Consider the following 263,191-nt stretch of genomic DNA (forward strand, 5'->3'; position numbering starts at 1 on the left):
AGCACCTCCAGAGCCACCCCCCACTCTCCCCAGACTATGCCCGGGGAAGGGCCACTCTGGCTGGGCATGGCCTCCGCCGAGCACCCCCTGGAGCCCCCGGAGCACCTCCAGAGCCACCCCCCACTCCTCCAGACTCTGCCCGGGGAAGGGACACTCTGGCTGGGCATGGCCTCCACTGAGCACCCCCTGAAGCCCCCGGAGCACCTCCAGAGCCACCCCCCACTCTCCCCAGACTATGCCCGGGGAAGGGCCACTCTGGCTGGGCATGGCCTCCACTGAGCACCCCCTGGAGCCCCCGGAGCACCTCCAGAGCCACCCCCCACTCTCCCCAGACTATGCCCGGGGAAGGGCCACTCTGGCTGGGCATGGCCTCCGCCGAGCACCCCCTGGAACCCCTGGAGCCCCTCCAGAGCCACCCCCCACTCCTCCAGACTCACCCCGGGGAAGGGCCACTCTGGCTGGGCATGGCCTCCGCCGAGCACCCCCCTGGAACCCCTGGAGCCCCTCCAGAGCCACCCCCCACTCCTCCAGACTCACCCCGGGGAAGGGCAACTCTGGCTGGGCATGGCCTCCGCCGAGCACCCCCTGGAACCCCTGGAGCCCCCGGAGCACCTCCAGAGCCACCCCCCACTCCTCCAGACTCTGCCCGGGGAAGGGCCACTCTGGCTGGGCATGGCCTCCACTGAGCACCCCCTGGAGCCCCCGGAGCACCTCCAGAGCCACCCCCCACTCCTCCAGACTCTGCACGGGGAAGGGACACTCTGGCTGGGCATGGCCTCCACTGAGCACCCCCTGGAGCCCCCGGAGCACCTCCAGAGCCACCCCCCACTCTCCCCACACTATCCCCGGGAAGGGCCACTCTGGCTGGGCATGGCCTCCGCCGAGCACCCCCTGGAACCCCTGGAGCCCCCGGAGCACCTCCAGAGCCACCCCCCACTCCTCCAGACTCTGCACGGGGAAGGGACACTCTGGCTGGGCATGGCCTCCACTGAGCACCCCCTGGAGCCCCCGGAGCACCTCCAGAGCCTCTCCCCAGACTATCCCCGGGAAGGGCCACTCTGGCTGGGCATGGCCTCCGCCGAGCACCCCCTGGAACCCCTGGAGCCCCTCCAGAGCCACCCCCCACTCCTCCAGACTCACCCCGGGGAAGGGCAACTCTGGCTGGGCATGGCCCCCACTGAGCACCCCCTGGAACCCCTGGAGCCCCCGGAGCACCTCCAGAGCCACCCCCCACTCTCCCCAGATTCTGCCCGGGGAAGGGCCACTCTGGCTGGGCATGGCCTCCGCCGAGCACCCCCTGGAACCCCTGGAGCCCCTCCAGAGCCACCCCGCATTCCCCCAAACTCAGTCTGGGGACGGGCCACTCTTCCCCGGGTTGCAGGCTCTGGGACTCCGGGGATGACCACCGGGGACCAGGCCCTCCCTTTGAACCCGGGGACCCACACTTAAGCACCCCCACACGGGCTACACACCCTTGTTTCAGCCCCCTGGAGGTCCGTGCCCTTGGTACTATACCATGGAAGTCCGTGCCCTTGGTACTCCGACTGGAGTACCAAGGGAACGGCCCAGCACTCACCACAGAGGCTCGCGCCGGCCCCGGCCCACCTTTCGTCCCCGGGTACCCACACTTAAGCACCCCAACACGAGCTACACACCCTTGGTGCAGCCCCCTGGAAGTCCGTGCCCTTGGTACTCTGAGCCACTTTAAAAGATAAAAAGCACCAGGACCCCAAGGCCCTGGCTCCCCTGTCCCCTACACCACACTTGGAGGCAGGGCCCTTGCCCTCCACTGGCTGCCCCCGCGCCCAATGTACTCCATAACCGAAGAAGAGAGGGGGACCCGGAGGCCGGCCTACTAGGGTAACAGGTTTAATTTAGAGCCGGGGCTCTGGACCACAAATGCCAACAACCCCGCAGTGCGCAGGAGCCTTCGAAGCTGGATGAAACCAGAACGGGGCCCTACGATGGCGGTGACCAGCCAGTTGATAGCAAAGTGAGCCCTGGACAGGAGCTGCATTAGACAAACTCAGAGACGAGGAAGGGACCGGAGTCGGACCAAATATATCATCTGGCGCTGTGTCCAGCGTGAGGGTGAGCCAGCGCAAATCAGGACCACAAATGCCAACAACCCCGCAGTGCGCAGGAGCCTTCGAAGCTGGATGAAACCAGAACGGGGCCCTACGATGGCGGTGACCAGCCAGTTGATAGCAAAGTGAGCCCTGGACAGGCGCTGCATTTGACAAACTCAGAGACGAGGAAGGGACCGGAGTCGGACCAAATATATCATCTGGCGCTGTGTCCAGCGTAAGGGTGAGCCAGCGCAAATCAGGACCACAAATGCCAACAACCCCGCAGTGCGCAGGAGCCTTCGAAACTGGATGAAACCAGAACGGGGCCCTACGATGGCGGTGACCAGCCAGTTGATAGCAAAGTGAGCCCTGGACAGGAGCTGCATTTGACAAACTCAGAGACGAGGAAGGGACCGGAGTCGGACCAAATATATCATCTGGCGCTGTGTCCAGCGTAAGGGTGAGCCAGCGCAAATCAGGACCACAAATGCCAACAACCCCGCAGTGCGCAGGAGCCTTCGAAGCTGGATGAAACCAGAACGGGGCCCTACGATGGCGGTGACCAGCCAGTTGATAGCAAAGTGAGCCCTGGACAGGCGCTGCATTTGACAAACTCAGAGACGAGGAAGGGACCGGAGTCGGACCAAATATATCATCTGGCGCTGTGTCCAGCGTAAGGGTGAGCCAGCGCAAATCAGGACCACAAATGCCAACAACCCCGCAGTGCGCAGGAGCCTTCGAAGCTGGATGAAACCAGAACGGGGCCCTACGATGGCGGTGACCAGCCAGTTGATAGCAAAGTGAGCCCTGGACAGGCGCTGCATTTGACAAACTCAGAGACGAGGAAGGGACCGGAGTCGGACCAAATATATCATCTGGCGCTGTGTCCAGCGTAAGGGTGAGCCAGCGCAAATCAGGACCACAAATGCCAACAACCCCGCAGTGCGCAGGAGCCTTCGAAGCTGGATGAAACCAGAACGGGGCCCTACGATGGCGGTGACCAGCCAGTTGATAGCAAAGTGAGCCCTGGACAGGCGCTGCATTTGACAAACTCAGAGACGAGGAAGGGACCGGAGTCGGACCAAAAATATGCGCCGGCCCTGCCCCCCGCCCCGCGCAGAGCCATCGGACACGTTGAGGCTGAAGGGGACTGGCGCAGAGCCCTTGGGCCCAGGGGCTAAGCGCAGCCATCATCCTTCAAGCCGCGCCTCCTGCTGCGCGGGGGTGAGTGACAATGGGCTCGGACTGTGGTTCCGTCGGACGCGTTGAGGCTGAAGGAGACTGGCGCAGAGCCCCTGTAACAGGGGCTAAGCGCAGCCATCATCCTCCAAGCCGCGCGTCCTTCAGTGCGGGGGTGAGTGACAGTGGGCCTGGACTGTTGTTCCACCGGACGCGTTGAGGCTGAAGGGGACTGGTGCAGAGCCCCTGTGCCAGGGGCTAAGCGCAGCCATCATCCTCCAAGCCGCGCGTCCTTCTGCGCAGGGGTGAGTGACAGTGGACCCGGACTGTGTTCCCACCGGACGCGTTGAGGCTGAAGGGGACTGGCTCAGAGCCCCTGGCACAGGGGCTAAGCACAGCCATCATCCTTCAAGCCGCGCGTCCTTCAGTGCGGGGGTGAGTGACAGAGGGCCTGGACTGTTGTTCCACCGGACGCGTTGAGGCTGAAGGGGACTGGTGCAGAGCCCCTGTGCCAGGGGCTAAGCGCAGCCATCATCCTCCAAGCCGCGCGTCCTTCTGCGCAGGGGTGAGTGACAATGGACCCGGACTGTGTTCCCACCGGACGCGTTGAGGCTGAAGGGGACTGGCTCAGAGCCCCTGGCACAGGGGCTAAGCGCAGCCATCATCCTCCAAGCCGCGCGTCCTTCAGTGCGGGGGTGAGTGACAGTGGGCCTGGACTGTTGTTCCACCGGACGCGTTGAGGCTGAAGGGGACTGGTGCAGAGCCCCTGTGCCAGGGGCTAAGCGCAGCCATCATCCTCCAAGTCGCGCGTCCTTCTGCGCAGGGGTGAGTGACAGTGGACCCGGACTGTGTTCCCACCGGACGCGTTGAGGCTGAAGGGGACTGGCTCAGAGCCCCTGGCACAGGGGCTAAGCACAGCCATCATCCTTCAAGCCGCGCGTCCTTCAGTGCGGGGGTGAGTGACAGAGGGCCTGGACTGTTGTTCCACCGGACGCGTTGAGGCTGAAGGGGACTGGTGCAGAGCCCCTGTGCCAGGAGCTAAGCGCAGCCATCATCCTCCAAGCCGCGCGTCCTTCTGCGCAGGGGTGAGTGACAATGGACCCGGACTGTGTTCCCACCGGACGCGTTGAGGCTGAAGGGGACTGGCTCAGAGCCCCTGGCACAGGGGCTAAGCGCAGCCATCATCCTTCAAGCCGCGCGTCCTTCAGTGCGGGTGTGAGTGACGGTCCCATCTCCGGAGACAAGGGGCCAGGCGCGGGGGAAGCCAGTCAGACTGAAGCCCCGCGCCTGGTGGGACCTCTGTCTCGGCCTCGCTTCCAACGTGTCCGGCGTGAGGTTAGCCGGAGCAAACCACAGCCGCAAAATGTAAACAAACCCGCAGTGCGCAGGAGCCTTCGAAGCTGGATAAAACCAGAACGGGGCCCTACGATGGCGGGTCTTGAGTGCCAATAGACCAAGCTCCTTGTCTGGTATACATAGAACCATGATTTGTACCATTTTCATGGTTGATTCACGGATGATCCCTGCTCCGCCTCACGCGAGTTGGACGGCTGGGTGCCTTTTATCCATGAGGCACTGCACTGCCTCCGGCAGCCGAGTTCGGGGCCCGGTGAGGGCTCCAGGCTCCAGGGGCTCCGACCCGGAGCCTCCGACCCGCAGAAGGTGCTCCCTGGCCGGGCAAAGTCTGGCCGTATGCGGGGTGGATGGCCCTGGGTCTGGGCGGCGCTAAGATCACGGAGCGGGTCACCTCCGCGTACAGCCCGTGGTCAGCGTGACACCGTGCTCTGCCCCGAGCAATCAGAGCAAACAGGAAGCTTCTGGAAGTGCCCGGGAGTCTGGTAAAATCAAGCCGAAAATAGACCCTCTCATGCCGGGTCTGAGCGGCACTTAGAGCCCGGAGGAGCGCGAAGCGGGGCTACATTCAGAGGCTCCGTGATCCGCCTTACAACCAGCTCTCACCTCCGCGTACAGCCCGTGGTCAGCGTGACACCGTGCTCTGCCCCGAGCAATCAGAGCAAACAGGAAGCTTCTGGAAGTGCCCGGGAGTCTGGTAAAATCAAGCCGAAAATAGACCCTCTCATGCCGGGTCTGAGCGGCGCTTAGAGCCCGGTGGAGCGCGGAGCGCGGGGCTCCATTCAGAGGCTCCGTGATCCGACGCTCACCTCCGCACCTCCGAACCATGACTTGACATTACGGCTGTGAAGGAGCCTTGGAAGCTGGATAAAACCAGAACGGGGCCCATCGATCGCGGTTCTCGTGTGCCCGTCAAACGAGCTCCTTGCCCGGTATCCGCACAACCAGGAAATGTACCTGTTTCGATTGCGAAAAACGTCATTCTCAAAAACCGCCCGCCCCTCCCTCCCAGCATTACCATTTTGCACATTCCGCGTGAGAGCAGCGTAAGAATTTCTCGGGAGCAGCGTGATTTAGCCCGGGAATTTTGAGCTGAACGCTTATTCCCACGAGCCCAAAAAACGACTAAGTCCAACGGTATATAGTGTACTATTGCCGAAAAACGACAGAGTCGCTCTGGTATAGTGTACTATTGCCGAAAAATGACAGAGTCTTTTCAGGTATAGTGTACTATTTCGGTTTTTACTCTAAGTCCCTCAGGGGCATATGGTGCTATACTATGATGGTCAGATCACCTCCAGGCCCCAGGGGAGTGCTTTTCTGGGGGCAAACAGTGCACTGATGATGGGGGATTATTTCATTTTGCTCATTTTGGTGTTTTTTCACATTTTAACCCATTTTCACCCCTTTTGCTCACAACTTCATACTACGGCCCGGAAAAACGACAGAGTCCCTCGGGTATAGTGTACTATTGCAGAAAAACGACAGAGTCTTTTCAGGCATAGTGTACTATTTCGGTTTTTACTCTAAGTCCCTCAGGGGCATATGGTGCTATACTCTGATGGTCAGATCACCTCCAGGCCCCATTGGAGTGCTTTTCTGGGGGCAAACAGTGCACTGATGATGGGGGATTATTTAATTTTGCTCATTTTGGTGTTTTTTCACATTTTAACCCATTTTCACCCCTTTTGCTCACAACTTCATACTACGGCCCGGAAAAACGACAGAGTCCCTCGGGTATAGTGTACTATTGCCGAAAAACGACAGAGTCCCTCGGGTATAGTGTACTATTGCCGAAAAACGACAGAGTCCCTCGGGTATAGTGTACTATTGCCGAAAAACGACAGAGTCCCTCGGGTATAGTGTACTATTGCCGAAAAACGACAGAGTCCCTCGGGTATAGTGTACTATTGCCGAAAAACGACAGAGTCCCTCGGGTATAGTGTACTATTGCCGAAAAACGACAGAGTCCCTCGGGTATAGTGTACTATTGGCTGGAAGCTCGGTTTTTTTTCTAAGACCAGCAGGGGTATATGGTACTATATTCTGGTGGTCAGATCACCTCCAGGCCCCAGGGGAGTGCTTTTCTGGGGGCAAACTGTGCACTGATGATGGGGGATTATTTCATTTTGCTCATTTTGGTGTTTTTTCACATTTTAACCCATTTTCACCCCTTTTGCTCACATCTTCAAACTCGGGCCCTGATTACAAGTTCTGACCAAATGATGACAAACACGGTATTTATTATGTATTTTTTTCATTTTTTTTATTTTTCCAACTTATACATCCATCATTGGTGCCAGGCAGGTTGTGGAGAAAGCAGTGAAGAAAGGAGAGAGCCATCACAAAAAAGATGTCCATCCAGGGTCAAGGTACCCTGCACTTTTACATATCCAAATGACAGCATTTAAAGTTTTTTAGCGTATGGTATCTCTCGTTGCATGGAACCGCACAGAGGCCAACGCCACACTGACGGCACCTGTACTTTGTTTGCCGCCTGCCTTTGGTACGAGAGCGGTCAGAGCACACGGCGCAGTCTGGACGTCCCTCTGCTTGACAAAGCCAATGACGCTCTGTGAGTCTCTGTGGCATTTCACCCTCCGGTCTTGAGCGCCTTTCTTGTTTTTTGGAGTGATCAGCCAGTAATGCATCAATAATCTTCTGAATGTAAACCTTTAAAGGTTTGTGTGGGCCTGGAGTGGATTTGGTGTATATGATGTGTGAGTTGACAATACTTATGCTTATAATGGCATTGAATATGCGATGATACCATTTCCGGGACCTGTGTGGAAAGAGGTATGTCTTCATCCTCTGGTCAGCAGTGTCCACTCCACCCATGTAGGCGTTGTACTGGTCGACACATACAGGTCTTTTGATGTCACGGAAGCCAGTGTCATCTGTCTTGGATCGGATCCTCCTCTGAACACAATCATTTCCATGGACTGTGGACAACATGGTGAGACGTTTAGTATCGTGCCAAGCACAAGCCAGGAGTTTTCCCTTTCTGCAAAAAACTGGGTCATCTCCTTTTTTCAGCTGTAAGACACTTTTACCAAGGCATTTTGGCATCCCCAACCTGGTAATCCTTACCGTCCCACACAGTCCAGTTTCCAAATCTGCTAATTCATTTGCAATTACAGGCGAGGTATAGTAACTGTCCATGTAAATCTCGTGTCCTTTGCCCGTAAAGGGAGAAACCAACTCACGGACAACTGCGTGTGTTGCACTGATGTTGCTTGCATTATTTTTGTACTGTCCAGTGTGCATTGACCAGCGCAAAACATACCCTGAACAGCTTTCACTCAGGGCATACACTCTATAGCCATATTTGTCAGGTTTATTTGGAGAGTAACATTTTAGTGAAGATCTCCCCTTGAAAGCTATTGTCATTTCATCTAAAGAAAGCTCCTTGATTGGACTGTAAACTGCTGCAAATTTGGGAATAATCAAATCTATTATTGGGCGGACTTTGAACAGTTTATCGTGCCCGGGCTCGCCTGTTCTCACATAATCATTATTGTTGACAAAATGAAAGAACGAAAGAATGATTTCAAATCTGTTTCTTGACATTACATTTCCAAATCCAGGCGTTTGTGTAAGCCAAAATGTTCCCCAGTAATCCTCGATTTCAGGTTTCTCAACAAGGCCCATGGAGAGATGCAAAGCGAAGAAAGCTTTCATTTCGGTGACTGATACATCATACCACTCAAGAAATCTTGAATGTGGCTTCAGAATCATAGGTGCCATACACTGATGTGCATATCTATTTGTCTCATCAGTAATGAAAGTCCAAAACTGATCGGTCAGAAAGAGTGACAGAATATCAAATGGATTAGCATCCGTCAGATCCATCTCTCCTGTGTAGCCAACTGGGTCTTCAAAAGGTTTGATCCATGCCTCAAATACCTCGACCTCTCTCAGCATGTCCCAGCTCTCATCCACCGGGCAAGTTTTACTGCAGCCACTGGTTCCACTGGTTCCTCGCCTCCGTCTGTCCTTTGCACCTGTCCGTTGTTTCGAAGTCCCTTCATCTCCACTTGGAAATCCATCGTCACTCTCGGGGAGATAATACCCTTCAGAGTCAGAATCTGCTGTAAATTGCATGCCACGTGTACTTCCTCCAGCCATTTTTTTCCTTACCGGATCTGCCCTGGATCATACCTGGCTAATAAAGGGAAGTTGCACCGAACCGACCAATGACTGAAGTGATTCATTTTCTACTATTATTTCATTAATTTCCTTGTACGGTAAAGTTGCATTTCTGCGACTTTGGCGCTTAAAGGGTTAGAATACAGAGTTTTTGGTTTCAATACCTTATCATCTGCTGCCATCTTCTGTATTTTTTGTAAATAAAGGTGGACAAAAATAAATAAATATTTGACAAACGCCAAGCCTAGCCCCAAGCCCCAAGGACTGATAACCCTTTAGGCGCCAGAGATTATGGATGAAATAAATGTATAAATAAAAAACTTCCTGAGATACAGAGAACTGAAGCCGGGGCACAGCTCTGGGTCGGCAGTGCCCCTGGAGGCCCGTAGAAGCTCCACACTCCAGTTGATTCTTGGATAAAAGGGCACCCAGCCGGTCTCGAACTCGCGTGAGGCGGAGCAGGGATCATCCACCCCGCACACGGCCAGACTTTGCCCGGCCAGGGAGCACCTTCTGCGGGTCGGACGCTCCGGGTCGGAGCCCCTGGAGCCTGGAGCCCTCACCGGGCCCCGAACTCGGCTGCGGGAGGCAGTGCAGTGCCTCATGGATAAAAGGGCACCCAGCCGGTCTCGAACTCGCGTGAGGCGGAGCAGGGATCATCCACCCCGCACACGGCCAGACTTTGCCCGGCCAGGGAGCACCTTCTGCGGGTCGGAGGCTCCGGGTCGGAGCCCCTGGAGCCTGGAGCCCTCACCGGGCCCCGAACTCGGCTGCCGGAGGCAGTGCAGTGCCTCATGGATAAAAGGGCACCCAGCCGGTCTCGAACTCGCGTGAGGCGGAGCAGGGATCATCCACCCCGCACACGGCCAGACTTTGCCCGGCCAGGGAGCACCTTCTGCGGGTCGGAGGCTCCGGGTCGGAGCCCCTGGAGCCTGGAGCCCTCACCGGGCCCCGAACTCGGCTGCCGGAGGCAGTGCAGTGCCTCATGGATAAAAGGGCACCCAGCCGGTCTCGAACTCGCGTGAGGCGGAGCAGGGATTATCCACCCCGCACACGGCCAGACTTTGCCCGGCCAGGGAGCACCTTCTGCGGGTCGGAGGCTCCGGGTCGGAGCCCCTGGAGCCTGGAGCCCTCACTGGGCCCCGAACTCGGCTGCCGGAGGCAGTGCAGTGCCTCATGGATAAAAGGGCACCCAGCCGGTCTCGAACTCGCGTGAGGCGGAGCAGGGATCATCCACCCCGCACACGGCCAGACTTTGCCCGGCCAGGGAGCACCTTCTGCGGGTCGGAGGCTCCGGGTCGGAGCCCCTGGAGCCTGGAGCCCTCACCGGGCCCCGAACTCGGCTGCCGGAGGAAGTGCAGTGCCTCATGGATAAAAGGGCACCCAGCCGGTCTCGAACTCGCGTGAGGCGGAGCAGGGATCATCCACCCCGCACACGGCCAGACTTTGCCCGGCCAGGGAGCACCTTCTGCGGGTCGGAGGCTCCGGGTCGGAGCCCCTGGAGCCTGGAGCCCTCACCGGGCCCCGAACTCGGCTGCCGGAGGCAGTGCAGTGCCTCATGGATAAAAGGGCACCCAGCCGGTCTCGAACTCGCGTGAGGCAGAGCAGGGATCATCCACCCCGCACACGACCAGACTTTGCCCGGGGAAAGGCCACTCTGGCTGGGCATGGCCCCCACTGAGCACCCCCTGGAACCCCTGGAGCCCCCGGAGCACCTCCAGAGCCACCCCCCACTCCTCCAGACTCTGCCCGGGGAAGGGCCACTCTGGCTGGGCATGGCCTCCGCCGAGCACCCCCTGGAGCCCCCGGAGCACCTCCAGAGCCACCCCCCACTCCTCCAGACTCTGCCCGGGGAAGGGACACTCTGGCTGGGCATGGCCTCCACTGAGCACCCCCTGAAGCCCCCGGAGCACCTCCAGAGCCACCCCCCACTCTCCCCAGACTATGCCCGGGGAAGGGACACTCTGGCTGGGCATGGCCTCCACTGAGCACCCCCTGGAGCCCCCGGAGCACCTCCAGAGCCACCCCCCACTCTCCCCAGACTATGCCCGGGGAAGGGCCACTCTGGCTGGGCATGGCCTCCGCCGAGCACCCCCTGGAGCCCCCGGAGCACCTCCAGAGCCACCCCCCACTCCTCCAGACTCTGCCCGGGGAAGGGACACTCTGGCTGGGCATGGCCTCCACTGAGCACCCTCTGGAGCCCCCAGAGCACCTCCAGAGCCACCCCCCACTCTCCCCAGACTATGCCCGGGGAAGGGCCACTCTGGCTGGGCATGGCCTCCGCTGAGCACCCCCTGGAGCCCCCGGAGCACCTCCAGAGCCACCCCCCACTCTCCCCAGACTCACCCCGGGGAAGGGCCACTCTGGCTGGGCATGGCCTCCGCTGAGCACCCCCTGGAACCCCTGGAGCCCCCGGAGCACCTCCAGAGCCACCCCCCACTCCTCCAGACTCTGCCCGGGGAAGGGACACTCTGGCTGGGCATGGCCTCCACTGAGCACCCCCTGGAGCCCCCGGAGCACCTCCAGAGCCACCCCCCACTCTCCCCAGACTATGCCCGGGGAAGGGCCACTCTGGCTGGGCATGGCCTCCGCCGAGCACCCCCTGGAGCCCCCGGAGCACCTCCAGAGCCACCCCCCACTCCTCCAGACTCTGCCCGGGGAAGGGACACTCTGGCTGGGCATGGCCTCCACTGAGCACCCCCTGGAGCCCCCGGAGCACCTCCAGAGCCACCCCCCACTCTCCCCAGACTATGCCCGGGGAAGGGCCACTCTGGCTGGGCATGGCCTCCGCCGAGCACCCCCTGGAGCCCCCGGAGCACCTCCAGAGCCACCCCCCACTCCTCCAGACTCTGCCCGGGGAAGGGACACTCTGGCTGGGCATGGCCTCCACTGAGCACCCCCTGAAGCCCCCGGAGCACCTCCAGAGCCACCCCCCACTCTCCCCAGACTATGCCCGGGGAAGGGCCACTCTGGCTGGGCATGGCCTCCACTGAGCACCCCCTGGAGCCCCCGGAGCACCTCCAGAGCCACCCCCCACTCTCCCCAGACTATGCCCGGGGAAGGGCCACTCTGGCTGGGCATGGCCTCCGCCGAGCACCCCCTGGAACCCCTGGAGCCCCTCCAGAGCCACCCCCCACTCCTCCAGACTCACCCCGGGGAAGGGCCACTCTGGCTGGGCATGGCCTCCGCCGAGCACCCCCCTGGAACCCCTGGAGCCCCTCCAGAGCCACCCCCCACTCCTCCAGACTCACCCCGGGGAAGGGCAACTCTGGCTGGGCATGGCCTCCGCTGAGCACCCCCTGGAACCCCTGGAGCCCCCGGAGCACCTCCAGAGCCACCCCCCACTCCTCCAGACTCTGCCCGGGGAAGGGCCACTCTGGCTGGGCATGGCCTCCACTGAGCACCCCCTGGAGCCCCCGGAGCACCTCCAGAGCCACCCCCCACTCTCCCCAGACTATGCCCGGGGAAGGGCCACTCTGGCTGGGCATGGCCTCCGCCGAGCACCCCCTGGAACCCCTGGAGCCCCCGGAGCACCTCCAGAGCCACCCCCCACTCTCCCCAGACTATGCCCGGGGAAGGGCCACTCTGGCTGGGCATGGCCTCCGCCGAGCACCCCCTGGAACCCCTGGAGCCCCCGGAGCACCTCCAGAGCCACCCCCCACTCCTCCAGACTCTGCACGGGGAAGGGACACTCTGGCTGGGCATGGCCTCCACTGGGCACCCCCTGGAGCCCCCGGAGCACCTCCAGAGCCACCCCCCACTCTCCCCAGACTATGCCCGGGGAAGGGCCACTCTGGCTGGGCAATGCCTCCGCCGAGCACCCCCTGGAGCCCCCGGAGCACCTCCAGAGCCACCCCCCACTCTCCCCAGACTATGCCCGGGGAAGGGCCACTCTGGCTGGGCATGGCCTCCGCCGAGCACCCCCTGGAACCCCTGGAGCCCCCGGAGCACCTCCAGAGCCACCCCCCACTCCTCCAGACCCTGCACGGGGAAGGGACACTCTGGCTGGGCATGGCCTCCACTGAGCACCCCCTCGAGCCCCCGGAGCACCTCCAGAGCCACCCCCCACTCTCCCCAGACTATGCCCGGGGAAGGGCCACTCTGGCTGGGCATGGCCTCCGCCGAGCACCCCCTGGAACCCCTGGAGCCCCTCCAGAGCCACCCCCCACTCCTCCAGACTCACCCCGGGGAAGGGCAACTCTGGCTGGGCATGGCCCCCACTGAGCACCCCCTGGAACCCCTGGAGCCCCCGGAGCACCTCCAGAGCCACCCCCCACTCTCCCCAGATTCTGCCCGGGGAAGGGCCACTCTGGCTGGGCATGGCCTCCGCCGAGCACCCCCTGGAACCCCTGGAGCCCCTCCAGAGCCACCCCGCATTCCCCCAAACTCAGTCTGGGGACGGGCCACTCTTCCCCGGGTTGCAGGCTCTGGGACTCCGGGGATGACCACCGGGGACCAGGCCCTCCCTTCGAACCCGGGGACCCACACTTAAGCACCCCCACACGGGCTACACACCCTTGTTTCAGCCCCCTGGAGGTCCGTGCCCTTGGTACTATACCATGGAAGTCCGTGCCCTTGGTACTCCGACTGGAGTACCAAGGGAACGGCCCAGCACTCACCACAGAGGCTCGCGCCGGCCCCGGCCCACCTTTCGTCCCCGGGTACCCACACTTAAGCACCCCAACACGAGCTACACACCCTTGGTGCAGCCCCCTGGAAGTCCGTGCCCTTGGTACTCTGAGCCACTTTAAAAGATAAAAAGCACCAGGACCCCAAGGCCCTGGCTCCCCTGTCCCCTACACCACACTTGGAGGCAGGGCCCTTGCCCTCCACTGGCTGCCCCCGCGCCCAATGTACTCCATAACCGAAGAAGAGAGGGGGACCCGGAGGCCGGCCTACTAGGGTAACAGGTTTAATTTAGAGCCGGGGCTCTGGACCACAAATGCCAACAACCCCGCAGTGCGCAGGAGCCTTCGAAGCTGGATGAAACCAGAACGGGGCCCTACGATGGCGGTGACCAGCCAGTTGATAGCAAAGTGAGCCCTGGACAGGAGCTGCATTTGACAAACTCAGAGACGAGGAAGGGACCGGAGTCGGACCAAATATATCATCTGGCGCTGTGTCCAGCGTAAGGGTGAGCCAGCGCAAATCAGGACCACAAATGCCAACAACCCCGCAGTGCGCAGGAGCCTTCGAAGCTGGATGAAACCAGAACGGGGCCCTACGATGGCGGTGACCAGCCAGTTGATAGCAAAGTGAGCCCTGGACAGGCGCTGCATTTGACAAACTCAGAGACGAGGAAGGGACCGGAGTCGGACCAAATATATCATCTGGCGCTGTGTCCAGCGTAAGGGTGAGCCAGCGCAAATCAGGACCACAAATGCCAACAACCCCGCAGTGCGCAGGAGCCTTCGAAGCTGGATGAAACCAGAACGGGGCCCTACGATGGCGGTGACCAGCCAGTTGATAGCAAAGTGAGCCCTGGACAGGAGCTGCATTTGACAAACTCAGAGACGAGGAAGGGACCGGAGTCGGACCAAATATATCATCTGGCGCTGTGTCCAGCGTAAGGGTGAGCCAGCGCAAATCAGGACCACAAATGCCAACAACCCCGCAGTGCGCAGGAGCCTTCGAAGCTGGATGAAACCAGAACGGGGCCCTACGATGGCGGTGACCAGCCAGTTGATAGCAAAGTGAGCCCTGGACAGGCGCTGCATTTGACAAACTCAGAGACGAGGAAGGGACCGGAGTCGGACCAAATATATCATCTGGCGCTGTGTCCAGCGTAAGGGTGAGCCAGCGCAAATCAGGACCACAAATGCCAACAACCCCGCAGTGCGCAGGAGCCTTCGAAGCTGGATGAAACCAGAACGGGGCCCTACGATGGCGGTGACCAGCCAGTTGATAGCAAAGTGAGCCCTGGACAGGCGCTGCATTTGACAAACTCAGAGACGAGGAAGGGACCGGAGTCGGACCAAAAATATGCGCCGGCCCTGCCCCCCGCCCCGCGCAGAGCCATCGGACACGTTGAGGCTGAAGGGGACTGGCGCAGAGCCCTTGGGCCCAGGGGCTAAGCGCAGCCATCATCCTTCAAGCCGCGCCTCCTGCTGCGCGGGGGTGAGTGACAATGGGCTCGGACTGTGGTTCCGTCGGACGCGTTGAGGCTGAAGGAGACTGGCGCAGAGCCCCTGTAACAGGGGCTAAGCGCAGCCATCATCCTCCAAGCCGCGCGTCCTTCAGTGCGGGGGTGAGTGACAGTGGGCCTGGACTGTTGTTCCACCGGACGCGTTGAGGCTGAAGGGGACTGGTGCAGAGCCCCTGTGCCAGGGGCTAAGCGCAGCCATCATCCTCCAAGCCGCGCGTCCTTCTGCGCAGGGGTGAGTGACAGTGGACCCGGACTGTGTTCCCACCGGACGCTTTGAGGCTGAAGGGGACTGGCTCAGAGCCCCTGGCACAGGGGCTAAGCACAGCCATCATCCTTCAAGCCGCGCGTCCTTCAGTGCGGGGGTGAGTGACAGAGGGCCTGGACTGTTGTTCCACCGGACGCGTTGAGGCTGAAGGGGACTGGTGCAGAGCCCCTGTGCCAGGGGCTAAGCGCAGCCATCATCCTCCAAGCCGCGCGTCCTTCTGCGCAGGGGTGAGTGACAATGGACCCGGACTGTGTTCCCACCGGACGCGTTGAGGCTGAAGGGGACTGGCTCAGAGCCCCTGGCACAGGGGCTAAGCGCAGCCATCATCCTCCAAGCCGCGCGTCCTTCAGTGCGGGGGTGAGTGACAGTGGGCCTGGACTGTTGTTCCACCGGACGCGTTGAGGCTGAAGGGGACTGGTGCAGAGCCCCTGTGCCAGGGGCTAAGCGCAGCCATCATCCTCCAAGTCGCGCGTCCTTCTGCGCAGGGGTGAGTGACAGTGGACCCGGACTGTGTTCCCACCGGACGCGTTGAGGCTGAAGGGGACTGGCTCAGAGCCCCTGGCACAGGGGCTAAGCACAGCCATCATCCTTCAAGCCGCGCGTCCTTCAGTGCGGGGGTGAGTGACAGAGGGCCTGGACTGTTGTTCCACCGGACGCGTTGAGGCTGAAGGGGACTGGTGCAGAGCCCCTGTGCCAGGAGCTAAGCGCAGCCATCATCCTCCAAGCCGCGCGTCCTTCTGCGCAGGGGTGAGTGACAATGGACCCGGACTGTGTTCCCACCGGACGCGTTGAGGCTGAAGGGGACTGGCTCAGAGCCCCTGGCACAGGGGCTAAGCGCAGCCATCATCCTTCAAGCCGCGCGTCCTTCAGTGCGGGTGTGAGTGACGGTCCCATCTCCGGAGACAAGGGGCCAGGCGCGGGGGAAGCCAGTCAGACTGAAGCCCCGCGCCTGGTGGGACCTCTGTCTCGGCCTCGCTTCCAACGTGTCCGGCGTGAGGTTAGCCGGAGCAAACCACAGCCGCAAAATGTAAACAAACCCGCAGTGCGCAGGAGCCTTCGAAGCTGGATAAAACCAGAACGGGGCCCTACGATGGCGGGTCTTGAGTGCCAATAGACCAAGCTCCTTGTCTGGTATACATAGAACCATGATTTGTACCATTTTCATGGTTGATTCACGGATGATCCCTGCTCCGCCTCACGCGAGTTGGACGGCTGGGTGCCTTTTATCCATGAGGCACTGCACTGCCTCCGGCAGCCGAGTTCGGGGCCCGGTGAGGGCTCCAGGCTCCAGGGGCTCCGACCCGGAGCCTCCGACCCGCAGAAGGTGCTCCCTGGCCGGGCAAAGTCTGGCCGTATGCGGGGTGGATGGCCCTGGGTCTGGGCGGCGCTAAGATCACGGAGCGGGTCACCTCCGCGTACAGCCCGTGGTCAGCGTGACACCGTGCTCTGCCCCGAGCAATCAGAGAAAACAGGAAGCTTCTGGAAGTGCCCGGGAGTCTTGTAAAATCAAGCCGAAAATAGACCCTCTCATGCCGGGTCTGAGCGGCGCTTAGAGCCCGGAGGAGCGCGGAGCGCGGGGCTCCATTCAGAGGCTCCGTGATCCGCCTTACAACCAGCTCTCACCTCCGCGTACAGCCCGTGGTCAGCGTGACACCGTGCTCTGCCCCGAGCAATCAGAGCAAACAGGAAGCTTCTGGAAGTGCCCGGGAGTCTGGTAAAATCAAGCCGAAAATAGACCCTCTCATGCCGGGTCTGAGCGGCACTTAGAGCCCGGAGGAGCGCGGAGCGCGGGGCTCCATTCAGAGGCTCCGTGATCCGCCTTACAACCAGCTCTCACCTCCGCGTACAGCCCGTGGTCAGCGTGACACCGTGCTCTGCCCCGAGCAATCAGAGCAAACAGGAAGCTTCTGGAAGTGCCCGGGAGTCTGGTAAAATCAAGCCGAAAATAGACCCTCTCATGCCGGGTCTGAGCGGCGCTTAGAGCGCGGAGGAGAGCGGGAGCGCGGGGCTCCATTCAGAGGCTCCGTGATCCGACGCTCACCTCCGCACCTCCGAACCATGACTTGACATTACGGCTGTGAAGGAGCCTTGGAAGCTGGATAAAACCAGAATGGGGCCCATCGATCGCGGTTCTCGTGTGCCCGTCAAACGAGCTCCTTGCCCGGTAGCCGCACAACCAGGAAATGTACCTGTTTCGATTGCGAAAAACGTCATTCTCAAAAACCGCCCGCCCGTCCCTCCCAGCATTACCATTTTGCACATTCCGCGTGAGAGCAGCGTAAGAATATCTCGGGAGCAGCGTGATTTAGCCCGGGATTCTTGAGCTGAACGCTTATTCCCACGAGCCCAAAAAACGACAGAGTCCAACGGGGTATAGTGTACTATTGCCGAAAAACGACAGAGTCCCTTTGGGCATAGTGTACTATTTCGTTTTTTTTTCTAAGTACAGCAGGGGCATATGGTACTATACTCTGGTGGTCAGATCACCTCCAGGCCCCAGGGGAGTGCTTTTCTGGGGGCAAACAGTGCACTGATGATGGGGGATTATTTCATTTTGCTCATTTTGGTGTTTTTTCACATTTTAACCCATTTTCACCCCATTTGCTCACAACTTCATACTACGGCCCGGAAAAACGACAGAGTCGCTCGGGTATAGTGTACTATTGCCGAAAAATGACAGAGTCTTTTCAGGTATAGTGTACTATTTCGGTTTTTACTCTAAGTCCCTCAGGGGCATATGGTGCTATACTCTGATGGTCAGATCACCTCCAGGCCCCAGGGGAGTGCTTTTCTGGGGGCAAACAGTGCACTGATGATGGGGGATTATTTCATTTTGCTCATTTTGGTGTTTTTTCACATTTTAACCCATTTTCACCCCTTTTGCTCACAACTTCATACTACGGCCCGGAAAAACGACAGAGTCCCTCGGGTATAGTGTACTATTGCAGAAAAACGACAGAGTCTTTTCAGGCATAGTGTACTATTTCGGTTTTTACTCTAAGTCCCTCAGGGGCATATGGTGCTATACTCTGATGGTCAGATCACCTCCAGGCCCCATTGGAGTGCTTTTCTGGGGGCAAACAGTGCACTGATGATGGGGGATTATTTCATTTTGCTCATTTTGGTGTTTTTTCACATTTTAACCCATTTTCACCCCTTTTGCTCACAACTTCATACTACGGCCCGGAAAAACGACAGAGTCCCTCGGGTATAGTGTACTATTGCAGAAAAACGACAGAGTCTTTTCAGGCATAGTGTACTATTTCGGTTTTTACTCTAAGTCCCTCAGGGGCATATGGTGCTATACTCTGATGGTCAGATCACCTCCAGGCCCCATTGGAGTGCTTTTCTGGGGGCAAACAGTGCACTGATGATGGGGGATTATTTAATTTAGCTCATTTTGGTGTTTTTTCACATTTTAACCCATTTTCACCCCTTTTGCTCACAACTTCATACTACGGCCCGGAAAAACGACAGAGTCCCTCGGGTATAGTGTACTATTGCCGAAAAACGACAGAGTCCCTCGGGTATAGTGTACTATTGCCGAAAAACGACAGAGTCCCTCGGGTATAGTGTACTATTGCCGAAAAACGACAGAGTCCCTCGGGTATAGTGTACTATTGCCGAAAAACGACAGAGTCCCTCGGGTATAGTGTACTATTGGCTGGAAGCTCGGTTTTTTTTCTAAGACCAGCAGGGGTATATGGTACTATATTCTGGTGGTCAGATCACCTCCAGGCCCCAGGGGAGTGCTTTTCTGGGGGCAAACTGTGCACTGATGATGGGGGATTATTTCATTTTGCTCATTTTGGTGTTTTTTCACATTTTAACCCATTTTCACCCCTTTTGCTCACATCTTCAAACTCGGGCTCTGATTACAAGTTCTGACCAAATGATGACAAACACGGTATTTATTATGTATTTTTTTTCATTTTTTTTATTTTTCCAACTTATACATCCATCATTGGTGCCAGGCAGGTTGTGGAGAAAGCAGTGAAGAAAGGAGAGAGCCATCACAGAAAAGATGTCCATCCAGGGTCAAGGTACCCTGCACTTTTACATATCCAAATGACAGCATTTAAAGTTTTTTAGCGTATGGTATCTCTCGTTGCATGGAACCGCACAGAGGCCAACGCCACACTGACGGCACCTGTACTTTGTTTGCCGCCTGCCTTTGGTACGAGAGCGGTCAGAGCACACGGCGCAGTCTGGACGTCCCTCTGCTTGACAAAGCCAATGACGCTCTGTGAGTCTCTGTGGCATTTCACCCTCCGGTCTTGAGCGCCTTTCTTGTTTTTTGGAGTGATCAGCCAGTAATGCATCAATAATCTTCAGAATGTACACCTTTAAAGGTTTGTGTGGGCCTGGAGTGGATTTGGTGTATATGATGTGTGAGTTGACAATACTTATGCTTATAATGGCATTGAATATGCGATGATACCATTTCCGGGACCTGTGTGGAAAGAGGTATGTCTTCATCCTCTGGTCAGCAGTGTCCACTCCACCCATGTAGGCGTTGTACTGGTCGACACATACAGGTCTTTTGATGTCACGGAAGCCAGTGTCATCTGTCTTGGATCGGATCCTCCTCTGAACACAATCATTTCCATGGACTGTGGACAACATGGTGAGACGTTTAGTATCGTGCCAAGCACAAGCCAGGAGTTTTCCCTTTCTGCAAAAAACTGGGTCATCTCCTTTTTTCAGCTGTAAGACACTTTTACCAAGGCATTTTGGCATCCCCAACCTGGTAATCCTTACCGTCCCACACAGTCCAGTTTCCAAATCTGCTAATTCATTTGCAATTACAGGCGAGGTATAGTAACTGTCCATGTAAATCTCGTGTCCTTTGCCCGTAAAGGGAGAAACCAACTCACGGACAACTGCGTGTGTTGCACTGATGTTGCTTGCATTATTTTTGTACTGTCCAGTGTGCATTGACCAGCGCAAAACATACCCTGAACAGCTTTCACTCAGGGCATACACTCTATAGCCATATTTGTCAGGTTTATTCGGAGAGTAACATTTTAGTGAAGATCTCCCCTTGAAAGCTATTGTCATTTCATCTAAAGAAAGCTCCTTGATTGGACTGTAAACTGCTGCAAATTTGGGAATAATCAAATCTATTATTGGGCGGACTTTGAACAGTTTATCGTGCCCGGGCTCGCCTGTTCTCACATAATCATTATTGTTGACAAAATGAAAGAACGAAAGAATGATTTCAAATCTGTTTCTTGACATTACATTTCCAAATCCAGGCGTTTGTGTAAGCCAAAATGTTCCCCAGTAATCCTCGATTTCAGGTTTCTCAACAAGGCCCATGGAGAGATGCAAAGCGAAGAAAGCTTTCATTTCGGTGACTGATACATCATACCACTCAAGAAATCTTGAATGTGGCTTCAGAATCATAGGTGCCATACACTGATGTGCATATCTATTTGTCTCATCAGTAATGAAAGTCCAAAACTGATCGGTCAGAAAGAGTGACAGAATATCAAATGGATTAGCATCCGTCAGATCCATCTCTCCTGTGTAGCCAACTGGGTCTTCAAAAGGTTTGATCCATGCCTCAAATACCTCGACCTCTCTCAGCATGTCCCAGCTCTCATCCACCGGGCAAGTTTTACTGCAGCCACTGGTTCCACTGGTTCCTCGCCTCCGTCTGTCCTTTGCACCTGTCCGTTGTTTCGAAGTCCCTTCATCTCCACTTGGAAATCCATCGTCACTCTCGGGGAGATAATACCCTTCAGAGTCAGAATCTGCTGTAAATTGCATGCCACGTGTACTTCCTCCAGCCATTTTTTTCCTTACCGGATCTGCCCTGGATCATACCTGGCTAATAAAGGGAAGTTGCACCGAACCGACCAATGACTGAAGTGATTCATTTTCTACTATTATTTCATTAATTTCCTTGTACGGTAAAGTTGCATTTCTGCGACTTTGGCGCTTAAAGGGCTAAAGCGCCAAAAATGTGCAAAATTGCTCTTCCTTTTACATCCGTGAAGGTACCTTCAAGCAAATTCTAGTCGTTTTAAGTCACATGAGCAGATTTTGACATTTTAAACCTGAAAACCTTGGCTGGTTAGCTCAGTTGGTTAGAGCGTGGTGCTAATAACGCCAAGGTTGTGGGTTCGATGCCCATACTTGCCAGTTTAGTATGTGTGGCGGTTGAAAGATTTTGCTTGAGAAATAGTTTAAATATTACAAACCTGCCGATTTTCATTGGGCTGGATCGTTGTTAGGTAAAGCCGATCTTTAGTCCTGGTGGTACAAACGAAGCAAGACCTTCTACCTAAAAACCTGCTGTTTTTTTTTGGCCTAAACTAGTGGATTTATGTCAGGTATAATCCCACGTTTGTTGCTTTGTTATGTGTCAATTTAAGGAAATCTCTTTTCAGACTTAGAGGTCAGAACACTTAATTCAATCCCATTTGAACCGTACCTAAAGCGCCAAAAATGTGCAAAATTGCTCTTCCTTTTACATCCCTGAAGGTACCTTCAAGCAAATTCTAGTCTTATATAGTCACATAAGCACATTTTGACCTTTTACTCCTGACAACTTTGGCTGGTTAGCTCAGTTGGGCCAGCCGTGGATAGTGGGCATAGAGCGTCAGCCAATCAGAATGAGCCTGTGTGCCATGTGCCACTGTGATGAAGGCCAACCAATCAGAATGCAGAGATTCGTGTTGTTCACAAATTCATCTCAAGAGACCAGAGTTCAAATCCTGCTGTGCCCAGAAGAAGAGGAACCTTTCAAAGGATCAAAACTTTAAATATATGAAGTTTATAAGTTCAAACTTTAAATGTATAAAGTTTATGAGTTGGTGTGTCAGTTTGCACTTGTTAAAGGTCAGATCATGAGAAGGACTCACATGCAGCTGCTGGGACTGATTTGCAATATTAATAAAATCACAAATTGATCACAAAAAGTGATTTCTGCTTCACCTTAAGAGATTAACCCACGTCACATCTTCTGCATGAATAAACTTGGAGTGGGTCAGAAACAGGGAGTTTAGTCCGCAGGGGTCAGAGGTCACACTATCACATCTCTAACACTGCAGCACTGAACTGTACCACTGTGTTCAGTTTATGTTCTGCAGAGAAATAAAACATTTACTCATATTATTAATGATATGATATCTCAATCATGTATGGAATATTATTGTATTATTATATAAGAAAACACAATAACATATACTTTTAAGAATATTTATTGACAGGGAAATACCAGAAATATCAAGTTTCATTTATTTACAATTCAGACAGCATTCATTACTTGACAGTAGTATTTACAATAAATATACAGATATATACAGTCCAGGGAAGTATGTGTGGATGTGAGGACTGTGAGGGCCTGCTTCAGCACCAGTTTGCAGAACCTGCACGTTCTCCCTGGGGCAGAACCTGCACGTTCTCCCTGGGGCAGGTGACTCCTCTCTCTTCCTCTTCTGTTGCTTCCTTTCCTCCTCTCTCTGTCTTGTGGCCTCCAGCTCCCTCTGGAAGAACTCTGTGTCCACAAAGTCCTTAAAAGGTGGTGTTTCTTCAGGGCTGCTGCTGCTGCTCAGGGCATCCTGAGAAAGAGACGGTGATGGTCAGAACTGTAGGAGGCGAGGTGATGGTCTGAGGAGGAGGCTTCACTGTGGCAGGTGTCGTGGTGACGACAGTCGTCGTGGTGACGGCAGTCGTCGTGGTGACGACAGTTGTCATGGTGACAACAGGCAGAGTTGTGGTGGTGCTGCCAGAGTGTCTGTGTTTGCTCCAGTTTTTCGGGCTGATGTTGAGTGAAGATGTGGCATTTAATAATCTGATGTGATGATGATGTAATGATAAATATGTAGTTTTGTGGTCGGGTGTAGCGTGCTGTTGGGATTGGCTCAGGGGCAGTGGAGGTGGAGGCGGCCTGTTGTGACGACTGCGGCTGAAGCTTCACTGGAGGAGGAACTACAGAACAAAACAGATGAATGTTTTAGTGATAAGCAACACGTGAAATACAAGACATGACACACATTTAGAACCACTGCACTGGCTGTCAAACTACAGTCAGCATGAAGCATTCATCTGTTCACTCTGTGATGGTTTGACTGAGACAGACACACATGGAGCATGAAGCATTCATCTGTTCACTCTGTGATCGTTTGACTGAGACAGACACACATGGAGCATGAAGCATTCATCTGTTCACTCTGTGATCGTTTGACTGAGACAGACACAGACACACATGGAGCTCACTCACTTTGGGTTCTCTCTTCTCCAGGAGCATCAGATGCAGAATGTGTGGGACGAGCTGCATCTGAAACAACTAAAACACCACAATATAGGTTTATGTTTGTTTAGATTATTCTATTAAAATGTCAGACCTGGAGCTGAAGTACTTCCAGACTCGGCCAGAACAAACCTCAGCTCCTGTGGAAGTGGCACTGGAGGCTTAAGGGGCAGCACATCTGCAGCAGCTGAAGAGAGGAAAGAAATGTATGATACGTTTGATCAACTTTGATCTTACAGTGAATAAGCAACAAGTAAAAGCTCTTACCGTCCTGTGGTTCCTCCAGAACAGTCTGTTTGGACTGTGCAGCTGCTGTAAGAGAAGAAGACGAATAATGAGTCATATTTAGCCGTTAGTAACAACGCACACTTACATTTGACCTGTTGTTTATATCATAAGTAAGTTTATATTGCTGTTTTATTTAGCAATGTTAGTGTGAATGAGCAGAAGAAGCTCTCACTCATTCATATTGAACACCAGATAATATGACTTACTCTCATCACAGATGCATGAATTCAGAGCAGGACCTGAACAGGGTCAGGAACAACTGAACTCATGCACAGGACAGAACGTGTCCCAAAGTGTCTTTCATGGCAGGACATCTGTGTGTGAACTTCTGTAAACCTGAGGATGATGGAGCTCAGCAGCGACTGGTGCAGACACGGCTGGAATAAAAGACAAACCTTTTTAACACATGGTACATCCAAAATGGAGCTAAAGCGTTACAGACACATTACACACATCCACGTGTTGATTGGACGGAGATGCTGAACATTGTCCTCTCCAGCGCGTCCTCTTCAGCCACTGCTAAAGGAAAAGACATGAAATGAAACAGAAGTGACTGCTCCTCTACACGGTGTGACTCTGTGTGACTCCACACAAACCAAGAACACATGATTTATGTAGTTATACTCACCCAAGGGCTCACGAAGAGAGCTGGTGGGGACACGAGTGGGTGGGACAGAGGACGGGACAGAGGAGGGCAGGAGAGAGGAGGACAGGATAGTGGAGGACAGGGCAGAGGAGGACAGGACAGAGGAGGACAGGACAGAGGAGGACGGGACAGAGGAGGACGGGACAGAGGAGGACAGGATAGTGGAGGACAGGACAGAGGAGGGCAGGATAGTGGAGGACAGGACAGAGGAGGGCAGGAGAGAGGAGGACAGGGCAGAGGATAGGGCAGAGGAGGACAGGGTAGAGGAGGACAGGATAGTGGAGGACAGGACAGAGGAGGACAGGGCAGAGGAGGACAGGACAGAGGAGTACGGGGCAGAGGAGTACGGGGGAGAGGAGGACAGGAGAGAGGACAGGACAGAGGAAAGGACAGAGGAAAGGACAGAGGAGGGCAGGATAGTGGAGGACAGGGCAGAGGAGGATGGGGGAGAGGAGGACAGGGGAGAGGAGGACAGGAGAGAGGAAAGGACAGAGGACAGGACAGGAGAGAGGAACAACATAATCAACATAATTGTTGAGTCATTCATATGGATTTTGGCTCTTGTTTACAGTCTGTTGCTAGGTAACAGTTGTGGAATGTCCTCCACATTAACATTAAGTGAAGGCATTTCCCCCATTGTGGGACAAACAAAGTCTCTCTTACTTGTGATGAATTGTTGATGCTACAACTACTTTTATGCACAATAAGAGACAACACAACACACAGATCACGTAATATTACACCTTAAATAAAACTGCACAACTGCAAACCTTTAAATGTAATAAAGTTTAACTTAACAGGGCTGAATATCACACAAAACTGACAGAAAAGTCGCGTTAGTTGTTCAACAGAGACATGGAAGTAGCAGTGATTTTACGTGACTAAAAACACAGTTTCAAAAGTGCAAAACACAAGACGAACTTTACCTGAAAACGTCCTCAAATGCCCGTTATAAATGCCACAAAATACGAGTGTTCTGGGGCAGTAAAATGTCCATAAGAAGGTGAAAACAGGAGCAGATCTAGTGCTAAACTTGTCCCGGTCACATTGAATGAATGACGTCACTCTGCATTCAAACATGGCGCGCTCTCGCCACAGCGCCGCCGCTGGCCAAAAGTATATTACATCCGTAGTGGTTTAGCACTACCATAGGAAATGAATGGGATTCTGTTTAGGGCTGTTTAGCTAATGAATCCACGGCTGCCGCGCCTCCTCAGTTGGTTAGAGCGTGGTGCTAATAACGCCAAGGTCGTGGGTTCGATCCCCATACTAGCCAGTTGCTTGAGAAATAGTTTAAATATTGCAAACGTGCCGATTTTCATTGGGCTGGATTGTTGTTAGGTAAAGCCGATCTTTAGTACTGAAGGTACAAACGAAGCAAGACCTACCTAAAAACCTGCTGCTTTTTTTTGGCCTAAACTAGTGGATTTATGTCAGGTAAAACCCCACGTTTGTTGCTTTGTTATGTGTCAATTTAAGGAAATCTCTTTTCAGACTTAGAGGTCAGAACTCTTATTGCAATCCCATTTGAACCGTACCTAAAGCGCCAAAAATGTGCAAAATTGCTTTTCCTTTTACATCCCTGAAGGTACCTTCAAGCCAACTCTTATATTATATGGTCCCTTGCGCACATTTTGACATTTTACATGTGGAAAATGTGGCTGGTTAGCGTGGTACTAATAACACCAAGGTCGAGGGTTAGATCCCCATTCTAGCCAGTTGAGTAAGTTTAGTATATGTAAGATATTGATTAAGAAAGAATTTAACTATTACAAACCTTCCTATTTTCATTGGGCTGGATCGTTGTTAGGTAAAGCCAATCTTTAGTACTGAAGGTACAAACGAGGCAAGACCTTATACTTAAAAACTGCTGCTTTTTTTGGCCTAAACTAGTGGATTTATGTCAGGTATAATCCCACGTTTGGTGCTTTGTTATGTGTCAATTTAAGGAAATCTCTTTTCAGACTTAGAGGTCAGAACACTTATTGCAATCCCATTTGAACCGTACCTAAAGCGCCAAAAATGTGCAAAATTGCTCTTCCTTTTACATCCCTGAAGGTACCTTCAAGCAAATTCTAGTCTTATATAGTCACATGAGCACATTTTGACATTTCACTCATAAGAACTTTGGCTGGTTAGCTCAGTTGGTTAGAGCGTGGTGCTAATTACGCCAAGGTCGTGGGTTCGATGCCCATACTAGCCAGTTTAGTATGTGTGGCGGTTGAAAGATTTTGCTTGAGAAATAGTTTAAATATTACAAACCTGCCGATTTTCATTGGGCTGGATCGTTGTTAGGTAAAGCCGATCTTTAGTACTGATGGTACAAACGAAGCAAGACCTTCTACCTAAAAACCTGCTGTTTTTTTTGGCCTAAACTGCTGGATTTATGTCAGGTATAATCCCACGTTTGTTGCTTTGTTATGTGTCAATTTAAGGAAATCTCTTTTCAGACTTAGAGGTCAGAACACTTATTGCAATCCCATTTGAACCGTACCTAAAGCGCCAAAAATGTGAAAAATTGCTCTTCCTTTTACATCCCTGAAGGTACCTTCAAGCAAATTCTAGTCTTATATAGTCACATAAGCACATTTTGACCTTTTCCTCCCGACAACTTTGGCTGGTTAGCTCAGTTGGTTAGAGCGTGGTGCTAATAACGCCAAGGTCGTGGGTTCGATCCCCATACTAGCCAGTTGCTTGAGAAATAGTTTAAATATTGCAAACGTGCCGATTTTAATTGGGCTGGATCGTTGTTAGGTAAAGCCGATCTTTAGTACTGATGGTACAAACGAAGCAAGACCTTCTACCTAAAAACCTGCTGTTTTTTTTTGGCCTAAACTGCTGGATTTATGGCAGGTATAATCCCACGTTTGTTGCTTTGTTATGTGTCAATTTAAGGAAATCTCTTTTCAGACTTAGAGGTCAGAACACTTAATTCAATCCCATTTGAACCGTACCTAAAGCGCCAAAAATGTGCAAAATTGCTCTTCCTTTTACATCCCTGAAGGTACCTTCAAGCAAATTCTAGTCTTATATAGTCACATAAGCACATTTTGACCTTTTACTCCTGACAACTTTGGCTGGTTAGCTCAGTTGGTTAGAGCGTGGTGCTAATAACGCCAAGGTCGTGGGTTCGATCCCCATACTAGCCAGTTGCTTGAGAAATAGTTTAAATATTGCAAACGTGCCGATTTTAATTGGGCTGGATCGTTGTTAGGTAAAGCCGATCTTTAGTACTGAAGGTACAAACGAAGCAAGACCTACCTAAAAACCTGCTGCTTTTTTTTGGCCTAAACTGCTGGATTTATGTCAGGTAAAACCCCACGTTTGTTGCTTTGTTATGTGTCAATTTAAGGAAATCTCTTTTCAGACTTAGAGGTCAGAACTCTTATTGCAATCCCATTTGAACCGTACCTAAAGCGCCAAAAATGTGCAAAATTGCTCTTCCTTTTACATCCCTGAAGGTACCTTCAAGCAAATTCTAGTCGTATAAAGTCACATGAGCACATTTTGACATTTTAAACCTGAGAACCTTGGCTCGATAGCTCAGTTGGTTAGAGCGTAGTGCTAATAACACCAAGGTTGTGGGTTCGATGCCCATACAAGCCTGTTTAGTATGTGTGGCGGTCGAAAGATATTGCTTGAGAAATAGTTTAAATATTACAAACCTGCCGATTTTCATTGGGCTGGATCGTTGTTAGGTAAAGCCGATCTTTAGTACTGAAGGTACAAACGAAGCAAGACCTTCTACCTAAAAACCTGCTGTTTTTTTTTTGGCCTAAACTGCTGGCTTTATGTCAGGTATAATCCCACGTTTGTTGCTTTGTTATGTCTCAATTTAAGGAAATCTCTTTTCAGACTTAGAGGTCAGAACACTTATTTCAATCCCATTTGAACCGTACCTAAAGCGCCAAAAATGTGCAAAATTGCTCTTCCTTTTACATCCCTGAAGGTACCTTCAAGCAAATTCTAGTCTTATATAGTCACATGAGCACATTTTGACATTTCACTCATAAGAACTTTGGCTGGTTAGCTCAGTTGGTTAGAGCGTGGTGCTAATTACGCCAAGGTCGTGGGTTTGATGCCCATACTTGCCAGTTTAGTATGTGTGGCGGTTGAAAGATCTTGCTTGAGAAATCGTTTAAATATTACAAACCTGCCGATTTTCATTGGGCTGGATCGTTGTTAGGTAAAGCCGATCTTTAGTACTGATGGTACAAACGAAGCAAGACCTTCTACCTAAAAACCTGCTGTTTTTTTTTGGCCTAAACTGCTGGATTTATGTCAGGTATAATCCCACGTTTGTTGCTTTGTTATGTGTCAATTTAAGGAAATCTCTTTTCAGACTTAGAGGTCAGAACACTTAATTCAATCCCATTTGAACCGTACCTAAAGCGCCAAAAATGTGCAAAATTGCTCTTCCTTTTACATCCCTGAAGGTACCTTCAAGCAAATTCTAGTCTTATATAGTCACATAAGCACATTTTGACCTTTTCCTCCCGACAACTTTGGCTGGTTAGCTCAGTTGGTTAGAGCGTGGTGCTAATAACGCCAAGGTCGTGGGTTCGATCCCCATACTAGCCAGTTGCTTGAGAAATAGTTTAAATATTGCAAACGTGCCGATTTTAATTGGGCTGGATAGTTGTTAGGTAAAGCCGATCTTTAGTACTGAAGGTACAAACGAAGCAAGACCTACCTAAAAACCTGCTGCTTTTTTTTGACCTAAACTGCTGGATTTATGTCAGGTAAAACCCCACGTTTGTTGCTTTGTTATGTGTCAATTTAAGGAAATCTCTTTTCAGACTTAGAGGTCAGAACTCTTATTGCAATCCCATTTGAACCGTACCTAAAGCGCCAAAAATGTGCAAAATTGCTCTTCCTTTTACATCCCTGAAGGTACCTTCAAGCAAATTCTAGTCGTATAAAGTCACATGAGCACATTTTGACATTTTAAACCTGAGAACCTTGGCTCGATAGCTCAGTTGGTTAGAGCGTAGTGCTAATAACACCAAGGTTGTGGGTTCGATGCCCATACAAGCCAGTTTAGTATGTGTGGCGTTCGAAAGATATTGCTTGAGAAATAGTTTAAATATTACAAACCTGCCGATTTTCATTGGGCTGGATCGTTGTTAGGTAAAGCCGATCTTTAGTACTGAAGGTACAAACGAAGCAAGACCTTCTACCTAAAAACCTGCTGTTTTTTTTTGGCCTAAACTGCTGGATTTATGTCAGGTATAATCCCACGTTTGTTGCTTTGTTATGTCTCAATTTAAGGAAATCTCTTTTCAGACTTAGAGGTCAGAACACTTATTTCAATCCCATTTGAACCGTACCTAAAGCGCCAAAAATGTGCAAAATTGCTCTTCCTTTTACATCCCTGAAGGTACCTTCAAGCAAATTCTAGTCTTATATAGTCACATGAGCACATTTTGACATTTCACTCATAAGAACTTTGGCTGGTTAGCTCAGTTGGTTAGAGCGTGGTGCTAATTACGCCAAGGTCGTGGGTTCGATGCCCATACTTGCCAGTTTAGTATGTGTGGCGGTTGAAAGATCTTGCTTGAGAAATCGTTTAAATATTACAAACCTGCCGATTTTCATTGGGCTGGATCGTTGTTAGGTAAAGCCGATCTTTAGTACTGATGGTACAAACGAAGCAAGACCTTCTACCTAAAAACCTGCTGTTTTTTTTTGGCCTAAACTGCTGGATTTATGGCAGGTATAATCCCACGTTTGTTGCTTTGTTATGTGTCAATTTAAGGAAATCTCTTTTCAGACTTAGAGGTCAGAACACTTAATTCAATCCCATTTGAACCGTACCTAAAGCGCCAAAAATGTGCAAAATTGCTCTTCCTTTTACATCCCTGAAGGTACCTTCAAGCAAATTCTAGTCTTATATAGTCACATAAGCACATTTTGACCTTTTACTCCTGACAACTTTGGCTGGTTAGCTCAGTTGGTTAGAGCGTGGTGCTAATAACGCCAAGGTCGTGGGTTCGATCCCCATACTAGCCAGTTGCTTGAGAAATAGTTTAAATATTGCAAACGTGCCGATTTTAATTGGGCTGGATCGTTGTTAGGTAAAGCCGATCTTTAGTACTGAAGGTACAAACGAAGCAAGACCTACCTAAAAACCTGCTGCTTTTTTTTGGCCTAAACTGCTGGATTTATGTCAGGTAAAACCCCACGTTTGTTGCTTTGTTATGTGTCAATTTAAGGAAATCTCTTTTCAGACTTAGAGGTCAGAACTCTTATTGCAATCCCATTTGAACCGTACCTAAAGCGCCAAAAATGTGCAAAATTGCTCTTCCTTTTACATCCCTGAAGGTACCTTCAAGCAAATTCTAGTCGTATAAAGTCACATGAGCACATTTTGACATTTTAAACCTGAGAACCTTGGCTCGATAGCTCAGTTGGTTAGAGCGTAGTGCTAATAACACCAAGGTTGTGGGTTCGATGCCCATACAAGCCTGTTTAGTATGTGTGGCGGTCGAAAGATATTGCTTGAGAAATAGTTTAAATATTACAAACCTGCCGATTTTCATTGGGCTGGATCGTTGTTAGGTAAAGCCGATCTTTAGTACTGAAGGTACAAACGAAGCAAGACCTTCTACCTAAAAACCTGCTGTTTTTTTTTTGGCCTAAACTGCTGGCTTTATGTCAGGTATAATCCCACGTTTGTTGCTTTGTTATGTCTCAATTTAAGGAAATCTCTTTTCAGACTTAGAGGTCAGAACACTTATTTCAATCCCATTTGAACCGTACCTAAAGCGCCAAAAATGTGCAAAATTGCTCTTCCTTTTACATCCCTGAAGGTACCTTCAAGCAAATTCTAGTCTTATATAGTCACATGAGCACATTTTGACATTTCACTCATAAGAACTTTGGCTGGTTAGCTCAGTTGGTTAGAGCGTGGTGCTAATTACGCCAAGGTCGTGGGTTTGATGCCCATACTTGCCAGTTTAGTATGTGTGGCGGTTGAAAGATCTTGCTTGAGAAATCGTTTAAATATTACAAACCTGCCGATTTTCATTGGGCTGGATCGTTGTTAGGTAAAGCCGATCTTTAGTACTGATGGTACAAACGAAGCAAGACCTTCTACCTAAAAACCTGCTGTTTTTTTTTGGCCTAAACTGCTGGATTTATGTCAGGTATAATCCCACGTTTGTTGCTTTGTTATGTGTCAATTTAAGGAAATCTCTTTTCAGACTTAGAGGTCAGAACACTTAATTCAATCCCATTTGAACCGTACCTAAAGCGCCAAAAATGTGCAAAATTGCTCTTCCTTTTACATCCCTGAAGGTACCTTCAAGCAAATTCTAGTCTTATATAGTCACATAAGCACATTTTGACCTTTTCCTCCCGACAACTTTGGCTGGTTAGCTCAGTTGGTTAGAGCGTGGTGCTAATAACGCCAAGGTCGTGGGTTCGATCCCCATACTAGCCAGTTGCTTGAGAAATAGTTTAAATATTGCAAACGTGCCGATTTTAATTGGGCTGGATAGTTGTTAGGTAAAGCCGATCTTTAGTACTGAAGGTACAAACGAAGCAAGACCTACCTAAAAACCTGCTGCTTTTTTTTGACCTAAACTGCTGGATTTATGTCAGGTAAAACCCCACGTTTGTTGCTTTGTTATGTGTCAATTTAAGGAAATCTCTTTTCAGACTTAGAGGTCAGAACTCTTATTGCAATCCCATTTGAACCGTACCTAAAGCGCCAAAAATGTGCAAAATTGCTCTTCCTTTTACATCCCTGAAGGTACCTTCAAGCAAATTCTAGTCGTATAAAGTCACATGAGCACATTTTGACATTTTAAACCTGAGAACCTTGGCTCGATAGCTCAGTTGGTTAGAGCGTAGTGCTAATAACACCAAGGTTGTGGGTTCGATGCCCATACAAGCCAGTTTAGTATGTGTGGCGTTCGAAAGATATTGCTTGAGAAATAGTTTAAATATTACAAACCTGCCGATTTTCATTGGGCTGGATCGTTGTTAGGTAAAGCCGATCTTTAGTACTGAAGGTACAAACGAAGCAAGACCTTCTACCTAAAAACCTGCTGTTTTTTTTTGGCCTAAACTGCTGGATTTATGTCAGGTATAATCCCACGTTTGTTGCTTTGTTATGTCTCAATTTAAGGAAATCTCTTTTCAGACTTAGAGGTCAGAACACTTATTTCAATCCCATTTGAACCGTACCTAAAGCGCCAAAAATGTGCAAAATTGCTCTTCCTTTTACATCCCTGAAGGTACCTTCAAGCAAATTCTAGTCTTATATAGTCACATGAGCACATTTTGACATTTCACTCATAAGAACTTTGGCTGGTTAGCTCAGTTGGTTAGAGCGTGGTGCTAATTACGCCAAGGTCGTGGGTTCGATGCCCATACTTGCCAGTTTAGTATGTGTGGCGGTTGAAAGATCTTGCTTGAGAAATCGTTTAAATATTACAAACCTGCCGATTTTCATTGGGCTGGATCGTTGTTAGGTAAAGCCGATCTTTAGTACTGATGGTACAAACGAAGCAAGACCTTCTACCTAAAAACCTGCTGTTTTTTTTTGGCCTAAACTGCTGGATTTATGGCAGGTATAATCCCACGTTTGTTGCTTTGTTATGTGTCAATTTAAGGAAATCTCTTTTCAGACTTAGAGGTCAGAACACTTAATTCAATCCCATTTGAACCGTACCTAAAGCGCCAAAAATGTGCAAAATTGCTCTTCCTTTTACATCCCTGAAGGTACCTTCAAGCAAATTCTAGTCTTATATAGTCACATAAGCACATTTTGACCTTTTACACCTGACAACTTTGGCTGGTTAGCTCAGTTGGTTAGAGCGTGGTGCTAATAACGCCAAGGTCGTGGGTTTGATCCCCATACTAGCCAGTTGCTTGAGAAATAGTTTAAATATTGCAAACGTGCCGATTTTAATTGGGCTGGATCGTTGTTAGGTAAAGCCGATCTTTAGTACTGAAGGTACAAACGAAGCAAGACCTACCTAAAAACCTGCTGCTTTTTTTTGGCCTAAACTGCTGGATTTATGTCAGGTAAACCCCCACGTTTGTTGCTTTGTTATGTGTCAATTTAAGGAAATCTCTTTTCAGACTTAGAGGTCAGAACTCTTATTGTAATCCCATTTGAACCGTACCTAAAGCGCCAAAAATGTGCAAAATTGCTCTTCCTTTTACATCCCTGAAGGTACCTTCAAGCCAACTCTTATATTATATGGTCCCTTGCGCACATTTTGACATTTTACATGTGGAAAATGTGGCTGGTTAGCGTGGTACTAATAACGCCAAGGTCGTGGGTTAGATCCCCATTCTAGCCAGTTGAGTACATTTAGCAAATGTAAGATATTGATTAAGAAAGAATTTAACTATTACAAACCTTCCGATTTTCATTGGGCTGGATCGTTGTTAGGTAAAGCCAATCTTTAGTACTGAAGGTACAAACGAAGCAAGACCTTCTACTTAAAAACTGCTGCTTTTTTTGGCCTAAACTGCTGGATTTATGTCAGGTAAAACCCCACGTTTGTTGCTTTGTTATGTGTCAATTTAAGGAAATCTCTTTTCAGACGTAAAGGTCAGAACACTTATTGCAATCCCATTTGAACCGTACCTAAAGCGCCAAAAATGTGCAAAATTGCTCTTCCTTTTACATCCCTGAAGGTACCTTCAAGCAAATTCTAGTCGTATAAAGTCACATGAGCACATTTTGACATTTTAAACCTGAGAACCTTGGCTCGTGAGCTCAGTTGGTTAGAGCGTAGTGCTAATAACACCAAGGTTGTGGGTTCGATGCCCATACAAGCCAATTTAGTATGTGTGGCGGTCGAAAGATATTGCTTGAGGAAATAGTTTAAATATTACAAACATGCCGATTTTCATTGGGCTGGATCGTTGTTAGGTAAAGCCGATCTTTAGTACTGATGGTACAAATGAAGCAAGACCTTCTACCTAAAAACCTGCTGTTTTTTTTTTGGCCTAAACTGCTGGATTTATGTCAGGTATAATCCCACGTTTGTTGCTTTGTTATGTGTCAATTTAAGGAAATCTCTTTTCAGACTTAGAGGTCAGAACACTTATTTCAATCCCATTTGAACCGTACCTAAAGCGCCAAAAATGTGCAAAATTGCTCTTCCTTTTACATCCCTGAAGGTACCTTCAAGCCAACTCTTATATTATATGGTCCCTTGCGCACATTTTGACATTTTACATGTGGAAAATGTGGCTGGTTAGCGTGGTACTAATAACACCAAGGTCGAGGGTTAGATCCCCATTCTAGCCAGTTGAGTAAGTTTAGTATATGTAAGATATTGATTAAGAAAGAATTTAACTATTACAAACCTTCCTATTTTCATTGGGCTGGAACGTTGTTAGGTAAAGCCAATCTTTAGTACTGAAGGTACAAACGAAGCAAGACCTTATACTTAAAAACTGCTGCTTTTTTTGGCCTAAACTAGTGGATTTATGTCAGGTATAATCCCACGTTTGTTGCTTTGTTATGCGTCAATTTAAGGAAATCTCTTTTCAGACTTAGAGGTCAGAACACTTATTTCAATCCCATTTGAACCGTACCTAAAGCGCCAAAAATGTGCAAAATTGCTCTTCCTTTTAAATCCCTGAAGGTACCTTCAAGCAAATTCTAGTCTTATATAGTCACATAAGCACATTTTGACCTTTTACACCTGACAACTTTGGCTGGTTAGCTCAGTTGGTTAGAGCGTGGTGCTAATAACGCCAAGGTCGTGTGTTTGATCCCCATACTAGCCAGTTGCTTGAGAAATAGTTTAAATATTGCAAACGTGCCGATTTTCATTGGGCTGGATCGTTGTTAGGTAAAGCCAATCTTTAGTACTGAAGGTACAAACGAAGCAAGACCTTCTACCTAAAAACCTGCTGTTTTTTTTGGCCTAAACTGCTGGATTTATGTCAGGTATAATCCCACGTTTGTTGCTTTGTTATGTGTCAATTTAAGGAAATCTCTTTTCAGACTTAGAGGTCAGAACACTTATTGCAATCCCATTTGAACCGTACCTAAAGCGCCAAAAATGTGAAAAATTGCTCTTCCTTTTACATCCCTGAAGGTACCTTCAAGCAAATTCTAGTCTTATATAGTCACATGAGCACATTTTGACATTTTACTCCTGATAATTTTGGCTGGTTAGCTCAGTTGGTTAGAGCGTGGTGCTAATAACGCCAAGGTCGTGGGTTTGATCCCCATACTAGCAAGTTGCTTGAGAAATAGTTTAAATATTGCAAACGTGCCGATTTTCATTGGGCTGGATTGTTGTTAGGTAAAGCCGATCTTTAGTACTGAAGGTACAAACGAAGCAAGACCTACCTAAAAACCTGCTGCTTTTTTTTGGCCTAAACTGCTGGATTTATGTCAGGTAAAACCCCACGTTTGTTGCTTTGTTATGTGTCAATTTAAGGAAATCTCTTTTCAGACTTAGAGGTCAGAACTCTTATTGCAATCCCATTTTAACCGTACCTAAAGCGCCAAAAATGTGCAAAATTGCTTTTCCTTTTACATCCCTGAAGGTACCTTCAAGCCAACTCTTATATTATATGGTCCCTTGCGCACATTTTGACATTTTACATGTGGAAAATGTGGCTGGTTAGCGTGGTACTAATAACACCAAGGTCGAGGGTTAGATCCCCATTCTAGCCAGTTGAGTAAGTTTAGTATGTGTAAGATATTGATTAAGAAAGAATTTAACTATTACAAACCTTCCTATTTTCATTGGGCTGGATCGTTGTTAGGTAAAGCCAATCTTTAGTACTGAAGGTACAAACGAAGCAAGACCTTATACTTAAAAACTGCTGCTTTTTTTGGCCTAAACTAGTGGATTTATGTCAGGTATAATCCCACGTTTGGTGCTTTGTTATGTGTCAATTTAAGGAAATCTCTTTTCAGACGTAAAGGTCAGAACACTTATTGCAATCCCATTTGAACCGTACCTAAAGCGCCAAAAATGTGCAAAATTGCTCTTCCTTTTACATCCCTGAAGGTACCTTCAAGCAAATTCTAGTCTTATATAGTCACATGAGCACATTTTGACATACTAGCTCAGTTTAGTATGTGTGGCGGTTGAAAGATTTTGCTTGAGAAATAGTTTAAATATTACAAACCTGCCGATTTTCATTGGGCTGGATCGTTGTTAGGTAAAGCCGATCTTTAGTACTGATGGTACAAACGAAGCAAGACCTTCTACCTAAAAACCTGCTGCTTTTTTTTGGCCTAAACTGCTGGATTTATGTCAGGTAAAACCCCACGTTTGTTGCTTTGTTATGTGTCAATTCAAGGAAATCTCTTTTCAGACTTAGAGGTCAGAACACTTATTGCAATCCCATTTGAACCGTACCTAAAGCGCCAAAAATGTGCAAAATTGCTCTTCCTTTTACATCCGTGAAGGTACCTTCAAGCAAATTCTAGTCGTTTTAAGTCACATGAGCAGATTTTGACATTTTAAACCTGCTAACCTTGGCTGGTTAGCTCAGTTGGTTAGAGCGTGGTGCTAATAACGCCACGGTTGTGGGTTCGATGCCCATACTTGCCAGTTTAGTATGTGTGGCGGTTGAAAGATTTTGCTTGAGAAATAGTTTAAATATTACAAACCTGCCGATTTTCATTGGGCTGGATCGTTGTTAGGTAAAGCCGATCTTTAGTACTGATGGTACAAACGAAGCAAGACCTTCTACCTTAAAACCTGCTGCTTTTTATGGCCTAAACTGCTGGATTTATGTCAGGTAAAACCCCACGTTTGTTGCTTTGTTATGTGTCAATTTAAGGAAATCTCTTTTCAGACTTAGAGGTCAGAACACTTAATTCAATCCCATTTGAACCGTACCTAAAGCGCCAAAAATGTGCAAAATTGCTCTTCCTTTTACATCCCTGAAGGTACCTTCAAGCAAATTCTAGTCTTATATAGTCACATGAGCACATTTTGACATACTAGCTCAGTTTAGTATGTGTGGCGGTTGAAAGATTTTGCTTGAGAAATAGTTTAAATATTACAAACCTGCCGATTTTCATTGGGCTGGATCGTTGTTAGGTAAAGCCGATCTTTAGTACTGATGGTACAAACGAAGCAAGACCTTCTACCTAAAAACCTGCTGCTTTTTTTTGGCCTAAACTGCTGGATTTATGTCAGGTAAAACCCCACGTTTGTTGCTTTGTTATGTGTCAATTCAAGGAAATGTCTTTTCAGACTTAGAGGTCAGAACACTTATTGCAATCCCATTTGAACCGTACCTAAAGCGCCAAAAATGTGCAAAATTGCTCTTCCTTTTACATCCGTGAAGGTACCTTCAAGCAAATTCTAGTCGTTTTAAGTCACATGAGCAGACTTTGACATTTTAAACCTGATAACCTTGGCTGGTTAGCTCAGTTGGTTAGAGCGTGGTGCTAATAACGCCACGGTTGTGGGTTCGATGCCCATACTTGCCAGTTTAGTATGTGTGGCGGTTGAAAGATTTTGCTTGAGAAATAGTTTAAATATTACAAACCTGCCGATTTTCATTGGGCTGGATCGTTGTTAGGTAAAGCCGATCATTAGTACTGATGGTACAAACGAAGCAAGACCTTCTACCTTAAAACCTGCTGCTTTTTATGGCCTAAACTGCTGGATTTATGTCAGGTAAAACCCCACGTTTGTTGCTTTGTTATGTGTCAATTTAAGGAAATCTCTTTTCAGACTTAGAGGTCAGAACACTTAATTCAATCCCATTTGAACCGTACCTAAAGCGCCAAAAATGTGCAAAATTGCTCTTCCTTTTACATCCCTGAAGGTACCTTCAAGCAAATTCTAGTCTTATATAGTCACATAAGCACATTTTGACCTTTTACTCCTGACAACTTTGGCTGGTTAGCTCAGTTGGTTAGAGCGTGGTGCTAATAACGCCAAGGTCGTGGGTTCGATCCCCATACTAGCCAGTTGCTTGAGAAATAGTTTAAATATTGCAAACGTGCCGATTTTAATTGGGCTGGATCGTTGTTAGGTAAAGCCGATCTTTAGTACTGAAGGTACAAACGAAGCAAGACCTACCTAAAAACCTGCTGCTTTTTTTTGGCCTAAACTGCTGGATTTATGTCAGGTAAAACCCCACGTTTGTTGCTTTGTTATGTGTCAATTTAAGGAAATCTCTTTTCAGACTTAGAGGTCAGAACTCTTATTGCAATCCCATTTGAACCGTACCTAAAGCGCCAAAAATGTGCAAAATTGCTCTTCCTTTTACATCCCTGAAGGTACCTTCAAGCAAATTCTAGTCGTATAAAGTCACATGAGCACATTTTGACATTTTAAACCTGAGAACCTTGGCTGGTTAGCTCAGTTGGTTAGAGCGTAGTGCTAATAACACCAAGGTTGTGGGTTCGATACCCATACAAGGCAGTTTAGTGTGTGGCGGTCGAAAGATATTGCTTGAGAAATAGTTTAAATATTACCAACCTGCCGATTTTCATTGGGCTGGATCGTTGTTAGGTAAAGCCGATTTTTAGTACTGATGGTACAAACGAAGCAAGACCTTCTACCTAAAAACCTGCTGTTTTTTTTTTGGCCTAAACTGCTGGATTTATGTCAGGTATAATCCCACGTTTGTTGCTTTGTTATGTGTCAATTTAAGGAAATCTCTTTTCAGACTTAGAGGTCAGAACACTTAATTCAATCCCATTTGAACCGTACCTAAAGCGCCAAAAATGTGCAAAATTGCTCTTCCTTTTACATCCCTGAAGGTACCTTCAAGCAAATTCTAGTCTTATATAGTCACATAAGCACATTTTGACCTTTTCCACCTGACAACTTTGGCTGGTTAGCTCAGTTGGTTAGAGCGTGGTGCTAATAACGCCAAGGTCGTGGGTTCGATCCCCATACTGGCCAGTTGCTTGAGAAATAGTTTAAATATTGCAAACGTGCCGATTTTAATTGGGCTGGATCGTTGTTAGGTAAAGCCGATCTTTAGTACTGAAGGTACGAACGAAGCAAGACCTACCTAAAAACCTGCTGCTTTTTTTGGCCTAAACTGCTGGATTTATGTCAGGTAAAACCCCACGTTTGTTGCTTTGTTATGTGTCAATTTAAGGAAATCTCTTTTCAGACTTAGAGGTCAGAACTCTTATTGCAATCCCATTTGAACCGTACCTAAAGCGCCAAAAATGTGCAAAATTGCTCTTCCTTTTACATCCCTGAAGGTACCTTCAAGCCAACTCTTATATTATATGGTCCCTTGCGCACATTTTGACATTTTACATGTGGAAAATGTGGCTGGTTAGCGTGGTACTAATAACACCAAGGTCGAGGGTTAGATCCCCATTCTAGCCAGTTGAGTAAGTTTAGTATATGTAAGATATTGATTAAGACAGAATTTAACTATTACAAACCTTCCTATTTTCATTGGGCTGGATCGTTGTTAGGTAAAGCCAATCTTTAGTACTGAAGGTACAAACGAGGCAAGACCTTATACTTAAAAACTGCTGCTTTTTTTGGCCTAAACTAGTGGATTTATGTCAGGTATAATCCCACGTTTGGTGCTTTGTTAAGTGTCAATTTAAGGAAATCTCTTTTCAGACTTAGAGGTCAGAACAATTATTGCAATCCCATTTGAACCGTACCTAAAGCGCCAAAAATGTGCAAAATTGCTCTTCCTTTTACATCCGTGAAGGTACCTTCAAGCAAATTCTAGTCGTTTTAAGTCACATGAGCAGATTTTGACATTTTAAACCTGATAACCTTGGCTGGTTAGCTCAGTTGGTTAGAGCGTGGTGCTAATAACGCCACGGTTGTGGGTTCGATGCCCATACTTGCCAGTTTAGTATGTGTGGCGGTTGAAAGATTTTGCTTGAGAAATAGTTTAAATATTACAAACCTGCCGATTTTCATTGGGCTGGATCGTTGTTAGGTAAAGCCGATCATTAGTACTGATGGTACAAACGAAGCAAGACCTTCTACCTTAAAACCTGCTGCTTTTTATGGCCTAAACTGCTGGATTTATGTCAGGTAAAACCCCACGTTTGTTGCTTTGTTATGTGTCAATTTAAGGAAATCTCTTTTCAGACTTAGAGGTCAGAACACTTAATTCAATCCCATTTGAACCGTACCTAAAGCGCCAAAAATGTGCAAAATTGCTCTTCCTTTTACATCCGTGAAGGTACCTTCAAGCAAATTCTAGTCGTTTTAAGTCACATGAGCAGATTTTGACATTTTAAACCTGATAACCTTGGCTGGTTAGCTCAGTTGGTTAGAGCGTGGTGCTAATAACGCCACGGTTGTGGGTTCGATGCCCATACTTGCCAGTTTAGTATGTGTGGCGGTTGAAAGATTTTGCTTGAGAAATAGTTTAAATATTACAAACCTGCCGATTTTCATTGGGCTGGATCGTTGTTAGGTAAAGCCGATCATTAGTACTGATGGTACAAACGAAGCAAGACCTTCTACCTTAAAACCTGCTGCTTTTTATGGCCTAAACTGCTGGATTTATGTCAGGTAAAACCCCACGTTTGTTGCTTTGTTATGTGTCAATTTAAGGAAATCTCTTTTCAGACTTAGAGGTCAGAACACTTAATTCAATCCCATTTGAACCGTACCTAAAGCGCCAAAAATGTGCAAAATTGCTCTTCCTTTTACATCCCTGAAGGTACCTTCAAGCAAATTCTAGTCTTATATAGTCACATAAGCACATTTTGACCTTTTACTCCTGACAACTTTGGCTGGTTAGCTCAGTTGGTTAGAGCGTGGTGCTAATAACGCCAAGGTCGTGGGTTCGATCCCCATACTAGCCAGTTGCTTGAGAAATAGTTTAAATATTGCAAACGTGCCGATTTTAATTGGGCTGGATCGTTGTTAGGTAAAGCCGATCTTTAGTACTGAAGGTACAAACGAAGCAAGACCTACCTAAAAACCTGCTGCTTTTTTTTGGCCTAAACTGCTGGATTTATGTCAGGTAAAACCCCACGTTTGTTGCTTTGTTATGTGTCAATTTAAGGAAATCTCTTTTCAGACTTAGAGGTCAGAACTCTTATTGCAATCCCATTTGAACCGTACCTAAAGCGCCAAAAATGTGCAAAATTGCTCTTCCTTTTACATCCCTGAAGGTACCTTCAAGCAAATTCTAGTCGTATAAAGTCACATGAGCACATTTTGACATTTTAAACCTGAGAACCTTGGCTGGTTAGCTCAGTTGGTTAGAGCGTAGTGCTAATAACACCAAGGTTGTGGGTTCGATACCCATACAAGGCAGTTTAGTGTGTGGCGGTCGAAAGATATTGCTTGAGAAATAGTTTAAATATTACCAACCTGCCGATTTTCATTGGGCTGGATCGTTGTTAGGTAAAGCCGATTTTTAGTACTGATGGTACAAACGAAGCAAGACCTTCTACCTAAAAACCTGCTGTTTTTTTTTTGGCCTAAACTGCTGGATTTATGTCAGGTATAATCCCACGTTTGTTGCTTTGTTATGTGTCAATTTAAGGAAATCTCTTTTCAGACTTAGAGGTCAGAACACTTAATTCAATCCCATTTGAACCGTACCTAAAGCGCCAAAAATGTGCAAAATTGCTCTTCCTTTTACATCCCTGAAGGTACCTTCAAGCAAATTCTAGTCTTATATAGTCACATAAGCACATTTTGACCTTTTCCACCTGACAACTTTGGCTGGTTAGCTCAGTTGGTTAGAGCGTGGTGCTAATAACGCCAAGGTCGTGGGTTCGATCCCCATACTGGCCAGTTGCTTGAGAAATAGTTTAAATATTGCAAACGTGCCGATTTTAATTGGGCTGGATCGTTGTTAGGTAAAGCCGATCTTTAGTACTGAAGGTACGAACGAAGCAAGACCTACCTAAAAACCTGCTGCTTTTTTTGGCCTAAACTGCTGGATTTATGTCAGGTAAAACCCCACGTTTGTTGCTTTGTTATGTGTCAATTTAAGGAAATCTCTTTTCAGACTTAGAGGTCAGAACTCTTATTGCAATCCCATTTGAACCGTACCTAAAGCGCCAAAAATGTGCAAAATTGCTCTTCCTTTTACATCCCTGAAGGTACCTTCAAGCCAACTCTTATATTATATGGTCCCTTGCGCACATTTTGACATTTTACATGTGGAAAATGTGGCTGGTTAGCGTGGTACTAATAACACCAAGGTCGAGGGTTAGATCCCCATTCTAGCCAGTTGAGTAAGTTTAGTATATGTAAGATATTGATTAAGACAGAATTTAACTATTACAAACCTTCCTATTTTCATTGGGCTGGATCGTTGTTAGGTAAAGCCAATCTTTAGTACTGAAGGTACAAACGAGGCAAGACCTTATACTTAAAAACTGCTGCTTTTTTTGGCCTAAACTAGTGGATTTATGTCAGGTATAATCCCACGTTTGGTGCTTTGTTAAGTGTCAATTTAAGGAAATCTCTTTTCAGACTTAGAGGTCAGAACAATTATTGCAATCCCATTTGAACCGTACCTAAAGCGCCAAAAATGTGCAAAATTGCTCTTCCTTTTACATCCGTGAAGGTACCTTCAAGCAAATTCTAGTCGTTTTAAGTCACATGAGCAGATTTTGACATTTTAAACCTGATAACCTTGGCTGGTTAGCTCAGTTGGTTAGAGCGTGGTGCTAATAACGCCACGGTTGTGGGTTCGATGCCCATACTTGCCAGTTTAGTATGTGTGGCGGTTGAAAGATTTTGCTTGAGAAATAGTTTAAATATTACAAACCTGCCGATTTTCATTGGGCTGGATCGTTGTTAGGTAAAGCCGATCATTAGTACTGATGGTACAAACGAAGCAAGACCTTCTACCTTAAAACCTGCTGCTTTTTATGGCCTAAACTGCTGGATTTATGTCAGGTAAAACCCCACGTTTGTTGCTTTGTTATGTGTCAATTTAAGGAAATCTCTTTTCAGACTTAGAGGTCAGAACACTTAATTCAATCCCATTTGAACCGTACCTAAAGCGCCAAAAATGTGCAAAATTGCTCTTCCTTTTACATCCCTGAAGGTACCTTCAAGCAAATTCTAGTCTTATATAGTCACATAAGCACATTTTGACCTTTTCCTCCCTACAACTTTGGCTGGTTAGCTCAGTTGGTTAGAGCGTGGTGCTAATAACGCCAAGGTCGTGGGTTCGATCCCCATACTAGCCAGTTGCTTGAGAAATAGTTTAAATATTGCAAACGTGCCGATTTTAATTGGGCTGGATCGTTGTTAGGTAAAGCCGATCTTTAGTACTGAAGGTACAAACGAAGCAAGACCTACCTAAAAACCTGCTGCTTTTTTTTGGCCTAAACTGCTGGATTTATGTCAGGTAAAACCCCACGTTTGTTGCTTTGTTATGTGTCAATTTAAGGAAATCTCTTTTCAGACTTAGAGGTCAGAACTCTTATTGCAATCCCATTTGAACCGTACCTAAAGCGCCAAAAATGTGCAAAATTGCTCTTCCTTTTACATCCCTGAAGGTACCTTCAAGCAAATTCTAGTCGTATAAAGTCACATGAGCACATTTTGACATTTTAAACCTGAGAACCTTGGCTGGTTAGCTCAGTTGGTTAGAGCGTAGTGCTAATAACACCAAGGTTGTGGGTTCGATACCCATACAAGGCAGTTTAGTGTGTGGCGGTCGAAAGATATTGCTTGAGAAATAGTTTAAATATTACCAACCTGCCGATTTTCATTGGGCTGGATCGTTGTTAGGTAAAGCCGATCTTTAGTACTGATGGTACAAACGAAGCAAGACCTTCTACCTAAAAACCTGCTGTTTTTTTTTTGGCCTAAACTGCTGGATTTATGTCAGGTATAATCCCACGTTTGTTGCTTTGTTATGTGTCAATTTAAGGAAATCTCTTTTCAGACTTAGAGGTCAGAACACTTAATTCAATCCCATTTGAACCGTACCTAAAGCGCCAAAAATGTGCAAAATTGCTCTTCCTTTTACATCCCTGAAGGTACCTTCAAGCAAATTCTAGTCTTATATAGTCACATAAGCACATTTTGACCTTTTCCACCTGACAACTTTGGCTGGTTAGCTCAGTTGGTTAGAGCGTGGTGCTAATAACGCCAAGGTCGTGGGTTCGATCCCCATACTGGCCAGTTGCTTGAGAAATAGTTTAAATATTGCAAACGTGCCGATTTTAATTGGGCTGGATCGTTGTTAGGTAAAGCCGATCTTTAGTACTGAAGGTACGAACGAAGCAAGACCTACCTAAAAACCTGCTGCTTTTTTTGGCCTAAACTGCTGGATTTATGTCAGGTAAAACCCCACGTTTGTTGCTTTGTTATGTGTCAATTTAAGGAAATCTCTTTTCAGACTTAGAGGTCAGAACTCTTATTGCAATCCCATTTGAACCGTACCTAAAGCGCCAAAAATGTGCAAAATTGCTCTTCCTTTTACATCCCTGAAGGTACCTTCAAGCCAACTCTTATATTATATGGTCCCTTGCGCACATTTTGACATTTTACATGTGGAAAATGTGGCTGGTTAGCGTGGTACTAATAACACCAAGGTCGAGGGTTAGATCCCCATTCTAGCCAGTTGAGTAAGTTTAGTATATGTAAGATATTGATTAAGACAGAATTTAACTATTACAAACCTTCCTATTTTCATTGGGCTGGATCGTTGTTAGGTAAAGCCAATCTTTAGTACTGAAGGTACAAACGAGGCAAGACCTTATACTTAAAAACTGCTGCTTTTTTTGGCCTAAACTAGTGGATTTATGTCAGGTATAATCCCACGTTTGGTGCTTTGTTAAGTGTCAATTTAAGGAAATCTCTTTTCAGACTTAGAGGTCAGAACAATTATTGCAATCCCATTTGAACCGTACCTAAAGCGCCAAAAATGTGCAAAATTGCTCTTCCTTTTACATCCGTGAAGGTACCTTCAAGCAAATTCTAGTCGTTTTAAGTCACATGAGCAGATTTTGACATTTTAAACCTGATAACCTTGGCTGGTTAGCTCAGTTGGTTAGAGCGTGGTGCTAATAACGCCACGGTTGTGGGTTCGATGCCCATACTTGCCAGTTTAGTATGTGTGGCGGTTGAAAGATTTTGCTTGAGAAATAGTTTAAATATTACAAACCTGCCGATTTTCATTGGGCTGGATCGTTGTTAGGTAAAGCCGATCATTAGTACTGATGGTACAAACGAAGCAAGACCTTCTACCTTAAAACCTGCTGCTTTTTATGGCCTAAACTGCTGGATTTATGTCAGGTAAAACCCCACGTTTGTTGCTTTGTTATGTGTCAATTTAAGGAAATCTCTTTTCAGACTTAGAGGTCAGAACACTTAATTCAATCCCATTTGAACCGTACCTAAAGCGCCAAAAATGTGCAAAATTGCTCTTCCTTTTACATCCCTGAAGGTACCTTCAAGCAAATTCTAGTCTTATATAGTCACATAAGCACATTTTGACCTTTTCCTCCCTACAACTTTGGCTGGTTAGCTCAGTTGGTTAGAGCGTGGTGCTAATAACGCCAAGGTCGTGGGTTCGATCCCCATACTAGCCAGTTGCTTGAGAAATAGTTTAAATATTGCAAACGTGCCGATTTTAATTGGGCTGGATCGTTGTTAGGTAAAGCCGATCTTTAGTACTGAAGGTACAAACGAAGCAAGACCTACCTAAAAACCTGCTGCTTTTTTTTGGCCTAAACTGCTGGATTTATGTCAGGTAAAACCCCACGTTTGTTGCTTTGTTATGTGTCAATTTAAGGAAATCTCTTTTCAGACTTAGAGGTCAGAACTCTTATTGCAATCCCATTTGAACCGTACCTAAAGCGCCAAAAATGTGCAAAATTGCTCTTCCTTTTACATCCCTGAAGGTACCTTCAAGCAAATTCTAGTCGTATAAAGTCACATGAGCACATTTTGACATTTTAAACCTGAGAACCTTGGCTGGTTAGCTCAGTTGGTTAGAGCGTAGTGCTAATAACACCAAGGTTGTGGGTTCGATACCCATACAAGGCAGTTTAGTGTGTGGCGGTCGAAAGATATTGCTTGAGAAATAGTTTAAATATTACCAACCTGCCGATTTTCATTGGGCTGGATCGTTGTTAGGTAAAGCCGATCTTTAGTACTGATGGTACAAACGAAGCAAGACCTTCTACCTAAAAACCTGCTGTTTTTTTTTTGGCCTAAACTGCTGGATTTATGTCAGGTATAATCCCACGTTTGTTGCTTTGTTATGTGTCAATTTAAGGAAATCTCTTTTCAGACTTAGAGGTCAGAACACTTAATTCAATCCCATTTGAACCGTACCTAAAGCGCCAAAAATGTGCAAAATTGCTCTTCCTTTTACATCCCTGAAGGTACCTTCAAGCAAATTCTAGTCTTATGTAGTCACATAAGCACATTTTGACCTTTTCCACCTGACAACTTTGGCTGGTTAGCTCAGTTGGTTAGAGCGTGGTGCTAATAACGTCAAGGTCGTGGGTTCGATCCCCATACTGGCCAGTTGCTTGAGAAATAGTTTAAATATTGCAAACGTGCCGATTTTAATTGGGCTGGATCGTTGTTAGGTAAAGCCGATCTTTAGTACTGAAGGTACGAACGAAGCAAGACCTACCTAAAAACCTGCTGCTTTTTTTGGCCTAAACTGCTGGATTTATGTCAGGTAAAACCCCACGTTTGTTGCTTTGTTATGTGTCAATTTAAGGAAATCTCTTTTCAGACTTAGAGGTCAGAACTCTTATTGCAATCCCATTTGAACCGTACCTAAAGCGCCAAAAATGTGCAAAATTGCTCTTCCTTTTACATCCCTGAAGGTACCTTCAAGCCAACTCTTATATTATATGGTCCCTTGCGCACATTTTGACATTTTACATGTGGAAAATGTGGCTGGTTAGCGTGGTACTAATAACACCAAGGTCGAGGGTTAGATCCCCATTCTAGCCAGTTGAGTAAGTTTAGTATATGTAAGATATTGATTAAGACAGAATTTAACTATTACAAACCTTCCTATTTTCATTGGGCTGGATCGTTGTTAGGTAAAGCCAATCTTTAGTACTGAAGGTACAAACGAGGCAAGACCTTATACTTAAAAACTGCTGCTTTTTTTGGCCTAAACTAGTGGATTTATGTCAGGTATAATCCCACGTTTGGTGCTTTGTTAAGTGTCAATTTAAGGAAATCTCTTTTCAGACTTAGAGGTCAGAACAATTATTGCAATCCCATTTGAACCGTACCTAAAGCGCCAAAAATGTGCAAAATTGCTCTTCCTTTTACATCCGTGAAGGTACCTTCAAGCAAATTCTAGTCGTTTTAAGTCACATGAGCAGATTTTGACATTTTAAACCTGATAACCTTGGCTGGTTAGCTCAGTTGGTTAGAGCGTGGTGCTAATAACGCCACGGTTGTGGGTTCGATGCCCATACTTGCCAGTTTAGTATGTGTGGCGGTTGAAAGATTTTGCTTGAGAAATAGTTTAAATATTACAAACCTGCCGATTTTCATTGGGCTGGATCGTTGTTAGGTAAAGCCGATCATTAGTACTGATGGTACAAACGAAGCAAGACCTTCTACCTTAAAACCTGCTGCTTTTTATGGCCTAAACTGCTGGATTTATGTCAGGTAAAACCCCACGTTTGTTGCTTTGTTATGTGTCAATTTAAGGAAATCTCTTTTCAGACTTAGAGGTCAGAACACTTAATTCAATCCCATTTGAACCGTACCTAAAGCGCCAAAAATGTGCAAAATTGCTCTTCCTTTTACATCCCTGAAGGTACCTTCAAGCAAATTCTAGTCTTATATAGTCACATAAGCACATTTTGACCTTTTCCTCCCTACAACTTTGGCTGGTTAGCTCAGTTGGTTAGAGCGTGGTGCTAATAACGCCAAGGTCGTGGGTTCGATCCCCATACTAGCCAGTTGCTTGAGAAATAGTTTAAATATTGCAAACGTGCCGATTTTAATTGGGCTGGATCGTTGTTAGGTAAAGCCGATCTTTAGTACTGAAGGTACAAACGAAGCAAGACCTACCTAAAAACCTGCTGCTTTTTTTTGGCCTAAACTGCTGGATTTATGTCAGGTAAAACCCCACGTTTGTTGCTTTGTTATGTGTCAATTTAAGGAAATCTCTTTTCAGACTTAGAGGTCAGAACTCTTATTGCAATCCCATTTGAACCGTACCTAAAGCGCCAAAAATGTGCAAAATTGCTCTTCCTTTTACATCCCTGAAGGTACCTTCAAGCAAATTCTAGTCGTATAAAGTCACATGAGCACATTTTGACATTTTAAACCTGAGAACCTTGGCTGGTTAGCTCAGTTGGTTAGAGCGTAGTGCTAATAACACCAAGGTTGTGGGTTCGATACCCATACAAGGCAGTTTAGTGTGTGGCGGTCGAAAGATATTGCTTGAGAAATAGTTTAAATATTACCAACCTGCCGATTTTCATTGGGCTGGATCGTTGTTAGGTAAAGCCGATCTTTAGTACTGATGGTACAAACGAAGCAAGACCTTCTACCTAAAAACCTGCTGTTTTTTTTTTGGCCTAAACTGCTGGATTTATGTCAGGTATAATCCCACGTTTGTTGCTTTGTTATGTGTCAATTTAAGGAAATCTCTTTTCAGACTTAGAGGTCAGAACACTTAATTCAATCCCATTTGAACCGTACCTAAAGCGCCAAAAATGTGCAAAATTGCTCTTCCTTTTACATCCCTGAAGGTACCTTCAAGCAAATTCTAGTCTTATATAGTCACATAAGCACATTTTGACCTTTTCCACCTGACAACTTTGGCTGGTTAGCTCAGTTGGTTAGAGCGTGGTGCTAATAACGCCAAGGTCGTGGGTTCGATCCCCATCCTGGCCAGTTGCTTGAGAAATAGTTTAAATATTGCAAACGTGCCGATTTTAATTGGGCTGGATCGTTGTTAGGTAAAGCCGATCTTTAGTACTGAAGGTACGAACGAAGCAAGACCTACCTAAAAACCTGCTGCTTTTTTTGGCCTAAACTGCTGGATTTATGTCAGGTAAAACCCCACGTTTGTTGCTTTGTTATGTGTCAATTTAAGGAAATCTCTTTTCAGACTTAGAGGTCAGAACTCTTATTGCAATCCCATTTGAACCGTACCTAAAGCGCCAAAAATGTGCAAAATTGCTCTTCCTTTTACATCCCTGAAGGTACCTTCAAGCCAACTCTTATATTATATGGTCCCTTGCGCACATTTTGACATTTTACATGTGGAAAATGTGGCTGGTTAGCGTGGTACTAATAACACCAAGGTCGAGGGTTAGATCCCCATTCTAGCCAGTTGAGTAAGTTTAGTATATGTAAGATATTGATTAAGACAGAATTTAACTATTACAAACCTTCCTATTTTCATTGGGCTGGATCGTTGTTAGGTAAAGCCAATCTTTAGTACTGAAGGTACAAACGAGGCAAGACCTTATACTTAAAAACTGCTGCTTTTTTTGGCCTAAACTAGTGGATTTATGTCAGGTATAATCCCACGTTTGGTGCTTTGTTAAGTGTCAATTTAAGGAAATCTCTTTTCAGACTTAGAGGTCAGAACAATTATTGCAATCCCATTTGAACCTTACCTAAAGCGCCAAAAATGTGCAAAATTGCTCTTCCTTTTACATCCCTGAAGGTACCTTCAAGCAAATTCTAGTCTTATATAGTCACATGAGCACATTTTGACATTTCACTCATAAGAACTTTGGCTGGTTAGCTCAGTTGGTTAGAGCGTGGTGCTAATTACGCCAAGGTCGTGGGTTCGATGCCCATACTAGCCAGTTTAGTATGTGTGGCGGTTGAAAGATTTTGCTTGAGAAATAGTTTAAATATTACAAACCTGCCGATTTTCATTGGGCTGGATCGTTGTTAGGTAAAGCCGATCTTTAGTACTGATGGTACAAACGAAGCAAGACATTCTACCTAAAAACCTGCTGTTTTTTTTTGGCCTAAACTGCTGGATTTATGGCAGGTATAATCCCACGTTTGTTGCTTTGTTATGTGTCAATTTAAGGAAATCTCTTTTCAGACTTAGAGGTCAGAACACTTAATTCAATCCCATTTTAACCGTACCTAAAGCGCCAAAAATGTGCAAAATTGCTTTTCCTTTTACATCCCTGAAGGTACCTTCAAGCCAACTCTTATATTATATGGTCCCTTGCGCACATTTTGACATTTTACATGTGGAAAATGTGGCTGGTTAGCGTGGTACTAATAACACCAAGGTCGAGGGTTAGATCCCCATTCTAGCCAGTTGAGTAAGTTTAGTATGTGTAAGATATTGATTAAGAAAGAATTTAACTATTACAAACCTTCCTATTTTCATTGGGCTGGATCGTTGTTAGGTAAAGCCAATCTTTAGTACTGAAGGTACAAACGAAGCAAGACCTTATACTTAAAAACTGCTGCTTTTTTTGGCCTAAACTAGTGGATTTATGTCAGGTATAATCCCACGTTTGGTGCTTTGTTATGTGTCAATTTAAGGAAATCTCTTTTCAGACGTAAAGGTCAGAACACTTATTGCAATCCCATTTGAACCGTACCTAAAGCGCCAAAAATGTGCAAAATTGCTCTTCCTTTTACATCCCTGAAGGTACCTTCAAGCAAATTCTAGTCTTATATAGTCACATGAGCACATTTTGACATACTAGCTCAGTTTAGTATGTGTGGCGGTTGAAAGATTTTGCTTGAGAAATAGTTTAAATATTACAAACCTGCCGATTTTCATTGGGCTGGATCGTTGTTAGGTAAAGCCGATCTTTAGTACTGATGGTACAAACGAAGCAAGACCTTCTACCTAAAAACCTGCTGCTTTTTTTTGGCCTAAACTAGTGGATTTATGTCAGGTATAATCCCACGTTTGTTGCTTTGTTATGTGTCAATTCAAGGAAATCTCTTTTCAGACTTAGAGGTCAGAACACTTATTGCAATCCCATTTGAACCGTACCTAAAGCGCCAAAAATGTGCAAAATTGCTCTTCCTTTTACATCCGTGAAGGTACCTTCAAGCAAATTCTAGTCGTTTTAAGTCACATGAGCAGATTTTGACATTTTAAACCTGATAACCTTGGCTGGTTAGCTCAGTTGGTTAGAGCGTGGTGCTAATAACGCCACGGTTGTGGGTTCGATGCCCATACTTGCCAGTTTAGTATGTGTGGCGGTTGAAAGATTTTGCTTGAGAAATAGTTTAAATATTACAAACCTGCCGATTTTCATTGGGCTGGATCGTTGTTAGGTAAAGCCGATCTTTAGTACTGATGGTACAAACGAAGCAAGACCTTCTACCTTAAAACCTGCTGCTTTTTATGGCCTAAACTGCTGGATTTATGTCAGGTAAAACCCCACGTTTGTTGCTTTGTTATGTGTCAATTTAAGGAAATCTCTTTTCAGACTTAGAGGTCAGAACACTTAATTCAATCCCATTTGAACCGTACCTAAAGCGCCAAAAATGTGCAAAATTGCTCTTCCTTTTACATCCCTGAAGGTACCTTCAAGCAAATTCTAGTCTTATATAGTCACATAAGCACATTTTGACCTTTTCCTCCCTACAACTTTGGCTGGTTAGCTCAGTTGGTTAGAGCGTGGTGCTAATAACGCCAAGGTCGTGGGTTCGATCCCCATACTAGCCAGTTGCTTGAGAAATAGTTTAAATATTGCAAACGTGCCGATTTTAATTGGGCTGGATCGTTGTTAGGTAAAGCCGATCTTTAGTACTGAAGGTACGAACGAAGCAAGACCTACCTAAAAACCTGCTGCTTTTTTTTGGCCTAAACTGCTGGATTTATGTCAGGTAAAACCCCACGTTTGTTGCTTTGTTATGTGTCAATTTAAGGAAATCTCTTTTCAGACTTAGAGGTCAGAACTCTTATTGCAATCCCATTTGAACCGTACCTAAAGCGCCAAAAATGTGCAAAATTGCTCTTCCTTTTACATCCCTGAAGGTACCTTCAAGCAAATTCTAGTCGTATAAAGTCACATGAGCACATTTTGACATTTTAAACCTGAGAACCTTGGCTCGATAGCTCAGTTGGTTAGAGCGTAGTGCTAATAACACCAAGGTTATGGGTTCGATGCCCATACAAGCCAGTTTAGTATGTGTGGCGGTCGAAAGATATTGCTTGAGAAATAGTTTAAATATTACAAACCTGCCGATTTTCATTGGGCTGGATCGTTGTTAGGTAAAGCCGATCTTTAGTACTGATGGTACAAACGAAGCAAGACCTTCTACCTAAAAACCTGCTGTTTTTTTTTTGGCCTAAACTGCTGGATTTATGTCAGGTATAATCCCACGTTTGTTGCTTTGTTATGTGTCAATTTAAGGAAATCTCTTTTCAGACTTAGAGGTCAGAACACTTAATTCAATCCCATTTGAACCGTACCTAAAGCGCCAAAAATGTGCAAAATTGCTCTTCCTTTTACATCCCTGAAGGTACCTTCAAGCAAATTCTAGTCTTATATAGTCACATAAGCACATTTTGACCTTTTCCACCTGACAACTTTGGCTGGTTAGCTCAGTTGGTTAGAGCGTGGTGCTAATAACGCCAAGGTCGTGGGTTTGATCCCCATACTGGCCAGTTGCTTGAGAAATAGTTTAAATATTGCAAACGTGCCGATTTTAATTGGGCTGGATCGTTGTTAGGTAAAGCCGATCTTTAGTACTGAAGGTACGAACGAAGCAAGACCTACCTAAAAACCTGCTGCTTTTTTTGGCCTAAACTGCTGGATTTATGTCAGGTAAAACCCCACGTTTGTTGCTTTGTTATGTGTCAATTTAAGGAAATCTCTTTTCAGACTTAGAGGTCAGAACTCTTATTGCAATCCCATTTGAACCGTACCTAAAGCGCCAAAAATGTGCAAAATTGCTCTTCCTTTTACATCCCTGAAGGTACCTTCAAGCCAACTCTTATATTATATGGTCCCTTGCGCACATTTTGACATTTTACATGTGGAAAATGTGGCTGGTTAGCGTGGTACTGATAACACCAAGGTCGAGGGTTAGATCCCCATTCTAGCCAGTTGAGTAAGTTTAGTATATGTAAGATATTGATTAAGACAGAATTTAACTATTACAAACCTTCCTATTTTCATTGGGCTGGATCGTTGTTAGGTAAAGCCAATCTTTAGTACTGAAGGTACAAACGAGGCAAGACCTTATACTTAAAAACTGCTGCTTTTTTTGGCCTAAACTAGTGGATTTATGTCAGGTATAATCCCACGTTTGGTGCTTTGTTAAGTGTCAATTTAAGGAAATCTCTTTTCAGACTTAGAGGTCAGAACAATTATTGCAATCCCATTTGAACCGTACCTAAAGCGCCAAAAATGTGCAAAATTGCTCTTCCTTTTACATCCCTGAAGGTACCTTCAAGCAAATTCTAGTCTTATATAGTCACATGAGCACATTTTGACATACTAGCTCAGTTTAGTATGTGTGGCGGTTGAAAGATTTTGCTTGAGAAATAGTTTAAATATTACAAACCTGCCGATTTTCATTGGGCTGGATCGTTGTTAGGTAAAGCCGATCTTTAGTACTGATGGTACAAACGAAGCAAGACCTTCTACCTAAAAACCTGCTGCTTTTTTTTGGCCTAAACTAGTGGATTTATGTCAGGTATAATCCCACGTTTGTTGCTTTGTTATGTGTCAATTCAAGGAAATCTCTTTTCAGACTTAGAGGTCAGAACACTTATTGCAATCCCATTTGAACCGTACCTAAAGCGCCAAAAATGTGCAAAATTGCTCTTCCTTTTACATCCGTGAAGGTACCTTCAAGCAAATTCTAGTCGTTTTAAGTCACATGAGCAGATTTTGACATTTTAAACCTGATAACCTTGGCTGGTTAGCTCAGTTGGTTAGAGCGTGGTGCTAATAACGCCACGGTTGTGGGTTCGATGCCCATACTTGCCAGTTTAGTATGTGTGGCGGTTGAAAGATTTTGCTTGAGAAATAGTTTAAATATTACAAACCTGCCGATTTTCATTGGGCTGGATCGTTGTTAGGTAAAGCCGATCTTTAGTACTGATGGTACAAACGAAGCAAGACCTTCTACCTTAAAACCTGCTGCTTTTTATGGCCTAAACTGCTGGATTTATGTCAGGTAAAACCCCACGTTTGTTGCTTTGTTATGTGTCAATTTAAGGAAATCTCTTTTCAGACTTAGAGGTCAGAACACTTAATTCAATCCCATTTGAACCGTACCTAAAGCGCCAAAAATGTGCAAAATTGCTCTTCCTTTTACATCCCTGAAGGTACCTTCAAGCAAATTCTAGTCTTATATAGTCACATAAGCACATTTTGACCTTTTCCTCCCTACAACTTTGGCTGGTTAGCTCAGTTGGTTAGAGCGTGGTGCTAATAACGCCAAGGTCGTGGGTTCGATCCCCATACTAGCCAGTTGCTTGAGAAATAGTTTAAATATTGCAAACGTGCCGATTTTAATTGGGCTGGATCGTTGTTAGGTAAAGCCGATCTTTAGTACTGAAGGTACGAACGAAGCAAGACCTACCTAAAAACCTGCTGCTTTTTTTGGCCTAAACTGCTGGATTTATGTCAGGTAAAACCCCACGTTTGTTGCTTTGTTATGTGTCAATTTAAGGAAATCTCTTTTCAGACTTAGAGGTCAGAACTCTTATTGCAATCCCATTTGAACCGTACCTAAAGCGCCAAAAATGTGCAAAATTGCTCTTCCTTTTACATCCCTGAAGGTACCTTCAAGCAAATTCTAGTCGTATAAAGTCACATGAGCACATTTTGACATTTTAAACCTGAGAACCTTGGCTCGATAGCTCAGTTGGTTAGAGCGTAGTGCTAATAACACCAAGGTTATGGGTTCGATGCCCATACAAGCCAGTTTAGTATGTGTGGCGGTCGAAAGAAATTGCTTGAGAAATAGTTTAAATATTACAAACCTGCCGATTTTCATTGGGCTGGATCGTTGTTAGGTAAAGCCGATCTTTAGTACTGATGGTACAAACGAAGCAAGACCTTCTACCTAAAAACCTGCTGTTTTTTTTTGGCCTAAACTGCTGGATTTATGTCAGGTATAATCCCACGTTTGTTGCTTTGTTATGTGTCAATTTAAGGAAATCTCTTTTCAGACTTAGAGGTCAGAACACTTAATTCAATCCCATTTGAACCGTACCTAAAGCGCCAAAAATGTGCAAAATTGCTCTTCCTTTTACATCCCTGAAGGTACCTTCAAGCAAATTCTAGTCTTATATAGTCACATAAGCACATTTTGACCTTTTCCACCTGACAACTTTGGCTGGTTAGCTCAGTTGGTTAGAGCGTGGTGCTAATAACGCCAAGGTCGTGGGTTTGATCCCCATACTGGCCAGTTGCTTGAGAAATAGTTTAAATATTGCAAACGTGCCGATTTTAATTGGGCTGGATCGTTGTTAGGTAAAGCCGATCTTTAGTACTGAAGGTACGAACGAAGCAAGACCTACCTAAAAACCTGCTGCTTTTTTTGGCCTAAACTGCTGGATTTATGTCAGGTAAAACCCCACGTTTGTTGCTTTGTTATGTGTCAATTTAAGGAAATCTCTTTTCAGACTTAGAGGTCAGAACTCTTATTGCAATCCCATTTGAACCGTACCTAAAGCGCCAAAAATGTGCAAAATTGCTCTTCCTTTTACATCCCTGAAGGTACCTTCAAGCCAACTCTTATATTATATGGTCCCTTGCGCACATTTTGACATTTTACATGTGGAAAATGTGGCTGGTTAGCGTGGTACTGATAACACCAAGGTCGAGGGTTAGATCCCCATTCTAGCCAGTTGAGTAAGTTTAGTATATGTAAGATATTGATTAAGACAGAATTTAACTATTACAAACCTTCCTATTTTCATTGGGCTGGATCGTTGTTAGGTAAAGCCAATCTTTAGTACTGAAGGTACAAACGAGGCAAGACCTTATACTTAAAAACTGCTGCTTTTTTTGGCCTAAACTAGTGGATTTATGTCAGGTATAATCCCACGTTTGGTGCTTTGTTAAGTGTCAATTTAAGGAAATCTCTTTTCAGACTTAGAGGTTAGAACAATTATTGCAATCCCATTTGAACCGTACCTAAAGCGCCAAAAATGTGCAAAATTGCTCTTCCTTTTACATCCCTGAAGGTACCTTCAAGCAAATTCTAGTCTTATATAGTCACATAAGCACATTTTGACCTTTTCCTCCCTACAACTTTGGCTGGTTAGCTCAGTTGGTTAGAGCGTGGTGCTAATAACGCCAAGGTCGTGGGTTCGATCCCCATACTAGCCAGTTGCTTGAGAAATAGTTTAAATATTGCAAACGTGCCGATTTTAATTGGGCTGGATCGTTGTTAGGTAAAGCCGATCTTTAGTACTGAAGGTACGAACGAAGCAAGACCTACCTAAAAACCTGCTGCTTTTTTTTGGCCTAAACTGCTGGATTTATGTCAGGTAAAACCCCACGTTTGTTGCTTTGTTATGTGTCAATTTAAGGAAATCTCTTTTCAGACTTAGAGGTCAGAACTCTTATTGCAATCCCATTTGAACCGTACCTAAAGCGCCAAAAATGTGCAAAATTGCTCTTCCTTTTACATCCCTGAAGGTACCTTCAAGCAAATTCTAGTCGTATAAAGTCACATGAGCACATTTTGACATTTTAAACCTGAGAACCTTGGCTCGATAGCTCAGTTGGTTAGAGCGTAGTGCTAATAACACCAAGGTTATGGGTTCGATGCCCATACAAGCCAGTTTAGTATGTGTGGCGGTCGAAAGATATTGCTTGAGAAATAGTTTAAATATTACAAACCTGCCGATTTTCATTGGGCTGGATCGTTGTTAGGTAAAGCCGATCTTTAGTACTGATGGTACAAACGAAGCAAGACCTTCTACCTAAAAACCTGCTGTTTTTTTTTTGGCCTAAACTGCTGGATTTATGTCAGGTATAATCCCACGTTTGTTGCTTTGTTATGTGTCAATTTAAGGAAATCTCTTTTCAGACTTAGAGGTCAGAACACTTAATTCAATCCCATTTGAACCGTACCTAAAGCGCCAAAAATGTGCAAAATTGCTCTTCCTTTTACATCCCTGAAGGTACCTTCAAGCAAATTCTAGTCTTATATAGTCACATAAGCACATTTTGACCTTTTCAACCTGACAACTTTGGCTGGTTAGCTCAGTTGGTTAGAGCGTGGTGCTAATAACGCCAAGGTCGTGGGTTTGATCCCCATACTGGCCAGTTGCTTGAGAAATAGTTTAAATATTGCAAACGTGCCGATTTTAATTGGGCTGGATCGTTGTTAGGTAAAGCCGATCTTTAGTACTGAAGGTACGAACGAAGCAAGACCTACCTAAAAACCTGCTGCTTTTTTTGGCCTAAACTGCTGGATTTATGTCAGGTAAAACCCCACGTTTGTTGCTTTGTTATGTGTCAATTTAAGGAAATCTCTTTTCAGACTTAGAGGTCAGAACTCTTATTGCAATCCCATTTGAACCGTACCTAAAGCGCCAAAAATGTGCAAAATTGCTCTTCCTTTTACATCCCTGAAGGTACCTTCAAGCCAACTCTTATATTATATGGTCCCTTGCGCACATTTTGACATTTTACATGTGGAAAATGTGGCTGGTTAGCGTGGTACTGATAACACCAAGGTCGAGGGTTAGATCCCCATTCTAGCCAGTTGAGTAAGTTTAGTATATGTAAGATATTGATTAAGACAGAATTTAACTATTACAAACCTTCCTATTTTCATTGGGCTGGATCGTTGTTAGGTAAAGCCAATCTTTAGTACTGAAGGTACAAACGAGGCAAGACCTTATACTTAAAAACTGCTGCTTTTTTTGGCCTAAACTAGTGGATTTATGTCAGGTATAATCCCACGTTTGGTGCTTTGTTAAGTGTCAATTTAAGGAAATCTCTTTTCAGACTTAGAGGTCAGAACAATTATTGCAATCCCATTTGAACCGTACCTAAAGCGCCAAAAATGTGCAAAATTGCTCTTCCTTTTACATCCCTGAAGGTACCTTCAAGCAAATTCTAGTCTTATATAGTCACATGAGCACATTTTGACATTTCACTCATAAGAACTTTGGCTGGTTAGCTCAGTTGGTTAGAGCGTGGTGCTAATTACGCCAAGGTCGTGGGTTCGATGCCCATACTAGCCAGTTTAGTATGTGTGGCGGTTGAAAGATTTTGCTTGAGAAATAGTTTAAATATTACAAACCTGCCGATTTTCATTGGGCTGGATCGTTGTTAGGTAAAGCCGATCTTTAGTACTGATGGTACAAACGAAGCAAGACATTCTACCTAAAAACCTGCTGTTTTTTTTTGGCCTAAACTGCTGGATTTATGGCAGGTATAATCCCACGTTTGTTGCTTTGTTATGTGTCAATTTAAGGAAATCTCTTTTCAGACTTAGAGGTCAGAACACTTAATTCAATCCCATTTGAACCGTACCTAAAGCGCCAAAAATGTGCAAAATTGCTCTTCCTTTTACATCCCTGAAGGTACCTTCAAGCAAATTCTAGTCTTATATAGTCACATAAGCACATTTTGACCTTTTACTCCTGACATCTTTGGCTGGTTAGCTCAGTTGGTTAGAGCGTGGTGCTAATAACGCCAAGGTCGTGGGTTCGATCCCCATACTAGCCAGTTGCTTGAGAAATAGTTTAAATATTGCAAACGTGCCGATTTTAATTGGGCTGGATCGTTGTTAGGTAAAGCCGATCTTTAGTACTGAAGGTACAAACGAAGCAAGACCTACCTAAAAACCTGCTGCTTTTTTTTGGCCTAAACTGCTGGATTTATGTCAGGTAAAACCCCACGTTTGTTGCTTTGTTATGTGTCAATTTAAGGAAATCTCTTTTCAGACTTAGAGGTCAGAACTCTTATTGCAATCCCATTTGAACCGTACCTAAAGCGCCAAAAATGTGCAAAATTGCTCTTCCTTTTACATCCCTGAAGGTACCTTCAAGCAAATTCTAGTCGTATAAAGTCACATGAGCACATTTTGACATTTTAAACCTGAGAACCTTGGCTCGATAGCTCAGTTGGTTAGAGCGTAGTGCTAATAACACCAAGGTTGTGGGTTCCATGCCCATACAAGCCAGTTTAGTATGTGTAGCGGTCGAAAGATATTGCTTGAGAAATAGTTTAAATATTACAAACCTGCCGATTTTCATTGGGCTGGATCGTTGTTAGGTAAAGCCGATCTTTAGTACTGATGGTACAAACGAAGCAAGACCTTCTACCTAAAAACCTGCTGTTTTTTTTTTGGCCTAAACTGCTGGATTTATGTCAGGTATAATCCCACGTTTGTTGCTTTGTTATGTCTCAATTTAAGGAAATCTCTTTTCAGACTTAGAGGTCAGAACACTTAATTCAATCCCATTTGAACCGTACCTAAAGCGCCAAAAATGTGCAAAATTGCTCTTCCTTTTACATCCCTGAAGGTACCTTCAAGCAAATTCTAGTCTTATATAGTCACATAAGCACATTTTGACCTTTTACACCTGACAACTTTGGCTGGTTAGCTCAGTTGGTAGGAGCGTGGTGCTAATAACGCCAAGGTCGTGGGTTCGATCCCCATACTAGCCAGTTGCTTGAGAAATAGTTTAAATATTGCAAACGTGCCGATTTTAATTGGGCTGGATCGTTGTTAGGTAAAGCCGATCTTTAGTACTGAAGGTACAAACGAAGCAAGACCTACCTAAAAACCTGCTGCTTTTTTTGGCCTAAACTGCTGGATTTATGTCAGGTAAAACCCCACGTTTGTTGCTTTGTTATGTGTCAATTTAAGGAAATCTCTTTTCAGACTTAGAGGTCAGAACTCTTATTGCAATCCCATTTGAACCGTACCTAAAGCGCCAAAAATGTGCAAAATTGCTCTTCCTTTTACATCCCTGAAGGTACCTTCAAGCCAACTCTTATATTATATGGTCCCTTGCGCACATTTTGACATTTTACATGTGGAAAATGTGGCTGGTTAGCGTGGTACTAATAACACCAAGGTCGAGGGTTAGATCCCCATTCTAGCCAGTTGAGTAAGTTTAGTATATGTAAGATATTGATTAAGAAAGAATTTAACTATTACAAACCTTCCTATTTTCATAGGGCTGGATCGTTGTTAGGTAAAGCCAATCTTTAGTACTGAAGGTACAAACGAGGCAAGACCTTATACTTAAAAACTGCTGCTTTTTTTGGCCTAAACTAGTGGATTTATGTCAGGTATAATCCCACGTTTGGTGCTTTGTTAAGTGTCAATTTAAGGAAATCTCTTTTCAGACTTAGAGGTCAGAACACTTATTGCAATCCCATTTGAACCGTACCTAAAGCGCCAAAAATGTGCAAAATTGCTCTTCCTTTTACATCCCTGAAGGTACCTTCAAGCAAATTCTAGTCTTATATAGTCACATGAGCACATTTTGACATTTCACTCATAAGAAGTTTGGCTGGTTAGCTCAGTTGGTTAGAGCGTGGTGCTAATAACGCCACGGTTGTGGGTTCGATGCCCATACTTGCCAGTTTAGTATGTGTGGTGGTTGAAAGATTTTGCTTGAGAAATAGTTTAAATATTACAAACCTGCCGATTTTCATTGGGCTGGATCGTTGTTAGGTAAAGCCGATCTTTAGTACTGATGGTACAAACGAAGCAAGACCTTCTACCTTAAAACCTGCTGCTTTTTATGGCCTAAACTGCTGGATTTATGTCAGGTAAAACCCCACGTTTGTTGCTTTGTTATGTGTCAATTTAAGGAAATCTCTTTTCAGACTTAGAGGTCAGAACACTTAATTCAATCCCATTTGAACCGTACCTAAAGCGCCAAAAATGTGCAAAATTGCTCTTCCTTTTACATCCCTGAAGGTACCTTCAAGCAAATTCTAGTCTTATATAGTCACATGAGCAAATTTTGACATTTTACTCATGAAAACTTTGGCTGGTTAGCTCAGTTGGTTAGAGCGTGGTGCTAATAACGCCAAGGTCGTGGGTTCGATCCCCATACTAGCCAGTTGCTTGAGAAATAGTTTAAATATTGCAAACGTGCCGATTTTAATTGGGCTGGATCGTTGTTAGGTAAAGCCGATCTTTAGTACTGAAGGTACAAACGAAGCAAGACCTACCTAAAAACCTGCTGCTTTTTTTTGGCCTAAACTGCTGGATTTATGTCAGGTAAAACCCCACGTTTGTTGCTTTGTTATGTGTCAATTTAAGGAAATCTCTTTTCAGACTTAGAGGTCAGAACTCTTATTGCAATCCCATTTGAACCGTACCTAAAGCGCCAAAAATGTGCAAAATTGCTCTTCCTTTTACATCCCTGAAGGTACCTTCAAGCAAATTCTAGTCGTATAAAGTCACATGAGCACATTTTGACATTTTAAACCTGAGAACCTTGGCTCGATAGCTCAGTTGGTTAGAGCGTAGTGCTAATAACACCAAGGTTGTGGGTTCGATGCCCATACAAGCCAGTTTAGTATGTGTGGCGGTCGAAAGATATTGCTTGAGAAATAGTTTAAATATTACAAACCTGCCGATTTTCATTGGGCTGGATCGTTGTTAGGTAAAGCCGATCTTTAGTACTGATGGTACAAACGAAGCAAGACCTTCTACCTAAAAACCTGCTGTTTTTTTTTTGGCCTAAACTGCTGGATTTATGTCAGGTATAATCCCACGTTTGTTGCTTTGTTATGTGTCAATTTAAGGAAATCTCTTTTCAGACTTAGAGGTCAGAACACTTAATTCAATCCCATTTGAACCGTACCTAAAGCGCCAAAAATGTGCAAAATTGCTCTTCCTTTTACATCCCTGAAGGTACCTTCAAGCAAATTCTAGTCTTATATAGTCACATAAGCACATTTTGACCTTTTCCACCTGACAACTTTGGCTGGTTAGCTCAGTTGGTTAGAGCGTGGTGCTAATAACGCCAAGGTCGTGGGTTCGATCCCCATACTGGCCAGTTGCTTGAGAAATAGTTTAAATATTGCAAACGTGCCGATTTTAATTGGGCTGGATCGTTGTTAGGTAAAGCCGATCTTTAGTACTGAAGGTACGAACGAAGCAAGACCTACCTAAAAACCTGCTGCTTTTTTTGGCCTAAACTGCTGGATTTATGTCAGGTAAAACCCCACGTTTGTTGCTTTGTTATGTGTCAATTTAAGGAAATCTCTTTTCAGACTTAGAGGTCAGAACTCTTATTGCAATCCCATTTGAACCGTACCTAAAGCGCCAAAAATGTGCAAAATTGCTCTTCCTTTTACATCCCTGAAGGTACCTTCAAGCCAACTCTTATATTATATGGTCCCTTGCGCACATTTTGACATTTTACATGTGGAAAATGTGGCTGGTTAGCGTGGTACTAATAACACCAAGGTCGAGGGTTAGATCCCCATTCTAGCCAGTTGAGTAAGTTTAGTATGTGTAAGATATTGATTAAGAAAGAATTTAACTATTACAAACCTTCCTATTTTCATTGGGCTGGATCGTTGTTAGGTAAAGCCAATCTTTAGTACTGAAGGTACAAACGAAGCAAGACCTTATACTTAAAAACTGCTGCTTTTTTTGGCCTAAACTAGTGGATTTATGTCAGGTATAATCCCACGTTTGGTGCTTTGTTATGTGTCAATTTAAGGAAATCTCTTTTCAGACGTAAAGGTCAGAACACTTATTGCAATCCCATTTGAACCGTACCTAAAGCGCCAAAAATGTGCAAAATTGCTCTTCCTTTTACATCCCTGAAGGTACCTTCAAGCAAATTCTAGTCTTATATAGTCACATGAGCACATTTTGACATACTAGCTCAGTTTAGTATGTGTGGCGGTTGAAAGATTTTGCTTGAGAAATAGTTTAAATATTACAAACCTGCCGATTTTCATTGGGCTGGATCGTTGTTAGGTAAAGCCGATCTTTAGTACTGATGGTACAAACGAAGCAAGACCTTCTACCTAAAAACCTGCTGCTTTTTTTTGGCCTAAACTGCTGGATTTATGTCAGGTAAAACCCCACGTTTGTTGCTTTGTTATGTGTCAATTCAAGGAAATCTCTTTTCAGACTTAGAGGTCAGAACACGTATTGCAATCCCATTTGAACCGTACCTAAAGCGCCAAAAATGTGCAAAATTGCTCTTCCTTTTACATCCGTGAAGGTACCTTCAAGCAAATTCTAGTCGTTTTAAGTCACATGAGCAGATTTTGACATTTTAAACCTGATAACATTGGCTGGTTAGCTCAGTTGGTTAGAGCGTGGTGCTAATAACGCCACGGTTGTGGGTTCGATGCCCATATTTGCCAGTTTAGTATGTGTGGCGGTTGAAAGATTTTGCTTGAGAAATAGTTTAAATATTACAAACCTGCCGATTTTCATTGGGCTGGATCGTTGTTAGGTAAAGCCGATCTTTAGTACTGATGGTACAAACGAAGCAAGACCTTCTACCTTAAAACCTGCTGCTTTTTATGGCCTAAACTGCTGGATTTATGTCAGGTAAAACCCCACGTTTGTTGCTTTGTTATGTGTCAATTTAAGGAAATCTCTTTTCAGACTTAGAGGTCAGAACACTTAATTCAATCCCATTTGAACCGTACCTAAAGCGCCAAAAATGTGCAAAATTGCTCTTCCTTTTACATCCCTGAAGGTACCTTCAAGCAAATTCTAGTCTTATATAGTCACATAAGCACATTTTGACCTTTTCCTCCCTACAACTTTGGCTGGTTAGCTCAGTTGGTTAGAGCGTGGTGCTAATAACGCCAAGGTCGTGGGTTCGATCCCCATACTGGCCAGTTGCTTGAGAAATAGTTTAAATATTGCAAACGTGCCGATTTTAATTGGGCTGGATCGTTGTTAGGTAAAGCCGATCTTTAGTACTGAAGGTACGAACGAAGCAAGACCTACCTAAAAACCTGCTGCTTTTTTTGGCCTAAACTGCTGGATTTATGTCAGGTAAAACCCCACGTTTGTTGCTTTGTTATGTGTCAATTTAAGGAAATCTCTTTTCAGACTTAGAGGTCAGAACTCTTATTGCAATCCCATTTGAACCGTACCTAAAGCGCCAAAAATGTGCAAAATTGCTCTTCCTTTTACATCCCTGAAGGTACCTTCAAGCCAACTCTTATATTATATGGTCCCTTGCGCACATTTTGACATTTTACATGTGGAAAATGTGGCTGGTTAGCGTGGTACTAATAACACCAAGGTCGAGGGTTAGATCCCCATTCTAGCCAGTTGAGTAAGTTTAGTATATGTAAGATATTGATTAAGACAGAATTTAACTATTACAAACCTTCCTATTTTCATTGGGCTGGATCGTTGTTAGGTAAAGCCAATCTTTAGTACTGAAGGTACAAACGAGGCAAGACCTTATACTTAAAAACTGCTGCTTTTTTTGGCCTAAACTAGTGGATTTATGTCAGGTATAATCCCACGTTTGGTGCTTTGTTAAGTGTCAATTTAAGGAAATCTCTTTTCAGACTTAGAGGTCAGAACAATTATTGCAATCCCATTTGAACCGTACCTAAAGCGCCAAAAATGTGCAAAATTGCTCTTCCTTTTACATCCCTGAAGGTACCTTCAAGCAAATTCTAGTCTTATATAGTCACATGAGCACATTTTGACATTTCACTCATAAGAACTTTGGCTGGTTAGCTCAGTTGGTTAGAGCGTGGTGCTAATTACGCCAAGATCGTGGGTTCGATGCCCATACTAGCCAGTTTAGTATGTGTGGCGGTTGAAAGATTTTGCTTGAGAAATAGTTTAAATATTACAAACCTGCCGATTTTCATTGGGCTGGATCGTTGTTAGGTAAAGCCGATCTTTAGTACTGATGGTACAAACGAAGCAAGACCTTCTACCTTAAAACCTGCTGCTTTTTATGGCCTAAACTGCTGGATTTATGTCAGGTAAAACCCCACGTTTGTTGCTTTGTTATGTGTCAATTCAAGGAAATCTCTTTTCAGACTTAGAGGTCAGAACACGTATTGCAATCCCATTTGAACCGTACCTAAAGCGCCAAAAATGTGCAAAATTGCTCTTCCTTTTACATCCGTGAAGGTACCTTCAAGCAAATTCTAGTCGTTTTAAGTCACATGAGCAGATTTTGACATTTTAAACCTGATAACATTGGCTGGTTAGCTCAGTTGGTTAGAGCGTGGTGCTAATAACGCCACGGTTGTGGGTTCGATGCCCATATTTGCCAGTTTAGTATGTGTGGCGGTTGAAAGATTTTGCTTGAGAAATAGTTTAAATATTACAAACCTGCCGATTTTCATTGGGCTGGATCGTTGTTAGGTAAAGCCGATCTTTAGTACTGATGGTACAAACGAAGCAAGACCTTCTACCTTAAAACCTGCTGCTTTTTATGGCCTAAACTGCTGGATTTATGTCAGGTAAAACCCCACGTTTGTTGCTTTGTTATGTGTCAATTTAAGGAAATCTCTTTTCAGACTTAGAGGTCAGAACACTTAATTCAATCCCATTTGAACCGTACCTAAAGCGCCAAAAATGTGCAAAATTGCTCTTCCTTTTACATCCCTGAAGGTACCTTCAAGCAAATTCTAGTCTTATATAGTCACATAAGCACATTTTGACCTTTTCCTCCCTACAACTTTGGCTGGTTAGCTCAGTTGGTTAGAGCGTGGTGCTAATAACGCCAAGGTCGTGGGTTCGATCCCCATACTGGCCAGTTGCTTGAGAAATAGTTTAAATATTGCAAACGTGCCGATTTTAATTGGGCTGGATCGTTGTTAGGTAAAGCCGATCTTTAGTACTGAAGGTACGAACGAAGCAAGACCTACCTAAAAACCTGCTGCTTTTTTTGGCCTAAACTGCTGGATTTATGTCAGGTAAAACCCCACGTTTGTTGCTTTGTTATGTGTCAATTTAAGGAAATCTCTTTTCAGACTTAGAGGTCAGAACTCTTATTGCAATCCCATTTGAACCGTACCTAAAGCGCCAAAAATGTGCAAAATTGCTCTTCCTTTTACATCCCTGAAGGTACCTTCAAGCCAACTCTTATATTATATGGTCCCTTGCGCACATTTTGACATTTTACATGTGGAAAATGTGGCTGGTTAGCGTGGTACTAATAACACCAAGGTCGAGGGTTAGATCCCCATTCTAGCCAGTTGAGTAAGTTTAGTATATGTAAGATATTGATTAAGACAGAATTTAACTATTACAAACCTTCCTATTTTCATTGGGCTGGATCGTTGTTAGGTAAAGCCAATCTTTAGTACTGAAGGTACAAACGAGGCAAGACCTTATACTTAAAAACTGCTGCTTTTTTTGGCCTAAACTAGTGGATTTATGTCAGGTATAATCCCACGTTTGGTGCTTTGTTAAGTGTCAATTTAAGGAAATCTCTTTTCAGACTTAGAGGTCAGAACAATTATTGCAATCCCATTTGAACCGTACCTAAAGCGCCAAAAATGTGCAAAATTGCTCTTCCTTTTACATCCCTGAAGGTACCTTCAAGCAAATTCTAGTCTTATATAGTCACATGAGCACATTTTGACATTTCACTCATAAGAACTTTGGCTGGTTAGCTCAGTTGGTTAGAGCGTGGTGCTAATTACGCCAAGATCGTGGGTTCGATGCCCATACTAGCCAGTTTAGTATGTGTGGCGGTTGAAAGATTTTGCTTGAGAAATAGTTTAAATATTACAAACCTGCCGATTTTCATTGGGCTGGATCGTTGTTAGGTAAAGCCGATCTTTAGTACTGATGGTACAAACGAAGCAAGACATTCTACCTAAAAACCTGCTGTTTTTTTTTGGCCTAAACTGCTGGATTTATGGCAGGTATAATCCCACGTTTGTTGCTTTGTTATGTGTCAATTTAAGGAAATCTCTTTTCAGACTTAGAGGTCAGAACACTTAATTCAATCCCATTTGAACCGTACCTAAAGCGCCAAAAATGTGCAAAATTGCTCTTCCTTTTACATCCCTGAAGGTACCTTCAAGCAAATTCTAGTCTTATATAGTCACATAAGCACATTTTGACCTTTTACTCCTGACAACTTTGGCTGGTTAGCTCAGTTGGTTAGAGCGTGGTGCTAATAACGCCAAGGTCGTGGGTTCGATCCCCATACTACCCAGTTGCTTGAGAAATAGTTTAAATATTGCAAACGTGCCGATTTTAATTGGGCTGGATCGTTGTTAGGTAAAGCCGATCTTTAGTACTGAAGGTACAAACGAAGCAAGACCTACCTAAAAACCTGCTGCTTTTTTTTGGCCTAAACTGCTGGATTTATGTCAGGTAAAACCCCACGTTTGTTGCTTTGTTATGTGTCAATTTAAGGAAATCTCTTTTCAGACTTAGAGGTCAGAACTCTTATTGCAATCCCATTTGAACCGTACCTAAAGCGCCAAAAATGTGCAAAATTGCTCTTCCTTTTACATCCCTGAAGGTACCTTCAAGCAAATTCTAGTCGTATAAAGTCACATGAGCACATTTTGACATTTTAAACCTGAGAACCTTGGCTCGATAGCTCAGTTGGTTAGAGCGTAGTGCTAATAACACCAAGGTTGTGGGTTCCATGCCCATACAAGCCAGTTTAGTATGTGTGGCGGTCGAAAGATATTGCTTGAGAAATAGTTTAAATATTACAAACCTGCCGATTTTCATTGGGCTGGATCGTTGTTAGGTAAAGCCGATCTTTAGTACTGATGGTACAAACGAAGCAAGACCTTCTACCTAAAAACCTGCTGTTTTTTTTTGGCCTAAACTGCTGGATTTATGTCAGGTATAATCCCACGTTTGTTGCTTTGTTATGTCTCAATTTAAGGAAATCTCTTTTCAGACTTAGAGGTCAGAACACTTAATTCAATCCCATTTGAACCGTACCTAAAGCGCCAAAAATGTGCAAAATTGCTCTTCCTTTTACATCCCTGAAGGTACCTTCAAGCAAATTCTAGTCTTATATAGTCACATAAGGACATTTTGACCTTTTACACCTGACAACTTTGGCTGGTTAGCTCAGTTGGTTAGAGCGTGGTGCTAATAACGCCAAGGTCGTGGGTTCGATCCCCATACTGGCCAGTTGCTTGAGAAATAGTTTAAATATTGCAAACGTGCCGATTTTAATTGGGCTGGATCGTTGTTAGGTAAAGCCGATCTTTAGTACTGAAGGTACGAACGAAGCAAGACCTACCTAAAAACCTGCTGCTTTTTTTGGCCTAAACTGCTGGATTTATGTCAGGTAAAACCCCACGTTTGTTGCTTTGTTATGTGTCAATTTAAGGAAATCTCTTTTCAGACTTAGAGGTCAGAACTCTTATTGCAATCCCATTTGAACCGTACCTAAAGCGCCAAAAATGTGCATAATTGCTCTTCCTTTTACATCCCTGAAGGTACCTTCAAGCCAACTCTTATATTATATGGTCCCTTGCGCACATTTTGACATTTTACATGTGGAAAATGTGGCTGGTTAGCGTGGTACTAATAACACCAAGGTCGAGGGTTAGATCCCCATTCTAGCCAGTTGAGTAAGTTTAGTATATGTAAGATATTGATTAAGACAGAATTTAACTATTACAAACCTTCCTATTTTCATTGGGCTGGATCGTTGTTAGGTAAAGCCAATCTTTAGTACTGAAGGTACAAACGAGGCAAGACCTTATACTTAAAAACTGCTGCTTTTTTTGGCCTAAACTAATGGATTTATGTCAGGTATAATCCCACGTTTGGTGCTTTGTTAAGTGTCAATTTAAGGAAATCTCTTTTCAGACTTAGAGGTCAGAACAATTATTGCAATCCCATTTGAACCGTACCTAAAGCGCCAAAAATGTGCAAAATTGCTCTTCCTTTTACATCCCTGAAGGTACCTTCAAGCAAATTCTAGTCTTATATAGTCACATGAGCACATTTTGACATTTCACTCATAAGAACTTTGGCTGGTTAGCTCAGTTGGTTAGAGCGTGGTGCTAATTACGCCAAGGTCGTGGGTTCGATGCCCATACTAGCCAGTTTAGTATGTGTGGCGGTTGAAAGATTTTGCTTGAGAAATAGTTTAAATATTACAAACCTGCCGATTTTCATTGGGCTGGATCGTTGTTAGGTAAAGCCGATCTTTAGTACTGATGGTACAAACGAAGCAAGACATTCTACCTAAAAACCTGCTGTTTTTTTTTGGCCTAAACTGCTGGATTTATGGCAGGTATAATCCCACGTTTGTTGCTTTGTTATGTGTCAATTTAAGGAAATCTCTTTTCAGACTTAGAGGTCAGAACACTTAATTCAATCCCATTTGAACCGTACCTAAAGCGCCAAAAATGTGCAAAATTGCTCTTCCTTTTACATCCCTGAAGGTACCTTCAAGCAAATTCTAGTCTTATATAGTCACATAAGCACATTTTGACCTTTTACTCCTGACAACTTTGGCTGGTTAGCTCAGTTGGTTAGAGCGTGGTGCTAATAACGCCAAGGTCGTGGGTTCGATCCCCATACTACCCAGTTGCTTGAGAAATAGTTTAAATATTGCAAACGTGCCGATTTTAATTGGGCTGGATCGTTGTTAGGTAAAGCCGATCTTTAGTACTGAAGGTACAAACGAAGCAAGACCTACCTAAAAACCTGCTGCTTTTTTTTGGCCTAAACTGCTGGATTTATGTCAGGTAAAACCCCACGTTTGTTGCTTTGTTATGTGTCAATTTAAGGAAATCTCTTTTCAGACTTAGAGGTCAGAACTCTTATTGCAATCCCATTTGAACCGTACCTAAAGCGCCAAAAATGTGCAAAATTGCTCTTCCTTTTACATCCCTGAAGGTACCTTCAAGCAAATTCTAGTCGTATAAAGTCACATGAGCACATTTTGACATTTTAAACCTGAGAACCTTGGCTCGATAGCTCAGTTGGTTAGAGCGTAGTGCTAATAACACCAAGGTTGTGGGTTCCATGCCCATACAAGCCAGTTTAGTATGTGTGGCGGTCGAAAGATATTGCTTGAGAAATAGTTTAAATATTACAAACCTGCCGATTTTCATTGGGCTGGATCGTTGTTAGGTAAAGCCGATCTTTAGTACTGATGGTACAAACGAAGCAAGACCTTCTACCTAAAAACCTGCTGTTTTTTTTTGGCCTAAACTGCTGGATTTATGTCAGGTATAATCCCACGTTTGTTGCTTTGTTATGTCTCAATTTAAGGAAATCTCTTTTCAGACTTAGAGGTCAGAACACTTAATTCAATCCCATTTGAACCGTACCTAAAGCGCCAAAAATGTGCAAAATTGCTCTTCCTTTTACATCCCTGAAGGTACCTTCAAGCAAATTCTAGTCTTATATAGTCACATAAGGACATTTTGACCTTTTACACCTGACAACTTTGGCTGGTTAGCTCAGTTGGTTAGAGCGTGGTGCTAATAACGCCAAGGTCGTGGGTTCGATCCCCATACTGGCCAGTTGCTTGAGAAATAGTTTAAATATTGCAAACGTGCCGATTTTAATTGGGCTGGATCGTTGTTAGGTAAAGCCGATCTTTAGTACTGAAGGTACGAACGAAGCAAGACCTACCTAAAAACCTGCTGCTTTTTTTGGCCTAAACTGCTGGATTTATGTCAGGTAAAACCCCACGTTTGTTGCTTTGTTATGTGTCAATTTAAGGAAATCTCTTTTCAGACTTAGAGGTCAGAACTCTTATTGCAATCCCATTTGAACCGTACCTAAAGCGCCAAAAATGTGCAAAATTGCTCTTCCTTTTACATCCCTGAAGGTACCTTCAAGCCAACTCTTATATTATATGGTCCCTTGCGCACATTTTGACATTTTACATGTGGAAAATGTGGCTGGTTAGCGTGGTACTAATAACACCAAGGTCGAGGGTTAGATCCCCATTCTAGCCAGTTGAGTAAGTTTAGTATATGTAAGATATTGATTAAGACAGAATTTAACTATTACAAACCTTCCTATTTTCATTGGGCTGGATCGTTGTTAGGTAAAGCCAATCTTTAGTACTGAAGGTACAAACGAGGCAAGACCTTATACTTAAAAACTGCTGCTTTTTTTGGCCTAAACTAATGGATTTATGTCAGGTATAATCCCACGTTTGGTGCTTTGTTAAGTGTCAATTTAAGGAAATCTCTTTTCAGACTTAGAGGTCAGAACAATTATTGCAATCCCATTTGAACCGTACCTAAAGCGCCAAAAATGTGCAAAATTGCTCTTCCTTTTACATCCCTGAAGGTACCTTCAAGCAAATTCTAGTCTTATATAGTCACATGAGCACATTTTGACATTTCACTCATAAGAACTTTGGCTGGTTAGCTCAGTTGGTTAGAGCGTGGTGCTAATTACGCCAAGGTCGTGGGTTCGATGCCCATACTAGCCAGTTTAGTATGTGTGGCGGTTGAAAGATTTTGCTTGAGAAATAGTTTAAATATTACAAACCTGCCGATTTTCATTGGGCTGGATCGTTGTTAGGTAAAGCCGATCTTTAGTACTGATGGTACAAACGAAGCAAGACATTCTACCTAAAAACCTGCTGTTTTTTTTTGGCCTAAACTGCTGGATTTATGGCAGGTATAATCCCACGTTTGTTGCTTTGTTATGTGTCAATTTAAGGAAATCTCTTTTCAGACTTAGAGGTCAGAACACTTAATTCAATCCCATTTGAACCGTACCTAAAGCGCCAAAAATGTGCAAAATTGCTCTTCCTTTTACATCCCTGAAGGTACCTTCAAGCAAATTCTAGTCTTATATAGTCACATAAGCACATTTTGACCTTTTACTCCTGACAACTTTGGCTGGTTAGCTCAGTTGGTTAGAGCGTGGTGCTAATAACGCCAAGGTCGTGGGTTCGATCCCCATACTACCCAGTTGCTTGAGAAATAGTTTAAATATTGCAAACGTGCCGATTTTAATTGGGCTGGATCGTTGTTAGGTAAAGCCGATCTTTAGTACTGAAGGTACAAACGAAGCAAGACCTACCTAAAAACCTGCTGCTTTTTTTTGGCCTAAACTGCTGGATTTATGTCAGGTAAAACCCCACGTTTGTTGCTTTGTTATGTGTCAATTTAAGGAAATCTCTTTTCAGACTTAGAGGTCAGAACTCTTATTGCAATCCCATTTGAACCGTACCTAAAGCGCCAAAAATGTGCAAAATTGCTCTTCCTTTTACATCCCTGAAGGTACCTTCAAGCCAACTCTTATATTATATGGTCCCTTGCGCACATTTTGACATTTTACATGTGGAAAATGTGGCTGGTTAGCGTGGTACTAATAACACCAAGGTCGAGGGTTAGATCCCCATTCTAGCCAGTTGAGTAAGTTTAGTATATGTAAGATATTGATTAAGAAAGAATTTAACTATTACAAACCTTCCTATTTTCATTGGGCTGGATCGTTGTTAGGTAAAGCCAATCTTTAGTACTGAAGGTACAAACGAGGCAAGACCTTATACTTAAAAACTGCTGCTTTTTTTGGCCTAAACTAGTGGATTTATGTCAGGTATAATCCCACGTTTGGTGCTTTGTTAAGTGTCAATTTAAGGAAATCTCTTTTCAGACTTAGAGGTCAGAACACTTATTGCAATCCCATTTGAACCGTACCTAAAGCGCCAAAAATGTGCAAAATTGCTCTTCCTTTTACATCCCTGAAGGTACCTTCAAGCAAATTCTAGTCTTATATAGTCACATGAGCACATTTTGACATTTCACTCATAAGAACTTTGGCTGGTTAGCTCAGTTGGTTAGAGCGTGGTGCTAATTACGCCAAGGTCGTGGGTTCGATGCCCATACTAGCCAGTTTAGTATGTGTGGCGGTTGAAAGACTTTGCTTGAGAAATAGTTTAAATATTACAAACCTGCCGATTTTCATTGGGCTGGATCGTTGTTAGGTAAAGCCGATCTTTAGTACTGATGGTACAAACGAAGCAAGACCTTCTACCTAAAAACCTGCTGTTTTTTTTTGGCCTAAACTGCTGGATTTATGTCAGGTATAATCCCACGTTTGTTGCTTTGTTATGTCTCAATTTAAGGAAATCTCTTTTCAGACTTAGAGGTCAGAACACTTAATTCAATCCCATTTGAACCGTACCTAAAGCGCCAAAAATGTGCAAAATTGCTCTTCCTTTTACATCCCTGAAGGTACCTTCAAGCAAATTCTAGTCTTATATAGTCACATAAGGACATTTTGACCTTTTACACCTGACAACTTTGGCTGGTTAGCTCAGTTGGTAGTAGCGTGGTGCTAATAACGCCAAGGTCGTGGGTTCGATCCCCATACTAGCCAGTTGCTTGAGAAATAGTTTAAATATTGCAAACGTGCCGATTTTAATTGGGCTGGATCGTTGTTAGGTAAAGCCGATCTTTAGTACTGAAGGTACAAACGAAGCAAGACCTACCTAAAAACCTGCTGCTTTTTTTGGCCTAAACTGCTGGATTCATGTCAGGTAAAACCCCACGTTTGTTGCTTTGTTATGTGTCAATTTAAGGAAATCTCTTTTCAGACTTAGAGGTCAGAACTCTTATTGCAATCCCATTTGAACCGTACCTAAAGCGCCAAAAATGTGCAAAATTGCTCTTCCTTTTACATCCCTGAAGGTACCTTCAAGCCAACTCTTATATTATATGGTCCCTTGCGCACATTTTGACATTTTACATGTGGAAAATGTGGCTGGTTAGCGTGGTACTAATAACACCAAGGTCGAGGGTTAGATCCCCATTCTAGCCAGTTGAGTAAGTTTAGTATATGTAAGATATTGATTAAGACAGAATTTAACTATTACAAACCTTCCTATTTTCATTGGGCTGGATCGTTGTTAGGTAAAGCCAATCTTTAGTACTGAAGGTACAAACGAGGCAAGACCTTATACTTAAAAACTGCTGCTTTTTTTGGCCTAAACTAGTGGATTTATGTCAGGTATAATCCCACGTTTGGTGCTTTGTTAAGTGTCAATTTAAGGAAATCTCTTTTCAGACTTAGAGGTCAGAACAATTATTGCAATCCCATTTGAACCGTACCTAAAGCGCCAAAAATGTGCAAAATTGCTCTTCCTTTTACATCCCTGAAGGTACCTTCAAGCAAATTCTAGTCTTATATAGTCACATGAGCACATTTTGACATTTCACTCATAAGAACTTTGGCTGGTTAGCTCAGTTGGTTAGAGCGTGGTGCTAATTACGCCAAGGTCGTGGGTTCGATGCCCATACTAGCCAGTTTAGTATGTGTGGCGGTTGAAAGATTTTGCTTGAGAAATAGTTTAAATATTACAAACCTGCCGATTTTCATTGGGCTGGATCGTTGTTAGGTAAAGCCGATCTTTAGTACTGATGGTACAAACGAAGCAAGACATTCTACCTAAAAACCTGCTGTTTTTTTTTGGCCTAAACTGCTGGATTTATGGCAGGTATAATCCCACGTTTGTTGCTTTGTTATGTGTCAATTTAAGGAAATCTCTTTTCAGACTTAGAGGTCAGAACACTTAATTCAATCCCATTTGAACCGTACCTAAAGCGCCAAAAATGTGCAAAATTGCTCTTCCTTTTACATCCCTGAAGGTACCTTCAAGCAAATTCTAGTCTTATATAGTCACATAAGCACATTTTGACCTTTTACTCCTGACAACTTTGGCTGGTTAGCTCAGTTGGTTAGAGCGTGGTGCTAATAACGCCAAGGTCGTGGGTTCGATCCCCATACTACCCAGTTGCTTGAGAAATAGTTTAAATATTGCAAACGTGCCGATTTTAATTGGGCTGGATCGTTGTTAGGTAAAGCCGATCTTTAGTACTGAAGGTACAAACGAAGCAAGACCTACCTAAAAACCTGCTGCTTTTTTTTGGCCTAAACTGCTGGATTTATGTCAGGTAAAACCCCACGTTTGTTGCTTTGTTATGTGTCAATTTAAGGAAATCTCTTTTCAGACTTAGAGGTCAGAACTCTTATTGCAATCCCATTTGAACCGTACCTAAAGCGCCAAAAATGTGCAAAATTGCTCTTCCTTTTACATCCCTGAAGGTACCTTCAAGCAAATTCTAGTCGTATAAAGTCACATGAGCACATTTTGACATTTTAAACCTGAGAACCTTGGCTCGATAGCTCAGTTGGTTAGAGCGTAGTGCTAATAACACCAAGGTTGTGGGTTCCATGCCCACACAAGCCAGTTAAGTATGTGTGGCGGTCGAAAGATATTGCTTGAGAAATAGTTTAAATATTACAAACCTGCCGATTTTCATTGGGCTGGATCGTTGTTAGGTAAAGCCGATCTTTAGTACTGATGGTACAAACGAAGCAAGACCTTCTACCTAAAAACCTGCTGTTTTTTTTTGGCCTAAACTGCTGGATTTATGTCAGGTATAATCCCACGTTTGTTGCTTTGTTATGTCTCAATTTAAGGAAATCTCTTTTCAGACTTAGAGGTCAGAACACTTAATTCAATCCCATTTGAACCGTACCTAAAGCGCCAAAAATGTGCAAAATTGCTCTTCCTTTTACATCCCTGAAGGTACCTTCAAGCAAATTCTAGTCTTATATAGTCACATAAGGACATTTTGACCTTTTACACCTGACAACTTTGGCTGGTTAGCTCAGTTGGTAGGAGCGTGGTGCTAATAACGCCAAGGTCGTGGGTTCGATCCCCATACTAGCCAGTTGCTTGAGAAATAGTTTAAATATTGCAAACGTGCCGATTTTAATTGGGCTGGATCGTTGTTAGGTAAAGCCGATCTTTAGTACTGAAGGTACAAACGAAGCAAGACCTACCTAAAAACCTGCTGCTTTTTTTGGCCTAAACTGCTGGATTTATGTCAGGTAAAACCCCACGTTTGTTGCTTTGTTATGTGTCAATTTAAGGAAATCTCTTTTCAGACTTAGAGGTCAGAACTCTTATTGCAATCCCATTTGAACCGTACCTAAAGCGCCAAAAATGTGCAAAATTGCTCTTCCTTTTACATCCCTGAAGGTACCTTCAAGCCAACTCTTATATTATATGGTCCCTTGCGCACATTTTGACATTTTACATGTGGAAAATGTGGCTGGTTAGCGTGGTACTAATAACACCAAGGTCGAGGGTTAGATCCCCATTCTAGCCAGTTGAGTAAGTTTAGTATATGTAAGATATTGATTAAGAAAGAATTTAACTATTACAAACCTTCCTATTTTCATTGGGCTGGATCGTTGTTAGGTAAAGCCAATCTTTAGTACTGAAGGTACAAACGAGGCAAGACCTTATACTTAAAAACTGCTGCTTTTTTTGGCCTAAACTAGTGGATTTATGTCAGGTATAATCCCACGTTTGGTGCTTTGTTAAGTGTCAATTTAAGGAAATCTCTTTTCAGACTTAGAGGTCAGAACACTTATTGCAATCCCATTTGAACCGTACCTAAAGCGCCAAAAATGTGCAAAATTGCTCTTCCTTTTACATCCCTGAAGGTACCTTCAAGCAAATTCTAGTCTTATATAGTCACATGAGCACATTTTGACATTTCACTCATAAGAACTTTGGCTGGTTAGCTCAGTTGGTTAGAGCGTGGTGCTAATTACGCCAAGGTCGTGGGTTCGATGCCCATACTAGCCAGTTTAGTATGTGTGGCGGTTGAAAGACTTTGCTTGAGAAATAGTTTAAATATTACAAACCTGCCGATTTTCATTGGGCTGGATCGTTGTTAGGTAAAGCCGATCTTTAGTACTGATGGTACAAACGAAGCAAGACATTCTACCTAAAAACCTGCTGTTTTTTTTTGGCCTAAACTGCTGGATTTATGGCAGGTATAATCCCACGTTTGTTGCTTTGTTATGTGTCAATTTAAGGAAATCTCTTTTCAGACTTAGAGGTCAGAACACTTAATTCAATCCCATTTGAACCGTACCTAAAGTGCCAAAAATGTGCAAAATTGCTCTTCCTTTTACATCCCTGAAGGTACCTTCAAGCAAATTCTAGTCTTATATAGTCACATAAGCACATTTTGACCTTTTACTCCTGACAAATTTGGCTGGTTAGCTCAGTTGGTTAGAGCGTGGTGCTAATAACGCCGAGGTCGTGGGTTCGATCCCCATACTAGCCAGTTGCTTGAGAAATAGTTTAAATATTGCAAACGTGCCGATTTTAATTGGGCTGGATCGTTGTTAGGTAAAGCCGATCTTTAGTACTGAAGGTACAAACGAAGCAAGACCTACCTAAAAACCTGCTGCTTTTTTTTGGCCTAAACTGCTGGATTTATGTCAGGTAAAACCCCACGTTTGTTGCTTTGTTATGTGTCAATTTAAGGAAATCTCTTTTCAGACTTAGAGGTCAGAACTCTTATTGCAATCCCATTTGAACCGTACCTAAAGCGCCAAAAATGTGCAAAATTGCTCTTCCTTTTACATCCCTGAAGGTACCTTCAAGCCAACTCTTATATTATATGGTCCCTTGCGCACATTTTGACATTTTACATGTGGAAAATGTGGCTGGTTAGCGTGGTACTAATAACACCAAGGTCGAGGGTTAGATCCCCATTCTAGCCAGTTGAGTAAGTTTAGTATATGTAAGATATTGATTAAGAAAGAATTTAACTATTACAAACCTTCCTATTTTCATTGGGCTGGATCGTTGTTAGGTAAAGCCAATCTTTAGTACTGAAGGTACAAACGAAGCAAGACCTACCTAGAAACCTGCTCTTTTTTTTGGCCTAAACTGCTGGATTTATGTCAGGTAAAACCCCACGTTTGTTGCTTTGTTATGTGTCAATTTAAGGAAATCTCTTTTCAGACTTAGAGGTCAGAACTCTTATTGCAATCCCATTTGAACCGTACCTAAAGCGCCAAAAATGTGCAAAATTGCTCTTCCTTTTACATCCCTGAAGGTACCTTCAAGCAAATTCTAGTCTTATATAGTCACATAAGCACATTTTGACCTTTTACTGCTGACAAATTTGGCTGGTTAGCTCAGTTGGTTAGAGCGTGGTGCAAATAACGCCAAGGTCGTGGGTTCGATCCCCATACTAGCCAGTTGCTTGAGAAATACTTTAAATATTGCAAACGTGCCGATTTTAATTGGGCTGGATCGTTGTTAGGTAAAGCCGATCTTTAGTACTGAAGGTACAAACGAAGCAAGACCTACCTAAAAACCTGCTGCTTTTTTTGGCCTAAACTGCTGGATTTATGTCAGGTAAAACCCCACGTTTGTTGCTTTGTTATGTGTCAATTTAAGGAAATCTCTTTTCAGACTTAGAGGTCAGAACTCTTATTGCAATCCCATTTGAACCGTACCTAAAGCGCCAAAAATGTGCAAAATTGCTCTTCCTTTTACATCCCTGAAGGTACCTTCAAGCAAATTCTAGTCGTATAAAGTCACATGAGCACATTTTGACATTTTAAACCAGAGAACCTTGGCTGGTTAGCTCAGTTGGTTAGAGTGTAGAGCTAATAACACCAAGGTTGTGGGTTCGATGCCCTTACAAGCCAGTTTAGTATGTGTGGCGGTCGAAACATATTGCTTGAGAAATAGTTTAAATATAACAAACCTGCCGATTTTCATTGGGCTGGATCGTTGTTAGGTAAAGCCGATCTTTAGTACTGATGGTACAAACGAAGCAAGACCTTCTACCTAAAAACCTGCTGTTTTTTTTTTTGGCCTAAACTGCTGGATTTATGTCAGGTATAATCCCACGTTTGTTGCTTTGTTATGTCTCAATTTAAGGAAATCTCTTTTCAGACTTAGAGGTCAGAACACTTATTTCAATCCCATTTGAACCGTACCTAAAGCGCCAAAAATGTGCAAAATTGTTCTTCCTTTTACATCCCTGAAGGTACCTTCAAGCCAACTCTTATATTATATGGTCCCTTGCGCACATTTTGACATTTTACATGTGGAAAATGTGGCTGGTTAGCGTGGTACTAATAACACCAAGGTCGAGGGTTAGATCCCCATTCTAGCCAGTTGAGTAAGTTTAGTATATGTAAGATATTGATTAAGAAAGAATTTAACTATTACAAACCTTCCTATTTTCATTGGGCTGGATCGTTGTTAGGTAAAGCCAATCTTTAGTACTGAAGGTACAAACGAAGCAAGACCTTATACTTAAAAACTGCTGCTTTTTTTGGCCTAAACTAGTGGATTTATGTCAGGTATAATCCCACGTTTGGTGCTTTGTTATGTGTCAATTTAAGGAAATCTCTTTTCAGACTTAGAGGTCAGAACACTTATTGCAATCCCATTTGAACCGTACCTAAAGCGCCAAAAATGTGCAAAATTGCTCTTCCTTTTACATCCCTGAAGGTACCTTCAAGCAAATTCTAGTCTTATATAGTCACATGAGCACATTTTGACATTTCACTCATAAGAACTTTGGCTGGTTAGCTCAGTTGGTTAGAGCGTGGTGCTAAGAACGCCAAGGTTGTGGGTTAGATCCCCATTCTAGCCAGTTGAATAAGTTTAGTATATGTAAGATATTGATTAAGAAAGAATTTAACAATTACAAACCTTCCTATTTTCATTGGGCTGGATCTTTGTTAGGTAAAGCCGATCTTTAGTACTGATGGTACAAACGAAGCAAGACCTTCTACCTAAAAACCTGCTGTTTTTTTTTGGCCTAAACTGCTGGATTTATGGCAGGTATAATCCCACGTTTGTTGCTTTGTTATGTGTCAATTTAAGGAAATCTCTTTTCAGACTTAGAGGTCAGAACACTTAATTCAATCCCATTTGAACCGTACCTAAAGCGCCAAAAATGTGCAAAATTGCTCTTCCTTTTACATCCCTGAAGGTACCTTCAAGCAAATTCTAGTCTTATATAGTCACATAAGCACATTTTGACCTTTTACTCCTGACAAATTTGGCTGGTTAGCTCAGTTGGTTAGAGCGTGGTGCTAATAACGCCGAGGTCGTGGGTTCGATCCCCATACTAGCCAGTTGCTTGAGAAATAGTTTAAATATTGCAAACGTGCCGATTTTAATTGGGCTGGATCGTTGTTAGGTAAAGCCGATCTTTAGTACTGAAGGTACAAACGAAGCAAGACCTACCTAAAAACCTGCTGCTTTTTTTTGGCCTAAACTGCTGGATTTATGTCAGGTAAAACCCCACGTTTGTTGCTTTGTTATGTGTCAATTTAAGGAAATCTCTTTTCAGACTTAGAGGTCAGAACTCTTATTGCAATCCCATTTGAACCGTACCTAAAGCGCCAAAAATGTGCAAAATTGCTCTTCCTTTTACATCCCTGAAGGTACCTTCAAGCCAACTCTTATATTATATGGTCCCTTGCGCACATTTTGACATTTTACATGTGGAAAATGTGGCTGGTTAGCGTGGTACTAATAACACCAAGGTCGAGGGTTAGATCCCCATTCTAGCCAGTTGAGTAAGTTTAGTATATGTAAGATATTGATTAAGAAAGAATTTAACTATTACAAACCTTCCTATTTTCATTGGGCTGGATCGTTGTTAGGTAAAGCCAATCTTTAGTACTGAAGGTACAAACGAAGCAAGACCTACCTAAAAACCTGCTCTTTTTTTTGGCCTAAACTGCTGGATTTATGTCAGGTAAAACCCCACGTTTGTTGCTTTGTTATGTGTCAATTTAAGGAAATCTCTTTTCAGACTTAGAGGTCAGAACTCTTATTGCAATCCCATTTGAACCGTACCTAAAGCGCCAAAAATGTGCAAAATTGCTCTTCCTTTTACATCCCTGAAGGTACCTTCAAGCAAATTCTAGTCTTATATAGTCACATAAGCACATTTTGACCTTTTACTGCTGACAAATTTGGCTGGTTAGCTCAGTTGGTTAGAGCGTGGTGCTAATAACGCCAAGGTCGTGGGTTCGATCCCCATACTAGCCAGTTGCTTGAGAAATAGTTTAAATATTGCAAACGTGCCGATTTTAATTGGGCTGGATCGTTGTTAGGTAAAGCCGATCTTTAGTACTGAAGGTACAAACGAAGCAAGACCTACCTAAAAACCTGCTGCTTTTTTTGGCCTAAACTGCTGGATTTATGTCAGGTAAAACCCCACGTTTGTTGCTTTGTTATGTGTCAATTTAAGGAAATCTCTTTTCAGACTTAGAGGTCAGAACTCTTATTGCAATCCCATTTGAACCGTACCTAAAGCGCCAAAAATGTGCAAAATTGCTCTTCCTTTTACATCCCTGAAGGTACCTTCAAGCAAATGCTAGTCGTATAAAGTCACATGAGCACATTTTGACATTTTAAACCTGAGAACCTTGGCTGGTTAGCTCAGTTGGTTAGAGTGTAGAGCTAATAACACCAAGGTTGTGGGTTCGATGCCCTTACAAGCCAGTTTAGTATGTGTGGCGGTCGAAACATATTGCTTGAGAAATAGTTTAAATATAACAAACCTGCCGATTTTCATTGGGCTGGATCGTTGTTAGGTAAAGCCGATCTTTAGTACTGATGGTACAAACGAAGCAAGACCTTCTACCTAAAAACCTGCTGTTTTTTTTTTGGCCTAAACTGCTGGATTTATGTCAGGTATAATCCCACGTTTGTTGCTTTGTTATGTCTCAATTTAAGGAAATCTCTTTTCAGACTTAGAGGTCAGAACACTTATTTCAATCCCATTTGAACCGTACCTAAAGCGCCAAAAATGTGCAAAATTGTTCTTCCTTTTACATCCCTGAAGGTACCTTCAAGCCAACTCTTATATTATATGGTCCCTTGCGCACATTTTGACATTTTACATGTGAAAAATGTGGCTGGTTAGCGTGGTACTAATAACACCAAGGTCGAGGGTTAGATCCCCATTCTAGCCAGTTGAGTAAGTTTAGTATATGTAAGATATTGATTAAGAAAGAATTTAACTATTACAAACCTTCCTATTTTCATTGGGCTGGATCGTTGTTAGGTAAAGCCAATCTTTAGTACTGAAGGTACAAACGAAGCAAGACCTTATACTTAAAAACTGCTGCTTTTTTTGGCCTAAACTAGTGGATTTATGTCAGGTATAATCCCACGTTTGGTGCTTTGTTATGTGTCAATTTAAGGAAATCTCTTTTCAGACTTAGAGGTCAGAACACTTATTGCAATCCCATTTGAACCGTACCTAAAGCGCCAAAAATGTGCAAAATTGCTCTTCCTTTTACATCCCTGAAGGTACCTTCAAGCAAATTCTAGTCTTATATAGTCACATGAGCACATTTTGACATTTCACTCATAAGAATTTTGGCTGGTTAGCTCAGTTGGTTAGAGCGTGGTGCTAATAACGCCGAGGTCGTGGGTTTGATCCCCATACTAGCAAGTTGCTTGAGAAATAGTTTAAATATTGCAAACGTGCCGATTTTCATTGGGCTGGATTGTTGTTAGGTAAAGCCTATCTTTAGTACTGAAGGTACAAACGAAGCAAGACCTACCTAAAAACCTGCTGCTTTTTTTTGGCCTAAACTGCTGGATTTATGTCAGGTAAAACCCCACGTTTGTTGCTTTGTTATGTGTCAATTTAAGGAAATCTCTTTTCAGACTTAGAGGTCAGAACTCTTATTGCAATCCCATTTGAACCGTACCTAAAGCGCCAAAAATGTGCAAAATTGCTCTTCCTTTTACATCCCTGAAGGTACCTTCAAGCAAATTCTAGTCGTATAAAGTCACATGAGCACATTTTGACATTTTAAACCTGAGAACCTTGGCTCGATAGCTCAGTTGGTTAGAGCGTAGTGCTAATAACACCAAGGTTGTGGGTTCGATGCCCATACAAGCCAGTTTAGTATGTGTGGCGGTCGAAAGATATTGCTTGAGAAATAGTTTAAATATTACAAACCTGCCGATTTTCATTGGGCTGGATCGTTGTTAGGTAAAGCCGATCTTTAGTACTGATGGTACAAACGAAGCAAGACCTTCTACCTAAAAACCTGCTGTTTTTTTTTTGGCCTAAACTGCTGGATTTATGTCAGGTATAATCCCACGTTTGTTGCTTTGTTATGTCTCAATTTAAGGAAATCTCTTTTCAGACTTAGAGGTCAGAACACTTAATTCAATCCCATTTGAACCGTACCTAAAGCGCCAAAAATGTGCAAAATTGCTCTTCCTTTTACATCCCTGAAGGTACCTTCAAGCAAATTCTAGTCTTATATAGTCACATAAGCACATTTTGACCTTTTACACCTGACAACTTTGGCTGGTTAGCTCAGTTGGTAGGAGCGTGGTGCTAATAACGCCAAGGTCGTGGGTTCGATCCCCATACTAGCCGGTTGCTTGAGAAATAGTTTAAATATTGCAAACGTGCCGATTTTAATTGGGCTGGATCGTTGTTAGGTAAAGCCGATCTTTAGTACTGAAGGTACAAACGAAGCAAGACCTACCTAAAAACCTGCTGCTTTTTTTGGCCTAAACTGCTGGATTTATGTCAGGTAAAACCCCACGTTTGTTGCTTTGTTATGTGTCAATTTAAGGAAATCTCTTTTCAGACTTAGAGGTCAGAACTCTTATTGCAATCCCATTTGAACCGTACCTAAAGCGCCAAAAATGTGCAAAATTGCTCTTCCTTTTACATCCCTGAAGGTACCTTCAAGCCAACTCTTATATTATATGGTCCCTTGCGCACATTTTGACATTTTACATGTGGAAAATGTGGCTGGTTAGCGTGGTACTAATAACACCAAGGTCGAGGGTTAGATCCCCATTCTAGCCAGTTGAGTAAGTTTAGTATATGTAAGATATTGATTAAGAAAGAATTTAACTATTACAAACCTTCCTATTTTCATTGGGCTGGATCGTTGTTAGGTAAAGCCAATCTTTAGTACTGAAGGTACAAACGAGGCAAGACCTTATACTTAAAAACTGCTGCTTTTTTTGGCCTAAACTAGTGGATTTATGTCAGGTATAATCCCACGTTTGGTGCTTTGTTAAGTGTCAATTTAAGGAAATCTCTTTTCAGACTTAGAGGTCAGAACACTTATTGCAATCCCATTTGAACCGTACCTAAAGCGCCAAAAATGTGCAAAATTGCTCTTCCTTTTACATCCCTGAAGGTACCTTCAAGCAAATTCTAGTCTTATATAGTCACATGAGCACATTTTGACATTTCACTCATAAGAACTTTGGCTGGTTAGCTCAGTTGGTTAGAGCGTGGTGCTAATTACGCCAAGGTCGTGGGTTCGATGCCCATACTAGCCAGTTTAGTATGTGTGGCGGTTGAAAGACTTTGCTTGAGAAATAGTTTAAATATTACAAACCTGCCGATTTTCATTGGGCTGGTTCGTTGTTAGGTAAAGCCGATCTTTAGTACTGATGGTACAAACGAAGCAAGACATTCTACCTAAAAACCTGCTGTTTTTTTTTGGCCTAAACTGCTGGATTTATGGCAGGTATAATCCCACGTTTGTTGCTTTGTTATGTGTCAATTTAAGGAAATCTCTTTTCAGACTTAGAGGTCAGAACACTTAATTCAATCCCATTTGAACCGTACCTAAAGCGCCAAAAATGTGCAAAATTGCTCTTCCTTTTACATCCCTGAAGGTACCTTCAAGCAAATTCTAGTCTTATATAGTCACATAAGCACATTTTGACCTTTTACTCCTGACAAATTTGGCTGGTTAGCTCAGTTGGTTAGAGCGTGGTGCTAATAACGCCAAGGTCGTGGGTTCGATCCCCATACTAGCCAGTTGCTTGAGAAATAGTTTAAATATTGCAAACGTGCCGATTTTCATTGGGCTGGATTGTTGTTAGGTAAAGCCGATCTTTAGTACTGAAGGTACAAACGAAGCAAGACCTACCTAAAAACCTGCTGCTTTTTTTTGGCCTAAACTGCTGGATTTATGTCAGGTAAAACCTCACGTTTGTTGCTTTGTTATGTGTCAATTTAAGGAAATCTCTTTTCAGACTTAGAGGTCAGAACTCTTATTGCAATCCCATTTGAACCGTACCTAAAGCGCCAAAAATGTGCAAAATTGCTCTTCCTTTTACATCCCTGAAGGTACCTTCAAGCAAATTCTAGTCGTATAAAGTCACATGAGCACATTTTGACATTTTAAACCTGAGAACCTTGGCTCGATAGCTCAGTTGGTTAGAGCGTAGTGCTAATAACACCAAGGTTGTGGGTTCCATGCCCATACAAGCCAGTTTAGTATGTGTGGCGGTCGAAAGATATTGCTTGAGAAATAGTTTAAATATTACAAACCTGCCGATTTTCATTGGGCTGGATCGTTGTTAGGTAAAGCCGATCTTTAGTACTGATGGTACAAACGAAGCAAGACCTTCTACCTAAAAACCTGCTGTTTTTTTTTTGGCCTAAACTGCTGGATTTATGTCAGGTATAATCCCACGTTTGTTGCTTTGTTATGTCTCAATTTAAGGAAATCTCTTTTCAGACTTAGAGGTCAGAACACTTAATTCAATCCCATTTGAACCGTACCTAAAGCGCCAAAAATGTGCAAAATTGCTCTTCCTTTTACATCCCTGAAGGTACCTTCAAGCAAATTCTAGTCTTATATAGTCACATAAGCACATTTTGACCTTTTACACCTGACAACTTTGGCTGGTTAGCTCAGTTGGTAGGAGCGTGGTGCTAATAACGCCAAGGTCGTGGGTTCGATCCCCATACTAGCCGGTTGCTTGAGAAATAGTTTAAATATTGCAAACGTGCCGATTTTAATTGGGCTGGATCGTTGTTAGGTAAAGCCGATCTTTAGTACTGAAGGTACAAACGAAGCAAGACCTACCTAAAAACCTGCTGCTTTTTTTGGCCTAAACTGCTGGATTTATGTCAGGTAAAACCCCACGTTTGTTGCTTTGTTATGTGTCAATTTAAGGAAATCTCTTTTCAGACTTAGAGGTCAGAACTCTTATTGCAATCCCATTTGAACCGTACCTAAAGCGCCAAAAATGTGCAAAATTGCTCTTCCTTTTACATCCCTGAAGGTACCTTCAAGCCAACTCTTATATTATATGGTCCCTTGCGCACATTTTGACATTTTACATGTGGAAAATGTGGCTGGTTAGCGTGGTACTAATAACACCAAGGTCGAGGGTTAGATCCCCATTCTAGCCAGTTGAGTAAGTTTAGTATATGTAAGATATTGATTAAGAAAGAATTTAACTATTACAAACCTTCCTATTTTCATTGGGCTGGATCGTTGTTAGGTAAAGCCAATCTTTAGTACTGAAGGTACAAACGAGGCAAGACCTTATACTTAAAAACTGCTGCTTTTTTTGGCCTAAACTAGTGGATTTATGTCAGGTATAATCCCACGTTTGGTGCTTTGTTAAGTGTCAATTTAAGGAAATCTCTTTTCAGACTTAGAGGTCAGAACACTTATTGCAATCCCATTTGAACCGTACCTAAAGCGCCAAAAATGTGCAAAATTGCTCTTCCTTTTACATCCCTGAAGGTACCTTCAAGCAAATTCTAGTCTTATATAGTCACATGAGCACATTTTGACATTTCACTCATAAGAACTTTGGCTGGTTAGCTCAGTTGGTTAGAGCGTGGTGCTAATTACGCCAAGGTCGTGGGTTCGATGCCCATACTAGCCAGTTTAGTATGTGTGGCGGTTGAAAGACTTTGCTTGAGAAATAGTTTAAATATTACAAACCTGCCGATTTTCATTGGGCTGGTTCGTTGTTAGGTAAAGCCGATCTTTAGTACTGATGGTACAAACGAAGCAAGACATTCTACCTAAAAACCTGCTGTTTTTTTTTGGCCTAAACTGCTGGATTTATGGCAGGTATAATCCCACGTTTGTTGCTTTGTTATGTGTCAATTTAAGGAAATCTCTTTTCAGACTTAGAGGTCAGAACACTTAATTCAATCCCATTTGAACCGTACCTAAAGCGCCAAAAATGTGCAAAATTGCTCTTCCTTTTACATCCCTGAAGGTACCTTCAAGCAAATTCTAGTCTTATATAGTCACATAAGCACATTTTGACCTTTTACTCCTGACAAATTTGGCTGGTTAGCTCAGTTGGTTAGAGCGTGGTGCTAATAACGCCAAGGTCGTGGGTTCGATCCCCATACTAGCCAGTTGCTTGAGAAATAGTTTAAATATTGCAAACGTGCCGATTTTCATTGGGCTGGATTGTTGTTAGGTAAAGCCGATCTTTAGTACTGAAGGTACAAACGAAGCAAGACCTACCTAAAAACCTGCTGCTTTTTTTTGGCCTAAACTGCTGGATTTATGTCAGGTAAAACCTCACGTTTGTTGCTTTGTTATGTGTCAATTTAAGGAAATCTCTTTTCAGACTTAGAGGTCAGAACTCTTATTGCAATCCCATTTGAACCGTACCTAAAGCGCCAAAAATGTGCAAAATTGCTCTTCCTTTTACATCCCTGAAGGTACCTTCAAGCAAATTCTAGTCGTATAAAGTCACATGAGCACATTTTGACATTTTAAACCTGAGAACCTTGGCTCGATAGCTCAGTTGGTTAGAGCGTAGTGCTAATAACACCAAGGTTGTGGGTTCCATGCCCATACAAGCCAGTTTAGTATGTGTGGCGGTCGAAAGATATTGCTTGAGAAATAGTTTAAATATTACAAACCTGCCGATTTTCATTGGGCTGGATCGTTGTTAGGTAAAGCCGATCTTTAGTACTGATGGTACAAACGAAGCAAGACCTTCTACCTAAAAACCTGCTGTTTTTTTTTTGGCCTAAACTGCTGGATTTATGTCAGGTATAATCCCACGTTTGTTGCTTTGTTATGTCTCAATTTAAGGAAATCTCTTTTCAGACTTAGAGGTCAGAACACTTAATTCAATCCCATTTGAACCGTACCTAAAGCGCCAAAAATGTGCAAAATTGCTCTTCCTTTTACATCCCTGAAGGTACCTTCAAGCAAATTCTAGTCTTATATAGTCACATAAGCACATTTTGACCTTTTACACCTGACAACTTTGGCTGGTTAGCTCAGTTGGTAGGAGCGTGGTGCTAATAACGCCAAGGTCGTGGGTTCGATCCCCATACTAGCCGGTTGCTTGAGAAATAGTTTAAATATTGCAAACGTGCCGATTTTAATTGGGCTGGATCGTTGTTAGGTAAAGCCGATCTTTAGTACTGAAGGTACAAACGAAGCAAGACCTACCTAAAAACCTGCTGCTTTTTTTGGCCTAAACTGCTGGATTTATGTCAGGTAAAACCCCACGTTTGTTGCTTTGTTATGTGTCAATTTAAGGAAATCTCTTTTCAGACTTAGAGGTCAGAACTCTTATTGCAATCCCATTTGAACCGTACCTAAAGCGCCAAAAATGTGCAAAATTGCTCTTCCTTTTACATCCCTGAAGGTACCTTCAAGCCAACTCTTATATTATATGGTCCCTTGCGCACATTTTGACATTTTACATGTGGAAAATGTGGCTGGTTAGCGTGGTACTAATAACACCAAGGTCGAGGGTTAGATCCCCATTCTAGCCAGTTGAGTAAGTTTAGTATATGTAAGATATTGATTAAGAAAGAATTTAACTATTACAAACCTTCCTATTTTCATTGGGCTGGATCGTTGTTAGGTAAAGCCAATCTTTAGTACTGAAGGTACAAACGAGGCAAGACCTTATACTTAAAAACTGCTGCTTTTTTTGGCCTAAACTAGTGGATTTATGTCAGGTATAATCCCACGTTTGGTGCTTTGTTAAGTGTCAATTTAAGGAAATCTCTTTTCAGACTTAGAGGTCAGAACACTTATTGCAATCCCATTTGAACCGTACCTAAAGCGCCAAAAATGTGCAAAATTGCTCTTCCTTTTACATCCCTGAAGGTACCTTCAAGCAAATTCTAGTCTTATATAGTCACATGAGCACATTTTGACATTTCACTCATAAGAACTTTGGCTGGTTAGCTCAGTTGGTTAGAGCGTGGTGCTAATTACGCCAAGGTCGTGGGTTCGATGCCCATACTAGCCAGTTTAGTATGTGTGGCGGTTGAAAGACTTTGCTTGAGAAAAAGTTTAAATATTACAAACCTGCCGATTTTCATTGGGCTGGTTCGTTGTTAGGTAAAGCCGATCTTTAGTACTGATGGTACAAACGAAGCAAGACATTCTACCTAAAAACCTGCTGTTTTTTTTTGGCCTAAACTGCTGGATTTATGGCAGGTATAATCCCACGTTTGTTGCTTTGTTATGTGTCAATTTAAGGAAATCTCTTTTCAGACTTAGAGGTCAGAACACTTAATTCAATCCCATTTGAACCGTACCTAAAGCCCCAAAAATGTGCAAAATTGCTCTTCCTTTTACATCCCTGAAGGTACCTTCAAGCAAATTCTAGTCTTATATAGTCACATAAGCACATTTTGACCTTTTACTCCTGACAAATTTGGCTGGTTAGCTCAGTTGGTTAGAGCGTGGTGCTAATAACGCCAAGGTCGTGGGTTCGATCCCCATACTAGCCAGTTGCTTGAGAAATAGTTTAAATATTGCAAATGTGCCGATTTTAATTGGGCTGGATCGTTGTTAGGTAAAGCCGATCTTTAGTACTGAAGGTACAAACGAAGCAAGACCTACCTAAAAACCTGCTGCTTTTTTTTGGCCTAAACTGCTGGATTTATGTCAGGTAAAACCCCACGTTTGTTGCTTTGTTATGTGTCAATTTAAGGAAATCTCTTTTCAGACTTAGAGGTCAGAACTCTTATTGCAATCCCATTTGAACCGTACCTAAAGCGCCAAAAATGTGCAAAATTGCTCTTCCTTTTACATCCCTGAAGGTACCTTCAAGCCAACTCTTATATTATATGGTCCCTTGCGCACATTTTGACATTTTACATGTGGAAAATGTGGCTGGTTAGCGTGGTACTAATAACACCAAGGTCGAGGGTTAGATCCCCATTCTAGCCAGTTGAGTAAGTTTAGTATATGTAAGATATTGATTAAGAAAGAATTTAACTATTACAAACCTTCCTATTTTCATTGGGCTGGATCGTTGTTAGGTAAAGCCAATCTTTAGTACTGAAGGTACAAACGAAGCAAGACCTACCTAAAAACCTGCTCTTTTTTTTGGCCTAAACTGCTGGATTTATGTCAGGTAAAACCCCACGTTTGTTGCTTTGTTATGTGTCAATTTAAGGAAATCTCTTTTCAGACTTAGAGGTCAGAACTCTTATTGCAATCCCATTTGAACCGTACCTAAAGCGCCAAAAATGTGCAAAATTGCTCTTCCTTTTACATCCCTGAAGGTACCTTCAAGCAAATTCTAGTCTTATATAGTCACATAAGCACATTTTGACCTTTTACTGCTGACAAATTTGGCTGGTTAGCTCAGTTGGTTAGAGCGTGGTGCTAATAACGCCAAGGTCGTGGGTTCGATCCCCATACTAGCCAGTTGCTTGAGAAATACTTTAAATATTGCAAACGTGCCGATTTTAATTGGGCTGGATCGTTGTTAGGTAAAGCCGATCTTTAGTACTGAAGGTACAAACGAAGCAAGACCTACCTAAAAACCTGCTGCTTTTTTTGGCCTAAACTGCTGGATTTATGTCAGGTAAAACCCCACGTTTGTTGCTTTGTTATGTGTCAATTTAAGGAAATCTCTTTTCAGACTTAGAGGTCAGAACTCTTATTGCAATCCCATTTGAACCGTACCTAAAGCGCCAAAAATGTGCAAAATTGCTCTTCCTTTTACATCCCTGAAGGTACCTTCAAGCCAACTCTTATATTATATGGTCCCTTGCGCACATTTTGACATTTTACATGTGGAAAATGTGGCTGGTTAGCGTGGTACTAATAACACCAAGGTCGAGGGTTAGATCCCCATTCTAGCCAGTTGAGTAAGTTTAGTATATGTAAGATATTGATTAAGAAAGAATTTAACACATACAAACCTTCCTATTTTCATTGGGCTGGATCGTTGTTAGGTAAAGCCAATCTTTAGTACTGAAGGTACAAACGAAGCAAGACCTACCTAAAAACCTGCTCTTTTTTTTGGCCTAAACTGCTGGATTTATGTCAGGTAAAACCCCACGTTTGTTGCTTTGTTATGTGTCAATTTAAGGAAATCTCTTTTCAGACTTAGAGGTCAGAACTCTTATTGCAATCCCATTTGAACCGTACCTAAAGCGCCAAAAATGTGCAAAATTGCTCTTCCTTTTACATCCCTGAAGGTACCTTCAAGCAAATTCTAGTCTTATATAGTCACATAAGCACATTTTGACCTTTTACTGCCGACAAATTTGGCTGGTTAGCTCAGTTGGTTAGAGCGTGGTGCTAATAACGCCAAGGTCGTGGGTTCGATCCCCATACTAGCCAGTTGCTTGAGAAATACTTTAAATATTGCAAACGTGCCGATTTTAATTGGGCTGGATCGTTGTTAGGTAAAGCCGATCTTTAGTACTGAAGGTACAAACGAAGCAAGACCTACCTAAAAACCTGCTGCTTTTTTTGGCCTAAACTGCTGGATTTATGTCAGGTAAAACCCCACGTTTGTTGCTTTGTTATGTGTCAATTTAAGGAAATCTCTTTTCAGACTTAGAGGTCAGAACTCTTATTGCAATCCCATTTGAACCGTACCTAAAGCGCCAAAAATGTGCAAAATTGCTCTTCCTTTTACATCCCTGAAGGTACCTTCAAGCAAATTCTAGTCGTATAAAGTCACATGAGCACATTTTGACATTTTAAACCTGAGAACCTTGGCTGGTTAGCTCAGTTGGTTAGAGTGTAGAGCTAATAACACCAAGGTTGTGGGTTCGATGCCCATACAAGCCAGTTTAGTATGTGTGGCGGTCGAAACATATTGCTTGAGAAATAGTTTAAATATAACAAACCTGCCGATTTTCATTGGGCTGGATCGTTGTTAGGTAAAGCCGATCTTTAGTACTGAAGGTACAAACGAAGCAAGACCTTATACTTAAAAACAGCTGCTTTTTTTGGCCTAAACTAGTGGATTTATGTCAGGTATAATCCCACGTTTGGTGCTTTGTTATGTGTCAATTTAAGGAAATCTCTTTTCAGACTTAGAGGTCAGAACACTTATTGCAATCCCATTTGAACCGTACCTAAAGCGCCAAAAATGTGCAAAATTGCTCTTCCTTTTACATCCCTGAAGGTACCTTCAAGCAAATTCTAGTCTTATATAGTCACATGAGTACATTTTGACATTTCACTCATAAGAACTTTGGCTGGTTAGCTCAGTTGGTTAGAGCGTGGTGCTAATAACGCCAAGGTCGTGGGTTAGATCCCCATTCTAGCCAGTTGAGTAAGTTTAGTATATGTAAGATATTGATTAAGAAAGAATTTAACAATCAGCTATCGAGCCAAGGTTCTCAGGTTTAAAACCTGCCGATTTTCATTGGGCTGGATCGTTGTTAGGTAAAGCCGATCTTTAGTACTGATGGTACAAACGAAGCAAGACCTTCTACCTAAAAACCTGCTGTTTTTTTTTTGGCCTAAACTGCTGGATTTATGTCAGGTATAATCCCACGTTTGTTGCTTTGTTATGTCTCAATTTAAGGAAATCTCTTTTCAGACTTAGAGGTCAGAACACTTAATTCAATCCCATTTGAACCGTACCTAAAGCGCCAAAAATGTGCAAAATTGCTCTTCCTTTTACATCCCTGAAGGTACCTTCAAGCAAATTCTAGTCTTATATAGTCACATAAGCACATTTTGACCTTTTACACCTGACAACTTTGGCTGGTTAGCTCAGTTGGTAGGAGCGTGGTGCTAATAACGCCAAGGTCGTGGGTTCGATCCCCATACTAGCCGGTTGCTTGAGAAATAGTTTAAATATTGCAAACGTGCCGATTTTAATTGGGCTGGATCGTTGTTAGGTAAAGCCGATCTTTAGTACTGAAGGTACAAACGAAGCAAGACCTACCTAAAAACCTGCTGCTTTTTTTGGCCTAAACTGCTGGATTTATGTCAGGTAAAACCCCACGTTTGTTGCTTTGTTATGTGTCAATTTAAGGAAATCTCTTTTCAGACTTAGAGGTCAGAACTCTTATTGCAATCCCATTTGAACCGTACCTAAAGCGCCAAAAATGTGCAAAATTGCTCTTCCTTTTACATCCCTGAAGGTACCTTCAAGCCAACTCTTATATTATATGGTCCCTTGCGCACATTTTGACATTTTACATGTGGAAAATGTGGCTGGTTAGCGTGGTACTAATAACACCAAGGTCGAGGGTTAGATCCCCATTCTAGCCAGTTGAGTAAGTTTAGTATATGTAAGATATTGATTAAGAAAGAATTTAACTATTACAAACCTTCCTATTTTCATTGGGCTGGATCGTTGTTAGGTAAAGCCAATCTTTAGTACTGAAGGTACAAACGAGGCAAGACCTTATACTTAAAAACTGCTGCTTTTTTTGGCCTAAACTAGTGGATTTATGTCAGGTATAATCCCACGTTTGGTGCTTTGTTAAGTGTCAATTTAAGGAAATCTCTTTTCAGACTTAGAGGTCAGAACACTTATTGCAATCCCATTTGAACCGTACCTAAAGCGCCAAAAATGTGCAAAATTGCTCTTCCTTTTACATCCCTGAAGGTACCTTCAAGCAAATTCTAGTCTTATATGGTCACATGAGCACATTTTGACATTTCACTCATAAGAACTTTGGCTGGTTAGCTCAGTTGGTTAGAGCGTGGTGCTAATTACGCCAAGGTCGTGGGTTCGATGCCCATACTAGCCAGTTTAGTATGTGTGGCGGTTGAAAGACTTTGCTTGAGAAATAGTTTAAATATTACAAACCTGCCGATTTTCATTGGGCTGGTTCGTTGTTAGGTAAAGCCGATCTTTAGTACTGATGGTACAAACGAAGCAAGACATTCTACCTAAAAACCTGCTGTTTTTTTTTGGCCTAAACTGCTGGATTTATGGCAGGTATAATCCCACGTTTGTTGCTTTGTTATGTGTCAATTTAAGGAAATCTCTTTTCAGACTTAGAGGTCAGAACACTTAATTCAATCCCATTTGAACCGTACCTAAAGCCCCAAAAATGTGCAAAATTGCTCTTCCTTTTACATCCCTGAAGGTACCTTCAAGCAAATTCTAGTCTTATATAGTCACATAAGCACATTTTGACCTTTTACTCCTGACAAATTTGGCTGGTTAGCTCAGTTGGTTAGAGCGTGGTGCTAATAACGCCAAGGTCGTGGGTTCGATCCCCATACTAGCCAGTTGCTTGAGAAATAGTTTAAATATTGCAAATGTGCCGATTTTAATTGGGCTGGATCGTTGTTAGGTAAAGCCGATCTTTAGTACTGAAGGTACAAACGAAGCAAGACCTACCTAAAAACCTGCTGCTTTTTTTTGGCCTAAACTGCTGGATTTATGTCAGGTAAAACCCCACGTTTGTTGCTTTGTTATGTGTCAATTTAAGGAAATCTCTTTTCAGACTTAGAGGTCAGAACTCTTATTGCAATCCCATTTGAACCGTACCTAAAGCGCCAAAAATGTGCAAAATTGCTCTTCCTTTTACATCCCTGAAGGTACCTTCAAGCCAACTCTTATATTATATGGTCCCTTGCGCACATTTTGACATTTTACATGTGGAAAATGTGGCTGGTTAGCGTGGTACTAATAACACCAAGGTCGAGGGTTAGATCCCCATTCTAGCCAGTTGAGTAAGTTTAGTATATGTAAGATATTGATTAAGAAAGAATTTAACTATTACAAACCTTCCTATTTTCATTGGGCTGGATCGTTGTTAGGTAAAGCCAATCTTTAGTACTGAAGGTACAAACGAAGCAAGACCTACCTAAAAACCTGCTCTTTTTTTTGGCCTAAACTGCTGGATTTATGTCAGGTAAAACCCCACGTTTGTTGCTTTGTTATGTGTCAATTTAAGGAAATCTCTTTTCAGACTTAGAGGTCAGAACTCTTATTGCAATCCCATTTGAACCGTACCTAAAGCGCCAAAAATGTGCAAAATTGCTCTTCCTTTTACATCCCTGAAGGTACCTTCAAGCAAATTCTAGTCGTATAAAGTCACATGAGCACATTTTGACATTTTAAACCTGAGAACCTTGGCTGGTTAGCTCAGTTGGTTAGAGTGTAGAGCTAATAACACCAAGGTTGTGGGTTCGATGCCCATACAAGCCAGTTTAGTATGTGTGGCGGTCGAAACATATTGCTTGAGAAATAGTTTAAATATAACAAACCTGCCGATTTTCATTGGGCTGGATCGTTGTTAGGTAAAGCCGATCTTTAGTACTGATGGTACAAACGAAGCAAGACCTTCTACCTAAAAACCTGCTGTTTTTTTTTTGGCCTAAACTGCTGGATTTATGTCAGGTATAATCCCACGTTTGTTGCTTTGTTATGTCTCAATTTAAGGAAATCTCTTTTCAGACTTAGAGGTCAGAACACTTATTTCAATCCCATTTGAACCGTACCTAAAGCGCCAAAAATGTGCAAAATTGTTCTTCCTTTTACATCCCTGAAGGTACCTTCAAGCCAACTCTTATATTATATGGTCCCTTGCGCACATTTTGACATTTTACATGTGGAAAATGTGGCTGGTTAGCGTGGTACTAATAACACCAAGGTCGAGGGTTAGATCCCCATTCTAGCCAGTTGAGTAAGTTTAGTATATGTAAGATATTGATTAAGAAAGAATTTAACTATTACAAACCTTCCTATTTTCATTGGGCTGGATCGTTGTTAGGTAAAGCCAATCTTTAGTACTGAAGGTACAAATGAAGCAAGACCTTATACTTAAAAACAGCTGCTTTTTTTGGCCTAAACTAGTGGATTTATGTCAGGTATAATCCCACGTTTGGTGCTTTGTTATGTGTCAATTTAAGGAAATCTCTTTTCAGACTTAGAGGTCAGAACACTTATTGCAATCCCATTTGAACCGTACCTAAAGCGCCAAAAATGTGAAAAATTGCTCTTCCTTTTACATCCCTGAAGGTACCTTCAAGCAAATTCTAGTCTTATATAGTCACATGAGTACATTTTGACATTTCACTCATAAGAACTTTGGCTGGTTAGCTCAGTTGGTTAGAGCGTGGTGCTAATAACGCCAAGGTCGTGGGTTAGATCCCCATTCTAGCCAGTTGAGTAAGTTTAGTATATGTAAGATATTGATTAAGAAAGAATTTAACAATTACAAACCTTCCTATTTTCATTGGGCTGGATCGTTGTTAGGTAAAGCCGATCTTTAGTACTGATGGTACAGACGAAGCAAGACCTTCTACCTAAAAACCTGCTGGTTTTTTTTGGCCTAAACTGCTGGATTTATGTCAGGTATAATCCCACGTTTGTTGCTTTGTTATGTGTCAATTTAAGGAAATCTCTTTTCAGACTTAGAGGTCAGAACACTTATTGCAATCCCATTTGAACCGTACCTAAAGCGCCAAAAATGTGAAAAATTGCTCTTCCTTTTACATCCCTGAAGGTACCTTCAAGCAAATTCTAGTCTTATATAGTCACATGAGCACATTTTGACATTTTACTCCTGACAATTTTGGCTGGTTAGCTCAGTTGGTTAGAGCGTGGTGCTAATAACGCTGAGGTCGTGGGTTTGATCCCCATACTAGCAAGTTGCTTGAGAAATAGTTTAAATATTGCAAACGTGCCGATTTTCATTGGGCTGGATTGTTGTTAGGTAAAGCCGATCTTTAGTACTGAAGGTACAAACGAAGCAAGACCTACCTAAAAACCTGCTGCTTTTTTTTGGCCTAAACTGCTGGATTTATGTCAGGTAAAACCCCACGTTTGTTGCTTTGTTATGTGTCAATTTAAGGAAATCTCTTTTCAGACTTAGAGGTCAGAACACTTAATTCAATCCCATTTGAACCGTACCTAAAGCGCCAAAAATGTGCAAAATTGCTCTTCCTTTTACATCCCTGAAGGTACCTTCAAGCAAATTCTAGTCTTATATAGTCACATAAGCACATTTTGACCTTTTACTCCTGACAAATTTGGCTGGTTAGCTCAGTTGGTTAGAGCGTGGTGCTAATAACGCCAAGGTCGTGGGTTCGAGCCCCATACTAGCCAGTTGCTTGAGAAATAGTTTAAATATTGCAAACGTGCCGATTTTAATTGGGCTGGATCGTTGTTAGGTAAAGCCGATCTTTAGTACTGAAGGTACAAACGAAGCAAGACCTACCTAAAAACCTGCTGCTTTTTTTTGGCCTAAACTGCTGGATTTATGTCAGGTAAAACCCCACGTTTGTTGCTTTGTTATGTGTCAATTTAAGGAAATCTCTTTTCAGACTTAGAGGTCAGAACTCTTATTGCAATCCCATTTGAACCGTACCTAAAGCGCCAAAAATGTGCAAAATTGCTCTTCCTTTTACATCCCTGAAGGTACCTTCAAGCAAATTCTAGTCGTATAAAGTCACATGAGCATATTTTGACATTTTAAACCTGAGAACCTTGGCTCGATAGCTCAGTTGGTTAGAGCGTAGTGCTAATAACACCAAGGTTGTGGGTTCCATGCCCATACAAGCCAGTTTAGTATGTGTGGCGGTCGAAAGATATTGCTTGAGAAATAGTTTAAATATTACAAACCTGCCGATTTTCATTGGGCTGGATCGTTGTTAGGTAAAGCCGATCTTTAGTACTGATGGTACAAACGAAGCAAGACCTTCTACCTAAAAACCTGCTGTTTTTTTTTTGGCCTAAACTGCTGGATTTATGTCAGGTATAATCCCACGTTTGTTGCTTTGTTATGTCTCAATTTAAGGAAATCTCTTTTCAGACTTAGAGGTCAGAACACTTAATTCAATCCCATTTGAACCGTACCTAAAGCGCCAAAAATGTGCAAAATTGCTCTTCCTTTTACATCCCTGAAGGTACCTTCAAGCAAATTCTAGTCTTATATAGTCACATAAGCACATTTTGACCTTTTACACCTGACAACTTTGGCTGGTTAGCTCAGTTGGTAGGAGCGTGGTGCTAATAACGCCAAGGTCGTGGGTTCGATCCCCGTACTAGCCGGTTGCTTGAGAAATAGTTTAAATATTGCAAACGTGCCGATTTTAATTCGGCTGGATCGTTGTTAGGTAAAGCCGATCTTTAGTACTGAAGGTACAAACGAAGCAAGACCTACCTAAAAACCTGCTGCTTTTTTTGGCCTAAACTGCTGGATTTATGTCAGGTAAAACCCCACGTTTGTTGCTTTGTTATGTGTCAATTTAAGGAAATCTCTTTTCAGACTTAGAGGTCAGAACTCTTATTGCAATCCCATTTGAACCGTACCTAAAGCGCCAAAAATGTGCAAAATTGCTCTTCCTTTTACATCCCTGAAGGTACCTTCAAGCCAACTCTTATATTATATGGTCCCTTGCGCACATTTTGACATTTTACATGTGGAAAATGTGGCTGGTTAGCGTGGTACTAATAACACCAAGGTCGAGGGTTAGATCCCCATTCTAGCCAGTTGAGTAAGTTTAGTATATGTAAGATATTGATTAAGAAAGAATTTAACTATTACAAACCTTCCTATTTTCATTGGGCTGGATCGTTGTTAGGTAAAGCCAATCTTTAGTACTGAAGGTACAAACGAGGCAAGACCTTATACTTAAAAACTGCTGCTTTTTTTGGCCTAAACTAGTGGATTTATGTCAGGTATAATCCCACGTTTGGTGCTTTGTTAAGTGTCAATTTAAGGAAATCTCTTTTCAGACTTAGAGGTCAGAACACTTATTGCAATCCCATTTGAACCGTACCTAAAGCGCCAAAAATGTGCAAAATTGCTCTTCCTTTTACATCCCTGAAGGTACCTTCAAGCAAATTCTAGTCTTATATAGTCACATGAGCACATTTTGACATTTCACTCATAAGAACTTTGGCTGGTTAGCTCAGTTGGTTAGAGCGTGGTGCTAATTACGCCAAGGTCGTGGGTTCGATGCCCATACTAGCCAGTTTAGTATGTGTGGCGGTTGAAAGACTTTGCTTGAGAAATAGTTTAAATATTACAAACCTGCCGATTTTCATTGGGCTGGTTCGTTGTTAGGTAAAGCCGATCTTTAGTACTGATGGTACAAACGAAGCAAGACATTCTACCTAAAAACCTGCTGTTTTTTTTTGGCCTAAACTGCTGGATTTATGGCAGGTATAATCCCACGTTTGTTGCTTTGTTATGTGTCAATTTAAGGAAATCTCTTTTCAGACTTAGAGGTCAGAACACTTAATTCAATCCCATTTGAACCGTACCTAAAGCGCCAAAAATGTGCAAAATTGCTCTTCCTTTTACATCCCTGAAGGTACCTTCAAGCAAATTCTAGTCTTATATAGTCACATAAGCACATTTTGACCTTTTACTCCTGACAAATTTGGCTGGTTAGCTCAGTTGGTTAGAGCGTGGTGCTAATAACGCCAAGGTCGTGGGTTCGATCCCCATACTAGCCAGTTGCTTGAGAAATAGTTTAAATATTGCAAACGTGCCGATTTTAATTGGGCTGGATCGTTGTTAGGTAAAGCCGATCTTTAGTACTGAAGGTACAAACGAAGCAAGACCTACCTAAAAACCTGCTGCTTTTTTTTGGCCTAAACTGCTGGATTTATGTCAGGTAAAACCCCACGTTTGTTGCTTTGTTATGTGTCAATTTAAGGAAATCTCTTTTCAGACTTAGAGGTCAGAACTCTTATTGCAATCCCATTTGAACCGTACCTAAAGCGCCAAAAATGTGCAAAATTGCTCTTCCTTTTACATCCCTGAAGGTACCTTCAAGCAAATTCTAGTCGTATAAAGTCACATGAGCACATTTTGACATTTTAAACCTGAGAACCTTGGCTCGATAGCTCAGTTGGTTAGAGCGTAGTGCTAATAACACCAAGGTTGTGGGTTCCATGCCCATACAAGCCAGTTTAGTATGTGTGGCGGTCGAAAGATATTGCTTGAGAAATAGTTTAAATATTACAAACCTGCCGATTTTCATTGGGCTGGATCGTTGTTAGGTAAAGCCGATCTTTAGTACTGATGGTACAAACGAAGCAAGACCTTCTACCTAAAAACCTGCTGTTTTTTTTTTGGCCTAAACTGCTGGATTTATGTCAGGTATAATCCCACGTTTGTTGCTTTGTTATGTCTCAATTTAAGGAAATCTCTTTTCAGACTTAGAGGTCAGAACACTTAATTCAATCCCATTTGAACCGTACCTAAAGCGCCAAAAATGTGCAAAATTGCTCTTCCTTTTACATCCCTGAAGGTACCTTCAAGCAAATTCTAGTCTTATATAGTCACATAAGCACATTTTGACCTTTTACACCTGACAACTTTGGCTGGTTAGCTCAGTTGGTAGGAGCGTGGTGCTAATAACGCCAAGGTCGTGGGTTCGATCCCCATACTAGCCGGTTGCTTGAGAAATAGTTTAAATATTGCAAACGTGCCGATTTTAATTGGGCTGGATCGTTGTTAGGTAAAGCCGATCTTTAGTACTGAAGGTACAAACGAAGCAAGACCTACCTAAAAACCTGCTGCTTTTTTTGGCCTAAACTGCTGGATTTATGTCAGGTAAAACCCCACGTTTGTTGCTTTGTTATGTGTCAATTTAAGGAAATCTCTTTTCAGACTTAGAGGTCAGAACTCTTATTGCAATCCCATTTGAACCGTACCTAAAGCGCCAAAAATGTGCAAAATTGCTCTTCCTTTTACATCCCTGAAGGTACCTTCAAGCCAACTCTTATATTATATGGTCCCTTGCGCACATTTTGACATTTTACATGTGGAAAATGTGGCTGGTTAGCGTGGTACTAATAACACCAAGGTCGAGGGTTAGATCCCCATTCTAGCCAGTTGAGTAAGTTTAGTATATGTAAGATATTGATTAAGAAAGAATTTAACTATTACAAACCTTCCTATTTTCATTGGGCTGGATCGTTGTTAGGTAAAGCCAATCTTTAGTACTGAAGGTACAAACGAGGCAAGACCTTATACTTAAAAACTGCTGCTTTTTTTGGCCTAAACTAGTGGATTTATGTCAGGTATAATCCCACGTTTGGTGCTTTGTTAAGTGTCAATTTAAGGAAATCTCTTTTCAGACTTAGAGGTCAGAACACTTATTGCAATCCCATTTGAACCGTACCTAAAGCGCCAAAAATGTGCAAAATTGCTCTTCCTTTTACATCCCTGAAGGTACCTTCAAGCAAATTCTAGTCTTATATGGTCACATGAGCACATTTTGACATTTCACTCATAAGAACTTTGGCTGGTTAGCTCAGTTGGTTAGAGCGTGGTGCTAATTACGCCAAGGTCGTGGGTTCGATGCCCATACTAGCCAGTTTAGTATGTGTGGCGGTTGAAAGACTTTGCTTGAGAAATAGTTTAAATATTACAAACCTGCCGATTTTCATTGGGCTGGTTCGTTGTTAGGTAAAGCCGATCTTTAGTACTGATGGTACAAACGAAGCAAGACATTCTACCTAAAAACCTGCTGTTTTTTTTTGGCCTAAACTGCTGGATTTATGGCAGGTATAATCCCACGTTTGTTGCTTTGTTATGTGTCAATTTAAGGAAATCTCTTTTCAGACTTAGAGGTCAGAACACTTAATTCAATCCCATTTGAACCGTACCTAAAGCCCCAAAAATGTGCAAAATTGCTCTTCCTTTTACATCCCTGAAGGTACCTTCAAGCAAATTCTAGTCTTATATAGTCACATAAGCACATTTTGACCTTTTACTCCTGACAAATTTGGCTGGTTAGCTCAGTTGGTTAGAGCGTGGTGCTAATAACGCCAAGGTCGTGGGTTCGATCCCCATACTAGCCAGTTGCTTGAGAAATAGTTTAAATATTGCAAATGTGCCGATTTTAATTGGGCTGGATCGTTGTTAGGTAAAGCCGATCTTTAGTACTGAAGGTACAAACGAAGCAAGACCTACCTAAAAACCTGCTGCTTTTTTTTGGCCTAAACTGCTGGATTTATGTCAGGTAAAACCCCACGTTTGTTGCTTTGTTATGTGTCAATTTAAGGAAATCTCTTTTCAGACTTAGAGGTCAGAACTCTTATTGCAATCCCATTTGAACCGTACCTAAAGCGCCAAAAATGTGCAAAATTGCTCTTCCTTTTACATCCCTGAAGGTACCTTCAAGCCAACTCTTATATTATATGGTCCCTTGCGCACATTTTGACATTTTACATGTGGAAAATGTGGCTGGTTAGCGTGGTACTAATAACACCAAGGTCGAGGGTTAGATCCCCATTCTAGCCAGTTGAGTAAGTTTAGTATATGTAAGATATTGATTAAGAAAGAATTTAACTATTACAAACCTTCCTATTTTCATTGGGCTGGATCGTTGTTAGGTAAAGCCAATCTTTAGTACTGAAGGTACAAACGAAGCAAGACCTACCTAAAAACCTGCTCTTTTTTTTGGCCTAAACTGCTGGATTTATGTCAGGTAAAACCCCACGTTTGTTGCTTTGTTATGTGTCAATTTAAGGAAATCTCTTTTCAGACTTAGAGGTCAGAACTCTTATTGCAATCCCATTTGAACCGTACCTAAAGCGCCAAAAATGTGCAAAATTGCTCTTCCTTTTACATCCCTGAAGGTACCTTCAAGCAAATTCTAGTCTTATATAGTCACATAAGCACATTTTGACCTTTTACTGCTGACAAATTTGGCTGGTTAGCTCAGTTGGTTAGAGCGTGGTGCTAATAACGCCAAGGTCGTGGGTTCGATCCCCATACTAGCCAGTTGCTTGAGAAATACTTTAAATATTGCAAACGTGCCGATTTTAATTGGGCTGGATCGTTGTTAGGTAAAGCCGATCTTTAGTACTGAAGGTACAAACGAAGCAAGACCTACCTAAAAACCTGCTGCTTTTTTTGGCCTAAACTGCTGGATTTATGTCAGGTAAAACCCCACGTTTGTTGCTTTGTTATGTGTCAATTTAAGGAAATCTCTTTTCAGACTTAGAGGTCAGAACACTTATTTCAATCCCATTTGAACCGTACCTAAAGCGCCAAAAATGTGCAAAATTGTTCTTCCTTTTACATCCCTGAAGGTACCTTCAAGCCAACTCTTATATTATATGGTCCCTTGCGCACATTTTGACATTTTACATGTGGAAAATGTGGCTGGTTAGCGTGGTACTAATAACACCAAGGTCGAGGGTTAGATCCCCATTCTAGCCAGTTGAGTAAGTTTAGTATATGTAAGATATTGATTAAGAAAGAATTTAACTATTACAAACCTTCCTATTTTCATTGGGCTGGATCGTTGTTAGGTAAAGCCAATCTTTAGTACTGAAGGTACAAACGAAGCAAGACCTTATACTTAAAAACAGCTGCTTTTTTTGACCTAAACTAGTGGATTTATGTCAGGTATAATCCCACGTTTGGTGCTTTGTTATGTGTCAATTTAAGGAAATCTCTTTTCAGACTTAGAGGTCAGAACACTTATTGCAATCCCATTTGAACCGTACCTAAAGCGCCAAAAATGTGCAAAATTGCTCTTCCTTTTACATCCCTGAAGGTACCTTCAAGCAAATTCTAGTCTTATATAGTCACATGAGCACATTTTGACATTTCACTCATAAGAACTTTGGCTGGTTAGCTCAGTTGGTTAGAGCGTGGTGCTAATAACGCCAAGGTCGTGGGTTAGATCCCCATTCTAGCCAGTTGAGTAAGTTTAGTATATGTAAGATATTGATTAAGAAAGAATTTAACAATTACAAACCTTCCTATTTTCATTGGGCTGGATCGTTGTTAGGTAAAGCCGATCTTTAGTACTGATGGTACAAACGAAGCAAGACCTTCTACCTAAAAACCTGCTGTTTTTTTTTGGCCTAAACTGCTGGATTTATGTCAGGTATAATCCCACGTTTGTTGCTTTGTTATGTGTCAATTTAAGGAAATCTCTTTTCAGACTTAGAGGTCAGAACACTTATTGCAATCCCATTTGAACCGTACCTAAAGCGCCAAAAATGTGAAAAATTGCTCTTCCTTTTACATCCCTGAAGGTACCTTCAAGCAAATTCTAGTCTTATATAGTCACATGAGCACATTTTGACATTTTACTCCTGACAAATTTGGCTGGTTAGCTCAGTTGGTTAGAGCGTGGTGCTAATAACGCCGAGGTCGTGGGTTTGATCCCCATACTAGCAAGTTGCTTGAGAAATAGTTTAAATATTGCAAACGTGCCGATTTTCATTGGGCTGGATTGTTGTTAGGTAAAGCCGATCTTTAGTACTGAAGGTACAAACGAAGCAAGACCTACCTAAAAACCTGCTGCTTTTTTTTGGCCTAAACTGCTGGATTTATGTCAGGTAAAACCCCACGTTTGTTGCTTTGTTATGTGTCAATTTAAGGAAATCTCTTTTCAGACTTAGAGGTCAGAACACTTAATTCAATCCCATTTGAACCGTACCTAAAGCGCCAAAAATGTGCAAAATTGCTCTTCCTTTTACATCCCTGAAGGTACCTTCAAGCAAATTCTAGTCGTATAAAGTCACATGAGCACATTTTGACATTTTAAACCTGAGAACCTTGGCTCGATAGCTCAGTTGGTTAGAGCGTAGTGCTAATAACACCAAGGTTGAGGGTTCGATGCCCATACAAGCCAGTTTAGTATGTGTGGCGGTCGAAAGATATTGCTTGAGAAATAGTTTAAATATTACAAACCTGCCGATTTTCATTGGGCTGGATCGTTGTTAGGTAAAGCCGATCTTTAGTACTGATGGTACAAACGAAGCAAGACCTTCTACCTAAAAACCTGCTGTTTTTTTTTTGGCCTAAACTGCTGGATTTATGTCAGGTATAATCCCACGTTTGTTGCTTTGTTATGTGTCAATTTAAGGAAATCTCTTTTCAGACTTAGAGGTCAGAACACTTAATTCAATCCCATTTGAACCGTACCTAAAGCGCCAAAAATGTGCAAAATTGCTCTTCCTTTTACATCCCTGAAGGTACCTTCAAGCAAATTCTAGTCTTATATAGTCACATAAGCACATTTTGACCTTTTACACCTGACAACTTTGGCTGGTTAGCTCAGTTGGTTAGAGCGTGGTGCTAATAACGCCAAGGTCGTGGGTTCGATCCCCATACTGGCCAGTTGCTTGAGAAATAGTTTAAATATTGCAAACGTGCCGATTTTAATTGGGCTGGATCGTTGTTAGGTAAAGCCGATCTTTAGTACTGAAGGTACGAACGAAGCAAGACCTACCTAAAAACCTGCTGCTTTTTTTGGCCTAAACTGCTGGATTTATGTCAGGTAAAACACCACGTTTGTTGCTTTGTTATGTGTCAATTTAAGGAAATCTCTTTTCAGACTTAGAGGTCAGAACTCTTATTGCAATCCCATTTGAACCGTACCTAAAGCGCCAAAAATGTGCAAAATTGCTCTTCCTTTTACATCCCTGAAGGTACCTTCAAGCCAACTCTTATATTATATGGTCCCTTGCGCACATTTTGACATTTTACATGTGGAAAATGTGGCTGGTTAGCGTGGTACTAATAACACCAAGGTCGAGGGTTAGATCCCCATTCTAGCCAGTTGAGTAAGTTTAGTATATGTAAGATATTGATTAAGACAGAATTTAACTATTACAAACCTTCCTATTTTCATTGGGCTGGATCGTTGTTAGGTAAAGCCAATCTTTAGTACTGAAGGTACAAACGAGGCAAGACCTTATACTTAAAAACTGCTGCTTTTTTTGGCCTAAACTAGTGGATTTATGTCAGGTATAATCCCACGTTTGGTGCTTTGTTAAGTGTCAATTTAAGGAAATCTCTTTTCAGACTTAGAGGTCAGAACAATTATTGCAATCCCATTTGAACCGTACCTAAAGCGCCAAAAATGTGCAAAATTGCTCTTCCTTTTACATCCCTGAAGGTACCTTCAAGCAAATTCTAGTCTTATATAGTCACATGAGCACATTTTGACATTTCACTCATAAGAACTTTGGCTGGTTAGCTCAGTTGGTTAGAGCGTGGTGCTAATTACGCCAAGGTCGTGGGTTCGATGCCCATACTAGCCAGTTTAGTATGTGTGGCGGTTGAAAGATTTTGCTTGAGAAATAGTTTAAATATTACAAACCTGCCGATTTTCATTGGGCTGGATCGTTGTTAGGTAAAGCCGATCTTTAGTACTGATGGTACAAACGAAGCAAGACATTCTACCTAAAAACCTGCTGTTTTTTTTTGGCCTAAACTGCTGGATTTATGGCAGGTATAATCCCACGTTTGTTGCTTTGTTATGTGTCAATTTAAGGAAATCTCTTTTCAGACTTAGAGGTCAGAACACTTAATTCAATCCCATTTGAACCGTACCTAAAGCGCCAAAAATGTGCAAAATTGCTCTTCCTTTTACATCCCTGAAGGTACCTTCAAGCAAATTCTAGTCTTATATAGTCACATAAGCACATTTTGACCTTTTACTCCTGACAACTTTGGCTGGTTAGTTCAGTTGGTTAGAGCGTGGTGCTAATAACGCCAAGGTCGTGGGTTCGATCCCCATACTAGCCAGTTGCTTGAGAAATAGTTTAAATATTGCAAACGTGCCGATTTTAATTGGGCTGGATCGTTGTTAGGTAAAGCCGATCTTTAGTACTGAAGGTACAAACGAAGCAAGACCTACCTAAAAACCTGCTGCTTTTTTTTGGCCTAAACTGCTGGATTTATGTCAGGTAAAACCCCACGTTTGTTGCTTTGTTATGTGTCAATTTAAGGAAATCTCTTTTCAGACTTAGAGGTCAGAACTCTTATTGCAATCCCATTTGAACCGTACCTAAAGCGCCAAAAATGTGCAAAATTGCTCTTCCTTTTACATCCCTGAAGGTACCTTCAAGCAAATTCTAGTCGTATAAAGTCACATGAGCACATTTTGACATTTTAAACCTGAGAACCTTGGCTCGATAGCTCAGTTGGTTAGAGCGTAGTGCTAATAACACCAAGGTTGTGGGTTCGATGCCCATACAAGCCAGTTTAGTATGTGTGGCGGTCGAAAGATATTGCTTGAGAAATAGTTTAAATATTACAAACCTGCCGATTTTCATTGGGCTGGATCGTTGTTAGGTAAAGCCGATCTTTAGTACTGATGGTACAAACGAAGCAAGACCTTCTACCTAAAAACCTGCTGGTTTTTTTTTGGCCTAAACTGCTGGATTTATGTCAGGTATAATCCCACGTTTGTTGCTTTGTTATGTGTCAATTTAAGGAAATCTCTTTTCAGACTTAGAGGTCAGAACACTTAATTCAATCCCATTTGAACCGTACCTAAAGCGCCAAAAATGTGCAAAATTGCTCTTCCTTTTACATCCCTGAAGGTACCTTCAAGCAAATTCTAGTCTTATATAGTCACATAAGCACATTTTGACCTTTTACACCTGACAACTTTGGCTGGTTAGCTCAGTTGGTTAGAGCGTGGTGCTAATAACGCCAAGGTCGTGGGTTCGATCCCCATACTGGCCAGTTGCTTGAGAAATAGTTTAAATATTGCAAACGTGCCGATTTTAATTGGGCTGGATCGTTGTTAGGTAAAGCCGATCTTTAGTACTGAAGGTACGAACGAAGCAAGACCTACCTAAAAACCTGCTGCTTTTTTTGGCCTAAACTGCTGGATTTATGTCAGGTAAAACACCACGTTTGTTGCTTTGTTATGTGTCAATTTAAGGAAATCTCTTTTCAGACTTAGAGGTCAGAACTCTTATTGCAATCCCATTTGAACCGTACCTAAAGCGCCAAAAATGTGCAAAATTGCTCTTCCTTTTACATCCCTGAAGGTACCTTCAAGCAAATTCTAGTCGTATAAAGTCACATGAGCACATTTTGACATTTTAAACCTGAGAACCTTGGCTGGTTAGCTCAGTTGGTTAGAGTGTAGAGCTAATAACACCAAGGTTGTGGGTTCGATGCCCATACAAGCCAGTTTAGTATGTGTGGCGGTCGAAACATATTGCTTGAGAAATAGTTTAAATATAACAAACCTGCCGATTTTCATTGGGCTGGATCGTTGTTAGGTAAAGCCGATCTTTAGTACTGATGGTACAAACGAAGCAAGACCTTCTACCTAAAAACCTGCTGTTTTTTTTTTGGCCTAAACTGCTGGATTTATGTCAGGTATAATCCCACGTTTGTTGCTTTGTTATGTCTCAATTTAAGGAAATCTCTTTTCAGACTTAGAGGTCAGAACACTTATTTCAATCCCATTTGAACCGTACCTAAAGCGCCAAAAATGTGCAAAATTGTTCTTCCTTTTACATCCCTGAAGGTACCTTCAAGCCAACTCTTATATTATATGGTCCCTTGCGCACATTTTGACATTTTACATGTGGAAAATGTGGCTGGTTAGCGTGGTACTAATAACACCAAGGTCGAGGGTTAGATCCCCATTCTAGCCAGTTGAGTAAGTTTAGTATATGTAAGATATTGATTAAGAAAGAATTTAACTATTACAAACCTTCCTATTTTCATTGGGCTGGATCGTTGTTAGGTAAAGCCAATCTTTAGTACTGAAGGTACAAACGAAGCAAGACCTTATACTTAAAAACTGCTGCTTTTTTTGGCCTAAACTAGTGGATTTATGTCAGGTATAATCCCACGTTTGGTGCTTTGTTATGTGTCAATTTAAGGAAATCTCTTTTCAGACTTAGAGGTCAGAACACTTATTGCAATCCCATTTGAACCGTACCTAAAGCGCCAAAAATGTGCAAAATTGCTCTTCCTTTTACATCCCTGAAGGTACCTTCAAGCAAATTCTAGTCTTATATAGTCACATGAGAACATTTTGACATTTCACTCATAAGAACTTTGGCTGGTTAGCTCAGTTGGTTAGAGCGTGGTGCTAATAACGCCAAGGTCGTGGGTTAGATCCCCATTCTAGCCAGTTGAGTAAGTTTAGTATATGTAAGATATTGATTAAGAAAGAATTTAACAATTACAAACCTTCCTATTTTCATTGGGCTGGATCGTTGTTAGGTAAAGCCGATCTTTAGTACTGATGGTACAAACGAAGCAAGACCTTCTACCTAAAAACCTGCTGTTTTTTTTTGGCCTAAACTGCTGGATTTATGTCAGGTATAATCCCACGTTTGTTGCTTTGTTATGTGTCAATTTAAGGAAATCTCTTTTCAGACTTAGAGGTCAGAACACTTATTGCAATCCCATTTGAACCGTACCTAAAGCGCCAAAAATGTGAAAAATTGCTCTTCCTTTTACATCCCTGAAGGTACCTTCAAGCAAATTCTAGTCTTATATAGTCGCATGAGCACATTTTGACATTTTACTCCTGACAATTTTGGCTGGTTAGCTCAGTTGGTTAGAGAGTGGTGCTAATAACGCCGAGGTCGTGGGTTTGATCCCCATACTAGCAAGTTGCTTGAGAAATAGTTTAAATATTGCAAACGTGCCGATTTTCATTGGGCTGGATTGTTGTTAGGTAAAGCCGATCTTTAGTACTGAAGGTACAAACGAAGCAAGACCTACCTAAAAACCTGCTGCTTTTTTTTGGCCTAAACTGCTGGATTTATGTCAGGTAAACCCCCACGTTTGTTGCTTTGTTATGTGTCAATTTAAGGAAATCTCTTTTCAGACTTAGAGGTCAGAACTCTTATTGTAATCCCATTTGAACCGTACCTAAAGCGCCAAAAATGTGCAAAATTGCTCTTCCTTTTACATCCCTGAAGGTACCTTCAAGCCAACTCTTATATTATATGGTCCCTTGCGCACATTTTGACATTTTACATGTGGAAAATGTGGCTGGTTAGCGTGGTACTAATAACGCCAAGGTCGTGGGTTAGATCCCCATTCTAGCCAGTTGAGTTTGTTTAGCACATGTAAGATATTGATTAAGAAAGAATTTAACTATTACAAACCTTCCGATTTTCATTGGGCTGGATCGTTGTTAGGTAAAGCCAATCTTTAGTACTGAAGGTACAAACGAAGCAAGACCTTCTACTTAAAAACTGCTGCTTTTTTTGGCCTAAACTGCTGGATTTATGTCAGGTAAAACCCCACGTTTGTTGCTTTGTTATGTGTCAATTTAAGGAAATCTCTTTTCAGACGTAAAGGTCAGAACACTTATTGCAATCCCATTTGAACCGTACCTAAAGCGCCAAAAATGTGCAAAATTGCTCTTCCTTTTACATCCCTGAAGGTACCTTCAAGCAAATTCTAGTCGTATAAAGTCACATGAGCACATTTTGACATTTTAAACCTGAGAACCTTGGCTCGTTAGCTCAGTTGGTTAGAGCGTGGTGCTAATAACACCAAGGTTGTGGGTTCGATGCCCATACAAGCCAGTTTAGTATGTGTGGCGGTCGGAAGATATTGCTTGAGGAAATAGTTTAAATATTACAAACCTGCCGATTTTCATTGGGCTGGATCGTTGTTAGGTAAAGCCGATCTTTAGTACTGATGGTACAAACGAAGCAAGACCTTCTACCTAAAAACCTGCTGTTTTTTTTTTGGCCTAAACTGCTGGATTTATGTCAGGTATAATCCCACGTTTGTTGCTTTGTTATGTGTCAATTTAAGGAAATCTCTTTTCAGACTTAGAGGTCAGAACACTTATTTCAATCCCATTTGAACCGTACCTAAAGCGCCAAAAATGTGCAAAATTGCTCTTCCTTTTACATCCCTGAAGGTACCTTCAAGCCAACTCTTATATTATATGGTCCCTTGCGCACATTTTGACATTTTACATGTGGAAAATGTGGCTGGTTAGCGTGGTACTAATAACACCAAGGTCGAGGGTTAGATCCCCATTCTAGCCAGTTGAGTAAGTTTAGTATATGTAAGATATTGATTAAGAAAGAATTTAACTATTACAAACCTTCCTATTTTCATTGGGCTGGATCGTTGTTAGGTAAAGCCAATCTTTAGTACTGAAGGTACAAACGAAGCAAGACCTTATACTTAAAAACTGCTGCTTTTTTTGGCCTAAACTAGTGGATTTATGTCAGGTATAATCCCACGTTTGGTGCTTTGTTATGTGTCAATTTAAGGAAATCTCTTTTCAGACTTAGAGGTCAGAACACTTATTGCAATCCCATTTGAACCGTACCTAAAGCGCCAAAAATGTGCAAAATTGCTCTTCCTTTTACATCCCTGAAGGTACCTTCAAGCAAATTCTAGTCTTATATAGTCACATGAGCACATTTTGACATTTCACTCATAAGAACTTTGGCTGGTTAGCTCAGTTGGTTAGAGCGTGGTGCTAATAACGGCAAGGTCGTGGGTTAGATCCCCATTCTAGCCAGTTGAGTAAGTTTAGTATATGGAAGATATTGATTAAGAAAGAATTTAACAATTACAAACCTTCCTATTTTCATTGGGCTGGATCGTTGTTAGGTAAAGCCGATCTTTAGTACTGAAGGTACAAACGAAGCAAGACCTTATACTTAAAAACTGCTGCTTTTTTTGGCCTAAACTAGTGGATTTATGTCAGGTATAATCCCACGTTTGGTGCTTTGTTATGTGTCAATTTAAGGAAATCTCTTTTCAGACTTAGAGGTCAGAACTCTTATTGTAATCCCATTTGAACCGTACCTAAAGCGCCAAAAATATGCAAAATTGCTCTTCCTTTTACATCCCTGAAGGTACCTTCAAGCAAATTCTAGTCTTATATAGTCACATGAGCACATTTTGACATACTAGCCCAGTTTAGTATGTGTGGCGGTTGAAAGATTTTGCTTGAGAAATAGTTTAAATATTACAAACCTGCCGATTTTCATTGGGCTGGATCGTTGTTAGGTAAAGCCGATCTTTAGTACTGGTGGTACGAACGAAGCAAGACCTTCTACCTAAAAACCTGCTGGTTTTTTTTGGCCTAAACTGCTGGATTTATGTCAGGTATAATCCCACGTTTGTTGCTTTGTTATGTGTCAATTTAAGGAAATCTCTTTTCAGACTTAGAGGTCAGAACACTTAATTCAATCCCATTTGAACCGTACCTAAAGCGCCAAAAATGTGCAAAATTGCTCTTCCTTTTACATCCCTGAAGGTACCTTCAAGCAAATTCTAGTCTTATATAGTCACATGAGCACATTTTGACATACTAGCCAGTTTAGTATGTGTGGCGGGTGAAAGATTTTGCTTGAGAAATAGTTTAAATATTACAAACCTGCCGATTTTCATTGGGCTGGATCGTTGTTAGGTAAAGCCGATCTTTAGTACTGATGGTACAAACGAAGCAAGACCTTCTACCTAAAAACCTGCTGCTTTTTTTGGCCTAAACTGCTGGATTTATGTCAGGTAAAACCCCACGTTTGTTGCTTTGTTATGTGTCAATTTAAGGAAATCTCTTTTCAGACTTAGAGGTCAGAACACTTATTGCAATCCCATTTGAACCGTACCTAAAGCGCCAAAAATGTGCAAAATTGCTCTTCCTTTTACATCCGTGAAGGTACCTTCAAGCAAATTCTAGTCGTTTTAAGTCACATGAGTAGATTTTGACATTTTAAACCCGAGAACCTTGGCTGGTTAGCTCAGTTGGTTAGAACGTGGTGCTTATAACGCCAAGGTTGTGGGTTCGATGCCCATACTAGCCAGTTTAGTATGTGTGGCGGTTGAAAGATTTTGCTTGAGAAATAGTTTAAATATTACAAACCTGCCGATTTTCATTGGGCTGGATCGTTGTTAGGTAAAGCCGATCTTTAGTACTGGTGGTACAAACGAAACAAGACCTTCTACCTAAAAAACTGCTGTTTTTTTTGGCCTAAACTGCTGGATTTATGTCAGGTATAATCCCACGTTTGTTGCTTTGTTATGTGTCAATTTAAGGAAATCTCTTTTCAGACTTAGAGGTCAGAACACTTAATTCAATCCCATTTGAACCGTACCTAAAGCGCCAAAAATGTGCAAAATTGCTCTTCCTTTTACATCCCTGAAGGTACCTTCAAGCAAATTCTAGTCTTATATAGTCACATAAGCACATTTTGACCTTTTCATCCTGACAACGTTGGCTGGTTAGCTCAGTTGGTTAGAGCGTGGTGCTAATAACGCCAAGGTCGTGGGTTCGATCCCCATAATAGCCAGTTGCTTGAGAAATAGTTTAAATGTTGCAAACGTGCCGATTTTAATTGGGCTGGATCGTTGTTAGGTAAAGCCGATCTTTAGTACTGAAGGTACAAACGAAGCAAGACCTACCTAAAAACCTGCTGCTTTTTTTTGGCCTAAACTGCTGGATTTATGTCAGGTAAAACCCCACGTTTGTTGCTTTGTTATGTGTCAATTTAAGGAAATCTCTTTTCAGACTTAGAGGTCAGAACTCTTATTGCAATCCCATTTGAACCGTACCTAAAGTGCCAAAAATGTGCAAAATTGCTCTTCCTTTTACATCCCTGAAGGTACCTTCAAGCCAACTCTTATATTATATGGTCCCTTGCGCACATTTTGACATTTTACATGTGGAAAATGTGGCTGGTTAGCGTGATACTAATAACACCAAGGTCGAGGGTTAGATCATCATTCTAGCCAGTTGAGTACATTTAGCAAATGTAAGATATTGATTAAGAAAGAATTTAACTATTACAAACCTTCCGATTTTCATTGGGCTGGATCGTTGTTAGGTAAAGCCGATCTTTAGTACTGATGGTACAAACGAAGCAAGACCTTCTACCTAAAAACCTGCTGTTTTTTTTTTGGCCTAAACTGCTGGATTTATGTCAGGTATAATCCCACGTTTGTTGCTTTGTTATGTGTCAATTTAAGGAAATCTCTTTTCAGACTTAGAGGTCAGAACACTTATTTCAATCCCATTTGAACCGTACCTAAAGCGCCAAAAATGTGCAAAATTGCTCTTCCTTTTACATCCCTGAAGGTACCTTCAAGCAAATTCTAGTCTTATATAGTCACATGAGCACATTTTGACATACTAGCCAGTTTAGTATGTGTGGCGGGTGAAAGATTTTGCTTGAGAAATAGTTTAAATATTACAAACCTGCCGATTTTCATTGGGCTGGATCGTTGTTAGGTAAAGCCGATCTTTAGTACTGATGGTACAAACGAAGCAAGACCTTCTACCTAAAAACCTGCTGTTTTTTTTTTGGCCTAAACTGCTGGATTTATGTCAGGTAAAAACCCACGTTTGTTGCTTTGTTATGTGTCAATTTAAGGAAATCTCTTTTCAGACTTAGAGGTCAGAACTCTTATTGCAATCCCATTTGAACCGTACCTAAAGCGCCAAAAATGTGCAAAATTGCTCTTCCTTTTACATCCCTGAAGGTACCTTCAAGCCAACTCTTATATTATATGGTCCCTTGCGCACATTTTGACATTTTACATGTGGAAAATGTGGCTGGTTAGCGTGGTACTAATAACACCAAGGTCGAGGGTTAGATCCCCATTCTAGCCAGTTGAGTAAGTTTAGTATATGTAAGATATTGATTAAGAAAGAATTTAACTATTACAAACCTTCCTATTTTCATTGGGCTGGATCGTTGTTAGGTAAAGCCAATCTTTAGTACTGAAGGTACAAACGAAGCAAGACCTTATACTTAAAAACTGCTGCTTTTTTTGGCCTAAACTGCTGGATTTATGTCAGGTAAAAACCCACGTTTGTTGCTTTGTTATGTGTCAATTTAAGGAAATCTCTTTTCAGACTTAGAGGTCAGAACTCTTATTGCAATCCCATTTGAACCGTACCTAAAGCGCCAAAAATGTGCAAAATTGCTCTTCCTTTTACATCCCTGAAGGTACCTTCAAGCCAACTCTTATATTATATGGTCCCTTGCGCACATTTTGACATTTTACATGTGGAAAATGTGGCTGGTTAGCGTGGTACTAATAACGCCAAGGTCGTGGGTTAGATCCCCATTCTAGCCAGTTGAGTTTGTTTAGCACATGTAAGATATTGATTAAGAAAGAATTTAACTATTACAAACCTTCCGATTTTCATTGGGCTGGATCGTTGTTAGGTAAAGCCAATCTTTAGTACTGAAGGTACAAACGAAGCAAGACCTTCTACTTAAAAACTGCTGCTTTTTTTGGCCTAAACTGCTGGATTTATGTCAGGTAAAACCCCACGTTTGTTGCTTTGTTATGTGTCAATTTAAGGAAATCTCTTTTCAGACGTAAAGGTCAGAACACTTATTGCAATCCCATTTGAACCGTACCTAAAGCGCCAAAAATGTGCAAAATTGCTCTTCCTTTTACATCCCTGAAGGTACCTTCAAGCAAATTCTAGTCGTATAAAGTCACATGAGCACATTTTGACATTTTAAACCTGAGAACCTTGGCTCGTTAGCTCAGTTGGTTAGAGCGTGGTGCTAATAACACCAAGGTTGTGGGTTCGATGCCCATACAAGCCAGTTTAGTATGTGTGGCGGTCGGAAGATATTGCTTGAGGAAATAGTTTAAATATTACAAACCTGCCGATTTTCATTGGGCTGGATCGTTGTTAGGTAAAGCCGATCTTTAGTACTGATGGTACAAACGAAGCAAGACCTTCTACCTAAAAACCTGCTGTTTTTTTTTTGGCCTAAACTGCTGGATTTATGTCAGGTATAATCCCACGTTTGTTGCTTTGTTATGTGTCAATTTAAGGAAATCTCTTTTCAGACTTAGAGGTCAGAACACTTATTTCAATCCCATTTGAACCGTACCTAAAGCGCCAAAAATGTGCAAAATTGCTCTTCCTTTTACATCCCTGAAGGTACCTTCAAGCCAACTCTTATATTATATGGTCCCTTGCGCACATTTTGACATTTTACATGTGGAAAATGTGGCTGGTTAGCGTGGTACTAATAACACCAAGGTCGAGGGTTAGATCCCCATTCTAGCCAGTTGAGTAAGTTTAGTATATGTAAGATATTGATTAAGAAAGAATTTAACTATTACAAACCTTCCTATTTTCATTGGGCTGGATCGTTGTTAGGTAAAGCCAATCTTTAGTACTGAAGGTACAAACGAAGCAAGACCTTATACTTAAAAACTGCTGCTTTTTTTGGCCTAAACTAGTGGATTTATGTCAGGTATAATCCCACGTTTGGTGCTTTGTTATGTGTCAATTTAAGGAAATCTCTTTTCAGACTTAGAGGTCAGAACACTTATTGCAATCCCATTTGAACCGTACCTAAAGCGCCAAAAATGTGCAAAATTGCTCTTCCTTTTACATCCCTGAAGGTACCTTCAAGCAAATTCTAGTCTTATATAGTCACATGAGCACATTTTGACATTTCACTCATAAGAACTTTGGCTGGTTAGCTCAGTTGGTTAGAGCGTGGTGCTAATAACGGCAAGGTCGTGGGTTAGATCCCCATTCTAGCCAGTTGAGTAAGTTTAGTATATGGAAGATATTGATTAAGAAAGAATTTAACAATTACAAACCTTCCTATTTTCATTGGGCTGGATCGTTGTTAGGTAAAGCCGATCTTTAGTACTGAAGGTACAAACGAAGCAAGACCTTATACTTAAAAACTGCTGCTTTTTTTGGCCTAAACTAGTGGATTTATGTCAGGTATAATCCCACGTTTGGTGCTTTGTTATGTGTCAATTTAAGGAAATCTCTTTTCAGACTTAGAGGTCAGAACTCTTATTGTAATCCCATTTGAACCGTACCTAAAGCGCCAAAAATATGCAAAATTGCTCTTCCTTTTACATCCCTGAAGGTACCTTCAAGCAAATTCTAGTCTTATATAGTCACATGAGCACATTTTGACATACTAGCCCAGTTTAGTATGTGTGGCGGTTGAAAGATTTTGCTTGAGAAATAGTTTAAATATTACAAACCTGCCGATTTTCATTGGGCTGGATCGTTGTTAGGTAAAGCCGATCTTTAGTACTGGTGGTACGAACGAAGCAAGACCTTCTACCTAAAAACCTGCTGGTTTTTTTTGGCCTAAACTGCTGGATTTATGTCAGGTATAATCCCACGTTTGTTGCTTTGTTATGTGTCAATTTAAGGAAATCTCTTTTCAGACTTAGAGGTCAGAACACTTAATTCAATCCCATTTGAACCGTACCTAAAGCGCCAAAAATGTGCAAAATTGCTCTTCCTTTTACATCCCTGAAGGTACCTTCAAGCAAATTCTAGTCTTATATAGTCACATGAGCACATTTTGACATACTAGCCAGTTTAGTATGTGTGGCGGGTGAAAGATTTTGCTTGAGAAATAGTTTAAATATTACAAACCTGCCGATTTTCATTGGGCTGGATCGTTGTTAGGTAAAGCCGATCTTTAGTACTGATGGTACAAACGAAGCAAGACCTTCTACCTAAAAACCTGCTGCTTTTTTTGGCCTAAACTGCTGGATTTATGTCAGGTAAAACCCCACGTTTGTTGCTTTGTTATGTGTCAATTTAAGGAAATCTCTTTTCAGACTTAGAGGTCAGAACACTTATTGCAATCCCATTTGAACCGTACCTAAAGCGCCAAAAATGTGCAAAATTGCTCTTCCTTTTACATCCGTGAAGGTACCTTCAAGCAAATTCTAGTCGTTTTAAGTCACATGAGTAGATTTTGACATTTTAAACCCGAGAACCTTGGCTGGTTAGCTCAGTTGGTTAGAACGTGGTGCTTATAACGCCAAGGTTGTGGGTTCGATGCCCATACTAGCCAGTTTAGTATGTGTGGCGGTTGAAAGATTTTGCTTGAGAAATAGTTTAAATATTACAAACCTGCCGATTTTCATTGGGCTGGATCGTTGTTAGGTAAAGCCGATCTTTAGTACTGGTGGTACAAACGAAACAAGACCTTCTACCTAAAAAACTGCTGTTTTTTTTGGCCTAAACTGCTGGATTTATGTCAGGTATAATCCCACGTTTGTTGCTTTGTTATGTGTCAATTTAAGGAAATCTCTTTTCAGACTTAGAGGTCAGAACACTTAATTCAATCCCATTTGAACCGTACCTAAAGCGCCAAAAATGTGCAAAATTGCTCTTCCTTTTACATCCCTGAAGGTACCTTCAAGCAAATTCTAGTCTTATATAGTCACATAAGCACATTTTGACCTTTTCATCCTGACAACGTTGGCTGGTTAGCTCAGTTGGTTAGAGCGTGGTGCTAATAACGCCAAGGTCGTGGGTTCGATCCCCATAATAGCCAGTTGCTTGAGAAATAGTTTAAATGTTGCAAACGTGCCGATTTTAATTGGGCTGGATCGTTGTTAGGTAAAGCCGATCTTTAGTACTGAAGGTACAAACGAAGCAAGACCTACCTAAAAACCTGCTGCTTTTTTTTGGCCTAAACTGCTGGATTTATGTCAGGTAAAACCCCACGTTTGTTGCTTTGTTATGTGTCAATTTAAGGAAATCTCTTTTCAGACTTAGAGGTCAGAACTCTTATTGCAATCCCATTTGAACCGTACCTAAAGTGCCAAAAATGTGCAAAATTGCTCTTCCTTTTACATCCCTGAAGGTACCTTCAAGCCAACTCTTATATTATATGGTCCCTTGCGCACATTTTGACATTTTACATGTGGAAAATGTGGCTGGTTAGCGTGATACTAATAACACCAAGGTCGAGGGTTAGATCATCATTCTAGCCAGTTGAGTACATTTAGCAAATGTAAGATATTGATTAAGAAAGAATTTAACTATTACAAACCTTCCGATTTTCATTGGGCTGGATCGTTGTTAGGTAAAGCCGATCTTTAGTACTGATGGTACAAACGAAGCAAGACCTTCTACCTAAAAACCTGCTGTTTTTTTTTTGGCCTAAACTGCTGGATTTATGTCAGGTATAATCCCACGTTTGTTGCTTTGTTATGTGTCAATTTAAGGAAATCTCTTTTCAGACTTAGAGGTCAGAACACTTATTTCAATCCCATTTGAACCGTACCTAAAGCGCCAAAAATGTGCAAAATTGCTCTTCCTTTTACATCCCTGAAGGTACCTTCAAGCAAATTCTAGTCTTATATAGTCACATGAGCACATTTTGACATACTAGCCAGTTTAGTATGTGTGGCGGGTGAAAGATTTTGCTTGAGAAATAGTTTAAATATTACAAACCTGCCGATTTTCATTGGGCTGGATCGTTGTTAGGTAAAGCCGATCTTTAGTACTGATGGTACAAACGAAGCAAGACCTTCTACCTAAAAACCTGCTGTTTTTTTTTTGGCCTAAACTGCTGGATTTATGTCAGGTAAAAACCCACGTTTGTTGCTTTGTTATGTGTCAATTTAAGGAAATCTCTTTTCAGACTTAGAGGTCAGAACTCTTATTGCAATCCCATTTGAACCGTACCTAAAGCGCCAAAAATGTGCAAAATTGCTCTTCCTTTTACATCCCTGAAGGTACCTTCAAGCCAACTCTTATATTATATGGTCCCTTGCGCACATTTTGACATTTTACATGTGGAAAATGTGGCTGGTTAGCGTGGTACTAATAACACCAAGGTCGAGGGTTAGATCCCCATTCTAGCCAGTTGAGTAAGTTTAGTATATGTAAGATATTGATTAAGAAAGAATTTAACTATTACAAACCTTCCTATTTTCATTGGGCTGGATCGTTGTTAGGTAAAGCCAATCTTTAGTACTGAAGGTACAAACGAAGCAAGACCTTATACTTAAAAACTGCTGCTTTTTTTGGCCTAAACTAGTGGATTTATGTCAGGTATAATCCCACGTTTGGTGCTTTGTTATGTGTCAATTTAAGGAAATCTCTTTTCAGACTTAGAGGTCAGAACACTTATTGCAATCCCATTTGAACCGTACCTAAAGCGCCAAAAATGTGCAAAATTGCTCTTCCTTTTACATCCCTGAAGGTACCTTCAAGCAAATTCTAGTCTTATATAGTCACATGAGCACATTTTGACATTTTACTCCTGAAAACTTTGGCTGGTTAGCTCAGTTGGTTAGAGCGTGGTGCTAATAACGCCAAGGTCGTGGGTTTGATCCCCATACTAGCCAGTTGCTTGAGAAATAGTTTAAATATTGCAAACGTGCCGATTTTCATTGGGCTGGATCGTTGTTAGGTAAAGCCGATCTTTAGTACTGAAGGTACAAACGAAGCAAGACCTACCTAAAAACCTGCTGCTTTTTTTTGGCCTAAACTGCTGGATTTATGTCAGGTAAACCCCCACGTTTGTTGCTTTGTTATGTGTCAATTTAAGGAAATCTCTTTTCAGACTTAGAGGTCAGAACTCTTATTGTAATCCCATTTGAACCGTACCTAAAGCGCCAAAAATGTGCAAAATTGCTCTTCCTTTTACATCCCTGAAGGTACCTTCAAGCCAACTCTTATATTATATGGTCCCTTGCGCACATTTTGACATTTTACATGTGGAAAATGTGGCTGGTTAGCGTGGTACTAATAACGCCAAGGTCGTGGGTTAGATCCCCATTCTAGCCAGTTGAGTAAGTTTAGTATATGTAAGATATTGATTAAGAAAGAATTTAACTATTACAAACCTTCCGATTTTCATTGGGCTGGATCGTTGTTAGGTAAAGCCAATCTTTAGTACTGAAGGTACAAACGAAGCAAGACCTTCTACTTAAAAACTGCTGCTTCTTTTGGCCTAAACTGCTGGATTTATGTCAGGTAAAACCCCACGTTTGTTGCTTTGTTATGTGTCAATTTAAGGAAATCTCTTTTCAGACTTAGAGGTCAGAACACTTAATTCAATCCCATTTGAACCGTACCTAAAGCGCCAAAAATGTGAAAAAATTGCTCTTCCTTTTACATCCCTGAAGGTACCTTCAAGCAAATTCTAGTCTTATATAGTCACATGAGCACATTTTGACATACTAGCCCAGTTTAGTATGTGTGGCGGTTGAAAGATTTTGCTTGAGAAATAGTTTAAATATTACAAACCTGCCGATTTTCATTGGGCTGGATCGTTGTTAGGTAAAGCCGATCTTTAGTACTGGTGGTACAAACGAAGCAAGACCTTCTACCTAAAAACCTGCTGGGTTTTTTTGGCCTAAACTGCTGGATTTATGTCAGGTATAATCCCACGTTTGTTGCTTTGTTATGTGTCAATTTAAGGAAATCTCTTTTCAGACTTAGAGGTCAGAACACTTAATTCAATCCCATTTGAACCGTACCTAAAGCGCCAAAAATGTGAAAAAATTGCTCTTCCTTTTACATCCCTGAAGGTACCTTCAAGCAAATTCTAGTCTTATATAGTCACATGAGCACATTTTGACATTTTACTCCTGACAATTTTGGCTGGTTAGCTCAGTTGGTTAGAGCGTGGTGCTAATAACGCCGAGGTCGTGGGTTTGATCCCCATACTAGCAAGTTGCTTGAGAAATAGTTTAAATATTGCAAACGTGCCGATTTTCATTGGGCTGGATTGTTGTTAGGTAAAGCCGATCTTTAGTACTGAAGGTACAAACGAAGCAAGACCTACCTAAAAACCTGCTGCTTTTTTTTGGCCTAAACTGCTGGATTTATGTCAGGTAAAACCCCACGTTTGTTGCTTTGTTATGTGTCAATTTAAGGAAATCTCTTTTCAGACGTAAAGGTCAGAACACTTATTGCAATCCCATTTGAACCGTACCTAAAGCGCCAAAAATGTGCAAAATTGCTCTTCCTTTTACATCCCTGAAGGTACCTTCAAGCAAATTCTAGTCGTATAAAGTCACATGAGCACATTTTGACATTTTAAACCTGAGAACCTTGGCTCGTTAGCTCAGTTGGTTAGACCGTAGTGCTAATAACACCAAGGTTGTGGGTTCGATGCCCATACAAGCCAGTTTAGTATGTGTGGCGGTCGAAAGATATTGCTTGAGGAAATAGTTTAAATATTACAAACCTGCCGATTTTCATTGGGCTGGATCGTTGTTAGGTAAAGCCGATCTTTAGTACTGATGGTACAAACGAAGCAAGACCTTCTACCTAAAAACCTGCTGTTTTTTTTTTGGCCTAAACTGCTGGATTTATGTCAGGTATAATCCCACGTTTGTTGCTTTGTTATGTGTCAATTTAAGGAAATCTCTTTTCAGACTTAGAGGTCAGAACACTTATTTCAATCCCATTTGAACCGTACCTAAAGCGCCAAAAATGTGCAAAATTGCTCTTCCTTTTACATCCCTGAAGGTACCTTCAAGCCAACTCTTATATTATATGGTCCCTTGCGCACATTTTGACATTTTACATGTGGAAAATGTGGCTGGTTAGCGTGGTACTAATAACACCAAGGTCGAGGGTTAGATCCCCATTCTAGCCAGTTGAGTAAGTTTAGTATATGTAAGATATTGATTAAGAAAGAATTTAACTATTACAAACCTTCCTATTTTCATTGGGCTGGATCGTTGTTAGGTAAAGCCAATCTTTAGTACTGAAGGTACAAACGAAGCAAGACCTTATACTTAAAAACTGCTGCTTTTTTTGGCCTAAACTAGTGGATTTATGTCAGGTATAATCCCACGTTTGGTGCTTTGTTATGTGTCAATTTAAGGAAATCTCTTTTCAGACTTAGAGGTCAGAACACTTATTGCAATCCCATTTGAACCGTACCTAAAGCGCCAAAAATGTGCAAAATTGCTCTTCCTTTTACATCCCTGAAGGTACCTTCAAGCAAATTCTAGTCTTATATAGTCACATGAGCACATTTTGACATTTCACTCATAAGAACTTTGGCTGGTTAGCTCAGTTGGTTAGAGCGTGGTGCTAATAACGGCAAGGTCGTGGGTTAGATCCCCATTCTAGCCAGTTGAGTAAGTTTAGTATATGGAAGATATTGATTAAGAAAGAATTTAACAATTACAAACCTTCCTATTTTCATTGGGCTGGATCGTTGTTAGGTAAAGCCGATCTTTAGTACTGATGGTACAAACGAAGCAAGACCTTCTACCTAAAAACCTGCTGTTTTTTTTTGGCCTAAACTGCTGGATTTATGTCAGGTATAATCCCACGTTTGTTGCTTTGTTATGTGTCAATTTAAGGAAATCTCTTTTCAGACTTAGAGGTCAGAACACTTATTGCAATCCCATTTGAACCGTACCTAAAGCGCCAAAAATGTGAAAAATTGCTCTTCCTTTTACATCCCTGAAGGTACCTTCAAGCAAATTCTAGTCTTATATAGTCACATGAGCACATTTTGACATTTTACTCCTGACAAGTTTGGCTGGTTAGCTCAGTTGGTTAGAGCGTGGTGCTAATAACGCCGAGGTCGTGGGTTTGATCCCCATACTAGCAAGTTGCTTGAGAAATAGTTTAAATATTGCAAATGTGCCGATTTTCATTGGGCTGGATTGTTGTTAGGTAAAGCCGATCTTTAGTACTGAAGGTACAAACGAAGCAAGACCTTCTACCTAAAAACCTGCTGTTTTTTTTTTGGCCTAAACTGCTGGATTTATGTCAGGTAAAAACCCACGTTTGTTGCTTTGTTATGTGTCAATTTAAGGAAATCTCTTTTCAGACTTAGAGGTCAGAACTCTTATTGCAATCCCATTTGAACCGTACCTAAAGCGCCAAAAATGTGCAAAATTGCTCTTCCTTTTACATCCCTGAAGGTACCTTCAAGCCAACTCTTATATTATATGGTCCCTTGCGCACATTTTGACATTTTACATGTGGAAAATGTGGCTGGTTAGCGTGGTACTAATAACACCAAGGTCGAGGGTTAGATCCCCATTCTAGCCAGTTGAGTAAGTTTAGTATATGTAAGATATTGATTAAGAAAGAATTTAACTATTACAAACCTTCCTATTTTCATTGGGCTGGATCGTTGTTAGGTAAAGCCAATCTTTAGTACTGAAGGTACAAACGAAGCAAGACCTTATACTTAAAAACTGCTGCTTTTTTTGGCCTAAACTAGTGGATTTATGTCAGGTATAATCCCACGTTTGGTGCTTTGTTATGTGTCAATTTAAGGAAATCTCTTTTCAGACTTAGAGGTCAGAACACTTATTGCAATCCCATTTGAACCGTACCTAAAGCGCCAAAAATGTGCAAAATTGCTCTTCCTTTTACATCCCTGAAGGTACCTTCAAGCAAATTCTAGTCTTATATAGTCACATGAGCACATTTTGACATTTTACTCCTGAAAACTTTGGCTGGTTAGCTCAGTTGGTTAGAGCGTGGTGCTAATAACGCCAAGGTCGTGGGTTTGATCCCCATACTAGCCAGTTGCTTGAGAAATAGTTTAAATATTGCAAACGTGCCGATTTTCATTGGGCTGGATCGTTGTTAGGTAAAGCCGATCTTTAGTACTGAAGGTACAAACGAAGCAAGACCTACCTAAAAACCTGCTGCTTTTTTTTGGCCTAAACTGCTGGATTTATGTCAGGTAAACCCCCACGTTTGTTGCTTTGTTATGTGTCAATTTAAGGAAATCTCTTTTCAGACTTAGAGGTCAGAACTCTTATTGTAATCCCATTTGAACCGTACCTAAAGCGCCAAAAATGTGCAAAATTGCTCTTCCTTTTACATCCCTGAAGGTACCTTCAAGCCAACTCTTATATTATATGGTCCCTTGCGCACATTTTGACATTTTACATGTGGAAAATGTGGCTGGTTAGCGTGGTACTAATAACGCCAAGGTCGTGGGTTAGATCCCCATTCTAGCCAGTTGAGTAAGTTTAGTATATGTAAGATATTGATTAAGAAAGAATTTAACTATTACAAACCTTCCGATTTTCATTGGGCTGGATCGTTGTTAGGTAAAGCCAATCTTTAGTACTGAAGGTACAAACGAAGCAAGACCTTCTACTTAAAAACTGCTGCTTTTTTTGGCCTAAACTGCTGGATTTATGTCAGGTAAAACCCCACGTTTGTTGCTTTGTTATGTGTCAATTTAAGGAAATCTCTTTTCAGACTTAGAGGTCAGAACACTTATTGCAATCCCATTTGAACCGTACCTAAAGCGCCAAAAATGTGCAAAATTGCTCTTCCTTTTACATCCCTGAAGGTACCTTCAAGCAAATTCTAGTCTTATATAGTCACATGAGCACATTTTGACATACTAGCCCAGTTTAGTATGTGTGGCGGTTGAAAGATTTTGCTTGAGAAATAGTTTAAATATTACAAACCTGCCGATTTTCATTGGGCTGGATCGTTGTTAGGTAAAGCCGATCTTTAGTACTGGTGGTACAAACGAAGCAAGACCTTCTACCTAAAAACCTGCTGGGTTTTTTTGGCCTAAACTGCTGGATTTATGTCAGGTATAATCCCACGTTTGTTGCTTTGTTATGTGTCAATTTAAGGAAATCTCTTTTCAGACTTAGAGGTCAGAACACTTAATTCAATCCCATTTGAACCGTACCTAAAGCGCCAAAAATGTGAAAAAATTGCTCTTCCTTTTACATCCCTGAAGGTACCTTCAAGCAAATTCTAGTCTTATATAGTCACATGAGCACATTTTGACATTTTACTCCTGACAATTTTGGCTGGTTAGCTCAGTTGGTTAGAGCGTGGTGCTAATAACGCCGAGGTCGTGGGTTTGATCCCCATACTAGCAAGTTGCTTGAGAAATAGTTTAAATATTGCAAACGTGCCGATTTTCATTGGGCTGGATTGTTGTTAGGTAAAGCCGATCTTTAGTACTGAAGGTACAAACGAAGCAAGACCTACCTAAAAACCTGCTGCTTTTTTTTGGCCTAAACTGCTGGATTTATGTCAGGTAAAACCCCACGTTTGTTGCTTTGTTATGTGTCAATTTAAGGAAATCTCTTTTCAGACTTAGAGGTCAGAACACTTAATTCAATCCCATTTGAACCGTACCTAAAGCGCCAAAAATGTGCAAAATTGCTCTTCCTTTTACATCCCTGAAGGTACCTTCAAGCAAATTCTAGTCTTATATAGTCACATAAGCACATTTTGACCTTTTACTCCTGACAAATTTGGCTGGTTAGCTCAGTTGGTTAGAGCGTGGTGCTAATAACGCCAAGGTCGTGGGTTCGATCCCCATACTAGCCAGTTGCTTGAGAAATAGTTTAAATATTGCAAACGTGCCGATTTTAATTGGGCTGGATCGTTGTTAGGTAAAGCCGATCTTTAGTACTGAAGGTACAAACGAAGCAAGACCTACCTAAAGACCTGCTGCTTTTTTTTGGCCTAAACTGCTGGATTTATGTCAGGTAAAACCCCACGTTTGTTGCTTTGTTATGTGTCAATTTAAGGAAATCTCTTTTCAGACTTAGAGGTCAGAACTCTTATTGCAATCCCATTTGAACCGTACCTAAAGCGCCAAAAATGTGCAAAATTGCTCTTCCTTTTACATCCCTGAAGGTACCTTCAAGCCAACTCTTATATTATATGGTCCCTTGCGCACATTTTGACATTTTACATGTGGAAAATGTGGCTGGTTAGCGTGGTACTAATAACACCAAGGTCGAGGGTTAGATCCCCATTCTAGCCAGTTGAGTAAGTTTAGTATATGTAAGATATTGATTAAGAAAGAATTTAACTATTACAAACCTTCCTATTTTCATTGGGCTGGATCGTTGTTAGGTAAAGCCAATCTTTAGTACTGAAGGTACAAACGAGGCAAGACCTTATACTTAAAAACTGCTGCTTTTTTTGGCCTAAACTAGTGGATTTATGTCAGGTATAATCCCACGTTTCGTGCTTTGTTATGTGTCAATTTAAGGAAATCTCTTTTCAGACTTAGAGGTCAGAACACTTATTGCAATCCCATTTGAACCGTACCTAAAGCGCCAAAAATGTGCAAAATTGCTCTTCCTTTTACATCCCTGAAGGTACCTTCAAGCAAATTCTAGTCTTATATAGTCACATAAGCACATTTTGACCTTTTATTCCTGACAACTTTGGCTGGTTAGCTCAGTTGGTTAGAGCGTGGTGCTAATAACGCCAAGGTCGTGGGTTCCATCCCCATACTAGCCAGTTGCTTGAGAAATACTTTAAATATTGCAAACGTGCCGATTTTAATTGGGCTGGATCGTTGTTAGGTAAAGCCGATCTTTAGTACTGAAGGTACAAACGAAGCAAGACCTACCTAAAAACCTGCTGCTTTTTTTGGCCTAAACTGCTGGATTTATGTCAGGTAAAACCCCACGTTTGTTGCTTTGTTATGTGTCAATTTAAGGAAATCTCTTTTCAGACTTAGAGGTCAGAACTCTTATTGCAATCCCATTTGAACCGTACCTAAAGCGCCAAAAATGTGCAAAATTGCTCTTCCTTTTACATCCCTGAAGGTACCTTCAAGCAAATTCTAGTCGTATAAAGTCACATGAGCACATTTTGACATTTTAAACCTGAGAACCTTGGCTGGTTAGCTCAGTTGGTTAGAGTGTAGAGCTAATAACACCAAGGTTGTGGGTTCGATGCCCATACAAGCCAGTTTAGTATGTGTGGCGGTCGAAACATATTGCTTGAGAAATAGTTTAAATATAACAAACCTGCCGATTTTCATTGGGCTGGATCGTTGTTAGGTAAAGCCGATCTTTAGTACTGATGGTACAAACGAAGCAAGACCTTCTACCTAAAAACCTGCTGTTTTTTTTTTGGCCTAAACTGCTGGATTTATGTCAGGTATAATCCCACGTTTGTTGCTTTGTTATGTCTCAATTTAAGGAAATCTCTTTTCAGACTTAGAGGTCAGAACACTTATTTCAATCCCATTTGAACCGTACCTAAAGCGCCAAAAATGTGCAAAATTGTTCTTCCTTTTACATCCCTGAAGGTACCTTCAAGCCAACTCTTATATTATATGGTCCCTTGCGCACATTTTGACATTTTACATGTGGAAAATGTGGCTGGTTAGCGTGGTACTAATAACACCAAGGTCGAGGGTTAGATCCCCATTCTAGCCAGTTGAGTAAGTTTAGTATATGTAAGATATTGATTAAGAAAGAATTTAACTATTACAAACCTTCCTATTTTCATTGGGCTGGATCGTTGTTAGGTAAAGCCAATCTTTAGTACTGAAGGTACAAACGAAGCAAGACCTTATACTTAAAAACTGCTGCTTTTTTTGGCCTAAACTAGTGGATTTATGTCAGGTATAATCCCACGTTTGGTGCTTTGTTATGTGTCAATTTAAGGAAATCTCTTTTCAGACTTAGAGGTCAGAACACTTATTGCAATCCCATTTGAACCGTACCTAAAGCGCCAAAAATGTGCAAAATTGCTCTTCCTTTTACATCCCTGAAGGTACCTTCAAGCAAATTCTAGTCTTATATAGTCACATGAGCACATTTTGACATTTCACTCATAAGAACTTTGGCTGGTTAGCTCAGTTGGTTAGAGCGTGGTGCTAATAACGCCAAGGTCGTGGGTTAGATCCCCATTCTAGCCAGTTGAGTAAGTTTAGTATATGTAAGATATTGATTAAGAAAGAATTTAACAATTACAAACCTTCCTATTTTCATTGGGCTGGATCGTTGTTAGGTAAAGCCGATCTTTAGTACTGATGGTACAAACGAAGCAAGACCTTCTACCTAAAAACCTGCTGTTTTTTTTTGGCCTAAACTGCTGGATTTATGTCAGGTATAATCCCACGTTTGTTGCTTTGTTATGTGTCAATTTAAGGAAATCTCTTTTCAGACTTAGAGGTCAGAACACTTATTGCAATCCCATTTGAACCGTACCTAAAGCGCCAAAAATGTGAAAAATTGCTCTTCCTTTTACATCCCTGAAGGTACCTTCAAGCAAATTCTAGTCTTATATAGTCACATGAGCACATTTTGACATTTTACTCCTGACAATTTTGGCTGGTTAGCTCAGTTGGTTAGAGCGTGGTGCTAATAACGCCGAGGTCGTGGGTTTGATCCCCATACTAGCAAGTTGCTTGAGAAATAGTTTAAATATTGCAAACATGCCGATTTTCATTGGGCTGGATTGTTGTTAGGTAAAGCCGATCTTTAGTACTGAAGGTACAAACAAAGCAAGACCTACCTAAAAACCTGCTGCTTTTTTTTGGCCTAAACTGCTGGATTTATGTCAGGTAAACCCCCACGTTTGTTGCTTTGTTATGTGTCAATTTAAGGAAATCTCTTTTCAGACTTAGAGGTCAGAACTCTTATTGTAATCCCATTTGAACCGTACCTAAAGCGCCAAAAATGTGCAAAATTGCTCTTCCTTTTACATCCCTGAAGGTACCTTCAAGCCAACTCTTATATTATATGGTCCCTTGCGCACATTTTGACATTTTACATGTGGAAAATGTGGCTGGTTAGCGTGATACTAATAACGCCAAGGTCGTGGGTTAGATCCCCATTCTAGCCAGTTGAGTTTGTTTAGCACATGTAAGATATTGATTAAGAAAGAATTTAACTATTACAAACCTTCCGATTTTCATTGGGCTGGATCGTTGTTAGGTAAAGCCAATCTTTAGTACTGAAGGTACAAACGAAGCAAGACCTTCTACTTAAAAACTGCTGCTTTTTTTGGCCTAAACTAGTGGATTTATGTCAGGTATAATCCCACGTTTCGTGCTTTGTTATGTGTCAATTTAAGGAAATCTCTTTTCAGACTTAGAGGTCAGAACACTTATTGCAATCCCATTTGAACCGTACCTAAAGCGCCAAAAATGTGCAAAATTGCTCTTCCTTTTACATCCCTGAAGGTACCTTCAAGCAAATTCTAGTCTTATATAGTCACATAAGTACATTTTGACCTTTTATTCCTGACAACTTTGGCTGGTTAGCTCAGTTGGTTAGAGCGTGGTGCTAATAACGCCAAGGTCGTGGGTTCGATCCCCATACTAGCCAGTTGCTTGAGAAATACTTTAAATATTGCAAACGTGCCGATTTTAATTGGGCTGGATCGTTGTTAGGTAAAGCCGATCTTTAGTACTGAAGGTACAAACGAAGCAAGACCTACCTAAAAACCTGCTGCTTTTTTTGGCCTAAACTGCTGGATTTATGTCAGGTAAAACCCCACGTTTGTTGCTTTGTTATGTGTCAATTTAAGGAAATCTCTTTTCAGACTTAGAGGTCAGAACTCTTATTGCAATCCCATTTGAACCGTACCTAAAGCGCCAAAAATGTGCAAAATTGCTCTTCCTTTTACATCCCTGAAGGTACCTTCAAGCAAATTCTAGTCGTATAAAGTCACATGAGCACATTTTGACATTTTAAACCTGAGAACCTTGGCTGGTTAGCTCAGTTGGTTAGAGTGTAGAGCTAATAACACCAAGGTTGTGGGTTCGATGCCCATACAAGCCAGTTTAGTATGTGTGGCGGTCGAAACATATTGCTTGAGAAATAGTTTAAATATAACAAACCTGCCGATTTTCATTGGGCTGGATCGTTGTTAGGTAAAGCCGATCTTTAGTACTGATGGTACAAACGAAGCAAGACCTTCTACCTAAAAACCTGCTGTTTTTTTTTTGGCCTAAACTGCTGGATTTATGTCAGGTATAATCCCACGTTTGTTGCTTTGTTATGTCTCAATTTAAGGAAATCTCTTTTCAGACTTAGAGGTCAGAACACTTATTTCAATCCCATTTGAACCGTACCTAAAGCGCCAAAAATGTGCAAAATTGTTCTTCCTTTTACATCCCTGAAGGTACCTTCAAGCCAACTCTTATATTATATGGTCCCTTGCGCACATTTTGACATTTTACATGTGGAAAATGTGGCTGGTTAGCGTGGTACTAATAACACCAAGGTCGAGGGTTAGATCCCCATTCTAGCCAGTTGAGTAAGTTTAGTATATGTAAGATATTGATTAAGAAAGAATTTAACTATTACAAACCTTCCTATTTTCATTGGGCTGGATCGTTGTTAGGTAAAGCCAATCTTTAGTACTGAAGGTACAAACGAAGCAAGACCTTATACTTAAAAACTGCTGCTTTTTTTGGCCTAAACTAGTGGATTTATGTCAGGTATAATCCCACGTTTGGTGCTTTGTTATGTGTCAATTTAAGGAAATCTCTTTTCAGACTTAGAGGTCAGAACACTTATTGCAATCCCATTTGAACCGTACCTAAAGCGCCAAAAATGTGCAAAATTGCTCTTCCTTTTACATCCCTGAAGGTACCTTCAAGCAAATTCTAGTCTTATATAGTCACATGAGCACATTTTGACATTTCACTCATAAGAACTTTGGCTGGTTAGCTCAGTTGGTTAGAGCGTGGTGCTAATAACGCCAAGGTCGTGGGTTAGATCCCCATTCTAGCCAGTTGAGTAAGTTTAGTATATGTAAGATATTGATTAAGAAAGAATTTAACAATTACAAACCTTCCTATTTTCATTGGGCTGGATCGTTGTTAGGTAAAGCCGATCTTTAGTACTGATGGTACAAACGAAGCAAGACCTTCTACCTAAAAACCTGCTGTTTTTTTTTGGCCTAAACTGCTGGATTTATGTCAGGTATAATCCCACGTTTGTTGCTTTGTTATGTGTCAATTTAAGGAAATCTCTTTTCAGACTTAGAGGTCAGAACACTTATTGCAATCCCATTTGAACCGTACCTAAAGCGCCAAAAATGTGAAAAATTGCTCTTCCTTTTACATCCCTGAAGGTACCTTCAAGCAAATTCTAGTCTTATATAGTCACATGAGCACATTTTGACATTTTACTCCTGACAATTTTGGCTGGTTAGCTCAGTTGGTTAGAGCGTGGTGCTAATAACGCCGAGGTCGTGGGTTTGATCCCCATACTAGCAAGTTGCTTGAGAAATAGTTTAAATATTGCAAACATGCCGATTTTCATTGGGCTGGATTGTTGTTAGGTAAAGCCGATCTTTAGTACTGAAGGTACAAACAAAGCAAGACCTACCTAAAAACCTGCTGCTTTTTTTTGGCCTAAACTGCTGGATTTATGTCAGGTAAACCCCCACGTTTGTTGCTTTGTTATGTGTCAATTTAAGGAAATCTCTTTTCAGACTTAGAGGTCAGAACTCTTATTGTAATCCCATTTGAACCGTACCTAAAGCGCCAAAAATGTGCAAAATTGCTCTTCCTTTTACATCCCTGAAGGTACCTTCAAGCCAACTCTTATATTATATGGTCCCTTGCGCACATTTTGACATTTTACATGTGGAAAATGTGGCTGGTTAGCGTGATACTAATAACGCCAAGGTCGTGGGTTAGATCCCCATTCTAGCCAGTTGAGTTTGTTTAGCACATGTAAGATATTGATTAAGAAAGAATTTAACTATTACAAACCTTCCGATTTTCATTGGGCTGGATCGTTGTTAGGTAAAGCCAATCTTTAGTACTGAAGGTACAAACGAAGCAAGACCTTCTACTTAAAAACTGCTGCTTTTTTTGGCCTAAACTGCTGGATTTATGTCAGGTAAAACCCCACGTTTGTTGCTTTGTTATGTGTCAATTTAAGGAAATCTCTTTTCAGACGTAAAGGTCAGAACACTCATTGCAATCCCATTTGAACCGTACCTAAAGCGCCAAAAATGTGCAAAATTGCTCTTCCTTTTACATCCCTGAAGGTACCTTCAAGCAAATTCTAGTCGTATAAAGTCACATGAGCACATTTTGACATTTTAAACCTGAGAACCTTGGCTCGTTAGCTCAGTTGGTTAGACCGTAGTGCTAATAACACCAAGGTTGTGGGTTCGATGCCCATACAAGCTAGTTTAGTATGTGTGGCGGTCGAAAGATATTGCTTGAGGAAATAGTTTAAATATTACAAACCTGCCGATTTTCATTGGGCTGGATCGTTGTTAGGTAAAGCCGATCTTTAGTACTGATGGTACAAACGAAGCAAGACCTTCTACCTAAAAACCTGCTGTTTTTTTTTTGGCCTAAACTGCTGGATTTATGTCAGGTATAATCCCACGTTTGTTGCTTTGTTATGTGTCAATTTAAGGAAATCTCTTTTCAGACTTAGAGGTCAGAACACTTATTTCAATCCCATTTGAACCGTACCTAAAGCGCCAAAAATGTGCAAAATTGCTCTTCCTTTTACATCCCTGAAGGTACCTTCAAGCCAACTCTTATATTATATGGTCCCTTGCGCACATTTTGACATTTTACATGTGGAAAATGTGGCTGGTTAGCGTGGTACTAATAACACCAAGGTCGAGGGTTAGATCCCCATTCTAACCAGTTGAGTAAGTTTAGTATATGTAAGATATTGATTAAGAAAGAATTTAACTATTACAAACCTTCCTATTTTCATTGGGCTGGATCGTTGTTAGGTAAAGCCAATCTTTAGTACTGAAGGTACAAACGAAGCAAGACCTTATACTTAAAAACTGCTGCTTTTTTTGGCCTAAACTAGTGGATTTATGTCAGGTATAATCCCACGTTTGGTGCTTTGTTATGTGTCAATTTAAGGAAATCTCTTTTCAGACTTAGAGGTCAGAACACTTATTGCAATCCCATTTGAACCGTACCTAAAGCGCCAAAAATGTGCAAAATTGCTCTTCCTTTTACATCCCTGAAGGTACCTTCAAGCAAATTCTAGTCTTATATAGTCACATGAGCACATTTTGACATTTTACTCCTGACAACTTTGGATGGTTAGCTCAGTTGGTTAGAGCGTGGTGCTAATAACGCCAAGGTCGTGGGTTAGATCCCCATTCTAGCCAGTTGAGTAAGTTTAGTATATGTAAGATATTGATTAAGAAAGAATTTAACAATTACAAACCTTCCTATTTTCATTGGGCTGGATCGTTGTTAGGTAAAGCCGATCTTTAGTACTGATGGTACAAACGAAGCAAGACCTTCTACCTAAAAACCTGCTGTTTTTTTTGGCCTAAACTGCTGGATTTATGTCAGGTATAATCCCACGTTTGTTGCTTTGTTATGTGTCAATTTAAGGAAATCTCTTTTCAGACTTAGAGGTCAGAACACTTATTGCAATCCCATTTGAACCGTACCTAAAGCGCCAAAAATGTGCAAAATTGCTCTTCCTTTTACATCCCTGAAGGTACCTTCAAGCAAATTCTAGTCTTATATAGTCACATGAGCACATTTTGACATTTTACTCCTGAAAACTTTGGCTGGTTAGCTCAGTTGGTTAGAGCGTGGTGCTAATAACGCCAAGGTCGTGGGTTTGATCCCCATACTAGCCAGTTGCTTGAGAAATAGTTTAAATATTGCAAACGTGCCGATTTTCATTGGGCTGGATCGTTGTTAGGTAAAGCCGATCTTTAGTACTGAAGGTACAAACGAAGCAAGACCTACCTAAAAACCTGCTGCTTTTTTTTGGCCTAAACTGCTGGATTTATGTCAGGTAAACCCCCACGTTTGTTGCTTTGTTATGTGTCAATTTAAGGAAATCTCTTTTCAGACTTAGAGGTCAGAACACTTATTGCAATCCCATTTGAACCGTACCTAAAGCGCCAAAAATGTGCAAAATTGCTCTTCCTTTTACATCCCTGAAGGTACCTTCAAGCAAATTCTAGTCTTATATAGTCACATGAGCACATTTTGACATACTAGCCCAGTTTAGTATGTGTGGCGGTTGAAAGATTTTGCTTGAGAAATAGTTTAAATATTACAAACCTGCCGATTTTCATTGGGCTGGATCGTTGTTAGGTAAAGCCGATCTTTAGTACTGGTGGTACAAACGAAGCAAGACCTTCTACCTAAAAACCTGCTGGGTTTTTTTGGCCTAAACTGCTGGATTTATGTCAGGTATAATCCCACGTTTGTTGCTTTGTTATGTGTCAATTTAAGGAAATCTCTTTTCAGACTTAGAGGTCAGAACACTTAATTCAATCCCATTTGAACCGTACCTAAAGCGCCAAAAATGTGAAAAAATTGCTCTTCCTTTTACATCCCTGAAGGTACCTTCAAGCAAATTCTAGTCTTATATAGTCACATGAGCACATTTTGACATTTTACTCCTGACAATTTTGGCTGGTTAGCTCAGTTGGTTAGAGCGTGGTGTTAATAACGCCGAGGTCGTGGGTTTGATCCCCATACTAGCAAGTTGCTTGAGAAATAGTTTAAATATTGCAAACGTGCCGATTTTCATTGGGCTGGATTGTTGTTAGGTAAAGCCGATCTTTAGTACTGAAGGTACAAACGAAGCAAGACCTACCTAAAAACCTGCTGCTTTTTTTTGGCCTAAACTGCTGGATTTATGTCAGGTAAAACCCCACGTTTGTTGCTTTGTTATGTGTCAATTTAAGGAAATCTCTTTTCAGACTTAGAGGTCAGAACTCTTATTGCAATCCCATTTGAACCGTACCTAAAGCGCCAAAAATGTGCAAAATTGCTCTTCCTTTTACATCCCTGAAGGTACCTTCAAGCAAATTCTAGTCGTATAAAGTCACATGAGCACATTTTGACATTTTAAACCTGAGAACCTTGGCTCGTTAGCTCAGTTGGTTAGAGCGTAGTGCTAATAACACCAAGGTTGTGGGTTCGATGCCCATACAAGCCAGTTTAGTATGTGTGGTGGCCGAAAGATATTGCTTGAGAAATAGTTTAAATATTACAAACCTGCCGATTTTCATTGGGCTGGATCGTTGTTAGGTAAAGCCGATCTTTAGTACTGATGGTACAAACGAAGCAAGACCTTCTACCTAAAAACCTGCTGTTTTTTTTTTGGCCTAAACTGCTGGATTTATGTCAGGTATAATCCCACGTTTGTTGCTTTGTTATGTCTCAATTTAAGGAAATCTCTTTTCAGACTTAGAGGTCAGAACACTTATTTCAATCCCATTTGAACCGTACCTAAAGCGCCAAAAATGTGCAAAATTGCTCTTCCTTTTACATCCCTGAAGGTACCTTCAAGCCAACTCTTATATTATATGGTCCCTTGCGCACATTTTGACATTTTACATGTGGAAAATGTGGCTGGTTAGCGTGGTACTAATAACACCAAGGTCGAGGGTTAGATCCCCATTCTAGCCAGTTGAGTAAGTTTAGTATATGTAAGATATTGATTAAGAAAGAATTTAACTATTACAAACCTTCCTATTTTCATTGGGCTGGATCGTTGTTAGGTAAAGCCAATCTTTAGTACTGAAGGTACAAACGAAGCAAGACCTTATACTTAAAAACTGCTGCTTTTTTGGCCTAAAATAGTGGATTTATGTCAGGTATAATCCCACGTTTGGTGCTTTGTTATGTGTCAATTTAAGGAAATCTCTTTTCAGACTTAGAGGTCAGAACTCTTATTGCAATCCCATTTGAACCGTACCTAAAGCGCCAAAAATGTGCAAAATTGCTCTTCCTTTTACATCCCTGAAGGTACCTTCAAGCAAATTCTAGTCTTATATAGTCACATGAGCACATTTTGACATTTCACTCATAAGAACTTTGGCTGGTTAGGTCAGTTGGTTAGAGCGTGGTGCTAATAAGGCCAAGGTCGTGGGTTCGATCCCCATACTAGCCAGTTAAGTACATATAGGACATTAAGTATTTTGCTTGAGAAATAGTTTAAATATTACAAACCTGCCGATTTTCATTGGGCTGGATCGTTGTTAGGTAAAGCCGATCTTTAGTACTGATGGTACAAACGAAGCAAGACCTTCTACCTAAAAACCTGCTGTTTTTTTTTGGCCTAAACTGCTGGATTTATGTCAGGTATAATCCCACGTTTGTTGCTTTGTTATGTGTCAATTTAAGGAAATCTCTTTTCAGACTTAGAGGTCAGAACACTTATTGCAATCCCATTTGAACCGTACCTAAAGCGCCAAAAATGTGCAAAATTGCTCTTTCTTTTACATCCCTGAAGGTACCTTCAAGCCAACTCTTATATTATATGGTCCCTTGCGCACATTTTGACATTTTACATGTGGAAAATGTGGCTGGTTAGCGTGGTACTAATAACGCCAAGGTCGTGGGTTAGATCCCCATTCTAGCCAGTTGAGTTTGTTTAGCACATGTAAGATATTGATTAAGAAAGAATTTAACCATTACAAACCTTCCGATTTTCATTGGGCTGGATCGTTGTTAGGTAAAGCCAATCTTTAGTACTGAAGGTATAAACGAAGCAAGACCTTCTACTTAAAAACTGCTGCTTTTTTTGGCCTAAACTGCTGGATTTATGTCAGGTAAAACCCCACGTTTGTTGCTTTGTTATGTGTCAATTTAAGGAAATCTCTTTTCAGACTTAGAGGTCAGAACACTTATTGCAATCCCATTTGAACCGTACCTAAAGCGCCAAAAATGTGCAAAATTGCTCTTCCTTTTACATCCCTGAAGGTACCTTCAAGCAAATTCTAGTCTTATATAGTCACATGAGCACATTTTGACATACTAGCCCAGTTTAGTATGTGTGGCGGTTGAAAGATTTTGCTTGAGAAATAGTTTAAATATTACAAACCTGCCGATTTTCATTGGGCTGGATCGTTGTTAGGTAAAGCCGATCTTTAGTACTGGTGGTACAAACGAAGCAAGACCTTCTACCTAAAAACCTGCTGTTTTTTTTGGGCCTAAACTGCTGGATTTATGTCAGGTATAATCCCACGTTTGTTGCTTTGTTATGTGTCAATTTAAGGAAATCTCTTTTCAGACTTAGAGGTCAGAACACTTAATTCAATCCCATTTGAACCGTACCTAAAGCGCCAAAAATGTGCAAAATTGCTCTTCCTTTTACATCCCTGAAGGTACCATCAAGCAAATTCTAGTCTTATATAGTCACATAAGCACATTTTGACATTTTACTCCTGACAACTTTGGCTGGTTAGCTCAGTTGGTTAGAGCGTGGTGCTAATAACGCCAAGGTCGTGGGTTCCATCCCCATACTAGCCAGTTGCTTGAGAAATAGTTTAAATATTGCAAACGTGCCGATTTTAATTGGGCTGGATCGTTGTTAGGTAAAGCCGATCTTTAGTACTGAAGGTACAAACGAAGCAAGACCTACCTAAAAACCTGCTGCTTTTTTTTGGCCTAAACTGCTGGATTTATGTCAGGTAAAACCCCACGTTTGTTGCTTTGTTATGTGTCAATTTAAGGAAATCTCTTTTCAGACTTAGAGGTCATAACTCTTATTGCAATCCCATTTGAACCGTACCTAAAGCGCCAAAAATGTGCAAAATTGCTCTTCCTTTTACATCCCTGAAGGTACCTTCAAGCCAACTCTTATATTATATGGTCCCTTGCGCACATTTTGACATTTTACATGTGGAAAATGTGGCTGGTTAGCGTGATACTAATAACACCAAGGTCGAGGGTTAGATCATCATTCTAGCCAGTTGAGTACATTTAGCAAATGTAAGATATTGATTAAGAAAGAATTTAACTATTACAAACCTTCCGATTTTCATTGGGCTGGATCGTTGTTAGGTAAAGCCAATCTTTAGTACTGATGGTACAAACGAAGCAAGACCTTCTACCTAAAAACCTGCTGTTTTTTTTTTTGGCCTAAACTGCTGGATTTATGTCAGGTATAATCCCACGTTTGTTGCTTTGTTATGTGTCAATTTAAGGAAATCTCTTTTCAGACTTAGAGGTCAGAACACTTATTGCAATCCCATTTGAACCGTACCTAAAGCGCCAAAAATGTGCAAAATTGCTCTTCCTTTTACATCCCTGAAGGTACCTTCAAGCAAATTCTAGTCTTATATAGTCACATGAGCACATTTTGACATACTAGCCAGTTTAGTATGTGTGGCGGGTGAAAGATTTTGCTTGAGAAATAGTTTAAATATTACAAACCTGCCGATTTTCATTGGGCTGGATCGTTGTTAGGTAAAGCCGATCTTTAGTACTGATGGTACAAACGAAGCAAGACCTTCTACCTAAAAACCTGCTGCTTTTTTTGGCCTAAACTGCTGGATTTATGTCAGGTAAAACCCCACGTTTGTTGCTTTGTTATGTGTCAATTTAAGGAAATCTCTTTTCAGACTTAGAGGTCAGAACACTTATTGCAATCCCATTTGAACCGTACCTAAAGCGCCAAAAATGTGCAAAATTGCTCTTCCTTTTACATCCCTGAAGGTACCTTCAAGCAAATTCTAGTCGTTTTAAGTCACATGAGCAGATTTTGACATTTTAAACCTGAGAACCTTTGCTGGTTAGCTCAGTTGGTTAGAGCGTGGTGCCAATAACACCAAGGTTGTGGGTTCGATGCCCATACTAGCCAGTTTAGTATGTGTGGCGGGTGAAAGATTTTGCTTGAGAAATAGTTTAAATATTACAAACCTGCCGATTTTCATTGGGCTGGATCGTTGTTAGGTAAAGCCGATCTTTAGTACTGATGGTACAAACGAAGCAAGACCTTCTACCTAAAAACCTGCTGCTTTTTTTGGCCTAAACTGCTGGATTTATGTCAGGTAAAACCCCACGTTTGTTGCTTTGTTATGTGTCAATTTAAGGAAATCTCTTTTCAGACTTAGAGGTCAGAACACTTATTGCAATCCCATTTGAACCGTACCTAAAGCGCCAAAAATGTGCAAAATTGCTTGTCCTTTTACATCCCTGAAGGTACCTTCAAGCAAATTCTAGTCTTATATAGTCACATGAGCACATTTTGACATACTAGCCCAGTTTAGTATGTGTGGCGGTTGAAAGATTTTGCTTGAGAAATAGTTTAAATATTACAAACCTGCCGATTTTCATTGGGCTGGATCGTTGTTAGGTAAAGCCGATCTTTAGTACTGATGGTACAAACGAAGCAAGACCTTCTACCTAAAAACCTGCTGCTTTTTTTTGGCCTAAACTGCTGGATTTATGTCAGGTAAAACCCCACGTTTGTTGATTTGTTATGTGTCAATTCAAGGAAATCTCTTTTCAGACTTAGAGGTCAGAACACTTATTGCAATCCCATTTGAACCGTACCTAAAGCGCCAAAAATGTGCAAAATTGCTCTTCCTTTTACATCCGTGAAGGTACCTTCAAGCAAATTCTAGTCGTTTTAAGTCACATGAGCAGATTTTGACATTTTAAACCTGAGAACCTTTGCTGGTTAGCTCAGTTGGTTAGAGCGTGGTGCTAATAACACCAAGGTTGTGGGTTCGATGCCCATACTAGCCAGTTTAGTATGTGTGGCGGTTGAAAGATTTTGCTTGAGAAATAGTTTAAATATTACAAACCTGCCGATTTTCATTGGGCTGGATCGTTGTTAGGTAAAGCCGATCTTTAGTACTGGTGGTACAAACGAAGCAAGACCTTCTACCTAAAAACCTGCTGGTTTTTTTTGGCCTAAACTGCTGGATTTATGTCAGGTATAATCCCACGTTTGTTGCTTTGTTATGTGTCAATTTAAGGAAATCTCTTTTCAGACTTAGAGGTCAGAACACTTAATTCAATCCCATTTGAACCGTACCTAAAGCGCCAAAAATGTATAAAATTGCTCTTCCTTTTACATCCCTGAAGGTACCTTCAAGCAAATTCTAGTCTTATATAGTCACATAAGCACATTTTGACCTTTTCCTCCTGACAACGTTGGCTGGTTAGCTCAGTTGGTTAGAGCGTGGTGCTAATAACGCCAAGGTCGTGGGTTTGATCCCCATAATAGCCAGTTGCTTGAGAAATAGTTTAAATATTGCAAACGTGCCGATTTTAATTGGGCTGGATCGTTGTTAGGTAAAGCCGATCTTTAGTACTGAAGGTACAAACGAAGCAAGACCTACCTAAAAACCTGCTGCTTTTTTTTGGCCTAAACTGCTGGATTTATGTCAGGTAAAACCCCACGTTTGTTGCTTTGTTATGTGTCAATTTAAGGAAATCTCTTTTCAGACTTAGAGGTCATAACTCTTATTGCAATCCCATTTGAACCGTACCTAAAGCGCCAAAAATGTGCAAAATTGCTCTTCCTTTTACATCCCTGAAGGTACCTTCAAGCCAACTCTTATATTATATGGTCCCTTGCGCACATTTTGACATTTTACATGTGGAAAATGTGGCTGGTTAGCGTGATACTAATAACACCAAGGTCGAGGGTTAGATCATCATTCTAGCCAGTTGAGTACATTTAGCAAATGTAAGATATTGATTAAGAAAGAATTTAACTATTACAAACCTTCCGATTTTCATTGGGCTGGATCGTTGTTAGGTAAAGCCAATCTTTAGTACTGATGGTACAAACGAAGCAAGACCTTCTACCTAAAAACCTGCTGTTTTTTTTTTGGCCTAAACTGCTGGATTTATGTCAGGTATAATCCCACGTTTGTTGCTTTGTTATGTGTCAATTTAAGGAAATCTCTTTTCAGACTTAGAGGTCAGAACACTTATTTCAATCCCATTTGAACCGTACCTAAAGCGCAAAAAATGTGCAAAATTGCTCTTCCTTTTACATCCCTGAAGGTACCTTCAAGCCAACTCTTATATTATATGGTCCCTTGCGCACATTTTGACATTTTACATGTGGAAAATGTGGCTGGTTAGCGTGGTACTAATAACACCAAGGTCGAGGGTTAGATCCCCATTCTAGCCAGTTGAGTAAGTTTAGTATATGTAAGATATTGATTAAGAAAGAATTTAACTATTACAAACCTTCCTATTTTCATTGGGCTGGATCGTTGTTAGGTAAAGCCAATCTTTAGTACTGAAGGTACAAACGAAGCAAGACCTTATACTTAAAAACTGCTGCTTTTTTTGGCCTAAACTAGTGGATTTATGTCAGGTATAATCCCACGTTTGGTGCTTTGTTATGTGTCAATTTAAGGAAATCTCTTTTCAGACTTAGAGGTCAGAACACTTATTTCAATCCCATTTGAACCGTACCTAAAGCGCCAAAAATGTGCAAAATTGCTCTTCCTTTTACATCCCTGAAGGTACCTTCAAGCAAATTCTAGTCTTATATAGTCACATGAGCACATTTTGACATACTAGCCCAGTTTAGTATGTGTGGCGGTTGAAAGATTTTGCTTGAGAAATAGTTTAAATATTACAAACCTGCCGATTTTCATTGGGCTGGATCGTTGTTAGGTAAAGCCGATCTTTAGTACTGATGGTACAAACGAAGCAAGACCTTCTACCTTAAAACCTGCTGCTTTTTATGGCCTAAACTGCTGGATTTATGTCAGGTAAAACCCCACGTTTGTTGCTTTGTTATGTGTCAATTTAAGGAAATCTCTTTTCAGACTTAGAGGTCAGAACACTTATTGCAATCCCATTTGAACCGTACCTAAAGCGCCAAAAATGTGCAAAATTGCTCTTCCTTTTACATCCCTGAAGGTACCTTCAAGCAAATTCTAGTCTTATATAGTCACATGAGCACATTTTGACATACTAGCCCAGTTTAGTATGTGTGGCGGTTGAAAGATTTTGCTTGAGAAATAGTTTAAATATTACAAACCTGCCGATTTTCATTGGGCTGGATCGTTGTTAGGTAAAGCCGATCTTTAGTACTGATGGTACAAACGAAGCAAGACCTTCTACCTAAAAACCTGCTGCTTTTTTTTGGCCTAAACTGCTGGATTTATGTCAGGTAAAACCCCACGTTTGTTGCTTTGTTATGTGTCAATTCAAGGAAATCTCTTTTCAGACTTAGAGGTCAGAACACTTATTGCAATCCCATTTGAACCGTACCTAAAGCGCCAAAAATGTGCAAAATTGCTCTTCCTTTTACATCCGTGAAGGTACCTTCAAGCAAATTCTAGTCGTTTTAAGTCACATGATCAGATTTTGACATTTTAAACCTAAGAACCTTGGCTGGTTAGCTCAGTTGGTTAGAGCGTGGTGCTAATAACGCCAAGGTTGTGGGTTCGATGCCCATACTAGCCAGTTTAGTATGTGTGGCGGTTGAAAGATTTTGCTTGAGAAATAGTTTAAATATTACAAACCTGCCGATTTTCATTGGGCTGGATCGTTGTTAGGTAAAGCCGATCTTTAGTACTGGTGGTACGAACGAAGCAAGACCTTCTACCTAAAAACCTGCTGTTTTTTTTTGGCCTAAACTGCTGGATTTATGTCAGGTATAATCCCACGTTTGTTGCTTTGTTATGTGTCAATTTAAGGAAATCTCTTTTCAGACTTAGAGGTCAGAACACTTAATTCAATCCCATTTGAACCGTACCTAAAGCGCCAAAAATGTGCAAAATTGCTCTTCCTTTTACATCCCTGAAGGTACCTTCAAGCAAATTCTAGTCTTATATAGTCACATGAGCACATTTTGACATACTAGCCAGTTTAGTATGTGTGGCGGGTGAAAGATTTTGCTTGAGAAATAGTTTAAATATTACAAACCTGCTGATTTTCATTGGGCTGGATCGTTGTTAGGTAAAGCCGATCTTTAGTACTGATGGTACAAACGAAGCAAGACCTTCTACCTAAAAACCTGCTGCTTTTTTTGGCCTAAACTGCTGGATTTATGTCAGGTAAAACCCCACGTTTGTTGCTTTGTTATGTGTCAATTTAAGGAAATCTCTTTTCAGACTTAGAGGTCAGAACACTTAATTCAATCCCATTTGAACCGTACCTAAAGCGCCAAAAATGTGCAAAATTGCTCTTCCTTTTACATCCCTGAAGGTACCTTCAAGCAAATTCTAGTCGTATAAAGTCACATGAGCACATTTTGACATTTTAAACCTGAGAACCTTGGCTCGTTAGCTCAGTTGGTTAGAGCGTAGTGCTAATAACACCAAGGTTGTGGGTTCGATGCCCATACAAGCCAGTTTAGTATGTGTGGCGGCCGAAAGATATTGCTTGAGAAATAGTTTAAATATTACAAACCTGCCGATTTTCATTGGGCTGGATCGTTGTTAGGTAAAGCCGATCTTTAGTACTGATGGTACAAACGAAGCAAGACCTTCTACCTAAAAACCTGCTGTTTTTTTTTTGGCCTAAACTGCTGGATTTATGTCAGGTATAATCCCACGTTTGTTGCTTTGTTATGTCTCAATTTAAGGAAATCTCTTTTCAGACTTAGAGGTCAGAACACTTATTTCAATCCCATTCGAACCGTACCTAAAGCGCCAAAAATGTGCAAAATTGCTCTTCCTTTTACATCCCTGAAGGTACCTTCAAGCCAACTCTTATATTATATGGTCCCTTGCGCACATTTTGACATTTTACATGTGGAAAATGTGGCTGGTTAGCGTGGTACTAATAACACCAAGGTCGAGGGTTAGATCCCCATTCTAGCCAGTTGAGTAAGTTTAGTATATGTAAGATATTGATTAAGAAAGAATTTAACTATTACAAACCTTCCTATTTTCATTGGGCTGGATCGTTGTTAGGTAAAGCCAATCTTTAGTACTGAAGGTACAAACGAAGCAAGACCTTATACTTAAAAACTGCTGCTTTTTTGGCCTAAACTAGTGGATTTATGTCAGGTATAATCCCACGTTTGGTGCTTTGTTATGTGTCAATTTAAGGAAATCTCTTTTCAGACTTAGAGGTCAGAACTCTTATTGCAATCCCATTTGAACCGTACCTAAAGCGCCAAAAATGTGCAAAATTGCTCTTCCTTTTACATCCCTGAAGGTACCTTCAAGCAAATTCTAGTCTTATATAGTCACATGAGCACATTTTGACATTTCACTCATAAGAACTTTGGCTGGTTAGCTCAGTTGGTTAGAGCGTGGTGCTAATAAGGCCAAGGTCGTGGGTTCCATCCCCATACTAGCCAGTTAAGTACATATAGGACATTAAGTATTTTGCTTGAGAAATAGTTTAAATATTACAAACCTGCCGATTTTCATTGGGCTGGATCGTTGTTAGGTAAAGCCGATCTTTAGTACTGATGGTACGAACGAAGCAAGACCTTCTACCTAAAAACCTGCTGTTTTTTTTTGGCCTAAACTGCTGGATTTATGTCAGGTATAATCCCACGTTTGTTGCTTTGTTATGTGTCAATTTAAGGAAATCTCTTTTCAGACTTAGAGGTCAGAACACTTAATTCAATCCCATTTGAACCGTACCTAAAGCGCCAAAAATGTGCAAAATTGCTCTTCCTTTTACATCCCTGAAGGTACCTTCAAGCAAATTCTAGTCTTATATAGTCACATGAGCACATTTTGACATACTAGCCAGTTTAGTATGTGTGGCGGGTGAAAGATTTTGCTTGAGAAATAGTTTAAATATTACAAACCTGCTGATTTTCATTGGGCTGGATCGTTGTTAGGTAAAGCCGATCTTTAGTACTGATGGTACAAACGAAGCAAGACCTTCTACCTAAAAACCTGCTGCTTTTTTTGGCCTAAACTGCTGGATTTATGTCAGGTAAAACCCCACGTTTGTTGCTTTGTTATGTGTCAATTTAAGGAAATCTCTTTTCAGACTTAGAGGTCAGAACACTTATTGCAATCCCATTTGAACCGTACCTAAAGCGCCAAAAATGTGCAAAATTGCTCTTCCTTTTACATCCGTGAAGGTACCTTCAAGCAAATTCTAGTCGTATAAAGTCACATGAGCACATTTTGACATTTTAAACCTGAGAACCTTGGCTCGTTAGCTCAGTTGGTTAGAGCGTAGTGCTAATAACACCAAGGTTGTGGGTTCGATGCCCATACAAGCCAGTTTAGTATGAGTGGCGGCCGAAAGATATTGCTTGAGAAATAGTTTAAATATTACAAACCTGCCGATTTTCATTGGGCTGGATCGTTGTTAGGTAAAGCCGATCTTTAGTACTGATGGTACAAACGAAGCAAGACCTTCTACCTAAAAACCTGCTGTTTTTTTTTTGGCCTAAACTGCTGGATTTATGTCAGGTATAATCCCACGTTTGTTGCTTTGTTATGTCTCAATTTAAGGAAATCTCTTTTCAGACTTAGAGGTCAGAACACTTATTTCAATCCCATTTGAACCGTACCTAAAGCGCCAAAAATGTGCAAAATTGCTCTTCCTTTTACATCCCTGAAGGTACCTTCAAGCCAACTCTTATATTATATGGTCCCTTGCGCACATTTTGACATTTTACATGTGGAAAATGTGGCTGGTTAGCGTGGTACTAATAACACCAAGGTCGAGGGTTAGATCCCCATTCTAGCCAGTTGAGTAAGTTTAGTATATGTAAGATATTGATTAAGAAAGAATTTAACTATTACAAACCTTCCTATTTTCATTGGGCTGGATCGTTGTTAGGTAAAGCCAATCTTTAGTACTGATGGTACAAACGAAGCAAGACCTTCTACCTAAAAACCTGCTGTTTTTTTTTTGGCCTAAACTGCTGGATTTATGTCAGGTATAATCCCACGTTTGTTGCTTTGTTATGTGTCAATTTAAGGAAATCTCTTTTCAGACTTAGAGGTCAGAACACTTATTTCAATCCCATTTGAACCGTACCTAAAGCGCCAAAAATGTGCAAAATTGCTCTTCCTTTTACATCCCTGAAGGTACCTTCAAGCCAACTCTTATATTATATGGTCCCTTGCGCACATTTTGACATTTTACATGTGGAAAATGTGGCTGGTTAGCGTGGTACTAATAACACCAAGGTCGAGGGTTAGATCCCCATTCTAGCCAGTTGAGTAAGTTTAGTATATGTAAGATATTGATTAAGAAAGAATTTAACTATTACAAACCTTCCTATTTTCATTGGGCTGGATCGTTGTTAGGTAAAGCCAATCTTTAGTACTGAAGGTACAAACGAAGCAAGACCTTATACTTAAAAACTGCTGCTTTTTTTGGCCTAAACTAGTGGATTTATGTCAGGTATAATCCCACGTTTGGTGCTTTGTTATGTGTCAATTTAAGGAAATCTCTTTTCAGACTTAGAGGTCAGAACACTTATTTCAATCCCATTTGAACCGTACCTAAAGCGCCAAAAATGTGCAAAATTGCTCTTCCTTTTACATCCCTGAAGGTACCTTCAAGCAAATTCTAGTCTTATATAGTCACATGAGCACATTTTGACATACTAGCCCAGTTTAGTATGTGTGGCGGTTGAAAGATTTTGCTTGAGAAATAGTTTAAATATTACAAACCTGCCGATTTTCATTGGGCTGGATCGTTGTTAGGTAAAGCCGATCTTTAGTACTGATGGTACAAACGAAGCAAGACCTTCTACCTTAAAACCTGCTGTTTTTTTTTTGGCCTAAACTGCTGGATTTATGTCAGGTATAATCCCACGTTTGTTGCTTTGTTATGTCTCAATTTAAGGAAATCTCTTTTCAGACTTAGAGGTCAGAACACTTATTTCAATCCCATTTGAACCGTACCTAAAGCGCCAAAAATGTGCAAAATTGCTCTTCCTTTTACATCCCTGAAGGTACCTTCAAGCCAACTCTTATATTATATGGTCCCTTGCGCACATTTTGACATTTTACATGTGGAAAATGTGGCTGGTTAGCGTGGTACTAATAACACCAAGGTCGAGGGTTAGATCCCCATTCTAGCCAGTTGAGTAAGTTTAGTATATGTAAGATATTGATTAAGAAAGAATTTAACTATTACAAACCTTCCTATTTTCATTGGGCTGGATCGTTGTTAGGTAAAGCCAATCTTTAGTACTGATGGTACAAACGAAGCAAGACCTTCTACCTAAAAACCTGCTGTTTTTTTTTTGGCCTAAACTGCTGGATTTATGTCAGGTATAATCCCACGTTTGTTGCTTTGTTATGTGTCAATTTAAGGAAATCTCTTTTCAGACTTAGAGGTCAGAACACTTATTTCAATCCCATTTGAACCGTACCTAAAGCGCCAAAAATGTGCAAAATTGCTCTTCCTTTTACATCCCTGAAGGTACCTTCAAGCCAACTCTTATATTATATGGTCCCTTGCGCACATTTTGACATTTTACATGTGGAAAATGTGGCTGGTTAGCGTGGTACTAATAACACCAAGGTCGAGGGTTAGATCCCCATTCTAGCCAGTTGAGTAAGTTTAGTATATGTAAGATATTGATTAAGAAAGAATTTAACTATTACAAACCTTCCTATTTTCATTGGGCTGGATCGTTGTTAGGTAAAGCCAATCTTTAGTACTGAAGGTACAAACGAAGCAAGACCTTATACTTAAAAACTGCTGCTTTTTTTGGCCTAAACTAGTGGATTTATGTCAGGTATAATCCCACGTTTGGTGCTTTGTTATGTGTCAATTTAAGGAAATCTCTTTTCAGACTTAGAGGTCAGAACACTTATTTCAATCCCATTTGAACCGTACCTAAAGCGCCAAAAATGTGCAAAATTGCTCTTCCTTTTACATCCCTGAAGGTACCTTCAAGCAAATTCTAGTCTTATATAGTCACATGAGCACATTTTGACATACTAGCCCAGTTTAGTATGTGTGGCGGTTGAAAGATTTTGCTTGAGAAATAGTTTAAATATTACAAACCTGCCGATTTTCATTGGGCTGGATCGTTGTTAGGTAAAGCCGATCTTTAGTACTGATGGTACAAACGAAGCAAGACCTTCTACCTTAAAACCTGCTGCTTTTTATGGCCTAAACTGCTGGATTTATGTCAGGTAAAACCCCACGTTTGTTGCTTTGTTATGTGTCAATTTAAGGAAATCTCTTTTCAGACTTAGAGGTCAGAACACTTATTGCAATCCCATTTGAACCGTACCTAAAGCGCCAAAAATGTGCAAAATTGCTCTTCCTTTTACATCCCTGAAGGTACCTTCAAGCAAATTCTAGTCTTATATAGTCACATGAGCACATTTTGACATACTAGCCCAGTTTAGTATGTGTGGCGGTTGAAAGATTTTGCTTGAGAAATAGTTTAAATATTACAAACCTGCCGATTTTCATTGGGCTGGATCGTTGTTAGGTAAAGCCGATCTTTAGTACTGATGGTACAAACGAAGCAAGACCTTCTACCTAAAAACCTGCTGCTTTTTTTTGGCCTAAACTGCTGGATTTATGTCAGGTAAAACCCCACGTTTGTTGCTTTGTTATGTGTCAATTCAAGGAAATCTCTTTTCAGACTTAGAGGTCAGAACACTTATTGCAATCCCATTTGAACCGTACCTAAAGCGCCAAAAATGTGCAAAATTGCTCTTCCTTTTACATCCGTGAAGGTACCTTCAAGCAAATTCTAGTCGTTTTAAGTCACATGATCAGATTTTGACATTTTAAACCTAAGAACCTTGGCTGGTTAGCTCAGTTGGTTAGAGCGTGGTGCTAATAACGCCAAGGTTGTGGGTTCGATGCCCATACTAGCCAGTTTAGTATGTGTGGCGGTTGAAAGATTTTGCTTGAGAAATAGTTTAAATATTACAAACCTGCCGATTTTCATTGGGCTGGATCGTTGTTAGGTAAAGCCGATCTTTAGTACTGGTGGTACGAACGAAGCAAGACCTTCTACCTAAAAACCTGCTGTTTTTTTTTGGCCTAAACTGCTGGATTTATGTCAGGTATAATCCCACGTTTGTTGCTTTGTTATGTGTCAATTTAAGGAAATCTCTTTTCAGACTTAGAGGTCAGAACACTTAATTCAATCCCATTTGAACCGTACCTAAAGCGCCAAAAATGTGCAAAATTGCTCTTCCTTTTACATCCCTGAAGGTACCTTCAAGCAAATTCTAGTCTTATATAGTCACATGAGCACATTTTGACATACTAGCCAGTTTAGTATGTGTGGCGGGTGAAAGATTTTGCTTGAGAAATAGTTTAAATATTACAAACCTGCTGATTTTCATTGGGCTGGATCGTTGTTAGGTAAAGCCGATCTTTAGTACTGATGGTACAAACGAAGCAAGACCTTCTACCTAAAAACCTGCTGCTTTTTTTGGCCTAAACTGCTGGATTTATGTCAGGTAAAACCCCACGTTTGTTGCTTTGTTATGTGTCAATTTAAGGAAATCTCTTTTCAGACTTAGAGGTCAGAACACTTAATTCAATCCCATTTGAACCGTACCTAAAGCGCCAAAAATGTGCAAAATTGCTCTTCCTTTTACATCCCTGAAGGTACCTTCAAGCAAATTCTAGTCGTATAAAGTCACATGAGCACATTTTGACATTTTAAACCTGAGAACCTTGGCTCGTTAGCTCAGTTGGTTAGAGCGTAGTGCTAATAACACCAAGGTTGTGGGTTCGATGCCCATACAAGCCAGTTTAGTATGTGTGGCGGCCGAAAGATATTGCTTGAGAAATAGTTTAAATATTACAAACCTGCCGATTTTCATTGGGCTGGATCGTTGTTAGGTAAAGCCGATCTTTAGTACTGATGGTACAAACGAAGCAAGACCTTCTACCTAAAAACCTGCTGTTTTTTTTTTGGCCTAAACTGCTGGATTTATGTCAGGTATAATCCCACGTTTGTTGCTTTGTTATGTCTCAATTTAAGGAAATCTCTTTTCAGACTTAGAGGTCAGAACACTTATTTCAATCCCATTCGAACCGTACCTAAAGCGCCAAAAATGTGCAAAATTGCTCTTCCTTTTACATCCCTGAAGGTACCTTCAAGCCAACTCTTATATTATATGGTCCCTTGCGCACATTTTGACATTTTACATGTGGAAAATGTGGCTGGTTAGCGTGGTACTAATAACACCAAGGTCGAGGGTTAGATCCCCATTCTAGCCAGTTGAGTAAGTTTAGTATATGTAAGATATTGATTAAGAAAGAATTTAACTATTACAAACCTTCCTATTTTCATTGGGCTGGATCGTTGTTAGGTAAAGCCAATCTTTAGTACTGAAGGTACAAACGAAGCAAGACCTTATACTTAAAAACTGCTGCTTTTTTGGCCTAAACTAGTGGATTTATGTCAGGTATAATCCCACGTTTGGTGCTTTGTTATGTGTCAATTTAAGGAAATCTCTTTTCAGACTTAGAGGTCAGAACTCTTATTGCAATCCCATTTGAACCGTACCTAAAGCGCCAAAAATGTGCAAAATTGCTCTTCCTTTTACATCCCTGAAGGTACCTTCAAGCAAATTCTAGTCTTATATAGTCACATGAGCACATTTTGACATTTCACTCATAAGAACTTTGGCTGGTTAGCTCAGTTGGTTAGAGCGTGGTGCTAATAAGGCCAAGGTCGTGGGTTCCATCCCCATACTAGCCAGTTAAGTACATATAGGACATTAAGTATTTTGCTTGAGAAATAGTTTAAATATTACAAACCTGCCGATTTTCATTGGGCTGGATCGTTGTTAGGTAAAGCCGATCTTTAGTACTGATGGTACGAACGAAGCAAGACCTTCTACCTAAAAACCTGCTGTTTTTTTTTGGCCTAAACTGCTGGATTTATGTCAGGTATAATCCCACGTTTGTTGCTTTGTTATGTGTCAATTTAAGGAAATCTCTTTTCAGACTTAGAGGTCAGAACACTTAATTCAATCCCATTTGAACCGTACCTAAAGCGCCAAAAATGTGCAAAATTGCTCTTCCTTTTACATCCCTGAAGGTACCTTCAAGCAAATTCTAGTCTTATATAGTCACATGAGCACATTTTGACATACTAGCCAGTTTAGTATGTGTGGCGGGTGAAAGATTTTGCTTGAGAAATAGTTTAAATATTACAAACCTGCTGATTTTCATTGGGCTGGATCGTTGTTAGGTAAAGCCGATCTTTAGTACTGATGGTACAAACGAAGCAAGACCTTCTACCTAAAAACCTGCTGCTTTTTTTGGCCTAAACTGCTGGATTTATGTCAGGTAAAACCCCACGTTTGTTGCTTTGTTATGTGTCAATTTAAGGAAATCTCTTTTCAGACTTAGAGGTCAGAACACTTATTGCAATCCCATTTGAACCGTACCTAAAGCGCCAAAAATGTGCAAAATTGCTCTTCCTTTTACATCCGTGAAGGTACCTTCAAGCAAATTCTAGTCGTATAAAGTCACATGAGCACATTTTGACATTTTAAACCTGAGAACCTTGGCTCGTTAGCTCAGTTGGTTAGAGCGTAGTGCTAATAACACCAAGGTTGTGGGTTCGATGCCCATACAAGCCAGTTTAGTATGAGTGGCGGCCGAAAGATATTGCTTGAGAAATAGTTTAAATATTACAAACCTGCCGATTTTCATTGGGCTGGATCGTTGTTAGGTAAAGCCGATCTTTAGTACTGATGGTACAAACGAAGCAAGACCTTCTACCTAAAAACCTGCTGTTTTTTTTTTGGCCTAAACTGCTGGATTTATGTCAGGTATAATCCCACGTTTGTTGCTTTGTTATGTCTCAATTTAAGGAAATCTCTTTTCAGACTTAGAGGTCAGAACACTTATTTCAATCCCATTTGAACCGTACCTAAAGCGCCAAAAATGTGCAAAATTGCTCTTCCTTTTACATCCCTGAAGGTACCTTCAAGCCAACTCTTATATTATATGGTCCCTTGCGCACATTTTGACATTTTACATGTGGAAAATGTGGCTGGTTAGCGTGGTACTAATAACACCAAGGTCGAGGGTTAGATCCCCATTCTAGCCAGTTGAGTAAGTTTAGTATATGTAAGATATTGATTAAGAAAGAATTTAACTATTACAAACCTTCCTATTTTCATTGGGCTGGATCGTTGTTAGGTAAAGCCAATCTTTAGTACTGATGGTACAAACGAAGCAAGACCTTCTACCTAAAAACCTGCTGTTTTTTTTTTGGCCTAAACTGCTGGATTTATGTCAGGTATAATCCCACGTTTGTTGCTTTGTTATGTGTCAATTTAAGGAAATCTCTTTTCAGACTTAGAGGTCAGAACACTTATTTCAATCCCATTTGAACCGTACCTAAAGCGCCAAAAATGTGCAAAATTGCTCTTCCTTTTACATCCCTGAAGGTACCTTCAAGCCAACTCTTATATTATATGGTCCCTTGCGCACATTTTGACATTTTACATGTGGAAAATGTGGCTGGTTAGCGTGGTACTAATAACACCAAGGTCGAGGGTTAGATCCCCATTCTAGCCAGTTGAGTAAGTTTAGTATATGTAAGATATTGATTAAGAAAGAATTTAACTATTACAAACCTTCCTATTTTCATTGGGCTGGATCGTTGTTAGGTAAAGCCAATCTTTAGTACTGAAGGTACAAACGAAGCAAGACCTTATACTTAAAAACTGCTGCTTTTTTTGGCCTAAACTAGTGGATTTATGTCAGGTATAATCCCACGTTTGGTGCTTTGTTATGTGTCAATTTAAGGAAATCTCTTTTCAGACTTAGAGGTCAGAACACTTATTTCAATCCCATTTGAACCGTACCTAAAGCGCCAAAAATGTGCAAAATTGCTCTTCCTTTTACATCCCTGAAGGTACCTTCAAGCAAATTCTAGTCTTATATAGTCACATGAGCACATTTTGACATACTAGCCCAGTTTAGTATGTGTGGCGGTTGAAAGATTTTGCTTGAGAAATAGTTTAAATATTACAAACCTGCCGATTTTCATTGGGCTGGATCGTTGTTAGGTAAAGCCGATCTTTAGTACTGATGGTACAAACGAAGCAAGACCTTCTACCTTAAAACCTGCTGCTTTTTATGGCCTAAACTGCTGGATTTATGTCAGGTAAAACCCCACGTTTGTTGCTTTGTTATGTGTCAATTTAAGGAAATCTCTTTTCAGACTTAGAGGTCAGAACACTTATTGCAATCCCATTTGAACCGTACCTAAAGCGCCAAAAATGTGCAAAATTGCTCTTCCTTTTACATCCCTGAAGGTACCTTCAAGCAAATTCTAGTCTTATATAGTCACATGAGCACATTTTGACATACTAGCCCAGTTTAGTATGTGTGGCGGTTGAAAGATTTTGCTTGAGAAATAGTTTAAATATTACAAACCTGCCGATTTTCATTGGGCTGGATCGTTGTTAGGTAAAGCCGATCTTTAGTACTGATGGTACAAACGAAGCAAGACCTTCTACCTAAAAACCTGCTGCTTTTTTTTGGCCTAAACTGCTGGATTTATGTCAGGTAAAACCCCACGTTTGTTGCTTTGTTATGTGTCAATTCAAGGAAATCTCTTTTCAGACTTAGAGGTCAGAACACTTATTGCAATCCCATTTGAACCGTACCTAAAGCGCCAAAAATGTGCAAAATTGCTCTTCCTTTTACATCCGTGAAGGTACCTTCAAGCAAATTCTAGTCGTTTTAAGTCACATGATCAGATTTTGACATTTTAAACCTAAGAACCTTGGCTGGTTAGCTCAGTTGGTTAGAGCGTGGTGCTAATAACGCCAAGGTTGTGGGTTCGATGCCCATACTAGCCAGTTTAGTATGTGTGGCGGTTGAAAGATTTTGCTTGAGAAATAGTTTAAATATTACAAACCTGCCGATTTTCATTGGGCTGGATCGTTGTTAGGTAAAGCCGATCTTTAGTACTGGTGGTACGAACGAAGCAAGACCTTCTACCTAAAAACCTGCTGTTTTTTTTTGGCCTAAACTGCTGGATTTATGTCAGGTATAATCCCACGTTTGTTGCTTTGTTATGTGTCAATTTAAGGAAATCTCTTTTCAGACTTAGAGGTCAGAACACTTAATTCAATCCCATTTGAACCGTACCTAAAGCGCCAAAAATGTGCAAAATTGCTCTTCCTTTTACATCCCTGAAGGTACCTTCAAGCAAATTCTAGTCTTATATAGTCACATGAGCACATTTTGACATACTAGCCAGTTTAGTATGTGTGGCGGGTGAAAGATTTTGCTTGAGAAATAGTTTAAATATTACAAACCTGCTGATTTTCATTGGGCTGGATCGTTGTTAGGTAAAGCCGATCTTTAGTACTGATGGTACAAACGAAGCAAGACCTTCTACCTAAAAACCTGCTGCTTTTTTTGGCCTAAACTGCTGGATTTATGTCAGGTAAAACCCCACGTTTGTTGCTTTGTTATGTGTCAATTTAAGGAAATCTCTTTTCAGACTTAGAGGTCAGAACACTTAATTCAATCCCATTTGAACCGTACCTAAAGCGCCAAAAATGTGCAAAATTGCTCTTCCTTTTACATCCCTGAAGGTACCTTCAAGCAAATTCTAGTCGTATAAAGTCACATGAGCACATTTTGACATTTTAAACCTGAGAACCTTGGCTCGTTAGCTCAGTTGGTTAGAGCGTAGTGCTAATAACACCAAGGTTGTGGGTTCGATGCCCATACAAGCCAGTTTAGTATGTGTGGCGGCCGAAAGATATTGCTTGAGAAATAGTTTAAATATTACAAACCTGCCGATTTTCATTGGGCTGGATCGTTGTTAGGTAAAGCCGATCTTTAGTACTGATGGTACAAACGAAGCAAGACCTTCTACCTAAAAACCTGCTGTTTTTTTTTTGGCCTAAACTGCTGGATTTATGTCAGGTATAATCCCACGTTTGTTGCTTTGTTATGTCTCAATTTAAGGAAATCTCTTTTCAGACTTAGAGGTCAGAACACTTATTTCAATCCCATTCGAACCGTACCTAAAGCGCCAAAAATGTGCAAAATTGCTCTTCCTTTTACATCCCTGAAGGTACCTTCAAGCCAACTCTTATATTATATGGTCCCTTGCGCACATTTTGACATTTTACATGTGGAAAATGTGGCTGGTTAGCGTGGTACTAATAACACCAAGGTCGAGGGTTAGATCCCCATTCTAGCCAGTTGAGTAAGTTTAGTATATGTAAGATATTGATTAAGAAAGAATTTAACTATTACAAACCTTCCTATTTTCATTGGGCTGGATCGTTGTTAGGTAAAGCCAATCTTTAGTACTGAAGGTACAAACGAAGCAAGACCTTATACTTAAAAACTGCTGCTTTTTTGGCCTAAACTAGTGGATTTATGTCAGGTATAATCCCACGTTTGGTGCTTTGTTATGTGTCAATTTAAGGAAATCTCTTTTCAGACTTAGAGGTCAGAACTCTTATTGCAATCCCATTTGAACCGTACCTAAAGCGCCAAAAATGTGCAAAATTGCTCTTCCTTTTACATCCCTGAAGGTACCTTCAAGCAAATTCTAGTCTTATATAGTCACATGAGCACATTTTGACATTTCACTCATAAGAACTTTGGCTGGTTAGCTCAGTTGGTTAGAGCGTGGTGCTAATAAGGCCAAGTTCGTGGGTTCCATCCCCATACTAGCCAGTTAAGTACATATAGGACATTAAGTATTTTGCTTGAGAAATAGTTTAAATATTACAAACCTGCCGATTTTCATTGGGCTGGATCGTTGTTAGGTAAAGCCGATCTTTAGTACTGATGGTACGAACGAAGCAAGACCTTCTACCTAAAAACCTGCTGTTTTTTTTTGGCCTAAACTGCTGGATTTATGTCAGGTATAATCCCACGTTTGTTGCTTTGTTATGTGTCAATTTAAGGAAATCTCTTTTCAGACTTAGAGGTCAGAACACTTAATTCAATCCCATTTGAACCGTACCTAAAGCGCCAAAAATGTGCAAAATTGCTCTTCCTTTTACATCCCTGAAGGTACCTTCAAGCAAATTCTAGTCTTATATAGTCACATGAGCACATTTTGACATACTAGCCAGTTTAGTATGTGTGGCGGGTGAAAGATTTTGCTTGAGAAATAGTTTAAATATTACAAACCTGCTGATTTTCATTGGGCTGGATCGTTGTTAGGTAAAGCCGATCTTTAGTACTGATGGTACAAACGAAGCAAGACCTTCTACCTAAAAACCTGCTGCTTTTTTTGGCCTAAACTGCTGGATTTATGTCAGGTAAAACCCCACGTTTGTTGCTTTGTTATGTGTCAATTTAAGGAAATCTCTTTTCAGACTTAGAGGTCAGAACACTTATTGCAATCCCATTTGAACCGTACCTAAAGCGCCAAAAATGTGCAAAATTGCTCTTCCTTTTACATCCGTGAAGGTACCTTCAAGCAAATTCTAGTCGTATAAAGTCACATGAGCACATTTTGACATTTTAAACCTGAGAACCTTGGCTCGTTAGCTCAGTTGGTTAGAGCGTAGTGCTAATAACACCAAGGTTGTGGGTTCGATGCCCATACAAGCCAGTTTAGTATGTGTGGCGGCCGAAAGATATTGCTTGAGAAATAGTTTAAATATTACAAACCTGCCGATTTTCATTGGGCTGGATCGTTGTTAGGTAAAGCCGATCTTTAGTACTGATGGTACAAACGAAGCAAGACCTTCTACCTAAAAACCTGCTGTTTTTTTTTTGGCCTAAACTGCTGGATTTATGTCAGGTATAATCCCACGTTTGTTGCTTTGTTATGTCTCAATTTAAGGAAATCTCTTTTCAGACTTAGAGGTCAGAACACTTATTTCAATCCCATTTGAACCGTACCTAAAGCGCCAAAAATGTGCAAAATTGCTCTTCCTTTTACATCCCTGAAGGTACCTTCAAGCCAACTCTTATATTATATGGTCCCTTGCGCACATTTTGACATTTTACATGTGGAAAATGTGGCTGGTTAGCGTGGTACTAATAACACCAAGGTCGAGGGTTAGATCCCCATTCTAGCCAGTTGAGTAAGTTTAGTATATGTAAGATATTGATTAAGAAAGAATTTAACTATTACAAACCTTCCTATTTTCATTGGGCTGGATCGTTGTTAGGTAAAGCCAATCTTTAGTACTGAAGGTACAAACGAAGCAAGACCTTATACTTAAAAACTGCTGCTTTTTTGGCCTAAACTAGTGGATTTATGTCAGGTATAATCCCACGTTTGGTGCTTTGTTATGTGTCAATTTAAGGAAATCTCTTTTCAGACTTAGAGGTCAGAACTCTTATTGCAATCCCATTTGAACCGTACCTAAAGCGCCAAAAATGTGCAAAATTGCTCTTCCTTTTACATCCCTGAAGGTACCTTCAAGCAAATTCTAGTCTTATATAGTCACATGAGCACATTTTGACATTTCACTCATAAGAGCTTTGGCTGGTTAGCTCAGTTGGTTAGAGCGTGGTGCTAATAAGGCCAAGGTCGTGGGTTCCATCCCCATACTAGCCAGTTAAGTACATATAGGACATTAAGTATTTTGCTTGAGAAATAGTTTAAATATTACAAACCTGCCGATTTTCATTGGGCTGGATCGTTGTTAGGTAAAGCCGATCTTTAGTACTGATGGTACAAACGAAGCAAGACCTTCTACCTAAAAACCTGCTGTTTTTTTTTGGCCTAAACTGCTGGATTTATGTCAGGTATAATCCCACGTTTGTTGCTTTGTTATGTGTCAATTTAAGGAAATCTCTTTTCAGACTTAGAGGTCAGAACACTTATTGCAATCCCATTTGAACCGTACCTAAAGCGCCAAAAATGTGCAAAATTGCTCTTTCTTTTACATCCCTGAAGGTACCTTCAAGCCAACTCTTATGTTATATGGTCCCTTGCGCACATTTTGACATTTTACATGTGGAAAATGTGGCTGGTTAGCGTGGTACTAATAACGCCAAGGTCGTGGGTTAGATCCCCATTCTAGCCAGTTGAGTTTGTTTAGCACATGTAAGATATTGATTAAGAAAGAATTTAACCATTACAAACCTTCCGATTTTCATTGGGCTGGATCGTTGTTAGGTAAAGCCAATCTTTAGTACTGAAGGTACAAACGAAGCAAGACCTTCTACTTAAAAACTGCTGCTTTTTTTGGCCTAAACTGCTGGATTTATGTCAGGTAAAACCCCACGTTTGTTGCTTTGTTATGTGTCAATTTAAGGAAATCTCTTTTCAGACTTAGAGGTCAGAACACTTATTGCAATCCCATTTGAACCGTACCTAAAGCGCCAAAAATGTGCAAAATTGCTCTTCCTTTTACATCCCTGAAGGTACCTTCAAGCAAATTCTAGTCTTATATAGTCACATGAGCACATTTTGACATACTAGCCCAGTTTAGTATGTGTGGCGGTTGAAAGATTTTGCTTGAGAAATAGTTTAAATATTACAAACCTGCCGATTTTCATTGGGCTGGATCGTTGTTAGGTAAAGCCGATCTTTAGTACTGGTGGTACAAACGAAGCAAGACCTTCTACCTAAAAACCTGCTGTTTTTTTTGGGCCTAAACTGCTGGATTTATGTCAGGTATAATCCCACGTTTGTTGCTTTGTTATGTGTCAATTTAAGGAAATCTCTTTTCAGACTTAGAGGTCAGAACACTTAATTCAATCCCATTTGAACCGTACCTAAAGCGCCAAAAATGTGCAAAATTGCTCTTCCTTTTACATCCCTGAAGGTACCATCAAGCAAATTCTAGTCTTATATAGTCACATAAGCACATTTTGACATTTTACTCCTGACAACTTTGGCTGGTTAGCTTAGTTGGTTAGAGCGTGGTGCTAATAACGCCAAGGTCGTGGGTTCGATCCCCATACTAGCCAGTTGCTTGAGAAATAGTTTAAATATTGCAAACGTGCCGATTTTCATTGGGCTGGATCGTTGTTAGGTAAAGCCAATCTTTAGTACTGATGGTACAAACGAAGCAAGACCTTCTACCTAAAAACCTGCTGTTTTTTTTTTTGGCCTAAACTGCTGGATTTATGTCAGGTATAATCCCACGTTTGTTGCTTTGTTATGTGTCAATTTAAGGAAATCTCTTTTCAGACTTAGAGGTCAGAACACTTATTGCAATCCCATTTGAACCGTACCTAAAGCGCCAAAAATGTGCAAAATTGCTCTTCCTTTTACATCCCTGAAGGTACCTTCAAGCAAATTCTAGTCTTATATAGTCACATGAGCACATTTTGACATACTAGCCAGTTTAGTATGTGTGGCGGGTGAAAGATTTTGCTTGAGAAATAGTTTAAATATTACAAACCTGCCGATTTTCATTGGGCTGGATCGTTGTTAGGTAAAGCCGATCTTTAGTACTGATGGTACAAACGAAGCAAGACCTTCTACCTAAAAACCTGCTGCTTTTTTTGGCCTAAACTGCTGGATTTATGTCAGGTAAAACCCCACGTTTGTTGCTTTGTTATGTGTCAATTTAAGGAAATCTCTTTTCAGACTTAGAGGTCAGAACACTTATTGCAATCCCATTTGAACCGTACCTAAAGCGCCAAAAATGTGCAAAATTGCTCTTCCTTTTACATCCCTGAAGGTACCTTCAAGCAAATTCTAGTCTTATATAGTCACATGAGCACATTTTGACATACTAGCCCAGTTTAGTATGTGTGGCGGTTGAAAGATTTTGCTTGAGAAATAGTTTAAATATTACAAACCTGCCGATTTTCATTGGGCTGGATCGTTGTTAGGTAAAGCCGATCTTTAGTACTGATGGTACAAACGAAGCAAGACCTTCTACCTAAAAACCTGCTGCTTTTTTTTGGCCTAAACTGCTGGATTTATGTCAGGTAAAACCCCACGTTTGTTGCTTTGTTATGTGTCAATTCAAGGAAATCTCTTTTCAGACTTAGAGGTCAGAACACTTATTGCAATCCCATTTGAACCATACCTAAAGCGCCAAAAAATGTGCAAAATTGCTCTTCCTTTTACATCCGTGAAGGTACCTTCAAGCAAATTCTAGTCGTTTTAAGTCACATGAGCAGATTTTGACATTTTAAATCTGAGAACCTTTGCTGGTTAGATCAGTTGGTTAGAGCGTGGTGCTAATAACACCAAGGTTGTGGGTTCGATGCCCATACTAGCTAGTTTAGTATGTGTGGCGGTTGAAAGATTTTGCTTGAGAAATAGTTTAAATATTACAAACCTGCCGATTTTCATTGGGCTGGATCGTTGTTAGGTAAAGCCGATCTTTAGTACTGGTGGTACAAACGAAGCAAGACCTTCTACCTAAAAACCTGCTGGTTTTTTTTGGCCTAAACTGCTGGATTTATGTCAGGTATAATCCCACGTTTGTTGCTTTGTTATGTGTCAATTTAAGGAAATCTCTTTTCAGACTTAGAGGTCAGAACACTTAATTCAATCCCATTTGAACCGTACCTAAAGCGCCAAAAATGTGCAAAATTGCTCTTCCTTTTACATCCCTGAAGGTACCTTCAAGCAAATTCTAGTCTTATATAGTCACATGAGCACATTTTGACATTTTACTCCTGACAATTTTGGCTGGTTAGCTCAGTTGGTTAGAGCGTGGTGCTAATAACGCCGAGGTCGTGGGTTTGATCCCCATACTAGCAAGTTGCTTGAGAAATAGTTTAAATATTGCAAACGTGCCGATTTTCATTGGGCTGGATTGTTGTTAGGTAAAGCCGATCTTTAGTACTGAAGGTACAAACGAAGCAAGACCTACCTAAAAACCTGCTGCTTTTTTTTGGCCTAAACTGCTGGATTTATGTCAGGTAAAACCCCACGTTTGTTGCTTTGTTATGTGTCAATTTAAGGAAATCTCTTTTCAGACTTAGAGGTCAGAACTCTTATTGCAATCCCATTTGAACCGTACCTAAAGCGCCAAAAATGTGCAAAATTGCTCTTCCTTTTACATCCCTGAAGGTACCTTCAAGCAAATTCTAGTCGTATAAAGTCACATGAGCACATTTTGACATTTTAAACCTGAGAACCTTGGCTCGTTAGCTCAGTTGGTTAGAGCGTAGTGCTAATAACACCAAGGTTGTGGGTTCGATGCCCATACAAGCCAGTTTAGTATGTGTGGCGGCCGAAAGATATTGCTTGAGAAATAGTTTAAATATTACAAACCTGCCGATTTTCATTGGGCTGGATCGTTGTTAGGTAAAGCCGATCTTTAGTACTGATGGTACAAACGAAGCAAGACCTTCTACCTAAAAACCTGCTGTTTTTTTTTTGGCCTAAACTGCTGGATTTATGTCAGGTATAATCCCACGTTTGTTGCTTTGTTATGTCTCAATTTAAGGAAATCTCTTTTCAGACTTAGAGGTCAGAACACTTATTTCAATCCCATTTGAACCGTACCTAAAGCGCCAAAAATGTGCAAAATTGCTCTTCCTTTTACATCCCTGAAGGTACCTTCAAGCCAACTCTTATATTATATGGTCCCTTGCGCACATTTTGACATTTTACATGTGGAAAATGTGGCTGGTTAGCGTGGTACTAATAACACCAAGGTCGAGGGTTAGATCCCCATTCTAGCCAGTTGAGTAAGTTTAGTATATGTAAGATATTGATTAAGAAAGAATTTAACTATTACAAACCTTCCTATTTTCATTGGGCTGGATCGTTGTTAGGTAAAGCCAATCTTTAGTACTGAAGGTACAAACGAAGCAAGACCTTATACTTAAAAACTGCTGCTTTTTTGGCCTAAACTAGTGGATTTATGTCAGGTATAATCCCACGTTTGGTGCTTTGTTATGTGTCAATTTAAGGAAATCTCTTTTCAGACTTAGAGGTCAGAACTCTTATTGCAATCCCATTTGAACCGTACCTAAAGCGCCAAAAATGTGCAAAATTGCTCTTCCTTTTACATCCCTGAAGGTACCTTCAAGCAAATTCTAGTCTTATATAGTCACATGAGCACATTTTGACATTTCACTCATAAGAACTTTGGCTGGTTAGCTCAGTTGGTTAGAGCGTGGTGCTAATAAGGCCAAGGTCGTGGGTTCCATCCCCATACTAGCCAGATAAGTACATATAGGACATTAAGTATTTTGCTTGAGAAATAGTTTAAATATTACAAACCTGCCGATTTTCATTGGGCTGGATCGTTGTTAGGTAAAGCCGATCTTTAGTACTGATGGTACAAACGAAGCAAGACCTTCTACCTAAAAACCTGCTGTTTTTTTTTGGCCTAAACTGCTGGATTTATGTCAGGTATAATCCCACGTTTGTTGCTTTGTTATGTGTCAATTTAAGGAAATCTCTTTTCAGACTTAGAGGTCAGAACACTTATTGCAATCCCATTTGAACCGTACCTAAAGCGCCAAAAATGTGCAAAATTGCTCTTTCTTTTACATCCCTAAAGGTACCTTCAAGCCAACTCTTATATTATATGGTCCCTTGCGCACATTTTGACATTTTACATGTGGAAAATGTGGCTGGTTAGCGTGGTACTAATAACGCCAAGGTCGTGGGTTAGATCCCCATTCTAGCTAGTTGAGTTTGTTTAGCACATGTAAGATATTGATTAAGAAAGAATTTAACCATTACAAACCTTCCGATTTTCATTGGGCTGGATCGTTGTTAGGTAAAGCCAATCTTTAGTACTGAAGGTACAAACGAAGCAAGACCTTCTACTTAAAAACTGCTGCTTTTTTTGGCCTAAACTGCTGGATTTATGTCAGGTAAAACCCCACGTTTGTTGCTTTGTTATGTGTCAATTTAAGGAAATCTCTTTTCAGACTTAGAGGTCAGAACACTTATTGCAATCCCATTTGAACCGTACCTAAAGCGCCAAAAATGTGCAAAATTGCTCTTCCTTTTACATCCCTGAAGGTACCTTCAAGCAAATTCTAGTCTTATATAGTCACATGAGCACATTTTGACATACTAGCCCAGTTTAGTATGTGTGGCGGTTGAAAGATTTTGCTTGAGAAATAGTTTAAATATTACAAACCTGCCGATTTTCATTGGGCTGGATCGTTGTTAGGTAAAGCCGATCTTTAGTACTGGTGGTACAAACGAAGCAAGACCTTCTACCTAAAAACCTGCTGTTTTTTTTGGGCCTAAACTGCTGGATTTATGTCAGGTATAATCCCACGTTTGTTGCTTTGTTATGTGTCAATTTAAGGAAATCTCTTTTCAGACTTAGAGGTCAGAACACTTAATTCAATCTCATTTGAACCGTACCTAAAGCGCCAAAAATGTGCAAAATTGCTCTTCCTTTTACATCCCTGAAGGTACCATCAAGCAAATTCTAGTCTTATATAGTCACATAAGCACATTTTGACATTTTACTCCTGACAACTTTGGCTGGTTAGCTCAGTTGGTTAGAGCGTGGTGCTAATAACGCCAAGGTCGTGGGTTCGATCCCCATACTAGCCAGTTGCTTGAGAAATAGTTTAAATATTGCAAACGTGCCGATTTTAATTGGGCTGGATCGTTGTTAGGTAAAGCCGATCTTTAGTACTGAAGGTACAAACGAAGCAAGACCTACCTAAAAACCTGCTGCTTTTTTTTGGCCTAAACTGCTGGATTTATGTCAGGTAAAACCCCACGTTTGTTGCTTTGTTATGTGTCAATTTAAGGAAATCTCTTTTCAGACTTAGAGGTCAGAACTCTTATTGCAATCCCATTTGAACCGTACCTAAAGCGCCAAAAATGTGCAAAATTGCTCTTCCTTTTACATCCCTGAAGGTACTTTCAAGCCAACTCTTATATTATATGGTCCCTTGCGCACATTTTGACATTTTACATGTGGAAAATGTGGCTGGTTAGCGTGATACTAATAACACCAAGGTCGAGGGTTAGATCATCATTCTAGCCAGTTGAGTACATTTAGCAAATGTAAGATATTGATTAAGAAAGAATTTAACTATTACAAACCTTCCGATTTTCATTGGGCTGGATCGTTGTTAGGTAAAGCCAATCTTTAGTACTGATGGTACAAACGAAGCAAGACCTTCTACCTAAAAACCTGCTGTTTTTTTTTTTGGCCTAAACTGCTGGATTTATGTCAGGTATAATCCCACGTTTGTTGCTTTGTTATGTGTCAATTTAAGGAAATCTCTTTTCAGACTTAGAGGTCAGAACACTTATTGCAATCCCATTTGAACCGTACCTAAAGCGCCAAAAATGTGCAAAATTGCTCTTCCTTTTACATCCCTGAAGGTACCTTCAAGCAAATTCTAGTCTTATATAGTCACATGAGCACATTTTGACATACTAGCCAGTTTAGTATGTGTGGCGGGTGAAAGATTTTGCTTGAGAAATAGTTTAAATATTACAAACCTGCCGATTTTCATTGGGCTGGATCGTTGTTAGGTAAAGCCGATCTTTAGTACTGATGGTACAAACGAAGCAAGACCTTCTACCTAAAAACCTGCTGCTTTTTTTGGCCTAAACTGCTGGATTTATGTCAGGTAAAACCCCACGTTTGTTGCTTTGTTATGTGTCAATTTAAGGAAATCTCTTTTCAGACTTAGAGGTCAGAACACTTATTGCAATCCCATTTGAACCGTACCTAAAGCGCCAAAAATGTGCAAAATTGCTCTTCCTTTTACATCCCTGAAGGTACCTTCAAGCAAATTCTAGTCTTATATAGTCACATGAGCACATTTTGACATACTAGCCCAGTTTAGTATGTGTGGCGGTTGAAAGATTTTGCTTGAGAAATAGTTTAAATATTACAAACCTGCCGATTTTCATTGGGCTGGATCGTTGTTAGGTAAAGCCGATCTTTAGTACTGATGGTACAAACGAAGCAAGACCTTCTACCTAAAAACCTGCTGCTTTTTTTTGGCCTAAACTGCTGGATTTATGTCAGGTAAAACCCCACGTTTGTTGCTTTGTTATGTGTCAATTCAAGGAAATCTCTTTTCAGACTTAGAGGTCAGAACACTTATTGCAATCCCATTTGAACCATACCTAAAGCGCCAAAAATGTGCAAAATTGCTCTTCCTTTTACATCCGTGAAGGTACCTTCAAGCAAATTCTAGTCGTTTTAAGTCACATGAGCAGATTTTGACATTTTAAACCTGAGAACCTTTGCTGGTTAGCTCAGTTGGTTAGAGCGTGGTGCTAATAACACCAAGGTTGTGGGTTCGATGCCCATACTAGCCAGTTTAGTATGTGTGGCGGTTGAAAGATTTTGCTTGAGAAATATTTTAAATATTACAAACCTGCCGATTTTCATTGGGCTGGATCGTTGTTAGGTAAAGCCGATCTTTAGTACTGATGGTACAAACGAAGCAAGACCTTCTACCTAAAAACCTGCTGCTTTTTTTTGGCCTAAACTGCTGGATTTATGTCAGGTAAAACCCCACGTTTGTTGCTTTGTTATGTGTCAATTCAAGGAAATCTCTTTTCAGACTTAGAGGTCAGAACACTTATTGCAATCCCATTTGAACCATACCTAAAGCGCCAAAAATGTGCAAAATTGCTCTTCCTTTTACATCCGTGAAGGTACCTTCAAGCAAATTCTAGTCGTTTTAAGTCACATGAGCAGATTTTGACATTTTAAACCTGAGACCCTTTGCTGGTTAGCTCAGTTGGTTAGAGCGTGGTGCTAATAACACCAAGGTTGTGGGTTCGATGCCCATACTAGCTAGTTTAGTATGTGTGGCGGTTGAAAGATTTTGCTTGAGAAATAGTTTAAATATTACAAACCTGCCGATTTTCATTGGGCTGGATCGTTGTTAGGTAAAGCCGATCTTTAGTACTGGTGGTACAAACGAAGCAAGACCTTCTACCTAAAAACCTGCTGGTTTTTTTTGGCCTAAACTGCTGGATTTATGTCAGGTATAATCCCACGTTTGTTGCTTTGTTATGTGTCAATTTAAGGAAATCTCTTTTCAGACTTAGAGGTCAGAACACTTAATTCAATCCCATTTGAACCGTACCTAAAGCGCCAAAAATGTGCAAAATTGCTCTTCCTTTTACATCCCTGAAGGTACCTTCAAGCAAATTCTAGTCTTATATAGTCACATAAGCACATTTTGACCTTTTCCTCCTGACAACGTTGGCTGGTTAGCTCAGTTGGTTAGAGCGTGGTGCTAATAACGCCAAGTTCGTGGGTTTGATCCCCATAATAGCCAGTTGCTTGAGAAATTGTTTAAATATTGCAAACGTGCCGATTTTAATTGGGCTGGATCGTTGTTAGGTAAAGCCGATCTTTAGTACTGAAGGTACAAACGAAGCAAGACCTACCTAAAAACCTGCTGCTTTTTTTTGGCCTAAACTGCTGGATTTATGTCAGGTAAAACCCCACGTTTGTTGCTTTGTTATGTGTCAATTTAAGGAAATCTCTTTTCAGACTTAGAGGTCAGAACTCTTATTGCAATCCCATTTGAACCGTACCTAAAGTGCCAAAAATGTGCAAAATTGCTCTTCCTTTTACATCCCTGAAGGTACCTTCAAGCCAACTCTTATATTATATGGTCCCTTGCGCACATTTTGACATTTTACATGTGGAAAATGTGGCTGGTTAGCGTGATACTAATAACACCAAGGTCGAGGGTTAGATCATCATTCTAGCCAGTTGAGTACATTTAGCAAATGTAAGATATTGATTAAGAAAGAATTTAACTATTACAAACCTTCCGATTTTCATTGGGCTGGATCGTTGTTAGGTAAAGCCAATCTTTAGTACTGATGGTACAAACGAAGCAAGACCTTCTACCTAAAAACCTGCTGTTTTTTTTTTGGCCTAAACTGCTGGATTTATGTCAGGTATAATCCCACGTTTGTTGCTTTGTTATGTGTCAATTTAAGGAAATCTCTTTTCAGACTTAGAGGTCAGGACACTTATTTCAATCCCATTTGAACCGTACCTAAAGCGCCAAAAATGTGCAAAATTGCTCTTCCTTTTACATCCCTGAAGGTACCTTCAAGCAAATTCTAGTCTTATATAGTCACATGAGCACATTTTGACATACTAGCCAGTTTAGTATGTGTGGCGGGTGAAAGATTTTGCTTGAGAAATAGTTTAAATATTACAAACCTGCCGATTTTCATTGGGCTGGATCGTTGTTAGGTAAAGCCGATCTTTAGTACTGATGGTACAAACGAAGCAAGACCTTCTACCTAAAAACCTGCTGCTTTTTTTGGCCTAAACTGCTGGATTTATGTCAGGTAAAACCCCACGTTTGTTGCTTTGTTATGTGTCAATTTAAGGAAATCTCTTTTCAGACTTAGAGGTCAGAACACTTATTGCAATCCCATTTGAACCGTACCTAAAGCGCCAAAAATGTGCAAAATTGCTCTTCCTTTTACATCCCTGAAGGTACCTTCAAGCAAATTCTAGTCTTATATAGTCACATGAGCACATTTTGACATACTAGCCCAGTTTAGTATGTGTGGCGGTTGAAAGATTTTGCTTGAGAAATAGTTTAAATATTACAAACCTGCCGATTTTCATTGGGCTGGATCGTTGTTAGGTAAAGCCGATCTTTAGTACTGATGGTACAAACGAAGCAAGACCTTCTACCTAAAAACCTGCTGCTTTTTTTTGGCCTAAACTGCTGGATTTATGTCAGGTATAATCCCACGTTTGTTGCTTTGTTATGTGTCAATTCAAGGAAATCTCTTTTCAGACTTAGAGGTCAGAACACTTATTGCAATCCCATTTGAACCGTACCTAAAGCGCCAAAAATGTGCAAAATTGCTCTTCCTTTTACATCCGTGAAGGTACCTTCAAGCAAATTCTAGTCGTTTTAAGTCACATGAGCAGATTTTGACATTTTAAACCTGAGAACCTTGGCTGGTTAGCTCAGTTGGTTAGAGCGTGGTGCTAATAACGCCAAGGTTTTGGGTTCGATGCCCATACTAGCCAGTTTAGTATGTGTGGGGGTTGAAAGATTTTGCTTGAGAAATAGTTTAAATATTACAAACCTGCCGATTTTCATTGGGCTGGATCGTTGTTAGGTAAAGCCGATCTTTAGTACTGGTGGTACAAACGAAGCAAGACCTTCTACCTAAAAACCTGCTGTTTTTTTTTGGCCTAAACTGCTGGATTTATGTCAGGTATAATCCCACGTTTGTTGCTTTGTTATGTGTCAATTTAAGGAAATCTCTTTTCAGACTTAGAGGTCAGAACACTTAATTCAATCCCATTTGAACCGTACCTAAAGCGCCAAAAATGTGCAAAATTGCTCTTCCTTTTACATCCCTGAAGGTACCTTCAAGCAAATTCTAGTCTTATATAGTCACATGAGCACATTTTGACATTTTACTCATGACAATTTTGGCTGGTTAGCTCAGTTGGTTAGAGCGTGGTGCTAATAACGCCAAGGTCGTGGGTTCGGTCCCCATACTAGCCAGTTGCTTGAGAAATAATTTAAATATTGCAAACGTGCCGATTTTCGTTGGGCTGGATTGTTGTTAGGTAAAGCCGATCTTTAGTACTGAAGGTACAAACGAAGCAAGACCTTCTACCTAAAAACCTGCTGTTTTTTTTTTTGGCCTAAACTGCTGGATTTATGTCAGGTATAATCCCACGTTTGTTGCTTTGTTATGTGTCAATTTAAGGAAATCTCTTTTCAGACTTAGAGGTCAGAACACTTATTGCAATCCCATTTGAACCGTACCTAAAGCGCCAAAAATGTGCAAAATTGCTCTTCCTTTTACATCCCTGAAGGTACCTTCAAGCAAATTCTAGTCTTATATAGTCACATGAGCACATTTTGACATACTAGCCAGTTTAGTATGTGTGGCGGGTGAAAGATTTTGCTTGAGAAATAGTTTAAATATTACAAACCTGCCGATTTTCATTGGGCTGGATCGTTGTTAGGTAAAGCCGATCTTTAGTACTGATGGTACAAACGAAGCAAGACCTTCTACCTAAAAACCTGCTGCTTTTTTTGGCCTAAACTGCTGGATTTATGTCAGGTAAAACCCCACGTTTGTTGCTTTGTTATGTGTCAATTTAAGGAAATCTCTTTTCAGACTTAGAGGTCAGAACACTTATTGCAATCCCATTTGAACCGTACCTAAAGCGCCAAAAATGTGCAAAATTGCTCTTCCTTTTACATCCCTGAAGGTACCTTCAATCAAATTCTAGTCTTATATAGTCACATGAGCACATTTTGACATACTAGCCCAGTTTAGTATGTGTGGCGGTTGAAAGATTTTGCTTGAGAAATAGTTTAAATATTACAAACCTGCCGATTTTCATTGGGCTGGATCGTTGTTAGGTAAAGCCGATCTTTAGTACTGATGGTACAAACGAAGCAAGACCTTCTACCTAAAAACCTGCTGCTTTTTTTTGGCCTAAACTGCTGGATTTATGTCAGGTAAAACCCCACGTTTGTTGCTTTGTTATGTGTCAATTCAAGGAAATCTCTTTTCAGACTTAGAGGTCAGAACACTTATTGCAATCCCATTTGAACCATACCTAAAGCGCCAAAAATGTGCAAAATTGCTCTTCCTTTTACATCCGTGAAGGTACCTTCAAGCAAATTCTAGTCGTTTTAAGTCACATGAGCAGATTTTGACATTTTAAACCTGAGAACCTTTGCTGGTTAGCTCAGTTGGTTAGAGCGTGGTGCTAATAACACCAAGGTTGTGGGTTCGATGCCCATACTAGCCAGTTTAGTATGTGTGGCGGTTGAAAGATTTTGCTTGAGAAATAGTTTAAATATTACAAACCTGCCGATTTTCATTGGGCTGGATCGTTGTTAGGTAAAGCCGATCTTTAGTACTGGTGGTACAAACGAAGCAAGACCTTCTACCTAAAAACCTGCTGTTTTTTTTTGGCCTAAACTGCTGGATTTATGTCAGGTATAATCCCACGTTTGTTGCTTTGTTATGTGTCAATTTAAGGAAATCTCTTTTCAGACTTAGAGGTCAGAACACTTATTGCAATCCCATTTGAACCGTACCTAAAGCGCCAAAAATGTGCAAAATTGCTCTTCCTTTTACATCCCTGAAGGTACCTTCAAGCAAATTCTAGTCTTATATAGTCACATGAGCACATTTTGACATACTAGCCAGTTTAGTATGTGTGGCGGGTGAAAGATTTTGCTTGAGAAATAGTTTAAATATTACAAACCTGCCGATTTTCATTGGGCTGGATCGTTGTTAGGTAAAGCCGATCTTTAGTACTGATGGTACAAACGAAGCAAGACCTTCTACCTAAAAACCTGCTGCTTTTTTTTGGCCTAAACTGCTGGATTTATGTCAGGTAAAACCCCACGTTTGTTGCTTTGTTATGTGTCAATTCAAGGAAATCTCTTTTCAGACTTAGAGGTCAGAACACTTATTGCAATCCCATTTGAACCATACCTAAAGCGCCAAAAATGTGCAAAATTGCTCTTCCTTTTACATCCCTGAAGGTACCTTCAAGCAAATTCTAGTCTTATATAGTCACATGAGCACATTTTGACATACTAGCCCAGTTTAGTATGTGTGGCGGTTGAAAGATTTTGCTTGAGAAATAGTTTAAATATTACAAACCTGCCGATTTTCATTGGGCTGGATCGTTGTTAGGTAAAGCCGATCTTTAGTACTGATGGTACAAACGAAGCAAGACCTTCTACCTAAAAACCTGCTGCTTTTTTTTGGCCTAAACTGCTGGATTTATGTAGGGTATAATCCCACGTTTGTTGCTTTGTTATGTGTCAATTCAAGGAAATCTCTTTTCAGACTTAGAGGTCAGAACACTTATTGCAATCCCATTTGAACCGTACCTAAAGCGCCAAAAATTGCTCTTCCTTTTACATCCGTGAAGGTACCTTCAAGCAAATTCTAGTCGTTTTAAGTCACATGAGCAGATTTTGACATTTTAAACCTGAGAACCTTGGCTGGTTAGCTCAGTTGGTTAGAGCGTGGTGCTAATAACGCCAAGGTTGTGGGTTCGATGCCCATACTAGCCAGTTTAGTATGTGTGGGGGTTGAAAGATTTTGCTTGAGAAATAGTTTAAATATTACAAACCTGCCGATTTTCATTGGGCTGGATCGTTGTTAGGTAAAGCCGATCTTTAGTACTGGTGGTACAAACGAAGCAAGACCTTCTACCTAAAAACCTGCTGTTTTTTTTTGGCCTAAACTGCTGGATTTATGTCAGGTATAATCCCACGTTTGTTGCTTTGTTATGTGTCAATTTAAGGAAATCTCTTTTCAGACTTAGAGGTCAGAACACTTATTGCAATCCCATTTGAACCGTACCTAAAGCGCCAAAAATGTGCAAAATTGCTCTTCCTTTTACATCCCTGAAGGTACCTTCAAGCAAATTCTAGTCTTATATAGTCACATGAGCACATTTTGACATTTTACTCATGACAATTTTGGCTGGTTAGCTCAGTTGGTTAGAGCGTGGTGCTAATAACGCGAAGGTCGTGGGTTCGGTCCCCATAATAGCCAGTTGCTTGAGAAATAGTTTAAATATTGCAAACGTGCCGATTTTAATTGGGCTGGATCGTTGTTAGGTAAAGCCGATCTTTAGTACTGAAGGTACAAACGAAGCAAGACCTACCTAAAAACCTGCTGCTTTTTTTTGGCCTAAATTGCTGGATTTATGTCAGGTAAAACCCCACGTTTGTTGCTTTGTTATGTGTCAATTTAAGGAAATCTCTTTTCAGACTTAGAGGTCATAACTCTTATTGCAATCCCATTTGAACCGTACCTAAAGCGCCAAAAATGTGCAAAATTGCTCTTCCTTTTACATCCCTGAAGGTACCTTCAAGCCAACTCTTATATTATATGGTCCCTTGCGCACATTTTGACATTTTACATGTGGAAAATGTGGCTGGTTAGCGTGATACTAATAACACCAAGGTCGAGGGTTAGATCATCATTCTAGCCAGTTGAGTACATTTAGCAAATGTAAGATATTGATTAAGAAAGAATTTAACTATTACAAACCTTCCGATTTTCATTGGGCTGGATCGTTGTTAGGTAAAGCCAATCTTTAGTACTGATGGTACAAACGAAGCAAGACCTTCTACCTAAAAACCTGCTGTTTTTTTTTTGGCCTAAACTGCTGGACCGTACCTAAAGCGCCAAAAATGTGCAAAATTGCTCTTCCTTTTACATCCGTGAAGGTACCTTCAAGCCAACTCTTATATTATATGGTCCCTTGCGCACATTTTGACATTTTACATGTGGAAAATGTGGCTGGTTAGCGTGGTACTAATAACACCAAGGTCGAGGGTTAGATCCCCATTCTAGCCAGTTGAGTAAGTTTAGTATATGTAAGATATTGATTAAGAAAGAATTTAACTATTACAAACCTTCCTATTTTCATTGGGCTGGATCGTTGTCAGGTAAAGCCAATCTTTAGTACTGAAGGTACAAACGAAGCAAGACCTTATACTTAAAAACTGCTGCTTTTTTTGGCCTAAACTAGTGGATTTATGTCAGGTATAATCCCACGTTTGGTGCTTTGTTATGTGTCAATTTAAGGAAATCTCTTTTCAGACTTAGAGGTCAGAACACTTATTGCAATCCCATTTGAACCGTACCTAAAGCGCCAAAAATGTGCAAAATTGCTCTTCCTTTTACATCCCTGAAGGTACCTTCAAGCAAATTCTAGTCTTATATAGTCACATGAGCACATTTTGACATTTTACTCATGACAATTTTGGCTGGTTAGCTCAGTTGGTTAGAGCGTGGTGCTAATAACGCCAAGGTCGTGGGTTCGGTCCCCATACTAGCCAGTTGCTTGAGAAATAATTTAAATATTGCAAACGTGCCGATTTTCGTTGGGCTGGATTGTTGTTAGGTAAAGCCGATCTTTAGTACTGAAGGTACAAACGAAGCAAGAGCTACCTAAAAACCTGCTGCTTTTTTTTGGCCTAAACTGCTGGATTTATGTCAGGTAAAACCCCACGTTTGTTGCTTTGTTATGTGTCAATTTAAGGAAATCTCTTTTCAGACTTAGAGGTCAGAACTCTTATTGCAATCCCATTTGAACCGTACCTAAAGCGCCAAAAATGTGCAAAATTGCTCTTCCTTTTACATCCCTGAAGGTACCTTCAAGCCAACTCTTATATTATATGGTCCCTTGCGCACATTTTGACATTTTACATGTGGAAAATGTGGCTGGTTAGCGTGATACTAATAACACCAAGGTCGAGGGTTAGATCATCATTCTAGCCAGTTGAGTACATTTAGCAAATGTAAGATATTGATTAAGAAAGAATTTAACTATTACAAACCTTCCGATTTTCATTGGGCTGGATCGTTGTTAGGTAAAGCCAATCTTTAGTACTGATGGTACAAACGAAGCAAGACCTTCTACCTAAAAACCTGCTGTTTTTTTTTTTGGCCTAAACTGCTGGATTTATGTCAGGTATAATCCCACGTTTGTTGCTTTGTTATGTGTCAATTTAAGGAAATCTCTTTTCAGACTTAGAGGTCAGAACACTTAATTCAATCCCATTTGAACCGTACCTAAAGCGCCAAAAATGTGCAAAATTGCTCTTCCTTTTACATCCCTGAAGGTACCTTCAAGCAAATTCTAGTCTTATATAGTCACATAAGCACATTTTGACCTTTTCCTCCTGACAACGTTGGCTGGTTAGCTCAGTTGGTTAGAGCGTGGTGCTAATAACGCCAAGGTCGTGGGTTCGGTCCCCATACTAGCCAGTTGCTTGAGAAATAGTTTAAATATTGCAAACGTACCGATTTTCGTTGGGCTGGATTGTTGTTAGGTAAAGCCGATCTTTAGTACTGAAGGTACAAACGAAGCCAGACCTACCTAAAAACCTGCTGCTTTTTTTTGGCCTAAACTGCTGGATTTATGTCAGGTAAAACCCCACGTTTGTTGCTTTGTTATGTGTCAATTTAAGGAAATCTCTTTTCAGACTTAGAGGTCAGAACACTAATTGCAATCCCATTTGAACCGTACCTAAAGCGCCAAAAATGTGCAAAATTGCTCTTCCTTTTACATCCCTGAAGGTACCTTCAAGCCAACTCTTATATTATATGGTCCCTTGCGCACATTTTGACATTTTACATGTGGAAAATGTGGCTGGTTAGCGTGGTACTAATAACACCAAGGTCGAGGGTTAGATCCCCATTCTAGCCAGTTGAGTAAGTTTAGTATATGTAAGATATTGATTAAGAAAGAATTTAACTATTACAAACCTTCCTATTTTCATTGGGCTGGATCGTTGTCAGGTAAAGCCAATCTTTAGTACTGAAGGTACAAACGAAGCAAGACCTTATACTTAAAAACTGCTGCTTTTTTTGGCCTAAACTAGTGGATTTATGTCAGGTATAATCCCACGTTTGGTGCTTTGTTATGTGTCAATTTAAGGAAATCTCTTTTCAGACTTAGAGGTCAGAACACTTATTGCAATCCCCTTTGAACCGTACCTAAAGCGCCAAAAATGTGCAAAATTGCTCTTCCTTTTACATCCCTGAAGGTACCTTCAAGCAAATTCTAGTCTTATATAGTCACATGAGCACATTTTGACATTTTACTCATGACAATTTTGGCTGGTTAGCTCAGTTGGTTAGAGCGTGGTGCTAATAACGCCAAGGTCGTGGGTTCGGTCCCCATACTAGCCAGTTGCTTGAGAAATAATTTAAATATTGCAAACGTGCCGATTTTCGTTGGGCTGGATTGTTGTTAGGTAAAGCCGATCTTTAGTACTGAAGGTACAAACGAAGCAAGAGCTACCTAAAAACCTGCTGCTTTTTTTTGGCCTAAACTGCTGGATTTATGTCAGGTAAAACCCCACGTTTGTTGCTTTGTTATGTGTCAATTTAAGGAAATCTCTTTTCAGACTTAGAGGTCAGAACTCTTATTGCAATCCCATTTGAACCGTACCTAAAGCGCCAAAAATGTGCAAAATTGCTCTTCCTTTTACATCCCTGAAGGTACCTTCAAGCCAACTCTTATATTATATGGTCCCTTGCGCACATTTTGACATTTTACATGTGGAAAATGTGGCTGGTTAGCGTGATACTAATAACACCAAGGTCGAGGGTTAGATCATCATTCTAGCCAGTTGAGTACATTTAGCAAATGTAAGATATTGATTAAGAAAGAATTTAACTATTACAAACCTTCCGATTTTCATTGGGCTGGATCGTTGTTAGGTAAAGCCAATCTTTAGTACTGATGGTACAAACGAAGCAAGACCTTCTACCTAAAAACCTGCTGTTTTTTTTTTTGGCCTAAACTGCTGGATTTATGTCAGGTATAATCCCACGTTTGTTGCTTTGTTATGTGTCAATTTAAGGAAATCTCTTTTCAGACTTAGAGGTCAGAACACTTATTTCAATCCCATTTGAACCGTACCTAAAGCGCCAAAAATGTGCAAAATTGCTCTTCCTTTTACATCCCTGAAGGTACCTTCAAGCAAATTCTAGTCTTATATAGTCACATGAGCACATTTTGACATTTTACTCATGACATTTTTTGCTGGTTAGCTCAGTTGGTTAGAGCGTGGTGCTAATAACGCCAAGGTCGTGGGTTCGGTCCCCATACTAGCCAGTTGCTTGAGAAATAGTTTAAATATTGCAAACGTGCCGATTTTCGTTGGGCTGGATTGTTGTTAGGTAAAGCCGATCTTTAGTACTGAAGGTACAAACGAAGCCAGACCTACCTAAAAACCTGCTGCTTTTTTTTGGCCTAAACTGCTGGATTTATGTCAGGTAAAACCCCACGTTTGTTGCTTTGTTATGTGTCAATTTAAGGAAATCTCTTTTCAGACTTAGAGGTCAGAACACTTATTGCAATCCCATTTGAACCGTACCTAAAGCGCCAAAAATGTGCAAAATTGCTCTTCCTTTTACATCCCTGAAGGTACCTTCAAGCCAACTTTTATATTATATGGTCCCTTGCGCACATTTTGACATTTTACATGTGGAAAATGTGGCTGGTTAGCGTGGTACTAATAACACCAAGGTCGAGGGTTAGATCCCCATTCTAGCCAGTTGAGTAAGTTTAGTATATGTAAGATATTGATTAAGAAAGAATTTAACTATTACAAACCTTCCTATTTTCATTGGGCTGGATCGTTGTTAGGTAAAGCCAATCTTTAGTCCTGAAGGTACAAACGAAGCAAGACCTTATACTTAAAAACTGCTGCTTTTTTTGGCCTAAACTAGTGGATTTATGTGAGGTATAATCCCACGTTTGGTGCTTTGTTATGTGTCAATTTAAGGAAATCTCTTTTCAGACTTAGAGGTCAGAACACTTAATTCAATCCCATTTGAACCGTACCTAAAGCGCCAAAAATGTGCAAAATTGCTCTTCCTTTTACATCCCTGAAGGTACCTTCAAGCAAATTCTAGTCTTATATAGTAACATGAGCACATTTTGACATTTTACTCATGAGAACTTTGGCTGGTTAGCTCAGTTGGTTAGAACGTGGTGCTAATACCACCGAGGTTGTGGGTTTGATCCCCATACTAGCCAGTTGCTTGAGACATAGTTTAAATATTGCAAACGTGCCGATTTTCATTGGGTTGGATCGTTGTTAGGTAAAGCCGATCTTTAGTACTGAAGGTACAAACGAAGCAAGACCTACCTAAAAACCTGCTGCTTTTTTTGGCCTAAACTGCTGGATTTATGTCAGGTAAAACCCCACGTTTGTTGCTTTGTTATGTGTCAATTTAAGGAAATCTCTTTTCAGACTTAGAGGTCAGAACTCTTATTGCAATCCCATTTGAACCGTACCTAAAGCGCCAAAAATGTGCAAAATTGCTCTTCCTTTTACATCCCTGAAGGTACCTTCAAGCCAACTCTTATATTATATGGTCCCTTGCGCACATTTTGACATTTTACATGTGGAAAATGTGGCTGGTTAGCGTGATACTAATAACACCAAGGTCGAGGGTTAGATCATCATTCTAGCCAGTTGAGTACATTTAGCAAATGTAAGATATTGATTAAGAAAGAATTTAACTATTACAAACCTTCCGATTTTCATTGGGCTGGATCGTTGTTAGGTAAAGCCAATCTTTAGTACTGATGGTACAAACGAAGCAAGACCTTCTACCTAAAAACCTGCTGTTTTTTTTTTTGGCCTAAACTGCTGGATTTATGTCAGGTATAATCCCACGTTTGTTGCTTTGTTATGTGTCAATTTAAGGAAATCTCTTTTCAGACTTAGAGGTCAGAACACTTATTTCAATCCCATTTGAACCGTACCTAAAGCGCCAAAAATGTGCAAAATTGCTCTTCCTTTTACATCCCTGAAGGTACCTTCAAGCAAATTCTAGTCTTATATAGTCACATGAGCACATTTTGACATTTTACTCATGACATTTTTTGCTGGTTAGCTCAGTTGGTTAGAGCGTGGTGCTAATAACGCCAAGGTCGTGGGTTCGGTCCCCATACTAGCCAGTTGCTTGAGAAATAGTTTAAATATTGCAAACGTGCCGATTTTCGTTGGGCTGGATTGTTGTTAGGTAAAGCCGATCTTTAGTACTGAAGGTACAAACGAAGCCAGACCTACCTAAAAACCTGCTGCTTTTTTTTGGCCTAAACTGCTGGATTTATGTCAGGTAAAACCCCACGTTTGTTGCTTTGTTATGTGTCAATTTAAGGAAATCTCTTTTCAGACTTAGAGGTCAGAACACTAATTGCAATCCCATTTGAACCGTACCTAAAGCGCCAAAAATGTGCAAAATTGCTCTTCCTTTTACATCCCTGAAGGTACCTTCAAGCCAACTCTTATATTATATGGTCCCTTGCGCACATTTTGACATTTTACATGTGGAAAATGTGGCTGGTTAGCGTGGTACTAATAACACCAAGGTCGAGGGTTAGATCCCCATTCTAGCCAGTTGAGTAAGTTTAGTATATGTAAGATATTGATTAAGAAAGAATTTAACTATTACAAACCTTCCTATTTTCATTGGGCTGGATCGTTGTCAGGTAAAGCCAATCTTTAGTACTGAAGGTACAAACGAAGCAAGACCTTATACTTAAAAACTGCTGCTTTTTTTGGCCTAAACTAGTGGATTTATGTCAGGTATAATCCCACGTTTGGTGCTTTGTTATGTGTCAATTTAAGGAAATCTCTTTTCAGACTTAGAGGTCAGAACACTTATTGCAATCCCATTTGAACCGTACCTAAAGCGCCAAAAATGTGCAAAATTGCTCTTCCTTTTACATCCCTGAAGGTACCTTCAAGCAAATTCTAGTCTTATATAGTCACATGAGCACATTTTGACATTTTACTCATGACAATTTTGGCTGGTTAGCTCAGTTGGTTAGAGCGTGGTGCTAATAACGCCAAGGTCGTGGGTTCGGTCCCCATACTAGCCAGTTGCTTGAGAAATAGTTTAAATATTGCAAACGTGCCGATTTTCGTTGGGCTGGATTGTTGTTAGGTAAAGCCGATCTTTAGTACTGAAGGTACAAACGAAGCCAGACCTACCTAAAAACCTGCTGCTTTTTTTTGGCCTAAACTGCTGGATTTATGTCAGGTAAAACCCCACGTTTGTTGCTTTGTTATGTGTCAATTTAAGGAAATCTCTTTTCAGACTTAGAGGTCAGAACACTTATTGCAATCCCATTTGAACCGTACCTAAAGCGCCAAAAATGTGCAAAATTGCTCTTCCTTTTACATCCCTGAAGGTACCTTCAAGCCAACTTTTATATTATATGGTCCCTTGCGCACATTTTGACATTTTACATGTGGAAAATGTGGCTGGTTAGCGTGGTACTAATAACACCAAGGTCGAGGGTTAGATCCCCATTCTAGCCAGTTGAGTAAGTTTAGTATATGTAAGATATTGATTAAGAAAGAATTTAACTATTACAAACCTTCCTATTTTCATTGGGCTGGATCGTTGTTAGGTAAATCCAATCTTTAGTACTGAAGGTACAAACGAAGCAAGACCTTATACTTAAAAACTGCTGCTTTTTTTGGCCTAAACTAGTGGATTTATGTCAGGTATAATCCCACGTTTGGTGCTTTGTTATGTGTCAATTTAAGGAAATCTCTTTTCAGACTTAGAGGTCAGAACACTTATTGCAATCCCATTTGAACCGTACCTAAAGCGCCAAAAATGTGCAAAATTGCTCTTCCTTTTACATCCCTGAAGGTACCTTCAAGCAAATTCTTGTCTTATATAGTCACATGAGCACATTTTGACATTTTACTCATGACAATTTTGGCTGGTTAGCTCAGTTGGTTAGAGCGTGGTGCTAATAACGACAAGGTCGTGGGTTCGATCCCCATACTAGCCAGTTGCTTGAGAAAAAGTTTAAATATTGCAAACGTGCCAATTTTCATTGGGCTGGATCGTTGTTAGGTAAAGCCGATCTTTAGTACTGAAGGTACAAACGAAGCAAGACCTACCTAAAAACCTGCTGCTTCTTTTTGGCCTAAACTGCTGGAGTTATGTCAGGTAAAACCCCACGTTTGTTGCTTTGTTATGTGTCAATTTAAGGAAATCTCTTTTCAGACTTAGAGGTCAGAACTCTTATTGCAATCCCATTTGAACCGTACCTAAAGCGCCAAAAATGTGCAAAATTGCTCTTCCTTTTACATCCCTGAAGGTACCTTCAAGCCAACTCTTATATTATATGGTCCCTTGCGCACATTTTGACATTTTACATGTGGAAAATGTGGCTGGTTAGCGTGGTACTAATAACACCAAGGTCGAGGGTTAGATCATCATTCTAGCCAGTTGAGTACATTTAGCACATGTAAGATATTGATTAAGAAAGAATTTAACTATTACAAACCTTCCGATTTTTATTGGGCTGGATCGTTGTTAGGTAAAGCCAATCTTTAGTACTGAAGGTACAAACGAAGCAAGACCTTCTACTTAAAAACTGCTGCTTTTTTGGCCTAAACTAGTGGATTTATGTCAGGTAAAACCCCACGTTTGTTGCTTTGTTATGTGTCAATTCAAGGAAATCTCTTTTCAGACTTAGAGGTCAGAACACTCATTGCAATCCCATTTGAACCGTACCTAAAGCGCCAAAAATGTGCAAAATTGCTCTTCCTTTTACATCCGTGAAGGTACCTTCAAGCAAATTCTAGTCGTATAAAGTCACATGAGCACATTTTGACATTTTGAACTTGAGAAACTTGTCTGGTTAGCTCAGTTGGTTAGAGCGTGGTGCTAATAATGCCAAGGTCGTGGGTTCGATCCCCATACTAGCCAGTCAAATACATATAAGACATGAAGTATTTTGCTTGAGAAATAGTTTAAATATTACAAACCTGCCAATTTTCATTGGGCTGGATCGTTGTTAGGTAAAGCCGATCTTTAGTACTGAAGGTACAAACGAAGCAAGACCTTCTACCTAAAAACATGCTGGTTTTTTTGGCCTAAACTGCTGGATTTATGTCAGGTATAATCCCACGTTTGTTGCTTTGTTATGTGTCAATTTAAGGAAATCTCTTTTCAGACTTAGAGGTCAGAACACTTATTGCAATCCCATTTGAACCGTACCTAAAGCGCCAAAAATGTGGAAAATTGCTCTTCCTTTTACATCCCTGAAGGTACCTTCAAGCAAATTCTAGTCGTATAAAGTCACATGAGCACATTTTGACATTTTAAACCTGAGAACCTTGGCTGGTTAGCTCAGTTGGTTAGAGCGTGGTGCTATTAACACCAAGGTTGTGGGTTCGATGCCCATACTAGTCAGTTTAGTATGTGTGGCGGTTGAAAGATTTTGCTTAGGAAATAGTTTAAATATTACAAACCTGCCGATTTTCATTGGGCTGGATCGTTGTTAGGTAAAGCCGATCTTTAGTACTGATGGTACAAACGAAGCAAGACCTTCTACCTTAAAAATGCTGCTTTTTTTGGCCTAAACTAGTGGATTTATGTCAGGTATAATCCCACGTTTGGTGCTTTGTTATGTGTCAATTTAAGGAAATCTCTTTTCAGACTTAGAGGTCAGAACACTTATTTCAATCCCATTTGAACCGTACCTAAAGCGCCAAAAATGTGCAAAATTGCTCTTCCTTTTACATCCCTGAAGGTACCTTCAAGCAAATTCTAGTCTTATATAGTCACATGAGCACATTTTGACATTTATTCATGACAATTTTGGCTGGTTAGCTCAGTTGGTTAGAGCGTGGTGCTAATAACGCCAAGGTCGTGGGTTCGGTCCCCATACTAGCCAGTTGCTTGAGAAATAGTTTAAATATTGCAAACGTGCCGATTTTCGTTGGGCTGGATTGTTGTTAGGTAAAGCCGATCTTTAGTACTGAAGGTACAAACGAAGCCAGACCTACCTAAAAACCTGCTGCTTTTTTTTGGCCTAAACTGCTGGATTTATGTCAGGTAAAACCCCACGTTTGTTGCTTTGTTATGTGTCAATTTAAGGAAATCTCTTTTCAGACTTAGAGGTCAGAACACTTATTGCAATCCCATTTGAACCGTACCTAAAGCGCCAAAAATGTGCAAAATTGCTCTTCCTTTTACATCCCTGAAGGTACCTTCAAGCCAACTCTTATATTATATGGTCCCTTGCGCACATTTTGACATTTTACATGTGGAAAATGTGGCTGGTTAGCGTGGTACTAATAACACCAAGGTCGAGGGTTAGATCCCCATTCTAGCCAGTTGAATAAGTTTAGTATATGTAAGATATTGATTAAGAAAGAATTTAACTATTACAAACCTTCCTATTTTCATTGGGCTGGATCGTTGTTAGGTAAAGCCAATCTTTAGTACTGAAGGTACAAACGAAGCAAGACCTTATACTTAAAAACTGCTGCTTTTTTTGGCCTAAACTAGTGGATTTATGTCAGGTATAATCCCACGTTTGGTGCTTTGTTATGTGTCAATTTAAGGAAATCTCTTTTCAGACTTAGAGGTCAGAACACTTATTGCAATCCCATTTGAACCGTACCTAAAGCGCCAAAAATGTGCAAAATTGCTCTTCCTTTTACATCCCTGAAGGTACCTTCAAGCAAATTCTTGTCTTATATAGTCACATGAGCACATTTTGACATTTTACTCATGACAATTTTGGCTGGTTAGCTCAGTTGGTTAGAGCGTGGTGCTAATAACGCCAAGGTCGTGGGTTCGGTCCCCATACTAGCCAGTTGCTTGAGAAATAGTTTAAATATTGCAAACGTGCCGATTTTCGTTGGGCTGGATTGTTGTTAGGTAAAGCCGATCTTTAGTACTGAAGGTACAAACGAAGCCAGACCTACCTAAAAACCTGCTGCTTTTTTTTGGCCTAAACTGCTGGATTTATGTCAGGTAAAACCCCACGTTTGTTGCTTTGTTATGTGTCAATTTAAGGAAATCTCTTTTCAGACTTAGAGGTCAGAACACTTATTGCAATCCCATTTGAACCGTACCTAAAGCGCCAAAAATGTGCAAAATTGCTCTTCCTTTTACATCCCTGAAGGTACCTTCAAGCCAACTCTTATATTATATGGTCCCTTGCGCACATTTTGACATTTTACATGTGGAAAATGTGGCTGGTTAGCGTGGTACTAATAACACCAAGGTCGAGGGTTAGATCCCCATTCTAGCCAGTTGAGTAAGTTTAGTATATGTAAGATATTGATTAAGAAAGAATTTAACTATTACAAACCTTCCTATTTTCATTGGGCTGGATCGTTGTTAGGTAAAGCCAATCTTTAGTACTGAAGGTACAAACGAAGCAAGACCTTATACTTAAAAACTGCTGCTTTTTTTGGCCTAAACTAGTGGATTTATGTCAGGTATAATCCCACGTTTGGTGCTTTGTTATGTGTCAATTTAAGGAAATCTCTTTTCAGACTTAGAGGTCAGAACACTTATTGCAATCCCATTTGAACCGTACCTAAAGCGCCAAAAATGTGCTAAATTGCTCTTCCTTTTACATCCCTGAAGTTACCTTCAAGCAAATTCTAATCTTATATAGTCACATGAGCACATTTTGACATTTTACTCATGACAATTTTGGCTGGTTAGCTCAGTTGGTTAGAGCGTGGTGCTAATAACGACAAGGTCGTGGGTTCGATCCCCATACTAGCCAGTTGCTTGAGAAAAAGTTTAAATATTGCAAACGTGCCAATTTTCATTGGGCTGGATCGTTGTTAGGTAAAGCCGATCTTTAGTACTGAAGGTACAAACGAAGCAAGACCTACCTAAAAACCTGCTGCTTCTTTTTGGCCTAAACTGCTGGAGTTATGTCAGGTAAAACCCCACGTTTGTTGCTTTGTTATGTGTCAATTTAAGGAAATCTCTTTTCAGACTTAGAGGTCAGAACTCTTATTGCAATCCCATTTGAACCGTACCTAAAGCGCCAAAAATGTGCAAAATTGCTCTTCCTTTTACATCCCTGAAGGTACCTTCAAGCCAACTCTTATATTATATGGTCCCTTGCGCACATTTTGACATTTTACATGTGGAAAATGTGGCTGGTTAGCGTGGTACTAATAACACCAAGGTCGAGGGTTAGATCATCATTCTAGCCAGTTGAGTACATTTAGCACATGTAAGATATTGATTAAGAAAGAATTTAACTATTACAAACCTTCCGATTTTTATTGGGCTGGATCGTTGTTAGGTAAAGCCAATCTTTAGTACTGAAGGTACAAACGAAGCAAGACCTTCTACTTAAAAACTGCTGCTTTTTTGGCCTAAACTAGTGGATTTATGTCAGGTAAAACCCCACGTTTGTTGCTTTGTTATGTGTCAATTCAAGGAAATCTCTTTTCAGACTTAGAGGTCAGAACACTCATTGCAATCCCATTTGAACCGTACCTAAAGCGCCAAAAATGTGCAAAATTGCTCTTCCTTTTACATCCGTGAAGGTACCTTCAAGCAAATTCTAGTCGTATAAAGTCACATGAGCACATTTTGACATTTTGAACTTGAGAAACTTGTCTGGTTAGCTCAGTTGGTTAGAGCGTGGTGCTAATAATGCCAAGGTCGTGGGTTCGATCCCCATACTAGCCAGTCAAATACATATAAGACATGAAGTATTTTGCTTGAGAAATAGTTTAAATATTACAAACCTGCCAATTTTCATTGGGCTGGATCGTTGTTAGGTAAAGCCGATCTTTAGTACTGATGGTACAAACGAAGCAAGACCTTCTACCTAAAAACCTGCTGTTTTTTTTGGCCTAAACTGCTGGATTTATGTCAGGTATAATCCCACGTTTGTTGCTTTGTTATGTGTCAATTTAAGGAAATCTCTTTTCAGACTTAGAGGTCAGAACACTTATTGCAATCCCATTTGAACCGTACCTAAAGCGCCAAAAATGTGAAAAATTGCTCTTCCTTTTACATCCCTGAAGGTACCTTCAAGCAAATTCTAGTCGTATAAAGTCACATGAGCACATTTTGACATTTTAAACCTGAGAACCTTGGCTGGTTAGCTCAGTTGGTTAGAGCGTGGTGCTATTAACGCCAAGGTTGTGGGTTCGATGCCCATACTAGTCAGTTTAGTATGTGTGGCGGTTGAAAGATTTTGCTTAGGAAATAGTTTAAATATTACAAACCTGCCGATTTTCATTGGGCTGGATCGTTGTTAGGTAAAGCCGATCTTTAGTACTGATGGTACAAACGAAGCAAGACCTTCTACCTAAAAACTGCTGCTTTTTTTGGCCTAAACTAGTGGATTTATGTCAGGTATAATCCCACGTTTGGTGCTTTGTTATGTGTCAATTTAAGGAAATCTCTTTTCAGACTTAGAGGTCAGAACTCTTATTGCAATCCCATTTGAACCGTACCTAAAGCGCCAAAAATGTGCAAAATTGCTCTTCCTTTTACATCCCTGAAGGTACCTTCAAGCCAACTCTTATATTATATGGTCCCTTGCGCACATTTTGACATTTTACATGTGGAAAATGTGGCTGGTTAGCGTGGTACTAATAACACCAAGGTCGAGGGTTAGATCCCCATTCTAGCCAGTTGAGTAAGTTTAGTATATGTAAGATATTGATTAAGAAAGAATTTAACTATTACAAACCTTCCTATTTTCATTGGGCTGGATCGTTGTTAGGTAAAGCCAATCTTTAGTACTGAAGGTACAAACGAAGCAAGACCTTATACTTAAAAACTGCTGCTTTTTTTGGCCTAAACTAGTGGATTTATGTCAGGTATAATCCCACGTTTGGTGCTTTGTTATGTGTCAATTTAAGGAAATCTCTTTTCAGACTTAGAGGTCAGAACACTTATTGCAATCCCATTTGAACCGTACCTAAAGCGCCAAAAATGTGGAAAATTGCTCTTCCTTTTACATCCCTGAAGGTACCTTCAAGCAAATTCTAGTCGTATAAAGTCACATGAGCACATTTTGACATTTTAAACCTGAGAATCTTGGCTGGTTAGCTCAGTTGGTTAGAGCGTGGTGCTATTAACGCCAAGGTTGTGGGTTCGATGCCCATACTAGTCAGTTTAGTATGTGTGGCTGTTGAAAGATTTTGCTTAGGAAATTGTTTAAATATTACAAACCTGCCGATTTTCATTGGGCTGGATCGTTGTTAGGTAAAGCCGATCTTTAGTACTGATGGTACAAACGAAGCAAGACCTTCTACCTAAAAACTGCTGCTTTTTTTGGCCTAAACTAGTGGATTTATGTCAGGTATAATCCCACGTTTGGTGCTTTGTTATGTGTCAATTTAAGGAAATCTCTTTTCAGACTTAGAGGTCAGAACACTTATTGCAATCCCATTTGAACCGTACCTAAAGCGCCAAAAATGTGCAAAATTGCTCTTCCTTTTACATCCCTGAAGGTACCTTCAAGCAAATTCTAGTCTTATATAGTCACATGAGCACATTTTGACATTTATTCATGACAATTTCGGCTGGTTAGCTCAGTTGGTTAGAGCGTGGTGCTAATAACGCCAAGGTCGTGGGTTCGGTCCCCATACTAGCCAGTTGCTTGAGAAATAGTTTAAATATTGCAAACGTGCCGATTTTCGTTGGGCTGGATTGTTGTTAGGTAAAGCCGATCTTTAGTACTGAAGGTACAAACGAAGCCAGACCTACCTAAAAACCTGCTGCTTTTTTTTGGCCTAAACTGCTGGATTTATGTCAGGTAAAACCCCACGTTTGTTGCTTTGTTATGTGTCAATTTAAGGAAATCTCTTTTCAGACTTAGAGGTCAGAACACTTATTGCAATCCCATTTGAACCGTACCTAAAGCGCCAAAAATGTGCAAAATTGCTCTTCCTTTTACATCCCTGAAGGTACCTTCAAGCCAACTCTTATATTATATGGTCCCTTGCGCACATTTTGACATTTTACATGTGGAAGATGTGGCTGGTTAGCGTGGTACTAATAACACCAAGGTCGAGGGTTAGATCCCCATTCTAGCCAGTTGAGTAAGTTTAGTATATGTAAGATATTGATTAACCCTTTAAGCGCCAAAGTCGCAGAAATGCAACTTTACCGTACAAGGAAATTAATGAAATAATAGTAGAAAATGAATCACTTCAGTCATTGGTCGGTTCGGTGCAACTTCCCTTTATTAGCCAGGTATGATCCAGGGCAGATCCGGTAAGGAAAAAAATGGCTGGAGGAAGTACACGTGGCATGCAATTTACAGCAGATTCTGACTCTGAAGGGTATTATCCCCCCGAGAGTGACGATGGATTTCCAAGTGGAGATGAAGGGACTTCGAAACAACGGACAGGTGCAAAGGACAGACGGAGGCGAGGAACCAGTGGAACCAGTGGCTGCAGTAAAACTTGCCCGGTGGATGAGAGCTGGGACATGCTGAGAGAGGTCGAGGTATTTGAGGCATGGATCAAACCTTTTGAAGACCCAGTTGGCTACACAGGAGAGATGGATCTGACGGATGCTAATCCATTTGATATTCTGTCACTCTTTCTGACCGATCAGTTTTGGACTTTCATTACTGATGAGACAAATAGATATGCACATCAGTGTATGGCACCTATGATTCTGAAGCCACATTCAAGATTTCTTGAGTGGTATGATGTATCAGTCACCGAAATGAAAGCTTTCTTCGCTTTGCATCTCTCCATGGGCCTTGTTGAGAAACCTGAAATCGAGGATTACTGGGGAACATTTTGGCTTACACAAACGCCTGGATTTGGAAATGTAATGTCAAGAAACAGATTTGAAATCATTCTTTCGTTCTTTCATTTTGTCAACAATAATGATTATGTGAGAACAGGCGAGCCCGGGCACGATAAACTGTTCAAAGTCCGCCCAATAATAGATTTGATTATTCCCAAATTTGCAGCAGTTTACAGTCCAATCAAGGAGCTTTCTTTAGATGAAATGACAATAGCTTTCAAGGGGAGATCTTCACTAAAATGTTACTCTCCGAATAAACCTGACAAATATGGCTATAGAGTGTATGCCCTGAGTGAAAGCTGTTCAGGGTATGTTTTGCGCTGGTCAATGCACACTGGACAGTACAAAAATAATGCAAGCAACATCAGTGCAACACACGCAGTTGTCCGTGAGTTGGTTTCTCCCTTTACGGGCAAAGGACACGAGATTTACATGGACAGTTACTATACCTCGCCTGTAATTGCAAATGAATTAGCAGATTTGGAAACTGGACTGTGTGGGACGGTAAGGATTACCAGGTTGGGGATGCCAAAATGCCTTGGTAAAAGTGTCTTACAGCTGAAAAAAGGAGATGACCCAGTTTTTTGCAGAAAGGGAAAACTCCTGGCTTGTGCTTGGCACGATACTAAACGTCTCACCATGTTGTCCACAGTCCATGGAAATGATTGTGTTCAGAGGAGGATCCGATCCAAGACAGATGACACTGGCTTCCGTGACATCAAAAGACCTGTATGTGTCGACCAGTACAACGCCTACATGGGTGGAGTGGACACTGCTGACCAGAGGATGAAGACATACCTCTTTCCACACAGGTCCCGGAAATGGTATCATCGCATATTCAATGCCATTATAAGCATAAGTATTGTCAACTCACACATCATATACACCAAATCCACTCCAGGCCCACACAAACCTTTAAAGGTTTACATTCAGAACATTATTGATGCATTACTGGCTGATCACTCCAAAAAACAAGAAAGGCGCTCAAGACCGGAGGGTGAAATGCCACAGAGACTCACAGAGCGTCATTGGCTTTGTCAAGCAGAGGGACGTCCAGACTGCGCCGTGTGCTCTGACCGCTCTCGTACCAAAGGCAGGCGGCAAACAAAGTACAGGTGCCGTCAGTGTGGCGTTGGCCTCTGTGCGGTTCCATGCAACGAGAGATACCATACGCTAAAAAACTTTAAATGCTGTCATTTGGATATGTAAAAGTGCAGGGTACCTTGACCCTGGATGGACATCTTTTCTGTGATGGCTCTCTCCTTTCTTCACTGCTTTCTCCACAACCTGCCTGGCACCAATGATGGATGTATAAGTTGGAAAAATAAAAAAAATGAAAAAAATACATAATAAATACCGTGTTTGTCATCATTTGGTCAGAACTTGTAATCAGGGCCCGAGTTTGAAGATGTGAGCAAAAGGGGTGAAAATGGGTTAAAATGTGAAAAAACACCAAAATGAGCAAAATGAAATAATCCCCCATCATCAGTGCACAGTTTGCCCCCAGAAAAGCACTCCCCTGGGGCCTGGAGGTGATCTGACCACCAGAATATAGTACCATATACCCCTGCTGGTCTTAGAAAAAAAACCGAGCTTCCAGCCAATAGTACACTATACCCGAGGGACTCTGTCGTTTTTCGGCAATAGTACACTATACCCGAGGGACTCTGTCGTTTTTCGGCAATAGTACACTATACCCGAGGGACTCTGTCGTTTTTCGGCAATAGTACACTATACCCGAGGGACTCTGTCGTTTTTCGGCAATAGTACACTATACCCGAGGGACTCTGTCGTTTTTCGGCAATAGTACACTATACCCGAGGGACTCTGTCGTTTTTCCGGGCCGTAGTATGAAGTTGTGAGCAAAAGGGGTGAAAATGGGTTAAAATGTGAAAAAACACCAAAATGAGCAAAATGAAATAATCCCCCATCATCAGTGCACTGTTTGCCCCCAGAAAAGCACTCCCCTGGGGCCTGGAGGTGATCTGACCATCAGAGTATAGCACCATATGCCCCTGAGGGACTTAGAGTAAAAACCGAAATAGTACACTATACCTGAAAAGACTCTGTCATTTTTCGGCAATAGTACACTATATACCGTTGGACTTAGTCGTTTTTTGGGCTCGTGGGAATAAGCGTTCAGCTCAAAATTCCCGGGCTAAATCACGCTGCTCCCGAGAAATTCTTACGCTGCTCTCACGCGGAATGTGCAAAATGGTAATGCTGGGAGGGAGGGGCGGGCGGTTTTTGAGAATGACGTTTTTCGCAATCGAAACAGGTACATTTCCTGGTTGTGCGGATACCGGGCAAGGAGCTCGTTTGACGGGCACACGAGAACCGCGATCGATGGGCCCCGTTCTGGTTTTATCCAGCTTCCAAGGCTCCTTCACAGCCGTAATGTCAAGTCATGGTTCGGAGGTGCGGAGGTGAGCGTCGGATCACGGAGCCTCTGAATGGAGCCCCGCGCTCCGCGCTCCTCCGGGCTCTAAGCGCCGCTCAGACCCGGCATGAGAGGGTCTATTTTCGGCTTGATTTTACCAGACTCCCGGGCACTTCCAGAAGCTTCCTGTTTGCTCTGATTGCTCGGGGCAGAGCACGGTGTCACGCTGACCACGGGCTGTACGCGGAGGTGAGAGCTGGTTGTAAGGCGGATCACGGAGCCTCTGAATGGAGCCCCGCGCTCCGCGCTCCTCCGGGCTCTAAGTGCCGCTCAGACCCGGCATGAGAGGGTCTATTTTCGGCTTGATTTTACCAGACTCCCGGGCACTTCCAGAAGCTTCCTGTTTGCTCTGATTGCTCGGGGCAGAGCACGGTGTCACGCTGACCACGGGCTGTACGCGGAGGTGAGAGCTGGTTTTAAGGCGGATCACGGAGGCTCTGAATGGAGCCCCGCGCTCCGCGCTCCTCCGGGCTCTAAGTGCCGCTCAGACCCGGCATCCAGCTTCGAAGGCTCCTGCGCACTGCGGGGTTGTTGGCATTTGTGGTCCAGAGCCCCGGCTCTAAATTAAACCTGTAACCCTAGTAGGCCGGCCTCCGGGTCCCCCTCTCTTCTTCGGTTATGGAGTACATTGGGCGCGGGGGCAGCCAGTGGAGGGCAAGGGCCCTGCCTCCAAGTGTGGTGTAGGGGACAGGGGAGCCAGGGCCTTGGGGTCCTGGTGCTTTTTATCTTTTAAAGTGGCTCAGAGTACCAAGGGCACGGACTTCCAGGGGGCTGCACCAAGGGTGTGTAGCTCGTGTTGGGGTGCTTAAGTGTGGGTACCCGGGGACGAAAGGTGGGCCGGGGCCGGCGCGAGTGCTGGGCCGTTCCCTTGGTACTCCAGTCGGAGTACCAAGGGCACGGACTTCCATGGTATAGTACCAAGGGCACGGACCTCCAGGGGGCTGAAACAAGGGTGTGTAGCCCGTGTGGGGGTGCTTAAGTGTGGGTCCCCGGGTTCGAAGGGAGGGCCTGGTCCCCGGTGGTCATCCCCGGAGTCCCAGAGCCTGCAACCCGGGGAAGAGTGGCCCGTCCCCAGACTGAGTTTGGGGGAATGCGGGGTGGCTCTGGAGGGGCTCCAGGGGTTCCAGGGGTTGCTCGGCGGAGGCCATGCCCAGCCAGAGTGGCCCTTCCCCGGGCAGAATCTGGGGAGAGTGGGGGGTGGCTCTGGAGGTGCTCCGGGGGCTCCAGGGGTTCCAGGGGGTGCTCAGTGGGGGCCATGCCCAGCCAGAGTGGCCCTTCCCCGGGCAAAGTCTGGTCGTGTGCGGGGTGGATGATCCCTGCTCCGCCTCACGCGAGTTCGAGACCGGCTGGGTGCCCTTTTATCCATGAGGCACTGCACTGCCTCCGGCAGCCGAGTTCGGGGCCCGGTGAGGGCTCCAGGCTCCAGGGGCTCCGACCCGGAGCCTCCGACCCGCAGAAGGTGCTCCCTGGCCGGGCAAAGTCTGGCCGTGTGCGGGGTGGATGATCCCTGCTCCGCCTCACGCAAGTTCGAGACCGGCTGGGTGCCCTTTTATCCATGAGGCACTGCACTGCCTCCGGCAGCCGAGTTCGGGGCCCGGTGAGGGCTCCAGGCTCCAGGGGCTCCGACCCGGAGCCTCCGACCCGCAGAAGGTGCTCCCTGGCCGGGCAAAGTCTGGCCGTGTGCGGGGTGGATGATCCCTGCTCCGCCTCATGCGAGTTCGAGACCGGCTGGGTGCCCTTTTATCCATGAGGCACTGCACTGCCTCCGGCAGCCGAGTTCGGGGCCCGGTGAGGGCTCCAGGCTCCAGGGGCTCCGACCCGGAGCCTCCGACCCGCAGAAGGTGCTCCCTGGCCGGGCAAAGTCTGGCCGTGTGCGGGGTGGATGATCCCTGCTCCGCCTCACGCGAGTTCGAGACCGGCTGGGTGCCCTTTTATCCAAGAATCAACTGGAGTGTGGAGCTTCTACGGGCCTCCAGGGGCACTGCCGACCCAGAGCTGTGCCCCGGCTTCAGTTCTCTGTATCTCAGGAAGTTTTTTATTTATACATTTATTTCATCCATAATCTCTGGCGCCTAAAGGGTTATGAAAGAATTTAACTATTACAAACCTTCCTATTTTCATTGGGCTGGATCGTTGTTAGGTAAAGCCGATCTTTAGTACTGAAGGTACAAACGAAGCAAGACCTACCTAAAAACCTGCTGCTTTTTTTTGGCCTAAACTGCTGGATTTATGTCAGGTAAACCCCCACGTTTGTTGCTTTGTTATGTGTCAATTTAAGGAAATCTCTTTTCAGACTTAGAGGTCAGAACTCTTATTGTAATCCCATTTGAACCGTACCTAAAGCGCCAAAAATGTGCAAAATTGCTCTTCCTTTTACATCCCTGAAGGTACCTTCAAGCCAACTCTTATATTATATGGTCCCTTGCGCACATTTTGACATTTTACATGTGGAAAATGTGGCTGGTTAGCGTGATACTAATAACACCAAGGTCGATGGTTAGATCATCATTCTAGCCAGTTGAGTACATTTAGCACATGTAAGATATTGATTAAGAAAGAATTTAACTATTACAAACCTTCCGATTTTCATTGGGCTGGATCGTTGTTAGGTAAAGCCAATCTTTAGTACTGATGGTACAAACGAAGCAAGACCTTCTACCTAAAAACCTGCTGTTTTTTTTTTGGCCTAAACTGCTGGATTTATGTCAGGTATAATCCCACGTTTGTTGCTTTGTTATGTGTCAATTTAAGGAAATCTCTTTTCAGACTTAGAGGTCAGAACACTTATTTCAATCCCATTTGAACTGTACCTAAAGCGCTAAAAATGTGCAAAATTGCTCTTCCTTTTACATCCCTGAAGGTACCTTCAAGCAAATTCTAGTCTTATATAGTCACATGAGCACATTTTGACATTTTACTCATGACAATTTTGGCTGGTTAGCTCAGTTGGTTAGAGCGTGGTGCTAATAACGCCAAGGTCGTGGATTCGATCCCCATACTAGCCAGTTGCTTGAGAAATAGTTTAAATATTACAAACATGCCGATTTTCATTGGGCTGGATCGTTGTTAGGTAAAGCCGATCTTTAGTACTGAAGGTACAAACGAAGCAAGACCTACCTAAAAACCTGCTGCTTTTTTTTGGCCTAAACTGCTGGATTTATGTCAGGTAAAACCCCACGTTTGTTGCTTTGTTATGTGTCAATTTAAGGAAATCTCTTTTCAGACTTAGAGGTCAGAACTCTTATTGCAATCCCATTTGAACCGTACCTAAAGCGCCAAAAATGTGCAAAATTGCTCTTCCTTTTACATCCCTGAAGGTACCTTCAAGCCAACTCTTATATTATATGGTCCCTTGCGCACATTTTGACATTTTACATGTGGAAAATGTGGCTGGTTAGCGTGGTACTAATAACACCAAGGTCGAGGGTTAGATCCCCATTCTAGCCAGTTGAGTAAGTTTAGTATATGTAAGATATTGATTAAGAAAGAATTTAACTATTACAAACCTTCCTATTTTCATTGGGCTGGATCGTTGTTAGGTAAAGCCAATCTTTAGTACTGAAGGTACAAACGAAGCAAGACCTTCTACTTAAAAACTGCTGCTTTTTTTGGCCTAAACTAGTGGATTTATGTCAGGTAAAATCCCACGTTTGTTGCTTTGTTATGTGTCAATTCAAGGAAATCTCTTTTCAGACTTAGAGGTCAGAACACTCATTGCAATCCCATTTGAACCGTACCTAAAGCGCCAAAAATGTGCAAAATTGCTCTTCCTTTTACATCCGTGAAGGTACCTTCAAGCAAATTCTAGTCGTATAAAGTCACATAAGCACATTTTGACATTTTAAACTTGAGATCCTTGGCTGGTTAGCTCAGTTGTTTAGAGCGTGGTGCTAATAACGCCAAGGTCGTGGGTTCGATGTCCATACTAGCCAGTTTAGTATGTGTGGCGGTTGAAAGATTTTGCTTGAGAAATAGTTTAAATATTACAAACCTGCCGATTTTCATTGGGCTGGATCGTTGTTAGGTAAAGCCGATCTTTAGTACTGAAGGTACAAACGAAGCAAGACCTACCTAAAAACCTGCTGCTTTTTTTTGGCCTAAACTGCTGGATTTATGTCAGGTAAACCCCCACGTTTGTTGCTTTGTTATGTGTCAATTTAAGGAAATCTCTTTTCAGACTTAGAGGTCAGAACTCTTATTGTAATCCCATTTGAACCGTACCTAAAGCGCCAAAAATGTGCAAAATTGCTCTTCCTTTTACATCCCTGAAGGTACCTTCAAGCCAACTCTTATATTATATGGTCCCTTGCGCACATTTTGACATTTTACATGTGGAAAATGTGGCTGGTTAGCGTGATACTAATAACACCAAGGTCGATGGTTAGATCATCATTCTAGCCAGTTGAGTACATTTAGCACATGTAAGATATTGATTAAGAAAGAATTTAACTATTACAAACCTTCCGATTTTCATTGGGCTGGATCGTTGTTAGGTAAAGCCAATCTTTAGTACTGATGGTACAAACAAAGCAAGACCTTCTACCTAAAAACCTGCTGGTTTTTTTTTGGCCTAAACTGCTGGATTTATGTCAGGTATAATCCCACGTTTGTTGCTTTGTTATGTGTCAATTTAAGGAAATCTCTTTTCAGACTTAGAGGTCAGAACACTTATTTCAATCCCATTTGAACCGTACCTAAAGCGCCAAAAATGTGCAAAATTGCTCTTCCTTTTACATCCCTGAAGGTACCTTCAAGCAAATTCTAGTCTTATATAGTCACATGAGCACATTTTGACATTTTACTCATGACAATTTTGGCTGGTTAGCTCCGTTGGTTAGAGCGTGGTGCTAATAACGCCAAGGTCGTGGATTCGATCCCCATACTAGCCAGTTGCTTGAGAAATAGTTTAAATATTGCAAACGTGCCAATTTTCATTGGGCTGGATCGTTGTTAGGTAAAGCCGATCTTTAGTACTGAAGGTACAAACGAAGCAAGACCTACCTAAAAACCTGCTGCTTTTTTTTGGCCTAAACTGCTGGATTTATGTCAGGTAAAACCCCACGTTTGTTGCTTTGTCATGTGTCAATTTAAGGAAATCTCTTTTCAGACTTAGAGGTCAGAACTCTTTTTGCAATCCCATTTGAACCGTACCTAAAGCGCCAAAAATGTGCAAAATTGCTCTTCCTTTTACATCCCTGAAGGTACCTTCAAGCCAACTCTTATATTATATGGTCCCTTGCGCACATTTTGACATTTTACATGTGGAAAATGTGGCTGGTTAGCGTGGTACTAATAACACCAAGGTCGAGGGTTAGATCATCATTCTAGCCAGTTGAGTACATTTAGCACATGTTAGATATTGATTAACCCTTTAGGCGCCAGAGATTATGGATGAAATAAATGTATAAATAAAAAACTTCCTGAGATACAGAGAACTGAAGCCGGGGCACAGCTCTGGGTCGGCAGTGCCCCTGGAGGCCCGTAGAAGCTCCACACTCCAGTTGATTCTTGGATAAAAGGGCACCCAGCCGGTCTCGAACTCGCGTGAGGCGGAGCAGGGATCATCCACCCCGCACACGGCCAGACTTTGCCCGGCCAGGGAGCACCTTCTGCGGGTCGGAGGCTCCGGGTCGGAGCCCCTGGAGCCTGGAGCCCTCACCGGGCCCCGAACTCGGCTGCCGGAGGCAGTGCAGTGCCTCATGGATAAAAGGGCACCCAGCCGGTCTCGAACTCGCGTGAGGCGGAGCAGGGATCATCCACCCCGCACACGACCAGACTTTGCCCGGCCAGGGAGCACCTTCTGCGGGTCGGAGGCTCCGGGTCGGAGCCCCTGGAGCCTGGAGCCCTCACCGGGCCCCGAACTCGGCTGCCGGAGGCAGTGCAGTGCCTAATGGATAAAAGGGCACCCAGCCGGTCTCGAACTCGCGTGAGGCGGAGCAGGGATCATCCACCCCGCACACGGCCAGACTTTGCCCGGCCAGGGAGCACCTTCTGCGGGTCGGAGGCTCCGGGTCGGAGCCCCTGGAGCCTGGAGCCCTCACCGGGCCCCGAACTCGGCTGCCGGAGGCAGTGCAGTGCCTCATGGATAAAAGGGCACCCAGCCGGTCTCGAACTCGCGTGAGGCGGAGCAGGGATCATCCACCCCGCACACGGCCAGACTTTGCCCGGCCAGGGAGCACCTTCTGCGGGTCGGAGGCTCCGGGTCGGAGCCCCTGGAGCCTGGAGCCCTCACCGGGCCCCGAACTCGGCTGCCGGAGGCAGTGCAGTGCCTCATGGATAAAAGGGCACCCAGCCGGTCTCGAACTCGCGTGAGGCGGAGCAGGGATCATCCACCCCGCACACGGCCAGACTTTGCCCGGCCAGGGAGCACCTTCTGCGGGTCGGAGGCTCCGGGTCGGAGCCCCTGAAGCCTGGAGCCCTCACCGGGCCCCGAACTCGGCTGCCGGAGGCAGTGCAGTGCCTCATGGATAAAAGGGCACCCAGCCGGTCTCGAACTCGCGTGAGGCGGAGCAGGGATCATCCACCCCGCACACGGCCAGACTTTGCCCGGCCAGGGAGCACCTTCTGCGGGTCGGAGGCTCCGGGTCGGAGCCCCTGGAGCCTGGAGCCCTCACTGGGCCCCGAACTCGGCTGCCGGAGGCAGTGCAGTGCCTCATGGATAAAAGGGCACCCAGCCGGTCTCGAACTCGCGTGAGGCGGAGCAGGGATCATCCACCCCGCACACTGCCAGACTTTGCCCGGCCAGGGAGCACCTTCTGCGGGTCGGAGGCTCCGGGTCGGAGCCCCTGGAGCCTGGAGCCCTCACCGGGCCCCGAACTCGGCTGCCGGAGGCAGTGCAGTGCCTCATGGATAAAAGGGCACCCAGCCGGTCTCGAACTCGCGTGAGGCGGAGCAGGGATCATCCACCCCGCACACGACCAGACTTTGCCCGGCCAGGGAGCACCTTCTGCGGGTCGGAGGCTCCGGGTCGGAGCCCCTGGAGCCTGGAGCCCTCACCGGGCCCCGAACTCGGCTGCCGGAGGCAGTGCAGTGCCTCATGGATAAAAGGGCACCCAGCCGGTCTCGAACTCGCGTGAGGCGGAGCAGGGATCATCCACCCCGCACACGACCAGACTTTGCCCGGGGAAGGGCCACTCTGGCTGGGCATGGCCCCCACTGAGCACCCCCTGGAACCCCTGGAGCCCCCGGAGCACCTCCAGAGCCACCCCCCACTCCTCCAGCCTCTGCCCGGGGAAGGGCCACTCTGGCTGGGCATGGCCTCCGCCGAGCACCCCCTGGAGCCCCCGGAGCACCCCCAGAGCCACCCCCCACTCTCCCCAGACTCACCCCGGGGAAGGGACACTCTGGCTGGGCATGGCCTCCACTGAGCACCCCCTGGAACCCCTGGAGCCCCTGGAGCACCTCCAGGGCCACCCCCCCACTCCACCAGACTCAGCCTCGACCCGGGCACACTCTTCCCCGGGTCCTGGGCTCCGGGACTCAGGGGATGACCACCGGGGACCAGGCTCTCCCTCCGAACCCGGGGACCCACCCTTAAGCACCCCCTCGCGGGCTAAACCCCTTAGGGGCAGCCGCCTGGAAGCCCGTGCCCTTGGTACTCTTAACCACACTTTGAAATTTTTCGAGTATAGTGTACTATTTCGGTTTTTACTCTAAGTCCCTCAGGGGTATAGTGTACTATACTATGATGGTCAGATCACCTCCAGGCCCCAGGGGAGTGCTTTTCTGGGGTCAAACAGTGCACTGATGAGGGGGGATTATTTCATTTTGCTCATTTTGGTGTTTTTTCACATTTTAACCCATTTTCACCCCTTTTGCTCACAACTTCGTACTACGGCCCGGAAAAACGACAGAGTCCCTCGGGTATAGTGTACTACTCTAAGTCCCTCAGGGGCATATGGTGCTATACTCTGATGGTCAGATCACCTCCAGGCCCCAGGGGAGTGCTTTTCTGGGGTCAAACAGTGCACTGATGATGGGGGATTATTTCATTTTGCTCATTTTGGTGTTTTTTCACATTTTAACCCATTTTCACCCCTTTTGCTCACAACTTCGTACTACGGCCCGGAAAAACGACAGAGTCGATGGGTATAGTGTACTATTGCCGAAAAATGACAGAGTCTTTTCGGGTATAGTGTACTATTTCGGTTTTTACTCTAAGTCCCTCAGGGGCATATGGTGCTATACTCTGATGGTCAGATCACCTCCAGGCCCCAGGGGAGTGCTTTTCTGGGGTCAAACAGTGCACTGATGATGGGGGATTATTTCATTTTGCTCATTTTGGTGTTTTTTCACATTTTAACCCATTTTCACCCATTTTGCTCACCCTGCACTCTGCCGCATATGAGGCCGGGGAAGGGCCACTCTGGCTGAGCATGGCCTCCGCTGAGCACCCCCTGGAGCCCCTGGAGCCCCCGGAGACCCTCCAGAGCCACCCCCCACTCCTCCAGACTCACCCCGGGGAAGGGACACTCTGGCTGGGCATGGCCTCCGCCGAGCAGCCCCTGGAGCCCCCGGAGACCCTCCAGAGCCACCCCCCACTCTCCCCAGACTCACCCCGGGGAAGGTCCACTCTGGCTGGGCATGGCCTCCGCCGAGCACCCCCTGGAGCCCCCGGAGCACCCCCAGAGCCACCCCCCCACTCTCCCCAGACTCTGCCCGGGGAAGGGCCACTTTGGCTGGGCATGGCGTCCACCAAGCACCCCCTGGAGCCCCCCGGAGCACCTCCAGAGCCACCCCCCACTCCTCCAGACTCACCCCGGGGAAGGGACACTCTGGCTGGGCATGGCCTCCACCAAGCACCCCCTGGAGCCCCCGGAGCACCTCCAGAGCCACCCCCCACTCCTCCAGACTCACACCGGGGAAGGGACACTCTGGCTGGGCATGGCCTCCGCCGAGCAGCCCCTGGAGCCCCCGGAGACCCTCCAGAGCCACCCCCCACTCTCCCCAGACTCACCCCGGGGAAGGTCCACTCTGGCTGGGCATGGCCTCCGCCGAGCACCCCCTGGAGCCCCCGGAGCACCCCCAGAGCCACCCCCCCACTCTCCCCAGACTCTGCCCGGGGAAGGGCCACTCTGGCTGGGCATGGCGTCCACCAAGCACCCCCTGGAGCCCCCCGGAGCACCTCCAGAGCCACCCCCCACTCCTCCAGACTCACCCCGGGGAAGGGACACTCTGGCTGGGCATGGCCTCCACCAAGCACCCCCTGGAGCCCCCGGAGCACCTCCAGAGCCACCCCCCACTCCTCCAGACTCACCCCGGGGAAGGGACACTCTGGCTGGGCATGGCCTCCGCCGAGCACCCCCTGGAACCCCTGGAGCCCCCGGAGGCCCTCCAGAGCCACCCCCCACTCTCCCCAGACTCTGCCCGGGGAAGGGACACTCTGGCCGGGCATGGCCTCCGCCGAGCACCCCCTGGAACCCCTGGAGCCCCCGGAGCAGCTCCAGAGCCACCCCCCACTCTCCCCAGACTCTGCCCGGGGAAGGGACACTCTGGCCGGAAATGGCCTCCGCCTACCACCCCCTGGAACCCCCGGAGGCCCTCCAGAGCCACCCCCCACTCTCCCCAGACTCTGCCCGGGGAAGGGACACTCTGGCCGGGCATGGCCTCCGCCGAGCACCCCCTGGAACCCCCGGAGCCCCTCCAGGGCCACCCCCCACTCCTCCAGACTCACCCCGGGGAAGGGACACTCTGGCCGGAAATGGCCTCCGCCTACCACCCCCTGGAACCCCCGGAGGCCCTCCAGAGCCACCCCCCACTCTCCCCAGACTCTGCCCGGGGAAGGGACACTCTGGCCGGGCATGGCCTCCGCCGAGCACCCCCTGGAACCCCCGGAGCCCCTCCAGGGCCACCCCCCACTCCTCCAGACTCACCCCGGGGAAGGGACACTCTGGCTGGGCATGGCCTCCGCCGAGCACCCCCTGGAGCCCCCGGAGCACCCCCAGAGCCACCCCCCACTCTCCCCAGACTCTGCCCGGGGAAGGGCCACTCTGGCTGGGCATGGCCTCCACCAAGCACCCCCTGGAGCCCCCGGAGCACCTCCAGAGCCACCCCCCACTCCTCCAGACTCACCCCGGGGAAGGGACACTCTGGCTGGGCATGGCCTCCGCCGAGCACCCCCTGGAACCCCTGGAGCCCCTCCAGGGCCACCCCCCACTCCTCCAGACTCACCCCGGGGAAGGTCCACTCTGGCTTGGCATGGCCTCCGCTGACCACCCCCTGGAACCCCTGAAGCCCCCGGAGCAGCTCCAGAGCCACCCCCCACTCTCCCCAGACTCTGCCCGGGGAAGGGCCACTCTGGCCGGGCATGGCCTCCGCTGAGCACCCCCTGGAACCCCTGGAGCCCCCGGAGCACCTCCAGAGCCATCCCCCACTCCTCCAGACTCACCCCGGGGAAGGGACACTCTGGCTGGGCATGGCCCCCACTGAGCACCCCCTGGAACCCCTGGAGCCCCCGGAGCACCTCCACAGCCACCCCCCACTCTCCCCAGACTCACCCCGGGGAAGGGCCACTCCGGTCGGGCATGGCCTCCGCTGAGCACCGCCTGGAGCCACCTCCGAGAGCTCCGGGCCCCTGGAGCCACCATGGACAGCTCCGGGCCCCTGGAGCCACCTTGGAGAGCTCCGGGCACCTCCGGCAGGGCATGGCCCCCGCTGAGCACCCCCTGGAGCCCCCGGAGCACCTCCAGAGCCACCCCCCACTCTCCCCAGACTATGCCCGGGGAAGGGCCACTCTGGCTGGGCATGGCCTCCGCCGAGCACCCCCTGGAACCCCTGGAGCTCCTCCAGAGCCACCCCCCACTCCTCCAGACTCTGCCCGGGGAAGGGCCACTCTGGCTGGGCATGGTCTCCACCAAGCACCCCCTGGAGCCCCCGGAGCACCTCCAGAGCCACCCCCCACTCCTCCAGACTCACCCCGGGGAAGGGACACTCTGGCTGGGCATGGCCTCCGCCGAGCACCCCCTGGAGCCCCCGGAGCACCTCCAGAGCCACCCCCCACTCCTCCAGACTCACCCCGGGGAAGGGACACTCTGGCTGGGCATGGCCTCCGCCGAGCACCCCCTGGAACCCCTGGAGCCCCTCCAGGGCCACCCCCCACTCCTCCAGACTCACCCCGGGGAAGGTCCACTCTGGCTGGGCATGGCCTCCGCTGACCACCCCCTGGAACCCCTGAAGCCCCCGGAGCAGCTCCAGAGCCACCCCCCACTCTCCCCAGACTCTGCCCGGGGAAGGGCCACTCTGGCCGGGCATGGCCTCCGCTGAGCACCCCCTGGAACCCCTGGAGCCCCCGGAGCACCTCCAGAGCCATCCCCCACTCCTCCAGACTCACCCCGGGGAAGGGACACTCTGGCTGGGCATGGCCCCCACTGAGCACCCCCTGGAACCCCTGGAGCCCCCGGAGCACCTCCACAGCCACCCCCCACTCTCCCCAGACTCAATCCGGGGAAGGGCCACTCCGGTCGGGCATGGCCTCCGCTGAGCACCGCCTGGAGCCACCTCCGAGAGCTCCGGGCCCCTGGAGCCACCATGGACAGCTCCGGGCCCCTGGAGCCACCTTGGAGAGCTCCGGGCACCTCCGGCAGGGCATGGCCCCCGCTGAGCACCCCCTGGAGCCCCCGGAGCACCTCCAGAGCCACCCCCCACTCTCCCCAGACTATGCCCGGGGAAGGGCCACTCTGGCTGGGCATGGCCTCCGCCGAGCACCCCCTGGAGCCCCCGGAGCACCTCCAGAGCCACCCCCCACTCCTCCAGACTCTGCCCGGGGAAGGGCCACTCTGGCTGGGCATGGCCTCCACTGAGCACCCCCTGGAGCCCCCGGAGCACCTCCAGAGCCACCGCCCACTCTCCCCAGACTCACCCTGGGGAAGGGCCACTCTGGCTGGGCATGGCCTCCGCTGAGCACCCCCTGGAACCCCTGGAGCCCCCGGAGCACCTCCAGAGCCACCCCCCACTCCTCCAGACTCTGCCCGGGGAAGGGACACTCTGGCTGGGCATGGCCTCCACTGAGCACCCCCTGGAGCCCCCGGAGCACCTCCAGAGCCACCCCCCACTCTCCCCAGACTATGCCCGGGGAAGGGCCACTCTGGCTGGGCATGGCCTCCGCCGAGCACCCCCTGGAGCCCCCGGAGCACCTCCAGAGCCACCCCCCACTCCTCCAGACTCTGCCCGGGGAAGGGCCACTCTGGCTGGGCATGGCCTCCACTGAGCACCCCCTGGAGCCCCCGGAGCACCTCCAGAGCCACCCCCCACTCTCCCCAGACTATGCCCGGGGAAGGGCCACTCTGGCTGGGCATGGCCTCCACTGAGCACCCCCTGGAGCCCCCGGAGCACCTCCAGAGCCACCCCCCACTCTCCCCAGACTATGCCCGGGGAAGGGCCACTCTGGCTGGGCATGGCCTCCGCCGAGCACCCCCTGGAACCCCTGGAGCCCCTCCAGAGCCACCCCCCACTCTCCCCAGACTCTGCCCGGGGAAGGGACACTCTGGCCGGGCATGGCCTCCGCCGAGCACCCCCTGGAACCCCTGGAGCCCCCGGAGCAGCTCCAGAGCCACCCCCCACTCTCCCCAGACTCTGCCCGGGGAAGGGACACTCTGGCCGGAAATGGCCTCCGCCTACCACCCCCTGGAACCCCCGGAGGCCCTCCAGAGCCACCCCCCACTCTTCCCAGACTCTGCCCGGGGAAGGGACACTCTGGCCGGGCATGGCCTCCGCCGAGCACCCCCTGGAACCCCCGGAGCCCCTCCAGGGCCACCCCCCACTCCTCCAGACTCACCCCGGGGAAGGGACACTCTGGCTGGGCATGGCCTCCGCCGAGCACCCCCTGGAGCCCCCGGAGCACCCCCAGAGCCACCCCCCACTCTCCCCAGACTCTGCCCGGGGAAGGGCCACTCTGGCTGGGCATGGCCTCCACCAAGCACCCCCTGGAGCCCCCGGAGCACCTCCAGAGCCACCCCCCACTCCTCCAGACTCACCCCGGGGAAGGGACACTCTGGCTGGGCATGGCCTCCGCCGAGCACCCCCTGGAACCCCTGGAGCCCCTCCAGGGCCACCCCCCACTCCTCCAGACTCACCCCGGGGAAGGTCCACTCTGGCTGGGCATGGCCTCCGCTGACCACCCCCTGGAACCCCTGAAGCCCCCGGAGCAGCTCCAGAGCCACCCCCCACTCTCCCCAGACTCTGCCCGGGGAAGGGCCACTCTGGCCGGGCATGGCCTCCGCTGAGCACCCCCTGGAACCCCTGGAGCCCCCGGAGCACCTCCAGAGCCATCCCCCACTCCTCCAGACTCACCCCGGGGAAGGGACACTCTGGCTGGGCATGGCCCCCACTGAGCACCCCCTGGAACCCCTGGAGCCCCCGGAGCACCTCCACAGCCACCCCCCACTCTCCCCAGACTCACCCCGGGGAAGGGCCACTCCGGTCGGGCATGGCCTCCGCTGAGCACCGCCTGGAGCCACCTCGGAGAGCTCCGGGCCCCAGGAGCCACCATGGACAGCTCCGGGCCCCTGGAGCCACCTTGGAGAGCTCCGGGCACCTCCGGCCGGGCATGGCCCCCGCTGAGCACCCCCTGGAGCCCCCGGAGCACCTCCAGAGCCACCCCCCACTCTCCCCAGACTATGCCCGGGGAAGGGCCACTCTGGCTGGGCATGGCCTCCGCCGAGCACCCCCTGGAACCCCTGGAGCTCCTCCAGAGCCACCCCCCACTCCTCCAGACTCTGCCCGGGGAAGGGCCACTCTGGCTGGGCATGGTCTCCACCAAGCACCCCCTGGAGCCCCGGGAGCACCTCCAGAGCCACCCCCCACTCCTCCAGACTCACCCCGGGGAAGGGACACTCTGGCTGGGCATGGCCTCCGCCGAGCACCCCCTGGAGCCCCCGGAGCACCCCCAGAGCCACCCCCCACTCTCCCCAGACTCACCCCGGGGAAGGGACACTCTGGCTGGGCATGGCCTCCACTGAGCACCCCCTGGAACCCCTGGAGCCCCGGGAGCACCTCCAGAGCCACCCCCCACTCTCCCCAGACTCTGCCCGGGGAAGGGCCACTCTGGCTGGGCATGGCCTCCGCCGAGCACCCCCTGGAGCCCCCGGAGCACCTCCAGAGCCACCCCCCACTCCTCCAGACTCACCCCGGGGAAGGGACACTCTGGCTGGGCATGGCCTCCGCCGAGCACCCCCTGGAGCCCCCGGAGCACCCCCAGAGCCACCCCCCACTCTCCCCAGACTCACCCCGGGGAAGGGACACTCTGGCTGGGCATGGCCTCCACTGAGCACCCCCTGGAACCCCTGGAGCCCCTGGAGCACCTCCAGGGCCACCCCCCCCACTCCACCAGACTCAGCCCCGACCCGGGCACACTCTTCCCCGGGTCCTGGGCTCCGGGACTCCGGGGATGACCACCGGGGACCAGGCTCTCCCTCCGAACCCGGGGACCCACCCTTAAGCACCCCCTCGCGGGCTAAACCCCTTAGGGGCAGCCGCCTGGAAGCCCGTGCCCTTGGTACTCTTAACCACACTTTGAAATTTTTCGAGTATAGTGTACTATTTCGGTTTTTACTCTAAGTCCCTCAGGGGTATAGTGTACTATACTATGATGGTCAGATCACCTCCAGGCCCCAGGGGAGTGCTTTTCTGGGGTCAAACAGTGCACTGATGATGGGGGATTATTTCATTTTGCTCATTTTGGTGTTTTTTCACATTTTAACCCATTTTCACCCCTTTTGCTCACAACTTCGTACTACGGCCCGGAAAAACGACAGAGTCGATGGGTATAGTGTACTATTGCCGAAAAACGACAGAGTCCCTCGGGTATAGTGTACTATTGCCGAAAAACGACAGAGTCCCTCGGGTATAGTGTACTATTGCCGAAAAACGACAGAGTCCCTCGGGTATAGTGTACTATTGCCGAAAAACGACAGAGTCCCTCGGGTATAGTGTACTATTGCCGAGAAACGACAGAGTCCCTCGGGTATAGTGTACTATTGGCTGGAAGCTCGGTTTTTTTTCTAAGTCCAGCAGGGGTATATGGTACTATATTCTGGTGGTCAGATCACCTCCAGGCCCCAGGGGAGTGCTTTTCTGGGGGCAAACTGTGCACTGATGATGGGGGATTATTTCATTTTGCTCATTTTGGTGTTTTTTCACATTTTAACCCATTTTCACCCCTTTTGCTCACATCTTCAAACTCGGGCCCTGATTACAAGTTCTGACCAAATGATGACAAACACGGTATTTATTATGTATTTTTTTTCATTTTTTTTATTTTTCCAACTTATACATCCATCATTGGTGCCAGGCAGGTTGTGGAGAAAGCAGTGAAGAAAGGAGAGTGCCATCACAGAAAAGATGTCCATCCAGGGTCAAGGTACCCTGCACTTTTACATATCCAAATGACAGCATTTAAAGTTTTTTAGCGTATGGTATCTCTCGTTGCATGGAACCGCACAGAGGCCAACGCCACACTGACGGCACCTGTACTTTGTTTGCCGCCTGCCTTTGGTACGAGAGCGGTCAGAGCACACGGCGCAGTCTGGACGTCCCTCTGCTTGACAAAGCCAATGACGCTCTGTGAGTCTCTGTGGCATTTCACCCTCCGGTCTTGAGCGCCTTTCTTGTTTTTTGGAGTGATCAGCCAGTAATGCATCAATAATGTTCTGAATGTAAACCTTTAAAGGTTTGTGTGGGCCTGGAGTGGATTTGGTGTATATGATGTGTGAGTTGACAATACTTATGCTTATAATGGCATTGAATATGCGATGATACCATTTCCGGGACCTGTGTGGAAAGAGGTATGTCTTCATCCTCTGGTCAGCAGTGTCCACTCCACCCATGTAGGCGTTGTACTGGTCGACACATACAGGTCTTTTGATGTCACGGAAGCCAGTGTCATCTGTCTTGGATCGGATCCTCCTCTGAACACAATCATTTCCATGGACTGTGGACAACATGGTGAGACGTTTAGTATCGTGCCAAGCACAAGCCAGGAGTTTTCCCTTTCTGCAAAAAACTGGGTCATCTCCTTTTTTCAGCTGTAAGACACTTTTACCAAGGCATTTTGGCATCCCCAACCTGGTAATCCTTACCGTCCCACACAGTCCAGTTTCCAAATCTGCTAATTCATTTGCAATTACAGGCGAGGTATAGTAACTGTCCATGTAAATCTCGTGTCCTTTGCCCGTAAAGGGAGAAACCAACTCACGGACAACTGCGTGTGTTGCACTGATGTTGCTTGCATTATTTTTGTACTGTCCAGTGTGCATTGACCAGCGCAAAACATACCCTGAACAGCTTTCACTCAGGGCATACACTCTATAGCCATATTTGTCAGGTTTATTCGGAGAGTAACATTTTAGTGAAGATCTCCCCTTGAAAGCTATTGTCATTTCATCTAAAGAAAGCTCCTTGATTGGACTGTAAACTGCTGCAAATTTGGGAATAATCAAATCTATTATTGGGCGGACTTTGAACAGTTTATCGTGCCCGGGCTCGCCTGTTCTCACATAATCATTATTGTTGACAAAATGAAAGAACGAAAGAATGATTTCAAATCTGTTTCTTGACATTACATTTCCAAATCCAGGCGTTTGTGTAAGCCAAAATGTTCCCCAGTAATCCTCGATTTCAGGTTTCTCAACAAGGCCCATGGAGAGATGCAAAGCGAAGAAAGCTTTCATTTCGGTGACTGATACATCATACCACTCAAGAAATCTTGAATGTGGCTTCAGAATCATAGGTGCCATACACTGATGTGCATATCTATTTGTCTCATCAGTAATGAAAGTCCAAAACTGATCGGTCAGAAAGAGTGACAGAATATCAAATGGATTAGCATCCGTCAGATCCATCTCTCCTGTGTAGCCAACTGGGTCTTCAAAAGGTTTGATCCATGCCTCAAATACCTCGACCTCTCTCAGCATGTCCCAGCTCTCATCCACCGGGCAAGTTTTACTGCAGCCACTGGTTCCACTGGTTCCTCGCCTCCGTCTGTCCTTTGCACCTGTCCGTTGTTTCGAAGTCCCTTCATCTCCACTTGGAAATCCATCGTCACTCTCGGGGAGATAATACCCTTCAGAGTCAGAATCTGCTGTAAATTGCATGCCACGTGTACTTCCTCCAGCCATTTTTTTCCTTACCGGATCTGCCCTGGATCATACCTGGCTAATAAAGGGAAGTTGCACCGAACCGACCAATGACTGAAGTGATTCATTTTCTACTATTATTTCATTAATTTCCTTGTACGGTAAAGTTGCATTTCTGCGACTTTGGCGCTTAAAGGGTTAGAATACAGAGTTTTTGGTTTCAATACCTTATCATCTGCTGCCATCTTCTGTATTTTTTGTAAATAAAGGTGGACAAAAATAAATAAATATTTGACAAACGCCAAGCCTAGCCCCAAGCCCCAAGGACTGATAACCCTTTAGGCGCCAGAGATTATGGATGAAATAAATGTATAAATAAAAAACTTCCTGAGATACAGAGAACTGAAGCCGGGGCACAGCTCTGGGTCGGCAGTGCCCCTGGAGGCCCGTAGAAGCTCCACACTCCAGTTGATTCTTGGATAAAAGGGCACCCAGCCGGTCTCGAACTCGCGTGAGGCGGAGCAGGGATCATCCACCCCGCACACGGCCAGACTTTGCCCGGCCAGGGAGCACCTTCTGCGGGTCGGAGGCTCCGGGTCGGAGCCCCTGGAGCCTGGAGCCCTCACCGGGCCCCGAACTCGGCTGCCGGAGGCAGTGCAGTGCCTCATGGATAAAAGGGCACCCAGCCGGTCTCGAACTCGCGTGAGGCGGAGCAGGGATCATCCACCCCGCACACGACCAGACTTTGCCCGGCCAGGGAGCACCTTCTGCGGGTCGGAGGCTCCGGGTCGGAGCCCCTGGAGCCTGGAGCCCTCACCGGGCCCCGAACTCGGCTGCCGGAGGCAGTGCAGTGCCTCATGGATAAAAGGGCACCCAGCCGGTCTCGAACTCGCGTGAGGCGGAGCAGGGATCATCCACCCCGCACACGGCCAGACTTTGCCCGGCCAGGGAGCACCTTCTGCGGGTCGGAGGCTCCGGGTCGGAGCCCCTGGAGCCTGGAGCCCTCACCGGGCCCCGAACTCGGCTGCCGGAGGCAGTGCAGTGCCTCATGGATAAAAGGGCACCCAGCCGGTCTCGAACTCGCGTGAGGCGGAGCAGGGATCATCCACCCCGCACACGGCCAGACTTTGCCCGGCCAGGGAGCACCTTCTGCGGGTCGGAGGCTCCGGGTCGGAGCCCCTGGAGCCTGGAGCCCTCACCGGGCCCCGAACTCGGCTGCCGGAGGCAGTGCAGTGCCTCATGGATAAAAGGGCACCCAGCCGGTCTCGAACTCGCGTGAGGCGGAGCAGGGATCATCCACCCCGCACACGGCCAGACTTTGCCCGGCCAGGGAGCACCTTCTGCGGGTCGGAGGCTCCGGGTCGGAGCCCCTGGAGCCTGGAGCCCTCACCGGGCCCCGAACTCGGCTGCCGGAGGCAGTGCAGTGCCTCATGGATAAAAGGGCACCCAGCCGGTCTCGAACTCGCGTGAGGCGGAGCAGGGATCATCCACCCCGCACACGGCCAGACTTTGCCCGGCCAGGGAGCACCTTCTGCGGGTCGGAGGCTCCGGGTCGGAGCCCCTGGAGCCTGGAGCCCTCACTGGGCCCCGAACTCGGCTGCCGGAGGCAGTGCAGTGCCTCATGGATAAAAGGGCACCCAGCCGGTCTCGAACTCGCGTGAGGCGGAGCAGGGATCATCCACCCCGCACACTGCCAGACTTTGCCCGGCCAGGGAGCACCTTCTGCGGGTCGGAGGCTCCGGGTCGGAGCCCCTGGAGCCTGGAGCCCTCACCGGGCCCCGAACTCGGCTGCCGGAGGCAGTGCAGTGCCTCATGGATAAAAGGGCACCCAGCCGGTCTCGAACTCGCGTGAGGCGGAGCAGGGATCATCCACCCCGCACACGACCAGACTTTGCCCGGCCAGGGAGCACCTTCTGCGGGTCGGAGGCTCCGGGTCGGAGCCCCTGGAGCCTGGAGCCCTCACCGGGCCCCGAACTCGGCTGCCGGAGGCAGTGCAGTGCCTCATGGATAAAAGGGCACCCAGCCGGTCTCGAACTCGCGTGAGGCGGAGCAGGGATCATCCACCCCGCACACGACCAGACTTTGCCCGGGGAAGGGCCACTCTGGCTGGGCATGGCCCCCACTGAGCACCCCCTGGAACCCCTGGAGCCCCCGGAGCACCTCCAGAGCCACCCCCCACTCCTCCAGCCTCTGCCCGGGGAAGGGCCACTCTGGCTGGGCATGGCCTCCGCCGAGCACCCCCTGGAGCCCCCGGAGCACCCCCAGAGCCACCCCCCACTCTCCCCAGACTCACCCCGGGGAAGGGACACTCTGGCTGGGCATGGCCTCCACTGAGCACCCCCTGGAACCCCTGGAGCCCCTGGAGCACCTCCAGGGCCACCCCCCCACTCCACCAGACTCAGCCTCGACCCGGGCACACTCTTCCCCGGGTCCTGGGCTCCGGGACTCAGGGGATGACCACCGGGGACCAGGCTCTCCCTCCGAACCCGGGGACCCACCCTTAAGCACCCCCTCGCGGGCTAAACCCCTTAGGGGCAGCCGCCTGGAAGCCCGTGCCCTTGGTACTCTTAACCACACTTTGAAATTTTTCGAGTATAGTGTACTATTTCGGTTTTTACTCTAAGTCCCTCAGGGGTATAGTGTACTATACTATGATGGTCAGATCACCTCCAGGCCCCAGGGGAGTGCTTTTCTGGGGTCAAACAGTGCACTGATGAGGGGGGATTATTTCATTTTGCTCATTTTGGTGTTTTTTCACATTTTAACCCATTTTCACCCCTTTTGCTCACAACTTCGTACTACGGCCCGGAAAAACGACAGAGTCCCTCGGGTATAGTGTACTACTCTAAGTCCCTCAGGGGCATATGGTGCTATACTCTGATGGTCAGATCACCTCCAGGCCCCAGGGGAGTGCTTTTCTGGGGTCAAACAGTGCACTGATGATGGGGGATTATTTCATTTTGCTCATTTTGGTGTTTTTTCACATTTTAACCCATTTTCACCCCTTTTGCTCACAACTTCGTACTACGGCCCGGAAAAACGACAGAGTCGATGGGTATAGTGTACTATTGCCGAAAAATGACAGAGTCTTTTCGGGTATAGTGTACTATTTCGGTTTTTACTCTAAGTCCCTCAGGGGCATATGGTGCTATACTCTGATGGTCAGATCACCTCCAGGCCCCAGGGGAGTGCTTTTCTGGGGTCAAACAGTGCACTGATGATGGGGGATTATTTCATTTTGCTCATTTTGGTGTTTTTTCACATTTTAACCCATTTTCACCCATTTTGCTCACCCTGCACTCTGCCGCATATGAGGCCGGGGAAGGGCCACTCTGGCTGAGCATGGCCTCCGCTGAGCACCCCCTGGAGCCCCTGGAGCCCCCGGAGACCCTCCAGAGCCACCCCCCACTCCTCCAGACTCACCCCGGGGAAGGGACACTCTGGCTGGGCATGGCCTCCGCCGAGCAGCCCCTGGAGCCCCCGGAGACCCTCCAGAGCCACCCCCCACTCTCCCCAGACTCACCCCGGGGAAGGTCCACTCTGGCTGGGCATGGCCTCCGCCGAGCACCCCCTGGAGCCCCCGGAGCACCCCCAGAGCCACCCCCCCACTCTCCCCAGACTCTGCCCGGGGAAGGGCCACTTTGGCTGGGCATGGCGTCCACCAAGCACCCCCTGGAGCCCCCCGGAGCACCTCCAGAGCCACCCCCCACTCCTCCAGACTCACCCCGGGGAAGGGACACTCTGGCTGGGCATGGCCTCCACCAAGCACCCCCTGGAGCCCCCGGAGCACCTCCAGAGCCACCCCCCACTCCTCCAGACTCACACCGGGGAAGGGACACTCTGGCTGGGCATGGCCTCCGCCGAGCAGCCCCTGGAGCCCCCGGAGACCCTCCAGAGCCACCCCCCACTCTCCCCAGACTCACCCCGGGGAAGGTCCACTCTGGCTGGGCATGGCCTCCGCCGAGCACCCCCTGGAGCCCCCGGAGCACCCCCAGAGCCACCCCCCCACTCTCCCCAGACTCTGCCCGGGGAAGGGCCACTCTGGCTGGGCATGGCGTCCACCAAGCACCCCCTGGAGCCCCCCGGAGCACCTCCAGAGCCACCCCCCACTCCTCCAGACTCACCCCGGGGAAGGGACACTCTGGCTGGGCATGGCCTCCACCAAGCACCCCCTGGAGCCCCCGGAGCACCTCCAGAGCCACCCCCCACTCCTCCAGACTCACCCCGGGGAAGGGACACTCTGGCTGGGCATGGCCTCCGCCGAGCACCCCCTGGAACCCCTGGAGCCCCCGGAGGCCCTCCAGAGCCACCCCCCACTCTCCCCAGACTCTGCCCGGGGAAGGGACACTCTGGCCGGGCATGGCCTCCGCCGAGCACCCCCTGGAACCCCTGGAGCCCCCGGAGCAGCTCCAGAGCCACCCCCCACTCTCCCCAGACTCTGCCCGGGGAAGGGACACTCTGGCCGGAAATGGCCTCCGCCTACCACCCCCTGGAACCCCCGGAGGCCCTCCAGAGCCACCCCCCACTCTCCCCAGACTCTGCCCGGGGAAGGGACACTCTGGCCGGGCATGGCCTCCGCCGAGCACCCCCTGGAACCCCCGGAGCCCCTCCAGGGCCACCCCCCACTCCTCCAGACTCACCCCGGGGAAGGGACACTCTGGCCGGAAATGGCCTCCGCCTACCACCCCCTGGAACCCCCGGAGGCCCTCCAGAGCCACCCCCCACTCTCCCCAGACTCTGCCCGGGGAAGGGACACTCTGGCCGGGCATGGCCTCCGCCGAGCACCCCCTGGAACCCCCGGAGCCCCTCCAGGGCCACCCCCCACTCCTCCAGACTCACCCCGGGGAAGGGACACTCTGGCTGGGCATGGCCTCCGCCGAGCACCCCCTGGAGCCCCCGGAGCACCCCCAGAGCCACCCCCCACTCTCCCCAGACTCTGCCCGGGGAAGGGCCACTCTGGCTGGGCATGGCCTCCACCAAGCACCCCCTGGAGCCCCCGGAGCACCTCCAGAGCCACCCCCCACTCCTCCAGACTCACCCCGGGGAAGGGACACTCTGGCTGGGCATGGCCTCCGCCGAGCACCCCCTGGAACCCCTGGAGCCCCTCCAGGGCCACCCCCCACTCCTCCAGACTCACCCCGGGGAAGGTCCACTCTGGCTGGGCATGGCCTCCGCTGACCACCCCCTGGAACCCCTGAAGCCCCCGGAGCAGCTCCAGAGCCACCCCCCACTCTCCCCAGACTCTGCCCGGGGAAGGGCCACTCTGGCCGGGCATGGCCTCCGCTGAGCACCCCCTGGAACCCCTGGAGCCCCCGGAGCACCTCCAGAGCCATCCCCCACTCCTCCAGACTCACCCCGGGGAAGGGACACTCTGGCTGGGCATGGCCCCCACTGAGCACCCCCTGGAACCCCTGGAGCCCCCGGAGCACCTCCACAGCCACCCCCCACTCTCCCCAGACTCACCCCGGGGAAGGGCCACTCCGGTCGGGCATGGCCTCCGCTGAGCACCGCCTGGAGCCACCTCCGAGAGCTCCAGGCCCCTGGAGCCACCATGGACAGCTCCGGGCCCCTGGAGCCACCTTGGAGAGCTCCGGGCACCTCCGGCAGGGCATGGCCCCCGCTGAGCACCCCCTGGAGCCCCCGGAGCACCTCCAGAGCCACCCCCCACTCTCCCCAGACTATGCCCGGGGAAGGGCCACTCTGGCTGGGCATGGCCTCCGCCGAGCACCCCCTGGAACCCCTGGAGCTCCTCCAGAGCCACCCCCCACTCCTCCAGACTCTGCCCGGGGAAGGGCCACTCTGGCTGGGCATGGTCTCCACCAAGCACCCCCTGGAGCCCCCGGAGCACCTCCAGAGCCACCCCCCACTCCTCCAGACTCACCCCGGGGAAGGGACACTCTGGCTGGGCATGGCCTCCGCCGAGCACCCCCTGGAGCCCCCGGAGCACCTCCAGAGCCACCCCCCACTCCTCCAGACTCACCCCGGGGAAGGGACACTCTGGCTGGGCATGGCCTCCGCCGAGCACCCCCTGGAACCCCTGGAGCCCCTCCAGGGCCACCCCCCACTCCTCCAGACTCACCCCGGGGAAGGTCCACTCTGGCTGGGCATGGCCTCCGCTGACCACCCCCTGGAACCCCTGAAGCCCCCGGAGCAGCTCCAGAGCCACCCCCCACTCTCCCCAGACTCTGCCCGGGGAAGGGCCACTCTGGCCGGGCATGGCCTCCGCTGAGCACCCCCTGGAACCCCTGGAGCCCCCGGAGCACCTCCAGAGCCATCCCCCACTCCTCCAGACTCACCCCGGGGAAGGGACACTCTGGCTGGGCATGGCCCCCACTGAGCACCCCCTGGAACCCCTGGAGCCCCCGGAGCACCTCCACAGCCACCCCCCACTCTCCCCAGACTCAATCCGGGGAAGGGCCACTCCGGTCGGGCATGGCCTCCGCTGAGCACCGCCTGGAGCCACCTCCGAGAGCTCCGGGCCCCTGGAGCCACCATGGACAGCTCCGGGCCCCTGGAGCCACCTTGGAGAGCTCCGGGCACCTCCGGCAGGGCATGGCCCCCGCTGAGCACCCCCTGGAGCCCCCGGAGCACCTCCAGAGCCACCCCCCACTCTCCCCAGACTATGCCCGGGGAAGGGCCACTCTGGCTGGGCATGGCCTCCGCCGAGCACCCCCTGGAGCCCCCGGAGCACCTCCAGAGCCACCCCCCACTCCTCCAGACTCTGCCCGGGGAAGGGCCACTCTGGCTGGGCATGGCCTCCACTGAGCACCCCCTGGAGCCCCCGGAGCACCTCCAGAGCCACCCCCCACTCTCCCCAGACTCACCCTGGGGAAGGGCCACTCTGGCTGGGCATGGCCTCCGCTGAGCACCCCCTGGAACCCCTGGAGCCCCCGGAGCACCTCCAGAGCCACCCCCCACTCCTCCAGACTCTGCCCGGGGAAGGGACACTCTGGCTGGGCATGGCCTCCACTGAGCACCCCCTGGAGCCCCCGGAGCACCTCCAGAGCCACCCCCCACTCTCCCCAGACTATGCCCGGGGAAGGGCCACTCTGGCTGGGCATGGCCTCCGCCGAGCACCCCCTGGAGCCCCCGGAGCACCTCCAGAGCCACCCCCCACTCCTCCAGACTCTGCCCGGGGAAGGGCCACTCTGGCTGGGCATGGCCTCCACTGAGCACCCCCTGGAGCCCCCGGAGCACCTCCAGAGCCACCCCCCACTCTCCCCAGACTATGCCCGGGGAAGGGCCACTCTGGCTGGGCATGGCCTCCACTGAGCACCCCCTGGAGCCCCCGGAGCACCTCCAGAGCCACCCCCCACTCTCCCCAGACTATGCCCGGGGAAGGGCCACTCTGGCTGGGCATGGCCTCCGCCGAGCACCCCCTGGAACCCCTGGAGCCCCTCCAGAGCCACCCCCCACTCTCCCCAGACTCTGCCCGGGGAAGGGACACTCTGGCCGGGCATGGCCTCCGCCGAGCACCCCCTGGAACCCCTGGAGCCCCCGGAGCAGCTCCAGAGCCACCCCCCACTCTCCCCAGACTCTGCCCGGGGAAGGGACACTCTGGCCGGAAATGGCCTCCGCCTACCACCCCCTGGAACCCCCGGAGGCCCTCCAGAGCCACCCCCCACTCTTCCCAGACTCTGCCCGGGGAAGGGACACTCTGGCCGGGCATGGCCTCCGCCGAGCACCCCCTGGAACCCCCGGAGCCCCTCCAGGGCCACCCCCCACTCCTCCAGACTCACCCCGGGGAAGGGACACTCTGGCTGGGCATGGCCTCCGCCGAGCACCCCCTGGAGCCCCCGGAGCACCCCCAGAGCCACCCCCCACTCTCCCCAGACTCTGCCCGGGGAAGGGCCACTCTGGCTGGGCATGGCCTCCACCAAGCACCCCCTGGAGCCCCCGGAGCACCTCCAGAGCCACCCCCCACTCCTCCAGACTCACCCCGGGGAAGGGACACTCTGGCTGGGCATGGCCTCCGCCGAGCACCCCCTGGAACCCCTGGAGCCCCTCCAGGGCCACCCCCCACTCCTCCAGACTCACCCCGGGGAAGGTCCACTCTGGCTGGGCATGGCCTCCGCTGACCACCCCCTGGAACCCCTGAAGCCCCCGGAGCAGCTCCAGAGCCACCCCCCACTCTCCCCAGACTCTGCCCGGGGAAGGGCCACTCTGGCCGGGCATGGCCTCCGCTGAGCACCCCCTGGAACCCCTGGAGCCCCCGGAGCACCTCCAGAGCCATCCCCCACTCCTCCAGACTCACCCCGGGGAAGGGACACTCTGGCTGGGCATGGCCCCCACTGAGCACCCCCTGGAACCCCTGGAGCCCCCGGAGCACCTCCACAGCCACCCCCCACTCTCCCCAGACTCACCCCGGGGAAGGGCCACTCCGGTCGGGCATGGCCTCCGCTGAGCACCGCCTGGAGCCACCTCGGAGAGCTCCGGGCCCCAGGAGCCACCATGGACAGCTCCGGGCCCCTGGAGCCACCTTGGAGAGCTCCGGGCACCTCCGGCCGGGCATGGCCCCCGCTGAGCACCCCCTGGAGCCCCCGGAGCACCTCCAGAGCCACCCCCCACTCTCCCCAGACTATGCCCGGGGAAGGGCCACTCTGGCTGGGCATGGCCTCCGCCGAGCACCCCCTGGAACCCCTGGAGCTCCTCCAGAGCCACCCCCCACTCCTCCAGACTCTGCCCGGGGAAGGGCCACTCTGGCTGGGCATGGTCTCCACCAAGCACCCCCTGGAGCCCCGGGAGCACCTCCAGAGCCACCCCCCACTCCTCCAGACTCACCCCGGGGAAGGGACACTCTGGCTGGGCATGGCCTCCGCCGAGCACCCCCTGGAGCCCCCGGAGCACCCCCAGAGCCACCCCCCACTCTCCCCAGACTCACCCCGGGGAAGGGACACTCTGGCTGGGCATGGCCTCCACTGAGCACCCCCTGGAACCCCTGGAGCCCCGGGAGCACCTCCAGAGCCACCCCCCACTCTCCCCAGACTCTGCCCGGGGAAGGGCCACTCTGGCTGGGCATGGCCTCCGCCGAGCACCCCCTGGAGCCCCCGGAGCACCTCCAGAGCCACCCCCCACTCCTCCAGACTCACCCCGGGGAAGGGACACTCTGGCTGGGCATGGCCTCCGCCGAGCACCCCCTGGAGCCCCCGGAGCACCCCCAGAGCCACCCCCCACTCTCCCCAGACTCACCCCGGGGAAGGGACACTCTGGCTGGGCATGGCCTCCACTGAGCACCCCCTGGAACCCCTGGAGCCCCTGGAGCACCTCCAGGGCCACCCCCCCCACTCCACCAGACTCAGCCCCGACCCGGGCACACTCTTCCCCGGGTCCTGGGCTCCGGGACTCCGGGGATGACCACCGGGGACCAGGCTCTCCCTCCGAACCCGGGGACCCACCCTTAAGCACCCCCTCGCGGGCTAAACCCCTTAGGGGCAGCCGCCTGGAAGCCCGTGCCCTTGGTACTCTTAACCACACTTTGAAATTTTTCGAGTATAGTGTACTATTTCGGTTTTTACTCTAAGTCCCTCAGGGGTATAGTGTACTATACTATGATGGTCAGATCACCTCCAGGCCCCAGGGGAGTGCTTTTCTGGGGTCAAACAGTGCACTGATGATGGGGGATTATTTCATTTTGCTCATTTTGGTGTTTTTTCACATTTTAACCCATTTTCACCCCTTTTGCTCACAACTTCGTACTACGGCCCGGAAAAACGACAGAGTCGATGGGTATAGTGTACTATTGCCGAAAAACGACAGAGTCCCTCGGGTATAGTGTACTATTGCCGAAAAACGACAGAGTCCCTCGGGTATAGTGTACTATTGCCGAAAAACGACAGAGTCCCTCGGGTATAGTGTACTATTGCCGAAAAACGACAGAGTCCCTCGGGTATAGTGTACTATTGCCGAGAAACGACAGAGTCCCTCGGGTATAGTGTACTATTGGCTGGAAGCTCGGTTTTTTTTCTAAGTCCAGCAGGGGTATATGGTACTATATTCTGGTGGTCAGATCACCTCCAGGCCCCAGGGGAGTGCTTTTCTGGGGGCAAACTGTGCACTGATGATGGGGGATTATTTCATTTTGCTCATTTTGGTGTTTTTTCACATTTTAACCCATTTTCACCCCTTTTGCTCACATCTTCAAACTCGGGCCCTGATTACAAGTTCTGACCAAATGATGACAAACACGGTATTTATTATGTATTTTTTTTCATTTTTTTTATTTTTCCAACTTATACATCCATCATTGGTGCCAGGCAGGTTGTGGAGAAAGCAGTGAAGAAAGGAGAGAGCCATCACAGAAAAGATGTCCATCCAGGGTCAAGGTACCCTGCACTTTTACATATCCAAATGACAGCATTTAAAGTTTTTTAGCGTATGGTATCTCTCGTTGCATGGAACCGCACAGAGGCCAACGCCACACTGACGGCACCTGTACTTTGTTTGCCGCCTGCCTTTGGTACGAGAGCGGTCAGAGCACACGGCGCAGTCTGGACGTCCCTCTGCTTGACAAAGCCAATGACGCTCTGTGAGTCTCTGTGGCATTTCACCCTCCGGTCTTGAGCGCCTTTCTTGTTTTTTGGAGTGATCAGCCAGTAATGCATCAATAATGTTCTGAATGTAAACCTTTAAAGGTTTGTGTGGGCCTGGAGTGGATTTGGTGTATATGATGTGTGAGTTGACAATACTTATGCTTATAATGGCATTGAATATGCGATGATACCATTTCCGGGACCTGTGTGGAAAGAGGTATGTCTTCATCCTCTGGTCAGCAGTGTCCACTCCACCCATGTAGGCGTTGTACTGGTCGACACATACAGGTCTTTTGATGTCACGGAAGCCAGTGTCATCTGTCTTGGATCGGATCCTCCTCTGAACACAATCATTTCCATGGACTGTGGACAACATGGTGAGACGTTTAGTATCGTGCCAAGCACAAGCCAGGAGTTTTCCCTTTCTGCAAAAAACTGGGTCATCTCCTTTTTTCAGCTGTAAGACACTTTTACCAAGGCATTTTGGCATCCCCAACCTGGTAATCCTTACCGTCCCACACAGTCCAGTTTCCAAATCTGCTAATTCATTTGCAATTACAGGCGAGGTATAGTAACTGTCCATGTAAATCTCGTGTCCTTTGCCCGTAAAGGGAGAAACCAACTCACGGACAACTGCGTGTGTTGCACTGATGTTGCTTGCATTATTTTTGTACTGTCCAGTGTGCATTGACCAGCGCAAAACATACCCTGAACAGCTTTCACTCAGGGCATACACTCTATAGCCATATTTGTCAGGTTTATTCGGAGAGTAACATTTTAGTGAAGATCTCCCCTTGAAAGCTATTGTCATTTCATCTAAAGAAAGCTCCTTGATTGGACTGTAAACTGCTGCAAATTTGGGAATAATCAAATCTATTATTGGGCGGACTTTGAACAGTTTATCGTGCCCGGGCTCGCCTGTTCTCACATAATCATTATTGTTGACAAAATGAAAGAACGAAAGAATGATTTCAAATCTGTTTCTTGACATTACATTTCCAAATCCAGGCGTTTGTGTAAGCCAAAATGTTCCCCAGTAATCCTCGATTTCAGGTTTCTCAACAAGGCCCATGGAGAGATGCAAAGCGAAGAAAGCTTTCATTTCGGTGACTGATACATCATACCACTCAAGAAATCTTGAATGTGGCTTCAGAATCATAGGTGCCATAGACTGATGTGCATATCTATTTGTCTCATCAGTAATGAAAGTCCAAAACTGATCGGTCAGAAAGAGTGACAGAATATCAAATGGATTAGCATCCGTCAGATCCATCTCTCCTGTGTAGCCAACTGGGTCTTCAAAAGGTTTGATCCATGCCTCAAATACCTCGACCTCTCTCAGCATGTCCCAGCTCTCATCCACCGGGCAAGTTTTACTGCAGCCACTGGTTCCACTGGTTCCTCGCCTCCGTCTGTCCTTTGCACCTGTCCGTTGTTTCGAAGTCCCTTCATCTCCACTTGGAAATCCATCGTCACTCTCGGGGAGATAATACCCTTCAGAGTCAGAATCTGCTGTAAATTGCATGCCACGTGTACTTCCTCCAGCCATTTTTTTCCTTACCGGATCTGCCCTGGATCATACCTGGCTAATAAAGGGAAGTTGCACCGAACCGACCAATGACTGAAGTGATTCATTTTCTACTATTATTTCATTAATTTCCTTGTACGGTAAAGTTGCATTTCTGCGACTTTGGCGCTTAAAGGGTTAGAATACAGAGTTTTTGGTTTCAATACCTTATCATCTGCTGCCATCTTCTGTATTTTTTGTAAATAAAGGTGGACAAAAATAAATAAATATTTGACAAACGCCAAGCCTAGCCCCAAGCCCCAAGGACTGATAACCCTTTAGGCGCCAGAGATTATGGATGAAATAAATGTATAAATAAAAAACTTCCTGAGATACAGAGAACTGAAGCCGGGGCACAGCTCTGGGTCGGCAGTGCCCCTGGAGGCCCGTAGAAGCTCCACACTCCAGTTGATTCTTGGATAAAAGGGCACCCAGCCGGTCTCGAACTCGCGTGAGGCGGAGCAGGGATCATCCACCCCGCACACGGCCAGACTTTGCCCGGCCAGGGAGCACCTTCTGCGGGTCGGAGGCTCCGGGTCGGAGCCCCTGGAGCCTGGAGCCCTCACCGGGCCCCGAACTCGGCTGCCGGAGGCAGTGCAGTGCCTCATGGATAAAAGGGCACCCAGCCGGTCTCGAACTCGCGTGAGGCGGAGCAGGGATCATCCACCCCGCACACGACCAGACTTTGCCCGGCCAGGGAGCACCTTCTGCGGGTCGGAGGCTCCGGGTCGGAGCCCCTGGAGCCTGGAGCCCTCACCGGGCCCCGAACTCGGCTGCCGGAGGCAGTGCAGTGCCTCATGGATAAAAGGGCACCCAGCCGGTCTCGAACTCGCGTGAGGCGGAGCAGGGATCATCCACCCCGCACACGGCCAGACTTTGCCCGGCCAGGGAGCACCTTCTGCGGGTCGGAGGCTCCGGGTCGGAGCCCCTGGAGCCTGGAGCCCTCACCGGGCCCCGAACTCGGCTGCCGGAGGCAGTGCAGTGCCTCATGGATAAAAGGGCACCCAGCCGGTCTCGAACTCGCGTGAGGCGGAGCAGGGATCATCCACCCCGCACACGGCCAGACTTTGCCCGGCCAGGGAGCACCTTCTGCGGGTCGGAGGCTCCGGGTCGGAGCCCCTGGAGCCTGGAGCCCTCACCGGGCCCCGAACTCGGCTGCCGGAGGCAGTGCAGTGCCTCATGGATAAAAGGGCACCCAGCCGGTCTCGAACTCGCGTGAGGCGGAGCAGGGATCATCCACCCCGCACACGGCCAGACTTTGCCCGGCCAGGGAGCACCTTCTGCGGGTCGGAGGCTCCGGGTCGGAGCCCCTGGAGCCTGGAGCCCTCACCGGGCCCCGAACTCGGCTGCCGGAGGCAGTGCAGTGCCTCATGGATAAAAGGGCACCCAGCCGGTCTCGAACTCGCGTGAGGCGGAGCAGGGATCATCCACCCCGCACACGGCCAGACTTTGCCCGGCCAGGGAGCACCTTCTGCGGGTCGGAGGCTCCGGGTCGGAGCCCCTGGAGCCTGGAGCCCTCACTGGGCCCCGAACTCGGCTGCCGGAGGCAGTGCAGTGCCTCATGGATAAAAGGGCACCCAGCCGGTCTCGAACTCGCGTGAGGCGGAGCAGGGATCATCCACCCCGCACACTGCCAGACTTTGCCCGGCCAGGGAGCACCTTCTGCGGGTCGGAGGCTCCGGGTCGGAGCCCCTGGAGCCTGGAGCCCTCACCGGGCCCCGAACTCGGCTGCCGGAGGCAGTGCAGTGCCTCATGGATAAAAGGGCACCCAGCCGGTCTCGAACTCGCGTGAGGCGGAGCAGGGATCATCCACCCCGCACACGACCAGACTTTGCCCGGCCAGGGAGCACCTTCTGCGGGTCGGAGGCTCCGGGTCGGAGCCCCTGGAGCCTGGAGCCCTCACCGGGCCCCGAACTCGGCTGCCGGAGGCAGTGCAGTGCCTCATGGATAAAAGGGCACCCAGCCGGTCTCGAACTCGCGTGAGGCGGAGCAGGGATCATCCACCCCGCACACGACCAGACTTTGCCCGGGGAAGGGCCACTCTGGCTGGGCATGGCCCCCACTGAGCACCCCCTGGAACCCCTGGAGCCCCCGGAGCACCTCCAGAGCCACCCCCCACTCCTCCAGCCTCTGCCCGGGGAAGGGCCACTCTGGCTGGGCATGGCCTCCGCCGAGCACCCCCTGGAGCCCCCGGAGCACCCCCAGAGCCACCCCCCACTCTCCCCAGACTCACCCCGGGGAAGGGACACTCTGGCTGGGCATGGCCTCCACTGAGCACCCCCTGGAACCCCTGGAGCCCCTGGAGCACCTCCAGGGCCACCCCCCCACTCCACCAGACTCAGCCTCGACCCGGGCACACTCTTCCCCGGGTCCTGGGCTCCGGGACTCAGGGGATGACCACCGGGGACCAGGCTCTCCCTCCGAACCCGGGGACCCACCCTTAAGCACCCCCTCGCGGGCTAAACCCCTTAGGGGCAGCCGCCTGGAAGCCCGTGCCCTTGGTACTCTTAACCACACTTTGAAATTTTTCGAGTATAGTGTACTATTTCGGTTTTTACTCTAAGTCCCTCAGGGGTATAGTGTACTATACTATGATGGTCAGATCACCTCCAGGCCCCAGGGGAGTGCTTTTCTGGGGTCAAACAGTGCACTGATGAGGGGGGATTATTTCATTTTGCTCATTTTGGTGTTTTTTCACATTTTAACCCATTTTCACCCCTTTTGCTCACAACTTCGTACTACGGCCCGGAAAAACGACAGAGTCCCTCGGGTATAGTGTACTACTCTAAGTCCCTCAGGGGCATATGGTGCTATACTCTGATGGTCAGATCACCTCCAGGCCCCAGGGGAGTGCTTTTCTGGGGTCAAACAGTGCACTGATGATGGGGGATTATTTCATTTTGCTCATTTTGGTGTTTTTTCACATTTTAACCCATTTTCACCCCTTTTGCTCACAACTTCGTACTACGGCCCGGAAAAACGACAGAGTCGATGGGTATAGTGTACTATTGCCGAAAAATGACAGAGTCTTTTCGGGTATAGTGTACTATTTCGGTTTTTACTCTAAGTCCCTCAGGGGCATATGGTGCTATACTCTGATGGTCAGATCACCTCCAGGCCCCAGGGGAGTGCTTTTCTGGGGTCAAACAGTGCACTGATGATGGGGGATTATTTCATTTTGCTCATTTTGGTGTTTTTTCACATTTTAACCCATTTTCACCCATTTTGCTCACCCTGCACTCTGCCGCATATGAGGCCGGGGAAGGGCCACTCTGGCTGAGCATGGCCTCCGCTGAGCACCCCCTGGAGCCCCTGGAGCCCCCGGAGACCCTCCAGAGCCACCCCCCACTCCTCCAGACTCACCCCGGGGAAGGGACACTCTGGCTGGGCATGGCCTCCGCCGAGCAGCCCCTGGAGCCCCCGGAGACCCTCCAGAGCCACCCCCCACTCTCCCCAGACTCACCCCGGGGAAGGTCCACTCTGGCTGGGCATGGCCTCCGCCGAGCACCCCCTGGAGCCCCCGGAGCACCCCCAGAGCCACCCCCCCACTCTCCCCAGACTCTGCCCGGGGAAGGGCCACTTTGGCTGGGCATGGCGTCCACCAAGCACCCCCTGGAGCCCCCCGGAGCACCTCCAGAGCCACCCCCCACTCCTCCAGACTCACCCCGGGGAAGGGACACTCTGGCTGGGCATGGCCTCCACCAAGCACCCCCTGGAGCCCCCGGAGCACCTCCAGAGCCACCCCCCACTCCTCCAGACTCACACCGGGGAAGGGACACTCTGGCTGGGCATGGCCTCCGCCGAGCAGCCCCTGGAGCCCCCGGAGACCCTCCAGAGCCACCCCCCACTCTCCCCAGACTCACCCCGGGGAAGGTCCACTCTGGCTGGGCATGGCCTCCGCCGAGCACCCCCTGGAGCCCCCGGAGCACCCCCAGAGCCACCCCCCCACTCTCCCCAGACTCTGCCCGGGGAAGGGCCACTCTGGCTGGGCATGGCGTCCACCAAGCACCCCCTGGAGCCCCCCGGAGCACCTCCAGAGCCACCCCCCACTCCTCCAGACTCACCCCGGGGAAGGGACACTCTGGCTGGGCATGGCCTCCACCAAGCACCCCCTGGAGCCCCCGGAGCACCTCCAGAGCCACCCCCCACTCCTCCAGACTCACCCCGGGGAAGGGACACTCTGGCTGGGCATGGCCTCCGCCGAGCACCCCCTGGAACCCCTGGAGCCCCCGGAGGCCCTCCAGAGCCACCCCCCACTCTCCCCAGACTCTGCCCGGGGAAGGGACACTCTGGCCGGGCATGGCCTCCGCCGAGCACCCCCTGGAACCCCTGGAGCCCCCGGAGCAGCTCCAGAGCCACCCCCCACTCTCCCCAGACTCTGCCCGGGGAAGGGACACTCTGGCCGGAAATGGCCTCCGCCTACCACCCCCTGGAACCCCCGGAGGCCCTCCAGAGCCACCCCCCACTCTCCCCAGACTCTGCCCGGGGAAGGGACACTCTGGCCGGGCATGGCCTCCGCCGAGCACCCCCTGGAACCCCCGGAGCCCCTCCAGGGCCACCCCCCACTCCTCCAGACTCACCCCGGGGAAGGGACACTCTGGCCGGAAATGGCCTCCGCCTACCACCCCCTGGAACCCCCGGAGGCCCTCCAGAGCCACCCCCCACTCTCCCCAGACTCTGCCCGGGGAAGGGACACTCTGGCCGGGCATGGCCTCCGCCGAGCACCCCCTGGAACCCCCGGAGCCCCTCCAGGGCCACCCCCCACTCCTCCAGACTCACCCCGGGGAAGGGACACTCTGGCTGGGCATGGCCTCCGCCGAGCACCCCCTGGAGCCCCCGGAGCACCCCCAGAGCCACCCCCCACTCTCCCCAGACTCTGCCCGGGGAAGGGCCACTCTGGCTGGGCATGGCCTCCACCAAGCACCCCCTGGAGCCCCCGGAGCACCTCCAGAGCCACCCCCCACTCCTCCAGACTCACCCCGGGGAAGGGACACTCTGGCTGGGCATGGCCTCCGCCGAGCACCCCCTGGAACCCCTGGAGCCCCTCCAGGGCCACCCCCCACTCCTCCAGACTCACCCCGGGGAAGGTCCACTCTGGCTGGGCATGGCCTCCGCTGACCACCCCCTGGAACCCCTGAAGCCCCCGGAGCAGCTCCAGAGCCACCCCCCACTCTCCCCAGACTCTGCCCGGGGAAGGGCCACTCTGGCCGGGCATGGCCTCCGCTGAGCACCCCCTGGAACCCCTGGAGCCCCCGGAGCACCTCCAGAGCCATCCCCCACTCCTCCAGACTCACCCCGGGGAAGGGACACTCTGGCTGGGCATGGCCCCCACTGAGCACCCCCTGGAACCCCTGGAGCCCCCGGAGCACCTCCACAGCCACCCCCCACTCTCCCCAGACTCACCCCGGGGAAGGGCCACTCCGGTCGGGCATGGCCTCCGCTGAGCACCGCCTGGAGCCACCTCCGAGAGCTCCGGGCCCCTGGAGCCACCATGGACAGCTCCGGGCCCCTGGAGCCACCTTGGAGAGCTCCGGGCACCTCCGGCAGGGCATGGCCCCCGCTGAGCACCCCCTGGAGCCCCCGGAGCACCTCCAGAGCCACCCCCCACTCTCCCCAGACTATGCCCGGGGAAGGGCCACTCTGGCTGGGCATGGCCTCCGCCGAGCACCCCCTGGAACCCCTGGAGCTCCTCCAGAGCCACCCCCCACTCCTCCAGACTCTGCCCGGGGAAGGGCCACTCTGGCTGGGCATGGTCTCCACCAAGCACCCCCTGGAGCCCCCGGAGCACCTCCAGAGCCACCCCCCACTCCTCCAGACTCACCCCGGGGAAGGGACACTCTGGCTGGGCATGGCCTCCGCCGAGCACCCCCTGGAGCCCCCGGAGCACCTCCAGAGCCACCCCCCACTCCTCCAGACTCACCCCGGGGAAGGGACACTCTGGCTGGGCATGGCCTCCGCCGAGCACCCCCTGGAACCCCTGGAGCCCCTCCAGGGCCACCCCCCACTCCTCCAGACTCACCCCGGGGAAGGTCCACTCTGGCTGGGCATGGCCTCCGCTGACCACCCCCTGGAACCCCTGAAGCCCCCGGAGCAGCTCCAGAGCCACCCCCCACTCTCCCCAGACTCTGCCCGGGGAAGGGCCACTCTGGCCGGGCATGGCCTCCGCTGAGCACCCCCTGGAACCCCTGGAGCCCCCGGAGCACCTCCAGAGCCATCCCCCACTCCTCCAGACTCACCCCGGGGAAGGGACACTCTGGCTGGGCATGGCCCCCACTGAGCACCCCCTGGAACCCCTGGAGCCCCCGGAGCACCTCCACAGCCACCCCCCACTCTCCCCAGACTCAATCCGGGGAAGGGCCACTCCGGTCGGGCATGGCCTCCGCTGAGCACCGCCTGGAGCCACCTCCGAGAGCTCCGGGCCCCTGGAGCCACCATGGACAGCTCCGGGCCCCTGGAGCCACCTTGGAGAGCTCCGGGCACCTCCGGCAGGGCATGGCCCCCGCTGAGCACCCCCTGGAGCCCCCGGAGCACCTCCAGAGCCACCCCCCACTCTCCCCAGACTATGCCCGGGGAAGGGCCACTCTGGCTGGGCATGGCCTCCGCCGAGCACCCCCTGGAGCCCCCGGAGCACCTCCAGAGCCACCCCCCACTCCTCCAGACTCTGCCCGGGGAAGGGCCACTCTGGCTGGGCATGGCCTCCACTGAGCACCCCCTGGAGCCCCCGGAGCACCTCCAGAGCCACCCCCCACTCTCCCCAGACTCACCCTGGGGAAGGGCCACTCTGGCTGGGCATGGCCTCCGCTGAGCACCCCCTGGAACCCCTGGAGCCCCCGGAGCACCTCCAGAGCCACCCCCCACTCCTCCAGACTCTGCCCGGGGAAGGGACACTCTGGCTGGGCATGGCCTCCACTGAGCACCCCCTGGAGCCCCCGGAGCACCTCCAGAGCCACCCCCCACTCTCCCCAGACTATGCCCGGGGAAGGGCCACTCTGGCTGGGCATGGCCTCCGCCGAGCACCCCCTGGAGCCCCCGGAGCACCTCCAGAGCCACCCCCCACTCCTCCAGACTCTGCCCGGGGAAGGGCCACTCTGGCTGGGCATGGCCTCCACTGAGCACCCCCTGGAGCCCCCGGAGCACCTCCAGAGCCACCCCCCACTCTCCCCAGACTATGCCCGGGGAAGGGCCACTCTGGCTGGGCATGGCCTCCACTGAGCACCCCCTGGAGCCCCCGGAGCACCTCCAGAGCCACCCCCCACTCTCCCCAGACTATGCCCGGGGAAGGGCCACTCTGGCTGGGCATGGCCTCCGCCGAGCACCCCCTGGAACCCCTGGAGCCCCTCCAGAGCCACCCCCCACTCTCCCCAGACTCTGCCCGGGGAAGGGACACTCTGGCCGGGCATGGCCTCCGCCGAGCACCCCCTGGAACCCCTGGAGCCCCCGGAGCAGCTCCAGAGCCACCCCCCACTCTCCCCAGACTCTGCCCGGGGAAGGGACACTCTGGCCGGAAATGGCCTCCGCCTACCACCCCCTGGAACCCCCGGAGGCCCTCCAGAGCCACCCCCCACTCTTCCCAGACTCTGCCCGGGGAAGGGACACTCTGGCCGGGCATGGCCTCCGCCGAGCACCCCCTGGAACCCCCGGAGCCCCTCCAGGGCCACCCCCCACTCCTCCAGACTCACCCCGGGGAAGGGACACTCTGGCTGGGCATGGCCTCCGCCGAGCACCCCCTGGAGCCCCCGGAGCACCCCCAGAGCCACCCCCCACTCTCCCCAGACTCTGCCCGGGGAAGGGCCACTCTGGCTGGGCATGGCCTCCACCAAGCACCCCCTGGAGCCCCCGGAGCACCTCCAGAGCCACCCCCCACTCCTCCAGACTCACCCCGGGGAAGGGACACTCTGGCTGGGCATGGCCTCCGCCGAGCACCCCCTGGAACCCCTGGAGCCCCTCCAGGGCCACCCCCCACTCCTCCAGACTCACCCCGGGGAAGGTCCACTCTGGCTGGGCATGGCCTCCGCTGACCACCCCCTGGAACCCCTGAAGCCCCCGGAGCAGCTCCAGAGCCACCCCCCACTCTCCCCAGACTCTGCCCGGGGAAGGGCCACTCTGGCCGGGCATGGCCTCCGCTGAGCACCCCCTGGAACCCCTGGAGCCCCCGGAGCACCTCCAGAGCCATCCCCCACTCCTCCAGACTCACCCCGGGGAAGGGACACTCTGGCTGGGCATGGCCCCCACTGAGCACCCCCTGGAACCCCTGGAGCCCCCGGAGCACCTCCACAGCCACCCCCCACTCTCCCCAGACTCACCCCGGGGAAGGGCCACTCCGGTCGGGCATGGCCTCCGCTGAGCACCGCCTGGAGCCACCTCGGAGAGCTCCGGGCCCCAGGAGCCACCATGGACAGCTCCGGGCCCCTGGAGCCACCTTGGAGAGCTCCGGGCACCTCCGGCCGGGCATGGCCCCCGCTGAGCACCCCCTGGAGCCCCCGGAGCACCTCCAGAGCCACCCCCCACTCTCCCCAGACTATGCCCGGGGAAGGGCCACTCTGGCTGGGCATGGCCTCCGCCGAGCACCCCCTGGAACCCCTGGAGCTCCTCCAGAGCCACCCCCCACTCCTCCAGACTCTGCCCGGGGAAGGGCCACTCTGGCTGGGCATGGTCTCCACCAAGCACCCCCTGGAGCCCCGGGAGCACCTCCAGAGCCACCCCCCACTCCTCCAGACTCACCCCGGGGAAGGGACACTCTGGCTGGGCATGGCCTCCGCCGAGCACCCCCTGGAGCCCCCGGAGCACCCCCAGAGCCACCCCCCACTCTCCCCAGACTCACCCCGGGGAAGGGACACTCTGGCTGGGCATGGCCTCCACTGAGCACCCCCTGGAACCCCTGGAGCCCCGGGAGCACCTCCAGAGCCACCCCCCACTCTCCCCAGACTCTGCCCGGGGAAGGGCCACTCTGGCTGGGCATGGCCTCCGCCGAGCACCCCCTGGAGCCCCCGGAGCACCTCCAGAGCCACCCCCCACTCCTCCAGACTCACCCCGGGGAAGGGACACTCTGGCTGGGCATGGCCTCCGCCGAGCACCCCCTGGAGCCCCCGGAGCACCCCCAGAGCCACCCCCCACTCTCCCCAGACTCACCCCGGGGAAGGGACACTCTGGCTGGGCATGGCCTCCACTGAGCACCCCCTGGAACCCCTGGAGCCCCTGGAGCACCTCCAGGGCCACCCCCCCCACTCCACCAGACTCAGCCCCGACCCGGGCACACTCTTCCCCGGGTCCTGGGCTCCGGGACTCCGGGGATGACCACCGGGGACCAGGCTCTCCCTCCGAACCCGGGGACCCACCCTTAAGCACCCCCTCGCGGGCTAAACCCCTTAGGGGCAGCCGCCTGGAAGCCCGTGCCCTTGGTACTCTTAACCACACTTTGAAATTTTTCGAGTATAGTGTACTATTTCGGTTTTTACTCTAAGTCCCTCAGGGGTATAGTGTACTATACTATGATGGTCAGATCACCTCCAGGCCCCAGGGGAGTGCTTTTCTGGGGTCAAACAGTGCACTGATGATGGGGGATTATTTCATTTTGCTCATTTTGGTGTTTTTTCACATTTTAACCCATTTTCACCCCTTTTGCTCACAACTTCGTACTACGGCCCGGAAAAACGACAGAGTCGATGGGTATAGTGTACTATTGCCGAAAAACGACAGAGTCCCTCGGGTATAGTGTACTATTGCCGAAAAACGACAGAGTCCCTCGGGTATAGTGTACTATTGCCGAAAAACGACAGAGTCCCTCGGGTATAGTGTACTATTGCCGAAAAACGACAGAGTCCCTCGGGTATAGTGTACTATTGCCGAGAAACGACAGAGTCCCTCGGGTATAGTGTACTATTGGCTGGAAGCTCGGTTTTTTTTCTAAGTCCAGCAGGGGTATATGGTACTATATTCTGGTGGTCAGATCACCTCCAGGCCCCAGGGGAGTGCTTTTCTGGGGGCAAACTGTGCACTGATGATGGGGGATTATTTCATTTTGCTCATTTTGGTGTTTTTTCACATTTTAACCCATTTTCACCCCTTTTGCTCACATCTTCAAACTCGGGCCCTGATTACAAGTTCTGACCAAATGATGACAAACACGGTATTTATTATGTATTTTTTTTCATTTTTTTTATTTTTCCAACTTATACATCCATCATTGGTGCCAGGCAGGTTGTGGAGAAAGCAGTGAAGAAAGGAGAGTGCCATCACAGAAAAGATGTCCATCCAGGGTCAAGGTACCCTGCACTTTTACATATCCAAATGACAGCATTTAAAGTTTTTTAGCGTATGGTATCTCTCGTTGCATGGAACCGCACAGAGGCCAACGCCACACTGACGGCACCTGTACTTTGTTTGCCGCCTGCCTTTGGTACGAGAGCGGTCAGAGCACACGGCGCAGTCTGGACGTCCCTCTGCTTGACAAAGCCAATGACGCTCTGTGAGTCTCTGTGGCATTTCACCCTCCGGTCTTGAGCGCCTTTCTTGTTTTTTGGAGTGATCAGCCAGTAATGCATCAATAATGTTCTGAATGTAAACCTTTAAAGGTTTGTGTGGGCCTGGAGTGGATTTGGTGTATATGATGTGTGAGTTGACAATACTTATGCTTATAATGGCATTGAATATGCGATGATACCATTTCCGGGACCTGTGTGGAAAGAGGTATGTCTTCATCCTCTGGTCAGCAGTGTCCACTCCACCCATGTAGGCGTTGTACTGGTCGACACATACAGGTCTTTTGATGTCACGGAAGCCAGTGTCATCTGTCTTGGATCGGATCCTCCTCTGAACACAATCATTTCCATGGACTGTGGACAACATGGTGAGACGTTTAGTATCGTGCCAAGCACAAGCCAGGAGTTTTCCCTTTCTGCAAAAAACTGGGTCATCTCCTTTTTTCAGCTGTAAGACACTTTTACCAAGGCATTTTGGCATCCCCAACCTGGTAATCCTTACCGTCCCACACAGTCCAGTTTCCAAATCTGCTAATTCATTTGCAATTACAGGCGAGGTATAGTAACTGTCCATGTAAATCTCGTGTCCTTTGCCCGTAAAGGGAGAAACCAACTCACGGACAACTGCGTGTGTTGCACTGATGTTGCTTGCATTATTTTTGTACTGTCCAGTGTGCATTGACCAGCGCAAAACATACCCTGAACAGCTTTCACTCAGGGCATACACTCTATAGCCATATTTGTCAGGTTTATTCGGAGAGTAACATTTTAGTGAAGATCTCCCCTTGAAAGCTATTGTCATTTCATCTAAAGAAAGCTCCTTGATTGGACTGTAAACTGCTGCAAATTTGGGAATAATCAAATCTATTATTGGGCGGACTTTGAACAGTTTATCGTGCCCGGGCTCGCCTGTTCTCACATAATCATTATTGTTGACAAAATGAAAGAACGAAAGAATGATTTCAAATCTGTTTCTTGACATTACATTTCCAAATCCAGGCGTTTGTGTAAGCCAAAATGTTCCCCAGTAATCCTCGATTTCAGGTTTCTCAACAAGGCCCATGGAGAGATGCAAAGCGAAGAAAGCTTTCATTTCGGTGACTGATACATCATACCACTCAAGAAATCTTGAATGTGGCTTCAGAATCATAGGTGCCATAGACTGATGTGCATATCTATTTGTCTCATCAGTAATGAAAGTCCAAAACTGATCGGTCAGAAAGAGTGACAGAATATCAAATGGATTAGCATCCGTCAGATCCATCTCTCCTGTGTAGCCAACTGGGTCTTCAAAAGGTTTGATCCATGCCTCAAATACCTCGACCTCTCTCAGCATGTCCCAGCTCTCATCCACCGGGCAAGTTTTACTGCAGCCACTGGTTCCACTGGTTCCTCGCCTCCGTCTGTCCTTTGCACCTGTCCGTTGTTTCGAAGTCCCTTCATCTCCACTTGGAAATCCATCGTCACTCTCGGGGAGATAATACCCTTCAGAGTCAGAATCTGCTGTAAATTGCATGCCACGTGTACTTCCTCCAGCCATTTTTTTCCTTACCGGATCTGCCCTGGATCATACCTGGCTAATAAAGGGAAGTTGCACCGAACCGACCAATGACTGAAGTGATTCATTTTCTACTATTATTTCATTAATTTCCTTGTACGGTAAAGTTGCATTTCTGCGACTTTGGCGCTTAAAGGGTTAGAATACAGAGTTTTTGGTTTCAATACCTTATCATCTGCTGCCATCTTCTGTATTTTTTGTAAATAAAGGTGGACAAAAATAAATAAATATTTGACAAACGCCAAGCCTAGCCCCAAGCCCCAAGGACTGATAACCCTTTAGGCGCCAGAGATTATGGATGAAATAAATGTATAAATAAAAAACTTCCTGAGATACAGAGAACTGAAGCCGGGGCACAGCTCTGGGTCGGCAGTGCCCCTGGAGGCCCGTAGAAGCTCCACACTCCAGTTGATTCTTGGATAAAAGGGCACCCAGCCGGTCTCGAACTCGCGTGAGGCGGAGCAGGGATCATCCACCCCGCACACGGCCAGACTTTGCCCGGCCAGGGAGCACCTTCTGCGGGTCGGAGGCTCCGGGTCGGAGCCCCTGGAGCCTGGAGCCCTCACCGGGCCCCGAACTCGGCTGCCGGAGGCAGTGCAGTGCCTCATGGATAAAAGGGCACCCAGCCGGTCTCGAACTCGCGTGAGGCGGAGCAGGGATCATCCACCCCGCACACGACCAGACTTTGCCCGGCCAGGGAGCACCTTCTGCGGGTCGGAGGCTCCGGGTCGGAGCCCCTGGAGCCTGGAGCCCTCACCGGGCCCCGAACTCGGCTGCCGGAGGCAGTGCAGTGCCTCATGGATAAAAGGGCACCCAGCCGGTCTCGAACTCGCGTGAGGCGGAGCAGGGATCATCCACCCCGCACACGGCCAGACTTTGCCCGGCCAGGGAGCACCTTCTGCGGGTCGGAGGCTCCGGGTCGGAGCCCCTGGAGCCTGGAGCCCTCACCGGGCCCCGAACTCGGCTGCCGGAGGCAGTGCAGTGCCTCATGGATAAAAGGGCACCCAGCCGGTCTCGAACTCGCGTGAGGCGGAGCAGGGATCATCCACCCCGCACACGGCCAGACTTTGCCCGGCCAGGGAGCACCTTCTGCGGGTCGGAGGCTCCGGGTCGGAGCCCCTGGAGCCTGGAGCCCTCACCGGGCCCCGAACTCGGCTGCCGGAGGCAGTGCAGTGCCTCATGGATAAAAGGGCACCCAGCCGGTCTCGAACTCGCGTGAGGCGGAGCAGGGATCATCCACCCCGCACACGGCCAGACTTTGCCCGGCCAGGGAGCACCTTCTGCGGGTCGGAGGCTCCGGGTCGGAGCCCCTGGAGCCTGGAGCCCTCACCGGGCCCCGAACTCGGCTGCCGGAGGCAGTGCTGTGCCTCATGGATAAAAGGGCACCCAGCCGGTCTCGAACTCGCGTGAGGCGGAGCAGGGATCATCCACCCCGCACACGGCCAGACTTTGCCCGGCCAGGGAGCACCTTCTGCGGGTCGGAGGCTCCGGGTCGGAGCCCCTGGAGCCCTCACTGGGCCCCGAACTCGGCTGCCGGAGGCAGTGCAGTGCCTCATGGATAAAAGGGCACCCAGCCGGTCTCGAACTCGCGTGAGGCGGAGCAGGGATCATCCACCCCGCACACTGCCAGACTTTGCCCGGCCAGGGAGCACCTTCTGCGGGTCGGAGGCTCCGGGTCGGAGCCCCTGGAGCCTGGAGCCCTCACCGGGCCCCGAACTCGGCTGCCGGAGGCAGTGCAGTGCCTCATGGATAAAAGGGCACCCAGCCGGTCTCGAACTCGCGTGAGGCGGAGCAGGGATCATCCACCCCGCACACGACCAGACTTTGCCCGGCCAGGGAGCACCTTCTGCGGGTCGGAGGCTCCGGGTCGGAGCCCCTGGAGCCTGGAGCCCTCACCGGGCCCCGAACTCGGCTGCCGGAGGCAGTGCAGTGCCTCATGGATAAAAGGGCACCCAGCCGGTCTCGAACTCGCGTGAGGCGGAGCAGGGATCATCCACCCCGCACACGACCAGACTTTGCCCGGGGAAGGGCCACTCTGGCTGGGCATGGCCCCCACTGAGCACCCCCTGGAACCCCTGGAGCCCCCGGAGCACCTCCAGAGCCACCCCCCACTCCTCCAGCCTCTGCCCGGGGAAGGGCCACTCTGGCTGGGCATGGCCTCCGCCGAGCACCCCCTGGAGCCCCCGGAGCACCCCCAGAGCCACCCCCCACTCTCCCCAGACTCACCCCGGGGAAGGGACACTCTGGCTGGGCATGGCCTCCACTGAGCACCCCCTGGAACCCCTGGAGCCCCTGGAGCACCTCCAGGGCCACCCCCCCACTCCACCAGACTCAGCCTCGACCCGGGCACACTCTTCCCCGGGTCCTGGGCTCCGGGACTCAGGGGATGACCACCGGGGACCAGGCTCTCCCTCCGAACCCGGGGACCCACCCTTAAGCACCCCCTCGCGGGCTAAACCCCTTAGGGGCAGCCGCCTGGAAGCCCGTGCCCTTGGTACTCTTAACCACACTTTGAAATTTTTCGAGTATAGTGTACTATTTCGGTTTTTACTCTAAGTCCCTCAGGGGTATAGTGTACTATACTATGATGGTCAGATCACCTCCAGGCCCCAGGGGAGTGCTTTTCTGGGGTCAAACAGTGCACTGATGAGGGGGGATTATTTCATTTTGCTCATTTTGGTGTTTTTTCACATTTTAACCCATTTTCACCCCTTTTGCTCACAACTTCGTACTACGGCCCGGAAAAACGACAGAGTCCCTCGGGTATAGTGTACTACTCTAAGTCCCTCAGGGGCATATGGTGCTATACTCTGATGGTCAGATCACCTCCAGGCCCCAGGGGAGTGCTTTTCTGGGGTCAAACAGTGCACTGATGATGGGGGATTATTTCATTTTGCTCATTTTGGTGTTTTTTCACATTTTAACCCATTTTCACCCCTTTTGCTCACAACTTCGTACTACGGCCCGGAAAAACGACAGAGTCGATGGGTATAGTGTACTATTGCCGAAAAATGACAGAGTCTTTTCGGGTATAGTGTACTATTTCGGTTTTTACTCTAAGTCCCTCAGGGGCATATGGTGCTATACTCTGATGGTCAGATCACCTCCAGGCCCCAGGGGAGTGCTTTTCTGGGGTCAAACAGTGCACTGATGATGGGGGATTATTTCATTTTGCTCATTTTGGTGTTTTTTCACATTTTAACCCATTTTCACCCATTTTGCTCACCCTGCACTCTGCCGCATATGAGGCCGGGGAAGGGCCACTCTGGCTGAGCATGGCCTCCGCTGAGCACCCCCTGGAGCCCCTGGAGCCCCCGGAGACCCTCCAGAGCCACCCCCCACTCCTCCAGACTCACCCCGGGGAAGGGACACTCTGGCTGGGCATGGCCTCCGCCGAGCAGCCCCTGGAGCCCCCGGAGACCCTCCAGAGCCACCCCCCACTCTCCCCAGACTCACCCCGGGGAAGGTCCACTCTGGCTGGGCATGGCCTCCGCCGAGCACCCCCTGGAGCCCCCGGAGCACCCCCAGAGCCACCCCCCCACTCTCCCCAGACTCTGCCCGGGGAAGGGCCACTTTGGCTGGGCATGGCGTCCACCAAGCACCCCCTGGAGCCCCCCGGAGCACCTCCAGAGCCACCCCCCACTCCTCCAGACTCACCCCGGGGAAGGGACACTCTGGCTGGGCATGGCCTCCACCAAGCACCCCCTGGAGCCCCCGGAGCACCTCCAGAGCCACCCCCCACTCCTCCAGACTCACACCGGGGAAGGGACACTCTGGCTGGGCATGGCCTCCGCCGAGCAGCCCCTGGAGCCCCCGGAGACCCTCCAGAGCCACCCCCCACTCTCCCCAGACTCACCCCGGGGAAGGTCCACTCTGGCTGGGCATGGCCTCCGCCGAGCACCCCCTGGAGCCCCCGGAGCACCCCCAGAGCCACCCCCCCACTCTCCCCAGACTCTGCCCGGGGAAGGGCCACTCTGGCTGGGCATGGCGTCCACCAAGCACCCCCTGGAGCCCCCCGGAGCACCTCCAGAGCCACCCCCCACTCCTCCAGACTCACCCCGGGGAAGGGACACTCTGGCTGGGCATGGCCTCCACCAAGCACCCCCTGGAGCCCCCGGAGCACCTCCAGAGCCACCCCCCACTCCTCCAGACTCACCCCGGGGAAGGGACACTCTGGCTGGGCATGGCCTCCGCCGAGCACCCCCTGGAACCCCTGGAGCCCCCGGAGGCCCTCCAGAGCCACCCCCCACTCTCCCCAGACTCTGCCCGGGGAAGGGACACTCTGGCCGGGCATGGCCTCCGCCGAGCACCCCCTGGAACCCCTGGAGCCCCCGGAGCAGCTCCAGAGCCACCCCCCACTCTCCCCAGACTCTGCCCGGGGAAGGGACACTCTGGCCGGAAATGGCCTCCGCCTACCACCCCCTGGAACCCCCGGAGGCCCTCCAGAGCCACCCCCCACTCTCCCCAGACTCTGCCCGGGGAAGGGACACTCTGGCCGGGCATGGCCTCCGCCGAGCACCCCCTGGAACCCCCGGAGCCCCTCCAGGGCCACCCCCCACTCCTCCAGACTCACCCCGGGGAAGGGACACTCTGGCCGGAAATGGCCTCCGCCTACCACCCCCTGGAACCCCCGGAGGCCCTCCAGAGCCACCCCCCACTCTCCCCAGACTCTGCCCGGGGAAGGGACACTCTGGCCGGGCATGGCCTCCGCCGAGCACCCCCTGGAACCCCCGGAGCCCCTCCAGGGCCACCCCCCACTCCTCCAGACTCACCCCGGGGAAGGGACACTCTGGCTGGGCATGGCCTCCGCCGAGCACCCCCTGGAGCCCCCGGAGCACCCCCAGAGCCACCCCCCACTCTCCCCAGACTCTGCCCGGGGAAGGGCCACTCTGGCTGGGCATGGCCTCCACCAAGCACCCCCTGGAGCCCCCGGAGCACCTCCAGAGCCACCCCCCACTCCTCCAGACTCACCCCGGGGAAGGGACACTCTGGCTGGGCATGGCCTCCGCCGAGCACCCCCTGGAACCCCTGGAGCCCCTCCAGGGCCACCCCCCACTCCTCCAGACTCACCCCGGGGAAGGTCCACTCTGGCTGGGCATGGCCTCCGCTGACCACCCCCTGGAACCCCTGAAGCCCCCGGAGCAGCTCCAGAGCCACCCCCCACTCTCCCCAGACTCTGCCCGGGGAAGGGCCACTCTGGCCGGGCATGGCCTCCGCTGAGCACCCCCTGGAACCCCTGGAGCCCCCGGAGCACCTCCAGAGCCATCCCCCACTCCTCCAGACTCACCCCGGGGAAGGGACACTCTGGCTGGGCATGGCCCCCACTGAGCACCCCCTGGAACCCCTGGAGCCCCCGGAGCACCTCCACAGCCACCCCCCACTCTCCCCAGACTCACCCCGGGGAAGGGCCACTCCGGTCGGGCATGGCCTCCGCTGAGCACCGCCTGGAGCCACCTCCGAGAGCTCCGGGCCCCTGGAGCCACCATGGACAGCTCCGGGCCCCTGGAGCCACCTTGGAGAGCTCCGGGCACCTCCGGCAGGGCATGGCCCCCGCTGAGCACCCCCTGGAGCCCCCGGAGCACCTCCAGAGCCACCCCCCACTCTCCCCAGACTATGCCCGGGGAAGGGCCACTCTGGCTGGGCATGGCCTCCGCCGAGCACCCCCTGGAACCCCTGGAGCTCCTCCAGAGCCACCCCCCACTCCTCCAGACTCTGCCCGGGGAAGGGCCACTCTGGCTGGGCATGGTCTCCACCAAGCACCCCCTGGAGCCCCCGGAGCACCTCCAGAGCCACCCCCCACTCCTCCAGACTCACCCCGGGGAAGGGACACTCTGGCTGGGCATGGCCTCCGCCGAGCACCCCCTGGAGCCCCCGGAGCACCTCCAGAGCCACCCCCCACTCCTCCAGACTCACCCCGGGGAAGGGACACTCTGGCTGGGCATGGCCTCCGCCGAGCACCCCCTGGAACCCCTGGAGCCCCTCCAGGGCCACCCCCCACTCCTCCAGACTCACCCCGGGGAAGGTCCACTCTGGCTGGGCATGGCCTCCGCTGACCACCCCCTGGAACCCCTGAAGCCCCCGGAGCAGCTCCAGAGCCACCCCCCACTCTCCCCAGACTCTGCCCGGGGAAGGGCCACTCTGGCCGGGCATGGCCTCCGCTGAGCACCCCCTGGAACCCCTGGAGCCCCCGGAGCACCTCCAGAGCCATCCCCCACTCCTCCAGACTCACCCCGGGGAAGGGACACTCTGGCTGGGCATGGCCCCCACTGAGCACCCCCTGGAACCCCTGGAGCCCCCGGAGCACCTCCACAGCCACCCCCCACTCTCCCCAGACTCAATCCGGGGAAGGGCCACTCCGGTCGGGCATGGCCTCCGCTGAGCACCGCCTGGAGCCACCTCCGAGAGCTCCGGGCCCCTGGAGCCACCATGGACAGCTCCGGGCCCCTGGAGCCACCTTGGAGAGCTCCGGGCACCTCCGGCAGGGCATGGCCCCCGCTGAGCACCCCCTGGAGCCCCCGGAGCACCTCCAGAGCCACCCCCCACTCTCCCCAGACTATGCCCGGGGAAGGGCCACTCTGGCTGGGCATGGCCTCCGCCGAGCACCCCCTGGAGCCCCCGGAGCACCTCCAGAGCCACCCCCCACTCCTCCAGACTCTGCCCGGGGAAGGGCCACTCTGGCTGGGCATGGCCTCCACTGAGCACCCCCTGGAGCCCCCGGAGCACCTCCAGAGCCACCCCCCACTCTCCCCAGACTCACCCTGGGGAAGGGCCACTCTGGCTGGGCATGGCCTCCGCTGAGCACCCCCTGGAACCCCTGGAGCCCCCGGAGCACCTCCAGAGCCACCCCCCACTCCTCCAGACTCTGCCCGGGGAAGGGACACTCTGGCTGGGCATGGCCTCCACTGAGCACCCCCTGGAGCCCCCGGAGCACCTCCAGAGCCACCCCCCACTCTCCCCAGACTATGCCCGGGGAAGGGCCACTCTGGCTGGGCATGGCCTCCGCCGAGCACCCCCTGGAGCCCCCGGAGCACCTCCAGAGCCACCCCCCACTCCTCCAGACTCTGCCCGGGGAAGGGCCACTCTGGCTGGGCATGGCCTCCACTGAGCACCCCCTGGAGCCCCCGGAGCACCTCCAGAGCCACCCCCCACTCTCCCCAGACTATGCCCGGGGAAGGGCCACTCTGGCTGGGCATGGCCTCCACTGAGCACCCCCTGGAGCCCCCGGAGCACCTCCAGAGCCACCCCCCACTCTCCCCAGACTATGCCCGGGGAAGGGCCACTCTGGCTGGGCATGGCCTCCGCCGAGCACCCCCTGGAACCCCTGGAGCCCCTCCAGAGCCACCCCCCACTCTCCCCAGACTCTGCCCGGGGAAGGGACACTCTGGCCGGGCATGGCCTCCGCCGAGCACCCCCTGGAACCCCTGGAGCCCCCGGAGCAGCTCCAGAGCCACCCCCCACTCTCCCCAGACTCTGCCCGGGGAAGGGACACTCTGGCCGGAAATGGCCTCCGCCTACCACCCCCTGGAACCCCCGGAGGCCCTCCAGAGCCACCCCCCACTCTTCCCAGACTCTGCCCGGGGAAGGGACACTCTGGCCGGGCATGGCCTCCGCCGAGCACCCCCTGGAACCCCCGGAGCCCCTCCAGGGCCACCCCCCACTCCTCCAGACTCACCCCGGGGAAGGGACACTCTGGCTGGGCATGGCCTCCGCCGAGCACCCCCTGGAGCCCCCGGAGCACCCCCAGAGCCACCCCCCACTCTCCCCAGACTCTGCCCGGGGAAGGGCCACTCTGGCTGGGCATGGCCTCCACCAAGCACCCCCTGGAGCCCCCGGAGCACCTCCAGAGCCACCCCCCACTCCTCCAGACTCACCCCGGGGAAGGGACACTCTGGCTGGGCATGGCCTCCGCCGAGCACCCCCTGGAACCCCTGGAGCCCCTCCAGGGCCACCCCCCACTCCTCCAGACTCACCCCGGGGAAGGTCCACTCTGGCTGGGCATGGCCTCCGCTGACCACCCCCTGGAACCCCTGAAGCCCCCGGAGCAGCTCCAGAGCCACCCCCCACTCTCCCCAGACTCTGCCCGGGGAAGGGCCACTCTGGCCGGGCATGGCCTCCGCTGAGCACCCCCTGGAACCCCTGGAGCCCCCGGAGCACCTCCAGAGCCATCCCCCACTCCTCCAGACTCACCCCGGGGAAGGGACACTCTGGCTGGGCATGGCCCCCACTGAGCACCCCCTGGAACCCCTGGAGCCCCCGGAGCACCTCCACAGCCACCCCCCACTCTCCCCAGACTCACCCCGGGGAAGGGCCACTCCGGTCGGGCATGGCCTCCGCTGAGCACCGCCTGGAGCCACCTCGGAGAGCTCCGGGCCCCAGGAGCCACCATGGACAGCTCCGGGCCCCTGGAGCCACCTTGGAGAGCTCCGGGCACCTCCGGCCGGGCATGGCCCCCGCTGAGCACCCCCTGGAGCCCCCGGAGCACCTCCAGAGCCACCCCCCACTCTCCCCAGACTATGCCCGGGGAAGGGCCACTCTGGCTGGGCATGGCCTCCGCCGAGCACCCCCTGGAACCCCTGGAGCTCCTCCAGAGCCACCCCCCACTCCTCCAGACTCTGCCCGGGGAAGGGCCACTCTGGCTGGGCATGGTCTCCACCAAGCACCCCCTGGAGCCCCGGGAGCACCTCCAGAGCCACCCCCCACTCCTCCAGACTCACCCCGGGGAAGGGACACTCTGGCTGGGCATGGCCTCCGCCGAGCACCCCCTGGAGCCCCCGGAGCACCCCCAGAGCCACCCCCCACTCTCCCCAGACTCACCCCGGGGAAGGGACACTCTGGCTGGGCATGGCCTCCACTGAGCACCCCCTGGAACCCCTGGAGCCCCGGGAGCACCTCCAGAGCCACCCCCCACTCTCCCCAGACTCTGCCCGGGGAAGGGCCACTCTGGCTGGGCATGGCCTCCGCCGAGCACCCCCTGGAGCCCCCGGAGCACCTCCAGAGCCACCCCCCACTCCTCCAGACTCACCCCGGGGAAGGGACACTCTGGCTGGGCATGGCCTCCGCCGAGCACCCCCTGGAGCCCCCGGAGCACCCCCAGAGCCACCCCCCACTCTCCCCAGACTCACCCCGGGGAAGGGACACTCTGGCTGGGCATGGCCTCCACTGAGCACCCCCTGGAACCCCTGGAGCCCCTGGAGCACCTCCAGGGCCACCCCCCCCACTCCACCAGACTCAGCCCCGACCCGGGCACACTCTTCCCCGGGTCCTGGGCTCCGGGACTCCGGGGATGACCACCGGGGACCAGGCTCTCCCTCCGAACCCGGGGACCCACCCTTAAGCACCCCCTCGCGGGCTAAACCCCTTAGGGGCAGCCGCCTGGAAGCCCGTGCCCTTGGTACTCTTAACCACACTTTGAAATTTTTCGAGTATAGTGTACTATTTCGGTTTTTACTCTAAGTCCCTCAGGGGTATAGTGTACTATACTATGATGGTCAGATCACCTCCAGGCCCCAGGGGAGTGCTTTTCTGGGGTCAAACAGTGCACTGATGATGGGGGATTATTTCATTTTGCTCATTTTGGTGTTTTTTCACATTTTAACCCATTTTCACCCCTTTTGCTCACAACTTCGTACTACGGCCCGGAAAAACGACAGAGTCGATGGGTATAGTGTACTATTGCCGAAAAACGACAGAGTCCCTCGGGTATAGTGTACTATTGCCGAAAAACGACAGAGTCCCTCGGGTATAGTGTACTATTGCCGAAAAACGACAGAGTCCCTCGGGTATAGTGTACTATTGCCGAAAAACGACAGAGTCCCTCGGGTATAGTGTACTATTGCCGAGAAACGACAGAGTCCCTCGGGTATAGTGTACTATTGGCTGGAAGCTCGGTTTTTTTTCTAAGTCCAGCAGGGGTATATGGTACTATATTCTGGTGGTCAGATCACCTCCAGGCCCCAGGGGAGTGCTTTTCTGGGGGCAAACTGTGCACTGATGATGGGGGATTATTTCATTTTGCTCATTTTGGTGTTTTTTCACATTTTAACCCATTTTCACCCCTTTTGCTCACATCTTCAAACTCGGGCCCTGATTACAAGTTCTGACCAAATGATGACAAACACGGTATTTATTATGTATTTTTTTTCATTTTTTTTATTTTTCCAACTTATACATCCATCATTGGTGCCAGGCAGGTTGTGGAGAAAGCAGTGAAGAAAGGAGAGTGCCATCACAGAAAAGATGTCCATCCAGGGTCAAGGTACCCTGCACTTTTACATATCCAAATGACAGCATTTAAAGTTTTTTAGCGTATGGTATCTCTCGTTGCATGGAACCGCACAGAGGCCAACGCCACACTGACGGCACCTGTACTTTGTTTGCCGCCTGCCTTTGGTACGAGAGCGGTCAGAGCACACGGCGCAGTCTGGACGTCCCTCTGCTTGACAAAGCCAATGACGCTCTGTGAGTCTCTGTGGCATTTCACCCTCCGGTCTTGAGCGCCTTTCTTGTTTTTTGGAGTGATCAGCCAGTAATGCATCAATAATGTTCTGAATGTAAACCTTTAAAGGTTTGTGTGGGCCTGGAGTGGATTTGGTGTATATGATGTGTGAGTTGACAATACTTATGCTTATAATGGCATTGAATATGCGATGATACCATTTCCGGGACCTGTGTGGAAAGAGGTATGTCTTCATCCTCTGGTCAGCAGTGTCCACTCCACCCATGTAGGCGTTGTACTGGTCGACACATACAGGTCTTTTGATGTCACGGAAGCCAGTGTCATCTGTCTTGGATCGGATCCTCCTCTGAACACAATCATTTCCATGGACTGTGGACAACATGGTGAGACGTTTAGTATCGTGCCAAGCACAAGCCAGGAGTTTTCCCTTTCTGCAAAAAACTGGGTCATCTCCTTTTTTCAGCTGTAAGACACTTTTACCAAGGCATTTTGGCATCCCCAACCTGGTAATCCTTACCGTCCCACACAGTCCAGTTTCCAAATCTGCTAATTCATTTGCAATTACAGGCGAGGTATAGTAACTGTCCATGTAAATCTCGTGTCCTTTGCCCGTAAAGGGAGAAACCAACTCACGGACAACTGCGTGTGTTGCACTGATGTTGCTTGCATTATTTTTGTACTGTCCAGTGTGCATTGACCAGCGCAAAACATACCCTGAACAGCTTTCACTCAGGGCATACACTCTATAGCCATATTTGTCAGGTTTATTCGGAGAGTAACATTTTAGTGAAGATCTCCCCTTGAAAGCTATTGTCATTTCATCTAAAGAAAGCTCCTTGATTGGACTGTAAACTGCTGCAAATTTGGGAATAATCAAATCTATTATTGGGCGGACTTTGAACAGTTTATCGTGCCCGGGCTCGCCTGTTCTCACATAATCATTATTGTTGACAAAATGAAAGAACGAAAGAATGATTTCAAATCTGTTTCTTGACATTACATTTCCAAATCCAGGCGTTTGTGTAAGCCAAAATGTTCCCCAGTAATCCTCGATTTCAGGTTTCTCAACAAGGCCCATGGAGAGATGCAAAGCGAAGAAAGCTTTCATTTCGGTGACTGATACATCATACCACTCAAGAAATCTTGAATGTGGCTTCAGAATCATAGGTGCCATAGACTGATGTGCATATCTATTTGTCTCATCAGTAATGAAAGTCCAAAACTGATCGGTCAGAAAGAGTGACAGAATATCAAATGGATTAGCATCCGTCAGATCCATCTCTCCTGTGTAGCCAACTGGGTCTTCAAAAGGTTTGATCCATGCCTCAAATACCTCGACCTCTCTCAGCATGTCCCAGCTCTCATCCACCGGGCAAGTTTTACTGCAGCCACTGGTTCCACTGGTTCCTCGCCTCCGTCTGTCCTTTGCACCTGTCCGTTGTTTCGAAGTCCCTTCATCTCCACTTGGAAATCCATCGTCACTCTCGGGGAGATAATACCCTTCAGAGTCAGAATCTGCTGTAAATTGCATGCCACGTGTACTTCCTCCAGCCATTTTTTTCCTTACCGGATCTGCCCTGGATCATACCTGGCTAATAAAGGGAAGTTGCACCGAACCGACCAATGACTGAAGTGATTCATTTTCTACTATTATTTCATTAATTTCCTTGTACGGTAAAGTTGCATTTCTGCGACTTTGGCGCTTAAAGGGTTAAGAAAGAATTTAACTATTACAAACCTTCCGATTTTCATTGGGCTGGATCGTTGTTAGGTAAAGCCAATCTTTAGTACTGAAGGTACAAACGAAGCAAGACCTTCTACTTAAAAACTGCTGCTTTTTTTGGCCTAAACTAGTGGATTTATGTCAGGTAAAACCCCACGTTTGTTGCTTTGTTATGTGTCAATTCAAGGAAATCTCTTTTCAGACTTAGAGGTCAGAACACTTATTTCAATCCCATTTGAACCGTGCCTAAAGCGCCAAAAATGTGCAAAATTGCTCTTCCTTTTACATCCGTGAAGGTACCTTCAAGCAAATTCTAGTCGTATAAAGTCACATAAGCACATTTTGACATTTTAAACTTGAGATCCTTGGCTGGTTAGCTCAGTTGTTTAGAGCGTGGTGCTAATAACGCCAAGGTCGTGGGTTCGATTTCCATACTAGCCAGTTTAGTATGTGTGGCGGTTGAAAGATTTTGCTTGAGAAATAGTTTAAATATTACAAACCTGCCGATTTTCATTGGGCTGGATCGTTGTTAGGTAAAGCCGATCTTTAGTACTGATGGTACAAACGAAGCTAGACCTTCTACCTAAAAACCTGCTGCTTTTTTTTGGCCTAAACTGCTGGATTTATGTCAGGTATAATCCCACGTTTGTTGCTTTGTTATTTGTCAATTTAAGGAAATCTCTTTTCAGACTTAGAGGTCAGAACACTTATTGCAATCCCATTTGAACCGTACCTAAAGCGCCAAAAATGTGAAAAATTGCTCTTCCTTTTACATCCCTGAAGGTACCTTCAAGCAAATTCTAGTCATATATATTCACATGAGCACATTTTGACATTTTACTCATGAGAAGTTTGGCTGGTTAGCTCAGTTGGTTAGAACGTGGTGCTAATACCACCGAGGTTGTGGGTTCGATCCCCATACTAGCCAGAAAAGTACATGTAGGACATAAAGGATTTTGCTTGAGAAATAGTTTAAATATTACAAACATGCCGATTTTCATTGGGCTGGATCGTTGTTAGGTAAAGCCGATCTTTAGTACTGAAGGTACAAACGAAGCAAGACCTACCTAAAAACCTGCTGCTTTTTTTGGCCTAAACTGCTGGATTTATGTCAGGTAAAACCCCACGTTTGTTGCTTTGTTATGTGTCAATTTAAGGAAATCTCTTTTCAGACTTAGAGGTCAGAACTCTTATTGCAATCCCATTTTAACCGTACCTAAAGCGCCAAAAATGTGCAAAATTGCTCTTCCTTTTACATCCCTGAAGGTACCTTCAAGCCAACTCTTATATTATATGGTCCCTTGCGCACATTTTGACATTTTACATGTGGAAAATGTGGCTGGTTAGCGTGGTACTAATAACACCAAGGTCGAGGGTTAGATCCCCATTCTAGCCAGTTGAGTAAGTTTAGTATATGTAAGATATTGATTAAGAAAGAATTTAACTATTACAAACCTTCCTATTTTCATTGGGCTGGATCGTTGTTAGGTAAAGCCAATCTTTAGTACTGAAGGTACAAACGAAGCAAGACCTTATACTTAAAAACTGCTGCTTTTTTTGGCCTAAACTAGTGGATTTATGTCAGGTATAATCCCACGTTTGGTGCTTTGTTATGTGTCAATTTAAGGAAATCTCTTTTCAGACTTAGAGGTCAGAACACTTATTGCAATCCCATTTGAACCGTACCTAAAGCGCCAAAAATGTGCAAAATTGCTCTTCCTTTTACATCCCTGAAGGTACCTTCAAGCAAATTCTAGTCTTATATAGTCACATGAGCACATTTTGACATTTGACTCCTGAAAACTTTGGCTGGTTAGCTCAGTTGGTTAGAGCGTGGTGCTAATAACGCCAAGGTCGTGGGTTCGATCACCATACTAGCCAGTTGCTTGAGAAATAGTTTAAATATTGCAAACGTGCCGATTTTCATTGGGCTGGATCGTTGTTAGGCAAAGCCGATCTTTAGTACTGAAGGTACAAACGAAGCAAGACCTACCCAAAAACCTGCTGCTTTTTTTTGGCCTAAACTGCTGGATTTATGTCAGGTAAAACCCCACGTTTGTTGCTTTGTTATGTGTCAATTTAAGGAAATCTCTTTTCAGACTTAGAGGTCAGAACACTTATTGCAATCCCATTTGAACCGTACCTAAAGCGCCAAAAATGTGCAAAATTGCTCTTCCTTTTACATCCCTGAAGGTACCTTCAACCAAATTCTAGTCATATATATTCACATGAGCACATTTTGACATTTTACTCATCAGAACTTTGGCTGGTTAGCTCAGTTGGTTAGAACGTGCTAATACCACTGAGGTTGTGGGTTCGATCCCCATACTAGCCAGATAAGTACATGTAGGACATAAAGGATTTTGCTTGAGAAATAGTTTAAATATTACAAACATGCCGATTTTCATTGGGCTGGATCGTTGTTAGGTAAAGCCGATCTTTAGTACTGAAGGTACAAACGAAGCAAGACCTACCTAAAAACCTGCTGCTTTTTTTTGGCCTAAACTGCTGGATTTATGTCAGGTAAAACCCCACGTTTGTTGCTTTGTTATGTGTCAATTTAAGGAAATCTCTTTTCAGACTTAGAGGTCAGAACTCTTATTGTAATCCCATTTGAACCGTACCTAAAGCGCCAAAAATGTGCAAAATTGCTCTTCCTTTTACATCCCTGAAGGTACCTTCAAGCCAACTCTTATATTATATGGTCCCTTGCGCACATTTTGACATTTTACATGTGGAAAATGTGGCTGGTTAGCGTGATACTAATAACACCAAGGTCGAGGGTTAGATCATCATTCTAGCCAGTTGAGTACATTTAGCACATGTAAGATATTGATTAAGAAAGAATTTAACTATTACAAACCTTCCGATTTTCATTGGGCTGGATCGTTGTTAGGTAAAGCCAATCTTTAGTACTGATGGTACAAACGAAGCAAGACCTTCTACCTAAAAACCTGCTGTTTTTTTTTTGGCCTAAACTGCTGGATTTATGTCAGGTATAATCCCACGTTTGTTGCTTTGTTATGTGTCAATTTAAGGAAATCTCTTTTCAGACTTAGAGGTCAGAACACTTATTTCAATCCCATTTGAACCGTACCTAAAGCGCCAAAAATGTGCAAAATTGCTCTTCCTTTTACATCCCTGAAGGTACCTTCAAGCAAATTCTAGTCTTATATAGTCACATGAGCACATTTTGACATTTTACTCATGACAATTTTGGCTGGTTAGCTCAGTTGGTTAGAGCGTGGTGCTAATAACGCCAAGGTCGTGGGTTCGATCCCCATACTAGCCAGTTGCTTGAGAAATAGTTTAAATATTGCAAACGTGCCGATTTTCATTGGGCTGGATCGTTGTTAGGTAAAGCCGATCTTTAGTACTGAAGGTACAAACGAAGCAAGACCTACCTAAAAACCTGCTGCTTTTTTTTGGCCTAAACTGCTGGATTTATGTCAGGTAAAACCCCACGTTTGTTGCTTTGTTATGTGTCAATTTAAGGAAATCTCTTTTCAGACTTAGAGGTCAGAACTCTTTTTGCAATCCCATTTGAACCGTACCTAAAGCGCCAAAAATGTGCAAAATTGCTCTTCCTTTTACATCCCTGAAGGTACCTTCAAGCCAACCCTTATATTATATGGTCCCTTGCGCACATTTTGACATTTTACATGTGGAAAATGTGGCTGGTTAGCGTGGTACTAATAACACCAAGGTCGAGGGTTAGATCATCATTCTAGCCAGTTGAGTACATTTAGCACATGTAAGATATTGATTAAGAAAGAATTTAACTATTACAAACCTTCCGATTTTCATTGGGCTGGATCGTTGTTAGGTAAAGCCAATCTTTAGTACTGAAGGTACAAACGAAGCAAGACCTTCTACTTAAAAACTGCTGCTTTTTTTGGCCTAAACTAGTGGATTTATGTCAGGTAAAACCCCACGTTTGTTGCTTTGTTATGTGTCAATTCAAGGAAATCTCTTTTCAGACTTAGAGGTCAGAACACTCATTGCACTCCCATTTGAACCGTACCTAAAGCGCCAAAAATGTGCAAAATTGCTCTTCCTTTTACATCCGTGAAGGTACCTTCAAGCAAATTCTAGTCGTATAAAGTCACATGAGCACATTTTGACATTTTAAACTTGAGATCCTTGGCTGGTTAGCTCAGTTGGTTAGAGCGTGGTGCTAATAAAGCCAAGGTCGTGGGTTCGATGTCCATACTAGCCAGTTTAGTATGTGTGGCGGTTGAAAGATTTTGCTTGAGAAATAGTTTAAATATTACAAACCTGCCGATTTTCATTGGGCTGGATCGTTGTTAGGTAAAGCCGATCTTTAGTACTGATGGTACAAACGAAGCTAGACCTTCTACCTAAAAACCTGCTGCTTTTTTTTGGCCTAAACTGCTGGATTTATGTCAGGTATAATCCCACGTTTGTTGCTTTGTTATTTGTCAATTTAAGGAAATCTCTTTTCAGACTTAGAGGTCAGAACACTTATTGCAATCCCATTTGAACCGTACCTAAAGCGCCAAAAATGTGAAAAATTGCTCTTCCTTTTACATCCCTGAAGGTACCTTCAAGCAAATTCTAGTCATATATATTCACATGAGCACATTTTGACATTTTACTCATGAGAACTTTGGCTGGTTAGCTCAGTTGGTTAGAACGTGGTGCTAATACCACCGAGGTTGTGGGTTTGATCCCCATACTAGCCAGATAAGTACATGTAGGACATAAAGGATTTTGCTTGAGAAATAGTTTAAATATTACAAACATGCCGATTTTCATTGGGCTGGATCGTTGTTAGGTAAAGCCGATCTTTAGTACTGAAGGTACAAACGAAGCAAGACCTACCTAAAAACCTGCTGCTTTTTTTTGGCCTAAACTGCTGGATTTATGTCAGGTAAAACCCCACGTTTGTTGCTTTGTTATGTGTCAATTTAAGGAAATCTCTTTTCAGACTTAGAGGTCAGAACTCTTATTGCAATCCCATTTGAACCGTACCTAAAGCGCCAAAAATGTGCAAAATTGCTCTTCCTTTTACATCCCTGAAGGTACCTTCAAGCCAACTCTTATATTATATGGTCCCTTGCGCACATTTTGACATTTTACATGTGGAAAATGTGGCTGGTTAGCGTGGTACTAATAACACCAAGGTCGAGGGTTAGATCCCCATTCTAGCCAGTTGAGTAAGTTTAGTATATGTAAGATATTGATTAAGAAAGAATTTAACTATTACAAACCTTCCTATTTTCATTGGGCTGGATCATTGTTAGGTAAAGCCAATCTTTAGTACTGAAGGTACAAACGAAGCAAGACCTTATACTTAAAAACTGCTGCTTTTTTTGGCCTAAACTAGTGGATTTATGTCAGGTATAATCCCACGTTTGGTGCTTTGTTATGTGTCAATTTAAGGAAATCTCTTTTCAGACTTAGAGGTCAGAACACTTATTGCAATCCCATTTGAACCGTACCTAAAGCGCCAAAAATGTGCAAAATTACTCTTCCTTTTACATCCCTGAAGGTACCTTCAAGCAAATTCTAGTCTTATATAGTCACATGAGCACATTTTGACATTTTACTACTGACAACTTTGGATGGTTAGCTCAGTTGGTTAGAGCGTGGTGCTAATAACGCCAAGGTCGTGGGTTAGATCCCCATACTAGCCAGTTGCTTGAGAAATAGTTTAAATATTGCAAACGTGCCGATTTTCATTGGGCTGGATCGTTGTTAGGTAAAGCCGATCTTTAGTACTGAAGGTACAAACGAAGCAAGACCTACCTAAAAACCTGCTGCTTTTTTTTGGCCTAAACTGCTGGATTTATGTCAGGTAAAACCCCACGTTTGTTGCTTTGTTATGTGTCAATTTAAGGAAATCTCTTTTCAGACTTAGAGGTCAGAACACTTATTGCAATCCCATTTGAACCGTACCTAAAGCGCCAAAAATGTGCAAAATTGCTCTTCCTTTTACATCCCTGAAGGTACCTTCAAGCCAACTCTTATATTATATGGTCCCTTGCGCACATTTTGACATTTTACATGTGGAAAATGTGGCTGGTTAGCGTGGTACTAATAACACCAAGGTCGAGGGTTAGATCCCCATTCTAGCCAGTTGAGTAAGTTTAGTATATGTAAGATATTGATTAAGAAAGAATTTAACTATTACAAACCTTCCTATTTTCATTGGGCTGGATCATTGTTAGGTAAAGCCAATCTTTAGTACTGAAGGTACAAACGAAGCAAGACCTTATACTTAAAAACTGCTGCTTTTTTTGGCCTAAACTAGTGGATTTATGTCAGGTATAATCCCACGTTTGGTGCTTTGTTATGTGTCAATTTAAGGAAATCTCTTTTCAGACTTAGAGGTCAGAACACTTATTGCAATCCCATTTGAACCGTACCTAAAGCGCCAAAAATGTGCAAAATTACTCTTCCTTTTACATCCCTGAAGGTACCTTCAAGCAAATTCTAGTCTTATATAGTCACATGAGCACATTTTGACATTTTACTACTGACAACTTTGGATGGTTAGCTCAGTTGGTTAGAGCGTGGTGCTAATAACGCCAAGGTCGTGGGTTAGATCCCCATACTAGCCAGTTGCTTGAGAAATAGTTTAAATATTGCAAACGTGCCGATTTTCATTGGGCTGGATCGTTGTTAGGTAAAGCCGATCTTTAGTACTGAAGGTACAAACGAAGCAAGACCTACCTAAAAACCTGCTGCTTTTTTTTGGCCTAAACTGCTGGATTTATGTCAGGTAAAACCCCACGTTTGTTGCTTTGTTATGTGTCAATTTAAGGAAATCTCTTTTCAGACTTAGAGGTCAGAACACTTATTGCAATCCCATTTGAACCGTACCTAAAGCGCCAAAAATGTGCAAAATTGCTCTTCCTTTTACATCCCTGAAGGTACCTTCAAGCCAACTCTTATATTATATGGTCCCTTGCGCACATTTTGACATTTTACATGTGGAAAATGTGGCTGGTTAGCGTGTACTAATAACACCAAGGTCGAGGGTTAGATCCCCATTCTAGCCAGTTGAGTAAGTTTAGTATATGTAAGATATTGATTAAGAAAGAATTTAACTATTACAAACCTTCCGTTTTTCATTGGGCTGGATCGTTGTTAGGTAAAGCCAATCTTTAGTACTGAAGGTACAAACGAAGCAAGACCTTATACTTAAAAACTGCTGCTTTTTTTGGCCTAAACTAGTGGATTTATGTCAGGTATAATCCCACGTTTGGTGCTTTGTTATGTGTCAATTTAAGGAAATCTCTTTTCAGACTTAGAGGTCAGAACTCTTATTGCAATCCCATTTGAACCGTACCTAAAGCGCCAAAAATGTGCAAAATTGCTCTTCCTTTTACATCCCTGAAGGTACCTTCAAGCAAATTCTAGTCTTATATAGTCACATGAGCACATTTTGACATTTTACTCCTGACAACTTTGGCTGGTTAGCTCAGTTGGTTAGAGCGTGGTGCTAATAACGCCAAAGTCGTGGGTTCGATCCCCATACTAGCCAGTTGCTTGAGAAACAGTTTAAATATTGCAAACGTGCCGATTTTCATTGGGCTGGATCGTTGTTAGGTAAAGCCGATCTTTAGTACTGAAGGTACAAACGAAGCAAGACCTACCTAAAAACCTGCTGCTTTTTTTTGGCCTAAACTGCTGGATTTATGTCAGGTAAACCCCCACGTTTGTTGCTTTGTTATGTGTCAATTTAAGGAAATCTCTTTTCAGACTTAGAGGTCAGAACTCTTATTGTAATCCCATTTGAACCGTACCTAAAGCGCCAAAAATGTGCAAAATTGCTCTTCCTTTTACATCCCTGAAGGTACCTTCAAGCCAACTCTTATATTATATGGTCCCTTGCGCACATTTTGACATTTTACATGTGGAAAATGTGGCTGGTTAGCGTGGTACTAATAACACCAAGGTCGAGGGTTAGATCATCATTCTAGCCAGTTAAGTACATTTAGCACATGTAAGTTATTGATTAAGAAAGAATTTAACTATTACAAACCTTCCGATTTTCATTGGGCTGGATCGTTGTTAGGTAAAGCCAATCTTTAGTACTGAAGGTACAAACGAAGCAAGACCTTCTACTTAAAAACTGCTGCTTTTTTTGGCCTAAACTAGTGGATTTATGTCAGGTAAAACCCCACGTTTGTTGCTTTGTTATGTGTCAATTCAAGGAAATCTCTTTTCAGACTTAGAGGTCAGAACACTTATTGCAATCCCATTTGAACCGTACCTAAAGCGCCAAAAATGTGTAAAATTGCTCTTCCTTTTACATCCCTGAAGGTACCTTCAAGCAAATTCTAGTCTTATATAGTCACATGAGCACATTTTGACATTTTACTCATGAGAACTTTGGCTGGTTAGCTCAGTTGGTTAGAGCGTGGTGCTAATAACGCCAAAGTCGTGGGTTCGATCCCCATACTAGCCAGTTGCTTGAGAAACAGTTTAAATATTGCAAACGTGCCGATTTTCATTGGGCTGGATCGTTGTTAGGTAAAGCCGATCTTTAGTACTGAAGGTACAAACGAAGCAAGACCTACCTAAAAACCTGCTGCTTTTTTTTGGCCTAAACTGCTGGATTTATGTCAGGTAAACCCCCACGTTTGTTGCTTTGTTATGTGTCAATTTAAGGAAATCTCTTTTCAGACTTAGAGGTCAGAACTCTTATTGTAATCCCATTTGAACCGTACCTAAAGCGCCAAAAATGTGCAAAATTGCTCTTCCTTTTACATCCCTGAAGGTACCTTCAAGCCAACTCTTATATTATATGGTCCCTTGCGCACATTTTGACATTTTACATGTGGAAAATGTGGCTGGTTAGCGTGGTACTAATAACACCAAGGTCGAGGGTTAGATCATCATTCTAGCCAGTTGAGTACATTTAGCACATGTAAGTTATTGATTAAGAAAGAATTTAACTATTACAAACCTTCCGATTTTCATTGGGCTGGATCGTTGTTAGGTAAAGCCAATCTTTAGTACTGAAGGTACAAACGAAGCAAGACCTTCTACTTAAAAACTGCTGCTTTTTTTGGCCTAAACTAGTGGATTTATGTCAGGTAAAACCCCACGTTTGTTGCTTTGTTATGTGTCAATTCAAGGAAATCTCTTTTCAGACTTAGAGGTCAGAACACTTATTGCAATCCCATTTGAACCGTACCTAAAGCGCCAAAAATGTGTAAAATTGCTCTTCCTTTTACATCCCTGAAGGTACCTTCAAGCAAATTCTAGTCTTATATAGTCACATGAGCACATTTTGACATTTTACTCATGAGAACTTTGGCTGGTTAGCTCAGTTGGTTAGAGCGTGGTGCTAATAACGCCAAAGTCGTGGGTTCGATCCCCATACTAGCCAGTTGCTTGAGAAACAGTTTAAATATTGCAAACGTGCCGATTTTCATTGGGCTGGATCGTTGTTAGGTAAAGCCGATCTTTAGTACTGAAGGTACAAACGAAGCAAGACCTACCTAAAAACCTGCTGCTTTTTTTTGGCCTAAACTGCTGGATTTATGTCAGGTAAACCCCCACGTTTGTTGCTTTGTTATGTGTCAATTTAAGGAAATCTCTTTTCAGACTTAGAGGTCAGAACTCTTATTGTAATCCCATTTGAACCGTACCTAAAGCGCCAAAAATGTGCAAAATTGCTCTTCCTTTTACATCCCTGAAGGTACCTTCAAGCCAACTCTTATATTATATGGTCCCTTGCGCACATTTTGACATTTTACATGTGGAAAATGTGGCTGGTTAGCGTGGTACTAATAACACCAAGGTCGAGGGTTAGATCATCATTCTAGCCAGTTGAGTACATTTAGCACATGTAAGTTATTGATTAAGAAAGAATTTAACTATTACAAACCTTCCGATTTTCATTGGGCTGGATCGTTGTTAGGTAAAGCCAATCTTTAGTACTGAAGGTACAAACGAAGCAAGACCTTCTACTTAAAAACTGCTGCTTTTTTTGGCCTAAACTAGTGGATTTATGTCAGGTAAAACCCCACGTTTGTTGCTTTGTTATGTGTCAATTCAAGGAAATCTCTTTTCAGACTTAGAAGTCAGAACACTCATTGCAATCCCATTTGAACCGTACCTAAAGCGCCAAAAATGTGCAAAATTGCTCTTCCTTTTACATCCGTGAAGGTACCTTCAAGCAAATTCTAGTCGTATAAAGTCACATGAGCACATTTTGACATTTTAAACTTGAGATCCTTGGCTGGTTAGCTCAGTTGGTTAGAGCGTGGTGCTAATAACGCCAAGGTCGTTGGTTAGATGTCCATACTAGCCAGTTTAGTATGTGTGGCGGTTGAAAGATTTTGCTTGAGAAATAGTTTAAATATTACAAACCTGCCGATTTTCATTGGGCTGGATCGTTGTTAGGTAAAGCCGATCTTTAGTACTGATGGTACAAACGAAGCTAGACCTTCTACCTAAAAACCTGCTGCTTTTTTTTGGCCTAAACTGCTGGATTTATGTCAGGTATAATCCCACGTTTGTTGCTTTGTTATTTGTCAATTTAAGGAAATCTCTTTTCAGACTTAGAGGTCAGAACACTTATTGCAATCCCATTTGAACCGTACCTAAAGCGCCAAAAATGTGAAAAATTGCTCTTCCTTTTACATCCCTGAAGGTACCTTCAAGCAAATTCTAGTCATATATATTCACATGAGCACATTTTGACATTTTACTCATGAGAACTTTGGCTGGTTAGCTCAGTTGGTTAGAACGTGGTGCTAATACCACCGAGGTTGTGGGTTCGATCCCCATAGTAGCCAGATAAGTACATGTAGGACATAAAGGATTTTGCTTGAGAAATAGTTTAAATATTACAAACATGCCGATTTTCATTGGGCTGGATCGTTGTTAGGTAAAGCCGATCTTTAGTACTGAAGGTACAAACGAAGCAAGACCTACCTAAAAACCTGCTGCTTTTTTTTGGCCTAAACTGCTGGATTTATGTCAGGTAAAACCCCACGTTTGTTGCTTTGTTATGTGTCAATTTAAGGAAATCTCTTTTCAGACTTAGAGGTCAGAACTCTTATTGCAATCCCATTTGAACCGTACCTAAAGCGCCAAAAATGTGCAAAATTGCTCTTCCTTTTACATCCCTGAAGGTACCTTCAAGCCAACTCTTATATTATATGGTCCCTTGCGCACATTTTGACATTTTACATGTGGAAAATGTGGCTGGTTAGCGTGGTACTAATAACACCAAGGTCGAGGGTTAGATCCCCATTCTAGCCAGTTGAGTAAGTTTAGTATATGTAAGATATTGATTAAGAAAGAATTTAACTATTACAAACCTTCCTATTTTCATTGGGCTGGATCGTTGTTAGGTAAAGCCAATCTTTAGTACTGAAGGTACAAACGAAGCAAGACCTTATACTTAAAAACTGCTGCTTTTTTTGGCCTAAACTAGTGGATTTATGTCAGGTATAATCCCACGTTTGGTGCTTTGTTATGTGTCAATTTAAGGAAATCTCTTTTCAGACTTAGAGGTCAGAACACTTATTGCAATCCCATTTGAACCGTACCTAAAGCGCCAAAAATGTGCAAAATTGCTCTTCCTTTTACATCCCTGAAGGTACCTTCAAGCAAATTCTAGTCTTATATAGTCACATGAGCACATTTTGACATTTTACTCCTGACAACTTTGGCTGGTTAGCTCAGTTGGTTAGAGCGTGGTGCTAATAACGCCAAGGTTGTGGGTTCGATCCCCATACTAGCCAGTTGCTTGAGAAATAGTTTAAATATTGCAAACGTGCCGATTTTCATTGGGCTGGATCGTTGTTAGGTAAAGCCGATCTTTAGTACTGAAGGTACAAACGAATCAAGACCTACCTAAAAACCTGCTGCTTTTTTTTGGCCTAAACTGCTGGATTTATGTCAGGTAAACCCCCACGTTTGTTGCTTTGTTATGTGTCAATTTAAGGAAATCTCTTTTCAGACTTAGAGGTCAGAACACTTATTGCAATCCCATTTGAACCGTACCTAAAGCGCCAAAAATGTGCAAAATTGCTCTTCCTTTTACATCCCTGAAGGTACCTTCAAGCCAACTCTTATATTATATGGTCCCTTGCGCACATTTTGACATTTTACATGTGGAAAATGTGGCTGGTTAGCGTGATACTGATAACACCAAGGTCGAGGGTTAGATCATCATTCTAGCCAGTTGAGTACATTTAGCACATGTAAGATATTGATTAAGAAAGAATTTAACTATTACAAACCTTCCGATTTTCATTGGGCTGGATCGTTGTTAGGTAAAGCCAATCTTTAGTACTGATGGTACAAACGAAGCAAGACCTTCTACCTAAAAACCTGCTGTTTTTTTTTTGGCCTAAACTGCTGGATTTATGTCAGGTATAATCCCACGTTTGTTGCTTTGTTATGTGTCAATTTAAGGAAATCTCTTTTCAGACTTAGAGGTCAGAACACTTATTTCAATCCCATTTGAACCGTACCTAAAGCGCCAAAAATGTGCAAAATTGCTCTTCCTTTTACATCCCTGAAGGTACCTTCAAGCAAATTCTAGTCTTATATAGTCACATGAGCACATTTTGACATTTTACTCCTGACAACTTGGGATGGTTAGCTCAGTTGGTTAGAGCGTGGTGCTAATAACGCCAAGGTCGTGGGTTCGATCCCCATACTAGCCAGTTGCTTGAGAAATAGTTTAAATATTGCAAACGTGCCGATTTTCATTGGGCTGGATCGTTGTTAGGTAAAGCCGATCTTTAGTACTGAAGGTACAAACGAAGCAAGACCTACCTAAAAACCTGCTGCTTTTTTTTGGCCTAAAATGCTGGATTTATGTCAGGTAAACCCCCACGTTTGTTGCTTTGTTATGTGTCAATTTAAGGAAATCTCTTTTCAGACTTAGAGGTCAGAACTCTTATTGTAATCCCATTTGAACCGTACCTAAAGCGCCAAAAATGTGCAAAATTGCTCTTCCTTTTACATCCCTGAAGGTACCTTCAAGCCAACTGTTATATTATATGGTCCCTTGCGCACATTTTGACATTTTACATGTGGAAAATGTGGCTGGTTAGCGTGATACTGATAACACCAAGGTCGAGGGTTAGATCATCATTCTAGCCAGTTGAGTACATTTAGCACATGTAAGATATTGATTAAGAAAGAATTTAACTATTACAAACCTTCCGATTTTCATTGGGCTGGATCGTTGTTAGGTAAAGCCAATCTTTAGTACTGATGGTACAAACGAAGCAAGACCTTCTACCTAAAAACCTGCTGTTTTTTTTTTGGCCTAAACTGCTGGATTTATGTCAGGTATAATCCCACGTTTGTTGCTTTGTTATGTGTCAATTTAAGGAAATCTCTTTTCAGACTTAGAGGTCAGAACACTTATTTCAATCCCATTTGAACCGTACCTAAAGCGCCAAAAATGTGCAAAATTGCTCTTCCTTTTACATCCCTGAAGGTACCTTCAAGCAAATTCTAGTCTTATATAGTCACATGAGCACATTTTGACATTTTACTCATGACAATTTTGGCTGGTTAGCTCAGTTGGTTAGAGCGTGGTGCAAATAACGCCAAGGTCGTGGGTTCGATCCCCATACTAGCCAGTTGCTTGAGAAATAGTTTAAATATTGCAAACGTGCCAATTTTCATTGGGCTGGATCGTTGTTAGGTAAAGCCGATCTTTAGTACTGAAGGTACAAACGAAGCAAGACCTACCTAAAAACCTGCTGCTTTTTTTTGGCCTAAAATGCTGGATTTATGTCAGGTAAACCCCCACGTTTGTTGCTTTGTTATGTGTCAATTTAAGGAAATCTCTTTTCAGACTTAGAGGTCAGAACTCTTATTGTAATCCCATTTGAACCGTACCTAAAGCGCCAAAAATGTGCAAAATTGCTCTTCCTTTTACATCCCTGAAGGTACCTTCAAGCCAACTGTTATATTATATGGTCCCTTGCGCACATTTTGACATTTTACATGTGGAAAATGTGGCTGGTTAGCGTGATACTGATAACACCAAGGTCGAGGGTTAGATCATCATTCTAGCCAGTTGAGTACATTTAGCACATGTAAGATATTGATTAAGAAAGAATTTAACTATTACAAACCTTCCGATTTTCATTGGGCTGGATCGTTGTTAGGTAAAGCCAATCTTTAGTACTGATGGTACAAACGAAGCAAGACCTTCTACCTAAAAACCTGCTGTTTTTTTTTTGGCCTAAACTGCTGGATTTATGTCAGGTATAATCCCACGTTTGTTGCTTTGTTATGTGTCAATTTAAGGAAATCTCTTTTCAGACTTAGAGGTCAGAACACTTATTTCAATCCCATTTGAACCGTACCTAAAGCGCCAAAAATGTGCAAAATTGCTCTTCCTTTTACATCCCTGAAGGTACCTTCAAGCAAATTCTAGTCTTATATAGTCACATGAGCACATTTTGACATTTTACTCATGACAATTTTGGCTGGTTAGCTCAGTTGGTTAGAGCGTGGTGCAAATAACGCCAAGGTCGTGGGTTCGATCCCCATACTAGCCAGTTGCTTGAGAAATAGTTTAAATATTGCAAACGTGCCAATTTTCATTGGGCTGGATCGTTGTTAGGTAAAGCCGATCTTTAGTACTGAAGGTACAAACGAAGCAAGACCTACCTAAAAACCTGCTGCTTTTTTTTGGCCTAAACTGCTGGATTTATGTCAGGTAAAACCCCACGTTTGTTGCTTTGTTATGTGTCAATTTAAGGAAATCTCTTTTCAGACTTAGAGGTCAGAACTCTTATTGCAATCCCATTTGAACCGTACCTAAAGCGCCAAAAATGTGCAAAATTGCTCTTCCTTTTACATCCCTGAAGGTACCTTCAAGCCAACTCTTATATTATATGGTCCCTTGCGCACATTTTGACATTTTACATGTGGAAAATGTGGCTGGTTAGCGTGGTACTAATAACACCAAGGTCGAGGGTTAGATCATCATTCTAGCCAGTTGAGTACATTTAGCACATGTAAGATATTGATTAAGAAAGAATTTAACTATTACAAACCTTCCGATTTTCATTGGGCTGGATCGTTGTTAGGTAAAGCCAATCTTTAGTACTGAAGGTACAAACGAAGCAAGACCTTCTACTTAAAAACTGCTGCTTTTTTGGCCTAAACTGGTGGATTTATGTCAGGTAAAACCCCACGTTTGTTGCTTTGTTATGTGTCAATTCAAGGAAATCTCTTTTCAGACTTAGAGGTCAGAACACTCATTGCAATCCCATTTGAACCGTACCTAAAGCGCCAAAAATGTGCAAAATTGCTCTTCCTTTTACATCCGTGAAGGTACCTTCAAGCAAATTCTAGTCGTATAAAGTCACATGAGCACATTTTGACATTTTAAACTTGAGAACCTTGGCTGGTTGGCTCAGTTGTTTAGAGCGTGGTGCTAATAACGCCAAGGTCGTGGGTTCGATGTCCATACTAGCCAGTTTAGTATGTGTGGCGGTTGAAAGATTTTGCTTGAGAAATAGTTTAAATATTACAAACCTGCCGATTTTCATTGGGCTGGATCGTTGTTAGGTAAAGCCGATCTTTAGTACTGATGGTACAAACGAAGCTAGACCTTCTACCTAAAATCCTGCTGCTTTTTTTTGGCCTAAACTGCTGGATTTATGTCAGGTATAATCCCACGTTTGTTGCTTTGTTATTTGTCAATTTAAGGAAATCTCTTTTCAGACTTAGAGGTCAGAACACTTATTGCAATCCCATTTGAACCGTACCTAAAGCGCCAAAAATGTGAAAAATTGCTCTTCCTTTTACATCCCTGAAGGTACCTTCAAGCAAATTCTAGTCATATATATTCACAAGAGCACATTTTGACATTTTACTCATGAGAACTTTGGCTGGTTAGCTCAGTTGGTTAGAATGTGGTGCTAATACCACCGAGGTTGTGGGTTCGATCCCCATACTAGCTAGATAAGTACATGTAGGACATAAAGGATTTTGCTTGAGAAATAGTTTAAATATTACAAACTTGCCGATTTTCATTGGGCTGGATCGTTGTTAGGTAAAGCCGATCTTTAGTACTGAAGGTACAAACGAAGCAAGACCTACCTAAAAACCTGCTGCTTTTTTTTGGCCTAAACTGCTGGATTTATGTCAGGTAAAACCCCACGTTTGTTGCTTTGTTATGTGTCAATTTAAGGAAATCTCTTTTCAGACTTAGAGGTCAGAACTCTTATTGCAATCCCATTTGAACCGTACCTAAAGCGCCAAAAATGTGCAAAATTGCTCTTCCTTTTACATCCCTGAAGGTACCTTCAAGCAAATTCTAGTCTTATATAGTCACATGAGCACATTTTGACATACTAGCCAGTTTAGTATGTGTGGCGGTTGAAAGATTTTGCTTGAGAAATAGTTTAAATATTACAAACCTGCCGATTTTCATTGGGCTGGATCGTTGTTAGGTAAAGCCGATCTTTAGTACTGATGGTACAAACGAAGCTAGACCTTCTACCTAAAATCCTGCTGCTTTTTTTTGGCCTAAACTGCTGGATTTATGTCAGGTAAAACCCCACGTTTGTTGCTTTGTTATGTGTCAATTTAAGGAAATCTCTTTTCAGACTTAGAGGTCAGAACTCTTATTGCAATCCCATTTGAACCGTACCTAAAGCGCCAAAAATGTGCAAAATTGCTCTTCCTTTTACATCCCTGAAGGTACCTTCAAGCAATTCTAGTCTTATATAGTCACATGAGCACATTTTGACATACTAGCCAGTTTAGTATGTGTGGCGGTTGAAAGATTTTGCTTGAGAAATAGTTTAAATATTACAAACCTGCCGATTTTCATTGGGCTGGATCGTTGTTAGGTAAAGCCGATCTTTAGTACTGATGGTACAAACGAAGCTAGACCTTCTACCTAAAATCCTGCTGCTTTTTTTTGGCCTAAACTGCTGGATTTATGTCAGGTATAATCCCACGTTTGTTGCTTTGTTATTTGTCAATTTAAGGAAATCTCTTTTCAGACTTAGAGGTCAGAACACTTATTGCAATCCCATTTGAACCGTACCTAAAGCGCCAAAAATGTGAAAAATTGCTCTTCCTTTTACATCCCTGAAGGTACCTTCAAGCAAATTCTAGTCATATATATTCACATGAGCACATTTTGACATTTTACTCATGAGAACTTTGGCTGGTTAGCTCAGTTGGTTAGAATGTGGTGCTAATACCACCGAGGTTGTGGGTTCGATCCCCATACTAGCTAGATAAGTACATGTAGGACATAAAGGATTTTGCTTGAGAAATAGTTTAAATATTACAAACTTGCCGATTTTCATTGGGCTGGATCGTTGTTAGGTAAAGCCTATCTTTAGTACTGAAGGTACAAACGAAGCAAGACCTACCTAAAAACCTGCTGCTTTTTTTTGGCCTAAACTGCTGGATTTATGTCAGGTAAAACCCCACGTTTGTTGCTTTGTTATGTGTCAATTTAAGGAAATCTCTTTTCAGACTTAGAGGTCAGAACTCTTATTGCAATCCCATTTGAACCGTACCTAAAGCGCCAAAAATGTGCAAAATTGCTCTTCCTTTTACATCCCTGAAGGTACCTTCAAGCCAACTCTTATATTATATGGTCCCTTGCGCACATTTTGACATTTTACATGTGGAAAATGTGGCTGGTTAGCGTGGTACTAATAACACCAAGGTCGAGGGTTAGATCCCCATTCTAGCCAGTTGAGTAAGTTTAGTATATGTAAGATATTGATTAAGAAAGAATTTAACTATTACAAACCTTCCTATTTTCATTGGGCTGGATCGTTGTTAGGTAAAGCCAATCTTTAGTACTGAAGGTACAAACGAAGCAAGACCTTATACTTAAAAACTGCTGCTTTTTTGGCCTAAACTAGTGGATTTATGTCAGGTATAATCCCACGTTTGGTGCTTTGTTATGTGTCAATTTAAGGAAATCTCTTTTCAGACTTAGAGGTCAGAACACTTATTGCAATCCCATTTAAACTGTACCTAAAGCGCCAAAAATGTGCAAAATTGCTCTTCCTTTTACATCCCTGAAGGTACCTTCAAGCAAATTCTAGTCTTATATAGTCACATGAGCACATTTTGACATTTTACTCCTGACAACTTTGGCTGGTTAGCTCAGTTGGTTAGAGCGTGGTGCTAATAACGCCAAGGTCGTGGGTTCGATCCCCATACTAGCCAGTTGCTTGAGAAATAGTTTAAATATTGTAAACGTGCCGATTTTCATTGGGCTGGATCGTTGTTAGGTAAAGCCGATCTTTAGTACTGAAGGTACAAACGAAGCAAGACCTACCTAAAAACCTGCTGCTTTTTTTTGGCCTAAACTGCTGGATTTATGTCAGGTAAACCCCCACGTTTGTTGCTTTGTTATGTGTCAATTTAAGGAAATCTCTTTTCAGACTTAGAGGTCAGAACACTTATTGCAATCCCATTTGAACCGTACCTAAAGCGCCAAAAATGTGCAAAATTGCTCTTCCTTTTACATCCCTGAAGGTACCTTCAAGCCAACTCTTATATTATATGGTCCCTTGCGCACATTTTGACATTTTACATGTGGAAAATGTGGCTGGTTAGCGTGATACTGATAACACCAAGGTCGAGGGTTAGATCATCATTCTAGCCAGTTGAGTACATTTAGCACATGTAAGATATTGATTAAGAAAGAATTTAACTATTACAAACCTTCCGATTTTCATTGGGCTGGATCGTTGTTAGGTAAAGCCAATCTTTAGTACTGATGGTACAAACGAAGCAAGACCTTCTACCTAAAAACCTGCTGTTTTTTTTTTGGCCTAAACTGCTGGATTTATGTCAGGTATAATCCCACGTTTGTTGCTTTGTTATGTGTCAATTTAAGGAAATCTCTTTTCAGATTTAGAGGTCAGAACACTTATTTCAATCCCATTTGAACCGTACCTAAAGCGCCAAAAATGTGCAAAATTGCTCTTCCTTTTACATCCCTGAAGGTACCTTCAAGCAAATTCTAGTCTTATATAGTCACATGAGCACATTTTGACATTTTACTCATGACAATTTTGGCTGGTTAGCTCAGTTGGTTAGAGCGTGGTGCAAATAACGCCAAGGTCGTGGGTTCGATCCCCATACTAGCCAGTTGCTTGAGAAAAAGTTTAAATATTGCAAACGTGCCAATTTTCATTGGGCTGGATCGTTGTTAGGTAAAGCCGATCTTTAGTACTGAAGGTACAAACGAAGCAAGACCTACCTAAAAACCTGCTGCTTTTTTTTGGCCTAAACTGCTGGATTTATGTCAGGTAAAACCCCACGTTTGTTGCTTTGTTATGTGTCAATTCAAGGAAATCTCTTTTCAGACTTAGAGGTCAGAACACTTATTGCAATCCCATTTGAACCGTACCTAAAGCGCCAAAAATGTGCAAAATTGCTCTTCCTTTTACATCCCTGAAGGTACCTTCAAGCCAACTCTTATATTATATGGTCCCTTGCGCACATTTTGACATTTTACATGTGGAAAATGTGGCTGGTTAGCGTGGTACTAATAACACCAAGGTCGAGGGTTAGATCATCATTCTAGCCTGTTGAGTACATTTAGCACATGTAAGATATTGATTAAGAAAGAATTTAACTATTACAAACCTTCCTATTTTCATTGGGCTGGATCGTTGTTAGGTAAAGCCAATCTTTAGTACTGAAGGTACAAACGAAGCAAGACCTTCTACTTAAAAACTGCTGCTTTTTTGGCCTAAACTGGTGGATTTATGTCAGGTAAAACCCCACGTTTGTTGCTTTGTTATGTGTCAATTCAAGGAAATCTCTTTTCAGACTTAGAGGTCAGAAGACTCATTGCAATCCCATTTGAACCGTACCTAAAGCGCCAAAAATGTGCAAAATTGCTCTTCCTTTTACATCCGTGAAGGTACCTTCAAGCAAATTCTAGTCGTATAAAGTCACAAGAGCACAGTTTGACATTTTAAACTTGAGAACCTTGGCTGGTTAGCTCAGTTGTTTAGAGCGTGGTGCTAATAACGCCAAGGTCGTGGGTTCGATGTCCATACTAGCCAGGTTAGTATGTGTGGCGGTTGAAAGATTTTGCTTGAGAAATAGTTTAAATATTACAAACCTGCCGATTTTCATTGGGCTGGATCGTTGTTAGGTAAAGCCGATCTTTAGTACTGAAGGTACAAACGAAGCAAGACCTACCTAAAAACATGCTGCTTTTTTTTGGCCTAAACTGCTGGATTTATGTCAGGTAAAACCCCACGTTTGTTGCTTTGTTATGTGTCAATTTAAGGAAATCTCTTTTCAGACTTAGAGGTCAGAACTCTTATTGCAATCCCATTTGAACCGTACCTAAAGCGCCAAAAATGTGCAAAATTGCTCTTCCTTTTACATCCCTGAAGGTACCTTCAAGCCAACTCTTATATTTTATGGTCCCTTGCGCACATTTTGACATTTTACATGTGGAAAATGTGGCTGGTTAGCGTGGTACTAATAACACCAAGGTCGAGGGTTAGATCCCCATTCTAGCCAGTTGAGTAAGTTTAGTATATGTAAGATATTGATTAAGAAAGAATTTAACTATTACAAACCTTCCTATTTTCATTGGGCTGGATCGTTGTTAGGTAAAGCCAATCTTTAGTACTGAAGGTACAAACGAAGCAAGACCTTATACTTAAAAACTGCTGCTTTTTTTGGCCTAAAC

The 263,191-nt window shown here is 45.3% G+C and overlaps 169 non-coding genes across 169 annotated transcripts; all 169 read left to right on the forward strand.

Moving 5' to 3' along the window:
- The first annotated feature begins 21,236 nt into the window (after nucleotides 1-21,236).
- Nucleotides 21,237-21,310, forward strand: trnai-aau (transfer RNA isoleucine (anticodon AAU)). Its single transcript has one exon. It is a non-coding gene; the product is annotated as a tRNA-Ile (tRNA).
- Nucleotides 21,311-26,486: 5,176 nt separating this feature from the next.
- Nucleotides 26,487-26,560, forward strand: trnai-aau (transfer RNA isoleucine (anticodon AAU)). Its single transcript has one exon. It is a non-coding gene; the product is annotated as a tRNA-Ile (tRNA).
- A 412-nt stretch (nucleotides 26,561-26,972) lies between these two features.
- On the forward strand, nucleotides 26,973-27,046 carry trnai-aau (transfer RNA isoleucine (anticodon AAU)). Its single transcript has one exon. It is a non-coding gene; the product is annotated as a tRNA-Ile (tRNA).
- A 386-nt stretch (nucleotides 27,047-27,432) lies between these two features.
- Nucleotides 27,433-27,506, forward strand: trnai-aau (transfer RNA isoleucine (anticodon AAU)). Its single transcript has one exon. It is a non-coding gene; the product is annotated as a tRNA-Ile (tRNA).
- Nucleotides 27,507-28,864: 1,358 nt separating this feature from the next.
- Nucleotides 28,865-28,938, forward strand: trnai-aau (transfer RNA isoleucine (anticodon AAU)). Its single transcript has one exon. It is a non-coding gene; the product is annotated as a tRNA-Ile (tRNA).
- Nucleotides 28,939-30,295: 1,357 nt separating this feature from the next.
- Nucleotides 30,296-30,369, forward strand: trnai-aau (transfer RNA isoleucine (anticodon AAU)). Its single transcript has one exon. It is a non-coding gene; the product is annotated as a tRNA-Ile (tRNA).
- Nucleotides 30,370-31,727: 1,358 nt separating this feature from the next.
- Nucleotides 31,728-31,801, forward strand: trnai-aau (transfer RNA isoleucine (anticodon AAU)). Its single transcript has one exon. It is a non-coding gene; the product is annotated as a tRNA-Ile (tRNA).
- Nucleotides 31,802-33,158: 1,357 nt separating this feature from the next.
- Nucleotides 33,159-33,232, forward strand: trnai-aau (transfer RNA isoleucine (anticodon AAU)). Its single transcript has one exon. It is a non-coding gene; the product is annotated as a tRNA-Ile (tRNA).
- A 1,812-nt stretch (nucleotides 33,233-35,044) lies between these two features.
- Nucleotides 35,045-35,118, forward strand: trnai-aau (transfer RNA isoleucine (anticodon AAU)). Its single transcript has one exon. It is a non-coding gene; the product is annotated as a tRNA-Ile (tRNA).
- Nucleotides 35,119-35,503: 385 nt separating this feature from the next.
- On the forward strand, nucleotides 35,504-35,577 carry trnai-aau (transfer RNA isoleucine (anticodon AAU)). The gene has a single exon. It is a non-coding gene; the product is annotated as a tRNA-Ile (tRNA).
- A 1,257-nt stretch (nucleotides 35,578-36,834) lies between these two features.
- trnai-aau (transfer RNA isoleucine (anticodon AAU)) lies at nucleotides 36,835-36,908 on the forward strand. The gene has a single exon. It is a non-coding gene; the product is annotated as a tRNA-Ile (tRNA).
- An 816-nt stretch (nucleotides 36,909-37,724) lies between these two features.
- Nucleotides 37,725-37,798, forward strand: trnai-aau (transfer RNA isoleucine (anticodon AAU)). The gene has a single exon. It is a non-coding gene; the product is annotated as a tRNA-Ile (tRNA).
- A 412-nt stretch (nucleotides 37,799-38,210) lies between these two features.
- On the forward strand, nucleotides 38,211-38,284 carry trnai-aau (transfer RNA isoleucine (anticodon AAU)). The gene has a single exon. It is a non-coding gene; the product is annotated as a tRNA-Ile (tRNA).
- An 869-nt stretch (nucleotides 38,285-39,153) lies between these two features.
- On the forward strand, nucleotides 39,154-39,227 carry trnai-aau (transfer RNA isoleucine (anticodon AAU)). Its single transcript has one exon. It is a non-coding gene; the product is annotated as a tRNA-Ile (tRNA).
- Nucleotides 39,228-40,079: 852 nt separating this feature from the next.
- On the forward strand, nucleotides 40,080-40,153 carry trnai-aau (transfer RNA isoleucine (anticodon AAU)). The gene has a single exon. It is a non-coding gene; the product is annotated as a tRNA-Ile (tRNA).
- A 412-nt stretch (nucleotides 40,154-40,565) lies between these two features.
- On the forward strand, nucleotides 40,566-40,639 carry trnai-aau (transfer RNA isoleucine (anticodon AAU)). Its single transcript has one exon. It is a non-coding gene; the product is annotated as a tRNA-Ile (tRNA).
- Nucleotides 40,640-41,051: 412 nt separating this feature from the next.
- Nucleotides 41,052-41,125, forward strand: trnai-aau (transfer RNA isoleucine (anticodon AAU)). The gene has a single exon. It is a non-coding gene; the product is annotated as a tRNA-Ile (tRNA).
- Nucleotides 41,126-41,994: 869 nt separating this feature from the next.
- trnai-aau (transfer RNA isoleucine (anticodon AAU)) lies at nucleotides 41,995-42,068 on the forward strand. Its single transcript has one exon. It is a non-coding gene; the product is annotated as a tRNA-Ile (tRNA).
- Nucleotides 42,069-42,920: 852 nt separating this feature from the next.
- trnai-aau (transfer RNA isoleucine (anticodon AAU)) lies at nucleotides 42,921-42,994 on the forward strand. Its single transcript has one exon. It is a non-coding gene; the product is annotated as a tRNA-Ile (tRNA).
- A 412-nt stretch (nucleotides 42,995-43,406) lies between these two features.
- On the forward strand, nucleotides 43,407-43,480 carry trnai-aau (transfer RNA isoleucine (anticodon AAU)). Its single transcript has one exon. It is a non-coding gene; the product is annotated as a tRNA-Ile (tRNA).
- Nucleotides 43,481-44,349: 869 nt separating this feature from the next.
- On the forward strand, nucleotides 44,350-44,423 carry trnai-aau (transfer RNA isoleucine (anticodon AAU)). Its single transcript has one exon. It is a non-coding gene; the product is annotated as a tRNA-Ile (tRNA).
- Nucleotides 44,424-45,275: 852 nt separating this feature from the next.
- trnai-aau (transfer RNA isoleucine (anticodon AAU)) lies at nucleotides 45,276-45,349 on the forward strand. Its single transcript has one exon. It is a non-coding gene; the product is annotated as a tRNA-Ile (tRNA).
- A 412-nt stretch (nucleotides 45,350-45,761) lies between these two features.
- Nucleotides 45,762-45,835, forward strand: trnai-aau (transfer RNA isoleucine (anticodon AAU)). The gene has a single exon. It is a non-coding gene; the product is annotated as a tRNA-Ile (tRNA).
- Nucleotides 45,836-46,704: 869 nt separating this feature from the next.
- Nucleotides 46,705-46,778, forward strand: trnai-aau (transfer RNA isoleucine (anticodon AAU)). Its single transcript has one exon. It is a non-coding gene; the product is annotated as a tRNA-Ile (tRNA).
- An 852-nt stretch (nucleotides 46,779-47,630) lies between these two features.
- trnai-aau (transfer RNA isoleucine (anticodon AAU)) lies at nucleotides 47,631-47,704 on the forward strand. The gene has a single exon. It is a non-coding gene; the product is annotated as a tRNA-Ile (tRNA).
- Nucleotides 47,705-48,116: 412 nt separating this feature from the next.
- Nucleotides 48,117-48,190, forward strand: trnai-aau (transfer RNA isoleucine (anticodon AAU)). The gene has a single exon. It is a non-coding gene; the product is annotated as a tRNA-Ile (tRNA).
- Nucleotides 48,191-49,059: 869 nt separating this feature from the next.
- On the forward strand, nucleotides 49,060-49,133 carry trnai-aau (transfer RNA isoleucine (anticodon AAU)). Its single transcript has one exon. It is a non-coding gene; the product is annotated as a tRNA-Ile (tRNA).
- Nucleotides 49,134-49,985: 852 nt separating this feature from the next.
- Nucleotides 49,986-50,059, forward strand: trnai-aau (transfer RNA isoleucine (anticodon AAU)). Its single transcript has one exon. It is a non-coding gene; the product is annotated as a tRNA-Ile (tRNA).
- Nucleotides 50,060-51,346: 1,287 nt separating this feature from the next.
- trnai-aau (transfer RNA isoleucine (anticodon AAU)) lies at nucleotides 51,347-51,420 on the forward strand. Its single transcript has one exon. It is a non-coding gene; the product is annotated as a tRNA-Ile (tRNA).
- A 412-nt stretch (nucleotides 51,421-51,832) lies between these two features.
- trnai-aau (transfer RNA isoleucine (anticodon AAU)) lies at nucleotides 51,833-51,906 on the forward strand. Its single transcript has one exon. It is a non-coding gene; the product is annotated as a tRNA-Ile (tRNA).
- Nucleotides 51,907-52,777: 871 nt separating this feature from the next.
- Nucleotides 52,778-52,851, forward strand: trnai-aau (transfer RNA isoleucine (anticodon AAU)). Its single transcript has one exon. It is a non-coding gene; the product is annotated as a tRNA-Ile (tRNA).
- A 1,256-nt stretch (nucleotides 52,852-54,107) lies between these two features.
- On the forward strand, nucleotides 54,108-54,181 carry trnai-aau (transfer RNA isoleucine (anticodon AAU)). Its single transcript has one exon. It is a non-coding gene; the product is annotated as a tRNA-Ile (tRNA).
- A 412-nt stretch (nucleotides 54,182-54,593) lies between these two features.
- On the forward strand, nucleotides 54,594-54,667 carry trnai-aau (transfer RNA isoleucine (anticodon AAU)). Its single transcript has one exon. It is a non-coding gene; the product is annotated as a tRNA-Ile (tRNA).
- An 869-nt stretch (nucleotides 54,668-55,536) lies between these two features.
- Nucleotides 55,537-55,610, forward strand: trnai-aau (transfer RNA isoleucine (anticodon AAU)). Its single transcript has one exon. It is a non-coding gene; the product is annotated as a tRNA-Ile (tRNA).
- Nucleotides 55,611-56,462: 852 nt separating this feature from the next.
- Nucleotides 56,463-56,536, forward strand: trnai-aau (transfer RNA isoleucine (anticodon AAU)). Its single transcript has one exon. It is a non-coding gene; the product is annotated as a tRNA-Ile (tRNA).
- An 871-nt stretch (nucleotides 56,537-57,407) lies between these two features.
- trnai-aau (transfer RNA isoleucine (anticodon AAU)) lies at nucleotides 57,408-57,481 on the forward strand. The gene has a single exon. It is a non-coding gene; the product is annotated as a tRNA-Ile (tRNA).
- Nucleotides 57,482-58,333: 852 nt separating this feature from the next.
- On the forward strand, nucleotides 58,334-58,407 carry trnai-aau (transfer RNA isoleucine (anticodon AAU)). The gene has a single exon. It is a non-coding gene; the product is annotated as a tRNA-Ile (tRNA).
- Nucleotides 58,408-58,820: 413 nt separating this feature from the next.
- trnai-aau (transfer RNA isoleucine (anticodon AAU)) lies at nucleotides 58,821-58,894 on the forward strand. Its single transcript has one exon. It is a non-coding gene; the product is annotated as a tRNA-Ile (tRNA).
- Nucleotides 58,895-59,765: 871 nt separating this feature from the next.
- On the forward strand, nucleotides 59,766-59,839 carry trnai-aau (transfer RNA isoleucine (anticodon AAU)). The gene has a single exon. It is a non-coding gene; the product is annotated as a tRNA-Ile (tRNA).
- An 852-nt stretch (nucleotides 59,840-60,691) lies between these two features.
- Nucleotides 60,692-60,765, forward strand: trnai-aau (transfer RNA isoleucine (anticodon AAU)). The gene has a single exon. It is a non-coding gene; the product is annotated as a tRNA-Ile (tRNA).
- A 412-nt stretch (nucleotides 60,766-61,177) lies between these two features.
- trnai-aau (transfer RNA isoleucine (anticodon AAU)) lies at nucleotides 61,178-61,251 on the forward strand. The gene has a single exon. It is a non-coding gene; the product is annotated as a tRNA-Ile (tRNA).
- Nucleotides 61,252-62,122: 871 nt separating this feature from the next.
- On the forward strand, nucleotides 62,123-62,196 carry trnai-aau (transfer RNA isoleucine (anticodon AAU)). Its single transcript has one exon. It is a non-coding gene; the product is annotated as a tRNA-Ile (tRNA).
- A 1,256-nt stretch (nucleotides 62,197-63,452) lies between these two features.
- trnai-aau (transfer RNA isoleucine (anticodon AAU)) lies at nucleotides 63,453-63,526 on the forward strand. Its single transcript has one exon. It is a non-coding gene; the product is annotated as a tRNA-Ile (tRNA).
- Nucleotides 63,527-63,938: 412 nt separating this feature from the next.
- Nucleotides 63,939-64,012, forward strand: trnai-aau (transfer RNA isoleucine (anticodon AAU)). Its single transcript has one exon. It is a non-coding gene; the product is annotated as a tRNA-Ile (tRNA).
- An 852-nt stretch (nucleotides 64,013-64,864) lies between these two features.
- On the forward strand, nucleotides 64,865-64,938 carry trnai-aau (transfer RNA isoleucine (anticodon AAU)). The gene has a single exon. It is a non-coding gene; the product is annotated as a tRNA-Ile (tRNA).
- Nucleotides 64,939-65,350: 412 nt separating this feature from the next.
- Nucleotides 65,351-65,424, forward strand: trnai-aau (transfer RNA isoleucine (anticodon AAU)). Its single transcript has one exon. It is a non-coding gene; the product is annotated as a tRNA-Ile (tRNA).
- Nucleotides 65,425-65,836: 412 nt separating this feature from the next.
- trnai-aau (transfer RNA isoleucine (anticodon AAU)) lies at nucleotides 65,837-65,910 on the forward strand. The gene has a single exon. It is a non-coding gene; the product is annotated as a tRNA-Ile (tRNA).
- An 852-nt stretch (nucleotides 65,911-66,762) lies between these two features.
- On the forward strand, nucleotides 66,763-66,836 carry trnai-aau (transfer RNA isoleucine (anticodon AAU)). The gene has a single exon. It is a non-coding gene; the product is annotated as a tRNA-Ile (tRNA).
- A 413-nt stretch (nucleotides 66,837-67,249) lies between these two features.
- Nucleotides 67,250-67,323, forward strand: trnai-aau (transfer RNA isoleucine (anticodon AAU)). Its single transcript has one exon. It is a non-coding gene; the product is annotated as a tRNA-Ile (tRNA).
- An 870-nt stretch (nucleotides 67,324-68,193) lies between these two features.
- trnai-aau (transfer RNA isoleucine (anticodon AAU)) lies at nucleotides 68,194-68,267 on the forward strand. The gene has a single exon. It is a non-coding gene; the product is annotated as a tRNA-Ile (tRNA).
- Nucleotides 68,268-69,119: 852 nt separating this feature from the next.
- On the forward strand, nucleotides 69,120-69,193 carry trnai-aau (transfer RNA isoleucine (anticodon AAU)). Its single transcript has one exon. It is a non-coding gene; the product is annotated as a tRNA-Ile (tRNA).
- Nucleotides 69,194-69,606: 413 nt separating this feature from the next.
- trnai-aau (transfer RNA isoleucine (anticodon AAU)) lies at nucleotides 69,607-69,680 on the forward strand. Its single transcript has one exon. It is a non-coding gene; the product is annotated as a tRNA-Ile (tRNA).
- Nucleotides 69,681-70,550: 870 nt separating this feature from the next.
- trnai-aau (transfer RNA isoleucine (anticodon AAU)) lies at nucleotides 70,551-70,624 on the forward strand. The gene has a single exon. It is a non-coding gene; the product is annotated as a tRNA-Ile (tRNA).
- An 852-nt stretch (nucleotides 70,625-71,476) lies between these two features.
- trnai-aau (transfer RNA isoleucine (anticodon AAU)) lies at nucleotides 71,477-71,550 on the forward strand. Its single transcript has one exon. It is a non-coding gene; the product is annotated as a tRNA-Ile (tRNA).
- Nucleotides 71,551-71,963: 413 nt separating this feature from the next.
- Nucleotides 71,964-72,037, forward strand: trnai-aau (transfer RNA isoleucine (anticodon AAU)). Its single transcript has one exon. It is a non-coding gene; the product is annotated as a tRNA-Ile (tRNA).
- Nucleotides 72,038-72,890: 853 nt separating this feature from the next.
- Nucleotides 72,891-72,964, forward strand: trnai-aau (transfer RNA isoleucine (anticodon AAU)). Its single transcript has one exon. It is a non-coding gene; the product is annotated as a tRNA-Ile (tRNA).
- Nucleotides 72,965-73,377: 413 nt separating this feature from the next.
- On the forward strand, nucleotides 73,378-73,451 carry trnai-aau (transfer RNA isoleucine (anticodon AAU)). Its single transcript has one exon. It is a non-coding gene; the product is annotated as a tRNA-Ile (tRNA).
- Nucleotides 73,452-74,303: 852 nt separating this feature from the next.
- On the forward strand, nucleotides 74,304-74,377 carry trnai-aau (transfer RNA isoleucine (anticodon AAU)). The gene has a single exon. It is a non-coding gene; the product is annotated as a tRNA-Ile (tRNA).
- A 413-nt stretch (nucleotides 74,378-74,790) lies between these two features.
- trnai-aau (transfer RNA isoleucine (anticodon AAU)) lies at nucleotides 74,791-74,864 on the forward strand. The gene has a single exon. It is a non-coding gene; the product is annotated as a tRNA-Ile (tRNA).
- An 870-nt stretch (nucleotides 74,865-75,734) lies between these two features.
- trnai-aau (transfer RNA isoleucine (anticodon AAU)) lies at nucleotides 75,735-75,808 on the forward strand. Its single transcript has one exon. It is a non-coding gene; the product is annotated as a tRNA-Ile (tRNA).
- Nucleotides 75,809-76,660: 852 nt separating this feature from the next.
- Nucleotides 76,661-76,734, forward strand: trnai-aau (transfer RNA isoleucine (anticodon AAU)). Its single transcript has one exon. It is a non-coding gene; the product is annotated as a tRNA-Ile (tRNA).
- A 413-nt stretch (nucleotides 76,735-77,147) lies between these two features.
- Nucleotides 77,148-77,221, forward strand: trnai-aau (transfer RNA isoleucine (anticodon AAU)). Its single transcript has one exon. It is a non-coding gene; the product is annotated as a tRNA-Ile (tRNA).
- An 851-nt stretch (nucleotides 77,222-78,072) lies between these two features.
- On the forward strand, nucleotides 78,073-78,146 carry trnai-aau (transfer RNA isoleucine (anticodon AAU)). The gene has a single exon. It is a non-coding gene; the product is annotated as a tRNA-Ile (tRNA).
- A 1,341-nt stretch (nucleotides 78,147-79,487) lies between these two features.
- trnal-aag (transfer RNA leucine (anticodon AAG)) lies at nucleotides 79,488-79,561 on the forward strand. Its single transcript has one exon. It is a non-coding gene; the product is annotated as a tRNA-Leu (tRNA).
- A 413-nt stretch (nucleotides 79,562-79,974) lies between these two features.
- Nucleotides 79,975-80,048, forward strand: trnai-aau (transfer RNA isoleucine (anticodon AAU)). The gene has a single exon. It is a non-coding gene; the product is annotated as a tRNA-Ile (tRNA).
- Nucleotides 80,049-80,899: 851 nt separating this feature from the next.
- trnai-aau (transfer RNA isoleucine (anticodon AAU)) lies at nucleotides 80,900-80,973 on the forward strand. Its single transcript has one exon. It is a non-coding gene; the product is annotated as a tRNA-Ile (tRNA).
- A 1,340-nt stretch (nucleotides 80,974-82,313) lies between these two features.
- trnai-aau (transfer RNA isoleucine (anticodon AAU)) lies at nucleotides 82,314-82,387 on the forward strand. Its single transcript has one exon. It is a non-coding gene; the product is annotated as a tRNA-Ile (tRNA).
- Nucleotides 82,388-83,258: 871 nt separating this feature from the next.
- On the forward strand, nucleotides 83,259-83,332 carry trnai-aau (transfer RNA isoleucine (anticodon AAU)). The gene has a single exon. It is a non-coding gene; the product is annotated as a tRNA-Ile (tRNA).
- Nucleotides 83,333-84,184: 852 nt separating this feature from the next.
- trnai-aau (transfer RNA isoleucine (anticodon AAU)) lies at nucleotides 84,185-84,258 on the forward strand. The gene has a single exon. It is a non-coding gene; the product is annotated as a tRNA-Ile (tRNA).
- A 413-nt stretch (nucleotides 84,259-84,671) lies between these two features.
- Nucleotides 84,672-84,745, forward strand: trnai-aau (transfer RNA isoleucine (anticodon AAU)). The gene has a single exon. It is a non-coding gene; the product is annotated as a tRNA-Ile (tRNA).
- An 871-nt stretch (nucleotides 84,746-85,616) lies between these two features.
- trnai-aau (transfer RNA isoleucine (anticodon AAU)) lies at nucleotides 85,617-85,690 on the forward strand. The gene has a single exon. It is a non-coding gene; the product is annotated as a tRNA-Ile (tRNA).
- Nucleotides 85,691-86,542: 852 nt separating this feature from the next.
- trnai-aau (transfer RNA isoleucine (anticodon AAU)) lies at nucleotides 86,543-86,616 on the forward strand. The gene has a single exon. It is a non-coding gene; the product is annotated as a tRNA-Ile (tRNA).
- A 413-nt stretch (nucleotides 86,617-87,029) lies between these two features.
- Nucleotides 87,030-87,103, forward strand: trnai-aau (transfer RNA isoleucine (anticodon AAU)). Its single transcript has one exon. It is a non-coding gene; the product is annotated as a tRNA-Ile (tRNA).
- Nucleotides 87,104-87,974: 871 nt separating this feature from the next.
- trnai-aau (transfer RNA isoleucine (anticodon AAU)) lies at nucleotides 87,975-88,048 on the forward strand. The gene has a single exon. It is a non-coding gene; the product is annotated as a tRNA-Ile (tRNA).
- Nucleotides 88,049-88,900: 852 nt separating this feature from the next.
- trnai-aau (transfer RNA isoleucine (anticodon AAU)) lies at nucleotides 88,901-88,974 on the forward strand. The gene has a single exon. It is a non-coding gene; the product is annotated as a tRNA-Ile (tRNA).
- A 413-nt stretch (nucleotides 88,975-89,387) lies between these two features.
- Nucleotides 89,388-89,461, forward strand: trnai-aau (transfer RNA isoleucine (anticodon AAU)). The gene has a single exon. It is a non-coding gene; the product is annotated as a tRNA-Ile (tRNA).
- An 851-nt stretch (nucleotides 89,462-90,312) lies between these two features.
- Nucleotides 90,313-90,386, forward strand: trnai-aau (transfer RNA isoleucine (anticodon AAU)). Its single transcript has one exon. It is a non-coding gene; the product is annotated as a tRNA-Ile (tRNA).
- An 850-nt stretch (nucleotides 90,387-91,236) lies between these two features.
- trnai-aau (transfer RNA isoleucine (anticodon AAU)) lies at nucleotides 91,237-91,310 on the forward strand. Its single transcript has one exon. It is a non-coding gene; the product is annotated as a tRNA-Ile (tRNA).
- An 867-nt stretch (nucleotides 91,311-92,177) lies between these two features.
- On the forward strand, nucleotides 92,178-92,251 carry trnai-aau (transfer RNA isoleucine (anticodon AAU)). Its single transcript has one exon. It is a non-coding gene; the product is annotated as a tRNA-Ile (tRNA).
- Nucleotides 92,252-92,691: 440 nt separating this feature from the next.
- Nucleotides 92,692-92,765, forward strand: trnai-aau (transfer RNA isoleucine (anticodon AAU)). The gene has a single exon. It is a non-coding gene; the product is annotated as a tRNA-Ile (tRNA).
- An 852-nt stretch (nucleotides 92,766-93,617) lies between these two features.
- trnai-aau (transfer RNA isoleucine (anticodon AAU)) lies at nucleotides 93,618-93,691 on the forward strand. Its single transcript has one exon. It is a non-coding gene; the product is annotated as a tRNA-Ile (tRNA).
- Nucleotides 93,692-94,104: 413 nt separating this feature from the next.
- Nucleotides 94,105-94,178, forward strand: trnai-aau (transfer RNA isoleucine (anticodon AAU)). Its single transcript has one exon. It is a non-coding gene; the product is annotated as a tRNA-Ile (tRNA).
- Nucleotides 94,179-95,987: 1,809 nt separating this feature from the next.
- Nucleotides 95,988-96,061, forward strand: trnai-aau (transfer RNA isoleucine (anticodon AAU)). Its single transcript has one exon. It is a non-coding gene; the product is annotated as a tRNA-Ile (tRNA).
- An 870-nt stretch (nucleotides 96,062-96,931) lies between these two features.
- trnai-aau (transfer RNA isoleucine (anticodon AAU)) lies at nucleotides 96,932-97,005 on the forward strand. The gene has a single exon. It is a non-coding gene; the product is annotated as a tRNA-Ile (tRNA).
- An 871-nt stretch (nucleotides 97,006-97,876) lies between these two features.
- Nucleotides 97,877-97,950, forward strand: trnai-aau (transfer RNA isoleucine (anticodon AAU)). Its single transcript has one exon. It is a non-coding gene; the product is annotated as a tRNA-Ile (tRNA).
- Nucleotides 97,951-98,802: 852 nt separating this feature from the next.
- trnai-aau (transfer RNA isoleucine (anticodon AAU)) lies at nucleotides 98,803-98,876 on the forward strand. The gene has a single exon. It is a non-coding gene; the product is annotated as a tRNA-Ile (tRNA).
- A 413-nt stretch (nucleotides 98,877-99,289) lies between these two features.
- trnai-aau (transfer RNA isoleucine (anticodon AAU)) lies at nucleotides 99,290-99,363 on the forward strand. The gene has a single exon. It is a non-coding gene; the product is annotated as a tRNA-Ile (tRNA).
- An 871-nt stretch (nucleotides 99,364-100,234) lies between these two features.
- On the forward strand, nucleotides 100,235-100,308 carry trnai-aau (transfer RNA isoleucine (anticodon AAU)). Its single transcript has one exon. It is a non-coding gene; the product is annotated as a tRNA-Ile (tRNA).
- Nucleotides 100,309-101,160: 852 nt separating this feature from the next.
- trnai-aau (transfer RNA isoleucine (anticodon AAU)) lies at nucleotides 101,161-101,234 on the forward strand. Its single transcript has one exon. It is a non-coding gene; the product is annotated as a tRNA-Ile (tRNA).
- Nucleotides 101,235-101,647: 413 nt separating this feature from the next.
- Nucleotides 101,648-101,721, forward strand: trnai-aau (transfer RNA isoleucine (anticodon AAU)). Its single transcript has one exon. It is a non-coding gene; the product is annotated as a tRNA-Ile (tRNA).
- An 851-nt stretch (nucleotides 101,722-102,572) lies between these two features.
- trnai-aau (transfer RNA isoleucine (anticodon AAU)) lies at nucleotides 102,573-102,646 on the forward strand. The gene has a single exon. It is a non-coding gene; the product is annotated as a tRNA-Ile (tRNA).
- Nucleotides 102,647-103,498: 852 nt separating this feature from the next.
- On the forward strand, nucleotides 103,499-103,572 carry trnai-aau (transfer RNA isoleucine (anticodon AAU)). Its single transcript has one exon. It is a non-coding gene; the product is annotated as a tRNA-Ile (tRNA).
- Nucleotides 103,573-103,985: 413 nt separating this feature from the next.
- Nucleotides 103,986-104,059, forward strand: trnai-aau (transfer RNA isoleucine (anticodon AAU)). Its single transcript has one exon. It is a non-coding gene; the product is annotated as a tRNA-Ile (tRNA).
- An 871-nt stretch (nucleotides 104,060-104,930) lies between these two features.
- Nucleotides 104,931-105,004, forward strand: trnai-aau (transfer RNA isoleucine (anticodon AAU)). Its single transcript has one exon. It is a non-coding gene; the product is annotated as a tRNA-Ile (tRNA).
- Nucleotides 105,005-105,856: 852 nt separating this feature from the next.
- On the forward strand, nucleotides 105,857-105,930 carry trnai-aau (transfer RNA isoleucine (anticodon AAU)). Its single transcript has one exon. It is a non-coding gene; the product is annotated as a tRNA-Ile (tRNA).
- A 413-nt stretch (nucleotides 105,931-106,343) lies between these two features.
- trnai-aau (transfer RNA isoleucine (anticodon AAU)) lies at nucleotides 106,344-106,417 on the forward strand. The gene has a single exon. It is a non-coding gene; the product is annotated as a tRNA-Ile (tRNA).
- An 871-nt stretch (nucleotides 106,418-107,288) lies between these two features.
- On the forward strand, nucleotides 107,289-107,362 carry trnai-aau (transfer RNA isoleucine (anticodon AAU)). Its single transcript has one exon. It is a non-coding gene; the product is annotated as a tRNA-Ile (tRNA).
- A 1,340-nt stretch (nucleotides 107,363-108,702) lies between these two features.
- On the forward strand, nucleotides 108,703-108,776 carry trnai-aau (transfer RNA isoleucine (anticodon AAU)). The gene has a single exon. It is a non-coding gene; the product is annotated as a tRNA-Ile (tRNA).
- A 1,340-nt stretch (nucleotides 108,777-110,116) lies between these two features.
- On the forward strand, nucleotides 110,117-110,190 carry trnai-aau (transfer RNA isoleucine (anticodon AAU)). The gene has a single exon. It is a non-coding gene; the product is annotated as a tRNA-Ile (tRNA).
- Nucleotides 110,191-111,075: 885 nt separating this feature from the next.
- On the forward strand, nucleotides 111,076-111,149 carry trnai-aau (transfer RNA isoleucine (anticodon AAU)). The gene has a single exon. It is a non-coding gene; the product is annotated as a tRNA-Ile (tRNA).
- A 1,217-nt stretch (nucleotides 111,150-112,366) lies between these two features.
- trnai-uau (transfer RNA isoleucine (anticodon UAU)) lies at nucleotides 112,367-112,440 on the forward strand. Its single transcript has one exon. It is a non-coding gene; the product is annotated as a tRNA-Ile (tRNA).
- A 412-nt stretch (nucleotides 112,441-112,852) lies between these two features.
- On the forward strand, nucleotides 112,853-112,926 carry trnai-aau (transfer RNA isoleucine (anticodon AAU)). Its single transcript has one exon. It is a non-coding gene; the product is annotated as a tRNA-Ile (tRNA).
- A 2,200-nt stretch (nucleotides 112,927-115,126) lies between these two features.
- On the forward strand, nucleotides 115,127-115,200 carry trnai-aau (transfer RNA isoleucine (anticodon AAU)). The gene has a single exon. It is a non-coding gene; the product is annotated as a tRNA-Ile (tRNA).
- Nucleotides 115,201-116,085: 885 nt separating this feature from the next.
- On the forward strand, nucleotides 116,086-116,159 carry trnai-aau (transfer RNA isoleucine (anticodon AAU)). Its single transcript has one exon. It is a non-coding gene; the product is annotated as a tRNA-Ile (tRNA).
- A 1,217-nt stretch (nucleotides 116,160-117,376) lies between these two features.
- Nucleotides 117,377-117,450, forward strand: trnai-uau (transfer RNA isoleucine (anticodon UAU)). The gene has a single exon. It is a non-coding gene; the product is annotated as a tRNA-Ile (tRNA).
- Nucleotides 117,451-117,862: 412 nt separating this feature from the next.
- trnai-aau (transfer RNA isoleucine (anticodon AAU)) lies at nucleotides 117,863-117,936 on the forward strand. Its single transcript has one exon. It is a non-coding gene; the product is annotated as a tRNA-Ile (tRNA).
- A 1,730-nt stretch (nucleotides 117,937-119,666) lies between these two features.
- On the forward strand, nucleotides 119,667-119,740 carry trnai-aau (transfer RNA isoleucine (anticodon AAU)). The gene has a single exon. It is a non-coding gene; the product is annotated as a tRNA-Ile (tRNA).
- Nucleotides 119,741-120,999: 1,259 nt separating this feature from the next.
- trnai-aau (transfer RNA isoleucine (anticodon AAU)) lies at nucleotides 121,000-121,073 on the forward strand. The gene has a single exon. It is a non-coding gene; the product is annotated as a tRNA-Ile (tRNA).
- A 1,342-nt stretch (nucleotides 121,074-122,415) lies between these two features.
- On the forward strand, nucleotides 122,416-122,489 carry trnai-aau (transfer RNA isoleucine (anticodon AAU)). The gene has a single exon. It is a non-coding gene; the product is annotated as a tRNA-Ile (tRNA).
- Nucleotides 122,490-122,902: 413 nt separating this feature from the next.
- trnai-aau (transfer RNA isoleucine (anticodon AAU)) lies at nucleotides 122,903-122,976 on the forward strand. Its single transcript has one exon. It is a non-coding gene; the product is annotated as a tRNA-Ile (tRNA).
- An 857-nt stretch (nucleotides 122,977-123,833) lies between these two features.
- trnai-aau (transfer RNA isoleucine (anticodon AAU)) lies at nucleotides 123,834-123,907 on the forward strand. The gene has a single exon. It is a non-coding gene; the product is annotated as a tRNA-Ile (tRNA).
- A 1,258-nt stretch (nucleotides 123,908-125,165) lies between these two features.
- On the forward strand, nucleotides 125,166-125,239 carry trnai-aau (transfer RNA isoleucine (anticodon AAU)). The gene has a single exon. It is a non-coding gene; the product is annotated as a tRNA-Ile (tRNA).
- Nucleotides 125,240-125,622: 383 nt separating this feature from the next.
- trnai-aau (transfer RNA isoleucine (anticodon AAU)) lies at nucleotides 125,623-125,696 on the forward strand. The gene has a single exon. It is a non-coding gene; the product is annotated as a tRNA-Ile (tRNA).
- An 853-nt stretch (nucleotides 125,697-126,549) lies between these two features.
- trnai-aau (transfer RNA isoleucine (anticodon AAU)) lies at nucleotides 126,550-126,623 on the forward strand. Its single transcript has one exon. It is a non-coding gene; the product is annotated as a tRNA-Ile (tRNA).
- A 1,340-nt stretch (nucleotides 126,624-127,963) lies between these two features.
- Nucleotides 127,964-128,037, forward strand: trnai-aau (transfer RNA isoleucine (anticodon AAU)). The gene has a single exon. It is a non-coding gene; the product is annotated as a tRNA-Ile (tRNA).
- Nucleotides 128,038-128,450: 413 nt separating this feature from the next.
- trnai-aau (transfer RNA isoleucine (anticodon AAU)) lies at nucleotides 128,451-128,524 on the forward strand. Its single transcript has one exon. It is a non-coding gene; the product is annotated as a tRNA-Ile (tRNA).
- Nucleotides 128,525-129,377: 853 nt separating this feature from the next.
- Nucleotides 129,378-129,451, forward strand: trnai-aau (transfer RNA isoleucine (anticodon AAU)). Its single transcript has one exon. It is a non-coding gene; the product is annotated as a tRNA-Ile (tRNA).
- A 1,340-nt stretch (nucleotides 129,452-130,791) lies between these two features.
- On the forward strand, nucleotides 130,792-130,865 carry trnai-aau (transfer RNA isoleucine (anticodon AAU)). The gene has a single exon. It is a non-coding gene; the product is annotated as a tRNA-Ile (tRNA).
- A 413-nt stretch (nucleotides 130,866-131,278) lies between these two features.
- trnai-aau (transfer RNA isoleucine (anticodon AAU)) lies at nucleotides 131,279-131,352 on the forward strand. The gene has a single exon. It is a non-coding gene; the product is annotated as a tRNA-Ile (tRNA).
- Nucleotides 131,353-133,650: 2,298 nt separating this feature from the next.
- On the forward strand, nucleotides 133,651-133,724 carry trnai-aau (transfer RNA isoleucine (anticodon AAU)). The gene has a single exon. It is a non-coding gene; the product is annotated as a tRNA-Ile (tRNA).
- Nucleotides 133,725-134,512: 788 nt separating this feature from the next.
- On the forward strand, nucleotides 134,513-134,586 carry trnai-aau (transfer RNA isoleucine (anticodon AAU)). The gene has a single exon. It is a non-coding gene; the product is annotated as a tRNA-Ile (tRNA).
- Nucleotides 134,587-137,287: 2,701 nt separating this feature from the next.
- Nucleotides 137,288-137,361, forward strand: trnai-aau (transfer RNA isoleucine (anticodon AAU)). Its single transcript has one exon. It is a non-coding gene; the product is annotated as a tRNA-Ile (tRNA).
- A 2,636-nt stretch (nucleotides 137,362-139,997) lies between these two features.
- On the forward strand, nucleotides 139,998-140,071 carry trnai-aau (transfer RNA isoleucine (anticodon AAU)). Its single transcript has one exon. It is a non-coding gene; the product is annotated as a tRNA-Ile (tRNA).
- A 2,133-nt stretch (nucleotides 140,072-142,204) lies between these two features.
- On the forward strand, nucleotides 142,205-142,278 carry trnai-aau (transfer RNA isoleucine (anticodon AAU)). Its single transcript has one exon. It is a non-coding gene; the product is annotated as a tRNA-Ile (tRNA).
- Nucleotides 142,279-144,050: 1,772 nt separating this feature from the next.
- trnai-aau (transfer RNA isoleucine (anticodon AAU)) lies at nucleotides 144,051-144,124 on the forward strand. Its single transcript has one exon. It is a non-coding gene; the product is annotated as a tRNA-Ile (tRNA).
- A 4,401-nt stretch (nucleotides 144,125-148,525) lies between these two features.
- Nucleotides 148,526-148,599, forward strand: trnai-aau (transfer RNA isoleucine (anticodon AAU)). Its single transcript has one exon. It is a non-coding gene; the product is annotated as a tRNA-Ile (tRNA).
- A 1,772-nt stretch (nucleotides 148,600-150,371) lies between these two features.
- trnai-aau (transfer RNA isoleucine (anticodon AAU)) lies at nucleotides 150,372-150,445 on the forward strand. The gene has a single exon. It is a non-coding gene; the product is annotated as a tRNA-Ile (tRNA).
- A 3,053-nt stretch (nucleotides 150,446-153,498) lies between these two features.
- On the forward strand, nucleotides 153,499-153,572 carry trnai-aau (transfer RNA isoleucine (anticodon AAU)). Its single transcript has one exon. It is a non-coding gene; the product is annotated as a tRNA-Ile (tRNA).
- Nucleotides 153,573-157,190: 3,618 nt separating this feature from the next.
- Nucleotides 157,191-157,264, forward strand: trnai-aau (transfer RNA isoleucine (anticodon AAU)). Its single transcript has one exon. It is a non-coding gene; the product is annotated as a tRNA-Ile (tRNA).
- A 1,287-nt stretch (nucleotides 157,265-158,551) lies between these two features.
- Nucleotides 158,552-158,625, forward strand: trnai-aau (transfer RNA isoleucine (anticodon AAU)). Its single transcript has one exon. It is a non-coding gene; the product is annotated as a tRNA-Ile (tRNA).
- A 1,682-nt stretch (nucleotides 158,626-160,307) lies between these two features.
- On the forward strand, nucleotides 160,308-160,381 carry trnai-aau (transfer RNA isoleucine (anticodon AAU)). Its single transcript has one exon. It is a non-coding gene; the product is annotated as a tRNA-Ile (tRNA).
- A 1,340-nt stretch (nucleotides 160,382-161,721) lies between these two features.
- Nucleotides 161,722-161,795, forward strand: trnai-aau (transfer RNA isoleucine (anticodon AAU)). Its single transcript has one exon. It is a non-coding gene; the product is annotated as a tRNA-Ile (tRNA).
- A 1,287-nt stretch (nucleotides 161,796-163,082) lies between these two features.
- Nucleotides 163,083-163,156, forward strand: trnai-aau (transfer RNA isoleucine (anticodon AAU)). The gene has a single exon. It is a non-coding gene; the product is annotated as a tRNA-Ile (tRNA).
- Nucleotides 163,157-167,529: 4,373 nt separating this feature from the next.
- trnai-aau (transfer RNA isoleucine (anticodon AAU)) lies at nucleotides 167,530-167,603 on the forward strand. Its single transcript has one exon. It is a non-coding gene; the product is annotated as a tRNA-Ile (tRNA).
- Nucleotides 167,604-168,016: 413 nt separating this feature from the next.
- Nucleotides 168,017-168,090, forward strand: trnai-aau (transfer RNA isoleucine (anticodon AAU)). The gene has a single exon. It is a non-coding gene; the product is annotated as a tRNA-Ile (tRNA).
- A 2,479-nt stretch (nucleotides 168,091-170,569) lies between these two features.
- On the forward strand, nucleotides 170,570-170,643 carry trnai-aau (transfer RNA isoleucine (anticodon AAU)). The gene has a single exon. It is a non-coding gene; the product is annotated as a tRNA-Ile (tRNA).
- A 1,708-nt stretch (nucleotides 170,644-172,351) lies between these two features.
- trnai-aau (transfer RNA isoleucine (anticodon AAU)) lies at nucleotides 172,352-172,425 on the forward strand. The gene has a single exon. It is a non-coding gene; the product is annotated as a tRNA-Ile (tRNA).
- Nucleotides 172,426-173,282: 857 nt separating this feature from the next.
- Nucleotides 173,283-173,356, forward strand: trnai-aau (transfer RNA isoleucine (anticodon AAU)). The gene has a single exon. It is a non-coding gene; the product is annotated as a tRNA-Ile (tRNA).
- Nucleotides 173,357-174,209: 853 nt separating this feature from the next.
- trnai-aau (transfer RNA isoleucine (anticodon AAU)) lies at nucleotides 174,210-174,283 on the forward strand. The gene has a single exon. It is a non-coding gene; the product is annotated as a tRNA-Ile (tRNA).
- An 857-nt stretch (nucleotides 174,284-175,140) lies between these two features.
- On the forward strand, nucleotides 175,141-175,214 carry trnai-aau (transfer RNA isoleucine (anticodon AAU)). The gene has a single exon. It is a non-coding gene; the product is annotated as a tRNA-Ile (tRNA).
- Nucleotides 175,215-176,997: 1,783 nt separating this feature from the next.
- trnai-aau (transfer RNA isoleucine (anticodon AAU)) lies at nucleotides 176,998-177,071 on the forward strand. The gene has a single exon. It is a non-coding gene; the product is annotated as a tRNA-Ile (tRNA).
- Nucleotides 177,072-177,924: 853 nt separating this feature from the next.
- trnai-aau (transfer RNA isoleucine (anticodon AAU)) lies at nucleotides 177,925-177,998 on the forward strand. The gene has a single exon. It is a non-coding gene; the product is annotated as a tRNA-Ile (tRNA).
- Nucleotides 177,999-178,851: 853 nt separating this feature from the next.
- trnai-aau (transfer RNA isoleucine (anticodon AAU)) lies at nucleotides 178,852-178,925 on the forward strand. Its single transcript has one exon. It is a non-coding gene; the product is annotated as a tRNA-Ile (tRNA).
- Nucleotides 178,926-179,777: 852 nt separating this feature from the next.
- Nucleotides 179,778-179,851, forward strand: trnai-aau (transfer RNA isoleucine (anticodon AAU)). Its single transcript has one exon. It is a non-coding gene; the product is annotated as a tRNA-Ile (tRNA).
- A 412-nt stretch (nucleotides 179,852-180,263) lies between these two features.
- trnan-auu (transfer RNA asparagine (anticodon AUU)) lies at nucleotides 180,264-180,337 on the forward strand. Its single transcript has one exon. It is a non-coding gene; the product is annotated as a tRNA-Asn (tRNA).
- A 410-nt stretch (nucleotides 180,338-180,747) lies between these two features.
- On the forward strand, nucleotides 180,748-180,821 carry trnai-aau (transfer RNA isoleucine (anticodon AAU)). The gene has a single exon. It is a non-coding gene; the product is annotated as a tRNA-Ile (tRNA).
- An 853-nt stretch (nucleotides 180,822-181,674) lies between these two features.
- Nucleotides 181,675-181,748, forward strand: trnai-aau (transfer RNA isoleucine (anticodon AAU)). The gene has a single exon. It is a non-coding gene; the product is annotated as a tRNA-Ile (tRNA).
- An 853-nt stretch (nucleotides 181,749-182,601) lies between these two features.
- Nucleotides 182,602-182,675, forward strand: trnai-aau (transfer RNA isoleucine (anticodon AAU)). Its single transcript has one exon. It is a non-coding gene; the product is annotated as a tRNA-Ile (tRNA).
- An 852-nt stretch (nucleotides 182,676-183,527) lies between these two features.
- Nucleotides 183,528-183,601, forward strand: trnai-aau (transfer RNA isoleucine (anticodon AAU)). Its single transcript has one exon. It is a non-coding gene; the product is annotated as a tRNA-Ile (tRNA).
- Nucleotides 183,602-184,013: 412 nt separating this feature from the next.
- Nucleotides 184,014-184,087, forward strand: trnan-auu (transfer RNA asparagine (anticodon AUU)). The gene has a single exon. It is a non-coding gene; the product is annotated as a tRNA-Asn (tRNA).
- An 881-nt stretch (nucleotides 184,088-184,968) lies between these two features.
- Nucleotides 184,969-185,042, forward strand: trnan-auu (transfer RNA asparagine (anticodon AUU)). Its single transcript has one exon. It is a non-coding gene; the product is annotated as a tRNA-Asn (tRNA).
- A 410-nt stretch (nucleotides 185,043-185,452) lies between these two features.
- Nucleotides 185,453-185,526, forward strand: trnai-aau (transfer RNA isoleucine (anticodon AAU)). Its single transcript has one exon. It is a non-coding gene; the product is annotated as a tRNA-Ile (tRNA).
- Nucleotides 185,527-192,065: 6,539 nt separating this feature from the next.
- On the forward strand, nucleotides 192,066-192,139 carry trnai-aau (transfer RNA isoleucine (anticodon AAU)). Its single transcript has one exon. It is a non-coding gene; the product is annotated as a tRNA-Ile (tRNA).
- A 1,810-nt stretch (nucleotides 192,140-193,949) lies between these two features.
- trnai-aau (transfer RNA isoleucine (anticodon AAU)) lies at nucleotides 193,950-194,023 on the forward strand. Its single transcript has one exon. It is a non-coding gene; the product is annotated as a tRNA-Ile (tRNA).
- Nucleotides 194,024-242,881: 48,858 nt separating this feature from the next.
- On the forward strand, nucleotides 242,882-242,955 carry trnai-aau (transfer RNA isoleucine (anticodon AAU)). The gene has a single exon. It is a non-coding gene; the product is annotated as a tRNA-Ile (tRNA).
- Nucleotides 242,956-243,368: 413 nt separating this feature from the next.
- On the forward strand, nucleotides 243,369-243,442 carry trnai-aau (transfer RNA isoleucine (anticodon AAU)). Its single transcript has one exon. It is a non-coding gene; the product is annotated as a tRNA-Ile (tRNA).
- Nucleotides 243,443-244,321: 879 nt separating this feature from the next.
- trnai-aau (transfer RNA isoleucine (anticodon AAU)) lies at nucleotides 244,322-244,395 on the forward strand. Its single transcript has one exon. It is a non-coding gene; the product is annotated as a tRNA-Ile (tRNA).
- A 1,337-nt stretch (nucleotides 244,396-245,732) lies between these two features.
- trnai-aau (transfer RNA isoleucine (anticodon AAU)) lies at nucleotides 245,733-245,806 on the forward strand. Its single transcript has one exon. It is a non-coding gene; the product is annotated as a tRNA-Ile (tRNA).
- Nucleotides 245,807-248,100: 2,294 nt separating this feature from the next.
- trnai-aau (transfer RNA isoleucine (anticodon AAU)) lies at nucleotides 248,101-248,174 on the forward strand. Its single transcript has one exon. It is a non-coding gene; the product is annotated as a tRNA-Ile (tRNA).
- Nucleotides 248,175-249,027: 853 nt separating this feature from the next.
- On the forward strand, nucleotides 249,028-249,101 carry trnai-aau (transfer RNA isoleucine (anticodon AAU)). Its single transcript has one exon. It is a non-coding gene; the product is annotated as a tRNA-Ile (tRNA).
- Nucleotides 249,102-249,953: 852 nt separating this feature from the next.
- trnai-aau (transfer RNA isoleucine (anticodon AAU)) lies at nucleotides 249,954-250,027 on the forward strand. The gene has a single exon. It is a non-coding gene; the product is annotated as a tRNA-Ile (tRNA).
- Nucleotides 250,028-250,880: 853 nt separating this feature from the next.
- trnai-aau (transfer RNA isoleucine (anticodon AAU)) lies at nucleotides 250,881-250,954 on the forward strand. Its single transcript has one exon. It is a non-coding gene; the product is annotated as a tRNA-Ile (tRNA).
- An 853-nt stretch (nucleotides 250,955-251,807) lies between these two features.
- trnai-aau (transfer RNA isoleucine (anticodon AAU)) lies at nucleotides 251,808-251,881 on the forward strand. Its single transcript has one exon. It is a non-coding gene; the product is annotated as a tRNA-Ile (tRNA).
- Nucleotides 251,882-254,175: 2,294 nt separating this feature from the next.
- On the forward strand, nucleotides 254,176-254,249 carry trnai-aau (transfer RNA isoleucine (anticodon AAU)). Its single transcript has one exon. It is a non-coding gene; the product is annotated as a tRNA-Ile (tRNA).
- Nucleotides 254,250-255,105: 856 nt separating this feature from the next.
- Nucleotides 255,106-255,179, forward strand: trnai-aau (transfer RNA isoleucine (anticodon AAU)). The gene has a single exon. It is a non-coding gene; the product is annotated as a tRNA-Ile (tRNA).
- Nucleotides 255,180-256,035: 856 nt separating this feature from the next.
- On the forward strand, nucleotides 256,036-256,109 carry trnai-aau (transfer RNA isoleucine (anticodon AAU)). The gene has a single exon. It is a non-coding gene; the product is annotated as a tRNA-Ile (tRNA).
- Nucleotides 256,110-256,965: 856 nt separating this feature from the next.
- trnai-aau (transfer RNA isoleucine (anticodon AAU)) lies at nucleotides 256,966-257,039 on the forward strand. Its single transcript has one exon. It is a non-coding gene; the product is annotated as a tRNA-Ile (tRNA).
- A 3,581-nt stretch (nucleotides 257,040-260,620) lies between these two features.
- trnai-aau (transfer RNA isoleucine (anticodon AAU)) lies at nucleotides 260,621-260,694 on the forward strand. Its single transcript has one exon. It is a non-coding gene; the product is annotated as a tRNA-Ile (tRNA).
- Nucleotides 260,695-261,550: 856 nt separating this feature from the next.
- On the forward strand, nucleotides 261,551-261,624 carry trnai-aau (transfer RNA isoleucine (anticodon AAU)). Its single transcript has one exon. It is a non-coding gene; the product is annotated as a tRNA-Ile (tRNA).
- The last annotated feature ends 1,567 nt before the right edge of the window (nucleotides 261,625-263,191 follow it).

Source organism: Eucyclogobius newberryi, unplaced genomic scaffold (assembly GCF_026437365.1).
Source record: "Eucyclogobius newberryi isolate DKJ021-1_F unplaced genomic scaffold, fEucNew1.0.hap1 SCAF_36, whole genome shotgun sequence".
Lineage (NCBI taxonomy): Eukaryota > Metazoa > Chordata > Actinopteri > Gobiiformes > Gobiidae > Eucyclogobius > Eucyclogobius newberryi.